General features: G+C 47.6%; 7 protein-coding genes, 1 non-coding gene and 2 pseudogenes across 30 annotated transcripts; 6 read left to right on the top strand and 4 right to left on the bottom strand.

Moving 5' to 3' along the window:
• Positions 1-2968: 2968 nt before the first annotated feature.
• Positions 2969-7476, bottom strand: FZD2 (frizzled class receptor 2). The gene has a single exon (XM_003913170.5). It carries the CDS (start codon positions 6553-6555, stop codon positions 4858-4860), a length of 1698 nt encoding a protein of 565 aa, XP_003913219.1. The 5' UTR covers positions 6556-7476; the 3' UTR covers positions 2969-4857.
• A 37803-nt stretch (positions 7477-45279) lies between these two features.
• Positions 45280-46766, top strand: LOC101010088 (annotated as a pseudogene). Its single transcript, XR_639232.2, has one exon. The product of XR_639232.2 is annotated as a poly(rC)-binding protein 2 pseudogene (transcript).
• Positions 46767-54819: 8053 nt separating this feature from the next.
• Positions 54820-160904, top strand: GPATCH8 (G-patch domain containing 8). 11 transcript variants are annotated; one of them, XM_009190803.4, is made up of 12 exons: positions 54827-55092; positions 69777-69923; positions 81060-81134; positions 88790-88807; positions 91361-91433; positions 119672-121917; positions 123181-123267; positions 131119-131262; positions 136153-136189; positions 149064-149113; positions 150248-150378; positions 154678-160904. In XM_009190803.4, exons 6-12 carry the CDS (start codon positions 121891-121893, stop codon positions 158558-158560), a joined length of 4359 nt encoding a protein of 1452 aa, XP_009189067.2. In that variant the 5' UTR covers positions 54827-55092; positions 69777-69923; positions 81060-81134; positions 88790-88807; positions 91361-91433; positions 119672-121890; the 3' UTR covers positions 158561-160904. The 11 variants fall into 11 exon arrangements, with proteins under 11 accessions (XP_009189065.2, XP_003913218.2, XP_009189067.2 ...); XM_021929280.2 differs by lacking the exon at positions 88790-88807 and having other exon boundaries at positions 121850-121917; XM_021929281.2 differs by lacking the exon at positions 88790-88807.
• A 2749-nt stretch (positions 160905-163653) lies between these two features.
• Positions 163654-184637, top strand: ITGA2B (integrin subunit alpha 2b). The gene is made up of 30 exons (XM_003913168.5): positions 163654-166277; positions 169986-170107; positions 170196-170293; positions 170403-170568; positions 170790-170839; positions 170915-170960; positions 171053-171181; positions 171544-171591; positions 171774-171817; positions 171986-172039; positions 172178-172230; positions 172426-172637; positions 175086-175268; positions 175507-175552; positions 175661-175765; positions 175850-175905; positions 175998-176149; positions 176334-176459; positions 177448-177515; positions 177649-177796; positions 178368-178460; positions 179070-179149; positions 179777-179857; positions 179980-180079; positions 180179-180331; positions 180448-180573; positions 181047-181160; positions 181397-181498; positions 182003-182119; positions 184397-184637. Exons 1-30 carry the CDS (start codon positions 165937-165939, stop codon positions 184454-184456), a joined length of 3273 nt encoding a protein of 1090 aa, XP_003913217.1. The 5' UTR covers positions 163654-165936; the 3' UTR covers positions 184457-184637.
• A 4779-nt stretch (positions 184638-189416) lies between these two features.
• Positions 189417-190490, top strand: LOC101013910 (annotated as a pseudogene).
• A 1079-nt stretch (positions 190491-191569) lies between these two features.
• Positions 191570-202603, top strand: FAM171A2 (family with sequence similarity 171 member A2). The gene is made up of 8 exons (XM_003913165.4): positions 191570-191820; positions 195344-195571; positions 195808-195900; positions 199212-199370; positions 199448-199627; positions 199726-199842; positions 199959-200085; positions 200628-202603. Exons 1-8 carry the CDS (start codon positions 191703-191705, stop codon positions 202084-202086), a joined length of 2481 nt encoding a protein of 826 aa, XP_003913214.3. The 5' UTR covers positions 191570-191702; the 3' UTR covers positions 202087-202603.
• A 108-nt stretch (positions 202604-202711) lies between these two features.
• Positions 202712-211079, bottom strand: GRN (granulin precursor). Of its 4 annotated transcripts, none has more exons than XM_003913166.3 (13): positions 210830-211079; positions 206509-206653; positions 206260-206385; positions 206060-206144; positions 205473-205585; positions 205236-205371; positions 205013-205122; positions 204653-204779; positions 204356-204453; positions 204023-204268; positions 203570-203803; positions 203247-203477; positions 202712-203157 (listed from the first exon to the last, which is right to left on the bottom strand). In XM_003913166.3, the coding sequence occupies exons 2-13, from the start codon at positions 206644-206646 to the stop codon at positions 203020-203022; spliced, it is 1782 nt and encodes a 593-aa protein (XP_003913215.1). In that variant the 5' UTR covers positions 206647-206653; positions 210830-211079; the 3' UTR covers positions 202712-203019. The 4 variants fall into 4 exon arrangements, with proteins under 4 accessions (XP_003913215.1, XP_009189063.1, XP_031513491.1 ...); XM_009190799.3 differs by having other exon boundaries at positions 210558-210892; XM_031657631.1 differs by lacking the exon at positions 206060-206144 and having other exon boundaries at positions 210830-211070.
• Positions 211080-234589: 23510 nt separating this feature from the next.
• Positions 234590-240425, top strand: SLC25A39 (solute carrier family 25 member 39). Of its 5 annotated transcripts, none has more exons than XM_009190798.4 (12): positions 234590-234698; positions 236451-236550; positions 236684-236743; positions 237175-237219; positions 237475-237608; positions 238282-238349; positions 238491-238615; positions 238818-238991; positions 239318-239427; positions 239613-239694; positions 239773-239853; positions 239935-240425. In XM_009190798.4, exons 2-12 carry the CDS (start codon positions 236466-236468, stop codon positions 240048-240050), a joined length of 1080 nt encoding a protein of 359 aa, XP_009189062.2. In that variant the 5' UTR covers positions 234590-234698; positions 236451-236465; the 3' UTR covers positions 240051-240425. The 5 variants fall into 5 exon arrangements, with proteins under 5 accessions (XP_009189062.2, XP_003913211.2, XP_003913212.2 ...); XM_003913162.4 differs by lacking the exon at positions 234590-234698 and adding an exon at positions 235151-235305 and having other exon boundaries at positions 237499-237608; XM_003913163.4 differs by lacking the exon at positions 234590-234698 and adding an exon at positions 235173-235305.
• Positions 240426-241389: 964 nt separating this feature from the next.
• On the bottom strand, positions 241390-252092 carry RUNDC3A (RUN domain containing 3A). Of its 5 annotated transcripts, none has more exons than XM_009190793.4 (11): positions 251086-252092; positions 247351-247466; positions 246839-246987; positions 246588-246673; positions 245275-245364; positions 245090-245170; positions 244772-244937; positions 244472-244629; positions 243569-243706; positions 243366-243472; positions 241390-241980 (listed from the first exon to the last, which is right to left on the bottom strand). In XM_009190793.4, exons 1-11 carry the CDS (start codon positions 251190-251192, stop codon positions 241838-241840), a joined length of 1341 nt encoding a protein of 446 aa, XP_009189057.1. In that variant the 5' UTR covers positions 251193-252092; the 3' UTR covers positions 241390-241837. The 5 variants fall into 5 exon arrangements, with proteins under 5 accessions (XP_009189057.1, XP_009189058.1, XP_009189059.1 ...); XM_009190794.4 differs by having other exon boundaries at positions 246839-246975; XM_009190795.4 differs by having other exon boundaries at positions 246839-246972.
• A 717-nt stretch (positions 252093-252809) lies between these two features.
• On the bottom strand, positions 252810-252911 carry LOC116271089. Its single transcript, XR_004179536.1, has one exon. It is a non-coding gene; the product is annotated as a U6 spliceosomal RNA (small nuclear RNA).
• Positions 252912-282620: the final 29709 nt, after the last annotated feature.

Below are 282620 nucleotides of genomic sequence, written 5' to 3'. Positions count from 1 at the left end.
CCCAGCTACTCAGGAGGCTGAGGCAGGAGAATGGCGTGAACCCGGGAGGCAGAGCTTGCAGTGAGCCGAGATCGCGCCACCGCACTCCGGCCTGGGCGACAGAGCGAGACTCCGTCTCAAAATAAATAAATGAAATGAAATGTATTCTAAGTAATTGGAAAAGTGCTATAATTTATTGAATTACTACCTGGGGGCTCTGTAGATGTATGGTCCCATCTACCACTCATGTTACCAGACAGGTACTATCAGCCGTTTTATAGATGAGGACACACGCTCAGAGGTTAGAAAAATGCCACAAGTGCTCACAGCTGCTACTGCAGTGAGTGGTAAAGCATGCCAAAGCCTCTGCTCGCCATGCATTGTCTGTCTCTCTCTCCTTTTTTCACAACTACACATTTCATTCATTCATATTCCACTCTGCTGCATCTTTATCACTTGTTACCTGATCAAGGGACAGGATTGAACTGAGTGAATAATCTGGTTTGGGGGTACTCCTGGTTTTGTAGGCCCAATGGCTTTCCCTCCTCACCCCCACCCTGTTTCCATAGCAGAGGTGATTAGAGATCGGGGAATACTGGAGTCTGAGAAGGTAAGGGCTGTCCTTTAGAGAAGGAGAGGTAGCTAGTAATCAGGACTAAAAAATGTCTAGACCGGCCAGGCGCAGTGGCTCATGCCTGTAATCCCAGCACTTTGGGAGGCTGAGGAGGGAGGATCACCTGAGGTCAGGAGTTTGAGACCAGCCTGGCCATTGTAGTAAAACCCCGACTGTACTAAAAATACGAAAATTAGCTGGGAGTGGTGGCCGGCGCCTGTAATCCCAACTACTCAGGAGGCTGAGGCAGGAGAGTTGCTTGAACTCGGGAACGGGAGGCGGAGGCTGCGGTGAGCTGAGATCACGCCACTGCACTCCAGCACTCCAGCCTGGGCAACAGAGTGAGACTCAGTCTCAAAAAAAAAAAAAAAAAAAAAAAAGTCTAGACCAGGGACTCAAAAACTAGTTTGGGGGCAGGCAGGTAGGGAGAGAGGTCAGGGAGGGATGATCTAGAAACTTCCTAGCTACACACAATTGTATATTCATGAGAGATCTGGTCTTTTTTTTTTTTTTTTCCAGGAAGAGGTCCAAAGAGTTTTGAGATTCTCAGATGGTCAGTGGCCCCCAGAAGTTTAAGATCCATTTAAGGTAAGAAGAGTGATTCTAGAGGAGCAGGGACCCTGGTACAGTGAGTAGCAAGACTGCAGAAGGGAGGGCTCGCCGGGCTCAGACCCCATGGCAGGCATCCCCGGGACAGCATCTCCCCACCCTCCTGAAGAGCTTTTGAAACAAAAAGCAGTCCCCCATCCCGCTGAGCTGAACCTAATCTTAATTCTTTGGGGATGTTCGGAAGAATTTTGTCTTGATAAACTTTAGTGGCCTTTTTCTAGAGCTAGCTCTTAAAAAAAATCTTCTCAAAGGGCAAAAAGTTTGGAACTAACGTTAAAGTCTTCTGGAGGGAAGTCTGGGCTGGGAGGAGGGAAAGCCTGATCACTAAGACAGGGGAGTCTGGAGGAGAAATGCCTGGTACCTTGAAACCCCAGAGCATTGCCCTGGGGGAGGGCAGAAGAGCAGGCAGAAAGCAGCGCCCGCCTAAGACCTGCCCCTGGCCCAGGCGCCACAGGTGAGTGTATTTCCTTCTTGGCCCTGACCCTCCAGCAAACACAAAGCCTCGCTCTTCCAGAGGGACGGACCAGCTCACTTACAACGTGGGAACCCTTTCCTGCTCATAGGGCGACCTAGAAATCTCCAAAAGCAGATCTCTAAGCTCCTGTTTTTAACTGGGTTTTCTGAACAAGGGAGCTGAGGTGCCCTCTCCCTTTGAGGCAGTGAGGTCAGGTGGTTTACCTGAGTCTTCCTCCAGGACACTTTCTCCTCCTTACCCCAAATTCCCCAAACTGTGATCTGAGAGTGTTTCATTTAAGAAACAGAACAAGGGTGTGGAGAGGAGGGTTCCTCCACAACAATTTTCAGTAGGGTAATTCAGCCCTTGGCTACTCCCCCTGAAGAAGGGGAAGGGTATCTCTAAGATCCGTTCTTTCCAAAAGATACAATTGTCTTATTATCTGTCTTCCTCCTCAGTCATATAATCTATTTTGTCAGTTTCTCAGGCTCTCTTCCTTTATGTTGGCAGGAGATTTTGAGGAGCGGGTTGCTCAGTAAGAGGGTCCAGGGACAATGCATCCAAAGCACACAGAGCCAAGATCTTGGATGGCTTATAGGGGGGAGAGGCTCTCCCCAGTCTTCAACAGAGACCAGCTCCTCTTCCCATGGGGCTCAATACCAGGTACTGGAAAATCCCACCTGATTCTCTGGCTTTCACCATTATTACAAGGAGAGGCACTCACAATTTGTTTGTAATTTTACTCTTTCCTGCAGCCTTTGCGGGGTTCCTTTAGAATCTTGCAACAAATGGAGCCAGGGGAGCAGTGACACCTCCTCCCGCCTGCTTCTTTGATAATTAAGGGAACCTCATGTTGAGATCTCACACTTGTCATCATTTGATGAAAAGCTAGCTTTAACTAGCCACTGACACAGATGATTTGGGGGGAAATTATATATTTTTGGGAGGGGGTGCTGCTGAAATCCACAGGCTTCATACAATTCCAAACAAAGCCCCACATATGACTTCAATTACCACCAAACATTTCCAGTTCCCCTCCCCCAACATAAACTAACACAAGCAAACACTTCGAAGTAGGGGGTTCTAACTTACTTTCTCCCTTGTCCCGAAGACAGCCAATAAAGGGTAGTAAGGCACCATTTCTCCCATCACCATTTAGCTAAGAGAGCAAGGTCCAGGGCTGGGAGCACTCTTCTCTGCCCCACCCCCAACCAAGTAGGTAAGGGGGAGAGGGGAGGAGGAGGTGTGGTTTGGTCAAACTAATAAAATGTTACAACCCTGTTAAATGCAATTAAAAGGATAGATCTCTCGAAGATAATTAAATGCACTTTATTATTATGATTATTAGCTTTTAATTTACACTGTTAAGAAACGGGAGATGGTGAAAACTGAGTTATGAGGCATACTTGTATTCAAACCAATCCTTTGGAATTAAAATTCTAAAATATTCCAAATAGCTGAGGGAAATAGTATGTGTTGGAAACTGGAGTTCTCACACCAGCAAGGATACTTTTAGACATCACTTCTCAGGAAGTTAAGAAAAGTCTTGACGGGCCAGGCACTGTGGCTCACGCCTGTAATTCCAGCACTTTGGGAGGCTGAGAGGGGCAGATAACGAGGTCAGGAGTTCGAGACCAGCCTGGCCAATATGGTGAAACCCTGTCTCTATTAAAAATACAAAAATTAGCCAAGAGTGGTGGCGCGCACCTGTATTCCCAGCCACTTGGGAGGCTGAGGCAGGAGAAACGCTGCAGTGGAGGTTGCAGTGAGCCAAGATTGCACCACTGTACTCCATCCTGGGCGACAGAGAGAGACTCCGTCTCAAAAAAAGTCTTGACTTTATTTGTAGGGGGTTAGGAGAAGATAAGAAACATCTGCTTTAAACATTCTATCAATCTTATGATATAGAATGTTATGTAAACACTCAACCCACCCCCATAGCCACAAAGAGCCTGTCCAGAGACTTTTTCTAAAGCAAAGACACCATCTTTTTTTTTTTCTTTTTTTTCTGGAGTTTTAAAGAAACCAGTCTTTTTGTCAAAGGAAAACTAAAAAGCCCACCAGCCCATCAGTCCCCTCCCTCCAACCCACCCGTCTTTATCGCTTTTTGAAAAAATTAAGCCCCAAACAACAACAAAAATGCACACAAACCAACCCAGAAACTGCTAACCTGAATGCCTGAGATTTTTGGCTGGGGGCGTGAACAGACTGCAGGGAAAGAAGGGGAGAGATGCTAGGAGATCTCAAACCCCCCAAATTTGCAAACAACTGCTCAAAGGCGAATGCTTCCCCTAGACATGCAGGGAGGCAGGATCAGTATCCTGGTGGGGTGTGTGTTGGTGGAGGCTGTTTCAAAATACACTTCAAAAAGCATTTTTGGGCCACTGGAAGCACTTGGTGCAGCGAATTGAAAAGAAGCGAAGCCAGAGAGCAGAAAGATCTTCCAGCCTGCAGGGGAGGGGCTAGGGGGCCGGGGGGCCGGGGGGCCAGGGAGCCAGGGGGCCGAAGCCATTCTTCACCGGATCTCCGCCCTCTCCCCACCAGCACCCCCCACCCCGATTTTTTTTCCACGTCTTCATCTCAGTTGGGACTTTTCCAAAGAGTAAGTGAAGAAGACAGGACACATGAGTAGGGAAAGAAAAGGGGGAAGGAAGCAAAACGAATTCAAGTCCTATTCAAAAATATCCAACAGCTTCCACAGGCCCAGCGTCAGAGAGGAGGCTCACAAATTTGGCTTTTATATTAGTTGAATGGAACAAACTCCTAACGACTCAAAGCCAACAAAAACATCGCTCAGGCTGGGTGCCTCTCCCAGCAGGCCCAGCCCTGCCATATCACCAAAAAACTCCAAACTAGGGGCGCGTTTTGAAGGGCACTTAAGAAAGAGAACCCTTCCCCCAGCTACACCCCCCAACACACACCTCATTCTTCAGCCCTGGCGCCCACACCCCTGGTTTTTTTTTTTTTTTTTTCTTCTTTTTTCTTTTAAATAGAAAATATATATAATTAAATTTACAAAGACTATTTACAGTTTTAATTACAAACCTTGTGGGGGTGCTGGGTAGAGAGTTCTCTTTTAAAAAGCAACCTAAAAGTGAAATGGTTTCGATCGTTCTTTATTTAAAAAAATAAAATACGGAGTCTGTAGGGCCCCACCCCGGGCAGAGGAAAGCGCCGCGCGGGTCTGGCCTGGGGACGCCCCTTACACGGTGGTCTCGCCGTGCCGGCTGTTGGTGAGGCGAGTGTAGAACTTCCTCCACGAGTGCAGCGTCTTGCCCGACCAGATCCAGAAGCCCGATGTGATGCCCACGATGAGCGTCATGAGGTATTTGATCATGTAGACCGTGAAGTCGGGCGACATGCGCGGCGTGTAGTGCGCCGGGCAAGGGATGGCCAGGCTCTTGCAGTGCTGGCTCACCCACGAGCGCTCCCAGTGCTCGCGGAAGGCCTGCTCGTAGAAGTAGCAGGCGATGACGATGGTGGCGGGCACCGTGTAGAGCACAGAGAAGACGCCGATGCGCACCATGAGCCGCTCCAGCTTCTCGGTCTTCGTGCCGTCGTGCTTCATGATGGTGCGGATGCGGAAGAGCGACACGAAGCCGGCCAGGAGGAAGGACGTGCCGATGAACAGGTACACGAAGAGCGGCGCTAGCACGAAGCCCCGCAGCGGGTCCAGGCTGTTGAGGCCCACAAAGCACACGCCGCTCAGCAGGTCGCCGTCGATCTGGCCCATGGCCAGGATGGTGATGGTCTTGACGGCCGGCACGGCCCAGGCGGCCAGGTGGAAGTACTGCGAGTTGGCCTCGATGGCCTCGTGGCCCCACTTCATGCCGGCTGCCAGGAACCAGGTGAGCGACAGGATGACCCACCAGATGGAGCTGGCCATGCTGAAGAAATAGAGCATCATGAAGAGGATGGTGCAGCCTTCCTTCTTGGTGCCCTGCACCACCGTGCGGTAACCGTCCTCGGAGAAGCGCTCATTGCACACCACGCGCTCCTGGAGCACGAAGCCCGCGATGTAGGCCACCGACACCATGGTGTAGCAGCCCGACAGAAAAATGATAGGCCGCTCTGGGTAGCGGAAGCGCTGCATGTCTACCAAGTAAGTGGTGACAGTGAAGAAGGTGGAAGCGCAGCACAGCACCGACCAGGTGAGGATCCAGAGGCGCGCGAAACGCGTCTCCTCCTGTGAGAAGAACATGGAACCATCGGGCCGTGCGGGTTCGCAGGGCGCAGCACAATCACGCTCGCCCAGAAACTTGTAGCTGAGATAGGATGGCACCTTGAGGACGCGCGGGCAGTGGAAGGGGTGCTCCAGCGTGGCGTAGCGCGGGGGAGCGCCGCCGCCGCCCGGGCCGCCCGGGGTGCCCCCGGCTCCCGGCTGCAGTCCCGGTGGCGGCGCGGTGGTGAGCAGCGCGGGCGCTCCGTCCTCGGAGTGGTTCTGGCCCACGCAGATCTGCTCCGCGCCGTGGCGCGGGAAGTGCTCGCAGCGCAGGCGCTCCGGCCACTGAAAACCGAACTTGTTCATGAGCGCCTCGCAGCCCTGGCGCGCGCGCTCGCAGATAGAGCGGCACGGCGGTATGGCCTGTTCCAGCACGGTGCACACGGGTGCGTACATGGAGCACAGGAAGAAGCGCAGTTCGGGCGAGCACTGCACCTTCACCAGTGGATAGAACTGGTGCACCTCCAGGCCTGCGTCCTCCTGGTTCGTGTGGCCCAGAAGGTTGGGCATGATGGTCTGGTTGTAGGCGATGTCCGTGCACAGCGGGATGGAGATGGGCTGGCAGAAGCCGTGGTCCGGGATGGAGATGCCCTTCTCCCCGTGGAACTGGGCCGGCCCCGCGGCGGGCAGCAGCAGCAGCGGCAGCAGCAGGCGGGGCAGGGCGCTGCGGGGCCGCATGCTGGCCGCCGCCCCCCACCCGGCTCCTTGGCGCCCCCCCGCCCCCGCCCCCAACCCGGAGACTGCGCTCCTTCCCCGCCGCCTCCTCGCTGCGGCCGCCGCCTCCCGCGCCTCTTTGCAAACTTTGCTCGCGGCCGCAGAGTTGGGGAGGCCGGGCGGGGGAGGGGGCGGTACGCCTGCCCGCTTGCTCGCCGCGGTCGGACTGAACCGCCCGAGACACCGCGCGCCGCTGCCCTCTCTCCTCTTCCTCCTCCTCTAGCCTCTCAACTCCCCCTCTCCCCTCCCTTCTGCACCCAGCGACTTCTTTGTGCCTCCTCCAGCCCTCACCTCGGCCTCTCGGATCCCAATTAGTCGGTTTCAAGGGGGCCCCCGCTGACGGCCCCGCCCTCTCCTCGGCCCCCCAAAAAAGGGATCCTTGAAACCACCCCGTCGAGCTCTAAGCACCATCCCAAAATGTGCTCTCGGCCAATCAGATTTAAACCCGAGGACCAGGCCCGAGGGCTGGATTGGTCGACCGCAACATAATGAGATCAGAAACCAGATGCCAACAAAACTTTCCCCCTACCCCGCCTTTTGCTTTTTAAAGAGACAAGCTATTATTATATTAAGGGCTGTTTGCCCAGCCCGGGGTTTCTCCGGAGTCGCCGAGGCGCGATCGGGGGACACTACTCAACCCTGACTCACTCCTCTTCCTGGCCCGAGGTGCCCTGGGTGGGGACTCTTTAAACCTTTGCCCCCGCCCCCGATCATCGAACCCCACCTATTCCTAGTCGAATTTTTCAAATCGAATGAAACATCTCAAATTTAAAAATTAAAAGTGAGACTTAAAAAAAAAAAAAAACTAACAATTTACAAAGACCTTTTCTGTCCGCTCTTTCTGGAGCCCAGGCGAAAGTTTCACTTCACTTTACACGTAGACGCCTCGCCTCCCCCTCCACACACCCTTAAAAACCCTCTGGAAAATGGGAGCCTGTCTCTTTAAGAGGCTCTTAAAGGGACCAGGACTCCGAGGCGTAATTGCCCCGTAGCCAGCACAAAGGAGCCCATTATGGTTCTTTGTGTTCGGTGGCACCTCAAAGTGAGAAAACTCAGGAACTCGGAGGCCCGGAGCTGGAGGGTAGGGGCGGGGGGCTTGTTGGGAGCGAAGGGAAGGAGAATGGCCCGGAGCTGCGGCTTCTCCCTCCCGCTTCTTCTGCGGCAAATCTTAACTGTGCAAAGTAAAGTTTAGTTGCCCTAAGGAGGAGGTCTTAATCGAAAGTTAATGGTGGGGGACGGGGGGTGACGGGCAATTTTGAGTGAAGGGAAGACTTTCTTAGGCCTGATGAACATTTGGGGGAATTTTCCTTCTGCCTCCCCACCTCCACCTCCGCCCCCTAAAAAGCTTCCAGATCCCGTCTCCAGGACGGGAGGGGAGTTTTACCCAAATCTTAAGTAGTTCCACACCAGAGAGGAGTGGCGTGTGTGAGGTGGGAGGAGACTAGGGAGTTGTGGTGAGTTATCCCCTCCACATCTCTCACCTGGTGAAGGGTGGGTGGTGGCCAGCAGGGTTCCTGCTACTTTTAGAATTTTTTTTTTTCCCTTCCAGGATTTTAAATTTGAGAAAGGGGGTCGAGGAGGAATTTGCATGTAAATCTCCTGGGCCTGATACTGGATGATGGATCAATTATTTTCTGTTGTCTCTCCCGAGGGACAGGGGAAGGGGGGGACTTAAAAAGAAGAAAGAAAATTGAGTTTAGAAAGCCCCTTTGCTTCACAGTATGGGCCAAATCCTCACAGTCTGGTGAAATGTTTCTTGCTCCAATATAGAAATGAATTGTTTTAAACAATAACAGCAGCAGAAGAAAAATAACAAAAAGAAGAAAGGAGTAAAGAGAAGGAAAGAATATTCTAAGTAGATAGATACAAAGGGATCCAGGTTTGACAGGATTTAAAAAAAAATTTTTTTTTTCCTGATTGAATGAATGATACAAAGATGTTCCGGTTCCTTACAACTTGAAAATGTTCCTTATTACATCTGGGGGAAGTTGCCTTTTCCCTACACCAGGATGAGAGTTTTCCTTCAAAATTGGGGCATGAGTGGGTGTCGTGGGAGGGGGGAGATATGCCTTTTTTTCTGCATCCAATTTCCAGCCCACCCCTCTCTATTCCACCAGCAAGCCCATTTTCTCTCAGAGCAGTCTAAGGATGGGAATGTTGTCCTCTCTCTGCTCCATCTGAGCCTGAGCTTTTGGTCCTCAGACCTCCTGCCTAGTCCATCTCAAAGCATCTTGAGAGCTAGTACCAAGCCTGGAAGCTGAGCAGTGGAAACAAAAATGAATGACAGGCTCCTATACCCCATTCAGGAAGCTCACAGTCGGATAGGAAATTGAGAGCAAATCTCCAATGTAAACGCAGCATCTTCGATTTCCTTCCATGACAAACCCGTTTTCCTGGCCTAGGGCCAGGGCTGAATGACAGTTATCCCCTCTCCAAGTCACCCCAAGGCAGACGGGGAGCTGGGGAGCTGGAAACAGAAAACAGAGGACATTCTTCCATTCACTCAGGCAACTTTTCATTCCTTCAACACACTTTTATTTATTTCAGACCAGCATAATAGGTGCTATGGAAAATGTGGGAAAAGATACAGCATCTGCCCTTCAAGAATTTATAGTAGGCCGGGGGCAGTGGCTCATGCCTGTAATCCAGCGCTTTGGGAGGCCAAGGCGGGCAATCACCTGAGATTAGGAGTTTGAGACCAACCTGGCCAACATAGTGAAACCCCGTCTCTACTAAAAACACAAAAATTAGCTGGGCATGGTGGCGCGTGACCGTAGTCCCAGCTACTCAGGAGGCTGAGGCAGGAGAATCACTTGAACCTGGGAGGCAGAGGTTGAAGTGAGCTGAGGTTTCACCACTGCACTCCAGCCTGGGTGACAGAGTGTGAGACTTTGTAAAAAAAAAAAAAAAAAAAAAAAAAGTTTATACTAGCCCAGAAGAAAAGTGATTCCATGAAGATGTTACACTTGTCTAGCCTTTGCACATGAAATAAGGAGAAATCATAGTATTTCATGTTTACTCTTGCCTTTCACGTGAGGGACCTGAGTATGAACAGGACCAGAACCTGCATCTTCAGATTACAGGCCTACCTACAGCACTTCTCATTCTGCCAACCTGCCTCTTGAGTACAGGAGCCCTGTAACTAAAGGATGCCATTTGTCATAGATACAGCACTTATTTCTGAGTTTTTAAAAATTAGCTTGGGCAGGATGCAATGGCTCATGCCTTTAATCCCAGCACTTTGAGAGGCCAAGGCAGGAGAATTGCTTGAAGCCAGAGTTTGAGACCGGCTGGGGCAACAAAGTGAGACCCCTGTCTCTACAAAAATTTTAAAACATTAGCTGGGCATGGTGGCGCATGCCTGTGGTCCCAGCTACTTGGAAGGCTGAGGTGGGAGAATCGCTTGAGCACAGGAAGTTGAGGCTACAGTGAGTTGTCATCATGCCACTGTGCTCCAGCCCGGACAACAGAGTGAGACCGCTAAATAAATAAATAAATTAGCTTGGTCGTTGACTTGGACCAGATTTGTAACCCTGCCACTAACCCTACAGCCTTGGAACAGTCACTTTACTTCTTTGAAACTCAGTTTTCCCATCTGCCAAGTAGGAATAAACCAATAGATTTTTAAAATGTGAGACTCCACATCCAAAATAATTTCAGAAGGATAAAAATACATTTCACAATCATAAAGCACCTTTTAAAACAAGAAGTTACGTTGAATTAAATATTTATTCAGCAGGCGTCCTCGGAGACCTAGGGTAATTGCTACCCTTTTATTTATTTATTTATTTATTTATTTATTTATTTAGAGACAGAGTCTCTAGAGAGAGACTAGGCTGGAGTGCAGTGGCATGATCTCGGCTCACTGAAACCTTCACCTCCCAGCTTCAAGCAATTCTCCTGTCTCAGTTGCCCAAGTAGCTGGGACTACAGCCGGGCACCACCATGCCTGGCTAATTTTTGTATTATGGGTAGAGACGGGGTTTCACCACGTTGGTCAGGCTGGTCTCGAACTCCTGACCTCATGATCCGCCCACTTCAGCCTCTCAAAATGCTGGGGTTACAGGCATGAGCCACCATGCCCAGCCAAACGCTACCATTTTTTGAGCTCCTACTAGGTTCTGCACATGTGTATGTCTACAAAGTGGGTATTGGTTTTTGTTTATAGATGAAGAATCCACCCTAGGTGAGATCTGGCAGCTTTCCCAAAGTCACATAGTATGTGGCAGAGATGAGATTGAAACCCAGCCCTGTTTGGCTCATAAAGCTGTGTTCTGTCTCCTGCATCACGTAGCCCCTAATGTCTGTAAGAATTGTGTGCTCTTCGAGGTCAGGAGATCGAGACCATCCTGGCTAACACCATGAAACCCCATCTCTACTAAAAAATACAAAAAAAAACTAGCCGGGCGAGGTGGCGGGCGCCTGTAGTCCCAGCTACTCGGGAGGCTGAGGCAGGAGAATGGCGTAAACCCGGGAGGCGGAGCTTGCAGTGAGCTGAGATCCGGCCACTGCACCCCAGCCTGGGCAAATAGAGCAAGACTCTCCTCAAAAAAAAAAAAAAAAAAAAAAAAAAAAGAATTGTGTGCTCTTATTCACTTAACAAATTTATGGCCAGGCAAATGTGGCTTCTATGCTGCAAATCCACTTTGGGAGGCTGAGGCAGGAGGGTCACTTGAGGTCAGGAGTTTAGAACCAGCCTGGGCAACATAGCCAGACATCATCTTTTTTTTTTTGAGACGGAGCCTCACTCTGTCAGCCCCAGGATGAGTACAGTGCCTCACATCTCAGCCTACCTCCAACCTCCACCTCCTGTCTGCTGACCTCCTACCCTCAGCCTCTGAGTAGCTGGGATTACAGGCGATGCCACCACCCAGCACTTTTTGTATTTTAGTAGAGATGGAGTTTCACATATTGGCAAAGCTGCCCCAAACTCCTGACCTCAAGGATCTGCCTCCACCTTGACCTCCCAAGTGCTGGGATTACAGGTGTGAGCCACTGCACCTGGCCCCATCTCTTTTAAAAAAATATATATATATATATATATGTATATATATATAGAGAGAGAGAGAGAGAGAGAGAGAGAGAGAGAGAGAGAGAGAGTACCAGACCCAACCCCTTGTTCCTATGGAGCTCATGTCCTAGTGGGAGACACTCACATTCACTGCAGTCACTGACATGGATGTAAAAGTGCCACGGGGGCCAGGTGCTATGGCTCACGGCTGTAATCCCAGCACTTTGGGAGGCTGAGACGGGCAGATCACAATGTCAGGAGATTGAGACCATCCTGGCTAACATGGTGAAACCCTGTCTGTACTAAAAATACAAAAAAATTAGCTGAGTGTGGTGGCAGGCGCCTGTATTCCCAGTTACTTGGGAGGCTGAGGCAGGAGAACGGCATGAACCCGGGAGGCAGAGCTTGCAGTGAACTGAGATCGCATCACTGCACTCCAACCTGGGTGAGAGAGCGAGACTCCGTCTCAAAAAAAAAAAAAAAAAAAGGGCCATGGGATTCAGTGCTGTGAAGGGAAGATCCGTGTTCTTTGAAAGCATAATTGGGGAGGGAATCCGGCTGAGTCGGGGAGGGCAAGAGAGGCTGTATGGTTGGAGTGAGGAGCAAAGTAGGATGAGGTAAAGAGGCCAGCAGGGATCAGAGTTGCAGGGCCTCACAGATCATGTGTGAGGTGTTGGATGTAGAAACATGAACTTGCAATCTAATGGAGAAGCAGACATGTAAACAGATAAGGCAGGGACAGGCATTCCAGACAGAGGGAACATTGTGTGCAAGGGCGTGGTGGGGTGAAATCGATGGAGTAGGGAGGCAGCACAAGACTTTGGCCCTGTGAGAGTCCCATATGCATCTGGGAGAATGATGGCAGAGGAGGCTTTAAGTAGTCAGAGATCTTGGATACCTTGCACATGGTCTGGGCTCCTGGAGATGGGGATATACTGGAGAGTTTTGGGAAAGGAAGAGGTCACATTTGCATTTTAACTAGTGCATTTGGGCAGTTTTGAGGAGCATGATGCTGGGAGCCTGAGATACCAGTTACAGATTGATCATAAGAGACCAGGCAAGAAATGGTGAGGGCGGGAACTGAGATGTGGCAGTGTAGATGATAAGGAGAGAGAGAGAGAGTAAGGGACGAGATCAACCAAGGCTCTGACCTAGGTGCCCTAATGCCATTAGCCAGGCTGGGAAATGCAGGGAAAGGGTAGATAATGAGTGCAGTCAAGCAAGCCTGGTCCTACGGCACATCCAAGAGAAGGTGTCCAGAAGGCTGGCGAATAATCTAACTCGGTGCTCAGATCAGAACTCTGGGCTAGATTTAGATCTGGCACCTTTAGCCTACGGCTGATGGTATGAGCATGGCTAAGATCATCTAGGGAAGATGGATTGGGTGTGAAGGCCAAAGCTTTGGGGATGTCAACAATGAGGGAGACTGAGAAGAGGTGTTTGGGCCAGCAGAGATTCTAGCCAATATGAGGATGTCACAAGGTTTGTTCTTCTGGGTCTGGGAGCTTCAAGTCAGGTTTTTGTTTGTTTGTTTGCTTGTTTTTGTTTATGAGACAGGGTCTTGCTCCATTGCCCAGGTTGGAGTGCAGTGGCTCCATCTCACTCATTGCAACCTCTGCCTCCCTGGTTCAAGGGATTCTCCTTCCTCAGCCTCCCGAGTAGTTGGGATTACAGGCGTCCACCACCATGCCCAGCTAATGTTTGTATTTCAGTAGAGAGGGTTTCACCATGTTGGCCAGGTTGGTCTCGAACTCCTGGCCTCAAGTGATCTGCCCACCTCAGCCTCCCAAAGTGCTGAGATTACAGGTGTGAGCCACCACACCTGGCCCAGAATTTTTATTTTTATTTTTCTTATTTCAGTTGTGAGAATTAAATGAGACAGCGTATGACACTCACTATGACCTGGTGCTGGTTAGCCTAGTAATAGTAGCTATTTTTCTATCCAATAAATTATTGAGCACCTACCATATGCAAAGCAGATAGTCTGCAGAGACTCAGGCTCCAGCTTCAGGCCTACAGTCTAGGGGACCACATTCTGCTATCACTCCCTAAGGAACATTTCTCTTTAGTCTTGGGCTTCTGCTGTGGGCTGGGAGCCTAGGTGTCCCTAGTGCACAGAAGTGCCACTTCTCCCCCAAACCCTGAAGTACCACTGTCAATCGTTTCTGCTTACAAATCTGATATCTAGGGCCAGGTGGAGTGGTTCACGCCTGTAATCCTAGCACTTTAGGAGGCTGAGGTGGGAGGATTGCTTGACCCAGCCTAGGCAAGATAGCCAGGCCCTATCTCTACAGAAAATTTTAAAATTAGCCTGGTGTGGTAGCATGCACCTGTAGTCGCAGCTACTCAGGAGACTGAAGTGGGTGGATCACTTGAGCCTAGAAGTTTGAGGCTGCATGAGCTATGATCGCCCCACCGCACTCCAGCCTGGACAACAGAGTAAGAACCCATCTCAAAAACAAAAAAAAAAATCTGATATCTGGGATAATAGTTGGGTACCTACTGTAAATCTGTTGCAGGATCCATTCCTCCGTTCTGTAGGATGGGCTTGGCAACAGCAGAAATCTCAACCTAACAGGAGAGCAGAGAAAACAGCTGTTGGAATGGAAAGAAACCTGGTCTGGGGCTCCAAATATCTGGGCTGCAGGCCTCGCTCCAGCCCCACTGGCCCAGTAGCTTAGGCAAGTCACCATCCCTTCCTTAGCTGCAGCTTTTTCATCTGTAGAAAGGGATCATAAAACGATTTATTGATTTTACCTTTGAGCCAGATGTAGGAGACTGTGAGAATATGATGCTCGGATCATTGAAACTCTCCTTGCTTCATGCCACTCAAACAAGATGAAAGACTTGTGTGTCACAGATAAGTGAAATGACAGTCAGCAACATCCAACACACACAGGCGTGCTCAGGAGAGGAGAGCACAGAGAACTCCCCACTAAGGAAACCTGGGGAGATTGCCTAGGGCTCCCACTACCCCAAAAAAATCTTCCTGCCTCTGGCCTTTCACCTTCCCCCGGTCACGGTTTAGGTAATCACACATGTCCAGGTCTCCTTGCACGTTTTCCTCTAGAGCCCTTGCTTTCCCAAGAAGCCATCCCCTCTGTCTGTCCTTGAGGGCTCTTCTAAGGGACAATGCCTGGTATGGTGACTCCCGAGGAAATTCCCCCTGCTCCATTAAGCCTGGCAGAGGACAGGTCCCCTCTTTGTTTCCTCAATTCTGGGTCAGTGTTCTTTCCTTTTCAAAGCACTGAGGTCCCTCCACCCTAAAGAGGGAAGGGCTATGTGTGTCTGTTTAGGAGACAGAGAGCAAGGAAGAGGACTTAATTTCAGATACTTTAGGAGCCTCAATGGTTTTATTCTCTAAGCAAAAATGTTCTGCTCTAAACGGGGTGGGTCCTAGATACTTCGGGGAAAACAGGTCTGAGCCTTCAGAGAATCAGTCTCCTTGGCTACCCTCTCCCCCGACCCACACGGTATGCCTCTGCTTTGGGTGAATTTACCTTTCCTCCTCTCTCCCTGAACCTGTCCATCAAGACCTCAAATCCACCTTCAGCTGAGGTATCAAATTCCTTCTCCCTGCACTCCATCCTCTATTTAGATCTCAGGGAAGTGACCCTTAGAAATGGGCCACAGACTGGGCACAGTAGCAAACCCAGCATTTTGGAAAGATGAGGCTCCTGGAGCCCAGGAGTTGGAGACCAGCCTAGGCAACATGGCAAAACTGTCTTTACTAAAAATAAAAATAAAAAAAAATTTAAATAAAAATAGCCTGTTCTGGTAGCACATGCCTATGGTCCCAGCTACTCAGGAGGCTGAAGTGGAAGGATCACCTGAGTGGAGGCTGCAGTGAGCTGTGATCCCGCCACTGCACTCTGGCCTGGGCAACAGGAGTGAGACACTATCTCAAAAAGAAAGAAAAAAAGAGAAGGAGAGAGAAATAAAAGAGAGACATAGACACAGAGAAGGAAAGAAAGAGAAAGAGGGAGAAAGGAAGGAAGGAAGGAAGGAGGGAAGGAAGGAAGGAAGGAAGGAAGGAAGGAAGGAAGGAAGGAAGGAAGGAAGGAAGGAAGGAAGGAAAGAAGGAAGGAAGGAAGGAAGGAAGGAAGGAAGGGAGGGAAGGGGGAAATAAAGCAATGGGCCACCAAATAATCAGGAGACCTAGGACTCCTGGAACTCCACTTCCTGACAACTTGTAGGTTCCTTCAGTGCACCCTGCCCCACCCCTGCCAAGTTCCAAGGCTGCCCCCGGCTTTGGGGCAGAGGAGGAAGGAGACTTAGCAGAACATAGCTGTTACCCCTTTATCTCTCCAATACCCTTCTTCAAGGTCTCTGGCAGGCAAAATGGGCCATAAAAGGATTAAACAGATGTAACAGATGATCTATTAATTAAGGGCCTTAATTGGCCCAAGCCTGGGTTGAGCAAGACCAAGGTGTGGGCTGCTCAGAGCCACCTGGGGAAATGGGATCTAGAAAGCCAGTGCTGGCTTTGGATAGGGAGGTTCTTGGGTGACTCTGCCTTCTAGAACAAGAAATAAATGTCCCTGGGAATGAATGGTTTAGATATTTTGTCTTCCAGAACCTTCTAGAAACTAATGCCAAGGGGAGAGGAATAGGAGAACCTGAATCATAGCTCTGTAGATATGGAGGGGTCCTTGGGGTGATGGGTGTGGGGGTGCTCCCTTGGGAGGGAGGAAAAGGCAGGTTGGCTTCCCAGCTTGAGCTCCCCTCCTGCTCCAGCAGAGCCCACTCTTCCACCCTGGCTGCCCCCCCATCTTCTCACTCTGCTCTTTCTTTTCCCCCTTCCTCCTTTTCTACTCCTCCTTCTCCTTCTTGCTTCTCCCAGAATGTCTCTCCTTTCTCTCCAGGCTGGGCCACCTCACCCCCTCCCCTTCCCCTTTCCTGTAACTGAAGCTGTTGTTGGGAGTTGGAGGAGCTGGGCTGGTTTGAAAGGAGGCCCCGCTGCTTTTCAGGGAGGAATTGAAACCGTGGAGCTGGGGGTGAGGGGAGGCAGCAGAGGGGGAGGGGGGTGACTTGAGAAATCAAAGCGGCTTCAACTCCATCTGGGAAACCAACTTTGATTTACTAGCAAGGACCTGGCTCTCCCACTACCCCCACCCTTGCCCACTCCCCCTCCTTCCCTGGACTTTGCTTTGTGGTGATAACTGGCGGATGGGGGGACGAACCCCCTCCCAACCTGGAAGCCTGCTCTTGCCCTGGGAGGACCAGCCTAGAGGAGGAAGGCCTGGGGGACTCTGCTCAGTCAGGCTGCAGATGCAGCTGAAAGGGGCCCAGCATCTCAGGAACTGGGGAAGAGAATGGATACCCCTGGGAAGGAGGAAAGCCCATTGGCCAGGCAGCCTGGCCCAGGCCGACTCAGCCCTGCTCTGGCTTGGGGCGACCCCCTTCCTGAGATGGGCTGGCATGAGGGCACAGAGGGAGAAGGTCAGGGTCTTTTCATTTATCTATGGCCTTCCCCTCAGAACTGGGGGGCTTGGGGGCCAGGGCTGCCTGATAAGAGCCAAGAAAAGAAAATGACTGAGAAGGAGAAAGGAAAATCCATTGTAATAGACTATTTTGTGTTGAAATTCAATGTGAGCTATGCAGGACATTGGGTTCTGGTAGGGACCTGAGGCCATTTTGGGTGGAAGTGCTACCTTTCTCCTCCCTTCCTCTCTTGTCCCCTCTGTTTCACTTTTCTTCTCCTCTGTCTAATGCTTAAACCCCTCAAGGTTGAAGGGGCTCTCTAACTAAACCCCTGCAATCGAAATAGGATCCCTAAGGTCCTAAACTCCGGGGCCAGGGGGGAAATTCAGAACAAAATGAGTCATAACTTAAGGAAATGCTTATTCATGTTGCTGACTGACTCCATCCAGTCCTCCTTGGCGGGGTGGTGAGTTTAAATCCCTGGACTCCTGGTTCTAGGCACAGACCCCCTTCTTCTGAGCCTCCATCACAGCAGCATTTTTCAGAGTTCAGCATCCAACTTTCAGGACTAGCTCTTAGGAGAGAAAGGGACTAATTCAGCACAAATCTAACCTTTTCCAAGCTCACAGCAGTGTCTAAGGGACTGCCCCATCACAGCTCCTGCCCAGGAACAAAGTTTCTGAAAGCTGAGTCCACATGCATCAGGATTATAGCAGGAGGGGCAATGGGAACTGGGGTTTGCCTGTTAGGAATATAGATTCCTGGGCCCTGCCCACTTATCCAAATATATCATCCCCAAGTGATTCGTACGTGCACTCTAAAGCTATCTGCTTTCCAAACCTCCAGACCATTCAATTAGCTTTCAGAGCCCTAGTTACTTTTTTTTTTTTTCTCTTCCAGATGAGGTCTTGTTCGGTCACCCAGGCTGGAGTATAGTGGCATGATCACAGCTCGATGCAGCCTCAAGCTCCTGGGCTCAAGAGATCCTCCCACCATTCCCATCTCCTTCCTATACTACAGAGGTTGGAAGCCAAAAACCTCAGAGGTTGGAAGCCAAAAACTTCGCCTCTCAGCCTCCCTTGCAGCTAGAGCTCTGGATGCAAAATGTGCTTATTTGAGATTTGGAAGGTGGAAGAGAAATGAGGTCATGTTCTTGCTGCCGTGGCTATTTCTGCTGATCCCTAGGTGCAGTTACCTTGACTTAGTTCCAGTGGAAGCCTTTTTTTTTTTTTTTTTTTTGAGACAGAGTTTCGCTCTATCCCCAGGCTGGAATGCAATGGTGTGAACTTGGCTCACTGCAACTTCCCCCTCCCGGGCTCAAGCGATTCTCAGGTCTCAGCTTCCTGAGTAGCTGGGATTACAGGTGGGCACCATCATACCCAGCTAATTTTTGTATGTTTAGTAGAGACAGGTTTTTGCCATGTTGGCCAGGCTTGTCTCAAACTCCTGGCCTCAAGTGATCTGCCCGCTTCGGCCTCCCAAAGTGCTGGGATTACAGGCATGAGTCACTGCAACCAGTCCCAGTGGCAGCCTCTTGATCCCCCTACCTGCTTGTGGCAGAGGTAGCAGCTTCTACTGGAGGGTCATTTCTGTGACTTCGTGATAAAGTCTACTCCTCCAGGTCATCTAAGTTTCACAAACACCTAGTTTCCTATTGTTTTAGTCTGCTTGGGCTGCCATAACGAAACACTACAGACTGGATGGCTTAAATGACAGAAATTTATTTTCTCATAGTTCTGGAAGCTGGAAGTCTGAGATCAGGATGCCAGCATGGCTGGGTTCTGGTGAAGGTTTCCTTTCTGGCTTGTGTATGGCCACCTTCTCAGTGTTCATGTGGCCTATTGTTGGTGTGTGTACGTGGTGGGAGAGGGAAATTACTCTCTGTTCCCCTTATAAGGCCACCAATCCTATCAGATTAGGGGTGGGGATTCTCTAACCTCGTTTAACATTAATTACCTCCTAAAATCCCTATCTCCAAATACAATCACATTGAGGGTTAGAGCTTTAACATATGAATTTTGTGGGGCCATAATTTAATTTGGTCTATAGAATCCGTACTGAATCTTTTTTTTTTTTTTTTTTTTTTTTTGCAGACGGAGTCTTACTCTGTCGCCCAGGTTGAAATGTGCAGAGATGCAGTCTCAGCTCACAGCAGCCTTGAACCCCCAGGATCAAGCAATCCTCCCATCTTGGCCTCCGGAGTAGCTAGGAGCACAGGCACACGCCTGGCTAATTTTTTCTATTTTGGGTAGAGATGGGGTTTCACCATGTTGCCCAGGCTGGTCTGGAACTCCTGATCTCAAGCGATCCACCCGCCTCGGCCTCCCAGAGTGTTGGGATTACGGGCATGAGCCACTGTACCTGGCCTGAATCTCTTTTTTGATAAAACACCTGAAGCCATTCCACCACTGTAAATCCTTGAAGTCCCCTTCTCTGTGGTGCTTCGCTGAAACCAGTCCCATCCTTTCTCTGAATTGATGTTTATCTAATGGCATTTAGCATGTGGCATGTGTTACCTACATATGTCTAACTACTGCCTCCCCACCCCCCAACAAGATAATCTCTTGAGGTCAGAGGCTGTGTCTTAGTTTTTGTGCATACCTTAGTGCCTTGCATATCATAGGCACCCAAGAAAAAATTGTTAAATGAATCAATGCTCTCTGTAAATAGGCAAGGTCTGAAGAACTCCCTGAGCTGGGTAATCTAGAGACACAAGCATCCTGCCCTGGACAGCGAGCCCAGTTCCCTTTCCGTACATTCTGCCCTGCCTCTGAAACCCACACTTAGGGAGGGGAGAATCTCAGCTCTGAGGAGGAAAAATGAGCAAGACAGGTTTCTAGGATCCAGATTTCTAGTCTCCAGTTTTGACAAGTATCTAGTTTCTCAGAGCCACATTTAATTACAAATATGCCCTGCCTCTACAAAAAAAAATTAGCTGAGCATGGTAATGCACACCTATAATCCCAGCTACTGGGGAGGCTGAGGCAGGAGGACCTCTTGAGCCCAAGAGGTTGAGGCTGCAGTGAGCTGTGATTGCAGCACTGCACTCCAGCCTGGCTGCCAGAGCAAGATCCTGTCTCAAAACAAAACAAACTAACAAAAACAAACCTATTCTGATCTCCAATCTGAGAAGGGGTGAAGTGACAAATCTGACATCATCGTGAGAACCCATGAAGTGGACGTAGGATGCCTGAATGCTCGTGTCCTGGCCTTGGTGCTTAATACTTTTCTGACCTTCAGTGAATCTTTTTACTTCTCTGAGTATCAGTTTCTCCATCTGTAGAATGGGCACAATAAGTCTGTCCTGTTCCCTCTGAAGTGAGTACTGAATGAGAAGCTGGATTTGTAGGGACAGTTGCTTTGGGAAAGGAAGCTCAGATGGTACATGCTGCTCTGTAACCCGGAAGCAGAATATTAGCCAGAGGTCAGCCTGGGAGCCTGGATACAGGTACCTAGGGCAGACCTAGTCACGAGGCAGCATGCTGGGCAGACCCACTGTCCTGGACTGGGACTCAATGGATTCAGCTCTGCTTCCTCTCTGTATTCCCTGAGATAGGTCACTCTCCCTTTCTGAAGCTCCGACTCTTCATTGATAAGATAGGGACATTAATCTTCTCTTGAAGGGTGGGGAAGATAAGATGAAGCGGTAAGTGACTTCACATAGTGGATGCTCAATATAAGCCTTTAGTGTTGGTTTTTCCTGCTCTCCCTAGATCGAGCAGAGGTAGCTGGAGAAGGAAGTTTTCCAGGGAGTTGGGGCAGGTGTCAGACTTCTAAGACCCTGGGGGTTGGTTGCTTTCTCCCGTGACTGGATCACTGATTAATCCTTGAGGAATCTCGAGGCCTAAGGGTTGGTACTCTGGAGGGACAAATACGTGAATGCTGGTTAAAGTAAGGAAAAAATCTACAAGGGACTTCAGTTTTGGGGACAGATTGATACAGCCTCTTTGGAGCTGGGGCTGACCCAGTCACTGTGCAAGCATCTGGTTGTGTATACCGTAGTGCCCCCTCCAAACTCTTCCAAACATCTCTAAGGGCCCCAAAAGGGTAGAAACAACTCATTCAGAAGTGAAGAAAGAGATCAGGGCCTCAGCTCTCCATAGCTCCTTTCAGGCCCCTTGAAAGGAGCCTGAATGTTGGGGCGGCTTGTAGGGGGGGATTTCAATGATGGAACCGGGAAAGGCAGTTCCTACCTTGTGGATGGGGGTCACTAAGAAGGGAAGAAAAACACTTCCCTCCTCTCCCCGGGAAGCTTTCCTTCCCTGCAGCTGGTGCCCCAAGGATCCCCGCCCCCTATCCCAGGCCCTTCCCTTAGAGAGAGCCTGCTGAGCCTGGAATGAGAAGAATCTGAACTACAAACAGACCTCCCAGAGGCACCCCCAACTCTTCTCTAACCACTCCTAGCCAGCAAAAGGCTGGCTTCCTGGAGCGGAGGCAGGACTGGGGTTTGGGCCTTGGAGAAGGGGCCAAGGTGGGGGCGGTGGGGGGATATTTTTTTCTGGAGAGAGAGCAGAGGGAAAGGTTGAGGGCAAGATAGGGACCAGGTCATACAAGAACCATTTTCCAGGCAGGGCACGGTGGCTCAGCACTTTGGGAGGCCGAGGTGAGCAGATCACTTGAGGTCAGGAGTTTGAGACCAGCCTGGCCAACATGATGAAACCCATCTCTACTAAAAATACAAAATTAGCCGCGCGTGGTGACAGACGCCTATAATTCCAGCTGTTTGGGAGGCTGGGGCACAAGAATCACTTAAACCCAGGAGACAGAAGTTGCAGTGAGCCAAGATGGCGCCACTGCACTCCAGCCTGGGCTGACAAACTAGACTCCATCTAAAAAAGAACCATTTTCCAAACCAAAAATCATCAGAAGCAGCAAGAGTATACTTGCAGGGGCCATGAAATTGGGGGTGTGAAATTAAGCCTGCCCCAGAATGATCCAAGCTGTGAGGTCTCTGTACCCGAGGTAATAGCAGTACCGGCAAATACAGCCTAGGAAGACCAAAAGAACCTGTCAGCACCCCGCCCCCCGCCCCTTGGCCTCTCTCTCTTCCTGTCTGAAACATTCAGTTGAGGTGGCCTCCAGGGACACGCTCTCCCAGCCCTGTCTGGGCTGCATAACTGAGTCTGAGAAGCCTGTGAATGGGCTTTGAGGAGTTGGGGGCAGGGGTTGGAAGCAGAGGGAAGAAGGAGAGACCAGCCAAAAGGACAGATGGCACAGAGCCAGAGGAGCCCCTCATGCCTGCCACACTTCCCCAGACCCTGGCTTTCTGCCCACTGTCCCCCTAGCGTCCCTCCTCTCACCTGGACCCAGTCTGGGGGCTTTGATGTGAGTCAGCCAGGGCTGTCAGTGCCCAGGGATGCCAGGCAGTGTACCAGTGGGGGAACCCTGGGGAGGGGACCAGGGAGGAGAGGCTGCTGGAGCTGGAAGCTGCCTCAGGCACGATGACCTCTTTGCAGGGGCCTCTCTCTCCAGCTTGTATAACACAACTCCTGCCAAGGGTGGTATAGAAAGGCACAGAGCCCACAGCGGGCTGGGGAAGGCTGCTGAAAAGGCAGCTTAAGGGCTTCCTGCTGGGTGAGATGGATTAGGGGCCTGTGGGGAGGGAGACTAGCAGTGAGAAAGGCACCGGCCCAGCGCCAGAGCCCCTTGGCCAAGACCCTCTGGGAGGAGGAGGCCCTGGGGGTCTGGCAGGAGGCAGTCAGATCAGTATCCTCCACCTGGCTGAGGGGCTGGGACGATGGGGACCCAGCCAGGGCAACACACAGGGATGGGGAACTAGACCCTAGGGCGCCCAAAATAGAGGGGGGAAGGAACGGAGGAGACATTTCTTGATGAACTAGTGGACTTCTAGCAGGAAAAGGGAGGAGGGAAAGAACTGACTTGCCCAGCAATCCTACCCGTGTCGCCCCGTTGCCTCTCAGAGTGAAGGTGTCATCCCAGAGGTTTTCTGCTTGGAGGGGAGGGGACAACCCTTCCTATCCTCAGCCAGCCCTCTACTTCTCAAGGACCCCAATGTGGAGCTGAGAGAAGGGGCCCCACATGGTCCTAAAGTTTCCACACAAGCTGATTTAGGAGAAGAGCCCAGGTGGCCACTAACACAAGCTGTGCTACTGAGAAACCCTGGGTGATGCCTTGGACGGTGACAGTCTCCGGCTGGTTTGCTCTGGCCTTAGGCTCCATTTGTTTAGTCCGTGAGATGAGATCTCCGAGGCCACACCATGGAGTGGGATGAGCATTGGCGGAGGTATCAGAGGATCTGACTTAAGCTCTTGGAATCTTGGGTTTTTTCACCACATATAGAAAAGAAGAGTCTGTTCCATTGATTAGATAGTGTATCCTTAAGAGATGACATGTGGCCCAGTGCCTGGCTGGCGCCTGTAATCTCAGCATTTTGGGAGGCTGAGGCGGGTGGATCACTGAAGGTCAGGAGTTCAAGACCAGCTTGGCCAACATGGTGAAAGCCCGTCTCTACTAGAAATACAAAAATTAGCTGGGAGTGGTGGCGGGCGGTAGTCCTAGCTACTCAGGAAGCTGAGACAGGAGAATCACTTGAACCCAGGAGACGGAGTTCGAAGTGAGCCGAGATTGTGCCAGTGCACTCCAGCCTGGGTGACAAAGTGAGATTCTGTCTCAAAAAAAAAAAAAAAAAAAAAAGAAAGAAAAAAGAAAAGAAAAGAAAACGAAAAAAGAGAAAGTGATGACACGTGCATTGTGGAAATTGCAAAGTGTGATATGGACATGAGGTATCGTTATCCCCGAAGTGCTTGTGTATGTGTATCCATCCTTTTGATGGATGTTCCAGGGGAGGGGAGGGGACACAATGAGAACCAAGGACTGCCATACGGGATGCTTTGCATCTTTCCATATCTTCACAAGGATTTTGAGAGGATGATATTGTCCCCATTTTACAGATGAGAAAACCAAGGTTCAATGGCTGATATAATTTACCCAAGTTTATAGAGAAGCTCATAAAGGAGGGCATCTGAATTAGAAAGCAAGATTCTCAGGTCTCTAACAGGTTATGCGGCCCCAGGGTCTGGAAGCATTATTCGTAGGTCTGTCTCTATGTTTAGAGCAAAGATTTCCCCAAAGGTTTCAGTCCTTCCTTTCCCTCTGGTTAGGCTGTTAGGAACTAGGCTTGGATTCACAAGATCCATCTCCCCAGAGTACAAAGGGTTAGGGAGGGTTTGCAAAGTGGGTGAGAAAGTCTGAAATGGGCCCAGATGACCAGATAAGATATACGTGGCCACTGGGGACATTCTCTGGGGAGAAGGGGCTCGAGGGATGGGTACTTCAGCCTCAGGGCATCCCTGGATCAGAGCTGCCCTGTCTCCCATTTCAGCGGGGCCAGTCCCCTTCTTTGTGCTCGTTTTTTTCCCACAGTCCAGCAAGGGGGGTACTGGGATCCCAGGCCCACCCCCTCCTGCTGGGCAGCACCCCATCAACCCTCACATAAAAAGCTTGAGAGTAGAGAAGGAGGGGGTCATTCTCACTCTGAGAAGGCCTCGGCACCCTTCTCCCTTTCTGGGGAACAAGAAACTTGCTGATGGCTTGGGCCCCTTCCCCAGCCCCTGGCCCCAGCCCTGGCTCCCCCAGACAAAAAGCTGCTTTACATGAGAAGAGCGGGCTGGCCTGGCCTTACCCGGGCACTCAAAGAGGCGGTAGCCCCTGACAGCCGCGAGACTGCCCCTTCCCCCACGCCAAGCCTCGTTTAGTTGCAATTAGCAATTCTTTGCATATCCCCCCACGGGGCTGAGAGGGACGCTCGCTCGCCCTCACCTCCCAAACCCAGCCTTCAACCTTCCGAAGCCTCCCAGCCAGTGGTCCCATCACTCTCCTCCCTCCTCTCTCCTCCCTCCTCCTCAGTCTCCTCCTCGCTGCTCCACCCCCAGCTCGCAGACTAGCTCATTGGCCTCCTGAGTTCTCCAAAGAGGGAGGCACCCAGAGGGGCCAAACCTAGGGTGCTCAGGGTCAGGGTGGGGGTGACCCCCTCCTCAATCCACACTGCCCCTTCCCTCGTCCCTTCCCACTTGCCATCCCCTCTCCAAATCAAGCATAGCTTTTGGATCACTGGGAGGGGAAAGATAGAGGGAAAAGACATTTTAAGAAAGAGACCTGTGGCTCACGCCTGTAATCCCAGCACTTTGGGAGGCCAAGGCTGGTGGATCATGAGGTCGTGGCTCACACCAACTCCACCATGAGATAGTTCCTTGTTCTACTAAAATAGCCAGTTAGGAGCCAGTGGCAGGTGCTCGTAATTCAGCTATCTGGAGCCTGAGGAGACCGTTGAACCTGGCAGAGGTTGCAGCCGAAGCAAGATCATGCCACTGTAATTCCAGCCTGGTTATTAACAAGATTCTGTTCAAAAAAAAAAAGAGGGGGAAGATCTGGCTCCTTGTGAGAGGTGAAGCTAGTTGGACTTCCTGCAGAGGGGACTTCTTGGAGAACTTTTTTTTTTTTTTTTTTTTTTTTGACAGAGAGTCTTGCCTGCCGCTTCAGGCTGGAGCGCACAGTGGGTCGGATTCCTCAGCTCACTGCAAGCTCCCTCGGTTCACTTATCTGCCTCAGCCTCCTCGAAAGTAGCTGGGACTACAGGCTTCGCCACCACCGCTAGTTTTTTGTATTTTCAGTGCAGAGACGGGTTTCACCGTATAGCCAGATGGTTCCTTGGATCTCCTGACCTCGTGATCCACCCATCTCGGCCTCCGAGTGCTGGGATTACAGGCTTGAGCCACCGCGCCCGGCCCACGGAGAACTTTTCTGTCTAGCTAAAGGATTGTAAATGCACCAATCAGCACTCTGTAAAAACGCACCAATCAGCACTCTGTGTCTAGCTAAAGGATTGTAAATGCACCAATCAGCACTCTGTAAAAACGCACCAGTCAGTGCTCTGTGTCTAGCTAGAGGATTGTAAATGCAGCAATCAGCAGTCTGTAAAATGGACCAATCAGCACTCTGTAAAATAGACCAATCAGTGGGATGTGGGCAGGGACAAATAAAGGAATAAAAGCTGGCCACTCCCCCACCCCACCTCCACCCCATCCCCACCCCCACCCCCACCCCCACCCCCACTCCCACCTCCACTCCCACTCCCAGCCAGCAACGGCAACCCGCTTGGTTCCCTTCCATGCTGTGGAAGCTTTGTTCTTTTGCTGTTCCCAATAAATCTTGCTGCTTCTCACCCTTTGGGTCCGTGCCACCTTTAAGAGCTGTAATACTCACCAGAAGGTCCACGGCTTCATTCTTGAAGTCTGCGAGACTAAGAACCCAAGAAGCCTGTGAGACCAAGAACCCACGGGAAGGAACCATCTCCAGACACACTTTTAACAACCTGTGATGGGCTCTCAAAACTCCCATCTTAGGCCGGGCATGGTGGCTCACGCCTGTGATCCCAGCACTTTGGGAGGCCGAGGCGGGCGGATCATGAGGTCAGGAGATCGAGACCATCCTGGCTAACATGGTGAAACCTTGACTCTAATAAAAATACAAAAAATTTAGCCAGGCATGGTGGTGGGCGCCTGTAGTCCCAGCTACTCGGGAGGCTGAGACAGGAGAATGGTGTGAACCTGGGAGGCGGAGCTTGTAGTGAGCCGAGATCCTGCCACTGCACTCGAGCCTGGGCGACAGAGCGAGACTCCGTCTCAAAAAACAAAACAAAACAAAACAAAACCAAAAAACTCACATCTTTGGAACCTGGCCTCACATCTCAGAACCAGGGAGAAAACTGCAGATTAACTCTCAAAGAAGGGGTTCATTGGAGGCCTCAGGTGTTTCTAGAGAAGGAATCACTCATGATTATTTCCTAGGGAATTTGCCTCCCTTTCCCTTCAAAAATTCCCAGCCATTGTTTGGGAAGAAAAAGTGCCATTTGTTTTTTGGTTTTTTTGAATTTTTAATTTTTAAAATATTTATATTTGATCAAAAAAAAATGGAGACGAGGTCTCACTATGTTGCCCAGGCTGACCTCGAACTCCTGAGCTCAAGCAATCTGCCTGCCTTGGCCTCCCAAAGTGCTGGGATTACAGGCGCGAACCGCCGCACCCAGCCTAAAAGTGCCCTATAAACGAAAGAAGGGATGTAAGTTCCCAGTTGAAGGTGAAGGAAGAGGTGACTAGGTAAGCGAGGACTGAGGTCCTAGCTGCTGGGAGGGAGGCGCCATCTCCGGCTTCTTCCTCCAAATCTATCCCTGAGGCTTCCACTGTGAGTCTGGATTCCAGTTCCTCACCAGGGCTGGGCAAGGCTGGGCTTCTGGGCCCCTGGGCCCCTGCCTCATTCAGCTTACTGAGAAGCTCGGGGTCTGTGGACCTGTGAAGCCCTCGTGGCCACCCAACTCCCCTGGGAGGAAGGAACTGAATTGGGGTCAAGTGTTGGGAGGTCTGGTCAGGAAGCAGTTGTGAGCCAAAGGCAGGAAATGCTCCTCAGGAGCTGTCCTCCCACAGCTAACCTCCTCTGAGAAGACTGTTCACCACCCTCCCCTCCAGAGCAGTGCAGGGAAATGGGGATGGAGGGAGAAGGAGCCAGGGGCCCTGCCACTCACTGCCACCTCCTATTCCGGCTCGCCAATTATTTCCCTAGTCTGTCCAGGTGCAGACCCTCCCCAGCCTGAGGCGTCTGGAGCTCCATCCGGCTGAGAGCCCCTCTGTCTGGCCCCGCGGTCAAGGCCTTCACAGTTTGCGGTCAGCAGGCCTTGTCTCCCTCCACACACCCGGGAGCACTGGGCACCCAGCCCCGCTGCTGGCTGGCGTTGCCTCCTTGACCTTTGCTGTTTTGGCCTTCGTGTTTCCTTCTGCTCTTCTCCCCAGGGCAGAATCCCACAAATCTTTAGAAATACAGCTGGCACCTGGAATCCGCTGAGACGGCTTCCCTGAAACTCTCTCCCTCAGGAGTTCCCGCCTCTGAGTTCCTACACCAAGTTGTTCTCACTCCTCAAAACACAGACCACATGTTCCCCTGCTTTAGAATTATTCAGATGATCCTGTCTGTCTTCCACTGAGCTGAGAGTTCCCAGAGCAGCTCTGCCCCACAGAAATAGGATGGAAGTCACAGATGCCATTTAAAATGTTCTATCCAGCCTGGGCAACATAGTGAGATCTCATCTGTTAAAAACAAACAAAAACCTACGTAAAAGTTAGCTGTGTACAGTGGTGCATGCTTGTAGTCCCAATGACTCAAGAGGCTGAGGCAGGAGGATAGATTGAGCCCAGGAGTTTGAGGCTACTGTGAGCTATGGAAAAATTAATTTTTTGAGACAGGGTCTCACTTTGTCACCCAGGCTGCAGTGGAGTGGTATGAACACGGCTCATTGCAGCCTCGACCTCCTGGACTCAGGCGATCCTCCCCTGCCCTCAGTCCCCACAAGTAAGTGGGATTACAGGTGTGCGCCACCACTTCCAGCTAATTTTTGTATTTTTTGTAGGCACAGGGTTTCACCATGTTACCCCAGCTGGTCTCGAACTCCTGAGTTTAAGCGATCTGCCCGCCTTGGCCTCCCAAAGTGTTGGGATTACAGGCGTGACCCATCGTGTCTGGCTAAAATTAATTTTAATAATATATCTAATTTTACCCAATAGATCCAAAATATTATCATTTCCACATGTAATCAATATAAAAGTTGTTAACGCTAGATTTTACATTTTTTTCAAACAGTCTTTAGAATTCAGTGTGTATTTTGCACTCACAGCACATCTCAACTTGGATTAGTCGTGTGTTTTGCAGTCACGTGGCTGGTGGGTAGTATACTGGACAGCACAATTCTAGAGAACAGGGATGGTGCCCTGGCTCTATACTTAAGATATATTAAGTCCAGATAATGTCTGGTTTAAAAAGCCCAGTTGTCTTGTTGTTAAAAAGCCCAGCCAGGCGCGGTGGCTCACACCTGTAATCCCAGCAATTTGGTAAAACACGGAAGATTTATACGATCTGAAGAGAAACCAGACTATACTCCCGGCACTTTGGGAGGCTGAGGCAGATGGATCACCTGAGGTCAGGAGTTCGAGACCAGCCTGGCCAACATGGCAAAACCCTGTCTCTAATAAAAATACAAAAATTAGCCAGGGGTGGCTGGGTGCAGTGACTTATGCCTGTAATCCCAGCACTTTGGGAGGCTGAGGCGGGCAGATCACCTGAGGTCAGGAGTTCGAGAACAGCCTGGCCAACACGGTGAAACCCCGTCTCTACTAAAACTACAAAACAATTAGCTAGGCGGGGTGGTGGGCAACTGTAGTCCCAGCTACTCAGGAGCCTGAGGCAGGAGAATCGCTTGAACCTGGGAGGCGGAGGTTGCAGTGAGCCAAGATTGCACCATTGCACTCCAGCCTGGGCAAAAAAAAAAAAAAAAAAAAAAGCCTGGTTTTGGAATCAGACTGCTTGGGTTTGAACACTGGCTCAACCACTAACTGTGTGACCTTAGACATGTCCCATAACCACTCGGTGCCTTAACTGTCTCCTCTGTAAAATAGGTCTAACAACTCTCATATAATTGCTGTGAGGATTAGGTAAAGAACTTAGATCAATGCCTGGAATACAGTAGGTGCTCACTAGAGGGTGGCTGTCTTCATCTTTGCAGGATGCTAACTTTGACCCAAAACAATCATTTATTTATTTATTTGAGACAGGGTCTCTCGCTCTATCACCCAGGCTGAAGTGCAGTGGGATGATCTCAGCTCAAGGTAACCTCCACCTCCTGAGCTCAAGAGGTCCTCCCACCTCAGCCTCCTTAATAGCTGAGACTAGAGGCACACGCCACCATGCCTGGCTAATTTTTAAGTTGTCTGTAGAAATGAGGGTCTCACCATATTGCCCAGGCTGGCCTGAAACTCTTGGGCTTAAGCCATCCTCCTGCCTCCCAAAGTGCTGGGATTACAGGCCTGAGCCACCATGCGGGGCCTCTTGCCCCAAACAATCGTTTGCTGGAACATGAAATGAGAAAAATAGTCCCTTGCCCTTCTGCCGATTGAGGCAGAAGTGAGAGCTGGGTGGGGCCAGTGAGTTGTCTGGAGAAGTTGGAATAGGATGGAAGAGGCGCGGGCTGTGGGTGGCGGGAGGCTCTCTGGGGGGCGAGGTGGTGGTTTGCAGCTAGGCTGCCAAGGAATTTGGAAGGTCTGGATGATTCATTGCTGCAGCGAAGCTTCTGGGGTTCAAAGAAGGATGATCTAGAGGACTGGAGACTGCAGAAAACCCTTCAAGGAGCAGCGTGCGGTTTGAAAAGCCAGCAAGCAGCTGGTGATGTGGAGTTTGCTCATTGCTTGGAGAAAAGGGCTGGTTGGGACAAAGGGTCTGATTGGAGTCAGGCCGGCCGCCTCTGGCGGGTGGCCTCCCTCGCTAGCGGCAGGCCTCGCGGGAGGGGGGAAGCGTCTGAGGATTGCATTTTAGGGCCACAGCGCCCTCTGCTGGACATGGGGACCTGGGGCAGCAGCACGAGTGGGAGCAGTTGACAAAATGCGCGGGCGGGGGAGAAGGTCTGTGCCAGATACAGTCCTTCCCATTTCCAGGCACCCCTAGGAGAATCACACAATAGGAATTCCTTAACAAGTATGGGAAGTTTATAGAAAATTAGCAAGTCCTGAAGTGTAGCCGCCTATTGGTTCATCTTTATTTGCTCACAGGGTAGATGAACGTGTACTGTATTGATTTTATTCCATCTCATAATCCTTTGAAGTTATAGGGCTGTGGGTTAGAGGCAAATAATAATAACAGTTAATGCTTATATAGCCCTATGATGTGCCAGGTGTGATTTTATGTTATTTTACAGATGAGGAAACTGAGTCACAGAGAAATTTAAATCACCAGCATAACGTAACATAGCTGACATAGAAGAGCCAGTGTGACTGCAGTGTGTGTGCACTAAACTACCACTTCCTACTGTTTCTCTGAAATAATCAAGGCCATGATATATGGTAAGTCCTGGGTGCTATATGAACCTAGATCTTCCTAGTTCTGTTCATGATTCTCAGACCAATGCTAAATTTTTTTTTTTTTTTTTTTTTGAGACAGGGTCTTGCTCGGTTGCCCAGGCTGAAGTGCAGTGGCATGATCTTGGCTCATTGCAGCCTTGACCTCCCTGGCTCAAGCAGTCCTCCTGCCTTAGCCACTCGAGTAGCTACAGGCGTGTGCCACCATGCCTGGCTAATTTTTGTACTTTTTGTAGAGACAGGGTTTTGCCATGCTGCCCAGGCAGGTCTCGAACTCCTGAGCTTGAGCAATCTGCATGCCTCAGCCTCCCAAAGTGCTGAGATTACAGGCATGAGTCACAGCTCCTGGCTTAAATAATTTTTTTTTTTTTTTTTTTTTAAGTCAGGGCTGGCTGGGCGCAGAGGCTCGTGCCTGTAATTCCAGCACTTTGGGAGGCTGAGGCGGGCGGATCACTTGAGGTGGGCATGGTGGCATGCGCTTGTAATCCCAACTACTCAGGAGGCCGAGGCAGGAGAATTGCTGGAACCTGGAAGACGGAGGTTGCAGTGAGCCAAGATCGCACCACTGCACTCCAGCCTGGGTACAAGAGCAAGCCTCTGCCTCAAAAAAAAAAAAAGTCAGGGCTAACATTTACTGGTTTGTCATGCATGTAGGGGAGAAAAAGCCATGTCTTTTCTTCACCCATCACAAGTTCATAGCTGACACCACTATAATAAAAGACAGATTAACAAAAGAAAAGCATAACAAATTTACTTAACCAAAGTCTTATGTGATATAGGAGGCTTCAGAAATGAAGACCAAAGACCCGGGGAAAATAGTGTGTATTTATGCTGAGTCTGAAGAAAGAAATGGATAGTTGTGGAGAAACATGATTAGAGGAAAAGGGGTATGATCTGATGGAAATAAACTGGGAGAGAACTCAGGAAGACCTGTTTTTTCAGGTTCTTTTTTGTGTGTGTGCCTCTATATGATTTTCCTTCAACCTCTTCCCCCACCATTTCCCAGGTATGGTGCAGAACATCTGTCGCATGAGGGTCTTATGACCTAATTTTAGAGGAGATAGGTCAGAGAATTATTTTATAGACAGTGCTCACACAGAAAGGCCAGAGAAGGTCAGAGTGACCTCTGGTGGCTGACGTTGGAGGATCACCTGGACCCAGGAGAGTGATAGCCAAGGTACCATGTTTTGGGTTACTGTGTCCTGCACCCTGTCATGCACTAGATACGTGGCAGGCACTGTGCTGAGCACACTGTTGGATTGTCTCACTTAAGCCCCAGAATGGCCCTGTGAGACGACTATTATTATTTTCCTTCTTTGACAAATGGGGAAGTGTCCAGGCATGGCTTAGCTGCGTTCTCCACCCAAGGACTCTCAAGGCTGCATTCAAGGTGTTGGCTAGACCGTGGTCTCATCTGGAACTTTGACTGGAAAATGTGCTTCCAAATTAATTCAAGTTGTTGGCAGAATTCATTTCCTCATGGGTATAGGACCAAGGGTTCCAGCTTCTTGCTGGGTGTCGATTGAAAATGGATCCTTTCCACATGGGCTTTCCCAAGGTATCAGTCAGGGTCCTCCAGAGAAACAGTAGGATGCAAACATACAAACACACCAAGACATTTATTCCAAGGAACTGGCTTATGCAATTGTAGGGGCCGGCAAGTCTGAACTCCACAGGAGACTGGCAGGCTGGAAACTCTCAGGCAGGAGCTGATGCTGGAGTCTTGTGGCAGAACTTCCTCTTCTCTTTCTCAGGGAAGCTTTAGTTTTGTTCTTTAGTCCTTTCAACTGATTGGATGAGGCCCATCTGCATTGTTGAGAATAATGTGGTTTTTTTTGTTTTGTTTTGTTTTTGAGACAGGGTCTTGTTCTGTTACCCAGGCTGGAATGCATTGGCGTGATCACGGCTCACTGCAGCCTTGACCTCCTGGGCTTAATTGATCCTACCGCCTCAGCCTACTGAGTAGCTGGGACTACAGGCACACACCACCACATCTAGCTAACTTTTGTATTTTTTGCAGAGATGAGGTTTTGTCGTGTTGCTCAGGCTGGTCTTGAACTCCTGAGCTCAAGGCATCCTCCCACGTTGGCTCCCAGCTGAGATTACAAGTGTGAGCCACTGCACCCAGCCTGTTGAGAATAATCTTTATTCAAGGTCAACTGATTGTGGATATTAACCACATCTATAAAATACCATCACAGCAACACCTAGATTAGTGCTTGATAGAATGATTGGGACCTATAGCCTAGCCAGGTTGACGCATGAAACTAACCATCACACCCAACCTGGCTGCTTGCTTCACTAAGCCAGCAAGGAGAGTCTCTAGAGTGAGTTGGCCAGCAAGGAGTCTCATAAAATGTAATGAAATCGAGTGACATCTCATCCCTTTTGCCATATTCTACTGGTTAGAAGCAAGTCATGGAGCCAGGCACAGTGGCGGCGTGTGCCTATAATCCCAGCTACTTGGGAAGTGGAGGCAGGAGCATCGCTTGAACTCAAGAGTTCAGGAGTTCGAGACTAGCCTGGGCAAAACAGTGAGACCCCCATCTCTTAAAAAAATAAAAAAAGAAGAAGAAGCAAGTCATGGGTCCCACTCACAATCAAGAGAGGGGATTTCACGATGGTGGTGAATGCCAGGAGGTGGGAACATTTTAGCATCTGTCCACCACAGAAGCTAAGGTTCAGGGAGCTTAGGAAGAGGCCCAGGGTCACGGTGGTGGTAAAACTGGTTGTCTGTTGATGGCCCTGCTGGAAGACGCCCCTGCCCTGTTCCCTGCTGTTCCACCTCCTTATGCTGACTCAGGTGTATGCTGAGGTTCCTGGCTCTCTCCCGCACTCTTTGGACAACTCAGCCTTTCCTAGGTTCCACTATCACAGGCAGGTCAGGCTTAAAGTTCACTTACTTACCTTTACTTACCTTCCTCTTGGATCCTAAAACACTTTAACTTCATTAAATCATTTATGTTGTACATTCTCTCTTTTTTTTCAACCTTACTGGACATTATTGTTTATGTAGTCAGTACTTGTTTAGATTCATCTACATATCTGTACTCCTCATTTCTTTTTAGAATTACTGTTATTATTATTATTATTATTTTTTTTTTTTTTTTTTTTTTTTTGAGACGGAGTCTCGCTGTGTCGCCCAGGCTGGAGTGCAGTGGCCGGATCTCAGCTCACTGCAAGCTCCGCCTCCCGGGTTTTTACGCCATTCTCCTGCCTCAGCCTCCCGAGTAGCCAGGACTACAGGCGCCTGCCACCTCGCCCGGCTAGTTTTTCGTATTTTTTAGTAGAGACGGGGTTTCACCGTGTTAGCCAGGATGGTCTCAAACTCCTGACCTCGTGATCCGCCCGTCTCGGCCTCCCAAAGTGCTGGGATTACAGGCTTGAGCCACCGCGCCCGGCCAAGAATTACTGTTATTATTATTATTATTTTTGAGACAGAGTCTCGCTCTGTCACCAGGCTAGAGTGCAGTTGATGTGATCTCAGCCCACTGCAACCTCTGCCTCCCAGGTTCAAGTGATTCTCTTGCCTCAGCCTCCCGAGTGGCTGGGACTACAGGTGCACACCACCATGCCCAGCTAATTTTTGTATTTTTAGTAGAGACAGAGTTTCACCGTGTTGGCCAGGATGGTCTTGATCTCTTGACCTCGTGATCCCCCTGCCTTGGCCTCCCAAAGTGCTAGGATTACAGGTGTGAGTCAACATGCCCGGCCTTAAAATAATTTTTTTATTGTGCTGTAATTCACCATTTTAGTCTGGGCATGGTGGCTCACATCTGTAATCCCAGCACTTTGGGAGGCCCAGGCAGGAGGATTACTTGAGGTCAGGAGTTTGAGACCAGCCTGGCCAACAAGGTGAAACCTTATCTCTACTAAAAATACAAAAAAAAAAAAAAAAAAAAAGTAGCCAGGCATAGCGGTGGGCACCTGTAATCCCAGCTACTTGGGAGACTGACACAGTAGAATTGCTTGAACCCAGAGGCAGAGCTTGCAGTGAGCTGAGATCACACCACTGCACTCCAGCCTAGGCAACAGAGCAAGACTCCACCTCAAAATAATAATAATAATTCACCATTTCAAGTGTACAATTCAGTGGCTTTAGTATATTGACAAGGTTGTACAACCATTACCACTATCTAATTCTGTAATATTTTTATCACCCCCAAAAGAAATCCTGTACCTATTATTCTCCACTCCTCCCTCCTCCCCCTAGCCTCTGGCAACCACAAGTGTACCTTCTGTTTCTGTGAATTTGCCTACTGTGGACATTTCACACAAATGGAACATGTAATATGTGGCCTTTTGTGTCTGAATTCTTTCACTTAATATAATGTTTTCAAAGTCCATCCATGTCATAACATGTATCAACACTTCATTCCTCTTTATGGCTGTATAATATTCCATTGTATGGATATACCACATTTTGTTTATCCATTCATCTGTTGATGGACATTGAGTTGCTTCCACTTTTTGGCTATTATGAATAATACTGCCATGAACATTTGTGTACAAATCCTCATCCCTTCTTGCATCTCAGACCTTCCATCTGGGGTTCCTTTCCTTCTGCCTGAGTTGCATCCTTTAGAATTTTTTTCATGGGGCACTTCAGCGAGGCTGATGGCAAACTTTTTTAGTTTTTACTTGTTTGAAAATTCACTCTTGGCTGGGTGTGGTGGCTCACACTTGTAATTACAGCACTTTGGGAGGCCAAGGCAAGTGGATCACCTGAGGGTCAGGAGTTCGAGACCAGACTGATCAACATGGTAAAACTTCGTCTCTACTAAAAATACAAAAATTAGCTGGGTGTGGTGGCGGGTGCCTGTAATCCCAGTTACTCGGGAGGCTGGGGCAGCAGAATCACTTGAATCCGGGAGGCAGAGGTTACAGTGAGCTGAGATCGTATCATTACACTCCAGCCTGGGCAACAGAGAGAGACTCCATCCCCACCCCCCACAAAAAAAAAAAGAAAAGAAAAGAAAATTCACTCTTGAATTCTAGATTGGAAGTTATTTTCTTTCAGTATGTTCAAGATATCATTCTCCTGGCTTATGGCTTCCATTATTGCTGTTGAGAAGGCTGCTCTTAAGATTTTCTTTCTAGGGCTGGGCACGGTGGCTCACGCCTGTAATTCCAGCACTTTGAGAGGCCAACATGGGCGGATCACGAGGTCAGGAGATCGAGACCATCCTGGCTAATATGGTGAAACCCCGTCTCTACTAAAAATACAAAAAAATTAGCCGGGCGTGGTGGTGCATGCCTGTAGTCCCAGGTACTCGGGAGGCTGAGGCAGGAGAACTGTGTGAACCTGGGAGGCAGAGCTTGCAGTGAGCCGAGATCGCACCACTGCACTCCAGTCTGGGCGACAGAGCAAGACTCCGTCTCAAAAAAAAAAAAAGAAGAAGATTTTATTTCCGTATTCAGGCTGGGTGCAGTGGCTCACGCCACCTAGCACTTTGGAAGGCCATGGTGGATGGATCACTCGAGGTCAGGAGTCAAAACCAGCCTGGCCAACACAGTGAAACCCCATCTCTACTAAAAATACAAAAATTAGATGGGTGTGGTGGTGGGCACCTGTAATCCCAGCTACTTGGGAGGCTGAGAAAGGAGAATCTCTTGAACCCTGCAGGCGGAGGTTGCAGTGAGCTGAGATCGCGCCACTGCACTCCAACCTGGGTGATGGAGTGAGACTCTGTCTCAAAATAAAATTCTTTTTCTTTCTATATTCAGAATTCTGACGTTTCATTGTGATGTAGCTGCATGTGGATTCTATTTTATTTATCCTGCTTAGAATTCTTCAGGCTTCCAGAACTTGTGGTCTGATGCCCCATCAGAACTGGGAAATTCTCAGCCATTATCTTTTCAAATCTTACCCTTGCCACATTCTCTTGTTCTTTCCTTAAAAAAAAAAAAAAGGATTTTTTTTTTTTTTTTTTGAGACGGAGTCTCGCTCTGTCGCCCAGGCTGGAGTGCAGTGGCCGGATCTCAGCTCACTGCAAGCTCCGCCTCCCGGGTTCACGCCATTCTCCGGCCTCAGCCTCCCGAGTAGCTGGGACTACAGGCGCCCGCCACCTCGCCCGGCTAGTTTTTTGTATTTCTTAATAGAGACGGGGTTTCACCCTGTTAGCCAGGATGGTCTCGATCCCCTGACCTCGTGATCCGCCCGTCTCAGCCTCCCAAAGTGCTGGGATTACAGGCTTGAGCCACCGCGCCCGGCCAAAAAAAAGGATTTTAAATAAAATAAAATGGGGTCTTGCTGTATTGCCCAGGTTGGGTTCAAAATCCTGGCTCAAGCAATACTCACATAGCGGGATTAAAGGTATGCATGCACCACCACGCCTGGCTTCTTCTTTTTTTTTTTCTTTCTAGAATTCTGATCAAACAATGTTAGACTCTTTCATTGTATCCTCCTTGTGTCTTAAACTCTTCTCTTTTTGTCCCTTTTCTGCATTCTGGGTAATTTCTTCTGCTCTATCTTCCAATGCCTCTCTGGGATCCCACTTTCCTTTAAGTGTTGGCCTGGACATTCATCTCTCTTGTCAAATATCTGTAATATTGCTAAGGACATATTTTTTAAAAAACTTTTATCCAAGCCGGGCGCAGTGGCTCATGCCTATAATCCCAGCACTTTGGGAGGCTGAGGCAGGTGGATCATGAGGTCAGGAGATCGAGACCATCCTGGCTAACATGGTGAAACCCCATCTCTACTAAAAATACAAAAATTAGCGGGGCGTGGTGGTGGGCACCTGTAGTCCCAGCTATTCGGGAGGCTGAGATAGGAGAATGGCGTGAACCTGGGAGGCGGAACTTAGAGTGAGCCAAGTTCCTGCCACTGCACTCCAGCTTGGGCAATAGAGAGAGACTCCGTCTAAAAAAAAAAACCTTTATTCAGCTTTTGCATTTGTTTTCAGTGGGAAGGTTGGTCTGACTAACTTAGCCTATCATTACAGGATATGGAAGTCCTACCATCCTCCTCATTGCCTGTTTCATGTATGTTCTCCTTTCCCTGATAATCCAAATTGGAGCCATTCTCCAGGGACTGTCTCCAAGCCCATCTCTTCCATCAGCCCTTCCCTGTCCTGTCCCTGTTGAGCTTTCCTGCCCCTAGAACTAGAATCGATTGTCCCCTACTCAGTGGCAGCACGTGGGGACCTCTCTTGGATTGTTCACTTATCAGATAACTTAGGAATTGATGTATTGTCTTCCATAGTAGATGATCAGCTCCGTAGGTGAACAGGGAAGGCAGGAATAGCTCTCAACAGTAGCTCAAAATCGTAGCAAATAAGAAGGGTTGGTGGAGATAAGGGAGATTTGGGTTCAGTAAGTTTGAAGCAGTTTCTGGTGTCTGACCAGGTATTTGATGGTGCAGGTTAAGACCCTCTGTCCCCAGCGGCTTCATTGAACCCCTATTGGCCCCAAAGGACCTTCTGCCTCGAGCTGGAGGCTGCTGGGAGAGGGAGCTTGGGTCTGGAAACCCCAGGTCAGACAGCTCCAGGGGGCAGTAGAAGCTTGAAGGTGACTGCATTACCCTGGCAGGAGGGTAGATGGCAGTCCACGCATTCCCATTGCAGCCCTAGGCTGCGTTCATGCACTTGGGGGTCCAACCAGAACCGAATAGAACTAGGCTTAGACCAATGTGTCTGCTCCAAGTTGGACCTCTTTCGGTCTGAAGACCCAAAACAAGATATGATGAACGACCTCTCTTCCAACCTGTCCTGTCTCCCCTTGGGTCCCGTGCTATGGCGGTGCCCCACTGAATTCCAGTTTCTAGACCAGAGAAATCCTTTCAATCCACTCTCCTAATCATTCTCAGTTAAAAAAAAATTCTTTTAATATATGATAATGAGTGTCAATTAAGGTATTAAAAAAAAAGAAAGAGGACAGACTTGCCTTACCGTGGTGCGACCTCTGCTCTCTGCAGCCCCAGCCTCAGGTGATCCTCCCACCTCAGGCTCCCTCGTAGCTGGGACTACAGGTGCTGTACCACCATCCTCAGCTAATATTTTTGGTTTTTTTTGTAGAGACAGGGTTCACTATGTTGCCCAGGCTGGTCTCAAACTCCTGGACTCAAGTGATCCACCCTCCTCGGCCTCCCAAAGAGCTGGGATTACAGGCTTGAGCCACCTGGCCTGGCTGAAATTCTAATATATAACTCAGGGGTTTGTTCAGTTAAGTGGCAAAAGAATAAAAATGATTTTCCCAAAGCTGGATTTCCAAAAGGAAGAAAATAAAAGTAGAGCTTTACTTATACCATATGCAAAAATAAACTCCAGATGGATCAAAAATTTAAATGTAAAAACTAAATGCATAAAATCTAATGAAAATCTAGAAGCTCGCATGTACAACGTACAAGAGTGGGAAAATATTAACCAAGATTGAAAATCCAGAAGCTACAACAGGAAAAAAAAAAGGGGGATATAAATATTTCACTGTATAAAAGTTAAAACATTTTGGGGGCGGAAAAACAGAACATAAATACAGGCATTAGGAAAATGTTCTTTTAAAAAGGAAAATAGTAGATTTAGAAAAAAGTTGTAATGCAGGTGGCAAGACAAGGGTTAACAGCTGTACTATACAGAAAGATCTTACAAGTTAACAAGAAAAAGACAAACACTTCACAGGACAATGGTGAAGTCATGGATAGAGGACTCATGGAAAAACAATTATTTAAAAAGACTCAGGCCGGGAGCTGTGGCTCACGCCTGTAATCTCAGCACTTTGGGAAGCCAAGGCAGGCAGAGCATGAGGTCAGGAGATCCAGACCATCCTGGCTAACACAGTGAAATCCCCTCTCTACTAAAAATACAAAAAATTAGCCAGGCGTGGGGGTATGTACCTGTAATCCCAGCTACTCAGGAGGCTGAGGCAGGGGAATCACTTCAACCCAGAAGGCGGAGGTTGCAGTGAGCTGAGATTACGCCACTGCACTACAGCCTGAGCGACAGAGACTCCATCTCAAACAACAACAGCAGCAGCAGCAGCAGCAAAGAAACACACACACACACACACATCTACTGTTCAACTGAGCAATCTTACTCTTTGAAATCTATCCCATGGAAATAAAACCACCCATCCACAGGGATAGGTGTGCAGTATAAGGATGCTTAGTGTAGGATTAGTTAGTTGCAGAACACTGAAACAGTAAATGCCCATCAGCAAATGGTTGAATAAATGGTTAAGAGCCATTCAGTGAAATATTATGCAGTCTTTAAAAAGGGAACTGAGGGCCAGGCACAGTGGCTCACGCCTGTAATCCCAACACTTTGGGAGGCCGAGGCAGGGAGATCACCTGAGGTCAGGAGTTTGAGACCAGCCTAGCCAATATGGTGAAACCCTGTCTCTACTAAAAATACAAAAATTAGCTGGGCGTGGTGGCAGGCACCTGTAGTCCCAGCTACTCGGGAGGCTGAGGCAGGAGAATTGCTTGAACCCGGGAGGTGGAGGTTGCAGTGAGCTGAGATCGCACCACTGCACTCCGGCCTGGGCCACAGAGTGAGACTCCGTCTCAAAAACAAAAAAACAAAACAAAACAAAAAAGAAGGGAGCTGTAGAGCTGTATCAATTGTCTTGGAGGAATATTTAGGAGGTATTGTTGAGAAAGAAAAGCAAGAAGCAAAAAGTGTGAATAATGTGATCCTGTTTTTTGAAAACTAACAACAAATCCCCTATATTTCATGTACATACATATGTGTGTATGTATATGATTATATGAGCATTAAAAAAATGAATGAATACAAACTGGGTAGTGGACGTGGGTTACCTGGTTGGGAGAGAAGGAGAGGAAAAAAAGTTTAAAAACAAGATTAGGCCAGGCGCAGCGGCTCATTTCTGTAATCCTAGCACTTTGGGAGGCTGAGGCGGGTGGATCACGAGGTCAAGAGATTGAGACCATCCTGGCCAACATGGTGAAAGCCCGTCTCTACTGAAAATACAAGAATTAGCTGGGCGTGGTGGCGCATGCCTCTAGTCCCAGCTACTCAGGAGGCTGAGGCAGGAGAATCGCTTGAACCTGGGAGTCAGAGGTTGCAGTGAGCCAAGATTATGCCACTGCACTCCAGCCTGGTGACAGAGAGAGACTCTGTCTCAAAAAAAAAAAAGAAGAAGAAGAAGAGAAGACGACTAGGTTTGGTGTGGTGGCTCATGCCTGTAATCCTAGCATTTTGGAAGGCCAAGGTGGGCAGACTGCTTGAGCCCAGGAGTTTGAAACAAGCCTGGGCAACATGGTGAAACCCTGTCTCTACAAAAAATAAAAATAAAAAACTTAGCCAAGCATGGTGTCATGTGCTTGTAGTCTCAGCTACTCAGGAGGCTGAGGTGGGAGGATCACTTGAGCCCAGGAGTTTGAAACTGCAGTGAGCCATGATCGTGTCACTGCACTCCAGCCTGGGTGACAGAGGAAGACCCTGTCTTTAAAACAAACGAACAAAACACTGCTTTAAAAAGTTTGGAAGAGGCCGGGCACGGTGGCTCATGCCTGTAATCCCAGCACTTTGGGAGGCCAAGGCGGGCGGATCACAAGGTCAGGAGATCGAGACCATGGTGAAACTCCATCTCTACTAAAAACACAGACTATTAGCCGGGCGCAGTGGCAGGTGCCTGTAGTCCCAGCTACTGGGGAGGCTGAGGCAGGAGAATGGCGTGAACCCAGGAGGCGGAGCTTGCAGTGAGCCAAGATCACGCCACTGCACTCCAGCCTGGGTGACAGAGCAAGACTCCGGCTCAAAAATAAATAAATTTAAAAAAAAATAAAAAGTTTGGAAGATAGAATAACACTTGATGTGTTTAGGTAAAATTGTTTGTGCTGATATGTAGAAAAATTGTTTTAAAAGAATAAAATAGTGAAAAATCTAGTTCAGACCTTCATCACCTCTTATTAGTCTTCCCCTGTCAAGGAGAGTCAGACCTCAGTCCACACTGAACCCCTTACAGACTCTTTTTTTTTTTTTTTTTGAGACGGAGTCTCGCTCTGTCGCCCAGGCTGGAGTGCAGTGGCGTGATCTCGGCTCACTGCAACCTCCACCTCCCAGGTTCAAGCGATTCTCCTGCCTCAGCCTCCCGAGTAGCTGGGACTACAGGCATGTGCCACCACATCCAGGTAAATTTTTGTATTTTTAGTAGAGACGAGGTTTCACTGTGTTAGCCAGGCTGGTCTCGATCTCCTGACCTCATGATCTGCCTGCTTCGTCATCCCAAAATGCTGGGATTACAGGCGTGAGCCACCGCGCCCAGCCTAATTTTTTTTTGAGACAGGATCTCACTGTTACCCAGGCTGGAGGGCAATGGCTTGAACATGGTTCACTGCAGCCTCGACCTCCTGGTCTGAAGTGATTCTCCTACTTCAGCCTCCTGAGTAGCTGAAACCAATGGGGTGCATGCCACCTTATCCATCTAATTTTTAAAGGACAAAAAAATTCACCACTGGCCAGGCAGGACCCCCCGTGGTGGGTAGCCAGTCTGCTAAACTGTCTTAGAGGATGTTCTTTAGCACATTCCTTCTTTTACTCGTCAAATATTTATTATGTGCCTAGTCTGAATCAGCCCTGCTCTAGATCACATTGCTTGAGACAATTTTTGAGACAGTGAGATCCTGTCTCAAAAAAAAAAAAAAAAAAAAAATTAGCCAAGCATGTTGGCACACAATTGTAGTCCCAGTTACTAGAGAGGCTGAGGCAGGAGGATCACTTGAGCACAGGAATTCAGGGCAGGAGTGAGCTAGATGTAGAGTCAGAGTCTCCACAAAAAGCAACTCTCCTGCCTTGCTCTCCCAAAGTGCTGGGATTACAGTCGTGAGCCACCATACCCAGCTAATTTTTTAAATTTTCTTGTAGAGAGGAGGTTCTCAACATTTTGCCCAGGCTGGTCTTGAACTCCTGGCCTCAGGTGATCCTTGCCTCAGCATCCCAAAGTGCTGGGATTAAAGGTATGAGCCACCATGCCTGGCCAAAATGCAATTCCTGAAACCCTATCAAATTTGTCCACCACCCACTCAACCTTACCAATCTCAGTAAATGACCCCAAATCCAGCCTGGTTCCTCACACCTGGAACCTGGAAGTCATTCTTAATTCTACCCTTTTCCTCATTCTCAACATCTAATCCATTATCTTCTTGCCAAGTTGTCTGCAAAATATACCTTAAACTTCCCTTCTATTTATGTTGCCACCTTCCATCACATCTCATGGAAATTACTGTAACAGAATCTTCTCTGGTCTCCCCACTTCCATTCTTGCCCCCCTTACACTCCATACTCCACACGCAGGCAGTGGTGAGTCTCTTGAAAATGTAAATAAGATCAAATTGCTTCTTTTCTATAAATCTGTCAAAGCTCTCTTTTTTTTTTTTTTTTTTTTTTTTTTTGAGATGGAGTCTTGCTCTGTCATCCAGACTGGAGTACAGTGGCACGATCTTGGCTCACTACAACCTCTACTTCCTGGGTTCAAGTGATTTTCCTGCCTCAGCCTCCCAAGTAGTTGGGATTACAGGCACGCGCCACCACACCAAGCTAATTTTTTTTTTATTTTTAGTAGAGATAAAGTTTCACCATGTTGGCCAGGCTGGTATTGAACTCCTAACCTCAAGTGATCCACCCACCTCAGCCTCCAAAAGTGCTGGGATTACAGGTGTGAGCCACTGGGCCTGGCTAGCTCTAACTCCTTATGGTTACTTCAAGGCCCTCCTCAGTGAGCTGGCCCCTGCCTCCCTTTCCACTTCACCTCAAGATATTCTCCCCCCGCCCCTTCTTGCTGTGCCTCTAACCAGGACTGGCAACATAATATGTGGGGCCCAGTGAAAAAGAAGTTGTGGGACCCTCCATCAAAAATTATTAAGAATTATGGCGGGTGCAGGGGCTCACACCTGTAATCCCAGCACTGGGGTGCCGAGGTGGGTGGATCACTTGAGGTTAGGAGTTTGAGACCAGGTTGGCCAACATGGTGAAACTCCATCTCTACTAAAAATACGAAAATTAGCCGGATGTGGCAGTGTGTGCCTGTAGTCCCAGCTACTTGGGAGGCTGAGGTGGGAGAATTGCTTGAACCCAGGAGGCAGAGGTTACAATGAGCCAAGATCACACCACTGTACTCCACCCTGAGCAACAGAGCGAGACTCTGTCTCAAAAAAAAAAAAACAACAAAAACCTAAGAATTTCTAGATGTCTGTGGCAGAGCATGAAACTAAGCGAGGGGCTCTTCTGAGTGTGGAGCCTGTACAAGTAGCCCTGCCTCTCACCTGGCCTGGGCTGTGCCTCTGTCTGGAGCACTATGCCCCAGTTTATAACATCGAGCTCTTGGTTCAAATGTCACCTGGTCCAGAGGTCTCGCCTGACCGTTGCTTAATTTAAAGCAGCCTCATACAGTTCCTCTGTGTCACATCACCCCACGCTGTCTTCTTAGCACCTCGCCCTGCTTGAAATGATCTCATTTATTTACTCATATATTGTCTGTCTCCTTACCTGCTCCCCCAGCCAGAACACAAACTCCATGAGAACAAGAACCTTTCCCGCCAGGCTCACCTCTGGTGTCTTTAGCATCTAGAGTAGGGCTGATTTGGACTAGGCACATGATAAATATTTGATGAATAAAGGAAGGAATGTGCTAAAGAATGTACTCCAAGACACCGGTCTAGCATATTGGCTACCTACCACAGGGTGTCCTGTATGGCCAGTGGTGAATTTTTTTTTTTTTCCTTTGAAAAATGCTCCTGGCTGGGTGCAGGGGCTCACGCCTGTAATCCCAGTACTTTGGGAAGCCAAGGTGGGTGGATCATTTGAGTTTAGGAGTTCTGGGCCAGCCTGGCCAGCCTGGGGAAACCCTGTCTCTACTAAAAATACAAAAATTAGCCGGGCATGGTGGTGTATGCCTGTAATCCCAGCTACTCAGGAGGCTGAGGCAGGAGAATCACTAGAACCCACGAGGCGGAGGTTTCAGTGAGGCAGAGGTTTCAGTGAGCCGAGGTCGCGCCACTGCACTCCAGCCTGGGTGACAGAGTGAGACTACATCAAACAAAGCAAAACAACAACAACAAAAAAAATGGATTATAAAATCAGGAAAAAAAATCTATGAATCCACAGTGATATTCTAAAATGGTAGGCGGCAAGGAGAGAAAGTTCTTCTTTATAGCATTCCTACTAATAATTGTAGAAGAAATAATAGAATTAAAGAATCATGATTTTGTAACCATTGTTTGTAACAACAATTCAGGCAAGGACTATCAGTGGATAATAAAACTTTTGTAATTCCAGCACATTGGGAGTTCAAGGCAGGAGGATCACTTGAATCTAGGAGTTTGAGACCAGCCCAGGCAACATAGTGAGACCCTGTCTCTACAAAAAATAAAAATAAAAGGCCAGACCAGCAAAGGCAGTAGCCGGAGCAGCCGCAGCCTGCGCCCTCACCCCCTCCGCCCTCACCAACCCCAGGGTCTCTTTCCCTCTTCCTCCTCCTCCTCTTCCTCCACCCCCCACTCCCTCCTCTGCCCGTCTGAGGGGCCCCCCTCGCCTTCCCGCCGCCCTTATTGTTCCACCCCCGGCCTCCTGCCCTTCCCCTTCCCGCCCGCTCCCCTTTTCCCCTCAGTCGCCTTGCGCCTGCAGTTTTTGGCTTTCACCCCCTACCAGTGACCAAAGACTTGACCACTCAAAGTCCAGCACCCCAGAACACTGCTCGACATGGACACCGGTGTGATTGAAGGTGGATTAAATGTCACTCTCACCATCCGGCTACTTATGCATGGAAAGGAAGTTGGCAGTATCATCGGAAAGAAAGGAGAATCAGTTAAGAAGATGCGCGAGGAGAGGGGTGCACGTATCAACATCTCAGAAGGGAATTGTCCTGAGAGAATTATCACTTTGGCTGGACCCACTAATGCCATCTTCAAAGCCTTTGCTATGATCATTGACAAACTGGAAGAGGACATAAGCAGCTCTATGACCAATAGTACAGCTGCCAGTAGACCCCCGGTCACCCTGAGGCTGATGGTCCCTGCTAGTCAGTGAGCCTCTCTCATTGGAAAAGGTGGTTGCAAGATCAAGGAAATATGAGAGAGTACAGGGGCTCAGGTCCAGGTGGCAGGGGATATGCTACCTAACTGAACTGAGCAGGCCATCACTATTGCTGGCATTCCGCAATCCATCATTGAGTGTGTCAAACAGATCTGCGTGGTCATGTTGGAGTCCCCACCAAAGGGTGTGACCATCCCGTACCGGCCCAAGCTGTCCAGCTCTCCGGTCATCTTTGCAGGTGGTCAGGACAGGTACAGCACAGGCAGCGACAGTGCGAGCTTTCCTCACACCACCCCGTCCATGTGTCTCAACCCTGACCTGGAGGGACCACCTCTAGAGGCCTATACCATTCAAGGACAGTATGCCATTCCACAGCCAGATTTGACCAAGCTGCACCAGTTGGCAATGCAACAGTCTCATTGTCTCATTTTCCCATGACGCATGGCAACACCGGATTCAGTGCAGGTTTGGAGGCATCTGCGCAGACTACTTCTCATGAACTCACCATTCCAAACGATTTGATTGGCTGCATAATTGGGCGTCAAGGTGCCAAAATCAATGAGATTCGTCAGATGTCTGGGGCGCAGATCAAAATTGCGAACCCAGGGGAAGGATAGGCAGGTTACCGTCACTGGATCTGCTGCCAGCATTAGCCTGGCTCAATATCTAATCAATGTCAGGCTTTCCTCGGAGACGGGTGGCATGGGGAGCAGCTAGAACAATGCAGATTCATCCATAATCCCTTTCTGCTGTTCACCACCACCCATGATCCATCTGTGTAGTTTCTGAACAGTCAGCGATTCCAGGTTTTAAATAGTTTGTAAATTTTCAGTTTCTACATATTTTATCATCCACTTGTGAATTTTTAATTAAAGCATTTTAATTCCTTTCTCTGTTCAGCTGTTGATGCTGAGATCCATATTTAGTTTTATAAGCTTCTTCCTGTTTTTTCTTTTTTTTGTTGTTGGTTTTTTGTTTTGTTTTTTTGGCTCATGAATTTTTCTGTTTGTCATGGAAATGTAAGAGTGGAATATTAATACATTTCAGTTTAGTTCTGTAATGTCAGGAATTTTTCAAAAAAATTAGAAGATGGACTGGAGCTTTTTCTTTGTAAATAGAAAAATAAATAAATAAATAAAAATTGGCTTTGCATGGTGGCAGGCACCTATAATCCTAGTTACTTGGGAGGCTGAAGTGGGAGGATTGCCTGAGACCAGGAGTTCAAGGCTACAGTGAACTATAATGGTGCCACTGCACTCTAGCCTGGGCAACAGAGTGAAACCCTGTCTTTAAAACAATTGACGGGGTACGGTGGCTCATGACTGTAATCCCAGCATTTTGGGAGGCCAAGAAAGGCAGATCATTTGAGACTGGGAGTTCAAGAGCAGCCTGACCAACATGGTGAAACACTGTCTCTACTAAAAGTACCAAAAAATTAGTTGGGCATGGTGATGCATGCCTGTAGTCCCATCTACTCGGGAGGCTGAGGCAGGAGAATCGCTTGAACCTGAGAGGTGGAGGTTGCAGCGAGCCAAGATCACACCACTGCACTCTAGCCTGGGAGAGAGAGTGAGACTCCATCTCAAAAACAGTAAATAAATAAAACAATCAAAACTCCACAAAAACTGTTGAAAAATAAGATATTCACATGGTCTCAAAGTATCATCTTTTACAAGGGAGCAGTCTGGCTGACAAGACAGTAACCAATAAATGAAACTCAACATCACTAATAATGAGGACAGTTGATACCATGTGCCTCCTCATGTTGTGCTCTGAGAAGAACACAGCACCACCTAATTAGTATTCTTGCAAAATGTTTCAACTGAATCTAGTCGTTCTCCTAGCCTCAACCTCCCAGGCTCAAATTATCCTCCCACTTCAGCCTCTCAAGTAGCTGGGACTACAGGTGCATGCCACCACACCCGGCTAATTTATTTTATTTTTTTGTAGAGACAGGGTCTTACTATGTTGCCCAGGTTGGTCTTGATTTTCTTTTTTCTTTAGAGACAGGGTCTTGTTCTGTCTCCCAGGCTGGAGGAGTGCTATGGTGGGATCATAGCTCACTGCAACTTCGAACTCCTGGGCTCAAGTGATCCTCTGGCCTCAGTCTCCCGAAGTGCTGGGATTAGAGGTGTGAGCCACTGTGCCTAGCTGACAGGTGCTTTTTGTGACAGATGTTGAGTTTAAAATCCAGGTTTACCTGATGGCAATGTCTTGGTTTATAAACCCTAGAATAAATCTTTTCCTCTTCATCTTTGTGTCCTCTGTAGCACTTCAACCATAACATTCAATATATGTTTCTGTAATTGTTTTGCTCTAAAACATCCTGCAGTGGCTTCCAGAGAAAATTTCCTTGAGGGCTTGCAGGTAAAAAAAAAATGTCATTTTTCCCTCTCATAGTTGATTAATGGTTTGGCTGGGTATAGATTTCTAGTTTGGTGTATTACTGCCCAGTCTTTTCTCTGGAGAAACCCAACATCATTCCTATTCCCAATCCTTCATATGTGACCTACTTTTCCTCTCTGGAAGCCTTTAGGAGGTTCTCTTTGTCCCACGTGCCCTGAAATTTCACAATGCTGTGCCTGGTAGCAAATTCTTTTTCATCCATTGTTTTGAGATCTCTCAATTTAGAACTCAGGCCCTTAGTACTAGAAGATGTTCACACATTATTTAATATACTTTTTAAAAAATTGTTTTCAATTCCTTTTTTGTTTGTTTGTTTTTAAGGGATAGGGTCTCACTATGTTGCCCAGACTGGAGTGCAGTGGCTATTCACAGTCATGACCATCACACACTACAGTCTCAAACTCCTGGGCTTAAGCTATCCTCCTCCTTCAGTCTCCCCAGTAGCTGGGATACAGGCATGCTCCACCATGCCCAGTTTTTATTTTATTTTATTTATTAATTTATTTTCAGATGGAGTCTCGCTCTGTTGCTCAGGTTGGAGTGCAATGGCACAATCTCTGCTCATGGCAACCTCTGCCTCCCAGGTTCAAGCAATCCTCCTGTCCCAGCCCCCCTAGTAGCTGGGATTACAGGCATCCACCACCACGCCCAGCTAATTTTTGTATTTTTAGTAGAGACAAGGTTTCACTATGTTGGCCAGGCTGGTCTCCAACTCCTGACCTCAGGTGATCCACCTGCCTTGGCCTCCCAAAGTGCTGGGATTCCAGGCGCCTGGCCACCATGCCCAGCTTTTTAATATGCTTTTCTTCCATTTTCCCTTGTTATTTCTGTAAATCCTACTATTTAGATATTGAATTGATGCTGACACGTTCTTTTTTTTTTTTTTTTTTGAGACGGAGTCTTGCTCTGTTGCCCAGGCTGGAGCGCAGTGGCGCCATCTCTGCTCACTGCAAGCTCCGCCTCCCGGAATCATGCCATTCTCCTGCCTCAGCCTCCGGAGTAGCTGGGACTACAGACGCCTGCCACTATGCCCGGCTAATTTTTTCGTTTTTTTTTTTTTATTATTATACTTTAAGTTCTAGGGTACATGTGCACAATGTGCAGGTTTGTTACATATGTATACTTGTGCCATGTTGGTGTGCTGCACCCATCAACTCGTCAGCACCCATCAACTCATCATTTACATCAGGTATAACTCCCAATGCCATCCCTCCCCCCCCCCCCCCCCTCATATTTTTAGTAGAGACGGGATTTCACCTTGTTAGCCAGGACGGTCTTGATCTCCTGACATTGTGATCCGCCTGCCTTGGCCTCTGAAAGTCCTGGGATTATAGGCGTGAGCCACCGTGCCCGGCCGATGCTGACATTTTCTTATTCATTCTTTCCCATTTTCCACCTCATCCATTCAGTGAATATTTAGTGCCTACTATGTGCCAGTCATTAGTCTAGGTGCTGGGGAGATAGAAAAACAAAACTAAGAAAAATCTCTGACCTCATAGAGTTTATATTACATACTAGAAAGTGGTAAGTACTTTTGGGCTGGGCAAGGTGGCTCATGCCTGTAATCCCAGCACTTTGGGAGGCCGAGGAGGGTGGATCATCTGAGGTCAGGAGTTCGAGACCAGCCTGGCCAAGATGGCGAAACCCCATCTACACTAAAAGCACAAAAACTAGGCTGGCGTAGTGGTGCTCACCTGTAATTCCAGCTACTTGCGAGGCTGAGGCAGGAGAATTGCTTGAACCTGGGAGGTGGAGGTTGCAGTGAGCCGAGATCACACCACTGCAATCCAGCCTGGGCAACAAGAGTGAAACTCCATCTCAAAAGAAAAAGAAAAAAAGAAATAACTTTTTGCCAGGCATGGTGGCTTATACCTGTAATCCCAGCACCTTGGGAGGCCGAGGCAGGTGGATCACTTGAGGTCAGGAGTTGGAGACCAGCCTGGCCAACATGGTGAAACCCTGTCTCTACTAAAAATACAAAAGTTAGCCAGCCGTGGTGGTGGGCACCTGTAATCTCAGCTACTCGGGAGGCTGAGGCAGAGAACTGCTTGAACCCAGGAGGTGGAGGTTGCAGTGAGCTGAGACTGCGCCACTGCACTCCAGCCTGGGCAACAGAGTGAAACTCCATTTCATAAAAAAAAAAACCAAAGTACTTTTTGAATAAAGACTAGAAGACAAAGGGGCAAGCCAAGGAGACATAGAAGAATGATAAGCAGAAAGAACAGCAAATATATAAGCCCATAGATGGGGCAGGCTGAGGCAGGAACAGGCCTGATGGGATCAAGGTATAGCCAAGGGGCCAGTATGTCCAGAGAGAAGGGAAACAGAGAGAGAAAGATGAGGTCTGAAAGGTGGGGTGGTATGAGGTGAACTTTATATTGTGAGTGATGTGGAAAGTCACTGTGTGTTGAATCAGGGAACAAATGTGATCTGACTGACCCTTAACAGATCACCAGAGCTCCTTTGTAGCATGTATGCTGCCAGGCTAGAGGCAGAATACGTAATAGCTACTGCAATAATTCAGGAGAAAGTAAAGGTGGTTTAGACCAGGGTGTCTTTTTACTCTGTTTTCTGTGTGATTTCCCGAGTAGCTGGGACCACAGACACGCGCCACCCTGTCTGGCTAATTTTTCTTTTTCTTTTTTTTTTTTTGGCAGATGGAGTGTCGCTCTTGTCACCCAGGCTGGAGTGCAGTAACGTGACCTCAGCTCACTGCAACCTCTGCCTCTCAGATTCAAATCATTCTCCTGCCTCAGCCTCCCAAGTAGCTGCGATTACAGGTACTTGCCAGCACACTTGGATAATTTTTGTATTTTTAGTAGAGATGAGGTTTCACCATGTTGGCCAGGCTGGTCTCCAACTCCTGACCTCAAGTGATAGACCTGCGTTGCCCTCCCAAAGCACTGGGATTACAGGCATGAGCCACTGCTCCCAGCCCCAAAAGTTCTTTCTTTCTTTTCTTTTTTTTTTGAGATGGAGTCTTGCTCTGTCACCCAATGCCCCTGCCTCAGCCTCCCGAGTAGCTGGGATTACAGGCACATGCCACCACGCCCGGCTAATTTTTTTGTATTTTTAGTAAAGACGAGGTTTCACCATGTTGGCCAGACTGGTCTCAAACTCCAGACCTCAGCCAATCTGCCTGCTTCAGCCTCAGCCTCCCAAAGTGCTGGGATTACAGGTGTGAGCCACTGTGCCCGGCCAAAAGTTCTTTCTTAAACTCAATATCCTTTTTTCTTTTTTTGGCATCCCATGCCCCTTGATGGGATGTGTTCCCTTGTAACCTGTGGATATAGATAATTCTTTTGATGGTTTCTTCTATTCATTATCTCTGGTTCCTCCGAAATTTTGGGGGAGGGGGGCTGTTGCTGTCATCATAACCCACTGCAGCCTCCAACTCCTGGGCTGGCTGAAGCAATCCTCTTGCCTCAGCCTCCCGAGTAGCTGGGACCACAGGTGCATGCCACCACGCCTAGTTTTAAAATTCTTTTGTAGAGATGGGGTCTTACTATGATGCCCAGGCTGGGGGTGTTTCTATCTTTCCTGTTACAGGTTCCCTTCAAATGTCTGATAATCTTTGGCTATCTGTTCATAACAAGGCACTAAAAAGCTGAGTGAAAGGTCTATGTGGATGGGGCTTCCTGAATGATGGACTTCTCTGTGGAGTATTTGGACACGAACATGATCTTTATGTAGGAAGACACCTCCCTACCCTCACTCCCATTGTTGGTACAGGAAGGTTTTTCTTCCCTAAGCTAGTCAATTTTCTTTCTTTTTTTTTTTTTTGAGATGGAGTCTTGCTCTGTCGCCCAGGCTGGAGTGCAGTGGCCGGATCTCAGCTCACTGCAAGCTCCGCCTCCCGGGTTTAGCCATTCTCCTGCCTCAGCCTCCCGAGTAGCTGGGACTACAGGGGCCCGCCACCTCGCCCGGCTAGTTTTTTGTATTTTTTAGTAGAGACGGGGTTTCACCGTGTTAGCCAGGATGGTGTCGATCTCCTGACCTCGTGATCCGCCCGTCTCGGCCTCCTAAAGTGCTGGGATTACAGGCTTGAGCCACCGCGCCCAGCCAAGCTAGTCAATTTTCTAGAGAGTGTTCCTACGCTCTTTTGTTGAAGTCAGACTCTGACCAGAACGGAGGCTTTACCATATCCTCCCATTTTCAGCATGGTTGCTCCTTCTCACCTATAAAGTCCAGTCTCTCTGGTTCAGCCTTTCCAGAGGGAAAACCTCCAGTTTGCTACCTGGGTGGGAAAAGAGACATCAAGTCATCAGTGTCACCAGGGGCTTCCACTTCCTGAGCCTTTCTGATGTACTTTAGCATTGATCAACTTCTTTCCTGTCTTCTACTCCGTGACTTCTTTTTCTCCACTCTACTAAAGTCATTTCCATTTATCTATGCTCTCTGGCCTCCAAAATGTTGACATCTGTTGCCTGCCATTGTCTCTTCTCCAGGTCTCTTTGTCTATGTGACTTTATGCACTTCTTACTCCTTTGCTCTCATTTCAGTGGGCTTTTGAGAGGGAGAAGAGGTCAGAGTGGTGTGTATCCCCGTGATTCAATCTTTCACGCTACCGTAAAGTCTCTTTACAATGTTTGAACCAGGCGCAGTGTCTCACGCCTGTAATCGCAGCACTTTGTGCTTTGTTTTTTTTCGTTTTTAATTTTTTTTTGTTTTTTTTGATATGGAGTCTCTCTCTGTCACCCAGGCTATAGTGCAGTGGTGCGATCTCGGCTCACTGCAATCTCTGCCTCCTGGGTTCAAGAGATTCTCCTGCCTCGGCCTCCCAAATAGCTGGGATTACAGGTGCGGCGCCACCACGACCGGCTAATTTTTGTATTTTTGTAGAGATGGGGTTTCACCATTGCTGGCCAGGCTGGTCTTGAGCTCCTGACCTCAGGATCCGCCTGCCTCGGCCTCCCAATGTGCTGGGATTACAGGCGTAAGCCACCCCACCCGGCCAATCACAGCACTTTGGGAGGTTGAGGTGGGCAGATCACAACGTCAGGAGTTCGACACCAGCCTGGCCAACATGGCGAAACCCGGTCTCCACTAAAAATACAAAAAAAAAAAAAAAAAAAAAGGCCCGGCGCGGTGGCTCTCGCCTGTAATCCCAGCACTTTAGGAGGCCGAGGCAGGCGGATCCCGAGGTCAGGTGATCAAGACCATCCTGGCTAACACGGTGAAACCCCGTCTCTACTAAAAATACAAAAATTTAGCCGGGCGTGGTGGCGGGCGCCTGTAGTCCCAGCTACTCGGGAGGCTGAGGCAGGAGACTGGCGTGAACCCGGGAGGCGGAGCTTGCAGTGAGCTGAGATCGCGCCACTGCACTGCAGCCTGGGCGACAGAGTGAGACTCCGTCTCAAAAAACAAACAAACAAACAAACAAAAAGCTGGGCTTGGTGGCGGGCGCCTGTAATTCCAGCTACTATGGAGGCTGAGGCAGGAGAATCTCTTGAATCTGGGAGGCGGAGGTTGCAGTGAGCCAAGATGGCGCCACTGTACTCTGGCAATAGTGCAAGACTCCGTCTCAAAAAAAAAAAAAAACCCACAATGTTTGAATTCTGTGTGCCCTGCCTCCCCTTAGGTGGAAGTATAGGCTGAAGCATGCGTGAGGCAAAGGGTAACAACTAGAAAATACATATCCTTCCTCAAAAAATTACATTCCATTTGACTCTTTCAGGGCAAGGTAAGAGCCATTTTTCCATTGTGTGATTTCTGTCAACTACTCTTTTCAAAAAGAGGAAGTCCTACCACACTTCTATGTGTTTATGTATTTTGGCTAAGAGTGCTGGAGCGCTGGGTGAGGTCCTCAGAAGGGATGGAAAAATCTGAATCTTAACTCACAGTCAGCGCTAGACAGGAGCAGCAGAGATTACTGAATCCAGCTTCCTTATTGTATAAAAAGGAAACTGAAGCCCAGAGAGCTTTAGTCGATTTGGATCAACTTCGGTCCCTTGAGAAATACTTTTCTCAAAGGATGGCTAGATATCAAGCTCCTTGCAGTCTTTGGGCCTTTGGGTCTAATGTTCCCTATGCCCCAATGCTGTGGGCTCCTCGCTGTGCCTCGGGTCAAAGGCCCCTTCAGAGACTGTCCCTCTCAGCACTGCGGCCAGTTTTACTTTTTTGTGGCACTTATTGATATTTAAAAATATTTATTCTACGAGTTATGTGACTTCTTCCACTGGAATGAAATCCCCATTAAGAGGAGACCATTCCTGTCTCGTTCACCGTTGAATCCTCAGGGTGAGCTGAGATTCGAAACAAAGTAGTATGGCTCTAAAGTCGCGCTTTAGGCCCAACATTATGCTTCCAAAAATTTAGTAAAGACGATGGACTTCTGCGCACACGGGGAAGCGACAGTGAGAAAAGATACCCGGAAGTGAGCCACAGCAAAACATCCAGACTCGTCCGCACGGTGCCCCTTCTGACCTTTCCCTCCGGAAGCTTTCGCGGCTCTTGGGCGGGAGTGCGCACGCGCGGCCACCGGGGTCGCTCCGGGTCGCGGCGCGGAGCAGGGGCTGGAGGGAAGGGTCAGCCTCCAGGGCTGGCAGGCGCCTGCGCTGCGGGGCTCCAGTCAGGACGCGCATTCTCGCTCCCTCCCTCGGCTGCGCGCGCCCGGTGGGCGTGGGAGGAGGCGGGGAACCGGGGAGGGGCGGGTGTCGCAGGAGGGAAGGAGCGAACCGGAGAGCGTCGTCCTGAGAGGAGTGAAGGCGGCAAAATGGCGGACCGCTTCTCCCGCTTCAACGAGGACCGAGACTTTCAGGTAAACACGGGCGTCGCCGAGGATGCGGGGAAGGCGCTGGTCTAGCCCAGAATGTCCTTCATCTCCGGCTCCCAGCCCTCTTTCCTTCCAGGTTTTGCTCCGACTTGAGAATTGGCTCTTCTCCCGTCTCTGCTTTCTCAAGAGGCCTCCCGGCTTGAGGGAGGCCGCATCTCCTCTCACCCGCATTCTCTACCCCAGAAACTCAGGCCGCGGGGCTTGCGGCTTCCGCCTGTTTGGCGTCGGATTTGGGAACCGGGCCTGGGAGCTCTGTGGGGGGCTGTGCCCTCCGGGTCTGCCCAGCCTGTGCCGGCAAAGGGCTGGCTCCCAGGGGACCAGAGGGGTGGTTGGGTTGGGCTGGGAGGACTTGGGGGCGAGTGTTGCTGAGGCCAAGGCTTCCGAACCCCGGGATTTTGCTCTCACGGATCCTTTTGGGGTCCTTCTCTTTTCTTTTTTCACTGTGATGAATCAGTTGCTTTCATTGTCTGCTTTTCCTTTTCCTTACCTGGGAAAAGGTTGCATTCGTTATCAGACGCCTTATTGGTTAGTCATACATTAAGATTTCCCGGGACATAAGTGTTGCTGCTGTTATTAGGCTGTTAATTGGGCTTGGAAAACAGTAAGTTACTGGACTATGATCCGATGTGAGCCTAACCTCAAATCCTATCTCGAAAGATTTGTAAGAAGCGTAATGATAATGGACCTTCCACGCGTAGGGTCACTAGTGCCAAAAGCTTGATTTTTCTTTTTTCAATTGCAAATGTTGGTATGGAAAAATGCCCTTACGATGGCAAGCTCTATTGAGTAAAAAATAAAGGCCAAATTAGAATAACTCGTTTTTTCGTTGTTGAAAATACCTTGCTGTTGAAATTGTTACCGCGGAAATCTCGACGACTAAAAGGGATTTAGTAGAGATTGGCTATTTCTAGGTAAAATACATCCGTAGAGTCTCAAAAAAAACCTCTGCATTACTACTGCATATCCTGGCAACTGCAATTTGGGTCAGGGGATGAATCTCAGAACTCAAGTTTTTATCCGGCTGCAGATCCTACTCAAAGCAATAGGAAAGCACTCTAGGTGTGTTTCAGAATGCAGTTTAAAGAGTTTGAATTCCCTGAGATGATAGGACTGGTAAATGAATAGATAAAGCAGTTTAACAATTTTAACTCAGCACTGTTAACAAGGTAGTACATAGAACGCTTATGAGAAGTTTTGCAGCAGTAAGGGATCTGGGGGCTGTTAAAGCCTTGTGATCATGCGCTTGCTGTATAGCTGCAGCACAATACAGAAGAATCTCAAGGTGTTCTAAGGATATAATGCAGATTCACCAAAATTTGAAGCAGTTCATATTAGCCTTTTGATCTCTGAGAAATATATGTATATTTTAGCAAGCACTATAAAATATGAGTAGGCTGCAAGGTGTATGATGAGCTTTATTGATTTTTAAATTACCAATAGAGACCTATTGACAACTAAAGCCCGCAAATGCTTTTCAGAGGAGAGAATCTCAAGGTGACCTAATAAAATCGAAAATACATAATATGGACAATTAAATTTTGAGGAAAGATGACTGTCAACCACAGAATTCCAGCAGGCTTAACAAACAGGATTTTCGGGGCCTTTAATGAAGATTTTGAAAATTGTGGATAGCAGAGTGTGAATGCTGTTTCCTGAGAAAAATTGAGGGGGTTAGCCTCTACTTTTTCAATACTCAGTTTCTAAGTAAGATGACCCTCTCTTTTGATGCTTTAGTTGGGTATTGCAAAACCTGATTTTGGTTTCATGGTAGTCCTTTGAAGATGATATGTATAGTTCATTTTCTGCTTCTATGTTGAAAGAACCAACCCGTTAAGTTGGGTCAGCCAGGAAGATGTTGGGGTTTTTTTTTGTTTGTTTGTTTTTGAGACGGAATCTCACTCTGTCGCCCAGGCTGGAGTGCAGTGGCACCATCTCGGCTTACTGCAACCTCCCCCTCCCGGGTTCAAGCGATTCTTCTGCCTCAGACTGCCGAGCAGCTGAGACTACAGGCGCCTGTCACCACACCCGGCTTATTTTTGTATTTTTAGTAGAGATGGGGTTTCACCGTCTTGGCCAGGCTGGTCTCGAACTCCTGACCTTGTGATCCGCCTGCCTCGGCCTCCCAAAGTGCTAGGACTGCAGGTGTGAGCCACCGCACCCGGCCGAAAATGTTGGTTTTTAAAATTCAGATGTCCTAGCATTTTGGGTAAATAAGGTATTGGGAATGGAAACCTTTTTAGACAGTTGGAAGATGTTAAAACTTTTATAAATTATGTTAATTTATAGCATTCATTTAAAGTACTTTTATTTAAAAATGAAGTGGTATTTTTCTGTGTGTTTTAATAAAGGGAAAAATACAGATTGTCTTTCACTTAATGATGTCTTTTGATTCAAAGTTATTGGTGAGAGAATGTAATGTAATAGGATTCTCCTGTGAATAATGTATCTGAAACATTTTCGGCTTCAGGTTATTCAAAATTAAACGTGGCCTCCTTAAAAGGTTTTGGGTGAAGCCACTGACTATACTTGAAAACAAATCATAGTAAGTTTCCAAACACAATGGATAGATCTTGTTGCTTTCAACAGATCTTGTAGCACTGGAAATTTTTCTGTTCATCTTCTCTGGTAAGTTCGAGATGACTGTTATTTTCTTTGCCTTTAATTTGGCAGGATGATTTAAAGCTGTAGAGCTTCACTCTCTACCAGTTTATCAAGTGCAAATTTTGGAGAGTTTGATGTCTCTTGAAATTATTATGGAGTCAGGGAGTTGGGCTGAGTATTACAATTTGTGAATACCTACGTTTCTTTTTTTTTTGAGACCGAGTCTCGCTCTGTCACCCAAGCTGGAGTGCAGTGGCGCGATCTTGGCTCACTGCAACCTCCGCCTCCCGGGTTCAAGCGATTCCCCTGTCTTGCCCTCCCGAATAGTTGGGACTACAGGCGCTCGCCACCACACCCAGCTGTTTTTTTTTTATTTTTAGTAGAGACAGGGTTTCACCATGTTAGCCAGGATGGTCCTGATCTGCTGACCTTGTGATCCGCCCGCTTCGGCCTCCCAAAGTGCTGGTATTACAGGCGTGAGCCTCCACACCCGGCATGAATACCTAAGTTTCAAAGGTATTTTGTATATACAGTGAAAAGTTGCGGTTAACGGTGGTATTCCACTTGAAGCACTCATGAATATAGAGATTAATCATTATCAGGGACCTAACTTTTTTTAATTTGTAACTTTATTATAATAACGAACAGGTCCTATTCCACAGGCTTTATGTGTCTTATCTCATAGTCTTCACTATAACCCTTACGAGGTAGGTACTGTTTTTACTGCCGTTTTCAGCTGAGGCACAGAGAATTAGGTAACTTAGCCAATTACATACATCTGTTAAATGGCAGAGCCTAAATTCATACTGACTTTTGGACTCTTGAACTTGTCCTCGTGACCATTTTGTCTGCTGCTGGCAATTACACATTTTATATAGCTGTAATTGAGTCATCAAATGTGGAGGATAAACTTATAGGTGACGAAGGATAAGGGAGCTTTTAGAAAGGTGATACGATTGCAGTTTTTATTCTGTTTGGTTTTGTCCAGATCTGTTTCTTTCTGGTCTCCCAATGGCTTCTAGGGGGGCTTTCAACAATGATAAATTACGTTGTGTCATAGAGGATGTATTGTTAACTGTTTTAGTTTAGACATTCTTTTGTCTAGCCTTTAAAGTGTTGTTTTTTTAAATCTTTGGTCATCTTTGTAATCTAAGCTGATGTGTTTATTTTTACAAATGTTTTAAGAGTTTTAACTACTCCTTTAAGAATCTGACCTCAATTTCTGAATGAGATGTTACTTCTGCCGGCATTTACCAGATTAAGATATATTTGTTCACAGATTGAAGTGTTACACAAACTAATGGAAAATATATAACTTAAGATAATCAACACTTTGGATTACAGGTTCATTAAAGAAAGTTTTGTTTGTACAGTGATGTATAACTAGCCATACGGTGCCATTAAGATACAGTGCTTAGCATTTTATGGTTGCGCAGCTATTATTGGTGATGCAGCTGAATGCTGGTGAGGAAATGATCTTTAGCGTATGTACCTGCAGAGGACTGATGATTTGTGTTCTGAGTGTTCTCTGCATTTTATTTCTTTTCTTTTTTTTGTTTTGAGACGGAGTTTCGCTCTTGTTGCCCATGCTGGAGTGCAATGGCACCATCTCGGTTCACCTCAACCTCCGCCTCCCGGGTTCAAGCGATTCTCCTGCCTCAGCCTCCTGAGTAGCTGGGATTACAGGCATGTCCCACCACGTCCAGCTGTTTTTTTTTGTATTTTTTAGTAGAGACAGGGTTTCACCATGTTGGTCAGGCTGGTCTCAAACTCCCAACCTCAGGTGATCCACCCACCTCAGCCTCCCAAAGTGCTAGGATTACAGGTGTGAGCCACTGCGCCCGGCCCTCTGCATTTTATTTCTAATGAAAAGTAACTACAGGAATAGATCAGTGAGTGATAAGTTGATAAGAGAAACAAGACATACTATCTTAAAGGTCATAATAAAAATACAGAAATTGCCCAAGAACTTTCTGTAATCTATGTAAGTAATCATAATGGTAAATAGCAATAAGCTAGTCATGTATTACATTTATGCAGTATGTTTGTAGGATTCCTCTTTGTGTTTCCATATGTAACCAGTATGTGACCCTCAGGAAATTCTTAGTTGAGACTGTTAAGTGAAGAGGTTCATAGTTTTAAGATATTTAGGTCACAGAAGGATATTAGTATATTTTCTGTATGTAATATAGTTGGCATTGTAATGCAGATGTGCCAGATATGACACATGGACAAGTGTTTTAAATGGTTTTTCCTATGTCTCCCTGTAATCTGGAAGAAATGCCACAAGCTATTTAAAGTAATGTCAGTTTGGCTTGGGATACTGAAACTTATGTAAAATCATTACTCTTTCCTGTCTCATAGTATGATAAGTGAAAAGGATTAGAATCAGGGCTGTTGTACCAGTTTCAAAATACTGATGCTGAATTGACATGATTATTAGCACATGCAAAATGATACTGACATTGGTTAATATATTCTCAGGAGATCAAGAGTGACCAAAGTAAAGTCAGCGTAAGAGAAGTTTCCCTGGAGGTGATTTGAAGGGTAAATGGTATATAATCACTTTTAAAATGTGGGACATATCAAGGAATAACATCGCAGAGAGAGACTTAAGTTGTAATTAGGAAAGATTGGGGTTGGGAAGAGAGGGCTTCATGTGATGATATATTTCATTATTTGTTTTCTTTTTTTTTTTTTTTTTTTGAGACGAAGTCTCGCTCTGTCGCCCAGGCTGGAGTGCAGTGGCCGGATCTCAGCTCACTGCAAGCTCCGCCTCCCGGGTTTACGCCATTCTCCTGCCTCAGCCTCCCGAGCAGCTGGGATTACAGGCGCCCGCCACCTCGCCCGGCTAGTTTTTTTGTATTTTTTAGTAGAGACGGGGTTTCACCGTGTTAACCAGGATGGTCTCGATCTCCTGACCTCGTGATCCGCCCGCCTCGGCCTCCCAAAGTGCTGGGATTACAGGCTTGAGCCACCGCGCCCGGCCTCATTATTTGTTTTCAAAGTAGGCATGGGAGGAAGGAAGAAACAGATCTGGACAAATACAGTATTAGACTGTTATTTCAGGTCTCTTACAGTACAGTCAGAATGATAGAAAAACAAGTATTCCTGTTGCACCTTTCCTTTTCTTCTATACATGTAACGCATTAGAGTACTGCAAAGGGATTCTTTCATCACATTTTTTCATGTCTTTATGATAAATTGTATAACCAAAGCTAAAATTTGTGACTTAAATTTTTATTCATTTTTTTTTTTTAGAGAGGAGTCTCGCTCTGTTGCCGAGGCTGGAGTGCAGTAGCACGATCTTAGCTCACTGCAAGCTCCGCCTCCCAGGTTCACGCCATTTTCCTGCCTCAGCCTCCCGAGTAGCTGGCACTACAGGCACCCGCCACCACGCCCGGCTAATTTTTTGTATTTTTAGTAGAGATGGGGTTTCACCATGTTGGTCAGGCTGGTCTCGATCTCCTGACCTCGTGATCCACCCACCTCGGCCTCCCAAAGTGCTGGGATTATAGGCATGAGCCACCGCGCCCAGCTAAAATTATTTTAAGATACATATATAATAAGCTATCGCAATTGTGCTGCTTCATAATTGAGATACATTTCCATGTGATTTCTGTTTATCTGGGTACATGATAAAAATTTTTTAAAGGACAGTCTGTTTTTCTTTTCTTTTTTTTTGGAGACAGTGTCTGGCTCTTTTGCCCAGGCTGGAGTACAGTTGTGGGATCTTGGCTCACTGCAGTCTCCACCTCCTGGGCTCAAGCAGTCCTCCCACTTCAGCCTCCCAAGTAGCTGGGACTACAGGAATGTATCACCATGACTGGCTAAGCTCTGTATTTTTTTTAGAGACAGGGTTTCAACTTGTTGCCCAGGCCGGTCTTGAACTCCTGGGCTCAAGCAATCCTCCCACCTCAGCCTCCCAAAGTGCTGGGATTACAGGCATGCACCACTGCACCCAGCTGACAGTCTGTTTTTTTTTATGTGGTCAAGATTTTTTTAATTTAATTTTTTAAAATGAAAAAAAAATTTTTTTTTTGAGACAAGGTCTCACTCTGTCACTCAGGCTGGAGTGCAGTGACGTGATCATGGCTCCCGGCAGCCTCGACCTCCCAGCTTCAAGTGATTCTCCCACCTCAGCCTTCTGAGTAGCTGGAGCTACAGGTGTATCACCAAGCCCTGCTAATTTTTTTGCATTTTTGTAGAGATGGGGTTTCACCATGTCACCCAGGCTGGTCTCAACTCCTGAGCTCAAGCTATCCTACCATCTCGGCCCCCCAAAAGTGCTGAGATTACAGGCATGTACCACTGCACCTGGCCAAGATGACCATTTTCTGAAAAGAAGTAGCAGAAGTTCGTGAGATCTTAATTATGAATCAGAAACCTATGTAAAGGTTTCATTTTTGCCCTTGTGACTTAGTTTCTAGTATTTTATTAATGAAAATGGTTTCTAGCTTCGAAGTGGATTCCAGTTCATGAGTTCTATTAAAATTCCTTCCCTGAAACAACTTAGTACTTTTGCTTGTATGTCTGGCATTAATTTTCTTTTCATATTAGCATTGCCATGTAGCATTAAATGAAAGCAGATTCATGGTAATTACCCAAGGAATTACAGATGACCACCACTAATACTGAAAGAAGTCATTGATTTGATATTGCAGTGAATACCAGAAGATGTTGTAATGATTTTCCACTTATAAAAAGTGAATTGTCCATTTAACTGTGGAAGTCTAAGCAAATGTGCTTAATGCATATTGTATTAGTCAATGCAAAAAGTTAAATATGCCCAGGCTGAAAGAAGCTATATGCTGTATGGTCATTTTTTATACCAAATGATTTCTTTGGAATTTAAACAAATATGTTTAGTATTTTATTCCTAATTTAGGAAGAAAAAGCAGCTAAAGTTATTCTGACATTGTACACAGATTAGTAGCACATGACTCTGTTATTTAGTAAGCCCTATAGATAGTAAGGAATTAAAATTGTTAGTGAGCAAAACAGGAGTATCCTGCCATTTACTTTAATTCTTTTTATCATAGTTTTGAGGTACAATAATTCCTGTGTGCATGTCACTCAAGCAACCAGAAAGTGTCTTTGTAATACGCATTTCGTCTCATCTCATGAAGTTCCGATTATTTGTTGTCATCCTTGCCACTCTTTGGCAATTACATTGATTTCAAAGAGGAATTCCAGTTCATCTTAGTGTTTCATAGAATTGAAACACAAAATAGCTTTACAGGTTTAAAGTTGTAATAGAAAAAAACTCATAGAGTTTTCTGACGTTTTAATAATGACATTGTTGGAAAAGTCAGTACCTCTCTTATAGCTCCCCTAACATTATTCTTCCAGAGTTAATGAGAAAAGAGGAGCTTAATTTTTCATCCTTTTTGTAGGCAGTGCTGATCAAAATCAAGAAATTATTTTGACACTGTAGGTCTTGACTATAGAAGTAAAGGTAGGTTGGGTGCAGTGGTTCAAGCCTGTAATCCCAGCATTTTGGGAGGCTGAGGCAGGTGGATCACCCGAGGTCGGGAGTTCGAGACCAGCCTGGCCAAAATGGCGAAACCCCATCTCTACTAAAAATACAAAAAATTAGCTGGGTGTGGTGGTGTGCTCCTGTAGTCCTAGCTACTCAGGGGCCTGACATAGGAGAATCTCTTGAACCTGGGAGGCAGAGGTTGCAGTGAGCCGATCCTGCACTATTGCACTACAGCCTGGGCAACAGAGTGAGACTCCGTCTCAAAACAATACAAAACATAAAAAGAAATTAAGCTAATGCTTGTGGATTGTATGCTGTAGTGTCAGTAATTTCCCTTGTTGCTATGAATAGAGAGCTATGAGTAAAATTATGAGGAATCTTTAAAGAAAGGGCAAAAGTGGTCGAAAATTTAATTGGTTTAATATTTGTACTAGGGTATCATCTGTGCAAGCAATAACAAGGGTTATATTTACTTTGAGAATAGTTTCTAGAATATAGACTTAATTTTTGAAAACTTAAATAAAACTGTTTGAATACTGGTTGTACTAAGAAGTACTTATTGTAGTTTAAGTGTTACTGTGCGGGTAGTTGGTTAAGAAGTGTTTTTGTTTTTTTTTTCTTTTTTTTTTTTTTTTTTTTTTTTTTTTTGAGGCTGGTCTCGCTGTGTCGCCTAGGCCGGGTGCAGTGGCCCGGGATCTCAGCTCACTGCAAGCTCCATGCCTCGAGGGTTTACACCATTCTCCTGCCTCAGCCTCGAGTAGCTGGGACTACAGGCGCCTGCCACCTTGTCCGGCTAAGGTTTTTTGTATTTTTAGTAGAGGTAAGGGGTTTCACCGTGTTAGCCAGGATGGTCTCGATCTCTGACTTTCGTGATCGCCGTCTCGGCCTCCCCTAAAGATGCTGGGATTACGAGCGAGCCACGGCGCCCGGCCTGTTTTGTTTTCTTTTTAAATATTTCTTTTTTTTTTTTTTTTTTTTTTTGAGGCGGGTCGCTCTGTAAGCCCAGGCTGGGTTGGCTTCGGCGGGATCTTCAGCTGCACTGCAAGCTCTGCCCTCCCGGGTTCACGCCATTCTCCTGCCTCAAGCCCTCGATGGCTTCCAGGACTACGAAACCCACCACATGCAGCCGGCCCCAGTTTTTGTATTTTTTAGTAGAGATGGGGTTTCACTGTATTTAGCCAGAATGGTCTCGATCTCCTGACCTTGTGATTCACCCGTCTCGGCCTCCCAAAGTGCTGGGATTACAGGCTTGAGCCACCGCGCCCGGCCCTGTTTTTGTTTTTCAAGGAGTTTTCATATTAGTTGGAGAGATAAACATAAGTAATAAAGTTTAGTTTATTATTCATAAGACCAACATGATTATCAGAAAAACAGTATAGCTAATAAATGCAAAACTCTGAGTAAAGGAGAGAACCCTTAAAGTGGGATGATTGGATATGATGTTATGTTATGTTATTTTATGTTATGTTATGTTTTTCAGACAGAGTCTTGCTCTGTTGCCCAGGCTGGAATGCAGTGGCGTGATCTCAGCTCACCGCAACCTCCACCTCCTGGGTTCAAGCAATTCTCATGGCTCACCCTCACAAGTAGCTGGGATTACAGGCGCCCACCACCACGCCTGACTAATTTTTGTATTTTTAGTAGAGATGGGGTTTCACCATGTAGGTCAGGCTGGTCTTGAACTCCCACCTCCAGTGATCTGCCTGCCTTGGCCTCCCAAAGTGCTGAGATTACAGGTGTGAGCCACCGTGCTGGCCTGGGCATACTTTTATGAAGAAGTTAGCATTTAAGCTGGATCTTGAAGGTTGGGATTGCAACCTTCAAGTGAATGGAAGTACACTTAGTTGGAAAAAATAGCCAGGACAAAAGTAAAGAAGTAGAAGAAGCAGAATTTGTTTTTTTAGGACAATGAATTAATGATTGGGCATAGGCAAAAAGTGGAGACTAGGGCTGCAAAGATAAATTTTATTTTAATACTATAAGCAGGAATGCACTATTTAAGGTGCTTAAGCTGAGGGATAGACAGTCAAAGCCCTCTTACTTATAGGAAGATTAATTCAGCTATAGTTTGTTAGATGTGCTATACCCATATAGTTAAAGTGCTGATAACCAGTCTCTCTTAACCAGAGTTAATGTGAATAGGAGCAAACGGGTAGAGGGCGTATATGAGGAGTGATTACAATAATGGACCATGTGATTTCTTTTTTTTTGAGATGAAGTTTCGCTCCTGTTGCCCAGGCTGGTATGCAGTGGTGCGGTCTTGGCTCACTGCAACCTCCGCCTCCCAGGTTCAAATGATTCTCCTGCCTCAGCCTCCCAAGTAGCTGGGATTACAGGCGCCTGCCACCATGCCCGGCTAATTTTTGTATTTTTAACAGGGACAGGGTTTCACTATGTTGGCCAGGCTGGTCGCGAACTCCTGACCTTAGGCGATCCATCCACCTCGGCCTCCCAAAGTGCTGAGATTACAGGTGTGAGCCACTGTGCCCAGCTGGACCATGTGATTTTAAGCTTAGTAAGGAGATGAATGAGGACTTTTGGGAGTGCGGGTGGTGGCAGCAGTGTAGGTAGTGAGAGGGTGAAAAATTGGTAGGATCAATGGATTGTAGATTCTAATGGGATTTAAGACTTGTTAGAGTGGGAGTACTGGAGGGAATGAGCTAGAAAGATAGAAGGTGGTGGTTGTAGAATACAATGTTTGAAATAACAGTTATATTAATAGAAGGGTTGAGATTATTAGATTATGAGAGTACATGGTTAAGGCAGAATGGAGAACAAGATCATTGTAGGAAAGGAGGTTAAGGAACTGAGGCACCAGGATGTTACAAAGATAATCTGACCTGGTTATGAGAATGGTAATATGGTATAGTTGTATACTTTATGGTTTAATAAATGCCTTTTATATAATGTTCTTTTCTGGTTCTTCTAATAATTCAGTGAAGTAAATAGAATAGGTACTAATCCTGTTTTGAAGATGAAGAAACTGAGGCCTGGATAAATTACTTTACCTAGTGCAGAGCTGAAGTTTGAACTTTGATCTTTTGACTTCTTTTGTTCTTTTCTTTTTAAATAAAAGAGGTGGAATTTTGTTACATTGCCCAGGCTGGACTTGAACTCCTGGGCTTACACCATCCTCCCACCTGTGCCTCCCTAGTAGCTAAGACTACAGGTGCATGCCATCGAGCCTGGCTGATTTCTTGTATAGTATTCTGTTTACTGTGGTATATAGATTGGCCTCTCTTCAAGGTATATATACTGTGGTATATACATTGTGGTATGTAGAATGTTGGTATTATCTCCAGTATGTAAAACATTGTACTACTTTAATACGTGGCAGCATTTTGTACCAGTTAATAAACTGGTAGGAAATAATTGGTATGCTTATTAAAGATTATAATTTTTGTTTCAGAAACATCTCAGTATTAAAAACCAATAGTTGTCAGGCATGGTGGCTTATGCCTGTAATCCCAGCACTTTGGGAGCCAAGGTGGATGGATAACATGAGGTCAGGAGTTTGTGACCAGCCTGGCCAACATGGCAAAACCCTGTCTTTACTAAAAATACAAAAATTAGCTGAGCATAGTGGTGCATACTTGTAGTCCCACCTACTGCGGAGGGGAGGCTGCTGAGGCAGGAGAATTGCATGAACCCAGGAGGCAGAGGTTGTTGTGAGTCAGGATTCTGCCACTCACTCCAGCCTGGGTGACAGAATGAGACTGTCTTAAAAACAAACAAAAAAACAAACTAATGACTTACCACCATTGGTTTAATTGGTTATAAACCAGTGGTTTGATTGGTCATTTATGACTTCTTGCTTGTCTTTTCACTGTCTGTGGGTCTAGCAGATAATCCCATTCCATTTTCCAAACATTAGTGAGTACCTGATTGTTATTGTGTTATCATAAAAGCATAAGAAAACAAGACAAAAGTCCATTTTGTTCATTTGTTCCAGTAAAATAATAGATTGGAGAGGAGAATGGTATTTCTACTGGATACTCCCAAGTTAGGGTACTATAAGCTTATCCTTGATCATTACACCTTTATAAAAGTTGACTACTGTGATATATGGTGAGGATACAGCTACTGTTTGTTGCCAGCTAGATTACATGTCAGGTCTGGTGCCAAGACATTTTGAAGATATTTGTCTAATCCAGGTAACTCTCCAAACTAGTTGGTGGTATCTCCCTTTTTTTTTTTTCCTTAAACTTTTTTTTTTTTTTTTTTTTTTTTTTTTGTGGAGACGGAGTCTTGCTCTGTCGCCCAGGCTGGAGTGCAGTGACTCCATCTCGGCTCACTGCAAGCTCCACCTCCCAGGTTCATGCCATTCTCCTGCCTCAGCCTTCCGAGTAGCTGGGACTACAGGTATGTGCCACCATGCCTGGCTAATTTTTTTGTATTATTAGTAGAGATGGGATTTCACCATGTTAGCTAGGATGGTCTCTATCTCCTGACCTCATGATCCTCCTGCTGGGATTACAGGCGCCTTTTTTTTTTTTTTTTTTTTTGAGTTGTCTCTGTCACCCAGGCTGGAGTGCAGTGACTCCATCTTGGCTCACTGCAAGCTCCGCCTCCCAGGTTCACACCATTCTCCTGCCTCAGCCTCGCAAGTAACTGGGACTACAGGCACCACCTCTGACTGGCTAATTTTGTGTTTTAATGGCAATGAGATGGGGGTTCTACCTGCCATGTTGAGTCCAGACTGGTCCCAAACTCCTGACCTCAGATGATCCGCGCCCACCTTAGCCTCCCAAAGTGTTGGGATTACAGGCATGAGCCAACGTGCCTGGCCTTTAGTAGAGGCAGGGTCTTGCTGTGTTGCCCAGGCACGCCCAGACACAAACAGATCTTCCACCTCAGTCTGTTGAGTAGTTGGGACTATAGGCATGTGCCACTGCTCCTGGCTAAAAGTTAGTTTTTCTGGCTGGGTGCAGTGGCTCATGTCTGTAATCGCAGCACTTTAGGAGGTTGAGGTGGGCGGATCACTTGAGGTCAGGAGCTCAAGACCAGCCTGGCCAACATGGTGAAACCCCGTCTGCTACTAAAAAATATAAAAATTAGGCCAGGCGTGGTGGCTTACACCTGTAATCCAGCACTTTGGGAGGCCAAGGAGGGCAGATAACTTGAGGTCAGGAGTTCAAGACCAGCCTGGCCAACATGGTAAAACCCCGTGTCTACTAAAAATACAAAAATTAGTTAGGTGTGGTGGCACGTGCCTGTAATCCCAGTAAGGCTGAGGCAGGAGAATCACTTGAACCCGGGAGGCAGAGGTTGCGGTGAGCCAAGATCATGCCACTGCACTCCAGCCTGGGCAACAGACCAAGACTCCATCTCAAAAAAAAATTACAAAAATTAGCTGGGCATGGTGGCTGGTACCGGTAATCCCAGCTACTTGGGATACTGAGGCATGAGAATTTGTTAAACCTGGGAGGCGGAGGTTGCAGTGAGCCAACATCGCCCCACTGCACTCCAGCCTGGGCAACAGAGTGAGACACTGTCTCAAAAATAAATTAATAAAATTTAAAAAAAATAATCTTTATTTTTCAGCATAGTGCTTTTTTTGGAAAACAGTTATTTCTTGTCCTAATCTCATTATCCAGAAGAATTTGATGTGTCAAACAGGTGTACATGTATTTTTAGATGAGTGTGTGATATTTCTGCACCCTTGACCCAGTGTGATGTGTTTTCAGGTTCTTAGTTACTTGTTGAGATTGCTGGCCAATTATCTTTCCTACCAATTAACATAGAATTAAATTTATGTATTAAGTGAAGTTTATTCCTCTGGGTCATTGACTGGCCTCAGCAGTATTTTAAAATAATAATCTATTACTTTGTACCTCTTTAAACCTCACAACGTATGTAACAATGCTATAGTGTAATAATCTGGATTTTACAGCGGGGGAAATGGGCCTAGAGAGAGGTTTGGGAATTTGCCCAAGGTTATACAACTAGCAAATGGTAGTGACTTGATTTCTGGTGTCTCTGACTTCAGAGAGCTTTGTTTGTTATAATAATATACTGGAAATTGTTGTAAATCAGACTATATGATTATGGAAACAACAGTGAAGAATTAGGTTCATTAGGAATTGATCACAATGGTGTTTCTGTCTACCTTGTAAATAGAAATAATTTTTTTCTCTTTTGAGACAGTGTCTCACTCTGTTGCCCAGGCCAGAGTTCAGTGGTGTAATCTTGGCTTACCACAACCTCCATCTACCGGGTTCAAGCAGTTCTCCTGCCTCAGCCTCCCTAGTAGCTGGGACTGCAGGTGCCTGCCACCACACCTGGCCAATTTTTGTATTTTTGGTAGAGACAGGGTTTCACCATGTTGGCCAGGCAGGTCTTGAACTGTTGACTTCAGGTGATTCACCCACCTCAGCCTCCCAAATTGCTGGGATTACAGGCGTGAGCCATCGCATCTGGCCGTAAATTGAAATAAATTTTAAGTATACTAGTGAAATGACACCAATAATCCCCAGGATGTCCATTTCTTTTTGGATAGGCTTTTTCTCCCGGGACATTTTCTTTTTAAATTCCATTTTTAAAGGCGCATACATACATTTATTTATTGAGACAGGATTTCTTACAGGTCAAGGATTCTACTTCCAAACACAGGACAAAAGTGGAAATTTGCCCAGGATGCAGTACAGTGGTGCGATCACTGCTTACTGCACTCTTGACCTCTTGGACTCAGGCGATCCTCCCATTGCAGCCTCCCGAGTAGCTGGGACTACAGGTGTGTACCACCACATTCAGTTAATTTAATTTTTTGTAGAGACGGGGTCTTCTTTTGTGGTCTTGAACTCCTGGCCTCTAGTGATTTTCCTGCCTTCCAAAGTGCTAGGATTACAAGTGTGAGCCACCATGCCCAGCTTTGAGCTTTGAGTAATATTCATTTAAAAATGTTTTTCAAAGAATTTGTATTATTATTATTATTTTTTGAGATGGAGTCTTGCTCTGTCGCCACGCTGGAGTGCAGTGGCGCGATCTCGGCTCACTGCATCCTCTGCCTCTCAGGTTCAAGCAGTTCTCTGCTTCAGCCTCGCGAGCAGCTGGGATTACAGGTGCCCGCCACCACACCTGGCTAATGTTTGTGTTTTTAGTAGAGATGGGGTTTCACCATCTTGGCTAGGCTGGTCTTGAACTCCTGACCTTGTGATCCACCTGCCTTGGCCTCCCAAAGTGCAGGGATTACAGGCATGAACCACTGCACCTGACTGAAGTTGTATTAAATTTTAATAGTTATAGGAAGAGGGAAGAGGATAAGAACAGCTCTTTAGAGTTTCAGTATTGTGTTTTGCTTTTTGAGATTATAGGCTCTTGATTGTGATCTTTGACTTGTCCTAATAATTCCTTCTTTTTTTTTTTGAGACAGAGTTTCACTCTTTTTGCCCAGGCTGGAGTGCAATGGCGCACTCTCGGCTCACTGCAACCTCTGCCTCCCGCGTTCAAGCGATTCTCCTGCCTCAGCCTTCCGAGTAGCTGGGATTACAGGCATGTGCCACCACCCAGCTAATTTTGTATTTTTAGTAGAGATGGGGTTTACTCCATGTTGGTCAGGCTGGTCTTGAATTCCTGACCTCAGGTGATCCACCTGCCTCGGCCTCCCAAAGTGCTGGGATTACAGGCGTGAGCCACTGCACCCGGCAATAATTCCTTCTCCTCCAGCTCTAATTTCTCTCTACTCATTTCTATATAGTTTAATCATGTAAAGGGTACAGCTGTGGGATTATGTAGATGTCAGAATCAGCACCAGTTAGCAAATAATAAGATTTCATTTATCTGGATGAATTTAAGGCAATTCCTGTCTTTATTGATACTTTAAATGATCACCACAACCAAATTTATAAGAGAAGTTTCCACATTTGTCCTGTGTTTGGAAGTAGAATCCTTGACCTGTAAGGAGCTAGAGGTACTGTGTGTTTTAATGACATGCAGGGCAGGTCAGCCAGGTTGTATTCATTGGCCATTAGACCTACCACAAGTTGAAGTTTTTTTAAGAGTGGAGGCAGTTGAAGGAAAGTCAATTGGGTGTGTGCATATAATTTAAAATCTAGTACTTTTTTTTTTTTAAGAAAAGCTAGATTGCTTCCAGTCTGACCCTTTTGAACTTATATTCCTGATCAGAATAAATGAAAAACTATATTTCAACTTTGAAAGCATATAGTATTCAGAAAGGAAGAGTTGATTTAGATAATGAAATAAGTGTTCCAAGCAGTCATACCTATAAGCAGTCATTAAAACTAAATTTTAGAAATGCTATAATGTAGGACCTATGAATTTTTGCCAGGATAAGCATGAGTTTTAGTTTATACCTTTTATTTTGGAATAATTACTGTTAGCATCTTTTGTTTTTTCTTTTTTTGTTTTTTTTCTAAGACAGGGTCTTGCTGTGTCACCCAGGCTGGACTGAAGTGGCAAGATCATAGTTTACTGCAGCCTCCAACTCCTGGACTCAAGGGATCCTCCTCCCCACTCAGGCTCTTGTATAGCTGAGACTACAGGTGTACACCATGATTAAAAATTAAAAAAAAAATTTTTTTTTTAATTTATGAAGATAGGGTGTCACTGTGTTTTCCTGGCTGATCTTGAACTCCTGGGCTCAAGAGATCTCCCACCTTGGCTTCCCAAAGTGCTGGGTTATAGGTGTGAGCCACTGTACCCAGCCTTAATACCCATTTTATCTCAAAGTGGTTTGTATGATATATTATATGATCATCTACATCTAAAGGAAATTCAGAGATCTAAGTGAGGTTTTAAAGGGAAGGTACAGCAGCAAAAAATACCTTTTAGATCCTTTTGAGGCCTTCAGATAATCAGATGCCATACTGTTTTTAGAAAGAATGATCCTGATAAGTCTATGTTTGTCAGAATGACTCAATTTTGGTGGGGAGGTGGGTTGGGAGGCAAGAAATAAAATATCACCACTACTATCATTGTCATCTTTACTACGATTATTACTATAGTTATGCCCTGGGGGTTTGAAATCACATTTTTCCTCCTTCCTCTTTTTGTTTTTCTAGTATAACATTCAAAAGGAACAAAAGGCAACTGGGCGCAGTGGCTCACGCCTATAGTCCCAGCACTTTGGGAGGCTGAGGTGGGCGAATCACCTGAGGTCAGGAGTTCAAGACCAGCCTGGCCAACATGGTGAAACCCCATCTCTACTAAAATACAAAAATTAGCTGGGCATGATGGCAGGTGCCTGTAATCCCAACTAGGGAGGCTAAGGTGGGAGAATTGCTTGAACCCGGGAGAGAGAGGTTGCAGTGAGCCAAGATGGCACCATTGCACTCCAGCCTGGGTGACAGAGACTCCGTCTAAAAAAAAAAAAAAAAAAGGGACAAAAGGATTCAGAGTGAAAAGAAAACCACTTAGTTAAGTGAACCTCAGAGACAACCCCACTATTTCCAATTGCATGGTGGTTCTTTCACAGAATCCATATATATACTATATATATATGGATAATATACTAAGCATTATGCACTCTTAACTTTCCCAAAGGATAGCATGCAAGCACATTTTCTAGCAGTTTGATTTTTTCCTCTTAATTGTATGTCTTGGAGATTTTTCCATAACTAGAAGGTTTTTTGTTTTACTTTTTGTTTTTGTTAGTTTTTTTGAGATGGAATCTCACTCTGTCCCTAAGACTGGAGTGCAATGGGGCAATCTTGGCTCACTGCAACCTCTGCCTTCCGGGTTCAAGCGATTTGATTACAGGCGCCCGCCATCATGCCCAGCTAATTTTTGTTTTTTTGTAGAGATGGGGTTTCACCATGTTGGCCAGGCTGTCATGAACTCCTGACCTCAGGTGATCCACCCGCTTTGGCCTCCCAAAGTGGTGGGATTACAGGCGTGAGCCACTGCACCTGGCCTGTTTTTTGTTTTATTTTAAAGTAATTTTAGATTTGTAGAATAGTTACAAAGATAGTACAGAGAATTTGGTATACCACTCACCTATATTCCCTACTAGAGTATCCGTACGCTAACTGTAATACAATTATCATGGGCCATGTGTGGTGGCTCACACCTGTAATCCCAGCACTTTGGGAGGCCGAGGCAGGCAGATCACCTGAGGTCAGGACTTCGAGACCAATCTGGCCAACATGGTGAAACCCCGTCTCTACTAAAAATACAAAAAATTAGCTGGGTGTGGTGGCGCACACCTGTAATCCCAGCTACTTGGGAGGCTGAGGCATGAGAATTGCTTGAACCAGGAGGTGAAGGTTGCAGTGAGCCGAGATCATGGCACTTCACTCCAGCCTGGGCGACAGAGCAAGACTCTATCTCAAAAAAATAAATAAAATACAAAAAAAAAATTGGTCTGGCATGGTGGTGCACACCTGTAGTCCCAGCTACTCAGGAGGTGGAAGTTGCAGTGAGCTGAGATTGCACCATAACACTCCAACCTGGGCGACAGAGTAAGACTCTGTCTTTAAAAAAAAAAAAAAAAAAGGCTGGGCACGGTGGCTCATGCCTGTAATCCCAGCACTTTGGGAGACCGAGGCAGGTGGATCACGAGGTCAGGAGATCAAGCTCATCCTGGCTAACATGGTGAAACTCCTTCTCTACTGAAAATACAAAAAATTAGCTGAATGTGGTGGCGCACGCCTGTAGTCCCAGTTACTCGGGAGGCTGAAGCAGGAGAATCGCTTGAACCCAGGAGGTGGAGGTTGCAGTGAGCTAAGATCGCGCCACTGCACTCTAGCCTGAGAACAGAGCAAGACTCCGTCTCAAAAAAAAAACCCAAACAACAACAACAAAAATAAAACCCTGAAAAGAAATGCTCTACAAATAATAACTTATTTAATTGTGTACTTCTCAACATTTATTTGATTTGCCTTAATAAAGCTATCAATTAGCCGCAACATTGGAAAAGTATAAAAACTTTTTATATTTTTCACTGTTTTAAAACTTGCCCTCTTAAAAATTAGGAGCCACAACACCAAGTGAAAAAGAATAAGAAACCCCTATCATCAAAAGTGTTTGTTATACAAGAAAAAATTACCAGTACATCTTTTATCTTAGTTCTTTAACATGGTTATAAGCAATTCTAAGTCCTGTCTTCATTAATAATTCACTGTATGACCTCATGCAGATCATGTCATATTTCTCATTCTTTGTACCTTCCTTTGTAAAATGAAGAACTTGAACTAGACACTCATGTCATTTCTTGGTCTAAAATTCCACAAATTTGCAGATTTAAGCTGAATTAAAGCTACCCTATTAAAATAAGGCTAATTGGTTTCTTTAATGTTAACATAAAAACATAAACACCATCAACTCCCACCAAAGTGAAATATTAACAGCAATCACTAATCTCTGGTAGTGAAGCGCAAAATATTTTCCACCTACTCCCAACATAAATGTAGTCTCATCACAATGACAGGAACACCAAATAAAAGTAAACAAAATACTAGGTGTCACTGGGGTTGGTGATAACTTTTCAGATGGAAAACCAAAGGCACACCCATGAAAGAAAGAAATGGTAAGTTAGATTTTATTAAAATTTAAAACTGCTCTGCAAAAGACACCGTCAAAAGAAAGAGAAGACAGAACAGTTTGGCGGTTCTTACATACCTAAACCTATTTTTTAGCATTCAGTCCGGCAGTCATACTACTTAGTACTTAACCAAAGGAGCTGAATACTTAAGTCTACACAAAAACCAAGAACATGGATGTTTATAGCATTCTTTATTTGTAATTGCCAAAACTCCACAGCAGTCCATATATCCTTCAGTAGGTGAATGGATAAGTAAACTGTGATATACCAATGGAATATTATTCAGCCCTAAAAAGAAATGAGCTATCAAGCCAGGAAAAGACATGGAAGAACCTTGGATACATATTCAGGAATATGTGAAAGAAGCCAAATGGAAAAGGCTACATAATGATTGCAAATACATAACATCCTGGAAAAGGCAAAACCGTGGAAACAGTAAAAAGATCAGTGGTTGCCAGGAGTTTGAGGGGAAGAAAGTAAAGGGATGAACAGGTGGATACTGTGGATTTTTTTGAGCAGTGAAATTATTCTCTGTGATACTGTAATGGTAGATAAATGTCTCTATACATTTGGCAAAACTCTTAGATGATGATATGTACACCGTATCATGATGATGGTAGGTACACCAAGAGTGGACCTTAATGTACTATGGACTTTGGCTGATAATGATGTGTCAGTGTTGGTTCACCTATTGTAGCAAATGTATTATAATAAATGTGCAGGAGGCTGTGTCTATGCTTTCAGCTCAACTTTGCTGTAAACCTAAAACTACTTGAAAAAATAAAGTCTGTCTATCTAAAAGTAATCACAGAAGTTACTAATTACAATAAACTCATATTCAGTATTTCTAAAGCACTTCTTCCAAACAGCATGTATATTTTAAAACTTTACTAAAAAACTGAAACGTAACAAATTGGAAACAATGGTTACTTCTAAGAAATGAAACAGGAGAAAGGAGGGCTTTCTTTCGTTTTTTTACTTGTTACAGTGTAGCCTAAACTTTTAACAATATCCATTTTACATTAGTATTATTTGTGTTAGTAGTATATTTTAATAAAGGGGGCCACAATGCACTAAAAAATTAAAGACACTGCTTGCTCAACCTTTCCTCACCTGTGACCAGACTATCAAACTAGATAACATATCTAGAGGTAAGATTAAAGAGGTTACAAAAATTGTAAAAAAAAAATTTTTTTAAAGCTCTACCTATGAGGTCAGTCTAATAAAATGTCTCAAAAAAAGCATTTTACAAAAAAATGTCCTTAATGGTCATAATTTTAACAGTGCAAATCACCTTTGAAAGACTGTGTGCCTGTAATCCCAGCTATTCTGGAGGCTGAGGCAGCAGGACTGCTTGGGCCCAAGTTTGAAAACAGCCTGGGCAACACAGGCTGTTAAAGAAAAAAAAAGAAATGGAGAAAAATGGAGAGAAGGGAGTGGGCAAGAGCAAGAATGTGAAAGATCTGAGTCTTTACCTTGGTTAACTTGAATAAAATATAAACTGTCTTGTATGAACCAGCCTCTTCTCATTTTATTTACACAGGCAACATGGCAAAACCCTGTCTCTACCAAGAACAAAACAAAACCACATTAAACAAACAAAAATTAGCCAGGCGTGCTAGTACATGCCTGTAGTCCCAGTTACCTGGGGGGCTGAGGTGGTAGAATCAATTGAGCCTAGGAAGTAGAAGCTGCAGTGAGCTGTGATTGCGCCACTGCCTGGGTGACAGGGAGACCCTTAGTTATTCTAAATCAACATGTAATATTCACTAATGTACTAGAAAATGTTCTTATGTAGAGTATATAGAAGAAGAAAGAGTTCCTGGACTTAAAGAACATGCTTTATGGTAGAGGAGATAAGTAAACAGGGAATCACAGTACAGGTACCATAACAAAGGTATGAACATAAAGCTAAAGGAGCACAGAGAAGGAGTGTCAGACAAGACTTCAAAGTTACAAGAATCTATAAATATGTTAAAATTCATAGAACTAGGCTGGGCATGGTGGTTTACACCTGTAATTCCAGCACTTTGGGAGACCAAGGCAGGCCGATCACTCGAGGTCAGGAGTTTGAGACCTGACTGGTCAACGTGGAGAAACTCCATCTCTACTAAAAATACAAAAATTAGCTAGGTGTGGTGGTACACGCCTGAGATCCCAGGTCCTCAGGAAGCCGAGGCAGGAGAATTGCTTGAACCTACGAGGCAGAGGTTGTAGTAAGCCAACATGTCGCCACTGCACTCCAGCCTGGGCGAGAGTCAGACTCTTGTCTCAAAATAAATAACCCCATGTTCTCACTCGTAAGTGGGAGTTGAACAATGAGAACACACGGACACAGAGAGGGGAACATTACACACTGGGGCCTGTCAGGGGGTGGGGGGCAAGGGGAGGGAGAGCATTAGGACAAATACCTAATGCATATGGGACTTAAAACCTAGACGAGGCCGGGCGCAGTGGGTCACGCCTGTAATACTAGCACTTTGGGAGGCCAAGACGGGTGGATCATGAGGTCAGTTCAAGACCAGCCTGGCCAACAGGGTGAAACCCCATCTCTACTAAAAATACAAAAAAATTAGCCGGGTGTGGTGGCGGGTGCCTATAATCCCAGCTACTCAGGAGGTTGAGGCAGGAGAATCGCTTGAACCGGGAAGCGGAGGTTGCAGTGAGCCAAGATCGCACCACTGCACTTCGGCCTGGGCGACAGAGCCAGACTCCATCTCAAAAAAAAAAAAAAAATCTAGATGACGGGTTCATAGGTGCAGCAAACCACCATGGCACATGTATACCTAAGCAACAAACCTGCATGTTCTGCACATGTATCCCAGAACTTAAAGTAAAATTTAAAACTAACAAACTAAAGGTTTAATTACTTTAAAAAGGTAGTACACAGTTATTGTTAGGATGAAGCTTTTTGTTTTTTTGTTTTGTTTTGTTTTTTGTTTTTGAGACACACTCTTGATTTGTTACCCAGTCCTAAATGCAGTGGCTCAGTCAGCTCATAGCCGTCTTGAACCCCTGGGCTGAAGTGATCCTCCTGCCTTAGCCTCCAGAGTAGCTAGGACTGTAGGACTAGGACTATAGGTACACACCACCACACCCACTAATTTTTTTGTAGAGACAAGGTCTTGCTTGCTATGTTGCCCAAGTTGATGTCCAACTTCCTGGCCTCCAGCAGTGCTCCCAGTTCAGCCTCCCAAAGTGCTGGAATTACAGACATGAGCCACTGCGCCTGGTTTATTCTTGTATCATTAAATTGTATAGACCTGTAGAGTAAAAGAATCGATATTCGGCTGTACATTGGTGTTCTATAATATAATGAGGTTTGAGTTAATCTCAGTATTTGGATATTTATGATTTAGTAATTTAGAAGTACTTTGCAATTAATACCTTTAAAGTAACTTAAAATGTTAAGTGTTAGTAGAAATTAAAATGCCAAGTAGCAGGTGTTTGGAGGTTAATTGAGGACAGACTTTCAGGCTGGGCCAGGTGGCTCAAACCTGTAATCTCAGCACTTTGGGAGGCTGAGGCGGGCGGATCACTTGAGGTCAGGAGTTCGAGATCAGCCTGGCCAACATGGTGAGACCGCCCCCGTCTCTACTAAAAATGCAAAAATTAGCCAGATCTGGTGGTGTGTGCCTGTAATTCCAGCTACTCCAGAGGCTGAGGTGGGAGAATCCCTTGAATCTGGGAGGCGGAGTTTGCAGTAAACCACGATGGCACCACTACGCTCTAGCCTGGGTGACAGACCAAGACTCCATCTCAAACAAAACAAAACAAAAGGCAGACTTTCAGGATTAATAGCTGTTTTTAATTTTTAAAAATCATTTGTTGATTATTGCTTTTTTTCATTCCTGAAATACCCACTCTTAAGTCCTTTTTTTTTTTTGTCTTTGGAAAGCATACTCCTGTCCCTTGCTATTCCATTTTTCTCCTTTTTTTCTTGGATAGACTTTGCCATACAATTTTTGTTTTTATTATTTTTATTGTGGTAAAATGCATGTAACATAAAATTTATTACTTTAACTATTTGGAAGTATATAGTCCAAGCCAAGTGTAGTGATGTGGCGCCTGTAGTTTCAGCTGGTCAAGAAGCCGAGGCTTGGGCTCCTTGAGCCCAGGAGTTTGAAGGCAGCCTGGGCAACATAGTGAGACCCCCTTCTCTTAAAAAAAAAGTATACAGTTCAGTGGCATTAAGTACTTTAACAATGTTGTACTACTATCACCACCACCATCTTGTTCTAGAACTTGTTCAGCACTGCCACACAATTTTAGCACCTAATTGTTCCCTAGTATTTGGCTGTCATGTTAAGTATCAGGTGTAAGAGATAGACAAAACTCAGTTCTTGTCTTCAAGGACTTCACAGTCTAGTGAGAGAAACGTAATACTTACTGTACAATTTGACAAATTACATGTTAGAGCTCCGCATCATTAAATTTTATTATTGAATTAGAATTTAAATTTTACCTTGAAAAGGCAAAGTAACTTTTTGTTAGGTTAACATTCAAGTTATATCATTCCGCGCACTGAATTCATTTAGGCTAGACCAAAAGACTGAAGTCTTTAGTGTTTTGATTTAGGTAATTGTGGGACTCTCATATCCTAATGCCTTACACTTTAAGACTAGAAGGGAACCAGAAAATTGATATTTTGATTTAAAACCAAATAATGGGCTATTCCTTCCTGATGAAGCGAGGAGACTTGTGAAAACTGTGATTAGAGGGAACTTCTTAGTTGTCTGCAGTTATCATTTGTTGAAACTGTTTTTACTTATTTTAGTTGCAGTGACAACTTGCTTGATTATGATCAAATACATCATTATACAGGCATGTTTATCTCCTTTGCAGATCATCTTAAGGAATAGTTGCTTTGGAAACTGTCAAGAACTTATTTTTAATTTCTTGAAAAGCTGGGAGGCATCAATTGATTTAAAGTTTAATGTCTTAGCAGATTTAGTTTAAAATGATGTTACCAGATTGAGCAGTATTTATTAAAATATAGATTTTATTTTCATTACTATGACTTGTTTTCTTCATTATTAAAGGTTTAATGCAATATTGCTTATAAAAAAGTGAAACAGGCTGGGTGCAGTGGCTCACTCCTGTAATCCCAGCACTTTGGGAGGCTGAGGTGGGTAGATCGCCTGAGCTCAGGAGTTTGAGACTACCCCGGGCAACATGGTGAAAACCCATCTCTACTAAAACAGAAAATATTAGCCAGGCATAGTGGCGTGCATCTGTAGTGCCAGCTACTTGGGAGGCTGAGGCACAAGAATCACTTGAGCCCTGGAGTCGGAGGTTGCAGTGAGCTGAGATTGTGACATTGCATTCCAGCTTGGGCTACAGAGTGAGACTCTGTCTCAAAAAAAAAAAAAAAAAAAAAAAAGGTAAAACAGCATGGCTCTTTGTAAGACTCTGTAGTCTTCCTAATGTAGTCAGTCTAAAAGAGTTGGTGTCCCAAATGGTTGGTAGTTTTTTAGTTTGCAATTTCAACACTTGTTAGGAGAATAAAAGTTCAGATTACTAGGCCTAGATTCCTAATAAGTTGTGTTGTGTTTTGTTTGAAATAGGGTCTCGTTCTGTCACCCAGACTTGGAGTGCAGTGGCTTGATCACAGCTCACTGCAGCCTCGACCTCCTGGGCTGAAGTGATCCTCCCACCTCAGCCCCCTGAGTAGCTGGGACTACAGGTTCACACCACAATGTGTGGCTAATTAAAAAAATTTTTTTTGTAGAAACAGGGTCTCACTGTATTGCCCAGGGTGGTCTTGAACTCTTGTCCTCAAGTGATCTTCCCACCTCAGTCTCCCAAAGTGCTGGAATTACAGACGTGAGCCACTGTGCCCAGCCCTAATACATTTTTATAAAGTTTTTTTTTTTCTTTCTTTCTTTCTTTTTTGAGATGGAGTCTTGCTCTGTTGCCCAGGCTGGAGTGTGGTGGCCCAATCTCAGCTCACTGCAGTCTCCACCTCCTGGGTTCAAGTGGTTCTCCTGCTTCAGCCTCCCGAGTAGCTGGGACTACAGGCGCATGCCACCACAACCAGCTAATTTTTTGTAATTTTAGTGGAAATGGGGTTTCACTATTTCGGCCAGGCTGGTCTTGAACTCCTGACCTCAGGTGATCCACCTGCCTCAGCCTCCTGAAGTGCTGGGTTTACAGGCGTGAACCACCACGCCTGGCCCATTTTTATAAATTTTTAAAAAGTTGGAATTTGTGGTGTGGTTTTGATTGTCTACTGAAAAAGAACAATTGCAGTGTTCTTTTAGGTTAAAAATAAAAAGAAAAGTTAAAAATAACCCTTAGTTTGGTTAAACTGTTAATAAATTTGACACGTACTGCTTTTGAAAAATAACTGTAATCATCTTTTTTCAGGGTAATCACTTTGATCAATATGAGGAAGGACACTTGGAAATTGAACAAGCATCACTTGACAAGCCTATAGAATCGGTAAGATTATCAGTGCTTAATTTCGGGTCTTAGCCAGTTAGTTAGGTAGTGTTTGTGTGACACTTGATGTGAGTGAAGTTAAACTTATTAATGACCAATAGTACAGTTTAGAGTTGTTTTCTTGCATGCCATACAGTAATCAATTAGAATTTGGGATGTAATCTAATATTTAATATGTTGGGAAATCAGTCCAAAAAAATCTAGAAACACATTAGAATTTTGATGGAAAAATATCTTTCTGGCCCATACTGATAACTTTGTTGAAGGCAGCAAGTTAAAGTTTAGCATTTTGTGAATTGAATAAAGGAGTAAAATGTATTTTGATCCTTTATAGCTTCACCTCTCCTGGGCAATATAATTATGTATGAAATGTTCCTACATAAGTAGACTATGTATGGACATTTTTAAAAAATATTATATTAGAAACATTCGAGGAGTAATATGTTTTATTTACCAGACTCTTGTGAAACATGGCAAGTTTGGTCTGTGTAGCTTAAGAATTGTCTGGTTTTTGTCAAAAGCTGATTGTTTCTATCTTTTCACACTACTTAGTTTTGGACACTGATGATACCGAGCAATAGAACAAGGAGATTTATTTACCTGGCTCTTAGTTTTAAAAAAACTTCTTAATTTTTGAACATTATTTTCATTTTGAAAAATGCTTTTTTTTTTTTTTTTGAGACAGAGTCTCGCTCTGTCGCCCAGGCTGGAGTGCAGTGGCCGGATCTCAGCTCACTGCAAGCTCTGCCTCCCGGGTTCACACCATTCTCCTGCCTCAGCCTCCCGAGTAGCTGGGACTACAGGGGCCCGCCACCTCGCCCAGTTAGTTTTTTGTATTTTTTAGTAGAGACGAGGTTTCACCGTGTTAGCCAGGATGGTCTCAATCTCCTGACCTCGTGATCCGCCCGTCTCGGCCTCCCAAAGTGCTGGGATTACAGGCTTGAGCCACTGTACCCGGCCAAACCTATTATTTTTAAATAACACAGTCTATTGTTAAAATGTCTAAACTTGTCATTATTGTCATCATTTACTATTTGTGCTTAAGTGTACATGTTTAATAATGATTTCAGTGAGTTATTGGTAAAACTTGAGTGGGGAAAAAAAGTCAAAAAGGGAATCTTAATCTTTATAACCATCCATGGCAAGCCCACCCCTTCCCCTTAAGAAACACTAGCTTCTTCCTCAGGAAAATAAGAAGGCAATTTAGAGAATACGGATATTTTAACTTTAATTTTTATTTTCAAAACTGTAACATAGTAAAGGATCAACATATATTTATGTTCCTAATTAGGTTGGTGTTGTGTGTGTTTGTATGTGTGTTTAGATGTTTACAGAAATTTACACAACTTGGGGTGTTCGACATTTTTCTTCCACAGCAGTTGGCCCATATTAGCTAAGCAGCCATGATCTGGTTTGTATTGCACGGTCTGCCTTTTTTAATTTCTTCTCTAGGGTTTCTTTCTCCCCACCTCCCTTTCTTATTTCTGTCTTTCTGGTCCAGTGAACACTGCATATAGTACCTTCTGTCTTAATGTGCTGGCATGATGCTAGACTTAGGCATGGCAGTAATTGATGACGCATGTGATAATGCTGCAGAGGGAGAATTCTCATCTGATATTTCACTGAAAGCCTAGTCTTGTGTTTTGACATAAGGATAAAATGCCAAGCCCACTTTGCTAAGTTAAAAGTCACCGGGGTTTGTGCCTTGTTCTGTATTATTTTGGGGATTATGACAAGGCAGAATTTTGTAATGAAATCTGTAGGCTAGACAGTATCTTGTATTTGCAAACTAATTTAATTTTTCCATTTCAATTTAAAAAACTGGAGGGTCTGGCCGGGTGCAGTGGCTCACACCTGTAATCCCAGCACTTTGGGAGGCCGAGGCGGGTGGATCACAAGGTCAGGAGTTCGAGACCAGCCTGGCCAAGATGGTGAAACCCTGTATCTACTAAAAATACAAAAATTAGCCAGGTGCGGTGGTAGGCGCCTGTAGTCCCAGCTACTTGGGAGGCTGAGGCAGGAGAATGGCTTGAACCTGGGAGGCGGAGGTTGCAGTGAGCCGAGATCGTGCCACTGCACTCTAGCCTGGGTGACAGAGCGAGACTCGGTCTCAAAAACAAACAAAAAACAGGAGGGTCTAAGTTTAAGACCAAGCTGTCAGAATCAACTCCCCAGTACCATATTCTACAAGGTGCATGGTTGGTTAATATTCTTACACAAGCTATAATTCTGTGGATACTCAACAGCAGCAGGAAATTTAATTAGATGAAATTTGCAACCTAGTATTCATTATTACAATACTCAACAAATAGTTTTTTAAACCACTAAATTAAATGATATTTAACATTTTTTAAGCCTAGAGGGATACACTGAAATATTTTTGGAAATTTCATTCCTATGACACATGAGGCTAAAGCTGTTTTACCTTTCATAATGTCCAGGACTTTTTCTGCCACATATAGGGAAAACACTATCAGAAGGCAGTCTAATTGAGTAATCATTGTTGAATAATCTCATTCAGTAGGAGTAGAATTGATATATGCCTTATTTATTAAATAGTGCTACCTTCTCCACTTAAAATAGCAAATAGTATATAATGCTCAGGCTAGATATTTAATTTTTTTAAATAAATAAATGCATGTTCAGAAATGTATGTTAGTAATGACACTTTCAATGAAAATTTACTTCTGAAAGATAAATATATGCATTATTTGTGATGTGATAGTTTAGGTTGTAGGAGAGAACTTCATGGCCTACATTGTATTAGATAGACATAGGACATAGGATCTGGGAGAATAAATAAAGATGTAAGAAAAAATAAGAAAAAAAAGGTGTGACACACAAGATAAGAGGGATCTTATTTCTGTTGCCTGATCAGTTGGAAGTAAAATTTTAAGTGTTCTTTTTTTTTTTAACATTTTTTTTGACATTTTTTTTGGTCACAGAAAATTTTAAGTTTTAAGAGAAACTCCTACAGTGATTGGCATCAAAGTAGGTAGTGTTCCCTCCCTCCCACCAAACAAAAGAAGTCACTTATCACCTAAGGAATGCCCACCAAATAATAAGTAGATATTTAATTATATGGCTGGCTGGCTATATTAAGCTGTTTTGTTTTTAGGGGGAAATGGTGTTGCTTCTAACACAGAAAGAGTGCTGAATTAAAATCTTTCTCTGCAGCAATATCTATTGAGAGGTGCTGACTGTTTTGCTACAGCATGCAACTCAAAAGTGGCTGGAAATATGCAGCTTTGGGAGTCTACAGATCATTGCAGGAGCTAAAGGTCTAGTCATTTTTTTTTAACTAAAGGTAATCTGCAGCAGCTGGTAACCGTGGAAGTCTCTGCACAGGTTTGTGCCAAGAATATGCCTGTGTGAAGGGTTATTGTGAGTATAGGATTAAGGTCTTTTTATTTTGTAGTAGACTAGATTTGATGCAAACCAGCAAGATGGGAAATGAGACATGAAGATGCAATAATGTATTATGCTTTTAGTGAATTTCTGAAACCCAGATTTGTTAGTGAGATATTGGTATTTCAATTTTAATAGGTAAATGTTGAAAATACGTCAAAATCCAGCATTTGTAAAGCATTTAATAATAATTTTAGAAAAGTTTTATTTTCCTTATTTACTTCAACCAACCAGATATCTTTCAGTGAAATTTTTCCTCAAGAATAAAACATCTTTTTAAGAAAATTATGGAAGAATTACTGAACAACTTGATTATCTCTATTAAAAACAAATTGGAAAGTGTTAACATTTTATCTCTATTACGAAAAACTTTGAATTTGAATTTTAAAACTTGTTATTGCTTTATGAGATATTTAGGTCTCAAATGTTATAATTATAACCTCCACTTACTTAAAGACAAAATTTTTACAAAACAAAGCTTGATCTAAAGCCATAGCTCCGTCTAGGATTCAATCACAGCAGAATTAGTTGGTGTTATTTAGGATATATGGTCCTTTATGACCTTTATCATAGTTAGAAGATGAGGAATCGGGCCGGACGCAGGGGCTCACCCCTGTAATCCCAGCACTTTGGGATGCTGAGGCGGGCAGATCATGAGGTCAGGAGTTCGAGAACAGGCTGACCAACATGGTGAAACCCTGTCTCTACTAAAAATAAAAAAAGAGCCAGGCGTGGTGGCACACACCTGTAATCCCAACTACTCAGGAGGCTGAGGCAGGAGAATCGCTTGAACCTGGAAGGCAGAGGTTGCAGTGAGCCAAGATCACGCCACTGTACTCTAGCCTGGGTGACAGAGCGAGACTCCGTCCCAAAAAAAAAAAAAAAAGCACCAGGCATGGTGGCTCACGCCTATAATCCCAGCACTTTGGGACGCCGAGGCGGGTGGATCACAAGCTCAGGAGATCGAGACCATTCTGGCTAACACGGTGAAACCCCATCTCTACTAAAAATACAAAACTTAGCCAGGTGTGGTGGCACATGCCTGTAGTCCCAGCTACTTGGGAGACTGAGGCAGGAGAATCTCTTTAACCCGAGATTGTGCCACCGCACTCCAGCCTGGGTGAGACTCGATCTCAAAAAAAAAAAAAAAAAAAAAAAAGATGAGGGTTCAGATGGGAGAATGACTTTAAGCTATATAGAAGGCAAAATGCCTGCATCATAGACTTAAAACATGTTGGTATTGTTGTGGTTGGAAATACAACTACCCATCAGCCATTAGTCGGCCCTTGCTCTACCTGACAGGTTTAAAAATTAGTGTAAGCTTCAAACTCCAGTTGCTGATGTTTAGTTTGTGCATCTTAAGGATTTGGAAGTATATGTATAATTGGGTTTTGTCATGTTGCATATCTGTCTAGATCTGTGGACTCCACTAGTTCCAAACTGTAACTCTATAAGACTGCTGATTTGACATTTAGCAGTGACCATATATGGACTGCACTAGAAATAATGTGCTTCTTGGAGCTGAATGGTGTAGCATTACTATGTGGCTTTTCTCTTTAGTCTTCATTGTGTCATCTGTAGTGAGCGCTAGAGTTTTTGTTTTGGGAATTTTTACAACTTGTTTGCATGGGTTCACCTAGTAGCCTTGGTTCTTGCTTATAGTCTTTAATACACAATCAGCAGAGCTTACAATCCACTCAAGAGACTTACTGTTTTGTCACTGTTGAAAATGGGCTAAATGATGTAAATTGAATGTGGCTGCAACTAAAACAAAATTCAGTATAGAATTAGTATTCATCCAGTCATGGGCATACCTGCAGCATGGTTTTCTCTTGAGACGTAATAGGCTGTTTCCTACTGTAAAAACTTACAGCCAGCTTCATACAATTAAGTAAATTTTTTCCTGTGTTTTGGCAGGCTCCCATCATACATGTGTATTGGTGGTGCTGTTGCCAAAATGATCATTGTTACTGTGGTGGCATACAGCTTCATGGAGCAGAAAGTTTCTACTTGGTATTTAATTAATAAAAATGTTGAGGAATGGTTGAAACAGTTAATAAGTATTTTTAAATTGCTGGTATTGTGTTTTCAGCATATTGGTAGTTTATAATACAGATTCCTCATTTTCAAAGATCTTCCCACTTAAAAATTACATCCCTTTTCTCACATGTTTATTAAAGAAGAACAAATGATAAAAATGTAGCATTTTAATGATATATTTATGTGTAGAAATAGGGGGAGAAAAAAAGGCCAACTAAGGTAATCTAGGTGAAAAAGTTTGAGTTTTAGCATAGCTCCATGGTTTAACCAGAATTAGAAGAACTTCATTTCCAACCAAAGAACAGGCCACACAGCCACCATTTTGGGGTCTTGAGCAGAGAGAGAAAACAAATAGGTGGTTTGTGAGAACTCTGAATTATGTAGAAAACCAGCTTTTCTGCGTAATAAATAAGCTTTGCCTTATTTATTAAAGTTAGGATTTCTTTGGAATTCTTCCATGTACATTTAAATTGTATCAAGTTGACTTTAGAAGAAAAAAAAGTAAAAGCAGCCTGCCTCTATCATGCATCTTTGTTAGTTGTTAACCAGAGTTTTTAAAACGAAAAAATTTTCTGTAATTTATTTTTGGTTCTATGAGATTATAATTAAACCCCAAATTATATATTTAAAAAACAAAAACTGAAAGATTTTTAGTCATTATTATAGTAACTGAAATTAAGTAAAGAGTTACTTTTTTAAAAATTATTTTTAAAAATAATTACTACTTTGGAAATAAATTGGCCGGGCATGGTGGCTCACACCTGTAATCTCAGCACTTTGGGAGACCGAGGTGGGAGAACCACTTGAGAGCCTTGCAGGTCAAGGATGCGGTGAGCTGTGACTGTGCTACTGCACCCTAGCCTGGGTGACAGAGTGAGATCCCGTCTCAAAAAAAAAAAAAAAGGAACAAAGAAATTTAGTGTTCATTGCCCTTGTTCTGTCTAGATTACCTGTTTGAGCTGTAAGCTACTTGTGCCAACTTGGTGTTATAAATAGCGTCCGTGGGCCAGTCGTGGTGGCTTATGCTTGTAATCCCAACACTTTGGGAGGCCAAGGCAGGCGGATCACTTGAGGTCAGGAGTTTGAGACCAGCCTGGCCAACGTGGTGAAACCCTGTCTCTACTAAAAATACAAAAAAAAAAAATTGACCGGGTATGGTGGCATGCTTCTATAGTCCCTGCTACTCAGGAGGTGGAGATTGTAGTGAACTGAGATTACACCACTGCACTCCAGCCTGCTACAGAGTGAGACTACGTCTAAAAAAAAAAAAAAAATCCTGAAATAATTGGCAAAAATTACAGTTGTAAACAGAAAGAATAGATTGCTTGTTTCCCACAGACTGGTTATTGAGTTTCTTGTTCTTTCACAGAGAAAGTTTTGATCATTTCAGAGATAGACAAGTCTGGTTTGTTTTACTTTGTTATAAATTATTTTGGTGTGCCTCCTTGTGTTAGCCATCATCCTTAAGCCTATTGGATTTTTGATGAATGTTTATAAAACCTTACCTTAAGCCTATTGGATTTTTGATGAGTGTTTATAAAACCTTTTTTTTTCTTTTCTTGGTAGGAAGGGAGACCATACTGAATACTAGCCCTTCCTGCAGAGTCACAGAGCTACCTTTTTTCCTCCAAGAGCAGGTAGTTTGAAATGATAGGAAAGGTCCAGTTTTTCTGTGTTGGTCATTCATTTACCCTAGGAGGTTGGTGAAGGGAGGAGATTCTGGGAGATGTGTCCATTGTGTCTGTTGTCTTTGTTATGACTGGAAGGACTTAGAGTGGCATGTTAAATATTTTATTATAGTCCCTGAGAAAGTAGATTTAATTAAAGAACAGTTTTAAACTAAAGTTTTAGAAGAGAAATGCCACTACCATTTTCTATCAATGATTTTTTTTTCTGAGAAGGTGACAGCCATCCTCTTGAGTGGTTTTGTAAAAGTGGTGCTAATGTGTATAACCTTAATTTTTTCTTTTTTTTCTCCCTCTCCCTTTAACATTTGCTTTTCCTTTCACTGTTGTCAGTCACAACACGCTGCTCTTGAATCTCTCAGCTGGTCTTGACTCGTGAATTTACTTATGCTTTCACTCTTTAATAAATACATTACTTGCAAGCAGTGAATTGAAAACAAGACAAAAAAAAAAAAAAAAAAACGACCATTAGTGATTGGACAGTTTCTTACTTTGTGTTACATTTAACTGTTCTTTTGACAGCCCAGTTTTTAAAGCCAGGTTCGTATGGAAATGCTTTCACTCCACTTGCACTGCTTTTGGAAATAGCATACTGCTTCATCTGTCTGTTTATTTTAGTGCATTCATAATATAACACAATCAGCATAATGTCTCATCTCCACTTAGCCAAAGATTGAGTTTTCTTTAAAAACAACAACAACAACAAAATGGGGGGGGAGCAACAATTTTTGTCAGCATTGTTTAATGCCTAAATCTTGGTGTCGAATATAGTTATGAGTCTTTTAAGAGATTAAACAATTATTTAATAAACCATATATTCTTAGAGTCATTCTGCTATCCTTGTCCTTTCTAGAATTATTCAGTTGTAGGAATTACGATATGAAATAAGGATTTTCTACACAGGTAAGTTTGCTTTCATAGTAGTAAAATAAGGGCCTGTTTACCTTTTTGTTTTCTGTTAACATTACTTATATTGAGACTTTTAATCTTTTCTTTTTTAGGGGGTAATAAAGTTATAAATAGTTAGACACTGAGCACTGGGTAAGGGAATGCTTTTCCTGGCAGTTCAGTTTGGAGCGGGGAAGGGAAGAAGCCGCAGCAGCAGTAGTGTTATATTAAGATTTTGTGATGTGTAGTAATGTGGAAGTCAGTGCTTGGGATCAGTAGTGTTTCTAATTCTTTCAGATGATATGGAGCAAAAATAACTTGCAGCAAACTTTTGTGCACCATAATGATTTTATATGTATATTTGAAACAATATGTTTTGTTTTAGAAACAAATTTTTCATTATAATTTGCCTCCAGGTTTTGCTTTTAAAAAAATATCTTGGATTCATGCCTGTAATCCCAGTACTTTGAGAGGCTGAGGAGGGAGGATTGCTTGAGCCCAGGAGTTCTAGATCATCCTGGGCAACATAGCGAAATCTCATCTCTACAAAAAATTAAAAAATTATCCAGGCATAGTGATGTACACACATAGTTCCAGCTACTCATGAGGCTGAGGTGGGAGGACTGCCTGAGCCCAGGAGGTCAAGGCTGCAGTTAGCTGTAATTGCACCACTGCACACCAGCCTGGGCCGCAGAGCAAGATGCTGTATTAAAAAAAAAAAAAGTATCCTGATTTTTCCCCATCAATGAAATAATTAGCTGCTTAGCCCAGTTTTCCAGGTTGCATGCTGTCATAAACTTATAGAAGGAAATTGTCCTTAAACAGAGCATATGGGAGGCTTAATCTTCTAACTTCTAGTTAAAGAAGGTAACAGTAAAAAAATGTTTTTCTTTCCTCTTGAGTTCAAAGAGCACTTTATCATTGAATATGGAGATGTCAGACAAACAGTTTAATGTGCAATATTTGGTTTTAATGCAGAAATTTGTAGTTTAGTCAGCTTTATAAATTGATTTCAGGAAATAATGAGATTTTCGAATGATTTACCTTTGTTTTCTGCTAACATTACTTTTATTGCGACTTTTAATCTTTTGTGGATTTATACTATAAATTACATTTTAATACATATAGAATACTTTGTGTTTAGAATTTTTCAGTGTTGTCCATTGGATGAATAGCATCATTTTTTCTGATATACAGTTAGTGCTTATTTTTAGCCTTGTCTTGGTACTTCACAATAACTGTAAAAAGCAAAGAATTGGACAAAGGGCTGCAGATGTTTCCAATACCTTGACCTCTTAAACGAAAGCTGACATTTAATTGTTGTTTCTAGCATTTTTTTCATGCAGTGTACATTGAAATACCTTTTCGAATGTGCTCCTGGGAAGATGAGACATTATGTATGTTGGTTTCTCCCCCCTACATGCACTAATGGTTCTTTACTGTTAACTTATTGCTAGGCCTGTTTCATTCTAACATCTTAGCATTTTTGTTAGACTACATGTTGAAATGCATCACTCAGTCTGTGCTTGAGCTCATTTTATTTTTCTGTTTAATCAACTTAATTTCTTGTTTTACTAACCTCACTGTTTTTTCAGTTTAATATTGGCTGCATGCTAGTTAAATATTTATATTATATATATTATTATTATTATTTTTTTAAACCAATCAAGTCTAGCCTGGATTTTGCTCTGATTGTTTTTTCATTTCTAGTGGTGGGGCAGTCTTACACTTACAACTTACTTTGTATCATGAAAGCCTGACACATAAACAAAACAACTAAACACAATGTAGATTTTCTTTAAAAAAAAAAAAAAAATCTTAAAGTGGTGCTGTTTAGGTGGTGGATATGACTGTATAAGTACCTTGATTTTATGCTTTTTAATGTTATTTTAAAACTTCATAAATGTATTCTTCCCCTTTTCCCTTTCCCCTTTTTCTCCATTTTAAAATGTTATATACAAAAGTTGCCCAGCACACCATCAGAAAGGACCCTTACCCCGTATGTTCTTCCCATATAAAATACTAGCCAGCTTTTCTTTTTACATTAATGTCCCTCTTATTGGGCACATTTACCCTATTATTAGCACCTTTTTGCATGCATATATGTAGAAGTATCTCTTGCTCATCATCTGTTTAAATGTCTCTAGGAAGGGAAGAATATATTATTGGAATATTTTTGGTTTGTCTCTCTGTTCTGTCTGTCAGGATAATATTGGACACCGCTTACTCCAGAAACATGGGTGGAAGCTGGGCCAGGGATTGGGAAAATCTCTTCAGGGTAAGTGTTTACATTTATCAAAGAAAAAGAAAGAAAACCATTTCTGATGCAGATCTTGTACCTGAATATATTTGTTGTGTTTTTAAAAAAGTGCTTGGGTTTCTCCCCCCTGCCTTTTTCAACCCTTAGAATAGTCTATTTGTCCTATAACTGTATTTTAAGTCACTGTTAAGCCTGTATATTTGCCAGTAATTTGCAAAAGTAAGCTGCTGTGTCATCGAAACTTTCAAGTCAAACATACTGTGTGTGGCTCAGCCTTTTTTAAATTTTTTTTTTTTTTTTTTTTTTTTTGGTGGAGGTGATGGGTGGGTGGAGTAAAAGGAATGCAAAATATCAGAGTATGCTTTCTTTGTGCTATTTAGTAATGTATTGTGGGTTCAGTATTATAAAGAGAATCATTCAGTAGCAGAATTTAATTTTTATCGTTTTAAATTCTCCCTGAAGCTTGTGATTGCCCTGGCTCTTTTGCTCTGCAATAAGAAATTTATGTAGTGGTAGAAAAGAAAAATTAACCTCCAAGAAACATAAAATGAAAGCAGAGGTTTTTGAGGGCTCTCTGAGCAGAGAGGTTATTTCTCAGGCTCCTATCAAAGTCTGAAAAATGTATGGCTTAAAGTTTCCGTTGCGTTTGTTACTCTGTTTATACCAGTCATTTGGATTAAAAACAAAATACTAATATTTCAGCTTCTGAGTTCTCCCTAGTTGAAAACCAACCAACTGCATTCACTTTTTAGCTCTCTCAGATTCAAGAGCTACTGTTTGTTCTTTGCAGATGTGATGTGAATGCTACCTCAGAAATTACGGGAATTGGCTGGGCGTGGTGGCTCATGCCTGTAATCCCAGCACTTTGGGAGGCTGAGGCGGGTGGATCACGAGGTCAGGAGTTCAAGACCAGCCTGGCCAACATGGTGAAACCCTGTCTCTACTAAAAATACAAAAATTAGCCCGGTGTGGTGGCACATGCCTGTAGTCTCAGCTCAGGAGGCTGAGGCAGAGAATTGCTTGAACCTGGAAGGCAGAGGTTGCAGTGAGCCAAGATCACACCACTGCACTCCAGCCTGGGCGACAGAGTGAGACTCTGTCTCAGAAAAAGAAAAAAAAAAAAGAAATTATGGGAATCATTGTGGCTCTACATCTGATCATGTGGGAGCTTATTGCATAATAGGCATCTTTGGGGAGAAGTGTGCTACGATTGACTAGTTCTTTGATTTTGGAAATGAATTTTCACAATTTGAATACCAGAGTCTGATCAATTCAAGTGTGTTGAGAGGAACACAAGGACAGGTGTAGTGGCTCATGTCTGTAATCCCAGCAGTTTGGGAGGTTGAGGCAGGAGGGTTGTTTGAGGCCAGGTGTTCAAGACCAGCCTGGGTGAGATAGCGAGACCCTGTCTTGATTTTTTTAAAAGAAAAAATTAATTAATTAAAAAGGGAAACCAAGAGGACAGGGCTTGAAATAGGATGTTTCAGTTATTTATTTATTTATTTTTTTGAGACAGAGTCTCGCTCTGTCGCCCAGGCTAGAGTACAGTGGTGTGATCTCGGCTCATTGCTACCTCCCAGGTTCACGCCATCCTCCTGCCTCAGCCCCCCGAGTAGCTGGGACTACAGGCTCCTGCCACCATGCCTGGCTAATTTTTTGTAGTTTTATAGAGACGGGGTTTCACCGTGTTAGTCAGGATGGTCTTGATCTCCTGACCTCGTGATCCACCCGCCTTGGCCTCCCAAAGTGCTGGGATTACAGGCTTGAGCCACCGTGCCCAGCCAGGATGTTTCAGTTATTAAAACCTTTAATTTTAAAATTCTACTTCTACAAATTCTGTTCATCGGTGACACATGGGAGATGCTCAATAAATATGTTTTAATGAAATATTACTAAGCATTAACCTATTCTTTTGGGGAAGTAGATTTAATTACCTTTAAACTTGTTTTCCTTCTAGTGGCACAAGAACACTTTGCAAACAATACAAAGAATACTCTGATTAAGAGCAATTCATATGGGATAGACCACATATTTTATAAGAGCCTAGAAGAGAGAAGATAATCAGGACTGAGATAGAGATGACTTTTTGATAGAATTTGTCCCAGTGGTTTGCATAGTTTTAAGTGTTGGGTTGACTTGAATGGAGGTGATTGCTTTAGAAGAAGATCAGAAGACTAGATTTGCTTTTCTCTCCAATATGAAATACCTCTTCTATTCGAGGACACCCAGGAACATTGTTGATTGTTATTCTCTTTGTTCAGGCACACAAGGTGGGGCTGTTTCATAGTGGCTAGCAAATCTGTTTGAATCCCAGAATTTTTCATGTTAAGCATCAGAGACTTTAATGTACAACTAGAACCTGCAGAGAGAAAGGAGGGGGAAGAGATAGATGAGTGTTTAAGAAAGGATAGGTAAATGGCTACTCACCTACTTTGGGTGATCCAAAGTTATTTTCAATTTTTGTTTTTAAGGAGATTTTAGGCAGGGTGCTGCGGCTTATGCCTGTAATCTTAGCACTTTGGGAGGCTGAGGCAGGAAGATTGCCTGAGCCCAGGAGTTTGAGACCAGCCTAGGCAACATAGACCCCATCTCTATCTCCACCTATACCACACCCCTCAAAAATTAGTTGGGCTTGGTAGTCCACGCCTGTGGTGTCAGTTACTCAGGAGTTTTGAGGTAGGAGGATTACCTGAGCCCGGAAGGTTGAGGCTGCAGTGACCCTTGATTGCACCACTACACTCCAGCCTGGGTGACGGAGTGAGACTGTCTCACAAAAAAAAAAAAAAAAAAGAACAGTTTAGAATTTTGGTTCCCTTTGAACTTTGAGCTTCTTGAAAAGAGGAATTAGGTTTTATCCATATTTTACCTCCATCTCCATGGTAACAGGTATATATAGGAAGTACTCAATAACTCATAAATCTATTCATTTAAAAATTCAAAGGAAATTTAGGCCGGGCGCGGGTGGCTCACGCCTGTAATCCCAGCACTTTGGGAGGCCGAGGCGGGTGGATCACAAGGTCAGGAAATCGAGACCATCCCAGCGAACACGGTGAAACCCCGTTTCTACTAAAAATACAAAAAATTAGCCGGGCGTGGTGGCGGGCGCCTGTAGTCCCAGCTACTTGGGAGGCTGAGGCAGGAGAATGGTATGAACCTGGGAGGCGGAGGTTGCAGTGAGCCGAGATCGCGCCACTGCACTCCAGCCTGGGCGACAGAGCCAGACTTTGTCTTTAAAAAAAAAAAAAAAAAAATTCAAGGGAAATTTAAAGCTCATGTGAAGGGCTTTTTTCTTTTTAATTGTTAAAAAACAGATAACATAGCCGGGTGCAGTGGCTAGCACCTGAAATCCCAGCACTTTGGGAAGCTGAGGCAGAAGGATTACCTAAGGCCGGGAGTTGAGACCAGCCTGGGCAATATAGCAAGACCCCCATCTCCACAAAAATATATATTTTTTAATTTCCTGGGCTTGGTGGCACACACCTATAGTCCCAGCTATTAAGGAGGCTGAGGCAGGAGGGTTACTTGAGCCCAGGAGTTGAAGGATGCAGTGAGCTATGTTTGGGCCATTGCACTCCAGCCTAGGTGACAGAGCAAGACCCTCTGTTTAAAAAAAATAAATAAAACTCACCCTTTCCAAAACACATAACATAAAATTTAGCACCTTAATCATTTTTAAGTGTACAGTTGTGTATGTTAAGTATATCCACATTGCTGGTGCGAAGTCCATCTGTTTTAAATGATTAGTATCTTTATTCTCCAAAAAGAATGGAGCCTTATTCTATTTCCAACATTAAGAATTGAGTTTGTTTCATAACTGGCTGTTTTTTTCCTAGTGTCAGATTCAACAGTGTACATGCTGGCATTGTGCTGGTTTCTCTCACATATCTCTTTCTGTAGTACCCACATAATTTAATCTAGAATATATCCGCATTTATTGTGTATTGAGGCAATTTATGACAGATTTCTTTGACCATACTAAACCGTTGATATAAATAACCACTCAAGAAAGCCCTGTCACTCTAGCGCAAACAATAATGCCTCCTTGGTATTTTATAGACTAGGAATCGCATGTAATTTCTCGGGTTATGCTTTTGTAAGTTTTTCACATTGACTAGTTCATTGTCAACTTTCCTTTTTATTTGAGTTTAGGACTCTTAACATATGTCACATACAACCATCCACTAAAATTTTAAACCTGGTCCTTTTGGGCTTTTTTGTCAAAGGTTTAAAAATTATTTTGACCCATTCAAGGCTTTTGCCAACAAAAGTTGCAGTTCTTGGGGCTCCAGTGCTGATGCCTTGTCACTGAATAGATTGGAGAATAGGGCATGCAGACTCTGGAATGAAGTTGTCTGTGGCTGTACTTTGTAAACTGAGTTTATTTTTGTACTCATATTTTCTTATTCACGTTTCATTCTCCCTTAGTATTTGTTAAAATATTTCAGAAATTTTTTAAAAAGTTATTATATATGGCAGATACTTGTTAGTATTTAAAAATAAAAGACTTGAAGAAAAGATAATGTTGACAAGATAACTGAAGGAAACAACACAAAAAAAGCACTACTGATGAGAAATATTATGAACAATTATTTGTTATAGAAACAGAGGATGTGTTTAATTCAGAATAAAGCAAGAGTGAATGACAGTTGTATTTTGTAGCATTTAGACTGGATTCAGTTCTGGAAGTTGTTTTATAACCTTTTGTCAGCTTTGAAATGGAATGTAGTTCAAAATTTTTATTTTTCTGTGAAATACATTTAGTCAGTAGGTGTAGCCTAGAAATGGTGCCTGAACTTTCTTTGTTACATTGTGTAAGTGCTATTTGATGATTTGGCTGATTCTTTGGTGACAGACAAAAGTTTAGCTCCTAAGAAAAATGAATGGGGTCTGATATTATTTCCTATCTCACCCTGTCTGGAAGTTTCGATGAGTACATTGAGACAACCAACGCATATTTACTGACCTAACACTACATTCTAGTTATAGCAGCAGTAAATACCATAAGACATGGAGAGAGTAGATAAGACATGGTTCCTGACTTTCAGGTTTATTTCCCAGTCCCTAAAGTCTTGTTTTTTGTTTGTTCGGGTTTTTTTTTTTGTTTTTTTTTTTTTTTTGAGACGGAATCCTGCTCTGTCCCTCAGTCTGGAGTGCAATGGCGTGATCTCGGCTCACTGCAAGCTCTGCCTCCTGGGTTCACGCCATTCTCCTGCCTCAGCCTCCTGAGTAGCTGAGACTACAGGCGCCTGCCACCACGCCCGGCTAGCTAATTTTTTGTATTTTTAGTAGAGACGGGGTTTCACCATGTTAGCCAGGATGGTCTCAATCTCCTGACCTTGTGATCCGCCCATCTCGGCCTCCCAAAATGCTGGGATTACAGGCATGAGCCACTGCGCCCAGCAAGCCTTGCTTTTTTTTTAACTGCTGTAGACTTTTGAAGTTTCCTTGAAGCCAAGGACGATGTTTTCAACTTTTGTGTATTCCTTTCATATTTAAATTAAGTATGTGATCAGTCTGAATATTTAATTAAAAAATTATTTCAACCTCCTTGTGAGTAGGGAGTCTCACTAATTTTTGTGTAAAAGTACTTGGTGCAGGGTGTAATGGCAGTTTGTTAATATTTGGAAATACAAGATCTGGGTTTGAGTTTGTCACTGCCATTTCCTATGAGTAAAGGGACAAGGTACCATTTCTGAATTATTTTCCTCAGCAATAAATATAAGTTAAAACCTCTGCCTGTCTTCTTAAAGAGTAGTTATGAAAACAAAGTAAGTGAACTCACATTATACAGACTATAAAAATGTCATATATGCTTATTATTAACACCTATTGTATAGTACATAGTTATTTTAACTGAATTAGAGATAAGCATCCTTAGAGCTTCCAAGGTTAACAACAGTAATAGTTAATATGCTTTCTATATGCTTTATAAGATACTTTATATGTGGACTTCAGGATCTGTGCTTTTGATGTTAGATGTGTTTTAGAGCCCCTAAATCCCTAATTTTGGTGTCTGGTTCACTAATTCTGAGCTCACTAGTCATCTCTACTGCTGAGTCTAACTTCTGAAAAATCTAACATCTAGAAACAGCCTCAGTGACTCAGTCGTGGCATTGGGACAACTGAATAACAACCCAGAATTTTAAAAGTTGGATGTCCATTTGTCGTTCCTTACTCCACGTAAATTTCAGGTGAATGAGAGGTTTAAATGTAAAAAATGAAATGATAAAGTTACTAGGATGAACAATGGTAGAATTATTATCTTAAAATAATATTTGAATTAGAAAACCTTTTCTAAGCATAACCCAAAACTTAGAAGCCATTAAGAAAAGGAAAAGGCCAGGCACAGTGACTTAAACACCTGTAATCCCAGGACTTTGGGAAGCGAAGGTGGGAAGATCACTTGAGGCCAAGGGTTCAAGACCAGCTTGGGCAACAACAAGACCCCGTTTCTACAAAAAATTTAAAAAATAGATTAGCTGGACATGGTGGCATGCATCTCTATTTCTAGCTATTCGAAAGGCTGAGGTGGGAGGATCCCTTGACTCCAGGAGTTCGAAGTTGCAGTGAGCTGTGATCATGCCACTGAACTCCAGCCTGGGCAGCAGAGCAAGCCTGTCTCAAAAAAGGAAAGGATAAGTTTGGCTATATTTCATCATAAACAAAGTCAACAAACAGACTGGGGAAAATATCTGTAATATCTCATGATAGGCAAAGAACAACTTTCTGTCAGGTATTTATCAGTTTGAGAAAGACCAAAGTTAGCCTGGTAAGATTATGGGAAAATAGCCATGAGCTCATTACATCATAGCCATGAGAATATCAACTAGTGAAAACCATTACAGGGAACAACTTGGATTACTTAAAAATTAAAATGGATGTATTCTTGAATCCAGTAAATCCAGCTTTTTTTTTTTTTTTTTTTTTTTAGACAAGGGTCTTGCTTTGTTGTCCAGGCTGGAGTACAGTGGTATAATCATAGCTCACTACAGCCTTGGTCTCCTGGACTCAAGTGATCCTCCTGCCTTAGACCCATGGGTACTGGGGACTACAGGAACATGCCACCATGCCAAATTTTTTTTTTTTTTGGGGAGGGGACAGAGTCTTGCTCTATCACCCAGTGCAGTGGCGCAATCTCGGCTAACTGCAAGGTCCACCTCCTGGGTTCACGCCATTCTCCTGCCTCAGCCTCCCGAGTAGCTGGGACTTCAGGCACCTGCCACCACGTCCGGCTAATTTTTTGTATTTTTTTTTTTAGTAGAGACAGGGTTTCAGCATGTTAGCCAGGATGGTCTCCATCTCCTGACCTCGTGATCCGCCCACCTCGACCTCCCAAGGTGCTGGGATTACAGGCATGAGCCACTGCACCCAGCCCACACCTAATTTTTAAGAAATTTCTTGTAGAGACCAGATCCCACTATGTTGCCCAGGCTGGTCTTGAACTCCTGGGCTCATGTGACCTTCCCACCTTGGACTCCCATAGTGCTGGGATTATAGGTATGATCCACCATGCCTGGCCTTTTCATGCAATTAATTAAATTTTTAGGATATAAAATTCTTAAGCATTTCTTCCTGGTTACTAAATAATTAATATGATTGTTAACACACAGTTGCTTCCTGTATAATAACATGTACATTCCTTTTGTTGATACTGAAGCAGCTTTTTCAAAGTTTTGCTTGTTTTATTTGGAATATATCTCCAGACATCTCACACATCATTTTAAGAACATTGTTTTAAGTTTTGGGATTGAAATAAATAAATGTACAAATTTTACTTTGTAAAATCATTAGCCAAAACATATGCTGAGAGAGATGAACATTCTCTGTAGGTTGTATAGTAAAACTGAGGCATTTTATTGTGAAATATTAAAGTGGTGTATTCTGTGGGTATACAGGAGTGTGCCTGTATGTTTATGTTTGTATTTACTTGACCATGGAGATAAAAATTTTTGTAAAGATAGACTCTCTGAAGGGAAACTGAGTTGCATTTTACCATATTTTAAAAATTTGGGCTGGTTGCAGTGGCTGACACCTGTAATCCCAGCACTGGAAGGCCGAGGCGGGCAAATCACCTGAGGTCAGGAGTTCAAGACCAGCCTGGCCAACATGGTGAAACCCCTTCTCTACTAAAAATATGAAAATTAGCTGGGTGTGGTGGCGCGTGCCTGTAATCCCAGCTACTCAGGAGACTGAGACGGGATAATCCCTTGAACCCAGCAGGTAGAGGTTGTAGTAAGCCAAGACTGTGCCACTGCACTCCAGCCTGGACAACAAAGCGAGACGCTGTCTCAAAAAAAAAAAATTTTTTTTTATATGCTTGTATTACTATTCAAAAAATGTAGTTGTTTGAGAAAAGACCTAAAGAAGGCAGAATGAAAACAGAGTAGAGTTGCGGGTATTTCTTTGGTTTTATTTATGTATACCTCCTTGCCAGTCTTATTTCAGTTAGGAAATAAATGGTGAATACAGTGTAGGGCAAGGCCTGCATTACATAAATCTCAACTATGTTTAGACTACATTTTATGACTAAAGGAAAATTATACTTTTTCCGCCCCCCCCCCCCCCCATTGGAAATGAGGTCTTTCTGTATTGTACAGGCTGGTCTCAATCTCCTGGCCTCATGCAGTCTTCCCACCTTGGCGTTGCAAAATGCTAGGATTACAGGCAGAAAACTAGATTTGAATTCAATAGAATATAATAGAAACATGTAATGTTACAATTTAGGCTTTATTGTTAAATTAGAATATGAATTAATATTGTACTGACTTCTGTCCTGGTGTGGTGGCTCATGCCTGTAATCCCAGCACTTTGGGAGGCCGAGGCAGGAGGGTAGCTTGAGGCCAGGAATTCAAGACCAACCTAGACAACATAAAAAAATCTTGTCTTAACAGAAATAGAAAAATTAACCAGGTCTGATGACACACGCCTAGCTACTTGGGAGGCTGAGGCAAGAGAATTGCTTGAGCCCTAGTGTTGGAGGTTATAGTGAGCTGTGATGTGCCACTGCACTTCCTGCACTCCAGCCTGGGAAACATAAGTAGACCTGTCTCTATAAATAAATAAGCAAGACCTGTCTCAATCACTATAAATATTTTACTAATTTCTTAAGAAAAATCATTTTTTATCTGGGCGTGGTGGCTCACACATGTAATCCCAGCACTTTGGGAGGCTGAGGCAGGTGGATCACCTGAGTCCAGGAGTTCGAGACCAGCCTGGCTAACATGGCAAAACCCCACCTCTCCTAAAAATACAAAATTAGCGGGGCGTGGTGGTGGGTACCTGTAATCCCAGCTACTCGGGAGGCTGAGACAGGAGGATTGCTTGAACCCGGGAGGCGGAGGTTGCAGTGAGCTGAGTTCATGCCATTGCACTCCAGCCTGGGTGACAAGAGCGAAACTCCGTCAAGAAAAATCATTTTTTGAGAAAATATTTTCATTAATATTATAGTGACATAGACACATTTTTCTGAATAGTCTTTACAGAAGCTAAGTTGTCTTTCTATCTTTCCCTTTTCAATTCGTGTTTTCCTTTATAAAAAGGTAATAATGCTTAATATTTATTATGTGCCAAATATTGATCTAGAGTCCGGATGTTTTGCACCATCTCATTTAATGAAATAGATACTAGTATGCTCATTTTATTTTATTTTATTATTTTTATTTTTTATTTTTTTGAGATGGAGTTTCACTCTTGTTGCCTAAGCTGTAGTGCAATGGCGCGATCTCAGCTCACTGCAACCTCTGCCTCCTAGTTCAAGCAATTCTCCTGCGTCAGCCTCCCAAGTAGCTGGGATTACAGGCATGAGCCACCACGCCTAGCTAATTTTGTATTTTTAGTAAAGACGGGGTTTCTCCTTGTTGGTCAGGCTGGTCTCGAACTCCCGAACTCAGGTGATCTGCCCGCCACGGCCTCCTGCAGTGCTGGGATTACAGGCGTGAGCCACCACACCCAGCCACTCATTTTGTAAATTGAAAGTTTTGGAAAGATGATACAGCTACTAAGTGTCTGCCATTCAACTATAAGCCTGACTTTGAAATCAATATTTATACCTTTTCCCTTCTTAGGAAAAGCTGATACTGAAAATAGGAATAGGTTGGTGGGGGGATAGCAAACATGTAGCTCCCCCAAATCACAAATCAAGGTATGGATTGTCAGAAAGGCTTAGTTATAAACAGAGCTGGTGTATTTGAAGAAGCATGTAGCTATAATCTCTGTTTCCTGATCATTAAATGGGTCCTGGAGTCTTTATACAGTTGCCAAAGGCAACCATAATTTTAGTTATTCACGATCCACATTTAATAAAATAAAATATAGAGCCTCTAGATGTGGGGAAAAGAAAGATCAGACTGTTACTGTGTCTATATAGAAAGAAGTAGACATAAGAGACTCCATTTTGTTCTGTATTTGAGATGCTGTTAATTTGTGACCCTACCCCCAACCTTGTCCTTGCAAGAGACATGTGCTGTGGTGACTCAAGGTTTAAAGGATTTTGGGCTGTGCAGGGTGTGCTTTGTTAAACAAGTGCCTGAAGGCAGCTTGCTGGTTAAAAGTCATCACTATTCTCTTAATCTCAAGTACCCAGGGACACGTGCACTGCCAAAGGTTGCAGGGACCTCTGCCTAGGAAAGCTAGGTATTGTCCAAGGTTTCTCCCCATGTGATAGTCTGAAATATGGCATATGGCCTCGTGGGTTGGGAAGACCTCATCGTCCCCCAGCCTGACACCCGTGAAGGGTCTGTGCTGGGGAGGACTAGTACAAGAGGAAAGAAGGCCTCTTGGTGGTTGTTGGCGGTTGAGATAGAGAAAATCTTATCTGTCTCCTGCCAGTCCCTGGGCAATGGAACATCTCGGTGTAAAACCTGATTGTATGTTCTGTTTACTGAGAAAGGAGAAAAACCGCCTTAGGGCGAAAGGTGGGACTTGCTAGCAATGCTGCTCTTTATGCACTAAAAAGGTTTATGAAGATGTTTGCATATGCATATCAAGGCATAGCACTTTTCCTTAAACTTACTCATGTCACAGAAATCTTTATTCATATGTCTTAGTGCTGACCTTCTCCCTACGATGATCCTATTATCCTGTCACTTCCCTTTTTCTAAGATGGTAAAGATAATTATCAATAAATACTAAGGGAACTCAGAGACCGGTGTTGGCGTGGGTCCTCTGTATGCTGAGCGCCGGTCCCCTGGGCCCACGTTTTCTTTCTCTATACTTTGTCTCTGTGTCTCATTTCTTTTCTCAAGTCTCTCGTTCCACCTAACGAGAAACGCCCACAGGTGTGGAGGGACAGGCCACCCCTTCAGTAGAGCCTTTGACCTTTTTTTTTTTTTTTTGAGACAGAGTCTCGCTCTGTCGCCCAGGCTGGAGTGCAGTGGCCGGATCTCGGCTCACTGGAAGCTCCGCCTCCCGGGTTTACGCCATTCTCCTGCCTCAGTCTCCCGAGTAGCTGGGACTACAGGCGCCCGCCACCTCGCCCGGCTAGTTTTTTGTATTTTTTAGTAGAGATGGGGTTTCACCATGTTAGCCACGATGGTCTCGATCTCCTGACCTCGTGATCCACCCGTCTCGGCCTCCCAAAGTGCTGGGATTACAGGCTTGAGCCACTGCGCCCGGCCAAGCCTTTGACCTTTTTAATGGAATAAACATAGAGAAGAGGCCCAGATAATAAACAAGATTCGTCAGAATTGGCAGTCTACAGTAAGAGGTTAGGTTTTAGGGATAAAACAGAAAAGGAAAGGACCGGACGTGGTGGCTCACCCCTGCAGCCCCAGCACTGTGGGAGACCAAAGCAGGAGGATTGCTTGAGGCCAGGAGTTCAAGACTAGCCTGGGGAACATAGGCAGAGGTTGCGGTGAGCCAAGATCGCACAATTATACTACAGCCAGGGCAACAAGAATGAAACTCCATCTCAAATAAATAAATAAATAAATAAAATGAGCATACTGATATCTATTTCATTAAATGAGACAGCGCAAAACATCCAGACTCCAACCTGGGCAACAGAGCAAGACCTTTTCTCTAAATAATAATAAAATACTATAAGGGTTCAAAAGAATAATAACTAGGGGTGACTTCACTAAGAAGTCCTGAGGAGGGAGGAATAGATATTACCAAAGACAGGAGATACTGATGTATACAAAGTAATTGCAGTTGACAAAGAGTAGGCATGGCTAGTGGAGCAGATTGTGTCCATGGTGTAGTGGATTTTATGCATTTTTTAACAGAAGAAACCACCTCAATCTTTTTTTTAATGTTAAACTTCAGTATATGAAAGTGGGGGAACCCACCAGTTGTTTTGATTGAAGCAGAGTTCTAGGTCTCCAAGAACAGTTTAAAAACTGTAACTAGGCTGGGCACGATGGCCTGTAATCCCCAACACTTTGGGAGGCCGAAGTGGAAACATCTCTTGAACTCAGAAGTTTGAGACCAGCCTGGGCAACATAGTGAGACCCCGTCTCTACCAAGAAAAAAAAAACTAACGTGGCATGGTGATGTGCACCCTTAGTCCCAGCTACTTGACAGTTTAGGTGGGGGAAACACTTGAGGCCATGAAGTTGAGGCTGCAGGGAGCCATGTCATTGCCAGTGTACTCCAGCCTGGATGACAGAGTGAGAGCATGTCTCAAAACACACACACACACACACACACACACCCCTATAACTGGAAGGGAGAAATAGGAAATATTAGTATAGGCACAAATCTCATATGCTTAGCATATAAATCTCATCATATATGCTAAGCACTTAATAATATCTCATTTAAATCTTACAATAAGCCCCTGAGAGAATTACTGTTGTTCCCATTTTGTGGAAGAAACTGAGTCTTAGAGAAGTCTAATATGTTGCCCAAGGATGAGCAATCAGTAAACTATACAATCAGGATTCAGATCTCAGTTCTTCTGCCTCCAAAGGTCATGCCACACTGAATGTGGAAGGCTTTAGTGCTCCTCCAATCTGGAATTGTATTTTGTAAGCCAAAGGCACTTTGATCAGAACAGAGGTATAGACTTATAGCAAGAAGAGATACTGAAGGCCGGGTGTGTTGGCTCACGCCTGTAATCCTTGCACTTTGGGAGGCCAATGTGGGTGGATGCTTGAGCTCAGGAGTTCAGGACTAGCCTGGGCAACATGGCAAAACCCCATCTTTACTTAAAATACAAAAAACAAATTAGCTGGATGTGATGGCGTGCGCCTGTAGTCCCAGCTACCTGGAGGACTGAGGTGGGAGGATCACTTGAGCCCAGAAGGTCGAGGCTGCAGTGAGCTGAGATCATGCCACTGCACTCCAGCCTGAGTGACAAAGTGAAACCCTATCTCAAAAAAAAAAAAAACAAACAACAAAGATAAGTTAAAACGCACTATACAGTTGAGAAATTTATTTTTAGGATTCCAAAATGTTTTAGTGATAGGGCTGAAACCCAAACCCAAATTCTTTGATTTGCCAGCTAAATCTCTTTTCATTACCCCAGCCAGGCATTGGTGGTGGAAATGAAATAATAGTCTGGTCAAAGTATGTCTGAGGATGGAGATGGAAAACCATTTAGAAAGTTGTCTGGGTATGAGTATAGGTAAGGACTTGAAAGAGTAATAGCAGTGGAAATTGAAAGGAAGGTATAACTATGAAGGCTGATAAAACAAGTCAACTATGAAGACAATATATAGTCAGTTTATGCATATGTTTGACTAACAAGCCCCAGTTCACTAGATTTAGTGTTAATCCTTTATAATAGCCATCATTTATTGTTTACTGAGTGCTTAGGTATGGATTTTCTAACTTCAGTCCTCTTCGAGGTGGATATTCCCGTTTTACAGGTGAGAAAATTGACATTCTGAGCAATACTTTGCCCAAGGTCTTTTTTTTTTTTTTTTTTTTTTTTTGAGATGCAGTGTTGCTCTGTCACCCAGGCTGGAGTGCAGTGGTGCAATCTTGGCTCACTGGAACCTCTACCTCACTGGTTCAAGCAATTCCCCTGCCTCAGCCTCCCAAATAGCTGAGATTATAGGTGCACACCACCATACCCAGCTAATTTTTCTGTATTTGTATTAGAGACGGGGTTTCACTGTGTTGGCCAAACTGGTCTCGAACTCCTGACCTTGGGCAATCTGCCCACCTTGGCCTCCCAAAGTGCTGGGATTACAGGCGTGAGCTACCGCGCCCAAGATCTTCTAGCAAATAAGTGGTAGAATCATGGTGCCAAAACCTATGCTTTTAACCAATATGCTGTAATGTACCTAAACTGTAGGTGCTAGCTTATTTGTCTGTCCTGGAGAGATATGATGGTGGTGAGAAATACCAGTGCCACTGAATTGAAATATACAGTAGTTATTCAGGCCAGAAAAAGTAGAGATAATTCTGAATGTGATATATTCTCATAGGGCACTTGAAGTGGTCATATATATTCTTCATGATGAGTATAAATTCACTAGAAACTTAAGGCTAAAGTTGAGTGGTAAGAACTTTTGCCAGATATTTAGGAATGGAAATTGGTGTCCAGGGAAAAAGAAAATACTCTAACTTATGTCTCATACTATAATTTCCTCCCTGATTTCTTGTACTTTCTGTTTCTCTCTTGTGGCATTTTAAATATTCAATCTTGTATAATTTTTATTGATGTGTCTCTTACCTAATTCAGTAGACTGTAAATTCCTAAAGGATAGTAATTACTGTGCATTTATGTATTCTCTATTGTTGCTTTTCTTGTTTTATATTCTGCATATGTTTATTGAATGCTTAAAATGTGCCAGATCCGGGTTGGGTGTGGTGGCTCACAACTGTAATCCCAGCTCTTTGGGAGGCCAAGGCAGGTGGATCACTTGAGGCCAGTTCAAGACCTGCCTGGCCAACAAGGCGAAACCCTCTCTACCAAAATATATCAAAATTAGCCAGGCATGTTGGCGCACACCTGTAATCCCAGCTACTTGGAAGACTGAGGCATGAGAATAGCTTGAACTCAGGAGGCGGAGGTTACAGTGAGCTGCCTGGGCGACAGAGCGAGACACTGTCTCCAGAAAAGAAAGAAAAAGAAAGAAAAAGAATGTGCCAGATCTGTACTAAGTAAGAGTGAATACCTCTCTGGAATGCCCTCCAGAGCTTTATTTCTAATAGGGAAACAAATAATGTAACAAATTTAATACAGTATAATGACTGTTGTAATTGTGAAGTTAAAGGTACAGTGGAGACTTAATAGGGAATTGAGCAATTTAACTTATAATTTCAAAATTTTAAAAATAATGTGAAAAGTCTCAGATTGTGAGAATAAAGCAAGCAACTATTTTCTGTCTGTGCATCTGATGGATACATGGAGTACAGGTGTCTGTGAGTTAGTGGAATCTCTTTATTCTTCCACGGGAAGCATTGGTGTTTTAAAGTGGAATGAAATCTGAAAATGATAAGAACATAAAGTAAAAAGTGTTTTATAATAAACATTTTATTAAAATATTTCAAAAGTTCATTTAAAATTTACCGCCAAAATTTAAAGCAATGGCACTTAAACACTTGGAAAAGAAAACAAAGTGTAATATCTTTTCATGTAGTATAGTATCTTTTCAAATATAGTTTATTAGTTTTAAATCCAGTTTTTCCTTTCTCACTAAATCTTCCCAAACCAGTAGCTAGAACTCCCACTTGGTTTTCTTGTAATTCCCATTTGGTTCAAAAGGAGGGAGCAAAGAATGTAAACCTGAAGTAGGAGTTGGGGCCTGATGATAGCATACGTAGTTGAAATTGAGTGTGAGACAATAGCAAGTGGTTTGAGTTTTACTGTGTTCAGAGAAGCTGATTGTTGCCACCTAAGATTATAATCTCAGTGTTGCTGGATCTTCTGAAATTGTTAAAAGAAGCCAGAAATTCAGATTTCTTTTCTGTGAAATGTTCTAATTGATAAATGTTGGCTTGAAGTTTAAAATAATGAAATTAAAACATATACCAGGCTGTATTTGAACCGCAGGTTACTACTTTGTGAGCTCATCTGAAATTTCACCTGGGTTCAATTCTAGCTCTGCAACTAGTAATCACTGTGACCTTGCTATACCCTCCACATAGCCATATTTTTACAAGATTTGGGGGTGTCAGGAATTAAATATGGCATATGTTTTATATACCTATATATTTCTCATTTTTCTTTCCAGTGTATAAAATGAGACATAATGCCACTTAAAAGATTGAGAAACTTAAATGTTTATCTGAGGTGAAACTGCTAAGGATAGGAGCTACCTTTACGGCACAAGTCTTCTGACTTCTACCCCAGTGCTTTTTCCATTATTAGTCTTATGGCTTTCAGCAGAATCACCTTGGGTTCTTGTTAAAAATGTAGATTCAGGCCGGGCACGGTGGCTCACACCTGTAATCCCAGCACTTTGGGAGGCCGAGGCGGGCAGATCACCTGAGGTCAGGAGTTCCAGACCAGCCTCAACATGGAGAAACCTCGTCTCTACTAAAAATACAAAATTAGCCGGGCGTGGTGGTGCATGCCTGTAATCCCAGCTACTTGGGAGGCTGAGGCAGGAGAATTGCTTGAACCTGGGAGGCGGAGGTTGCAGTGAGCCAAGATCGTGCCATTGCAGTCTAGCCTGGGCAACAAGAGCAAAACTCCGTCTCAGGAAAAAAAAAAAAAAAAAAAGAAAGAAAAGTAGATTCTGAGGCTGGGTGCAGGGGCTTATGCCTGTAACCCCAGCACTTTGGGAGACTGAGGTGGGAGGATCGCTTGAATTCAGAGTTAAGACCAGCCTGGGCCACATAGCAAGAGTTTGTCTCTACTGAAAAAGAAAACAAACAAAAAATTTAATGTCGATTCTGACCAGCATATATCAGCAGGTCTGAGGTAGGGTTCAGGAAATGATATTTTATTTATTTATTTTTTGGAGACAGAGTTTCGCTCTTGTTGCCCAGGCTGGAGTGCAATGGTGCGATCTCGGCTCACTGCAACCTCCACCTCCCGGGTTCAAGCGATTCTCCTGCCTCAGCCTTCCGAGTAGCTGGGATTACAAGCATGTGCCACCACGCCTGGCTAATTTTTGTGTTTTTTGGTAGAGACATGTTGGCCAGGCTGGTCTCAAACTCCTGACCTCAGGTCATCCATCCGCCTCAGCCTCCCAAAGTGCTGGGATTACAGGCGTGAGCCACCATGCCTGGCCCAGGAAATGGTATTTTAAATATCCCCTTGCCTCGTTTTTTTAATGCAAATAGAATGGACCAGGGCTAGAAAAACGTTCTTTTGGACCATATGAATAAGAGACTTCTAAGAAAATTACCTTCATTATAGTAAGTAGGGTGGACAGTTTTCTTTTTTTTTTTTTTTAATTTATCCAAAATGTATTGGTTATACTGAAGTAGTATAGTGCTTGGTTTTTTTTTTGTTGTTGTTGTTGTTGTTTTTTTAAAACAGTCTTAGCCTTAACCTGATTTACATTGTTTCCCACCTTATTATTTATAGACTTTTGGACCTAGGTTAGTTTGCCTTATTAAAATGACATTGGGTTAGTAGGATACTTAGGCAAGAGAATGGAGTGTCCAGGAAGCTTCTTAAGTGGGCAAAAGGGTATATAGTGATAGTGGTTTCTTTCTTTTTCTTCTTTTTTTTTTTTGGCTCACGTGATCCTCCCACCTCAGCATCCTGTGTAGCTGGGAATATAGGCATTTGCCACCATGCCTGGCCAATTAAAAAATTTTTCTTTGTAGAGACAAGGGTCTCCCTAAGTTGCCTAGATTGGTCTGGAACTCCAGGGCTCAAGCTATCATCCTGCCTCAGCCTCCCAAAGTGCTGGGATTATAGGCGTGAGCCACCATACCCAGCCTGATTTGATTATTGATCATAGATAATAATTTTCTCCATCTGTAAATGGGGTTGTTTCATTTTCATCAAATTGTATGTAAAACATTTGGAAATTATCACAGATTCTGTTTTAGAGTATCTTTCATTTTAAGGTATTTACTTTCAAAAATGCCAAATTTAAATTAGCCGGGCGTGGTGGTGGGCACCTGTAATCCCAGCTACTCAGGAGGCTGAGACAGGAGAATCGCTTGAACTCTGGAGACTGAAGTTGCAGTGAGCTGCGATCACGCCACTGTACTCCAACCGGGGCAACAGAGTGAGTGAGACCCTGTCTCACAAACACTCCCAAAATGTCAAATTTGGAAATAAAAGGAACACTAATTTCTCTATTTTCTGAATCCTTGAGCATTTTGTGTAGTGATTTAAAGTTTACAAAATATCTTCCATATGTTGTCTCTTTTGGTCTGTATGCCAGTCCTAAAAAGGGCAATAGGGTTGGATGTGGTGTGATGGCTTATGCCTGTAGTCCTAGCTACTTGGGGGGTTAAGGCAGGAGGATTGCTTGAGCCCAGGAGTTTGAGGCTGCAAGTGAGCTATGATTGTGTGACTGAACTCTAACCTCCAGCCGGAGCCATAGAGCTAGAACCTGTTTGGGGGGAAAAAAAAAAAAATGGTGGTGATAATATTTTCATTTTGCAGGGGAGGGTGTGGAGGCTCAGGCTCTGGTTGCCAAAAGTCACACAAGTGTTTAGATATTATCTCTCATTAGAGAGCTAAGATTTGCAGCCCAGTCTTTTTTTAGGGATTGCCTAGAAAAATATAGAAAGAAGTTTATTGGCTAGGCGCGGTGGCTCACACCTGTAATCCCAGCACTTTGGGAGGCTGAGGCGGGCAGATCACGAAGTCAGAAATTCAAGACCAGCCTGGCCAATATAGTGAAACCCCGTCTCTACTAAAAATACAAAAATTAGCCAGGCATGGTGGCAATTGCCTGTAGTCCCAGCTATTCAGGAGGCTGAGGCAGGAGAATTGCTTAAACCCGGGAGGCAGAGTTTGCAGTGAGCCGAGAGTGTGCCACTGTACTCCAGCTTGGGCAACAGAGTGAGACTTTGTCTCAAAAAAAAAAAAAAAATTATTAAACATGAAATGGAGGCCAGGCGCGGTGGATCACACCTGTAATCCCAACACTTTGGGAGGCCAAGATGGGCAGATCAGTTGAGGTCAGGAGTTCGAGACCAGCTTGGCCAACATGGTGAAACCTTGTCTCTACTAAAACACAAAATTAGCTGGACATGGTGATGCATGCCTGTAATCCCAGCTACTCAGGAGACTGAGGCAGGAGAGTCACTTAAACCTGGGAGGCGGAGGTTGCAGTGAGCTGAGATTGTGACACTGTGCTTCAGCCTGGGTGACAGAGTGAGACTCAGTCTTTAAGAAAAAAAAAAAAAAGATGAAATGGAGGAGTTACAGTGGAAAGTTTAAAAGACTGGAAAGTTTTTTGGGGTAATAGAGTGGTCCTGGAATAGTAAAATGTTCAGTGTAGCTATGGAAAAACAAAAGTAAGTTTAAGAAGGCATTTGATTGTTGGCTTATTATAATATCACAAGACTGGCCACTATCTGCATAATTCCCCCAGATATTTTCTACTGAAATATGTTCCACTCTTCAAACTTTAGAATTGTGAAGTGAACCTTACAGACTTGTCTAACTCCTTTATTTTTAGATCACAAAACTAATGTAGGTGGCATGGTGACTCACACCTATTTCCCAGCACTTTGTGAGGTTGAGGCAGAAGGATAACTCGAGGTTAGGAGTTTGAAACCAGCCTGGGCAGCATTGTGAGACACTGTCTCTACATTTTTTTTTTTTTTAAATTAGCCACATGTGGTGGTGAGTGCCTGTAGTCCTAGCTACTTAGGAGGCTGAGGTGGGAGGATCACTTGAGCCCAGGAGTTCAGTGTTAAACAGTAAGCTATGATGACTTCACTGTACTCCATCCTGCCTTGGCAACAGGATGAGATTCTGTCTCTAAAAATAAAAAGAAATTAACAGCTAATAATGGGTTACATGCCCAATTAACAACAGAACTGTAATTCAGATCCCCTGAGTTTCACGTTGCCACTCTTTACAAGTATATTTTTTCTTTTGGAATTCTAGGCTGGGCACAGTGGCTCAAGCCTGTAATCCCAGCACTTTGGGAGTATGAGGTGGGTGGATCACCTGAAGTCAGGAGTTCGAGACCAGCCTGGCCAAAATGGTGAAACCCTGTCTCTACTAAAAATACAAAAAATTAGCCAGGCATGGTGGCAGGCAGCTGTAATCCCAGCTACTCAGGAGGCTTGAGGCAGGAGAATCGCTTGAACCTAGGAAGCAAACATTGCAGTGAACCGAGATCACGCCATTGCACTCCAGCCTAGGCAACAAGAGTGAAACTCCATCTTAGGAAAAAAAAAGGAAAAGAAAAAGAAATACATAGATTGGAGCCCACTGGTAATTTTTGGTCTACCTACATGTATATAGGAGTGTATTGGGTACTTCAAAAAAGCAATTACTTTTTACTTTGACCTGTTTTTTAAAAAGAGGAAAAACGTTTTCAGAATTTCTAATAGGCCACTTATCCTAAACCTAATTTCCTGGAAAACACCATTGTTATGAGGGCTGACTTGAGATTTTCCTTCACTGAAACTGGTTATGGCAACTTTTCAATTCAGTTTTTTAAAAGTTTGTCGATATATGAATGTAAGTTCTTTAGAATTTTTTTCTTAAACATTTGATGCCTCCTTCTCCTTGATTCCTGAGTGATAACAAAAAACGAAATTGAACAAACCTTAAGCCTCTAATGACCAGTAATGTAAAACTCAAATATTTCATTATAAAAGTTTGTATTTTTTTGATACATGGAGACCTTTCTAATATAGTGATATGTTCTACTTGATAAAATAATTCCTTGATTATGAGAGTTAAATCATTAGTATCTTGTGATGTTAAGCGGCGTGCATCATCATGACTAAGTACTTACAGTTGAACCAATTTCACATCCATTACGAACATGTTCGTTCTCTGAGTCAACAAATGCTTTTTAACTAAATGCTATTCTGGCCTATATACTGTGTCAGATATGGATACAAACATAAGTAAAACTCAGAGCACAAAAGTGCTACCACGTTATTTTTGTTTTTTTGGTTTTTTTCCCCCTGAGATGGAGTTTCACTCTTGTTGCCCAGGCTGGAGTGCAATGGTACTATCTTGGCTCAGTGCAACTTCCACCTCCCGGGTTCAAGTGGTTCTCCTGCCTCAGCCTCCCAAGTAGCTGGGATTACAGGAGCGTGCCATCACGCCCAGCTAATTTTTGTATTTTAAATGCAGACGAGGTTTCGCCATGTTGGCCAGGCTGATCTCGAACTCCTGACCGCAGGTAATCTGCTGCCTTGGCCTCCCAAAATGCTGGGATTACAGCCGTGAGCCACGTGCCTGGCCTGTTTTTTTTTTTTTTTTTTTTTAAACTAAAGACTTACGTTTTTTCCCCATATCTCCTAAGCCCCATGTTTTAGTCTATTTTACCCCAAAATTGTATTTATTAAATTGGCTTTCCTATTAAAAAAAAAAATTGATCTTAGCATGGTGGTGAGCTTGAGACAACCTTCAGTAAGTCAATATAATTTTAGCTAAAACAGTTGTATCTCAGGTAAAAGTATGATTTTCTTTAGGTTTGTTTTTTTTTTTCATTGAAAGTAACTCATGAATTCTCTTTATTATCTCTTCTAAGGGCTTGAGGATACCGTTGTCCCTGGATGAGATATCCTTTCCAGGCCTAACATTCTGATTTAACAACACTTTCACTAAAGCCTTTTGCCCCACCTTTGTTCCTGTTTATTACTATATTTAGTTATATGATTAAAATTGAACTATCTTATCCTAGATGGACAGTATCAGATGGAAATTCGTTTAGGTCATAATTAAACTTTTGTGCCTTAGAAAACATCTGTATTTGGGCCGGGCACGGTGGCTCACGCCTGTAATCCCAGCACTTTGGGAGGACGAGGTGGGCGGATCACGAGGTCAGGAGATCAAGACCACAGTGAAACACCATCTCTACTAAAAATGCAAAAAATTAGCTGGGCGTGGTGGCGGGCGCCTGTAGTCCCAGCTACTCGGGAGGCTGAGGCAGGAGAATGGCACGAACCCGGGAGGCAGAGCTTTCAGTGAGCCGAGATCGCGCCTCTGTACTCCAGCCTGGGCGACAGAGCGAGACTCTGTCTCAAAAAAAAAAACAAAACATCTGTATTTGAAAATCAAATTGGCCAGGCACTGTGGCTCACGTCTGTAATCCCACCAAAGTGGGCAAATTGCTTGAGCTCAGAACAAGCTGTGCAGGCAACATGGCGAAATCCCGTCTCTACAAAAAATAACAAAAATTAGCCACATGTCACCACATGTATGCACCTGTAGTCCCAGCTTCTTAGGAAGCTGAGATGGGAGGATCACTTGAGCCCAGGAGGTTGAGGCTGCAGTGAGCCGTGATTATGCCACTGCACTCCAGCCTGGGCGACGGCGAGACCCTGTTTCAAAAAAAAAAAAAGGAAGACAGAAAATCAAATTAATGTGGTTGTTGTATAGGTCATTAAAAAGGCCATGGCAAGAATATAGTTGGTTTTTGTAGAACTGGGTAATTTGAACTCTATTTTGGGTAGAAAGTTTTTCTCTTTTTTTAAACCTTAAAAACACTCTAGGAAATAAGTATTGTGCTCAGTGTTTTCAGTTAATGTTTTCTGAGAGTTAGCATCTATCATATGTTAGAGTTGCTTAGAAAAATATCTGAATGATGCTGAAAGTAAGTGTTTCTATGCCACTTAAAGACTGTCATTTTCAGGAGAAATTTGCAAAAATTAAGCTTTGGTTTGGAAATAAATGTACCATGTTTTATTCAGTGTTTCTGAAAGTTTCATGTGATCACTGTTTCAATAAATGGAATGATATTTAAGTCCATTAGCATGACTTGAATCTTATTTTGAATACTTTTGCAAATCAAAGAATCACCTGCGTAGTTTTTTATTCTTGATTTTCACATATGTATTTGAATTACTTAAAAATAAGAAATAGGCTGGGCGCGGTGGCTCAAGTCTGTAATCCCAGCACTTTGGGAGGCTGAGATGGGCGGATCGAGAAGTCAGGAGATTGAGACCATCCTGGCTAACACGGTGAAACCCCGTCTCTACTAAAAAATACAAAAAACTAGCCGGGCGAGGTGGCGGGCGCCTGTAGTCCCAGCTACTCGGGAGGCTGAGGCAGGAGAATGGCTAAACCCGGGAGGCGGAGCTTGCAGTGAGCTGAGATCCGGCCACTGCACTCCAGCCGGGGCGACAGAGCAAGACTCCGTCCCAAAAATAAAAAAAAATAAAAAAATAAGTACTTTAAATATGTCAGTGTTGGGTCTTGGCCTTTATCAGCTTAATGGTCTTTTTTTCCCCACTTTTCTCTTTTCTTTCGACAAGGTTTTTCTCTGTCACCCAGGCTGGAGCGTAGTGGCGCAATCATAGCTCACTTTAGCTCCTGGGCTCAAGTGGTCCTCCTGCCTCAGTCTCCTCAGTGGCTAGATCTGCAGGTGCATGCCATAATGCCCGCCTAATTTTTTTAAGAAAGATTTTTTGGAGAGATGGAGTCTTGCTGTATTGCCCAGTCTGGTCTCAAACTCCTGTCCTCAAGCCATCTTCCTGCCTTGACCTCCCCAAGTGCTGGGATTACAGACATGAGCCACCAAGCCCAGCCCAGTTTTAATTGTCTTTTGAAAGTGGATTTTAGGCCGGGCACATTGGCTCACACCTGTAATCCCAGCACTTTGGAGGCCAAGGTGAACAGATCGCTCAAGCCCAGGAGTTCAAGACCAGTCTGAGCAATATGGTGAAACCCCATCTCTACTAAGAATACAAAAATTAGCCAGATGTAGTGGCGGGCACAGCTGCTCAGGAGGCTTAGGCTCGAGAATGGCTTGAGTCTGGACGCTGGAGTTTGCAGTGAGTGGAGATGGCACCACAGCACTCCAGCCTGGGTGACTTAGCAAGATCCTGTCTCCATAAACAACAAAAAAGAGTGGATTTTGTGACTTTTTGATGGCTTTTATATTTACTTGTACTTCGTTAAGGTCAAGTATTTAAAGACAACTTTAGATATCTTTAAAAGACAACTTCAGACATTTTTTTAAGCTTTTTTAACTGCTTATGCATTAGCTTCACTAATGTTCTGTTTTCTCTCAGTCTCTTGCTGAACTCAGCTGAAGTTCCAACTGCTCAGATTACTCTGTTTTGCCTATTTATTGGTAATTCATGGAACGTGGTGCTGCGGTGGTGGTGTTGCTTTTTTTTTTTTTTTTTTTTTTCATCATCACTATATGCAGTGCCCAGAACAGTGCCTTGAATATAGTAGAAACTCCTCTCTCTCTCTCGCTCTCTCACTCGCTCTCTCTCTCTCTCTTTTTTTTTTTTTTTTTTTTTTTTTTTTAAACAGAGTTTCACTCTCGTTGCCCAGACTGGAGTGCAATGGTGCGATCTCAGCCCACTGCAACCTCCGCCTCCCAGTTCAAGCGATTCTCCTGCTTCAGCCTCCCGAGTAGCTGGGATTATAGGCATGCACCACCACGCTCAGCTAATTTTGTATTTTTAGTAGAGACGGTGTTTCACCACGTTGGTCAGGCTGGTCTCGAACTCCTGACCTCAGGTGATCCACCTGCCTCGGCCTCCCAAAGTGCTGGAATTACAGGCGTGAGCCACCATGCCTGGGCTTTTGTTTTGTTTTTTGGGGGGACGGAGTGTCATTGTGTTGCCCAGGCTGGAGCGCAGTGGTGCAGTCTCGGCTAACTGCAACCTCTGCCTCCTGGGTTCAAGTGATTTTCCTGCCTCAGCCTCCTGAGTAGCTAGGATTACAGGTGCCCATCACCACGCCTGGCTAATTTTTGTGTTTTTAGTAGAGATGGGGTTTCACCATGTTGGCCAGGCTCGTCTCGAACTCCTGACCTCAAGTGATCTGCCCGCCTCAGCCTCCCACAGTGCTGGGATTACAGGCGTGAGCCACTGAGCCTGGCCAAAACTCAGTATTTGTTGTAAATATTTGTGTTGAATCTCTGTAAGGGGAAAAGCAGTATTTGTTGTAAATATTTGTGTTGAATCTCTGTAAGGGGAAAAGCAGCAGAGATACATTGTGTTCTTACATCTTACATTGTGGTATTCTTAACATCTGTTGACAGTTCAACCAGTGTTTTAATCACTGTAGAAGCTTCTTCCTTTCTAATTTATTTCTGCAGGGAAATCATATGTCTTCTGTTTTCTAAAGTATGGCTGATTACTGTATTATGGTTGTCCTTTAATATATTCTTCCCAGTTGTTCTATTCCTAGAGTTTGTCTCTTTAAAAATAGTGTTTCCCTGGGCCGGGCACAGTGGCTCACGCCTGTAATCCCAGCACTTTGGGAGGCTGAGGTGGGCAGATCATGAGGTAAAGAGATCAAGACCATCCTGGCCAACATGGTGAAACCCCATCTCTACTAAAAATACAAAATAATTAGCTGGGCTTGATGGCGCACCTGTAGTCCCAGCTACTCAGGAGGCTGAGGCAGGACAATTGCTTAAACCCGGGAGGGGGAGGTTGCAGTGAGCCAAGATCGCACCACTGCACTCCAGCCGGGGTGACAGAGCAACACTCCGTCTCAAAAAAAAAAAAAAATAGTGTTTCCAGTCCGGACGCAGTGGCTCATGCCTGTAATCCCAGCACTATGGGAGGCCGAGGCGGGTGGATCACGAGGTCAGGAGATCCAGACCATCTTGGCTAACACAGTGAAACCCCATCTCTACTAAAAATATAAAAAATTAGCCAGGCGTTGTGGCGGGCGCCTGTAGTCCCAGCTACTGAGGCTGAGGCAGGAGAATGGCGTGAACCTGGGAGGCAGAGCTTGCAGTGAGCCAAGATTACTCCACTGCACTCCAGCCTGGTGACAGAGCGAGACTCCATCTCAAAAAAAAAAAAAAAAAAAGGTAGTGTTTCCCAAAAAACAACAAAAGAACCAGCCGGGCACAGTGGCTCACACCTGTAATCCCAGCACTTTGGGAGGCCGAGGCAGGCAGATCACGAGGTCAGGAGATCGAGACCATCCTGGCTAACACGGTGAAACCCCGTCTCTACTAAAAATACAAAAAATTAGCCGGGCGTGGTGGCAGGTGCCTGTAGTCCTAGCTACTCAGGAGGCTGAGGCAGGAGAATGGCGTGAACCCGGGAGGCGGAGCTTGCAGTGAGCCGAGATGGTGCCATTGCACTCCAGCCTGGGCGACACAGCAAGACTCCCTCTAAAAAATATATATATATAAATTTAAAAATTTTTTTAAAAGAGTTATTTCTCTGTAGTTTAAGTCTTTGGGACAGTTTTGTAGATTGGTGTAGCCTTAACCATTTTAAAATCAAAACTGATTCCTGAGGGGTTGTTCTCAATAACAGGGTGACTATGATAATCAGTGGGTTTTTGTATTTGTATTCCCTCTTTAGTTGTGTCATCATGCCTTCACATTTTAGCAAGACCTGCATATATATGAGAGCATTTAGGAATTTCTATTATTGCATAAGTCAACCTACATTTTAAAATAGACAATAGGCTGATGTGCAGCTCACACCTGTAATCCCAGAGCTTTGGGAGGCTGAGGCAAGAGGATCACTTGAGCCTGAAAGGTGGAGATTGCAGTGAGCTGATCGTGCTGCTGTACTCCAGCCTGAGCGACAGTGTCTCTAGAAAATAAATATGTAATTCTGGTTATGAAACATTATTTAAGGTTTTGACTTAGAAAATATGAGTATCAGTTGTTTTCCATCAGATTAATACATTGATATTGGCACATTCTTGATTTTGCATGTGTTTCCTTTCCCTTCCTCAGTTGGCCAAAGTACAGTAAGTGTCTATAGATCTCTTCCTGAGGAAGACAGTTTCTTTTAAGGAGATTATTTCGTGTTCTGGTTGAAGTTGCTTCCTTTAGAGTGAAACAAGCAACAAAAATGTTCTTACTAATTTAATATATTTTAAATAATATTTGCCATATTTTAAAAGAAACCAAGAAGTAGGGAACCTGAATTTTATTTTTAAAACAAGTTGAGGCCGGGCGAGGTGGCTCACGCCTGTAATCCCAGCACTTTGGGAGGCTGAGATGGGCGGATTACCTGAGGTCAGGAATTTGAGACCAGCCTGACCAACATGGAGAAGCCCCGTCTTTACTAAAAATACAAAATTAGCCAGGCATAGTGGTGCATGCCTGTAGTCCCAGCTACTTGGGAGGCTGAGGCAGGAGAATCGCTTGAACTGGGGAGGTGGAGGTTGTGGTGAGCCAAGATCACACCATCGCACTCCAGCCTGGGCAACAAGAGCGAAACTCCATCTCAGAAAAAAAAAAAAAAATAGGTTGAGTTTTCTAGCGAATACGTATTAGCAGACACTCAGTTGCTACCTACCTTTTGAGGTCATCACTACAAATTGGTATTTAGGTATTCTTAGTGATGTTCTTTAGGATTTATCATTGATAGCAACTGAATAAACTGAGGGGGTGTTTTGTTTTGTTTTTTAATGCTGCAGCGTCTTCCTGTATGTAGTGTTTGGTGTCTTTTCCCACTGGGATTTTTCCTTGGTCTGTAGCCTCTTTAATAATGTTAAGAAATTACTACTTGGCCCAGGCAATAATGTCACCTTCAAGATTGCTTTGAAAGTCATACTGTTTATTTTCTGTGAGTTAACTCTGAGTGGAGTAATTTTAAATGTGATAGCTCTTTTGATGTCAGTTTCTCTAGAGCTCTCCTTCAAAGATTGGTTTTGTTGTGTGCTGAAAGAAAGATATTGGCCAGCCTGGGAGGTCTTGGTTAACAGGAAGCAAAGTTCTGAGGAGAGCCACTTAAAGAGTTGTATTCATTCATAACAGGATTCAAATGTACAAAGTTCTCCAAGCACTGAAGATCTAAGATTATTTTCTAGACCTCTTAATTGTTTTATGTATATATTTCTAGAGAAGTCTTGAGGACATCTCATCCATACTCTAAGCCTCCTAGAGTTCTTTTGGTGAAGTAAATGACTTGATTACTGTCCAGTTAGTTGATCTGATAGAGTCTTAGATGTAATTTCTTTTAAAAGTCCTACCTTGGGCCCTGAATACTAATTTACCAGAAAGAATAGTTAAATGAAAGATTGGAAGCTAGAGCTAGTTCTCTTACTTGAAACTGATACCCTACCTCCTGCCTTATTGAAGAGGGTGTTGTTCATGTTCTCAAGTAGCAGTACAAAAATCTCACACCTTGGTCTGACCAGTATGAAAACAGTTGCTGTAGCACAAAATGTCCTTCCTCTGTCCCTGGCTGAGATTGGGGGAGGGACAAAGCCCAACTGTTACTTTACCCCATCCTGTCTGCCTGCTAGAAGGCCTGTTTCTTACCCTAATGGTTTCTGCCTAACAAATGGTGTTTCTTTTTTACAGCATTATGATCCTGGACTTGTTGTGGTGATGGTAATCTTAGCAGTGGTAATTTTTTATTTTCAGACTGAATTACTCCTTTTGTCATCAGTGCACCAATATGTTAGGCTTACTTTCTCTGTTGTAGCCTTCATCCTTCTGCTTGGTCTTTTTCATTTTCCTTTCCTTTCCTTATGCAACTTGTCTGATCCCTGTTCATTAAAGGGTAATGTTAAGAAGGGATGTATCTGTTTGTGTTAGAACTGCCAATAAAATCAGTTAAAACATTAAATTCTAATACTGTCAAAAACTTGATTTCCCCACAATGTAATGGGCACTAGCACTTGCTACTGCAATTTATAAATAAATTAAAACAAACTTTGACTGCCTTAGAAGGCAAAAGTACTAATGCAGAGTTTATAAACAGGGGTTTACAGAGGTAATGAATTTGTACCAAAACTTTCTTGATTCTTGCAAAACAAATTCCGACAGATCAAAAAAAATACCAAAATAAATTGCTTTGACATTTCTTTTTAATTCATTCATTGGACCATTTATTTTTACCAGTAAATCCCTGATTGAGACGTTATGAAAGTGATATTGCACCTAGGAAGTCATTTTTATAACCTGTCTTTAATTTGGTCCTTTTGCTAAAGATTGCAGTCACTGCTTATTTATTATACCATTGGGCATAAGGTAGTAATGCATTTTCATTTTGCTTTACTGGCAGTCTTTTAATTGTATCTAAAAGAAGGCTGTATTCTAGAAGTTTTTTTTGTTGTTCCTGACATGAGATGTTCTTTAACAGTTTGGGTTTTTGTTTTTGTTTTTGTTTTTTTGTTTTTGTTTTTGCTGTGATAATTCTAATTCTCCCTATTTATTGTTTAAAAACAATAATAGGATACATAAGTAGTTAAACTTATGAATTTGTTTTTCATTCCATCTTAAAGGCAAAAATTAATTCCACAAATATAGAGCCACCGAATACAAGTGGTTGTGGTCGTTTTGAACATGGTTTCTTCTTTATTTTGCAGGACCAAAACCAGTCATGATCATGGCATTTATTTTTTAAGAAGTTTTTTTGGGGGGTTGGGAGGGTAATACCTCAGATTTAGCCTAAGAAAACTCCATTTTTAGCCCAAAGGTATAATATATATATATATATATGTGTGTGTATAACAACAACAACACAACCAAAAAAACCAATTGTTTACACCAGCCTGAGTGAAATGATGAGGGAAGTAAACATTGTGTTTTTTCACTAAAGGTGTACAACGGATAAGGTAAGTCCTCTTTTCAGTGGGCTTACATCACAATAAAAAGCGCAAGTTGTGATGTAAAACAGCTGTGGTAGTAAAGTGCTTGTCTGCCCCATTTTGCTTTGTTTGGCTGGTTATGAGTGGATTAAATATATATATATTAAAAAAAATTATCCAGCATAGATCAATTAGTTTAAAGTCAATTTTCTTCGCAACCAGTCCTTTTCACAGCTTACCAGTTACCCTCGTAGCCAGTGTTAAATCCACTCTAGGAAATGGGACTTTAGAGCACCAGATTAAAAGGAAAACTATTCTTTGTCTCTAAGGGCAACTAATTGTTTCTTTTTATTTAAACTTTTCACAGCCCCATTAAGTTGTAAAGCATCTCCTTGTCTATGAGGAACATCAAAAAAAAATTGTAAAACATCTTTTGAAAACAAATTCAACATACTGAGTTGTAATTATAAAGTTTTACTGCATCATGTTTGAAAATGTACTTTTTCTATTTAACCATGCCAGTTGAGTTTTTTTTTTTTTTTTTTTTAACTAGGTTAAAAAGTTGTGTAGGAGGATATCAGTGACAGAGTGAAGTGATTTTTGATGGGAAGTTATTTGGGGATCTTAAAAGGAGTTTTTAAAGTTTTAAAATTTAAACCTCCTGGTGCCATTGCTTAAAAGTGCTTTGCATTACTTATTAATGTAATTTTGCCACAGTAATTTGAAGTTAATCCCAACTGGAAGGTCAGCCAAGGTGGTTAGTTGGGTTTAAACTAGGAAAGGAAGGTCTTGAGTGTAAGCTGTGAGAATGGCTTGTGTTTGGTTCACTGTAGCTTTCTGGTCTCTGCACTCCAAGGCAAGATCTCTAACCACCCAAAACCCAATGTGTAAAATGAGCTGTTGGCTTGGCTTTGCGCCTTACCTTGATTATGTGTTCCTGTTACAGGGAGAACAGATCCCATTCCAATTGTTGTCAAGTATGATGTCATGGGCATGGGTCGCATGGAAATGGAGGTAAATTGATCTCATTAACTCATAAGTTTTATGGGATATTTTGAAATAATACCAATTCCAAATTCAGATGTCTGCAAGAATACGTTTATCAGATGAAATGTAGTTTTAATATTTTTCTTTGGACAACTAAAAATGTATTTTACGTTTTCATTTAGTGCTGCTTTTGAAACAAATAGAATATAAATAGTGCCCCTGTTTTAACTGGCACATAAAGAAGTTAAGTGATTTGCCGAGGGTTATACAGCAAGGCAATATCAGACTTAGATCCAGACCTTGGTGCTTGCTTCAGCAGGCAGTGTTGCTCAGCTCTTAAAATGTTGCTGTGATAAAAGCTTTGCCTTCTATAGAATTGGGTTCAGCTGCCATCTGTAATACCTACTTTTCTTTGCCTAAAATATTTTCTTCATTGATTCCTAATTCTTCTTCTTCTTTTTTTTTTTTTGAGATGGAGTTTCGCTCTTGTTGCCCAGGCTAGAGTGCAATGGCGCAGTCTCGGCTCACTGCAACCTCCATCTCCCGGGTTCAAGGGATTCTCCTGACTCAGCCTTCTGAGTAGCTGGGATTATAGGCGCATGACACCACACCCAGCTAATTTTTATATTTTAGTAGAAACAGTGTTTTGTCATATTGGTCAGGCTGGTCTTGAACTCCTGACCTCAGGTGATCTGCCCACCCCGGCCTCCCACAGTGCTGGGATTACAGGCGTGAGCCACCGTGCCCAAACTCAATGTTAATTTTCAAAGAATTAGGAGTCGCCAGGCGTGGTGGCTTACGCCCGTAATCCCAGCTACAGGTGAGGAGTTCAAGACCAGCCTGGCCAACATGGTGAAATCCCATCTTTACTGAAAATACAAAAAAATTAGGGCATTGTGGCGGGCACCTGTAATCCCAGCTACTCGGGAGGCTGAGGTAGGAGAATCACTTGAACTCGCGAGGTGGAGGTTGCAGTGAGCCAAGATCTTGTTGCCTGGGCAACAAGAGTGAAACTCCATCTCAGAAAAAAGAAAGAAAGAAAAGAAAATTAACATTGAAGTGAAGTCTCCTTTCAACAAATGTGCCTTTTGGAAACTACCAGCATGACAGGATTAACAAACTATTTTGCATGTGATTTTCTCTGTGGGGTGACAGTAAAGCAAGCAGTAGCTGAGCAAAATACAATTTTTTTGGTTTTCAGATAATACTGTAGTTGTACAAATAACTTTTTCATAGCTAATCTTGGGGGTACTTTAGGAATTAAGTCTAATCATATCTATTTTTGTCAAGCTTGATTATGCTGAAGATGCTACCGAACGGCGCCGTGTCCTAGAAGTGGAAAAAGAAGACACAGAAGAGCTGAGACAAAAGTACAAGGTATTTAAACAGAGCTATTCATTGGAAGGTGGGGAGGTGCTCACTGAAGAAGAAAGAACTCAAATTTTGTTGAAAATTATCACTGTTGCTAACAGCATTTGTTTGACATTTGGTGGTAGTTAGTAGTAGATCTCAGATTTCTATTACATTCCTATTTACTGGCTCTGTAAAAACTGTAGCGATAGTAATACCTACTTCGAAAGTGTGTTAGGAAGATTACACGAGTTAGTGTTTGAAAACACAATGCCTGTTACATAGTAGGTAGTCAAGTAGTGGTAGCAGTAAAAACTGTTAAAAGTCCTTTGAGGCCAGACACAATGGCTCACACTTGTAACCCCAACACTTAGTAGAGACAGGGTTTCGCCATGTTGGTCAGGCTGGTCTCGAACTTCTAACCTTGTGATCCACCCGCCTCGGCCTCCCAAAGTGTTGGGATTATAGGCGTGAGCCACTGCGCCTGGCCTAATTTTTGTGTTTTTAGTAGAAATGGGGTTTCACCATGTCGGCCAGGCTAGTCTTGAACTCCTTGCCTCAGGTGATCTGCCTGCCACGGCTTCCCAGTTTGCTGGGATTTCAGGCATAAGTCACCGCGCTTGACCCCCTTTCTTGTTTTTGAACTTAGCTTAGCTATATATTAAATTTTTGTATGTTTTATTTTATCCAGAACTATAATATAACTTAACTCATCTTTTCCTGCCCCTTTCTCCTTCCCCTTTTTCTTCTCCTTTCATCTCTCTTTATTCACTCTTCAGCCTATTTACACTGACTTTAGCAGTTTTCACCAAACCACTTTATTCAAGGCCACCAAACACTTCTGTTTGCTAAATCCAATAAATCATTTATTTATTTATTTATTTATTTATTTATTTATTTATTTATTTATTTTTTAAGACCGAGTCTGACTCTTGCCCATGCAGTGGTGTGATCTAAGCTCACTGCTCCCGGATTCAAGTGATTCTCGTGCCTCAGCCTCCAAGTAGCTGGGACTATAGGTATGAGCCACCACGGCCCGATAATTTTTTCGAATTTTTAGTAGAGATGGGGTTTCAGGCCGGGCACGGTGGCTCAAGCCTGTAATCCCAGCACTTTGGGAGGCCGAGACGGGTGGATCACGAGGTCAGGAGATCGAGACCATCCTGGCTAACACGGTGAAACCCCGTCTCTACTAAAAAATACAAAAAACTAGCCGGGCGAGGTGGCGGGCGCCTGTAGTCCCAGCTACTCGGGAGGCTGAGGCAGGAGAATGGCGGGAACCCGGGAGGCGGAGCTTGCAGTGAGCTGAGATCCGGCCACAGCACTCCAGCCTGGGTGACAGAGCAAGACTCCGTCTCAAAAAAAAAAAAAAAAAAGAGATGGGGTTTCACCATGTTGGCCAGACTGGTCTTGAACTCCTCACCTCACGTGATCTGCCTTCCTTGGCCTCCCAAAGTGTGGGGATTAAAGGCGTGAGCCGCTGCTCCTGGCACACTCTTTCTTCTTTAAAACATTTTCGTTACTCTTGGTTTCGAAGAATTTTTACTTTCCTAGGTTAGTCACTTCTTGTCTGTCTCGCTGCTTCTATGTAGATTCCTTTGTTGGCTGCTGTTTATTCTGCCTGAACTTCAGATACTGGAGTTCCTCAACTTCAGACCTGGGCCCTCTTCTTCTGGCTACATTCTTTCTCTAGGCACAAGAATGGTCATGACACCATGTTTCATCATCTTTCACTTGGTTAAATTTTATCCTTTGGGTTTTAGCTTAAATATTACCTCATTATAGACCTTCGCTAATCAACTCATTTAAATAACCACTCTGCCTTATTCTCTTGCAACAACCTCTCTTACAATTTGTAATTATAAATTTTTATTCACTAATTTATATTCTGCTTACTGTACTAGTCAGAAAGGGCATTGAGGAGAGAGTATGTCTGTTTGTCTGCCAATATATATCCTGCAGCCAGCACAGTGTGTGGCACATAAGTACTCAATAAATATTAGTTGAAGGTGGGCGTGGTGTCACGCACCTGTAATGCAAGCTACTCAGCAGGCTGAGGCAGGAGAATCACTTGAACCCAGGAGGCGGAGGTTGCAGTGAGCCGAGATCACACCACTGCATTCCAGCCTGGGCGACAGGCAGAGTGAGACTGCATCTCAAAAAAAGAAATGCAAGAGTGAACATTCCTGTCTTCTTTCTGATCTTAATAGAGAAGCTTTCAGTCTTTCACCATTATGATGTTAGCTGGGGGTTTTTTGTTTTTATCAGGTTGAGGAAATTCTTCGTTTCTAGAAATTCCTACTTTGTTTAGTGTTTTTACCATGAAAGAGCATGTTGGATTTTGTCAAATGCTTATTTTGCATCTATTGAGATAATCTTGTGGGTTTTTTCCTTTTATATTCTGTTATTAATAATGGTGTATTACATTGTAATGGTGTATTACATTGATTGATTTTTGTATGTTGAACCAACATTGAGTTCCTGGGATAAATCCCACTTCGCCTTTTAATATGCTGTTGAATTTGGTTTGATAGCATTTTGTTGAGCATTTTTGCATCTGTACACAGAAAAGATATTAGTCTGTAGTTTTCTTGTAATGTCTTTGTATCAGAGTAACACTCAGAATAAATTAGGAAGTGTTCCTCTTCTATTTTCCCTTGCATTTAAAAATGGTTTTTTAATGTGTTTTGTATCCTAAACATGTATTGCTTAGTTTTATGAAGTGGATGGGTGGGTTGGTTGGTTGGTTGGTTTTGAGACAGTCTTGCTCTGTCGCCCAGGCTGGAGTGTAGTGGCACAACGGCTCACTGCAACCTCTGCCTCCCGGGTTCAAGCAATTCTCATGCCTCAGCCACCCAAGTAGCTGGGATTACAGGCATGCGCCCCCACGTCCAGCTAATTTTTTTTTTTTTAAAGACAGAGTCTTACTCTGTTGCTCAGGCTGGGGTGCACTGGCACGATCTCAGCTCACTGCAGCCTTCACCTCCTGCGTTCAAGCAATTCTTGTGCCTCAGCCTCCCAAGTAGCTGGGATTACAGACGTGTGACACCATGCCCAGCTGGGTTTTTTTGTTTGTTTGTTTGTTTGTTTTCCCGTATTTTTAGTAGACACGGGGTTTCACCATGTCGGCCAGACTGGTATCAAACTCCTGACCTCAGGTGATCCACCCGCCTTGGCCTTCCAGAGTGCTGGGATTATAGGCATCAGCCACCGCCTGGCCTAGTTTTACATGTTTTTTAACTTTATATAAGTGGAATAATGTTTTCTTGTATATGTGTATGTATATACGAGAGTTTCTCCAGAGTGTGACTTTTATTTATTTTGTTTCCATTGCTGTAAGGGGTTAAACCTGTGTTCAGGGAATACACATTGGCTTAACTTCTTAAAGCAATATACTTTACTCTCTATATAATGTTGTCATTATCCTTTTTTCCCTTAAAATTCTGCAGTTTCAGATTCATGGAAGGGTCTTTTAAATTTTTTTGTTAATTCTTAGCTGTATTATACTGTGTTTATATGTTGTGCGTATTACTTCTTCATTTCTGACTTTTTAATTATAGTTTCTTCTGTAGCCTATAATGGACTTTTTGTCTGTGTAAATATTATGTGAGTATTGTTTATTTGAGACAGGATCTCACTGTGTCACCTAGGAGTGCAGTGGCAGTGATCACAGCTTACTTCAGCCTCGACCTCCTGGACTCAAGCGATCCTCCCACCTCCACCTCCCAAGCAGCTGGGGCTACAGGTGTATGCCACCACACCCAGCTAATTTTTATATATTTTTTAAAGACAGAGTTTCATTATGTTGCCCAGGCTGGTTTTGAACTCCTAGGCTCAAGCTGTCCACCCACGTCAACCTCCCAAAGTGCTGGGATTACAGGTGTGAGCCACTATGCCTGGCCTCTACAAGTACAAGTACTTTTTTTTTTTTTCAATTCGCTGTGTCGCCCAGGCCAGAGTGCAATGGCACGAACTCGGCTCATTGCAACCTCCACCACCCAGGTTCAAGTGATTCTCGTGCCTCAACCTCCCGAGTAGCTGGGATTACAGGTGCCCACCACCATGCCTGGCTGATTTTTGTATTTTTAGTAGAGACAGGGTTTCATCACGTTGGTCAGGCTGGTCTCAAACTCCTGACCTCAGGTGATCCACCCGCCTTGGCCTCCCAAAGTGCTGGGATTACAGGAGTGAGCCACCGTGCCCGGCCTACGAGTACTTTTTGAAGGACTTCCTCAGCCTTCCAAGTAAATGGGACTACAGGCCTACACCACCACGCCTAGCTAATTTTTTGTATTTTTGATAAAGATGAGGTTTCGCCATGTTGCCCAGGCTGGTTTCAAACTCTTGAGCTCAGGCGATCTGCCTGCCTTGTCCTCCCAAGGTGCTGGAATTACAGACATGAGCTACCACGCCCGGCCTATTTTATTTTTTAAGTTATTATGTGGTCTCAAAGTGGGAAATAAATGGATGGATGGATGGATGGATGGATATAGGATGGATTATATTTGTTGTTCTAGTTACCTTTATAACTTAATAAAATTATCCATGTTTGAGCGTCCATTATTTTCATACTGTAAGCAATAAAAAACTAGCTTGTTTTCTCTTCTTTCCTCTTCCATTTTAAAAACTCTATCATATAATGTTAATAAGTAAAATGGCCATTCTTAGTATGTGACTTCATACCATTTAATATAATATATTATGTACAATACTTCTATTACTTGATAATTTTCATGTTTTGTAAAGTTCTTTTAACTTCTCTTGAGTTTGCAGCAGTAAGCAAACTCAAATTCCTATTTGCTTCTGCTTGCCCACCCTGTTTTTTATTATTCATATCATTTCTATTTTCTGACAGCATATAACATACATAGTTATATGTATATGCTATAGTTATATGTCTATACTTTAGTAGCCCTATTTCTTTTAACCTTAGTTATAGGAGTAAATGGTTTTGAAGCAATCTGCCAGTTCTTTTGCTGAGTTTTTTCCTATTATTTCTGAAGTTTGTACCTTATTAACTTATTTAAACGTAGTTGTGCAAACAGTATTTCTTGAATTATTTATATACATATATATTTTATATAAACATAAGCCTATAAAAATAATTTACATCCAGCCTGGGCACCATGATGAAACCTTGTCTCTACGAAAAATACAAATATTAGCCAGGCATGGTGGCATGCCCGTATGGTCCTAGCAACTCAGAAGGCCAAAGTGGGAGGATTAATTGAGCCCAGGAGATCGAAGCTCCTGTGAACTATAATTGCATTCCAGTCTGGCCAATAGAGCAAGATGCTGTCTGAAAAAAATAAGAATAGTAATATTAATTTAGGCAATTACAACTTATAATTATCAACTTATGTATATGTGTGTATATATGTACACATACGTATAACTATATATACATGTGTGTATCCCCTGTATTTGAAAGATACATATAAAATCCTAAGTTAATTATTTCCTTAGATATCTTGTATTTTTGTACCACTGTCTTCTGGAATTGAGAGAGAGAGTGTGAGTGTGAGAGAGAGAGAGAGAGTGTGTGTGTGTGTGTGTGTGTGTGTGTGTGTTGTTGTTGAAGAGATCAAAGGCTGGCCTGATCTTCCCCTCCTTGATTGTTTTTGCATAGCTGCTGAAAGGAGTCTGTCTTTAAGATTCAATAACTTTACTACACTATTGATTGTCATTGACTGTTCTGAGACCATTTTCATTGTCACACTTTCTTGTCCTGTGTAGTTGAGTGGATCTTCCTTTAGTGATCATGTGTTGATAGCCTTTTTTTTTTTGAGACAAGTTCTCACTCTGTCACCTAGGTTGGAGTGAAGTGGCGCAATCTTGGCTGACTGCAACCTCCACTTCCCAGGCTCAAGTGATCCTCCCTCCTCAGCCTTTCAAGTAGCTGGGACCAAAGGCAAATGACACCATGCTCGGCTAATATTTTGTATTTTTGATAGAGCCGGGGTTTCACTATGTTGCCCAGGCTAGTCTTGAACTCCTGAGCTCAAGCCATCTACCTGCCTCGGCCTCCCAAAGTGCTGGGATTACCGGCGTGAGCCACCGCACCCGGCCTCAGCCTTTTCTTAGATCTGCCACAATTGGGCAGAACTTTTTGCTTTTCTCTATGTGCATTCTTTGTACTGCATGTTTCCACATCCCCGCTAACCCAAGTTCATCCCTTTGTTCTTCGCAGATCTCAGAAATTCTTGATGAGTGCAAGAGATGTAGGTATATTCACTTCAGAGGATCCTTTTATGTACAGGATATATGTTTTACTATTTTCTGAAATTGCCAGCTTTGGCTTTTTTGATATTGCTTAACTTTGCCTTATGTGGCTTCTACTACATTTCCCTCATTTGGATTCTATAAAGAGCTTAACTTTCCTTCTGCATGTTTTTCATTCTCCAGATCATACCTATTGCCCAGTTCTTCTGAATGCTGTTGGTTGGGTTTTTTTAAATCATAATTTTGTTTTTATGATACCCAAGAAGAAAATCAAAGCTGTTTTCTTATACTGCTACATTCATACCAGGAACTCTAGTTTTGTTGCTTAAAGTTGCAGCCACGTGTGGTGGCTGACACCTGTAATGTCAGCCCTTTGGGAAGCCAAGGTGGGAGGATCTCTTGAGCCCAGGAGTTCATGACCAGCTTTGACAGCATAGTGAGACCTCATCTCTACAAAAAATACAAAAGTTAGCTGGGTTTGCTGGTAAACGCCTAGATACTTGGGAGACTGAGGTGGGAAGATTGCTTGAGCCCAGTAGGTGGAGACTGCAGTGAGCCATGAACTGCACTGCACTCCAGCCTGGCAAAAAAGCCACAAGTTGTTTAACAGCCAGACAACATGAAACTGTCCGGAACTCTCAAAGAAAATTAATGTGAAGGATTAGATAGGGCAAAAATAACAATGTGCTATACATACTCACTTTGCAGTTTTAATAAGTCTATCCAAATTAGTTCAGTACTGCCACTCCAGAAAATACAACCTTTTCTTGCTTACTGATTAAGTAGCTCTTGTGGGAGATGATAGAGCTGCTTTGAAACTGTAGATACAGTCTTTGAGATAAGACTTATCTTTTTTAGGTCAATCTGCTAGAAGGAGTTGCTCATTCTGAAAGTAACGCATCTACCCTGCTCTAAAAGTCAAGCAAGTAGTCACTTAGCATTCCTCTCCCTTTCTCATCCTTCTGTGCGACATTAGCAAATGAATATACTCAACTTGCTTTGAGGTATCTTTTAATTTTTTTCTCTGTTTTTCTTTTTGAGATGTCTTTTGATGTCTAGTTTTTAAGTGAAACTGATGAGGCAAATTGGATTGCCTTTTAGTCAGTCACACAGTTTTTTGTTGTTGTTGTTTTTCTCCAAGCTCCTCTCACATGTAAGAGTCCCACAGTTTTAAATCTCGCTAAGACCAGCAGATAACACATATCTGTGGGTTGGCTTTCCAAGCAGTGCAGCTTATATGTAGAATGACCATAGAATATTTAACTCCATCATTGGCTACAGACTCAGGTAATGCTTTTTGCCTTAGTGTCTGAAAACTAGAATATTAATACAGGTTTTGTATCCCTTATCCAAAATGCTTGAGACCAAAGGTATTTCAGATTTCAGACTTTTTGGGAGTTTTGGAATATTTGCATTATACTTATCAGTTGAGCATCATTAGTCCTTTTAAACATTTGTTTATTTGAAGACAATTGTTAGTACAATGACACACGAATTACCCACCAAAGTACCACTTGTGTTTCATCCAGCTTTTACTGGTACCACTAAATATTATGAAAAGCTCTTTTTTGTCTTCTCAGATGACTGTTTTCTTTATAACATTCACTTAAAGTTTTATCAAGTTCATTTTTTGTTTGTATTTCATGGTTCTTGCAGGATTATGTTGACAAAGAGAAGGCAATTGCCAAAGCCTTGGAAGACCTCAGAGCCAACTTTTACTGTGAACTCTGTGATAAGCAATATCAGAAACATCAGGAATTCGATAACCATATCAACTCCTATGATCATGCACACAAGCAGGTGAGTTGTAGTTACTTGCAAACAGAGAAGAAGGTACCTATCTATTGTTACAACAATTGAGTTTTATGAGTATACCCCCAAAAACTTGGTGTCTGTAATTTCTTGTGTCTGCCAATCTTTATGTGCAGTCGTCCACCACACTTTATTTTTTCAGTGGCAGAAATCCTGGCATAGACACCCCCTCCAGCCCATCACTCCCACATATACACTATTTGACGAATTGTGTTTTGTAAATCTTACATAATGTTTTTGCCTTTTATTAATTTCTAAGTTTTTATTTAATTTTGTAATTCAGCCGAGGGTCACTGGGAGCTTTGTTTCCATTTCTTCTCTTTTCCTAACGTGTTAAACTTTGAAGAGTTATTCAGCAGACTGTGTTATTTTCAACTTCCCTACATTAGAGTTCATGTTTATTGGCTACTGTTTTCTATTATTAAGTCATTTTGTTATTCAGTATACCTTGGAAGTTAGATAAATTTTGAGAAGGAAAATAAAATTAGATGCTCTCTTAAATTTAACAAAAAACTCTGATGCTGCATGTTGAAGAGCTGATAAATGAATTACACTTTCTTTGCAGTCTTCGCCCCCCGGCTGCCACCTCATCATTTTAGAAGAGAAAATTGTACTTAACTAGTTACTGGTATACAGAAGAAGGCAAAACCCTGGGAGAGTTTAGAAAGGGAAAATAAATTGTTACACCTATAGGACAGTTCTGGCTTATTAAAGAATTTCAAGCCGTTTGATCTTGGGTGACTTTAACATAACTTACTAGGTCTTTGGGGGGTACAATAGTTGTATTTGTTAAACTTGTAAATGTATGAACACTGGAATGATATCTCTTAAGCTGGACTTGTTGAACTAAGATTTTTTTAACTTTCATCTTCCAGCCAACCAAAAGATTTCAGTGCACAGGTAAAAGGCAATCTTTGACCAAGTCTTATTCTTCTAGAACAGGGAGAAATTGTAAGCTGGTTGTGGTATTATATTTTTTTGGAACAGTCTCCTACATTTAGCCATACCTAACCAATTTAAGATTCTTCTACACTAATGGACTTATATTCAAGACAGCTTTTCAACTTACTACACACCTTTGGACATTCTTTTTTTTTTTTTTTTTTTTTTTGAGCCGGAGTTTTGCTCTTTCGCCCATGCTGGAATGCAGTGGGATTACAGGTGTGAGCCACTGCTCCCGGCCGTGAATGTTCTCTTAATATATTGTCAACTTTGCTTGATTGGAAGAAGAGAAATTTATAGAGCATATATATATATATATAGACAAGCTATACTGGCAGTTACTTTTTTACTCTTTCAAAGACTCATTTTTCAGGAAAGAAAAATGCAACAGTGAATACTTCTATCCAGGACCTTTTCCAGTTTTTCAATCTATTTATAATTTAAAAATTTCAGGCCAGGCACGGCTGTTCACACCTCTAATCGCAGCACTTTGCAAAGCCAGGGCAGGAGGATCACTTGAGCCCAGGAGTTCGAGACCACCCTGAGTAATGTACAAGACCCGCCCCCCAATCTAAGCTAATTACAAAAAATGTAATTAGCTGGGTGTGGTGGCACATGTCTGTGATCCCAGCTACTCCGGAGGCTGAGGTGTTAGAATGGCTTGAGCCCAAGAGTTTGAAGTTGCAATAAGCCATGATGATGCCACTGAACTTCACACTGGGCAACAGAGCAAGACCTTGTCTCAAAAAAACAAAATAAATAAAAAACTCTTTCAATTTATTTTTATTTAATTAAGACATTTAGTATCTAAGTATATACCCAAGTTTTGGGGCTCTTGAGAATTTTTTCAGTCAAGAAATATCTGTGATATATTAACAGAAAAGATACTTTAGGCAGAAAAAGGACATTTAGAAAGGTTAGGCCAGGTGCAGTGGCTCACGCCTATAATCCCAGCACTTTGGGAGGCCGAGGTGGACAGAATCACATGAGGCCAGTTTGAGACCAGCCTGACCAACATAGCAAAACCCTGTCTCTACTAAAACTACAAAAATTAGCCGGACATGGTGGTACACGCCTGTAATCCTAGCTACTTCGGGGTTCGAGGCATGAGAATTGCCTGAACCTGGGAGGCGGATTTTGCAGTGAAGCAAGATCATGCCACTGCACTCCAGCCTGGGTGACAGAGCAGGACCCTGTCTCAAAAAAAAAAAAAAAGAGGCCGGGCGCGGTGGCTCAAGCCTGTAATCCCAGCACTTTGGGAGGCCGAGGCGGGTGGATCACGAGGTCAGGAGATCAAGACCATCCTGGCTAACATGGTGAAACCCCGTCTCTACTAAAAATACAAAAAACTAGCCGGGCGTGGTGGCGGGCGACTGTAGTCCCAGCTACTCGGAGGCTGAGGCAGGAGAATGGCGTGAACCTGGGAGGCGGAGCTTGCAGTGAGCCGAGATCGCGCCACTGCACTCCAGCCTGGGTGACACAGCGCGAGACTCCGTCTCAAAAAAAAAAAAAAAAAAAGAAAAAAGAAAGAAAGAAAGAAAGGATACACACTATTTTAACTAGAAAAAAGGCCAGGTGCGGTGGCTCGCACCTGTAATCCCAGCACTTTGGGAAGCTGAGGTGGAGTTCACCTGAGGTCAGGAGTTCAAGACGAGCCTGGCCAACATGGCGAAACCCTGTCTCCACTGAAAATACAAAAAACTTAGCAGGGCATCTTGGCGGGCACCTGTAATCCCAGCTACTCAGGAGGCTGAGGCAAGAGAATCACTTGAACCCGGGAGGCAGAGGTTACAGTGAGCCGAGATCGTGCCACTGCTCTCCAGCCTGGGTGACAGAGCGAGACTCCGTCTCAAAAAAAGAGAAAAAGAAGGGGTTTTTTTGTTTGTTTTTCTTGAGATGGAGTTTCACTCTTGTTGCCCAGGCTGTAGTGCAATGGCGCGATCTCGGCTCACTGCAACCTCTGCCTCCCAGGTTCAAGTGATTCTCCTGTCTCAGTCCCCCGCGAAGCTGGAATTACAGGCATGCGCCACCATGCCTGGCTAATTTTTGTAATGAAAAAGAAAGTTTTAACTAGAAAAAAATAGGCCAGGAGTGGTGGCTCATGCACTATAATCCCAGCACTTTGGAAGTCCAAGGCGGCCAGATCAGTTGAGGTCAGGAGTTCAAAACCAGCCTGTCCAACTTGGTGAAACCCCATCTCTACTAAAGATACAAAAAAATTAGCCAGGTGTGGTGGCATGTGCCTGTAGTCCCAGCTACTCGAGGCAGGAGAATTGGTTGAGTCCGGGAGGCGGAGACTGTAGTGAGCCAAGATGGCGCCACTGCACTCCAGCCTAAGTGACAGAGCAAGACTCCATCTCAAAAATAAAGAAAAAAGTAAACCAGGAAAAAGTATAATTCAAATTTGAATAACGTATAAACTTGCCTTTTAAGGGAAAAAAACTAAAGCAAAACAGATTTACAATGTAATAAAATTTACATTGACAACATTAATGTGATATATGATAATGTTTTAGTGACACTGTCCTCAACCTGAATGTAGTAGACATTGATACATGTTTGGTTCATTTGAATTTGACATGTTTATTCTCCTGCACACCTTGTGTTACCTCAGCTCTCCCACCACTTTTGTCTATTGCATTCGCTCTCAAATTAGGGAGATTTTGTGACTCTGGAGGCACTTGGCAAAGTCTCTGTACATTTTTGGTTGTCCCAATAAGGGTGTGATACTACTGGCATCTAGTAGGTAGAGGCCAGCGATGCTGGTAACATCTTACAATGCACAGGAAAGACCCTTGAAACAAAGAGGCAAAATGGCAGTTAATAGTGCTGCGGTTGAAAACCCTGTTCCATCAGAATTAATTAAAAACTTTTGTGTATATATATGATATTGTGGTATCATTTAACCTTAGTACAAATAAATTACTGTCATTTTACGTCCCCAGTTACATTGTAAACATTTATAAAGTGCTCATCTAGATGATCCAGAATATTCACTTATTACTCTTTTTTAGGGTATCATCAAAATAAAAATACAAAATTAGGGGTTACCCATGGAGAACTCATGGACTGCCTATTCACTAATACAGAATATATATCTATGAACCCTGGTCTAGGAAAAATCTTTAGCTGGTATGATGAATGAATGCATGTGAGTTTATTTCTTCATCTTAATCAAAAGCTCATCTTATGTATTAAAAAAAAACATGTAGTACAAGTTTGGTTTTTGTTTTGTGTTTTGGTGAAATGTTCTTCATTTGCTTGAAAGGTAGGCTTTTTCACCTTTCTTCATACTGCTGTTGTAATACAAACAGTAGGATCTCAAAACAGAATGCTATAAATACATAAACAAAAGAAGCACAGCACTAAATTTTTCATAATTCGTCTCTTCCCTGAACTTGGAATGTCTGATGAACCCACTGGGTGCAGTGGCTGATGCCTGTAATCCCAGCTGAGGCTGAGACAGGAAGATCTCTTGAGGCCAGGAGTTCAAGGCTGCAGTGAGCTATGATTGTGTCACTGCATACCAGCCTGGGTGACAGAGCAAGACTCTGTGTCTCTTAAAAAAAAAAAAAAAAAAAATTTAAATACCCTGATGTGGTGACACGCACATGTAGTGTAAGTCCCAGCTACTTGTGAGGCTGAGGCAGGAGGGTCGCTTGAGCCCAGGAGTTTGAGGCTGCAGTGAGCTGTGATCATGCCACTATACCCTAGCCTGGGTGACAGAGCAAGACCCTGTCTCAGAGAATTTAAAAAAAAGAATTTCTAAGGAATCTTTAATTGACCTTGGTACAACACAGCCAAATAACCCCTAACAGGAGGAAGGACATATTTTTCATTCCTCTTTGATGGACATGAACTTAACATACAAATGGACCTACCATTTTTCCAAATTCATGCTCTAAAATCATAAAGACACCCTGTCTTGTCTTCCAGGAAGGCACACAGGATTATTATGAATCTGAGATAATAGGTAAGTACTTTCAACCCTGTATTAGCAATCCCTAGTTTGCATCTTCTATCAGATTTTCACCATTAATATTTTTCAGAGAAATAATGTATTATGTTAGTAGTAAACTATAGTAGAGGCAGGATCCTAAACATACCCTTCCCTTAAATAGGCACAAATAATCTCTCCAAAAGGAGCTATATGGTCACCTTCATTCAAGGTTTGGGTTGTTTGTTTCCTGACGGTATGTGGGGGTGTTATGTGCCTCTTTCTCTTCACTGGTTTTTCTCAGATTTTCCAAGATTTTATAAAGAGTCATTAACACAAAAATATTAAGACCCAGCTTAATCTTCAGAGATACAGAAGCTGATTAGGTATTTTGGCTCTTTTCAGTAGTTTAACCCTAGTTTTCAAGTGATCGATGTTAATACATTTTGAAATCTCTACATTTTGAAATCTCTAAGAGTAGGCCTTTCCATTTCTGAAGAAACCCAATGTATGATTTCTTTTTATATGAGTTAATTCTGATACACCTGAATGTTCAATAGACGTTAGCACTGATTAGCCAGGCGCCGTGGCTCACGCCTGTAATCCCAGCACTTTGGGAGGCCGAGGCTGGCGGATCACAAGGTCAGGAGATAAAGACCATCCCGGGTAACATAGTGAAACCCCATCTCTACTAAAAATACAAAAATTAGCTGGGCGTGGCAGCACGCACCTGTAGTCCCAGCTACTGGGGAGGGAGGCTGAGACAGGAGAATTGCTTGAATCCGGGAGGTGGAGGTTGCAGTGAGCCGAGATCATGCCACTGCACTCCAGCCTGGGTGACAGAGCGAGACTCCGTCTCAAAAAAAAAAAGACATTAGCACTGATCATCTCCTACCTTTGTTGGCTTAGTATAAGTTACAGACAAATTTGAAACTACAGATTTTTCTATCCCTACCTCCTTGCCTCCTTATTTTGCATATCTTTTTAAAAAAATTTGTCTGCTAATGGATATGACAGTGGAATCATATTCTTTAGCATTTCAAGAGGCCTAAAATTCAAACTCCAAAGAATATTCTGTTTCCCAAAAGTAAATTAATAGCAGCACCACCTTTATAGTCAGTCCTCCCTCCCTCCCTCCCTTCCTCCCTTCCTTCCTTCCTCTTTTTCTTTTCTTTTCTCTCTTTCTCTCTTTTTGGCTGCTTCCTTTGTACCTTGTTACCTACTCAGGATTTTTCTTCCAATCTTAGCCTCTTGTTTGTGCTACTAAAGGTCCTTCTAGTACATAAGCTAGAGGTCACAAATTATCTCACAGATATATTTTATCTGACCTTCACGTTGTTAGTTTTTCCCTTTTTAATTTCAGTTGATTCCCAAATTTTAAAAATTAGATTTTACATAATTTAGGCTTTGGCTTATCTTGAAAAGTTAAAATTATCAGACAACATTGGGCCTACATTTCAACATAACAGTTGACTAAAGCTGAACAGTGGCCATCTCTTTGCTCATTCTCCAACTAGCTGTGATCTCCACTTCATCTTTTCTCTTACTCCAATCTGTGTGACTCATTATGTTACCTGCCAAACTCCTGTAAACATTTAAATTTGTGACTCAGGCCTATGCTTTTCCTTCCTTCCCACACAGTTTCCCATGGCTTCTGACTGATACTGGGGAACTGGCACATTGAAAAGCTGCCTCCTTGCTAATAGTCTTGGGACCAACTTCCTTGCGATTTCAATCTCTGGTAGTCTGATCCAGACTATCAAAATCTGGTACTGTAAAGCATCTTCAGAAATTCTTTAGGCCAAGCGTGATGGCTCATACCTGTAATCCCAGCACTTTAGGAGACTGAGACGGGCAGATCACTTGAGCCTAGAAGTTCGAGACTAGCCTGGGCAACATGGCAAAACCTGGTCTCTAAAAAAAAATCCCCCCAAAAATTAGCTGGATGTGGTTGCAGTTGCCTGTGGTCCCAGCTACTGGAGGGGCTGAATCTATTAATACATAATTTAGTTAACTTTGTCTAAACTGTTTGCAACTGCTTTTTTGACAGGATTGACCTTGTCTAAACTGTTTGCATCTGCTTTTTGACAAGATTACTTACCCTTACTTGATGGTTTCATTACACAATAACATACATTACCAAGGAACAGAAATTTAGAATTTTCCTCAGGAAGATCGTTTGATTGAGTCCAGGAGGTGGACATTGCCGTGAGCCAAGATCCTGCCACTGCACTCAAGCCTGGGTAATATATTGAGCAAGGCCTGTCTAAAAAAAAAAAAAAAAATTCCTTTACCTGTAGGATTCAGTGTCTCAGTCAGAGGAAGATGCTTTTAGCCTCCCTCTTCTTTCTGCTAAAATACCTTTAGTATAAAAACTCCTATACTTTTTACATTTTCTAAAAGGACTAAAGTCTTATTTAATTCCAAGGTCTGTTTCAGTTGTGAACAAAAGCAGTAGTTCCCTGAGCTTTAAATAGCAGAACTAAAACAGATGAAGCCTCTAGCAGCCACCAGTGACTGTATTCTGATTTGTACAGAATATAATATATTAATACATGATTTAGTTACCTTTGTCTAAACTGTTTGCAACTGCTTTTTGACAGGATTATTTACTCTTAGTTGACTGTTTCATTACCCGGTAACATATATTACTTAAACAGCATAGTTCTCTTAAGAGATTATGCTTTAAGAAACAACACAGGGGCCGGCCACGGTGGCTCAAGCCTGTAATCCCAGCACTTTGGGAGGCCGAGACGGGCGGATCACGAGGTCAGGAGATCGAGACCATCCTGGCTAACACGGTGAAACCCCGTCTCTACTAAAAAATACAAAAAACTAGCGGGGCGTGGTGGCAGGCGCCTATAATCCCAGTTACTTGGGAGGCTGAGGCAGGAGAATGGCGTAAACCCGGGAGGCGGAGCTTGCAGTGAGCCGAGATCCGGCCACTGCACTCCAGCCTGGGCGACAGAGTGAGACTCCATCTCAAAAAAAAAAGAAAGAAACAACACAGGTTTGAAGAAAGGAGTGCATCTCAGCACTTGAACATGTTGTAGTTTTATTGTAATAACCTATAGCAGAGAGTGAAAATGTTGGGTTCAGTGGTACTTTATACCACTATTCATACCATTTTCTTGGGGTCTGTTTTGCGTAATAAGAAAATTGACGTCATTTGGCCAGTCTTCCAAAACTTTAGCATGTTTCATGCCTTTTCATCTGTTAAGTCTTATGTACTCACCCTCCTCTGCTTATGTTGGGAGTAAACTTATACCCAGCAATCTCAACATAGGTAACCTTGAAAAAATCTGCTGAAGGCCAGGCGTGGTGACTCACTCCTGTATTCCCAGCACTTTGGGAGGCCGAGGTGGGTGGATCACGTGAGGTGAGGAGTTCGAGACCAGCCTGGCCAACATGGTGAAACCCAATCTCTACTAAAAATATTTTAAAAATTAGCCGGGAGTGGTGGCACACGCCTGTAATCCTAGCTACTTGGAGGCTGAGGCAGGAGAATTGCTTGAACCCAGCAGGCAGAGGTTGCAGTGAGCCAATACAGTGCCACTATACTCCAGCCTAGGCAACAGAGTGAGGCTCTGTCTCAAAAACAACAAAAACAAAAACTGTTGAAAAAATCCCCTTCTGCTTAGAGGAGCTGTCTGCTTTTGTGATTCGGGGTAACCCTCAAACAGATGCTTCAGGACCCTAATGTTGCCATGTAAACCAGGCATTCTCTTGTTATGTATTTCTAACTGTTCTTCATCTTGGCACTCAATCCCAGTTGACTAAAAATGATTCTGCCTTACTTTTGTTCTACAGTTTCAACCTTTCTGCCCCTTACACTTAATTTATCACAGTGATGCACTGTGGTAGAGATTCTGGGATTAGACTCTTTGTTCTATTGTAGTCTGAAAAGTTAAAGCAACCTAAGTAATAAGTTCTTTAGTGACAGTACTGTAAAGAGAGCTCTGAACTGGGTTGTTGCTGTGCCATTTGCTTTGAACCCAAGCAGCTCTTGTGACTTATCCGCCTTCAGATTTTACCTATGGGGCAAATCTTTGTCCCCAGATATGTTCTTGGAGTGCTAGCTATGTAAATACAGATTGAGCATCCCAAATTCAAAAAATTAAAATCCAAAATGCTCCAAAATCCAAAAGTTTTTGAATGCCAACATGACACTCAAAGGAAATACTTACTGGAGCTTTTTGGGTTTTCAGATTTGGGATGCTTAAGCAGTAAATATACAATGAAATATTCTAAAATCTAAAAAAGCTTCCAAGATCTAAAACACTTCCAGTTTTAAGTATTTCAAATACAGGATACTCAACCACCTGTATACTTAAAACTCATTATCCACAAAACCACAAAATTTATGTATACCATTTCATACCCACTAGGATGGCTAAAATAAAAATGATACACTATCAAAGTGTTGGAGAAGATATCAAGAAATTGGAGCCCTCCTACATTGCTAATGAGATAGTGAAAAGATAGTGGAAAAGTTTTTGACACTTCCTCGAAACATTAAATACAAAGTTACCATATTACTAGTATATACCCAAGGGAAGTGTAAACATATGTCCACACAAGAACTTGCACAAAAATGTTTATAGCAGCATTATTCATAATAGCCAAAAAGGGAAATAACCCAAATGTCCATCAGCTGGTAAATGGATAAAATGTGATACATCTGGACAATGGAATATTATTCAGCAATAAAAAGGAAAGACTTATTGGTATATACAACATGCGTGAATCTTGAAAATAGTATGCTAAGTGAAAGAAGCTGGTCACAAAAGACCCCATATCGTATTATTTATATGAAAAGTCTAGAATAAACAAATGTATAGAGACAGAAAGCAGATTAGTAGATTCCTAGGGCTAGGCAGAGAGGAAATGGTGAGTAACTGCTTATGGGTATGAGGTTTCTTTTGGGAGTAATGAAAATGTTCTAAAATTAGATAGTGGTGATAGCTGCACAATTCTAAGAATGTACTAAAACCCACTAAATTTGACACTTCAGATGTGTGAATTTGGGCCAGGAGCAGTGGCTCACGCCTGTAATCCCAGCACTTTGGGAGGCCAAGACAGGAGGATCCCTTGATCCCAGGAGTTTGAGACTATCCTGGGCAACATATGGAGATCCTGTCTCTACAAAACGTAAAAATAAATTAGCCAGGCATGATGGAGTGCATCTGTAGTCCCAGCAATTTGAGAGGCTGAGGTGGGAAGGATCAGTTGAGCCTGGGAGGTCGAGGCTGCAGTGAACTCTGATTATGCCACTGCTCTCCAGTTCTGTGACAAAGCAAAACCCTGTCTCCAAAAAAGGGGTGTGGGGTAAATTTTAGGGTATATGAATTATATCTCTAAGTCATTTTTAAAACCTCATTAACCAGCTTAAGTTTTCATGGTGGTAGTGGTGATGAAAATATATAGTACATATACATATGTACGTGTATATGTATATGTTCATGTATATATACCTAAATGCCTTAGAGCAGGCATACTTGGTGCTGTTAAAGAATATATACCAGGCCGGGCGCGGTGGCTCAAGCCTGTAATCCCAGCACTTTGGGAGGCCGAGACGGGCGGATCACGAGGTCAGGAGATCGAGACCATCCTGGCTAACATAGTGAAACCCCGTCTCTCCTAAAAAAAAAATACAAAAAACTAGCCGGGTGAGGTGGCGGGCGCCTGTAGTCCCAGCTACTTGGGAGGCTGAGGCAGGAGAATGGCGTGAACTCGGGAGGAGGAGCTTGCAGTGAGCTGAGATCCGGCCACTGCACTCCACCCTGGGTGACAGAGCGAGACTCCGTCTCAAAAAAAAAAAAAAAGAATATATACCATACTTTTAAGGCATTTTGCTGAATTCCTGAAAATAGCAAAACATGGTAATTTTATGACAAATTAATTTGATATCCAACTATTTGGCCTGGCCGGGTGCAGTGGCTCCTGGGATTACAGTGGGATTACACCTGTAATCCCAGCACTTTGGGAAGCCAAGGCGGGCGGATCACTTGAAGTCAGGAATTTGAGACCAGCCTGGCCAACGTGACAAAACCCCATCTCTACTAAAAATACAAAAATTAGCCAGGCGTGGTGGCACTTGCTTGTAATCCCAGCTACCCAGGAGGCCGAGGCAGGATAATTGCTGGAACCCAGGAGGCGGAGGCTACGGTGAGCTGAGATCACACCACTGCACTCCAGGCAAAAGAGCGAGACTCCATCTCCAAAGAAAAAAGTTAGCCCAATGTTGTGGCATGCGCCTGTGGTCCCAGCTTTTCAGGAGGCTGAGGCAGGAGAATCACTTGAACCCAGGAGGCAGAGGTTGCAGTGAGCCAAGATCATGCCACTGCACTCCAGCCTGGGCAACAAAGTGAGGCTGTGTCTCAAGAAAAAAAAAGAATTTGGGCCGGTCACATTGGCTCACGCCTATAATCCCAACACAAAAAATTAGCCGGGCATGGTGGTGGCACCTGTAATCCCAGCTACTTGAGAGGCTGAAGCACAAGAATCACTTGAACGTGGGAGGCAGAGGTTGCAGTGAACTGAGATCACGCCACTGCACTCCAGCCTGGGTGACAGAGGGAGACTCTCAAAAATAAGAATAAAAATAATTTGTATTTATTTATTTTTCTCTCAATTTTTCACTATCTGTAATTGGCATTAGTATCTAATTTTCTCTGTTACCAAATACTTGTTTTTTTCTTACTGAATAAAATTAATTTTCATCACTTACTAATAGGCATATGGTAAAAGAAAGAATTTACATCTAATGTTCAGTAACGTGGCTTTTCCTAACCATTCATCTATAATCTTCTTTTGCTGGGTAGTTTAATACTGAAATATTCTATATTCTCTCCTGGTCTTTTCTCTTACCTACCACCTGGTGATATCTTCTTGGGTGATCTCATCCATAAACATTAAACACTGAGACATGAATTAGGGTGACCTGTGCAAGCAACAACTACAGCATGATTACTTCAGTTAGGAAGGGGAGGAGACAGACATTAATGTTTTTTTGTAGAGGGAGGGGGAAATAAAACAGTGGGGAGAAGAGGCTGTGATTTTGGTATGCAGGACCATTGACATAAGAGGAAAAGGAGTAGTTGAGGTTTGAAGAAGGCCAGATTATCCTTAGACAGAAATAGTGGTGGAGATACAACACGTTTTGTTTTGTTTTGTTTTAAGACAGGTTCAGCTGGGTGCGGTGGCTCATGCCTGTAATCCCAGCACTTTGGGAGGCCGAGGCAGGTGGATCACTTGAGGTCAGGAGTTCAAGACCAACCTGGCCAACATGGTGAAACTCTGTCTCTACTAAAAATATAAATAATTAGCCAGGTGTGGTGGCATGCACCTGTAGTCCCAGCGACTTGGGAGGTTGAGGCCCGAGAATCGCTTGAACTCAGGAGACAGAGGTTGTGGTGAGCCAAAATTCTGCCACTGCACTCCAGCCTGGGTAACAGAGGGAGACTCTGTCTCAAAAAAATGAAATACAAAAAGGTTCTTGCTGTGTCACCTAGGCTGGAGTACAGTGGCACAATCATAGCTCACTGTGACCTTGAACTCAAGCAGTCCTCCTGCCTCAGCCTTCCATATAGCTGGGACTACAAGCACATACCACTGCACCCAGCTAATTAAAAAAATTTTTTTTGCCCGGGCACGGTGGCTCATGGCTGTAATCCCAGCACTTTGGGAGGCCAAGGTGGGCAGATCACCTGAGGTCAGGAGTTTGAGACCAGCCTGACCAACATGGAGAAACCCTGTCTCTACTAAAAATACAAAAATTAGCCGGGCGTGGTGGCGCATGCTTGTAATTCCAGCTACTCGGAAGGCTAAAGCAGGAGAATCGCTTGAACCTGGGAGACGAGGTTGCGGTCAGCCGAGATTGCGCCATTGTACTCTAGCCTGGGCAACAAGAGTGAAACTCCATCTCAAAAAAAAAAAATTTTTTTTTTATGGAGACAGTCTGGCTATGTTGCCCAGACTGGTCTTGAACTCCTGTCCTCAAGCGATCCTTCTACCTCAGCCTCCCAAAGTGTTGAGAGTACAGGCATGAGCCACAACCCAGTTTGATAAATATTTACTGAGCATCTCTTTTGTGCCATAGACAACTATGTGTATGTTGCATAGTTAGTTACAAAGAAAGACTAAGCCTCAGTCCCTGTTGGGAGAACAGAGTTGCTATCTGGTGAGGGAAAGATGCCATGGATCTTTAGACCCTAAAGAGACAAAATCAAGTTTTCTCTTCAGAGCTGAGTAAATGTAGAACATGGGATTTTAGTGGCAATACAAAATATTCTGCCCTAAATTCTGCCTGTTTTCTGATGCCTGAAATCCCTTTACATGAGAAAAATGGGTTTTATTCTTTAAATGTAGATAATCAATTTTAAATACTTGAGAAAGATAGTAATCAGAATTATTCTTAGTAGAGTATACTCCATCAAATATAAACTCCTAGTGTCAAATTTTATTTTGATGGAAGAGAGAAGCATAGCACTAAAAGATACAAAAAAAGATTTTGTTAAACCCTTGTATTATCTTTTGTTGTTAGAGAGCACTGTGAAGAAATATGTGTCTTATTCAACTCAATCACAATTGAGCAGGAACACTGTTGGTCTTCACTATTGACAGAATGATGACTATTTTAAAAGTTCTAACCACTATAGAAGGAAGCCGTATTTCTTGAGAGCCATTTTACGGATGATCTGCAAAGCCCAATTGCCATAGTTGCCTTGTTTTAATAGACACTGAGAGCAGAATGTTTCTGCTCTTGAAATCTACACTTAAAGAGAAGTGGGTGGCTGTTGGGGTGTACCTTTTCTGCACATTTATAATCCACATTCAGATTTACCTGGTTCTCATTTCTTTGGCTTAATCTTTTCAGTGATAGTAGAGCAATACTTTGTGTCCACAGTAAAACATATTTCTGCCAATATAATGCTGTTTAAGTTGTGTTTTAAGAACTGGAATGTCGGCCGGGCGCGGTGGCTCAAGCCTGTAATCCCAGCACTTTGGGAGGCCGAGACGGGCGGATCACGAGGTCAGCAGATCGAGACCATCCTGGCTAACCCGGTGAAACCCCGTCTCTACTAAAAAGTACAAAAAACTAGCCGGGCGAGGTGGCGGGCACCTGTAGTCCCAGCTGCTCGGGAGGCTGAGACAGGAGAATGGCGTAAACCCGGGAGGCGGAGCTTGCAGTGAGCCGAGATTGCGCCACTGCACTCCAGCCTGGGCCACAGAGGGAGACTCCGTCTCAAAAAAAAAAAAAAAAAAAAAAAAGAACTGGAATGTCATTTCCATTTAGAGTGGTTTTTTACCCAAAGAGCCACAGTTAATGTGGATGGATACTTCAAGTACTGGATCATTTGTTAGGGTCTTGCCTTTCTACTGGTCTTCTGCTAAGTGTAATGGAAATCCCAGCCACCATGTGATTAAGGATCTGTGGGAAATGTTCCTTCCATTCTGTACTGTGCTGCAAATGTATACTATTGTGGAAAAATGCTGTTGATTTTTCAGGAAAACAAGATCTTCATATCTTTTCATTTCCGGTGGGGTTCAGTCTCCTTTTCTTGAATTAAGATATTCCCCAACTAAAAATGTGTTATGTGGCTTAAATTTTTGTTAATACCATTAGTAGTTCAATAAAATAAGCTAATTTATTAGCAGCTCTTCAGAAAGCGTATTGTGTAATTTTCAGAGATAAATACATCTCATAGCTTTTGAGTCAGCTTAAATGGATAATCAAATCCATTTAAATTAGAATGTCCCAGTTTGGAGTCTAACTTGAATTTTTGTGTATGGTATGGAATTTGCTCAGACTTTGACAAGAGATTGATGACATATCTGCAGTGTTTGGTCTTGTGAGCTCTGCCTCTTCTCTCATAGGCAGGCATGTTGCTCTATTCTCACCTGAAGAAATTATCTAAAGTTGTGTTCCTCTTTAGAATTTAAGAGAAAAGTATAGGTACACTTCACAGAATTTCACATGGGTATTCCATGACAAATGAGCCAGACATTGGTAGCCTTTTGGAATAAAATAGGCAATTTTGGAAAACCTGACTGATTAGGTCCTTGTGCCTTTATAGAAATTACTTTTTAGGTAGGAAGCTGAGAAGTTTCTGGCCAGTATCTTTTGCCATTTGGCCCAATTCTGTCTAGAAATAAGGGGTATCTGGAGTGGTAGCTAGGAGGACCATATTATATAACTTTAATATGTCCCTAATAAAGATATGAGAATACTTTATATCAAGCTTTCCTACAAATGGTAGAAAAATTTATTTGAGGAAAAACGAAGGATCTAATGTTTGAACTGAATTATTCACTGGACATTTACCAGATGCCCTCTGTAGACTTAGTGCTGTTTTGTATACTGCGGGGTTGATTATAAAGATAAGCTGTAGTCCCTGCCCCACACAGAGGGAAGGCAGTATTGAACACTTGTGACTTATTAAATGCTTTACATTTATTTTGACATTTAATCTTGTAAATCTGTAGATAGGTAGCCCTGTTTTTTAATGAGGGAGCTGGAACTCAGAGAGGTGAAATCATCTAGTAATAAGTGGATTGGCTAGTTAATTAATGGATTTGAACCCAAGCTTTCTGACTCTGAAGCTTTACACATACTGCCTTTTTAAAAGACAGGAATAACTGGTCAGAGAACAAAATACAATAGCTGCTAGGTGAACGATATGACAAAGCACCACTAGGGACAGTTCAGAAAGAACAGTCCCCTGTTTTGAAGGATCAGTGGAGACTGTAAGAATTTAGTTTGACCTTGAGTAGACAGGAGACACTTGGAGTTAGGCATTCTAGGTAAAGGAAAATATGAACCTTATAACCCATGTCTTGGCTGGGCGTAGTGGTGCATGCCTATAGTCCTGGCTTGGGAGGCTGAGGCTGGTGGGATCACTTGAGCCCGAGAGTTCTGAGCTATAGTGCTGTGCTGATTGGGTGTCTGCACTAAGTTCGGCATCATGTGATGAACTCCCAGGAGCGGGGGACCAACGAAGCTTCCTAAGGAGAAGTGAACTGGTTCAGGTCGGAAACAGAGCAGGTCAAAACTCCCATGCTGATCAGTAGTGGAATCACACATGTGAATAGCCCCAGCACTCCCGCCTGGGCAACAAAGTGAGACCTTGTCTCTTAAAAAAAAAAAAAAGTCGCCAGAACAGAATGTCCTCGTCTGAGAGAAACCACAAGTATACATACTCAGTTTGATAGGGTTTGCTGAGTCCTGTCTCTTAAAGTTGGGGTTAGAATTCTGGGGTTCTCAGTTCTGCTTTTGAGACCACAGACTTGACTGTAAAATTTGTAAATGTGATATTGGGAGCCTTTCCTAAGCTTTGTAGGATATTCTTAGGATAGGTTTGCCCAGAGGGAGCCTGCAGTTTAGATTCGTTTTATTGCATCATCCTATCTTCTTCCGTCTCTGCCTCCAACCATGTTCCTGTGGTAGGAACTTGAGATAGGATGTCTTCAGCATGATGTGGACATGGTCCTGTTCCTTCAACTTCAGGGTTGTACAAAGTGGCTGCTGAATGGAAAGCCTAATCTTGACTCAGCCTGAGGACTCCATACTTTGATTAAATGATTGTTCTTTTGGACAATGTCTTGTAGTTTGAAAAATGCTTCCTAAAAGTAATGAAATATTTGTAAGAGGGGAGGAAATGGCATGGGGAAATTTTCCAGTCTTAGCAGGTGGCTAGAGAGATGGCAGGCCGGGTGCAGTGGCTTATGCCTTGTAATCCCATCATTTTGGGAAGCCGAGGTGGGCGGATCACCTGAGGTCAGGAATTGAAGACCAGCCTGGTCAACAAGGGGAAACCCCATCTCTACTCAGCCGAGCGTGGTGACAGGCACCTGTAGTCCCAGCTATTCGGGAGGCTAAGGCAGGAGAATTGCTTGGACCCGAGAGGCAGAGGTTGCAGTGAGCCAAGATCACACCACTGCACTCCAGCCTGGGCGACATTAAAACTCCGTCTCAAAAAAAAAGAGAAAATGGCAGATATGAGAAGAACATTATATTCTATATAAATCTTGGTTAGAGAGCCTGTTACGTGTTTGGGGAAGAAAAAACTAGGTTTGTGGCCAAAGGTAATCATATAATAGGCCTGATAAGCCTTTTCTTTCTGCCCCATTCCTCTCAGGAGGATGAAATTAGAATTCATATTTATTCATATTTATTTAAAATAGTTGATCCTTTATCTTGAAGTGGTTTTATAAAAGTCTTAATTGTGGGCTGGGTGTGGTTGCTCATGCCTGTAATCCCAGCACTTTGGGAGGCCGAGGCAGGTAGTTCACTTGGGACCAGGAGTTCAAGACCACCCTGGCCAACATGGTGAAACCTCGTCTCTACTAAACATATAAAAATTAGCCAAGCATAGGGGTGCATGCCTGTAATCCCAGCTACTTGGGAGGCTGAGGCATGAGAATTGCTTAAACCTGGGAGGCGGAGGCTACAGTGAGCCAAGATCGCGCCGCTGCACTCCAGCCTGGACAACAGAGACTTCGTCTCAAAAAAAAAATTCTTAATTATGGGCAGTAATAGTTTTGCCAGCTGTTCATTACTTGAACTTCCCCCAAAATAAGGGCTAATGGAAACAGGACTGCTTTTTGTACCACAATGGTCTTTTCCAAAGTTCTGGAACCATTTTTCTGGAAGAAATACAGGTAGTTCCATTTTTCTAGGTGGGATTACTATGTCAGTCTGTGTGTATGTACACATATATATGTTGTACAGGTGCTTCCCTTCTCCCCAGCCCTTTTAGAGTTGATGGCTTTGTCCCTGATTGTTCAGTATAATAGTTTACAGATTCACTAAGAGAGCTTGTGTAGTAATGCTTGCTTTATTTTTTTTTTCTCTTCCACTCTTGTTTTATTTTTTACTTTTTTTTTCTTTGTGATGTGACATTTTCAGCTGATGTATTGAAAGCAAATCCTTCTAATTTGGGAGCCCAGATCACAAGAGTGAGTTTTTCTACTAGTGTCTTTAGCTGTATATCTTTTTTTGTGTGTGTCTTTTTACCCTTCCCCCCTCCCAATTTAAAAAGATTCAAAACACATTTCATAAATACTAGGTAAGAAAATTCCTCTGTCTGTTGAACATCATGCCTTTCCACAAAGCAATGTCCACTTTATACTGGGTCAAATTCCTTTTCCCAATGCTGTTGTAAAAGCATAGGCTAATGTATATATTTTGTTTTGTTTGTGTCTTGTTATTATCTAATGTCTTGAAAATAATTTTATTTCTGTCTTTATTGCAGATAGATATGTCTGGGTTCTGTCACCAGTGTGTCATAACACTGTTCTTTTTTGGTTGTATTTCTTTTAAGGAAAATTATACAGTAGTTTCTGAAAATAAAAGACCCATTCTGTTATCTGGATTCTAAGTAATAAAGTCTTTGACTTATCTCTGCTCTCCCTCCTCATCCCCTGGATATTCCTCTCAGGGCCATGAAGGAATGCAAAGCCTCACATACTACTTTCAGCAGGCTGACCAGATAAAAGTGGTCAGACTGGTGAGCTCTAAACGTGCTAGCGCTGGAAGACCTCTCGGGTTTATTTAATAGTTACGGGAAACCTCTATTCATGCTGAAAAAAAAAATGACACCTTTTTATGGTGAAATAAAAGTATGCTTTCTATTTGTTCTAATTCAAATAACCCCCCATGTAAGCTGTACATTGCTTTTCAAGATCTTACACCTGGGTAACTTTCTGTACTAGCCTAACCCCTTTCTGTTCTCTTTGGCTTGTGTTATTACAATTTATCTCATGTTCTGTTTGTCTAGTTTTGCATCCTGGAGGAGCAGGTCCCTTTCTTTCCTCCCAGTGTTCTAAAATTTGCTTGTTGCATTTGAGATCATTTTATTTTGCCTAATAAAGCAAATGATATGCTGTCCTAATTAGAAGTGTAGATACTGCAAGTGCTATACCCAAAGTAATCAGCCATTGTGTTTTCAGTTGCCATAAGAGAATATGATAATGTGTTCTACACTAATACTATGACTGTTGGTTGAGGGTCATGTCCTAAAGGCTTTGCTTTCTGATTCCCAAGTTACTGTAAATCATCCACCCTCTGTATCTTTCTTTCTTTTAACCCAGAGATTAAAAGATCTCAAGCAGAGAGAGTTTGCTCGAAATGTCTCTTCAAGATCCCGCAAGGATGAGAAAAAACAGGAAAAAGCCCTTCGGCGGCTCCATGAGTTGGCAGAGCAGAGAAAACAAGCTGAATGGTGAGGATATTTTTTATCAGAGGGTTCTACAGATAATTATAATCCTTAAAGTTTTAAATTATAGATTTCAGATTATAATTTAAAATTTAAATTAAGATTTAAGAATTATAAACCTTGGGCCAGGCGCAGTGGCTTACCCCTGTAATCCCAGCACTTTGGGAGACTGAGGCGGGCAGATCACAAGGTCAGGAGATTGAGACCATCCTGGCTAACACAGTGAAACCCCATCTCTACTAAAAATACAAAAAATTAGCCGGTCGTGGTGGCAGGCGCCTGTAGTCCCAGCTACTCTGGAGGCTGAGGCAGGAGAATGGCGTGAACCCGAGAGGCAGAGCTTGCAGTGAGCCGAGATTGCACCACTGGACTCCAGCCTGGGTGACAGCGGGAGACTCCATCTCAAAAAAAAAAAAACAAAAACAAAAAAGTGGCCAGGCGCGGTGGCTCACACCTGTAATCCCAGCACTTTCAGAGGCTGAGGCGGGTGGATCACCTGAGGTTGGGAGTTCAAGACCAGCCTGACCAACGTGGAGAAACCCTGTCTGTACTAAAAATACAAAATTAGCCAGGCATGGTGGCACATGCCTGTAATCCCCGCTACTAGGGAGGCTGAGGCAGGAGAATGGCTTGAACCTGGGAGGCAGAGGCTGTGCCGAGCCAAGATCGTGCCATTGCACTCCAGCCTGGGCAACATGAGTGAAACTCCATCTCAAAAAAAAAAATTATAAACCTTCAGTTTTTATTAATTGACAAATAATAATTGTACATATTCATGGGTTGCTTAGTAATGTTTCAACGTATATGTAATGTTTCAACACATATAGTGATCAGATCAAGGTAATTACCATATCCATCTCTGTTCTACTTTTTAATTCTATGAGATCAACTTTTTTTTTTTTTAGCTTCCACATATGTGTGACAACCTGCAGTGTTTAATTTTCTGTTTCTGGGTTATTTTACTTAACATAATGTCCTCCAGTTCCTTAAAATGTTTAATAGATCCTTCTTTCAAACTAAAAGCATATCTATATACTTGTATAATATACTGATTAAGTATGTGTATTTTTGAGGCCATATTTTTCTTACTATTTATGTGACGTAATGAAATTATATTTAAACTCTATGCCTCAGTTTCCTTATCTGTAAGATAGAGATAAGAACAACTTAGAGTTGTTATGAGGAATGATTGAGTTATTACCTTGGAAATGCTTGAAGGGATGCCTAGCACATCAGAGATGCTCAAGAAATCAATAAATGATGACGCTATTACAATTATTCCCATTTTCTAACATTTATATTAAAAAGCACATGCTGGGCATAGTGACTCACACCTGTCATCCCAGCACTTTGGGAGGCCAAAGCAAGAGGATCTCTTGAACCCAGGAGCTCAAGACCAGCCAGGGCAACATAGGAAGACCCTGTCTCTAAAAAAAAAAAAAAAAAAAATCTTAAAAATTAGCTGGGTATGGTGGCACATGCCTGTAGTCCCAGCTACTCAGAAGCGTGAGGTGGAAGAATCTCTTGAGCCTGGGAGATCAAGGCTGCAGTGAGCTGTGATCGCACCACTGCACTCCAGCCTGGGTGATAGAGCAAGACCCTGTCTCAAAAAAACAGAATCCCCTTTTTATTCAGTTTGGCCCTGGGGGTCGTTTTTTATTTGTTTGCTGTGGAGTAGGTTTCATAACACAGTGTAAGTATTTCTTGCTCTCCAAATCTGTTGAGTTCTCATTTTCCAGTAGCAGCAGTTTAGATAGCAAGAGATTACACATTGGTGGGGCACGGTGGCTCACGCCTGTAATCCCAGCACTTTGGGAGGCTGGGGTAGGTGGATCACCTGAGGTCAGGAGCTTGAGACCAGCCTGACCTACATGGTGAAACTCCGTCTCTACTAAAAATACAAAAATTAGCTGGGCATGGTGGCGCACGCCTGTAATCCCAGCTACTAAGGAGGCTGAGGTAGGAGAATCGCCTGAACCCGGGAGGCGGAGGTTACAGTGAGCCAAGATTGCACCATTGCACTCCAGCCTGGGCAACAAGAGCAAAACTCCGGCTTGGGAGAGAGGAAAAAAAAAAAGAGATTACACATTGTCTGAATATACTTGTCCCTGAGTTGAGGATAGCTATTAGCTAGGGTTTGGATAACAAGGACATCATACAAATAGGTATCTGATTCTGTTTAGTTCTTGATTTGGAATTTAAGGATATAGTGTACACTGTATAGTGTACACACTACAAAAATTGCAGGCCAGATGCACAATGGCTCACATCTGTAATCCCAGTACTTTTTGAGCTAGAGGCCAGAGGATCACTTGAAGCCAGGTGCTCAAGACCAATCTGGTCAACATAGCAAGACTCTGTCTCTACAAATTGTTTTTTTAAATCTGCCAGCATGGGCTGAGCGCAGTGGCCCATGCCTGTAATCACAGCACTTTGGGAGGCTGAGGTGGGCAGATCACAAGGCCAAGAGATCAAGACCATCCTGGCCAACGTGGTGAAGCCCGTCTCTACTAAAAATACAAAAATTAGCTGGGTGTGGTGGTGCATGCCTGTAGTCGCAGCTACTTGCAAGGCTGAGGGAGGAGAATCACCTAAACCCGGGAGGTGGAGGTTGCAGTGAGCCGAGATCGCACCACTGCACTCCAGCCTGGGCAACAGAGTGACACTGTCTCAAATAAATAAATAAAATTAGCCAGCATAGTGATGTGCACCTGTAGTCATAGCTACTCAGGCGGCTGAGGTGGGAGGATTGAGCCAGAAGTTTGAGACTGCAATGAGCTATGATCATGCCACTTCACTCCAGCCTGGGCAACACAGTTAGACCCCACCTCAAAAAAATAAAACTTTCAGGCAAGATCATCAGTTTAAAACTATTGAGGCTCCTTAATATTCCTTTTGTCAAAGATGAAAGTGCTCAGGTAACATTATGACCGTAGTACTGAATGCCCAGAAACTGCCACAAAACCAAAGCAAATGCTTGTTATGGTACCCAGGAGACAGGCATGGACTTTTTAGTTTATATGATAGACATACTGACCACAGACTGCCATAAGTAGCACAGTGGAAGTTTCTGTGTTTAACTCAGAATATACACATTTTAAAAAAATGAAATTTGAAAGCATGGGGAAATTTTAATTTTTTTTTTTTTTTAGAGGTGGGGTCTCACTATGTTGCCCAGACTGGTCTTGATATCTTGGCCTCAAGCAATCCTCCCACCTCAGCCTCCTGAATCACTGAGATTACAGATGTGAGCCACCCTTGCCCAGCAAGAGTTTCTCTTTAATAGAATGAAATAAAACCGATGTGAATACATGTACAGCCATACATTAGATAACATACTAATGGATAGAATGATAAAATAAGAAATGAGATCTGAAATATAGTAACGATGCGCTACTTCAGTCGTAACATAAGTCTTACTTTATGAACTTTTTTTTTTTTTTTGAGACAGAGTCTCGCTCTGTCACCCAGGCTGGAGTGCGGTGGCGTGATCTCAGCTCACTGCAACCTCTGCCTCCCAGGTTCAAGAGATTCTCCTGCCTCAGCCTCCTGAGTAGCTGGGATTACAGGCGTGCGCCACCAAGCCCAGCTAATTTTTGTATTTTTAGTAGAGATGGGATTTCACCATGTTGGTCAGGCTGGTTGCGAACTCCTGAGCTCAAGCAATCTGTCCGCCTTGGCCTCCCAAAGTGCTAGAATTACAGGCATGAGCCACCGCGCCCGGCCTGTACTTTATTTTATTTTATTTTTTTTGAGAGGGAGTCTTGCTCTGTCACCCAGGCTGGAGTACAGTGGTGTGATCTCGGCTCACTGCAACCTCCATCTCCCAGGTTAGAGTGATTCTCCTGCCTCAGCCTCCCAAGTAGCTGGGATTACAGGTGCGTGCTACCATGCCCAGCTAATTTTTGTATTTTTAGTAGAGACAGGGTTTCACCATGTTGGCCAGGCTGGTTATGAACTCCTGACCTCAAGCAATCTGTCCGCCTTGGCCTCCCAAAGTGCTGGGATTACAGGTGTGAGCCACCACACCCAGCTTTTTGTACTTTAGACAGCTTAAGAAAAAACAGTAATAACTGGCTGGCCCTGGGAATTTGGCAGGTTAACAGAATGAGTCTTTGCCTAACCTCCTCTGAGAAAGTTGCGTTTGTTAGTATAGGACTAGGGAATATGACCACCACTCACTGTCTTTGAGACCTACCTATAATGAATGATAGGATATAAGAGATTAGTATTTTATAAGGTTTATGGAATGTAGTCCTAAACCTGCTTTTTCTTTGCTTTTTATTTTTCTAAAATGTCATGTAGTGCACCTGGAAGTGGTCCCATGTTCAAACCAACCACAGTGGCTGTAGATGAAGAAGGTGGAGAAGATGATAAAGATGAATCAGCTACAAATAGTGGCACAGGTGCCACTGCTTCTTGTGGCCTGGGATCTGAATTTTCCACAGATAAAGGAGGCCCTTTCACTGCAGTACAAATCACTAATACCACTGGACTGGCCCAGGCTCCTGGGTTAGCCTCCCAAGGCATCAGCTTTGGCATTAAGAATAATCTGGGGACCCCATTGCAAAAATTGGGAGTGTCATTTTCTTTTGCCAAGAAGGCTCCTGTCAAACTCGAATCAATAGCATCAGTTTTCAAGGACCACGCGGAGGAAGGGACCTCTGAAGATGGAACAAAACCTGATGAGAAGGGTTCTGACCAAGGACTGCAGAAGGTAGGAGACTCTGATGGGAGCAGTAATCTTGATGGTAAAAAGGAGGATGAAGACCCTCAGGATGGAGGGTCCCTTGCCTCAACATTATCCAAATTAAAAAGGATGAAGCGAGAAGAAGGAGCTGGGGCTACAGAGCCGGAATATTACCACTACATCCCCCCAGCACACTGCAAAGTAAAACCTAATTTTCCCTTCCTACTTTTTATGAGAGCCAGTGAACAAATGGAAGGTGATAATAGTACACACCCAAAGAATGCCCCAGAGAGTAAAAAAGGCAGTTCTCCCAAGCCTAAAAGCTGCATCAAGGCGGCAGCAAGCCAAGGAGCAGAAAAGACAGTTAGTGAAGTCTCTGAGCAGCCGAAGGAAACCAGCATGACTGAGCCCTCAGAACCAGGAAGCAAAACTGAGGCAAAGAAGGCCTTAGGAGGGGATGTAAGTGATCAGAGTTTAGAGAGTCATAGTCAGAAGGTTTCAGAGACCCAAACGTGTGAGTCCAACTCTTCTAAAGAAACCTCTCTGGCCACCCCAGCAGGGAAAGAAAGCCAAGAAGGACCCAAACATCCTACTGGTCCCTTCTTCCCAGTTTTGAGCAAAGATGAAAGCACTGCCCTCCAGTGGCCATCAGAACTATTAATTTTCACCAAGGCAGAACCCTCCATTTCATACAGTTGTAACCCTTTATATTTTGACTTTAAACTTTCAAGGAACAAAGATGCCAGAACTAAAGGGACAGAAAAACCAAAGGATATAGGAAGCTCCTCAAAGGACCATCTCCAAGGCCTAGATCCTGGTGAGCCAAATAAAAACAAAGAAGTGGGCGGAGAGAAAATAGTAGGTTCCTCAGGAGGCAGAATGGACGCACCTGCTTCAGGGTCTGCCTGTAGTAGCCTGAACAAGCAGGAGCCTGGGGGTAGCCATGGGTCTGAGACAGAAGACACAGGGAGAAGCCTTCCCAGCAAGAAAGAACGATCTGGGAAGTCCCACCGGCACAAAAAGAAAAAGAAGCACAAAAAATCCAGCAAACACAAACGTAAACACAAGGGTGACACAGAAGAGAAAAGCTCTAAGGCAGAGTCGGGGGAGAAGTCTAAGAAGCGCAAGAAACGAAAACGAAAGAAGAATAAGTCATCAGCCCCAGCAGATTCTGAACGAGGACCCAAACCAGAACCCCCTGGGAGTGGCAGTCCTGCACCTCCAAGAAGGCGGCGACGAGCTCAAGATGACTCCCAGCGGAGATCCCTCCCAGCTGAAGAGGGGAGCAGTGGCAAAAAGGAGGAAGGTGGGGGTGGTAGCAGCTCCCAAGACCATAGTGGGAGGAAACACAAAGGTGAACTTCCGCCTTCATCCTGCCAGCGAAGAGCAGGCACCAAACGGAGCAGCCGGTCTAGCCATCGGAGCCAACCCAGTAGTGGAGATGAGGATAGTGATGATGCTTCCTCACACCGACTGCACCAGAAGTCTCCATCCCAGTACAGTGAGGAAGAAGAAGAAGATTCAGGCAGTGAGCATTCCCGCAGCCGCTCAAGGTCAGGCCGGCGCCATTCCTCACATCGTTCTTCCCGGCGTTCTTACTCAAGTAGCTCAGATGCCTCTTCAGACCAGAGCTGCTATAGTAGACAGCACAGTTACTCAGATGACAGCTACAGTGACTACAGCGACAGATCACGAAGGCACTCCAAGCGCTCCCACGACTCGGATGACTCAGACTATGCCAGCTCCAAACATCGATCAAAACGGCACAAATACTCATCTTCTGACGATGACTATAGCCTCAGTTGCAGCCAGTCCCGAAGCCGATCTCGGAGTCATACCAGAGAGCGCTCAAGATCCCGGGGCCGCAGCCGAAGCAGCAGTTGTAGTCGTAGTCGGAGCAAGCGGAGAAGCCGTAGCACCACAGCCCACAGCTGGCAACGGAGCCGGAGCTATAGCCGGGACCGCAGTCGCAGCACCAGGAGTCCTTCCCAAAGATCAGGCTCCAGGAAGGGATCATGGGGTCATGAGAGCCCTGAGGAGAGGCATTCTGGGCGTCGGGACTTCATTCGTTCTAAGATCTACCGCTCCCAGTCCCCCCACTATTTCCGATCAGGCCGGGGAGAAGGTCCTGGGAAGAAAGATGATGGCAGAGGAGATGACAGTAAAGCAACAGGTCCACCTTCCCAGAACAGCAACATTGGCACAGGAAGAGGGTCAGAAAGTGACTGCAGTCCTGAAGACAAGAACTCTGTTACTGCCAAACTGCTACTGGAGAAGATTCAGTCAAGGAAAGTGGAGAGGAAACCTAGTGTGAGTGAGGAGGTGCAGGCCACCACTAATAAAGCTGGGCCCAAGCTCAAGGACCCCCCACAAGGTTACTTTGGGCCCAAGCTCCCCCCATCTCTTGGCAATAAGCCTGTCCTTCCACTGATAGGGAAGCTCCCAGCTACCCGAAAGCCCAATAAGAAATGTGAAGAGTCTGGCTTGGAAAGGGGGGAAGAGCAAGAACAGTCAGAGACAGAAGAGGGGCCCTCAGGGAGTAGTGATGCCCTATTTGGGCATCAGTTCCCTTCAGAGGAAACAACTGGCCCCTTATTAGACCCACCCCCAGAAGAGCCAAAGTCTGAAGAAGCTACTGCTGATCACCCTGTGGCTCCACTAGGCACCCCAGCACACACTGACTGCTACCCTGGGGACCCAACCATCTCCCATAACTACCTCCCCGACCCCAGTGATGGGGACACCCTGGAGTCCCTGGATAGCAGCAGTCAACCAGGCCCTGTGGAATCCAGCTTGCTGCCGATAGCACCAGACCTTGAGCATTTCCCCAGTTATGCACCTCCCAGTGGGGATCCTAGTATTGAGTCAACAGATGGGGCTGAGGATGCTTCACTGGCCCCCCTGGAGAGCCAGCCCATCACCTTCACCCCTGAGGAGATGGAGAAGTACAGCAAGCTCCAGCAGGCTGCTCAGCAACACATCCAGCAGCAGCTTCTGGCCAAGCAAGTAAAGGCCTTTCCAGCCTCAGCTGCCCTGGCCCCAGCCACACCAGCCCTGCAACCTATCCACATTCAGCAGCCAGCTACAGCCTCTGCCACCTCCATCACAACTGTTCAGCATGCCATCCTACAACATCATGCTGCCGCAGCTGCTGCCGCCATTGGCATTCACCCCCACCCCCATCCCCAACCACTTGCCCAGGTGCATCATATTCCCCAGCCCCATCTGACCCCCATTTCCTTGTCCCACCTCACTCACTCAATCATCCCTGGCCACCCTGCCACCTTTCTCGCTAGCCATCCCATCCACATCATTCCCGCCTCAGCCATCCATCCTGGGCCTTTCACCTTTCATCCCGTCCCACATGCTGCCCTCTACCCCACCCTACTTGCCCCACGGCCTGCTGCAGCAGCTGCCACTGCCCTCCACCTTCACCCACTACTTCACCCCATCTTCTCAGGTCAGGACCTGCAACATCCTCCCAGCCATGGCACATGAGTTGGGGGATGGGATCCTAGGTAGGGCCAGGGGAGGAGACCCATAAATGTTCCCTTGGGGCTGTTGAGCTATTAATACCAGCAAGTAGAAGCTGGGATGGGCAGTGTCTGACAGCCAAAGAATTGAGTTTTGGCTCACAGGGGTGGGTTTAGATTTGAAGTTTGCTTTCAGTTTACTATCAGGGATTTCTTTTTCCTGTCCTCCTCTCAATTTGTCCCTCCCTCTCCTGTGTTTCTAAGCTAGGGAACACCAGTAAGTGCTACCCACCCCTCTGCAGCAACATCTCCAAACTGTCAAGTTTAGATAATCCCCTCCTCCCTCTGCTTTTTTCCTCTGCTCTTCCCTTCTATAAATTTTAAAACATTTTCCTCCTCTCTGGCCAGTGGGTTGTCACCAAAGCACTTGCTGTGGGCCCATCTGGTCTTGCCTTCTCAGCGCCACAGGGAAGGCCAAGCTGTTCTAGTGGTGGAAGTGCCACCACTTTGGGGTAGTGTCTTTGACATCCTTGGTGACGTTATGTTATCCCAGGTGAGGTGGAAAGAGTCTCACCTGGAACCTGATATAACTCAGGCTGCAATTCCATCCAGTTCCCACATCAACGGAGCCACACATTTGGCACTATTATCCTGGTGTCCCTCATCCCAGAAGAGGCATCTCCATATCCCAGAAAAGAAGATCCTATCATGAATAAAAGCTGTGTGGAACATAGAGTTGCCCATGTGCTTTCCCGGAGAGGAGCTCATGTGTCTGAAGTGAAGGGTATATTTTCTTCTGTTGTGTTGATGTTTCCTTCTTAATTTATAGGATTTTTTTAATGTAAAAAATTGCACTGAACTCTATAAACGTAAATGCTGCTTTTTGTAGCTCATATAAAAAAGGTTCCATATTTGTAGTATACTGCAATAATATTTTTTACATCCAGCTCTTTAAGTGATCCTCGTTCTGGTGGCTTTGTGTAAATATGTTTGCCCTAGTTGAATTAAGAAACTTTAAAGGTTATAAAATGAAAACAAAAAATATTTGTTTTCTGCTAGATGCAAAACTGACTAAGCATGTATATTTTACCAAGCTTATGTATTTTTTGAAGTTATGAACTATAAAATGTTAAAACATTTTTTGCTGGGACAAAATGTTAAGTAATTTGCAGTAAGTAGTGCCCCCAGTATTGGGATTTTTGAGCTAATGGGCAGCAGTCAGCCGGGGGCTTCTGAGGGATACTCATCTTTAACAGTCTCCCTCATGTACTTTTGCTGTTTTACACGGAGAAACAGGTGGACCCCACAGAGGAGAAGGAGGGGACTCAACAGCTTTATTGTCTGGAAGCAGTGAGATTTGGTGATTGTCTGGGGGGAATTCCTGGGTTTCCCTGGGTACCTTGTTCAAGGCAGTCAGTCCATTTGCCTTCCTAGTACTTAGCCCCCTCTGACAATTTTTTTTTTTTTTAATGTGCCTTTTGGGTTGGTAGAAACTGAAGTAGAAGTAGGCTGGAGGATGAGTTGGGACAGTCTTTTTCCTTTTGTTGGGAGGTGAGCACACTTACAGATACTTCAGATTATTTTGCTTCATAGTTTCCATGCCCTCTGCCCAGCTCAGTTTAAACAGTAAACGTTCCTTGTTTCTTTTCTCCTATGACACTGACAAGAGGAATTACCACCTCAGCCTCTTTTGCCCCTCTTCTTGCCTTTCACCCAGGCTCTCAGCCCCAATTAACACACTGACCCAAAGGGGCTTGTATTGCAGGTCCCATCTCCTTTGATGAGGTTAACAATTCCCTTTTTGGCATTTTCCTAACTATTCCTGTGGCTAGAATTGGTTGGTTGGTCACTTGACAAGAAAAACCATACTTATCTGGACCAGGGCTCTGTGTTCCTGCCTTCTCAAATTCTCAGAAAAGTGTTAAGTTTTGAAAAGAAAGTGGCAGGCAAGCGCACTCTTGACTGCCCTCCCACCCTCCTACCTGTTCAGTGCTCCTTGTCTGATTCAGAAGCATCACTTCTTGTATAACTGGCACTGGAAAAACGAAATCATCTGTGTAAGTGAAGGGACTCATTTTTCTTTGCTTTCAGCCCATGTAAATAAATAATACAGTATTAATATTTTTGTGCTGCTTCCCATTAGCTTGTAGATTGAGCCATACTCTGGCTGCCTCTTTACCTTCCTCGGGGCATTTTCTTTAACTTCCAGAATAGTGATTTTAAAACTTAAAAAAAAAAAAACAAAATAACCTATCCTTACTTACAAGCATAACAGATTGTATTTAACTTTATCACATATGATAGAGATATATATGCTGTAAAATGAGGGAAAGGAACTTTCTAATAAACCAATGATTTGTGGAAACTTAGCAGAGTCTGTCGTAATTTTTGCCCCATCCACTCAAAGTTGGGTAGGGTTGGAGGTGTGGGTTATAAATAACATCTTGTTTGCCGGGCGCGGTGTCTCAAGCCTGTAATCCCAGCACTTTGGGAGGCCGAGACGGGTGGATCACGAGGTCGGGAGATCAAGACCATCCTGGCTAACACTCTGAAACCCCGTCTCTACTAAAAAAATACAAAAAACTAGCCGGGCGAAGTGGCAGGCGCCTGTCATCCCAGCTACTCGGGAGGCTGAGGCAGGAGAATGGCGTAAACCCGGGAGGCGGAGCTTGCAGTGAGCCGAGATCCGGCCACTGCACTCCATCCTGGGCAACAGAGCGAGACTCCGTCTCAAAAAAAATAAAAATAAAAAAAAATAAATAACATCTTGTTTGAAGTGACCAAGGAATAGATTCCTGTGAACCAGTATGAGATGTTTGCAGTTGTGCTTCTGAAAGCTCAGGCTATGCAAAGAGAGGAAAGATGATGGTGTGGGAGGAGGTAATAGTAGTTAATTTCTCTCAGTTGTAGGTAGATGTATTGGAATGTATACCTCCTTTCCACTTCCTCTTTCCCACAAGAGGAAAGATTTCCTTCCATTTTAGGTATATAATCTGTGTGTAGTAGAATATATGGTGTATATCTAGGTGCCTACTAAATGGGTGTGGAATTTCTGGCTTTGAATTTTAGGATTTTGGACTACTTTAAGGGCACTAAGATGACAAGAATCATCTGCCAGACTTTCATCCTCCAGGTGGAGTTCTTTGTGCCAGTCTTCAGTTACTCTCCTAGCCCTTTAATACCACTACAATGTTTGAGCACCTCTACTTGGTATAAGGAAATATGGCCTAATTGTTACTGAGAAGATAAAACCCCTACTCTTCCATATCAAAAAATCACAAAAGAGGCAGGGAAAATTTAGCATCGAAAGCTACCATAGAGTTATAGTGATAAATTAGTTTTCCCTCTCAACCTCAGCCTTTCAAGAAGAAAAGGCTTTCTTTCCTACTCTCTTTTGATACATTTCTTTCCTACTCTTTGATACATCTGTGTTCTCCCTTTGACTAAAGAGAAGCTATTCAACTTGAACCTGGGTTTGAGTGCTCAGATCTGCCTATATTCCTAAAATAGCAAAGATCCTTACCCAGAAAGAAATGACCACCTTGGCCTGAAACTTGAAAGTACTCCCTCTTCACCCTTGATGACTAATTCAGGCCTCGTCAGCCATTTCCATTCTTACTTGCCAAAGACAGCTTCACTCACTTCTACCAACTCATATCTCAATTATTGCAGCATTTTCCTCGGTGGCCTTCCTGACTAGAACCTAATTCCCTGTTCTGTGTAAACTTACTGGCTTTTCAGAATCTGAATGCAACTCATTCTGTATTCACTGCTTCCCAGTAAAACTGTGATCTCTGAGAGAACAGGGAGTGATTCTTATATCCCCCCCGCAGCACTCAGTGTATCTCACGCTTAATACGTGGTAAACATTTTGATTATATGTTCAAGAATATGAGCAAAGTGGCCAGGTGCAATGGCTCATGCCTATAATCCCAGCACTTTGGGAGGCCAAGGCGGGAGGATCTCTTGAGCTCAGGAATTCGAGGTCAACCTGGGTAACATAGCAAGACCCCATCTCTACAAAAAAAAAACTAAAAATTACCTGGGCGTGGTGGCACAAGCCTGTGGTCTCAGCTATTCATGAGGCTGATGTGGGAGAATTGCTTGAGCCCAGGGGTCAAGTCTGTAGTGAGCCATGATCAGGTCACTGCACTGCAGCCTGGGTGACAGAGCGAGACCCTGTCTCAAAAATAAAAAGAATATGAGCCAAGTACAACACCATTAACTGAGGATTGTGTATCAGAATTGAGCCAAAAAAAAAGTTCAAAAATGCGTTTTTTGGTTTGTGGTTTGTGTGGCTTTTTTGAGATGGAGTTTCACTCTTGTTGCCCAGGCTGGAGTGCGATGGCGCAATCATGGCTGACCGCAACCTCCATCTCCTGGGTTCAAGCAATTCTCCTTCTCAGCCTCCCCAGCAGCTGAGATTATAGGTGTGCACCACCACGCCCAGCTAATTTTTGTATTTTTAGTAGAGACAGGATTTCGCCATGTTGGCCAGGCTGGTCTCGAACTCCTGGCCTCAAGCAATCTGCCCACTTTGGCCTCCCAAAGTGTTGGGATTACAGCTGTAAGCCACCATGCCCAGCAAAAAATAAAAATAAATAAATTGTTTTTAAGGCATAGTCTTTCTCTTGCCCAGGCTGGAGTGGAGTGGCAAAATCATAGCTCACTGTAACCTAAAATTCCTGGGCTCGAGTGATTCTCCTGCCTCAGCCTCCTCAGTAGCTGGAACTACAGGTGTGCACTATCATGCCTGGCTAATTTTAATTTTTCTGTAGACACAGGGTCTCACTATGTTGCCCAGGCTGGTCCCAAACACCTGGCTTCAAGCAATCCTCACTTTGGCCTCCCAAAGTGCTGGGATTACAGGCGTGAGCCACCACACCTGGCCTAAAAATCTTTATAATTTTCTTTTCCTCTCTTTTTTTTTTTTTTTTTTTTGGACAAAGTCTCACTCTGTCGCCCAGGCTGGAGTGCAGTGGCATGATCTCGACTCACTGCCACCTCTGCCTCACAGGCTCAAGCAATTCTCTTGCCTTAGCCTCCCAAGTAGCTGGGATTACAGGCATGCACCACCACGCCCAGCTAATTTTTGTATTTTTAGTAGAGACGGGGTTTCACTATATTGGCCAGGCTGGTCTGGAACTCCTGATCCACCCACTCGGCCTCCCAGAGTGCTGGGATTACAGGCGTGAGCCACCGTGCCTGGCTAAAATCTTTATGATTTTCCATCTCCCATGGATTAAAGTTCAGATTCCTTAATACAGTATTCAAGGACCTTCAGTAATTAGAACCCCCAAGCTTTCCTTTCCCACCTTGCGCCTCAGTCCACCCCTTTAAGCACTCTGCTATGCTGAGTCAACTACTTGTCCTTCCCCACCTCTGTGTTCCTTTGCTGCTCTCATGTATTCTCTATGCCTAAAAACCCTTTCATTCTCTAACAAAAGGCAACTTGAACATGAGTTCAAGTGCAACCCATGTTTGAATCTTAGTTTTGCCATTCGTTGGCTGTGTAAATGTGGGCAATTCACCTAAAACTCTTGTGCCGCAGTTCTGTGTTTATAAAATGGGCATTAATAGTACTTATTTCCTAAGGTTGTTATGAGGAACAATGATAGATGACTTTGATAATCTGTATATTTTTCAAGGTATGCTTTACTGTCTCTGCTGCGGTTATGTGTGTTCATGTCTTAACTCTTTCTGGGCTGTTTGTTAAGGCTCCTTGATGGCTATCTTTGGAGTTTTTAAAATATTTTATTTTTTATAGTTTTAAAATAGAGACGAGGTCTCACTGTATTGCCTAGGCTAGTCTCAAATACCTGAGCTCAAGCCATCCTCCTTCCTCAGCCTCCCAAAGGGCTGGGATTACAGGCGTGAGCCACTGTATCTGGCCTGATGGTTATCTTTGTATCCTTTATCAACACAGTGCTTTGAACAGAGTAAATACTTATTGAAAACTTGAGTGAAATGTGACTTAATATTTGGCCTCACAGAATACACCAGTAATACAGCACTCACTCACCTGAGGACAGTGGGAGAATAGAAGGTAAGTGGAAGACTGGGTTAAGTATTCATTCTAGCAAATACATTAATCACATGCCTCCCATGTACTTGACCCTGGGAATTCAGCAATGAAGAAGGCTCAGACCAAAGTCTAGGCTTTTAGCTTCCTGTCCTATAAAGGATAAGATTCTTAGCTCTATGCTGAGGTAGTAAATGATGAGGGGACTTCAAAATGGCACAGGGTGGTTGAGCAGGATACAGCAATGGTTAAGTTTGGTCGGAAAATAGAAATCAAAAGGAAAATGTGGCTATGGTTACCCCTAGCAGACCTCTTGAATCTCCTTCCTGAGAACCTGCTTTTTTGGGAAGGCATGAGTGCCAGTAAGACTTGGCACTCCTCCTCTTCCGCTTACCCAGAGAAAATGACTTTGCCTTTCTGCTCAAAACTCATCCCTTCACTTTGTCACCCTATATTTGCATCTTCCATCCTTAGTGTGTGTTTCCGTCCAGTCGTTCGGCAATACACGTACTACATGTTGGACTCTTGGGTGGTCTCTAGGGCTGTAGCAAGGAGCCTTGCTCCCAAGGGACTCATTTACATAATCCTGTGAACAGACCATGAGTAAACAGTGTGCTCAATACTGTGCCTATGTGTGTTAGCCCATGCGGCCAGCCTGAGGAGTCAGGGAAGGCTCCCCTAGGCAAAGACCCCAACCAGAATCAAGTCTTAATGGTTAGACAAGAGCTCCATCACCCAAAAAGGATTGAGGGCCTACCTTCAACTGAACAGCTAATGCATAATCTCAGAACCTGTGAGTCAAAATTCCCTGGAATAACTCCACTTTATCCCCAATATCCTTGCCACCTAGACCAAGGTCCGTTCACCACCCTGTCCCCAGCACTGACTGCACTGCTGTGGCCACACTAAAACTTGGCTCAAGACAGACAAGTGAGGAAGCTGCTGCGCCAGTATGGCTGGTTGAGGCCGCCCAGGGTCCTAGGAGGAAGCGGGTAAATGCCGTATCCAAAAAGACACAGCAGCCTCAGGTTTTATCAGAGGGCAGCAGCTTCCTTCTCCTTCCCCAACCTCTGGCTAAGTCACAAAGCACCACAGCTGTACAGCCAGATGGGGGAAGGGAGGAGATTAGAACTGTAGGCTAGAGTAGACAGGTATGGACCAGTTCACAATCACGGTATCCCAAGCAGAAAGTGATGGTGGCTTGGACTAGCATGGTGGTATTAGAGATGGGGTAAAGATTCAAAAGACATCGTTGATAGGCAGAACCAATAGGACTTGGTAATAAACTATTCTCAGGAAAAGGGAGGACTCATGGCTTTCAGCCATGAGCATCCAGCCATGAGCATGGCCTCACCCACTTCCTGACAATTCTAGCCACCATGAGTCCAGGGGCTATAGCCCTTTGCTCTGCCCATTGCTCAGCAAGTTACTTGGGGTTGCAGTTTGATAAGAAAAGACTTCCTGTGGAGGAATCTGAAGGGAAGAAGGAGGAGCTGGTCCATTCCTGCCTGGGAGGTTGTGGAAGAAGGAAGATGGCCAGAGCTTTGTGTCCACTGCAAGCCCTCTGGCTTCTGGAGTGGGTGCTGCTGCTCTTGGGACCTTGTGCTGCCCCTCCAGCCTGGGCCTTGAACCTGGACCCAGTGCATCTCACCTTCTATGCAGGCCCCAATGGCAGCCACTTTGGGTTTTCACTGGACTTCCACAAGGACAGCCATGGGAGGTGAGCTATGAGGGAAGTTTGGGTATTGGGAAAGAGCAGGACCCCTCCCCATCACTGCTTCTGGGGGCTTCAAGTTTCCCATTTGTTATGGCAGTTGAGCAAGGTGACTTGTGGGGCCTATTCAGGTTGATTTCTTGTCAAGAATGCTGAGGTCTGGGGGACTGGCTCAGGTGAAGGTTTAAGGGCAGGGCACAGGTGTGGTGATGGGCACTGAAACTATAGCAAGAACCAAGGGAAGACAAGAGTTGATGCTTTATTTTTTCCCCAAGGGTCAGTTGTATGAACCACACCACCCTCAACACCTTGAAATGTGGAGAGGAGGCTGGGCATGGTGACTCACGCCTGTAATCCCAGCACTTTGGGAGGCCAAGGCGGGTGGATCACCTGAGGTCGAGAGTTCAAGACCAGCCTGACCAACATGGAGAGACCTCGTCTCTACTAAAAAAAGAAAAAAAAAAAAAAATTAGCTGGGCATGGTGGCGCATTCCTGTAATCCCAGTTGCTCGGGAGGCTGAGGCAGGAGAATCATTTGAACCTGAGAGGCAGAGGTTGTGGTGAGCTGAGATCGCGCCATTGCACTCCAGCCTAGGCGAAACTCTGTCTCAAAAAAAAAAAAAGAAAGAAAGAAAGAAAGAAAGAAACGTGGAGAGGAGCACATGTCCTAAAATTGATTTGCAGAACTAAAGTTGTCTACCCTCCCCAATCTTGCATTTCTATTCCATTTCCCTCATCTCCACCAACATTATAAATTTTTGAAAAGAAGCAATAGGTCATTAATGGTTAGTATTGATCAGGCTTCAGAATCAAGAGTGCCCAAGATTAGAGTCTTGGCTCCTCTTCATAGTGTGTACCCTGAGCTACTTACCCTGAGAGACACAGTGCCCACCAGCTTCAGGGGGTGGCAATGGGTGGCAATGGCAGATAGCCTTCAAGTGTCAGCCACTTAGGGGATTTCCCCTGCTGAAGACAGCCAGTTCACTCAAAGTCCCCTCCCAAGGTGGCCCACATCCAGTGAGTGAACAATGAAAAGTGGGCGAGTGGGGAGAGTGGAGGCGGGGGGTGGGGAGGCATTTGATAAGGGTCCAGCCCTCTTTCCCTCTTTCATCAACTCTAACAATTCTTTTCTTTTCTTTTCTTTTCTTTTTGAGACGGGGTTTGGCTCTTGTTGCCCAGGCTGGAGTACGATAGTGCAATCTCCGGCTCACCACAACCTCCACCTTCCAGGTTCAAGCGATTCTCTTGCCTCAGCCTCCCGAGTAGCTGGGATTACAGGCATGTGCCACCACACCCGGTTAATTTTGTATTTTTAGTACAGATGGGGTTTCTGTCAGGGTAGTCTCAAACTCCCAACCTCAGGTAATCCGCCTGCCTTGGCCTCCCAAAGTGCTGGGATTACAGGCATGAGCCACCACGCCGGGCCTTTTTTTTCTTGTTTTCTTTTGAGACAGAATTTTGCTCTTATTGCCCAGGCTGCAGTGCAATGGCACGATCTCAGCTCACTGCAACCTCCGCCTCCCGGGTTCAAACGATTTTCCTGTCTCGGCCTCCCGAGTAGCTGGGATTACAGGTGCATGCCACCATGCCTGGCTAATTTTTGTATTTTTAGTAGAGACGGGGTTTCACTATGTTAGCCAGGCTGGTCTCGAACTCCTGACCTCAGGTGATTCGCCCGCCTCAGCCTCCCAAAGTGCTGGGATTACAGGTGTGAGCCACCGCGCCCGGCCAACTCTGACAATTTTGAAAGGTCATTCTAGCTCCAGAGCTTGTGGGTGTTGGCGAATGCTGTTATTGGGCCTGAATCAGCTCAACTCCTTCCTGTGCCCACTCCTGCTTATCTCCCCTCCTATAAGTAGTGATCCCATTGGCACTACTTAAACATTCTGCGGTTAAAAAAAGTTATAGACCAGACACAGAGGCTCACGCCTGTAATCCCTTAGCCTCCCAAAGTGCTGGGATTACAGGTGTGAGCCACCATGACTGGCCTATAAAAAAATGTTTTTTGGCTGGGCGCGGTGGCTCAAGCCTGTAATCCCAGCACTTTGGGAGGCCGAGACGGGCGGATCACGAGGTCAGGAGATCGAGACCATCCTGGCTAACACGGTGAAACCCCGTCTCTACTAAAAAATACAAAAAACTAGCCGGGTGAAGTGGCGGGCGCCTGTAGTCCCAGCTACTCGGGAGGCTGAGGCAGGAGAATGACTTTAACCTGGGAGGCGGAGCTTGCAGTGAGCTGAGATCCGACCACTGCACTCCAGCCTGGGCAACAGAGCGAGACTCCGTCTCAAAAAAAAAAAAAAAATGTTTTTTAATTAGCTAGGCATGGTGTTGCACACCCACAGTTCCAGCTACTCGGGTGGCTGAGGGGAGAGGATTGCTTGAGCCCTGAAGATCAAGGCTACAGTGAGCTGTGATCGTGCTACTGCACTCCAGCTGGGCAACAGAATGAGACCCGGTCTCAAAACAACAAAATTATTTTTTAAAATTATAGCATTGTTTCAAGAGCATTTGTTACGTATTTGGCTGGGACCATGCTAACCATTACTCGTATTTATTACATTTACTCCTGACCGTTTTGATTGGTTGTGAAAAAGTCATTGGTTGTGAAATTGGTATTCCTATTTCACAAATGGCAGAATTGTGATTTAAACCTAGATCTGCTAGGGTCCTCATCTCTATCAGCACACACACTCCAGCCCCACTTCAGAGGTACCTTCTACCTTCCCTCATTAAAACCAGCTCTCGGCCGGGCGCGGTGGCTCAAGCCTGTAATCCCAGCACTTTGGGAGGCCAAGACGGGCGATCACTTAGGCTCGGGGAGAGATCGGCACTTACTCCTGGCTAACACGGTGAAACCCCCTGCCTCTACTAAAACACAAAAACTAGCCATGAGGGTGGTGGGCTCGTAGTCCCAGCTACCGGGAGGCTAAGGCAGGAGAACTACGCGGAACCCGTGAGCGAGCTACAGTGAGCTGAGATCTGGCCACACTGGCCCAGCCTGGCGACAGAGCGACCGCCTCAAAACTGTGCCTCAAGAGGGGGATCTTTGGGCTCCAGCGACAGCTCACGCTCTGTAATCCCAGCACTTTGGGGCCAAGGCGGGCGGATCACGGTGCCGTGTGAAGATTGAGACCATCCTGGCTAACATGGTGAAACCCGGGCTCTACTAAAAATACAAAAATTAGCCGGGCGTGGCGGCGCCTGTAGTCCCAGCTACCGGAGGTTGCGTGGAGAATGCCGCGGAACCTCGAAGGCTGAGCTTGCAGTGAGTCGAGATCGCCGCCACTGCACTCCAAAGTCATGACAGAGCGAGATCATGGTGACTGTGCATCTCAAAAAAAAAGAGGGGATCTGGTAACAGTCAAGACAGGCATTCTAGGGAGCATGTGAACCTCTGGTTCTTGTTATGGGTGGAAGGATGGAGATGTTGTACAGAATTTAAGTCTTTTTCAGCAAAGATCTCAAACCCCTTATAGTCCCAGCTTTACTCTCAACTCACTGGGTTACTTTGCGCACGTGATTGCCCGCGCTGAGAGTCAGTTTCACTGTCCATAAGATGAAGTACACCTCGATGGTCTGTGAGGTGTCATTGAGGAAAGATGGTCCGGTGCCCCCATGCCACATCGCCTTCCGGGCAGTGCTCCCAGCGCCGGCGCCAGGGTCTGGGATACGCTGGAATCTGCGCGGCGCTCACCCAGCTTTCCTATGCAGAGTGGCCATCGTGGTGGGCGCCCCACGGACGCTGGGTCCCAGCCAGGAGGAGACGGGCGGCGTGTTCCTGTGCCCCTGGAGGGCCGAGGGCGGCCAGTGCCCCTCGCTACTCTTTGACCTCCGTGAGTCCCAGGCAAGGAGAGCAAGGGTGGGGCCAGAGGGACGTGGACTGCCGGGCTTCAGCCCTCCACCCCTTCTTGTGCCTTCCAGGTGATGAGACCCGAAATGTAGGCTCCCAAACTTTACAAACCTTCAAGGCCCGCCAAGGACTAGGGGCGTCGGTCGTCAGCTGGAGCGACGTCATTGTGGTGGGCCCCGCGGTACAGGGCACCGGGAACAGTCGGGGGCAGGGACACGCGGGGCCGGCAGGAGCCCAAGTCTCGCGCCCTTCCCCACTCTCCTGTGGCCTTTCTCCAGGCCTGCGCCCCCTGGCAGCACTGGAACGTCCTAGAAAAGACCGAGGAGGCTGAGAAGACGCCCGTAGGCAGCTGCTTTTTGGCTCAGCCAGAGAGCGGCCGCCGCGCCGAGTACTCCCCCTGTCGCGGGAACACTCTGAGCCGCATTTACGTGGAACATAATTTTAGTAAGCGCCTTCGACGACCTGGCCCCGCCCACTCGCGACGACTTAGTCCCGCCCCCATCGGATCCCGCCCCCAGCGCCGCAGCGGTTGCTTTGGATCTGGCCTAGCCCCAGGGCCCAGCCGACTCCAGGCCCCGCCCCTGTAGGATCCCACCAGCCCTCCTCCGGGCGCTCGCGCACCTCCCTCCAGCCCTGCGCTGACCCCTCCTCCTTGTCTCTCGCAGGCTGGGACAAGCGTTACTGTGAAGCGGGCTTCAGCTCCGTGGTCACTCAGGCAAGTAGGGAGCAAAAGCGGACGGGGGCGACTCCCAAACAGGGACCCCTCTCACCCTCAGGGCTTCCCTTCCAGGCCGGGGAGCTGGTGCTTGGGGCTCCTGGAGGCTATTATTTCTTAGGTACGTGCCCATCCGTATACCTCCCTCCCTTCTCGCGGCCCGGGGAGACCCCTGGGGTTTGGGCCCCACACCCGCTGTCCCTCCGGCCCTAGGTCTCCTGGCCCAGGCTCCAATTGCGGATATTTTCTCGAGTTACCGCCCAGGCATCCTTTTGTGGCACGTGTCCTCCCAGAGCTTCTCCTTCGACTCCAGCAACCCAGAGTACTTCGACGGCTACTGGGGTAACACCTCCCTTCCAGACTTCCAGCACCCCAAGGGTCACCGCTCACCGCAGACGGTCAGGTCTTGCCCCTGCGGGAGCCTCCATGCCCACCCCTGCCGGCCGGCCCACCGCCTAAGTCGCTCCCGCCCTCAGCTCCTGCGGCTTCCCCGCAGACCGCCCACCTCCCATGCGCCCACCGCTCCCTTCCACCGCGTACTCGTAGTGCAGTCTGGGGCAGGGCTTGGCCCCTCGAAGGCCTCCGTTTTTCCATCTGCACAAGGCAGAGCTGGGGCTGAGTGGCCTTAATCTCCTCCTTCCTTGCCCTCCTTTCCCTCCCTGCCTCCTCCCCCGGGAAAGACTAATTTGCGCCCGTGTCCTCAGGGTACTCGGTGGCCGTGGGCGAGTTCGACGGGGATCTCAACACTACAGGCAAGAAATCCACTTAGGGCGGGAGTTGGGGAGCCCAGCCCGGGGAGGAGCGCCGTCCTGGAATCTCCCCTGTGTAGGGAAATCTTCCCGCACATAAATCTTCCCTGGGGGCAGAACGGGGAGCGGGAAGTGGGTAGGGTCTAAGGCTCTCATTCCCTGAGCCTGGCTCTCCCTTTCGCCAGAGTATGTCGTCGGTGCGCCCACTTGGAGCTGGACGCTGGGAGCGGTAAGTGCCCCCACCAACTGGGCATCCCGAAGCCCCTTATCCCAGTCCTCAGGCTGACAACCCCTGAGCCCCCCCCCCCCCCCGCCCCACCAAACCGCCCTTTCTCACCTGGAGTGGGAGGCTGCTTTGGGTACAAGAATGATGCTCTCCCCTTCGCTGTCCGTGCAGGTGGAAATTTTGGGCTCCTACTTCCAGAGGCTGCACCGGCTACATGGAGAGCAGGTGGGGGCCAGGTCCCAGTGGGAGTGGCTGGGTGGTGGGGTAACTGAGACTTCAGAATATTTCACGGGAGGTGAGGGCCCATTTCTTAGAGAGGATGCTGGTCCAGCGACCTGAATGATGGTGCTCCTCATCTTGCAGATGGCTTCGTATTTTGGGCATTCAGTGGCTGTCACTGACGTCAACGGGGATGGGTGAGGAGGGATATGCCCCACCCCTACCCAGTTGGGTCCCAAATTACCAGAGCTGCCCTCTGTCTCTCTTTCCTAGCCCCTCCTCTCACCTTACGTGTTCACCGGGGGAACAGGAGAGCAAGGGTGGGGGAGATTTGGCCCTAGCCCCAACATCCCCCTGGTCCAGTCCCATATAACCACTCATCTGGCCCACAGGAGGCATGACCTGCTGGTGGGCGCTCCACTGTATATGGAGAGCCGGGCAGACCGAAAACTGGCCGAAGTGGGGCGTGTGTATTTGTTCCTGCAGCCGCGAGGCCCCCACACGCTGGGTGCCCCCAGCCTCCTGCTGACTGGCACACAGCTCTATGGGCGATTCGGCTCTGCCATCGCACCCCTGGGCGACCTCGACCAGGATGGCTACAATGGTGAGGGAAGAGAGGAGCCCTACTAGGTGCAGAGGAGTTAACAGACACACAAAAAGCATGGAGTTGGCCTGAGGGCAGCCAGAACCAGGATGGGTTTTAAGCATATAAGTATGTAGCTTAGACACCTGGGGTGCTAAGTGGAGAGCAGATGGGAGAGATGAAGGAGACTAATTAGGATGTGTTTGCCTTAATCCGGGCAAGAGACAATGACCACCTGGATGTGGATTTTGGCGGTGGAGTTAGAGATGGGAGTGACTTCACAGATATTTAGGACTTGGATTCTTAGGACTTGGTGGGAGACTGGATGTGGGGCCAGGGGAGAGATTGGAGTTGGGTGCCTGTGATGCCCTCCACTGCCTGGAACTCAGGCCGTGCAGCAGGTGCTGGGGAGAGGTGGGAGATCAGCAGTTCAGCTCTGGACCTGTTGAGCTTGAAGGGCTTGGGTGCTTTAGGCAGAAATATCCAAAGAACAGTGGGAGTGGCTTTCCCCGCTTCCACAAGATCGATCTGAATGGGAGACAGGGGTTTGGGGAAAGTGGATGAGGTCCCGGGACCTGTGAAATTAGAAGAGGCCCAGGATAGAGCCCTGGGGAGCAAAAGCATTTAGGTGACTCATACAGGAGGTGAGTCTGAGGAAGAGATGGAGAAGTGTCCAGAGAGGGAGGAGGGAACCCAGGGGGTGTGATGGCCAGGGACTCAAGAAAGAGCATGTGTTAAAAAGCATGTGCAGGAGGAAGTGGGTGCTGCAGCTCCTGATGCTGCTGCAAGGTACAATTCGATGGGGCTGGAGAAATATCCATGGGCTTTAGCAAGAAGAGGGTGCCGGGCACGGTGGCTCATGCCTGTAATCCCAGCTACTTGGGAAATTGAGGCAGGAGAATCTCTGGAACCCAGGAAGTAGAGGTTGCACTGAGCTGAGATCGTGCCACTACTGCACTCCAGCATGGGTGACAGAGCAAGACTCCATGTCAGCGAAAGAAAGAAAGAAAGAGAGAAAGAGAAAGAGAGTGAGAGAGAGAAAAGAAAGAAAGAAAAAGAGGGGAGGAGGTTATTGGTGACAGTGACATAAATTGATTCAGGTCAAGGTAGGGTCAAAAGCCAGAATGCAATTGGGTAAGGTATGAATGGAGGTGAAAAATTGGAGGCAGCTAATGTAAACAGCTCTTTCAACAGGTTTGTGGTAAAAAGGAATTTGAGGAATAGAAAGAAAAAAAAAAAGGACATGTTTGATTATGAGAGGAAAAAGAGAAAAGGTGATTATGGAAAAGAGATGAGGGTCAAGGGAAGATTATTTCAATGTGGAAGAACATGGAGTAGGTTGAAAATGATGTTGTGGGGAAATGGGGGGATGAGCCAGCAGAGAGTCCCTGTGCTGCCTCAGGGGGTGGGAAGATGACTGGCCCAGTGTCAGGGTAAAGGAGGGAAACCTCTTCCAGGGTCAAATGGGGAAGCGGGAAGAAAGTCAGTATGGGATTATAGCATAACAGTGGGCTGCTTCTCTTCCTGAAGTAAGGGATTATGTCACCTGCTGAAGGACATGACGGGGCTGGGAGCTTGATGGAATGGAGAGGTTAGAAATAGATGCTAGATGGCCAGGCACGGTGGCTCACACCCGGAATCCCAGCACTTTGGGAGGCCGAGGCAGGAGGATCACTTGAGCCTAAGAGTTTGAGACCAGCCTGGGCAACACAGGGATATCTTGTCTCTATAAAAATTTTTTAAAATTAGCTGGGCATGGTGGTTGTAGTCTCAACTGCTTGGGAAGCTGAGGTGGGAGGACTGCCTTAGCCCAGAAGGTTGAGGCTGCAGTAAGCCATGGTTGCACCACTGCACTCCAGCCTGAATGACAGAGCAAGACTGTCTTAAAAATAAAAAAATGTTAAAAGGTGGCTCACACCTGTAATCCCAGCACTTTGGGAGCCCAAAGTGAGCAGATCACTTGAGGTCAGGAGTTCGAGACCAGCCTGGCCAATGTGGTGAAACCCTGTTTCTACTAAAAATACAAAAATTAGCCGAGCATGGTGGTAGGCATCTGTAATCCCAGCTACTAGAGAGGCTGAGGCACAAGAATCACTTTAACGGGGGAGGCACAGGTTGCAGTGAGCCGAGATCGCACCACTGCACTCCAGCCTGGACAACAGAGCAAGGCTCTATCTCAAATAATAATAATAATAAATTTAGAAAAAGGAATAATGATGCTTAATTTTCAGGATATATTTTCCTCAATAGACAGTGAGAGTTGTCACTGTTTTTATAGCAATCCTACTTGGCAGGTCCCTCTCCCACCTGATTGTCAACTCCTGGAGGGTAAGGCAGTGCCTCCTTCACCTACCCTTTGTACCCCTTTCCCGGTCTCCTGGGATGTGCCCAGAGAAGCTCAGGAAAGCTTTACAGTCATCTAGGGAGGCTGAATAACAATCAGCCACTCCCTTTCTGTTACTCTTCCAGACATTGCAGTGGCTGCCCCCTATGGGGGTCCCAGTGGCCGGGGCCAAGTGCTGGTGTTCCTGGGTCAGAGTGAGGGGCTGAGTTCACGTCCCTCCCAGGTCCTGGACAGCCCCTTCCCCACAGGCTCTGCCTTTGGCTTCTCCCTTCGAGGTGCTGTAGACATCGATGACAACGGATACCCAGGTGCCCTGGACTGCCTCCAGTTAGAAATGCCCAAGAAAGGCCCTTGGACTTTTGCTGGAAGTGCCGAGAGACACAGCCAGGGGCTCATGGCTGGCCTGGTGTCCCACTGTGGACTGCCGGAGGGGCTGGGTGAAACCTCCAGTGGGGGAGGTGGTGTGGGGAAACCCCTGGGAAGATGAGATGAGGATCCCACGCCCTCTCTAATGGCCAATTCTGACCCCTTCCTCGATGTCTGTAGACCTGATTGTGGGAGCTTACGGGGCCAACCAGGTGGCTGTGTACAGGTAAGTGCTGGCTCCAGGGGCAGGATGGGGAAGGTCCCATGCCATCAGAGGAGGCCAGGCCAGGAGGAGCCACAGTGGCAAGCCTACCCCATCACCCCATCCCATCAGAGCTCAGCCAGTGGTGAAGGCCTCTGTCCAGCTACTGGTACAAGATTCACTGAATCCTGCTGTGAAGAGCTGTGTCCTACCCCAGACCAAGACACCCGTGAGCTGGTGAGGAGGCAGAGGGCATGGGCCTTGAAGGATCTGGGACCTCAGAAAGGCCCCAACCCCTAAGCCCCACTTACGTCTTTGCAGCTTCAAAATCCAGATGTGTGTTGGAGCCACTGGGCACAACATTCCTCAGAAGCTGTGTGAGTGGCATGAAGGGGATAGGAGGGAGGTGGGCTTGGACTCCCCCGGAGGCTGGCCAGGGAGGTCCTGACTCTTCTGCTTGCCCTGCCAGCCCTAAATGCCGAGCTGCAGTTGGACCGGCAGAAGCCCCGCCAGGGCCGGCGGGTGCTGCTGCTGGGCTCTCAACAGGCAGGCACCACCCTGAACCTGGATCTGGGCGGAAAGCACAGCCCCATCTGCCACACCACCATGGCCTTCCTTCGAGTATGCCCAGGCAGGGGATTGGCAGGGCTGGGCGAGTAGAACACACCCACTGCACTTGTTCTTCCAGCCCCGGGGCACTGAGCTGGGTGCTGTGAGTCCGGGGGTAGTCAGGACATGGTGCCTACTGGCCAGAAGGTGGGATGTGTATGGCAGCAAGATGGCCTGACTCTTGCCCCCGTCCTAGGATGAGGCAGAATTCCGGGACAAGCTGAGCCCCATTGTGCTCAGCCTCAATGTGTCCCTGCCGCCCACGGAGGCTGGAATGGCCCCTGCTGTCGTGCTGCATGGAGACACCCATGTGCAGGAGCAGGTAGGGACAGGTGTGGACAGGCAAGGGAGGTGCAGGACCCCTGACAACAAGTCAAGATTAGAGTTAGTGCCAAGATGCAATGTGAACCCCAAAACCTTGATGTGATTCCAAACCGTAATGAAAACCTCAAACTCCGGCCAGTCGCGGTGGCTCACACCTGTAAAAGCCAGCACTTTGGGAGACTGAGGTGGGCGGATTGCGTGAGGTCAGGAGTTGGAGACTGACCTGGCCAACATGGTGAAACCCCATCTCTACTAAAAATACAAAAAAATTAGCTAGGCATGGTGATGCACACCTGTAATTCCAGCTAATTGGGAGGCTGAGGCAGGAGAATCACTTGAACCTGGGAGGCAGAGGTTGCAGTAATTGTGCCACAGCACTCCAGCCTGGGTGACAGAGCGAGACTCTGTCTCAAAAAAAAAAAAAAAAAAAAAAAAAAAAAGGCCGGGAGCAGTGGCTCATGTCTGTAATGCCAGCACTTTGGGAGGCTGGGAGGCCGAGGTGGGCAGATCACGAGGTCAGGAGATCGAGACCATCCTGGCTAACACGGTGAAACCCCATGTCTACTAAAAATACACACACAAAAAATTAGCCAGGTGTGGTGGTGGGCGCCCGTAGTCCCAGCTACTCGGGAGGCTGAAGCAGGAGAATGACGTGAACCAGGGAGGCAGAGCTTGTAGTGAGCCAAGATTGTGCCACTGCACTCCAGCCTGGGCGACAGAGCAAGACTCTGTCTCCAAAAAAATAAAATAAACACCTAACAATCCCAGTATCCTCTAAGCTCTAATGTAAATTGATAAACCCTGACATTGTCTCAAACCTCCAAATAAACCCCAGAGCCCCATCTCCAAACTCCTTTTCATCCTCAGATCTTCTTACTCCCTAAGCCCCTATGTGAACCCAAAGCCCACTGTTTTCCTCACCCTGATGTAATCCCCAAACCTCACACGTCCCCAGCTTACCCACACACCCCAATGTGTCCCCCTAGACACGAATCGTCCTGGACTGCGGGGAAGATGACGTGTGTGTGCCCCAGCTTCAGCTCACTGCCAGCGTGTGAGGAGGCCTCCCACTCCGCCCGATCCTGGCCCTTTCTGCCTGTCATACCTGCTCCCCACCTGAGTCCCCTCTCTTCCCACATCCTGGGCCCAGACCCAGGCCATCTGGCTTCACTCCTCTTTCCCCACAGGACAGGCTCCCCGCTCCTAGTTGGGGCAGATAATGTCCTGGAGCTGCAGATGGACACAGCCAACGAGGGCGAGGGAGCCTATGAAGCAGAGCTGGCCGTGCACCTGCCCCAGGGGGCCCACTACATGCGGGCCCGAAGCAACGTTGAGGTACAGCCCCCACCCTGGGAACAGTACACAGGACCTGGGAGTCGCTGGAGCCTTGGCTCTCTCGTCTCCCTCCCTGAAAGTCTCTCTTCTCTTCTGCTTTGCTGTCAAAGATGTAATTTTTTATTTTTTATTTGAAAGAGGAATACTTGCTAGTGGCACAGAATTCCAGAACTCTATTACAAAAACCAGAAAAACAAAAAAGGCTTAGGAACCAAATGTTAACAGGAACCTCTGTTAACATTTGGAGGATTTCCTTCCAGTCTTTTTTTCAATATTGACTGGCACTCACATAAGTATATATTTATTTTTTATGTTGTTAATGTAGTTTATAATAATGGGGTCATACTCTAATGCTTTGTGTTTTTTATTTCCAAAATGAAAATGCATAAAAAGTAATAGTGCTACAGCAATACACACACTAGCATGTGACAGTCCCTTGAGATCCCACCCCAAGAAACCCCCCTCCCTACCTTGGCACACAAATCTTTCCAGACCTTCCAAGGGAGCTTAAATATATATATATATGACGCTGATGCTCTGTAATTTCTTTCTTGAAACTGCTCTCCTGAAGGGCTTTGAGAGACTCATCTGTAACCAGAAGAAAGAGAATGAGACCAGGGTGGTGCTGTGTGAGCTGGGCAATCCCATGAAGAAGAACACCCAGGTGAGGCTGCTGGGTCGTGGTGCCGGGTCTCCACCAGTGGCTCGTGAACAACCAGATTTTAGGGGTGAGGTTTTAGAACCACATAGTTCTGGGCCAGAATCTTGGACCTCACACTCCCTCGCCCCATGTGCTTGGGTGAGTGACTTTCCCTCTCTGAGCCCCTCTACCCAGTGGGCTTCCAGGTAAAATAGATATAATAATGGTGGCCTGGCGCAGTGGCTCACGCCTGTAATCCCAGCACACTGGGAGGCCGAGATGGGTGGATCATGAGGTTGGGAGTTCAAGACCAGCCAGGACAACATAGCGAAACCCCATCTCTACTAAAAATACAAAAATTACCTGGGCATGGTGGCGCACGCCTATAGTCCCAGCTCCTCAGGAGGCTGAGGCAGGAAAATCACTGGAACCTGAGAGGTGGAGGTTGCAGTGAGCCGAGATCATGCCACTGCACTCCAGCCTGGGTGACAGAGCGAGACTCCATCTCAGAAAAAAGAAAGAAAAGAAAGAATAATGGTGATCTTGAAGGGTGAAGACTGGAGGCCACATTCAGGGCAGGGCTGTCCGAAGTGGAGCATTTGGGCAGTGACCTTGACCCTCCTCATCTCCCAGATAGGAATTGCGATGTTGGTGAGCGTGGGGAATCTGGAAGAGGCTGGGGAGTCTGTGTCCTTCCAGCTGCAGATCCGGAGGTACTGACCCAGCAAGCGTGCCTACCCACCACCCTTCCCCTGTCTGACCCCCGTGCAGAGCCCCTCAGCTCCCTTCCATACAAAAGGGTCTTTTGAGGCCAGGTACGGTGGTTCACACCTGTAATCCCAGCACTTTGCAAGGCCAAGGCAGGCGGATCACTGGAGGTCAGGAGTTGGAGACCAACCTGGCCAACATGGTGAAACCCCATCTCTACTAAAAATATAAAAATTAGCTGGGTGTGGTGGTGTGCACCTACAATCCCAGCTATTCAGGAGGCTGAGGCAGGAGAATAGCTTGAACTGAACCTGGGAGGTGGAGGTTGCAGTGAGCTGAGATTGGGCCCCTGCACTCCAGCCTTCCAGCCTGGGTGACAGAGCGAGACTCCGTCTCAAAAAAAAAAAAAAAAAAAAAAAGGTCTTTGAAGAAGCCTAGTTCCCTTTCTTCCTCAGAGACTTACATCTGAGTCTTGGAGCTGTAGAGGACGTTCTTTCCCAGGCCTAACTTCAGTGTGGCATGCTGTTTGTATAATTAGCTTTCTCTGAACTCTCTAAAATTCTGGCCTCACCCTCAGAGAGTCACTGGGCTGGTGTCCCTGGCCCTGTTTCTCCTCATCCCCTCCCCTCTAGCAAGAACAGCCAGAATCCAAACAGCAAGATTGTGCTGCTGGATGTGCCAGTCCGGGCAGAGGCCCAAGTGGAGCTGCGAGGGTGAGAGGCCAGGGGTGGAGAATGGAGGTGGTATTCAGGGCTCTCAACTCCAGGGGGCACTGGGGAACCCCACAGGCCAGTCAGGGCATCACACTCTCTCTGGGGGTCTTGGGCACCTGCAGGAACTCCTTTCCAGCCTCCCTGGTGGTGGCTGCAGAAGAAGGTGACAGGGAGCAGAACAGCTTGGACAGCTGGGGACCCAAAGTGGAGCACACCTATGAGGTAGGGAGGAGCCTCGCGTCCTGGGCTGGGGTGAGCGAGTCCTCAGAACTCCGGGTGAGGGGCTGAGCTCCCCGCACCCTGCCACCACCACCCCTCCAGCTCCACAACAATGGCCCTGGTACTGTGAATGGCCTTCACCTCAGCATCCACCTCCCGGGGCAGTCCCAGCACTCCGACCTGCTCTACATCCTGGATATACAGCCCCAGGGGGGCCTTCAGTGCTTCCCACAGCCTCCTGTCAACCCCCTCAAGGTGAGAGCTGGGTGGAAGAAAGAGCTGTGAAGGGGGCCCCAGACCAACCACCGGGGCACCTCTGTGGGCTGGGGTTCGGCAGATACCTGGGCCTGACCACTCCTTTGCCCTACCAGGTGGACTGGGGGCTGCCCACCCCCAGCCCCTCCCCCGTTCACCCGGCCCACCACAAGCGGGATCGCAGACAGATCTTCCTGCCAGAGCCCGAGCAGCCCTCGAGGCTTCAGGATCCAGTTCTCGTAGTGAGCAGGCTCTCTGGTCTCCAGTGGGGCCTCCCCGGGGCCCAAGGGGCAGAGGGGATGGGAGGAGGGAGAGGGGTCCGGGTGTGCTGTGGGCCTCTGTGGGCCACGCTTGGTCCCACGGAGCACTTCAACATGGAGCAGCACACTGGCTTGTGTCTGGGGTGAGCTGAAAGACACCTGCACTTTTTTAAAGCTTCCCAGTACGTTAAGGAACATAAAATAATGCCAAAGCAAGGTTATCATAGCTCTGGGCATTGCGTGCTGGGGTATGACCCTCCCTGCATCTCTGGGACTATGTGAGCAAGCCCGTGGAGAGCCAGCATCCGAAGCTTGGATCCAAGGCCCTTCCTGATGGGGAAGCCACCGCTCCCTGAACCCCCAGCCCCCTCTGCGTTGGGTCCTGGGGGTAAGGGCCGGGGGGTGATGGGGCGATGGGCCAGGACGGGCTGGGAACTGACAACGCCTCCCCTCAGAGCTGCGACTCGGCGCCCTGTACTGTGGTGCAGTGTGACCTGCAGGAGATGGCGCGCGGGCAGCGGGCCATGGTCACGGTGCTGGCTTTCCTGTGGCTGCCCAGCCTCCACCAGGTGGGGTGGGCCGTAGGGTGGCAGGGCCGGGCCTTCTAGGCGGGGACCACTTTGCTCTGGGAGGGGCGGGGTTTGGTGTGGGAAGGCAGGAAGAGAGGGAAGGCAAGGTTTACTTTGGGGGATTGCAGGGGATTAGGCCAGAGGCAGGGCTTCCCCGCCGGGAGTGTGGGACCCAGACTCCTGCAACCAATAGGCCTCGTGTGGGTGTTTATGGCTTTCAACCCCAACCTGTCCAGAGGCCACTGGATCAGTTTGTGCTGCAGTCACAGGCATGGTTCAACGTGTCCTCCCTCCCCTATGCCGTGCCCCCGCTCAGCCTGCCACGAGGGGAAGCTCAGGTGAGTGTGGGGGGCTGGAGCAGAGACCAGTCCTGCAGGACCCATTGTCCCCAGTCAGTGACCAGTCAGGAAGGTCTGAGGGGTGGTATGGGTAGGTGGCATGGCTGGAGGTCACCAGCCTGAGGTTTGAGTCTTTATGAAAGGCAGGTGTCTGCCGGGTGTGGTGGCTTATGCCTGTAATCCCAGCACTTTGGGAAGCTGAGGCAGGTGGATTATGAAGTCAAGAGATTGAGACCATCCTGGCCAACATGGTGAAACCCTGTATCTACTAAAAATACAAAAATTAGCTGGGCGTGGTGGCACGCACCTGTAGTCCCAGCTACTCGAGAAGCTGAGTAAGGAGAATCTCTTGAACCCAGGAGGTGGAGGTTGCAGTGAGTGGAGATCACGCCACTGCACTCTAGCCTGGTGACAGAGTGAGACTCCATCTCAAAAAAAAGAAAGAAAGAAAGAAAGAAAGGCAGGTGTCAAGGTGACTGAGAAGACACGTGGGTTTGCCCCCAGGTGCGGACACAGCTGCTTCGGGCCTTGGAGGAGAGGGCCATTCCAATTTGGTGGGTGCTGGTGGGTGTGCTGGGCGGCCTGCTGCTGCTCACCATCCTGGTCCTGGCCATGTGGAAGGTGAGGTGTGAAGGACAGTGGAATCTCCAGTGGGGCACAGGCTTGGCCCCGCCTTGCCTCACAGGGAGTCAAGGAGAGATGGTGGCCCACCCAAGTGGGTAATCCAGGGACCAGGGATCTATGTCTCCATTATTAGAATGTCATTCTCGGCCCAGTGGGGTGGCTCACACCTGTAATCCCAGCACTTTGGGAGGCCAAGGCAGGTAGATCACCTGAGGTCAAGAGTTCGAGACCAGCCTGGCCAAAATGGTGAAACCCCATTTCTACTAAAAATACCAAAATTAGTCAGGCGTGGTGACACATGCCTGTAATCTCAGCTACTCGGGAGGCTGAGGCAGTAGAGGCGGAGGTTGCGGTGAGCCAAGATCACGCCACTGCACTCCAGCTTGGGCAACAGAGCGAGCCTCCATCTCCAAAAAAGAAAGAAAGAAAGAAAGAAAGAAAGAAATAGAATGTATTTCTCTAGTAGAGCAAAAAAGGTAAAACAAACACACAAACCCCAAAAATGTCATTCTCCTGGGAACACTTCCAGGTACATACTACTGGAAAGGATAGCACCTGAAATTCTGGGGCCTTTAGACACCCCTGCCACCGGAAAGAATCAGAGGATATAGAGGGTATATAGGGTGTAAGTTCTGCCTTCAGGAATTCCTGGCTGGTCTTGAGGACAAGACGCACTTCCTCCTAGCTCTGCCCTTCCCCTTGAGTGAGGCAAGAGGTCCAAGGACTGGTTTAGACCCTATTCCTCGCTTCCTATGTGGCCCTGGAGGGTCACTCGCTCCTCTGCACCTGGAGAAGTCTCAAGTACACTGAAGGGAAGACATAGTGCTTTCAGGGAAAACCACACACTAGACCCACAATAATCGAACACATACCATCATATGCTCGAGTCACGTAGACACAAACTTCAGTATAAGAAAAATTCCAGGCTGGGTGCGGTGGCTCACTCCTGTAATCCCAGCACTTTAGGAGGCCGAGACGGGTGGATCACGAGGTCAGGAGATCGAGACCATCCTGGCTAACACGGTGAAACCCCGTCTCTACTAAAAATACAAAAACTTAGCCGGGCGTGGCGGCGGGCGCCTGTAGTCCCAGCTACTCGGGAGGCTGAGGCAGGAGAATGGCGTGAACCCGGGAGGCGGAGCTTGCAGTGAGCTGAGATCCGGCCACTGCACTCCAGTCTGGGTGACAGAGCGAGACTCCGTCTCAAAAAAAAAAAAAAAAAAAAAGAAAAATTCCAGGCTGGGTGCGGTGGCTCACTCCTGTAATCCCAGCACTTTAGGAGGCCGAGGCAGACGAATCACAAGGTCAGGAGTTGGAGACCAGCCTGACCAACATGGTGAAACCCCGTCTCTACTAAAAATACAAAAATTAGCCAGGCATGGTGGCGCATGCCTGTAGTCCCAGCAACTCAGGAGGCTGAGGCAGGAGAATCACTTGAACCAGGGAGGCAGAGGTTGCAGTGAGCCAAGATTGCGGCACTGCACTCCAGCCTGGGCAACAGAGTGAGATTTCATCTCAAAAATAAAATAAAATAAAATAAAAATTCCAGATGAGGGCCAGGTGCGGTGGAGCACTTGAGGCCAGGAGTTTGGGACAACATAGTGAGACTCCATCTCTACAAAAAAGTTTTTTTTTTAAAAATTAGTCAGGTGTGGTAGTCCACACCTGTCGTCCCAGCTGCTTGGGAGGCTAAGAGGTGAGAGGATTGCCTGGGCAACAGAGAAAGACCCTGTCTCTAAAAATACAATAGAAAAATTCAGAGGCCAGGCACAGTGGCTTATGCCTGTAAATCCCAGCACACTGGGAGGCTGAGGCAGGCAGATTACCTGAGGTCAGGAGTTTGAGACCAGCCTGGCCAACAGGGTGAAACCCCATCTCTACTAAAAATTAGCTGGGCGTGGTGGCACACACCTGTAAACCCAGCTACTTGGGAGGCTGAGGCATGAGGCATTTTTTTGAACCCGGGAGGTGGAGGCTGCATTGAGCCGAGATCGAGCCACTACATTACAGCCTGGGTGACAGAGTGAGACTCCATCTAAAAAAAAGAAAAAAAAAAAAAAAAAAAAAAAAAACTCAGGGGAGAAGAAACAAAAACCCAACCATTTGTTCTATGCATTATCTGTAAATGTCAAAAGGCATCCATTTGTGAGTACCGTGGGGTTCGTGTTCTGTGCTGGTCCAGGGAGGCGCTCGTAGCTAGCATACTTCCTCACACGTGCTCTGGGGCTGACAGATCATCTCTATACCCTGACCTTGGCCCCCGTGTACCCCCAGGTCGGCTTCTTCAAGCGGAACCGGCCACCCCTGGAAGAAGATGATGAAGAGGGGGAGTGATGGTGCAGCCTATACTGTTCTAGCAGGAGGGTTGGGCATGCTACCTGCACCACCCCTTCTCCAATGAGTTGCCTCCAAGCTTTGGGTTGGAGCTGTTCCATGGGGTCCTCTTGGTGTCATTTCCCTCCCAACAGAGCTGGGTCACCCCCTCCTGCTGCCTAATAAAGAGACTGAGCCCTGATGCCGAGCATGCTGCCTCCTTTTGGGGCCAGAGGAGAGAGGACCAAAGAAATGTTTTGGACAGGGACCTAGGGCTGGTGGAAGTGTGAACAGAGAAGGTCTCTGCCAGGGCAAAGTGTGCAAATCACTGTCTTTGGGGAGTGTCAGGGAGTGCAGAGTTGGGGTGGCAGGTATAAGAAAAGAGGGAGAGCCAGGCGCAGTGGCTCCTGCCTGTAATCCCACTAGTTTGGGAGGCCGAGGTGGGCGGATCACCTGAGGTTGAGAGTTCGAGACCAGCCTTACCAACATGGAGAAACCCCATCTCTACTAAAAATATGAAATAAGCTGGGCCTGGTGGCGCATGCCTGTAATCCCAGCTAGTTGGGAGGCTGAGGCAGGAGAATCGCTTGAATATAGGAGGCAGAGTTTGCAGTGAGCCAAGATTGCGCCATTGTACTCCAGCCTGGGCAACAAGAGCGAAACTCCAGTCTCAAAGGGAAAAAAAAAAAAAAAAGGAGAAAGGGTGGCAGGGCCTCAAGGAAGACTGGAGAGGGATGAACATGTCTAAGGGCAGGATGGGATGGGAGGGCAGCTGATGGGGTGGGAGCATTAGAGAAGGCAGGCTGTGTCCTTGATGGGCAGCTTTATTTATTTAATTTATTTTTTATTTTTGAGACAGAATCTCACTCTTGCCCAAGCTGGAGTGCAATGGCATAATCTTGGCTCACTGCAACCTTCGCCTCAGAGGTTCAAGCAATTCTCCTGCCTCTGCCTCCTGAGTAGCTGGGACTACAGGAGCACACCACCACAGCTGGTTAATTTTCATATTTTTAGTAGAGAAGGGATTTCACCATGTTGGTCAGGCTGGTCTTGAACTCCTGGCCTCAGGTGATCCACCACCGTGGCCTCCCAAAGTGCTGGGATTATAGGCGTGAACCATGGCGCCCAGCCAGGGCAGCTTTAAATAGCATATTTGTTACAATTTTGGAAGGGTAAACTTCACAATGACCTGAGGTGTGGAAAAACAACATGCTCTCCCTGCCTTTCTGTCAAAAAAGGCCTTTAAAGCTGTTTGGAGTGAGAAGGGGCAGAGGGAGGCTGGCTCAGCTGTTGCCTCAGGAAGGCAGCATCATGCCAGGGAAGAGAGAGCGAGCATCGCTCCCTGGCTACCCACCAAGAAGAGCCTTTAGCCAGGAAAGAAGATGAGGATGGAAGACAGCTCTCCAGCTGTGGTGAGTACAGCTGAGAGGCAGAGGTAGGGAGGTCTCCCTGGAGTCCTGAGGGATTTGTTCATTCCTGGGTTCAATAAATATTTATTGGTCAGGCATGGTGGCTCATGCCTGTAATCCTAGCACTTTGGGAGGCTGAGGCAGGAGGATCACTTGAGCCCAGGAGTTTTGGGCTGCAGTGAGCTATGATCGTGCCACTGCACTCCAGCCTGAGCAACAGAGAAAGACTCTATCTCTGAAAAAATAAAAATTGACCGGGTGAGGTGGCTCACGCCTGTAATCCCAGCACTTTGGGAGGCCGAGGTGGGCAGATCACCTGAGGTGAGGAGTTCAAGACCAGCCTGGCCAACATGGTGAAATCTCGTCTGTACTAAAAATGCAAAAAAATTAGCTGGCCATGGTAGCAGGCGCCTGTAATCCCAGCTACTTGGGAGGCTAAGGCTGGAGAATCACTTGAACCTGGGAGGCAGAGGTTGCAGTGAGCCGAGATTGTGCCATTACACTCCAGCCTGGGCAACAAAAGCCAAACTCCATCTCAAAAATAAAAATGAAAATAAAAATTACTAGCTAGGTGTGGTGGTGTGTGCCTGTAGACCCAGGTACTCAGGAGACTGAGGCAGGAGGATTGCTTGAGCCCGGGAGGCCAAGGCTACAGTGAGCCTTGATCTCACCACTACACTCCAGCCTGGGTGACAGACTGAGAACCTGGCTAAAAAAAAATTTTTTTAATTAAAAATAAAAATAAATAATCATGGAGAACCTACTGCATGCCTGGCACTATTCCAGTGCTGGGATGCAGCAGTGAACAAAGCAATGTCCCTGCCCTCCTGGAACTTACATTGCAGAGGTGAAAAGTAAAGTAAACAAATAAATAAATGTATGGTCAGTGGCAGTCAGTGCTGTGAGTGAAAATAAAGGTGACGAGAGAGTGATAGATTGTATGTGGGTGGACCAGGTGTGGTGGCTCAGACCTGTAATCCCAGCATTTGGGAGGTTGAGGCGGGCAGATCACCTCAGGTCAGGAGTTGGAGAACAACCTGGCCAACATGGAGAAACCCTGTCTCTACTAAAAATACAAAAATTAGCCAGGCGTGATGGTGGACACCTGTAATCCCAGCTACTCAGGAGGCTGAGGCAGGAGAATCACTTGAACCCAGGAGGCATACTCCAGCCTGGCAACAGAGCGACACTCCATCTCAAAAAAAAAAAAAAAAAAAAAAAAAAAATATATATATATATATATATATATATAGTGGATGTTTGGAGGGGTGCTGCTAACATTTTAGGTAGGGTGGTCAGGGAAGGCCTCTTTGATGAGATAAGCAGGGAGATGAATGACTGAGCCATGCAGCTACATGAAGATAAAATGTTCTGGAAAGAAAGAGCAGCCAGTGAAAAGGCCCTGAGGTAGGAGCTGGCTTAGTGTGTTCAAAAAAAGCAAGGAGGCCCATGTGGCTGGAGGCAGGTGGGTGAGGGTCCAGGAGATGGGGGATGGGGGCAGGAACACCCCGTGGCCATGGGGAGGACTTTGGACTTGACGCCAAGTGTTGGGGGAAGCCATTGATGAACAATACAACAGCAAAAGCTGTTGGTATTTGATTTTACCCAAAGGTGTAAATAGTAAATTCTGAAAAGAATATTTTGACATACATGCATGGCAAGTTTCGGAACAGGTTTCTATTTGGGTGACTGAACGCATTTAAGAAAAGATTAAGCAGTGATCCTTGAACACCAGCCAAATTGCCTCCTCCTTCCATCATTGCAATTGGATGGCTCCAGTCAACTTATCTTGATCCAGCAAAGCATTTGGCATTTGTCCTTATAGACAAGACATAAATGTGAGCTGGATCATAGAGACTCGGATTTAGACCTGAACAATTCTGATAAAGCTGAAGGAGATCTCTATGAAGCTCCGTCCTGGCCCTGGGCTGCCTGGCATTGTCATGAGTCGCTTGACTGGAGGCAGAGGAAGCCACTCTTCACCCTGCAGATGGCTGCTGGCTGGGAGGGAGCTCCAATACAATGGGTAACTGAAGCAGATTCAAGGCAGCCTTGACAGATTGCAAAATTGGGTAGAAACCAACAGGATGAAATTCACCAGGGATGAGTGCTAAGTCTTGTGCTGAGGTTCCAAAAAACTAGTTACATAAGAATAGTACTGGGAAATCTGGTGAGATGGAAATTTCTGTTGAAAAGAGAGAGAGAGGCTGGGCGCGGTGGCCCATGCCTGTAATCCCAGCCCTTTGGGAGGCCAAGGCGGGTGGATCACAAGATCAGGAGATCAAGACTATCCTGACTAACACGGTGAAACCCTGTCTCTACTAAAAATACAAAAAAATTAGCCGGGCGTGGTGGCGGGAGCCTGTAGTCCCAGCTACTCGGGAGGCTGAGGCAGGAGAATGGCGTGAACCCAGGAAGTGGAGGTTGCAGTGAGCTGAGATCGCAGCCACTGCACTCCAGCCTGGGCAACAGAACAAGACTCTGTCAAAAAAAAAAAAAAAAAGGAAAGAAAGAAAGAAAGAGAGAAAGAGAGAAAGAGAAAGAAAGAAAGAAAGAAAGAAAGAAAGAAAGAAAGAAAGAAAGAAAGAAAGAAAGAAAGAAAGAAAGAAAGAAAGAAAGAAAGAAAAGAAAAGAAAAGAGAGAGAGAGATGAAAAGAAGAAGGAAGGGAGAAAGAAAGAAGAGAGACAGATACACTGGCAGTTTTCATTCTGTCCACAAGCTTATAATGATGTCCCCTTAAATCAGAAGACCTAACCAGGAGGGAAGCCTGCTGTTCTCTGGGAAATGGGGTCCTTGCCTTAGGTATCCAGTCCCTTAGGCTTGGCCACCACACGGTGAGAAAGAGAAGGTGACAAACCGGAGAGAACCAGGGAAGAGATACCAGATAAGGATTTGGCCAGCTGGAAACTGATTGATGATGACAACCAGAAATATTGAACTGGAAGGAAAGAGAGCTTGGCTGGGACTAGGGCAAGCCAATAGCTGTCCTCAAATACAGGATTCAATGGCTGAGGACAAAGGAGAGACCCAGTGTATCATTCACAAAGCCAGAACCAAGACCACTGAGAATCACCAACTGGTGGAAGAGAAAGGCTGCTGCCAGCTCTGGAAACACTCCTTAGCCATTAGCACTGCCCAGCAATGCATCATATTACCTGGGCACGGGTGAGCCCCCACCTCACCCTGGGCCAGCAATAGCAGCATTTATTACGTCCCTGCTCCTGTGAGGCTTGTGCTAGAGTCTTTACATCATTATTTGGTCATTACATCTCATTTAATCATTACAGCAACCCTATGAGGCAGAGATTATGACGACTCCCATTTTAAAGGAAGACAGGACCAGAAGGCTGAGTAACTTGCCAGTGGCTTAATAAGAGACTTAGGGCTAGGCACGGTGGCTCACACCTGTAATCCCAGCACTTTGGGAGGCTGAGCGGGAGGATCACCTGAGGTCACAAGTTCAAGACCAGCCTGACCAACACAGTGAAACCCCATCTCTACTAAAAATACAAAAATTAGCCGGGCATGGTGGCAGGCATCTGTAATTCCAGCTACTCAGGAGGCTGAGGCACAAGAATCTCTTGAACTTAGGAAGCGGAGGTTGCAGTGAGCCGAGATTGCATCATTGCACTCCAGCCTGGGCGATAGCAAAAGACTCTTAATGATCAGTAGCTGCAACACTAGAAAGATTTTTCTTTGCAAGAGCAAAGAAAAATCCCTTTGGTTCTAGAAAATCTCCTGAAAAAGAGGAAGGCTTATGAAGCCCTCAAAGCCACCCAGGCAAAGCAGGCACTTTTGTCAAAGAAGGAGCAGAGGGAAGGAAAAGGGCTCAAGTTTAAGCAACTGGAATCATTCCTACATGATTCCTAGCAGCAGAAATGTGACAAAATGCATCTCAGATGACTAGAAGTCAAACGTCACGCCTTGGAATTGCCAGATAAACATTCCTTGACCTTTGTTGTATGCATCGAAAGAATTGATGGCGTGAGTTTATTGGTGCAGAGAACCATTTGTAAGACTTTGCCTAAATAACATTTTTAGTGGTGTCTTTGTAAATGTCACCCCCCAGAACCTAAAAATGCTGCGTATAGTGGAACCTTATGTGACCTGGGGATTTCCAAATCAGAAGTCTGTCCAGGAACTCATTTTGAAACACGGACAAGCCAAGGTCAAGAATAAGATCATCCCTCTGACAGACAACACAGTGATTGAAGAGCACCTGGGGAAGTTTGGTGTCATTTGCTTGGAAGACCTCATTCATGAAATTGCCTTCCCAGGGAAGCATTTCCAGGAGATCTCATGGTTCTTGCGCCCTTTCCACCTCTCAGTGGCCCATCATGCTACCAAAAATAGAGTGGGCTTCCTCAATGAGATGGGCACACCTGGCTATCGGGGTGAATGCATCAGTCAGCTCATCTGCCAGCTGAACTAGACCCAGGTGTCAAACTGCAGTAAATTTTTATCAATGAAGTGGAAGCATGTGTAGTAGAAGCATGTGTTTTTGTTTTTATGGGAATTTTTATCAAGTATCTTCAGAGAAGATTATTTCCAGCTTTATCTTCAAAAACTGGAAAGGAAAGGTCAAAGAAAAGACAGTAGCTCACACCTGTAATCCCAGCACTTTGAGAGGCCGAGGTGGGTAGATCACCTGAGGTCAGGAGTTCGAGACCAGCCTGGCCAACATAGTGAAACACTGTCTCTACTAAAAATATAAAAATTAGCTGGGCATGGTGGCACGCACCTGTAGTCCCAGCTACTTGGGAGGGTGAGGCAGAAGAATCACTTGAACCTGGGAGGCAGAGGGTGCAGTGAGCCAAGACCTCACCACTGCACTCCAGCCTGGGCAACAGAGCAAGACTCTTGTAAAAATAAATAAATAAATAAATGAAGAAGAAGAAGAAGAAGGAGGAGGAGGAGGAGGAGGAGGAGGAAGAAGGAGGAAGAAGAAGAAGAAGAAGAAGAAGAAGAAGAAGAAGACACTAGCCTATGTTCATGGCAAGCACCTCTCATCACAGTCCAGTTCCAAGGAAAAATTCCAGCATTTTCTACATTGGCTGCCACCTCATCTAAAATCAGCACATTCCATGGGCATCTTCTATCCTAGAGTTTAGTGTTGGTAAATGAGTAACTCTAGCATTTGTACAGGGCTCCCCAAGACTCCTGCACCAGTCGACCAAGCCCAGGGACATAATTGAATCTGGAGATTCCTGGGGCCTTGTTTTGAAAAAAGACTTGAAATAGTAAGAAAGGCCCAAAAATAAATGATCACTTGTCCCTGAAAAAAAAAAAAAAATTCTGTCTCACAAACAAAAAAGAGACTTAGGGGTGTCTAGGGGGCCCTCCCTGCCCCAGCACTGCCTAGGTGTTTTGCCGGGAGAAGGGGGCCATCGAGCAGGGAGTTCTTACACTTTTCTGAGACTTTCATGACCGTACCCCTTGAGAGTGTTGTAAGCAATAGCCACTCCCAACCTACACACAAAAAAATTCTGCACCAATTTTGGGTACTCTCAAAACCCAAGAACCCGGGTGATGGGACCCTAATCCCGACACTCCTTTGCAGCCCAGAGTCTGGGAGCGCAGAGCAGGGGCTGCGGGGTGGGCTGAAGGTGGGCAGTACTGGGGGGAGGCGGGCGGAGCGGGGCCGGGAGGGGGCGGTGCCGGGGGGCCAGCCGTGTGGCGCGCCGCCTGCAGGGGGCGCTTGCGGCGGCTCCGGGCGGAGACAATCGCGCTGAGCGGGCGCCGCAGCCGGAGCGGGAGCCGGAGCTGCGAGGCGCGGCGCAGAGCTGGGGCTGCGCCGGGCCGGGCGAGCGGGACCAGGCGGGAGCCATGGACCGCTAGGGCCCGGCCTAGCCCCGCGATGCCGCCGGCTAGTGGCCCCAGCGTCCTCGCGCGGCTGTTGCCGCTGCTGGGGCTGCTGCTCGGCAGCGCCTCCAGGGCTCCCGGCAAGTCGCCGCCGGAGCCCCCCAGCCCGCAGGGTGAGTCTCCGCCGGGAGGGGCCGCGATCGAGGGCCTGCGCCCCCTGATCAGGCTCCCGCCCGTTAGCCCCCTCTTCGCGGCGTTCGTGAATTGAGGGATATTCTGTTCCTTGGATTCGGGTGGGGGGAGCTAAGCGATCTGGGGTCGGCGCTTCTTGGAGAAAGCGGAGGCGGGGAGAGGGAGGCCGTCCGGGGCGGGGGTCTTGGGGAGACACAATGGGTAGGGCGAGGGTCCCCAGGCTCGGCGCCGCCGCCCCCTCCCTATTTGTTTTTCTCCCTCCTAGTCGGCGAGGCGCTGCTGCCTGAGCCATTGTCTACCGAAGACACCCGCCCAGGGGCGGGCTGGGGCGGGCGCCCACTCCGCAGCCCCCTGCGGGTTCCTCGCTCCCGACCCCGGCTGGGTGGGGGCGCCGGCATCGGCTGCCACCCTAGGCCCGGACAGGAGGCTGGGCGCCTGGAGCTGGGTTTGAAGGGGGGAGGGGAGAAGGGGGAGTGGGTGAGGCTGTGGGCGGGATTGACTGCTCTAATGGGGTTCTTCGCCCTGGAGCCTGACAGCTCCCAGCCAGCTCCCCTGGTTTAGAATTTGGGGTGCACCAAATAAATGCTTGTGAGCCTATGACGGAGGACGAGCGGCAGTTGTGGGGCTCTGAGAAAAGAGGGTACATTGTGATTCCAACTGAAGGCGCATGGCAGGCTTGCGGTCGCGGAGCCATGCTGAGCTGGCTGGCTGTGGGCAGTGCCGGCTGGGAGGGCAGGTGCCTGGGTCCCCGTTCAGCAGGCCTCCTGGCACTCCTGTCCCCTGCCCGCCCCCAGATCACCCCCTCCTCATCTCCCATCTCCTTCGCAGTGGAGGAGACCCTCCCCAGCGACTCACCGGGCGCAGGTGGGTGTGTGAGGTGGGGGTGGGGCCGGCTTCCGCAGCAGGAAAGGGTGGGGGAGCAAGACCCTGACTCCACACTCCACAGGCAGGCCTGGATGCTTATGGGCCTCCCCCCACTCCAGCCCTGAGCCCACCTCCCGTGCTCCTGCTCTCTGCCCCCTGCCTGTGGGCCCCATCCCTGCCTGAAGCAGTGTTCACTCCTCACCCCCCACACTAAGGAGCTGGCAGGAAAAGCAGGGTGGGGGGGTCTGGATGAGGGAAGTGGGGTCCGGATGAAGGGAGAGGGTCGGATTTCCTCCTGGATTGAGGCAGGCCTGGAGCCGGGAGAGGTGGATGCTATATGGTATGTCAGGCTTTGAGGATTGGGGAGGGTTCGCCCTCTGCCTCAGTCTCCCCAGCTCTCTGGGGGAGGAGATGAGGCTTTGCTTAGTAGGAAGAAGCCCTAGTTTCTTAGGACGTCCCTCCCCTCAAGTCCCTGCACCTCAGGGGAAGGGGCCCAGGGAATTGGCTGGAATAGAGCCAGGATAGGGGGGTTCTCTGGGGCAGCTGGCGGGGAGCCCAGGTTGAGGGGAAGGGGGAAGGGAATCTGCTAGGCACCTGCCCCCTTCTCCCCCACCCCCAAGGTTGGCACAGAGCCTTACCAGCCCACCCCAGTTTTGTTTCCCCAGCTCCCTCCCTATTCTGAAGCTCTGACTCTTGAACCCAAGCCATTCCCTCAAATGACCCCAAGTATCTCAGACTCGGGGTCCCTCTCCCCAGCTGCTCTATCCAGCTGTTCCTAAGCCCGGGATGGGGGTGGGAGTAGCCAGGCCCTTCTGGCTTCTCAGAATTCCTAATGGGTGTTGGTGGGGGGATGGATGAGGACCTTGTGCACATCCTCCTAGGCTCTCCCCTCCTCCCACCCCAAGCCAATTCTTCTTTCTCCCAACCTGGGTGTATAGACCTCCACTCTCCCGTATTAGCTGGGTGCCCTTGGGTATGTCACTTAACCTCTCTGAGCCATAATTTGTTCATTTGTAAGACATGGAAGGATAGTGCCTACATCATCAAATTGAAGTAAGAAATCTCATCAAATGTGCAAAAAAAACAGTACAGGGGTGCCAGCTTCCTGTAGCAGCAGAGAGCGAGAGTGGGTGGAGTGTGCACCCACCCTGCAGGGTTGGGCTCTGGCCTGGGAGGGGAGGTGGGCTCAGGGGAACAGCTGGATGGGATGCCTAGGGCAGGCGTGGCACTGGCTCCGGGTTGGGAGCCTGAGCTAAGACACCTGTCACTGCTGAGTGTCAGGCTCCACTCTAAGGCCTTCCCTCTCCTCGAAGTCTCCGCAGCACCCTGACCTCCCCAGGCCCTGCTGCTCTCAGCTCTAGACTCTTCCTTCCGTACCCAACCCCCACTAGATTTGCATCCAGCACTCAGCCCACTCCCCACCTGCCTCCTGGGCCCCCCACTGAGGTGTCCATACATGCATGACACACCTTGTTAAGGAGGAAGATAGGGGTGAGGAGGTGTGTTCTTGAGGGAGGGGCTGTGCTGATGGGAACGGGTGCTCTGGATCAGAGAGACTGCCTGGAGAATCCATGGGAACAACTCAAGGCTTGGTTCCTCCCCATCACGCCATCTGAGGGCAGGACACCTGCCTGATGGCCTGGCCAGACTCTCCTTAGGCTGGGGGCAGAGGCATCCCTGGAAAGCAAAACACTTGGGCTTCCCTCCCCAGCCCCCTCCACAATAGTTCTCTTGGGCCTGGGTTGCACCCCCCCAGATCTCCTTCCCCTTGCCAGGGCCCCAGCTCCCTGCCTGATCTCCTGGGAGGAATGAGGGCGTTGCCATGGTGACTGACTGTAGCTGACCAGCTGGGAGGGGGCAGGCGGTTCATGTGAGGGGGAGGGGGCAGAAGTAATTTGTTTGGGCATAGGGTTGGGGTGAGTCCCTAAATCTGAAGGGAAACAGGCTTGTGCAAAGGATTCTGGGAAAAGGATGAATGACGGGAATGACCAGTTTCCTAGTGTCCCCTGTCAATTTTTTCCCAAGACCCATAACTCTCCCCTAGCCTCCATCCTCCCTTTCAAACTGCTGAATCTTGACCCTTCTCTCCGCCTGCTTACCCAGCTTTACTTAGCCTTTCTCAGCCCTCCTGTCCTCCTCTCCCCAGGCCCGGGGTTAAGAATGTTGCTTCTAGAGGCAGACTGCCAGGTCTGGATCCCAGATCTCCACTTAGCTGTAGTCCAAGTATCTAAACTCTCTAAGCCTCAGTTTCCTTATCTGTAAAATGGACTAAGAGCATATATTATCAAATCCAGTACACCACTGACTGTAAGATGCACCATGATTTCAGGTACCAGTAAGAAAGGAAGAAATGCTGCCAGTTATAACGATGGCATCATCAATCATAGACATAGCCTGAGTTTAGAATTGTGAAAATGTGACACAGTGCATGTGGCAGACAATGAAATACGGGAATAATCCCACCTCCTTTATGGGCTGATAGGAGGTTTCTCACTGAATGCTGGGTCTTAAATCATGCCTTCTCTAGCCTCAGCCCCAAAGACTCTCCCAAACACAGCTCCTTCCTCTGATATTGGGGCTCCCCCCAGTTCTCTTTCCCCCTCCCTCATCCTCACTTCCTTCACCCCATCTTGCCCACAGAGATCCTGATCAAGGTGCAGGTGTATGTGAGCGGAGAGCTGGTGCCCCTGGCCCGGGCCTCAGTGGATGTGTTTGGGAACCGGACTCTGCTGGCAGCTGGTACCACAGACTCAGGGGGTGTGGCCACCCTGCCCCTCAGTTATCGCTTGGGCACCTGGGTGCTGGTCACTGCTGCCCGCCCTGGCTTCCTCACCAACTCTGTGCCCTGGCGTGTTGACAAGCTGCCCTGTGAGTGCAGGGGCAGGTGGAGTGGGGGGGGGACAGCAGCTGACCCTCCATCAGCCCCTTCCCAAAATAGTCTCCTTGGGGGTGGAAGGGGAGGCTTTCCAGCAGCTGCTGCCTGGGCTGGGGTACACAGAGGGGGCTGAGGGAGGGTGAAGCCTCTGGGACTCAGATGGAGGGGGTGCCTGGCTGGGGGGTGGGGGGCAGGCTTTCCTGGAGCTGACCGGTCATCCCTCCCACAGTGTATGCGTCTGTCAGTCTCTACCTGCTCCCTGAGCGGCCGGCCACGCTCATCCTCTATGAGGACCTGGTGCACATTCTCCTAGGCTCTCCCGGTAAGGCTCTCCCCCTCACCCACGCCAACTCTTCTTCCTTCCCCTAACCTGGGTGTAGAGACCTCCACTGTCCTATATTAGCTGGGTGTCCTTGGGCAAGTCACTTCACCTCTCTGAGCCATAATTTGCTCATTTGTAAGATGTGGAAGGTTAGTGCCTACATCATCAAATTGGAGTAAGAATTAAATCTCATAAAAAGTAAAAAAACACAGTACAGAAGGTGTTCAATAAATGTTTATAGTTATCGGGGATTCTCGTGGTTTCTGTTCTCCATCTATTCCTACCTTCCCTGCCACCTTTATCTTCAATGGGCCTACACGGATTTGTTGTGCACCTGCTGGATGTACAGGTGCACAGGAAGTGCAAGGCCCAGAGAAAGCCTGCAGCTGTCCTGATCTACCCCCGGCTTTTGGTCTCGCTCAGCTAGTACTTACTTCAACTCCTAGGCCGTGCCAGGCATTGTGGCTGGTGCTGGGAACCACAGTGAGGAAGAAGACCTGCTCCTTGCCTTTGGATGTTCACAGACAAGTAGGAAGACAGATCATTGCAAGCCCTGAAATAGTTCCAGAGCAGGCAGGGCAGTGGAGTGGAGGGCAGCTGCTTTCAGTGCTGAGATGGCCCTAACCTGCGAGGGGACCCGGCTGGGTGAGAGCTTGTCGAACGGAGCGGTCAGCCCTCGACTCAGGAGTGAAAGGGAAGCAGAGGCACCTCCACTGGAGAGGAAGGCCGGGGGAGACATCAGGTGGAGGGTAGTAGAGGACAGTGAGGGTTTGGGGGCTCCGTTCCGCTTAGAGGGCCATGGTGGATTTCAGAGTTCGAGGAGCCCCTGCCCGGTTTGTAGTCTCAGCCTGAGCCCTTGTCACGGAGCTAGATTTTTCTTTTTTTTTTTTTTTTTTTTGAGACAGAGTGTTGCTCTGTTGCCCAAACTGAAGTGGCATAACCTCGGGATTCTTCTGCCTTAGTCTCCTGAGTAGCTAGGATTACAGGCACCTGTCACCACGCCAGACTAATTTTTGTATTTTCAGTAGAGACAGTTTTGCCATGTTGGCCAGGCTGGTCTCGAACTCCTGACCTCAGGTGATCCACCCGCCTCAGCCTCTCAAAGTGCGGGGATTACAGGCATGAGCCACTTCACCCGGCCTCACCAAGCTGCTCTTGTTTGCTCACCTTCATCACTCTGATCCCAAACCAGAGGCTTCTAAGTGCCCCTGCAGGTTTCTAAAATGCCAGTGGACCCTTTGTAGCCCCCTGGCTTGAAGCCCCTGCATGGTACCTACTGCTTTCAGTACCAAGCCCAGGTGCCATCTCAGAGCTGACAGCGCCTTCCAGAGCCCGGGCCGCCCCCTGCCCCACACCTCTGGGCCTTTCTCATGCCAGGCCTCCTGGATGTCCTTTCCCTCTTTCTTTCCTGGCTGAGTCTTCCACATCCTGCAAGACTCCACAGGGCCTGCCCTGAGCTGAGTGAGACCAGCTCCCCTAGTTCCCTGCATCCCTCTATTTGGATAGCAAGGCAGGAGGAATGGCACAGGAGAGGATGGGCCTGGAGCCCAGTGGTCTGGGCTTCTATCCAGGCTTGAGGATTGTGACCTTGGGCAAGTTACTGAACCCCTGCCTGCCTCCATTTTTGCACCTCTAAAATGAGGCTGATAATAAAGACACCTAGCTGAGGGGCTATTTTCCTAATTGCAGGGGTTAATACAGGTAACCTGCTTAGAACAGTGCGCAGCATAGCTTAAAGCTTAATAAATGTTAGCTGTGACCATACTGTATTGGAATTGTTTATATGTCTGTCCCCTTCCCCTCCACCCCAACACACACACACACACACACACACACACACGACCTAAACTGTCTGATGCAGTAGCCACTAGCTACATATTAAATTGAAGTAAATTAAATCAAAAATTAATTAATTTGGCCGGGCGCGGTGGCTCACGCCTGTAATCCCAGCACTTTGGGAGGTCGAGACGGGCAGATCACGAGGTCAGGAGATCGAGACCATCCTGACTAACACAGTGAAACCCCATCTCACCTAAAAATACAAAAAAAATAAATAAATTAGCCAGGCGTGGTGGCGGGCGCCTGTAGTCCCAGCTACTGGGGAGGCTGAGGCAGGAGAATGGCGTGAACCTGGGAGGTGGAGCTTGCAGTGAGCCAAGATTGAGCCACTGCACTCCAGCCTGGGCAACAGTCTCAAAAATTAAAAAAAAAAATTTAAAAAAATTAATTTTTTAAAATTAATCCATCCAGAGATGGATTCTCACTCTGTTGCCCAGGCTGGAGTACAATGGCATGATCTTGGCTCACTGCAACCTCTGCTGCCTGGGTTCAAGTGATTCTCCTGCCTCAGCCTCCCGAGTAGCTGGGATTATAGGCGCCTGCCACCACACCTGGTTAATTTTTGCAGTTTTAGTAGAAACGGGGTTTCACCATCTTGGCCAGGCTGGTCTTGAACTCCTGACCTCGTGATCCACCTGCCTCGGCCTCCCAAAGTGCTGGTATTACAGGCGTGAGCCACCGTGTCCGGCCTTTTTTTTTTTTTTTTTTTTTTTTGGAGACAGAATTTCGCTTTTGTTGCCCAGGCTGGAGTGCAATGGCACAATCTCAGCTCACCACAACCTCTGCTTCCCAGGTTCAAGCGATTCTCATGCCTCAGCCTCACAAGCAGCTGGGATTACAGGCATGCGCCACCACGCCCAGCTGATTTTGTATTTTTAGTAGAACTGGGGTTTCTCCATGTTGGTCAGCCTGGTCTCTGACTCCCAACCTCAGGTGATCCGCCCACCTTGGCCTCCCAAAGTGCTGGGATTACAGGCATGAGCCACTGCACCCACCTAGAAAAAATTCATTACATTTTTAAAAATTAAAAATCCAGTTCCTCAGTCACACTAGCCACATTTCAAATGCTTAACAGCCACGTGTGTCCAGTGGGTACCATAATGGGCGGCACAGCTAGAAAACATTCCCATCACAGCAGACATTCATCTTTGAGCCCCCAGTGTCTAACCTGGTGCCTGCCACATAGTAGACAATACTGTTTGAGGATCTGGATCGCAGTATTTTATAGGTTCTATAAGGAAACTTCTAAGAAAGCAAGTAAATTCCTGAGGCTCACACAGAGATTTCAAGTCCATGTCCCTTCCAGGTTAACATTCCATGACTGCCCAGCTTTCTCCCCAAGGCATCACCCTCCCTGGCCTTCCGAAGTGGCCTGACCTAATATCCCCCTTTTCCTTAGATAATGGGTTTCTGCTCTGGTCCCTGGGGATCCTGTCCGTGGTCACGCCACTGCAGCCCCTCTCTCCCTCCAGGTGCCCGCTCCCAGCCCTTGGTGCAGTTCCAGCGCCGGGCTGCCCGCCTGCCTGTCAGCTCCACCTACAGCCAGCTCTGGGCGTCACTCACGCCTGCCAGCACCCAGCAGGAAATGCGGGCTTTCCCTGCCTTCCTGGGCACTGAGGCCTCCAGCTCAGGTAGGCTGGGTGCCCAGCGTGGACGTGGTCTCCCCAGGCTCAGGATCAGCCCTCAGCCCTGTACGCTCTTCCCTCAGGCAATGGCTCCTGGCTGGAGCTGATGCCCCTGGCTGCTGTGAGCGTACACCTGCTGACAGGTAATGGGACAGAGGTGCCACTCTCAGGCCCCATTCACCTGTCCCTGCCCGTGCCCTCCGAGACTCGTGCCGTCACCGTGGGCACCAGCATTCCAGCCTGGAGATTCAACCCCAAGAGTGGTAAGTGCCTCAGGGGGTTGCAGGTGCTTGAGTTGTGGGAGGAAAGTGGGACTTAAGTGGGAGGGACTCAAGTGTGACAAAACCCCTGCCTCTCCCAGGGCTGTGGGTGCGCAATGGCACTGGTATAATCCGGAAGGAAGGCCGGCAGCTCTACTGGACCTTCGTCTCCCCTCAGCTGGGGTACTGGGTCGCCGCCATGGCCTCCCCCACGGCTGGTAAGAGTAGTGGGGCAGTGGGCATAGGGGCCGTGGAGGAGGGGAGCTGGGAGAGCAGACTTCTGAAAGGCAGGAAGGGCGTCCACACCTGAACGCTAAGCCCTCGCCTGGTACAGGGCTGGTCACCATCACGTCGGGCATCCAGGACATCGGCACCTACCACACCATCTTCTTGCTCACCATCCTGGCAGCCCTTGCCCTGCTGGTGCTCATCTTGCTGTGTCTGCTCATCTACTACTGTCGGTGAGCACCGGGCTTCCCCCACCCTCCCCTCCTCTCCTCTGACTGAGGCCTGCACTTGCACCGGGCCCTGGGGCCCCAAAGATGCATAAAATCCACTTCTGGTCCTCAAGGGGCAGACAGGAAAAGACTTCCTGTAAACATGCTAAGACCTGAAGGGCTGGTGCTAGTGGCTGAAGACAGCGGGGAGGTGGGAGGGGAGGCAGGGCTTAAGGACTTGCAGCCCGGCCCCTCCAGAGAGATCTGCCACTGCCCCTAGCAGCCCAGCTCTCTTCCCCAGAGGACTCCAGGCCGAACACACCCACAGACGGCTAAGATGCTCATCCCTGGTTCTCGCAGCACATCCTACATGCAGAGGAGTGCAAGAGTTTACCCTGAGGGGACCGCCAAACGGACACGGCTCCCCACCATCTCTCCTGGGCGCCCCAGGCATTCTCCTCACCTCTTCCACTATATTCATCTCTTGTCTTGCATTTAAGGGGGTTCGGGGCCAACTCTGGCCCTCACCCTTTCCTGAGAGGCCCCCTCTGCTCCCTCCCTTCCAGGAGGCGCTGCCTGAAGCCGAGGCAACAGCACCGCAAGCTGCAGCTCTCGGGGCCCTCTGACGGTAACAAACGAGACCAGGCCACCTCGATGTCCCAGCTCCACCTCATCTGTGGGGGACCCCTGGAACCCGCCCCGTCGGGGGACCCCGAGGCTCCGCCTCCAGGCCCCCTCCACTCGGCCTTCTCCAGCTCCCGGGACTTGGCCTCCTCCCGGGACGACTTCTTCCGCACCAAGCCGCGCTCTGCCAGCCGCCCGGCCGCCGAGCCTTCGGGTGCCCGCGGGGGCGAAAGCGCCGGGCTCAAGGGCGCGCGTTCGGCCGAGGGCCCCGGCGGGCTGGAGCCCGGCCTAGAGGAGTACCGGCGCGGGCCCTCGGGGGCTGCGGCTTTCCTGCACGAGCCGCCCTCGCCGCCGCCGCCCTTCGACCACTACCTGGGCCACAAGGGGGCGGCCGAGAGCAAGACCCCCGACTTCCTGCTGTCGCAGTCGGTGGACCAGCTGGCGCGGCCGCCGTCGCTGGGCCAGGCGGGGCAGCTCATCTTCTGCGGCTCCATCGACCACCTCAAGGACAACGTCTACCGCAACGTCATGCCCACCCTGGTGATCCCCGCGCACTACGTGCGCCTCGGCGGCGAGGCTGGCGCCGCGGGCGTGGGCGACGAGCCGGCCCCGCCCGAGGGCACGGCACCCGGCCCAGCGCGCCCTTTTCCGCAGCCCGACCCCCAGCGCCCGCAGATGCAGGGCCACTCAGGCCCGGGGGGCGAGGGCGGCGGGGGCGGCGGCGAGGGCTGGGGGGCCGGGCGCGCGGCGCCCGTCAGTGGCTCGGTCACCATCCCTGTGCTGTTCAACGAGTCCACCATGGCGCAGCTCAACGGGGAGCTGCAGGCCCTGACCGAGAAGAAGCTACTGGAACTGGGCGTGAAGCCTCACCCGCGCGCCTGGTTCGTGTCCCTCGACGGGCGCTCCAACTCGCAAGTGCGCCACTCTTACATCGACCTGCAGGCGGGCGGCGGGGCCCGCAGCACCGACGCCAGCCTGGACTCGGGCGTCGATGTGCACGAGGCGCGGCCCGCGCGCCGCCGGCCCGCGAGGGAGGAGCGGGAGCGCGCCCCGCCTGCCGCGCCGCCGCCGCCGCCCGCGCCCCCGCGCCTGGCGCTCAGCGAGGACACGGAGCCCAGCAGCAGCGAGAGCCGCACGGGTCTCTGCTCTCCAGAGGACAACTCGCTGACGCCGCTGCTGGACGAGGTGGCGGCGCCCGAGGGCCGGGCAGCCACGGTACCCCGGGGGCGGGGCCGCAGCCGCGGGGACAGCTCCCGCAGCAGCGCCAGCGAGCTGCGGCGCGACTCGCTCACCAGCCCGGAGGACGAGCTGGGGGCGGAGGTGGGCGACGAGGCCGGCGACAAGAAGAGCCCGTGGCAGCGGCGGGAGGAGCGGCCGCTGATGGTGTTCAACGTCAAGTAGCGCCGGCGCCGGGCCTGGCACCGCCCCTCCCGCGCGAGCCCGCACCCAGGGTGCACGCCCCCGGGGCCTGCGGGGGCCCTCGCGCGTAGCCCCCAGCCCCAGGCTGGAGAGGGGCCCAGGGGCCTTGGAACCGTTCCGTGGTAGGTGCTGGGTTGTGTCTTGCAAGGGACCCTGTGGCTGCCTCCAAGCCGGGGAGGAGGGGGGGTCCAGCCCCCAAGGGGAGGTGCCGGGGAGGAGGGCTGGGGGGAAGCAGTGCCTGTGTAGACGTGGCTGTACATAGAAAGCTCTATTGTGGGAAAGCAGGAGGGGTGACCCAGCCTCAGCTGCTAGTGTGAGGGCTGGGAAGGGAGGGGGCGTTCTCTCTGGACCCCTGGGAGGGGAGGGGGTGCTGCTTGCTGACTAGCCCATCTCTGGGCTACGATGTCACAGGGCTGGTGGCTGGGACAGCTCTGGGGACTAGGGGGTAATGTGATACAGCCGATGTGGGCAGCAGCAAATACAAAACTGGTGAGGTTAAGGCTGTGTGTGTCTTTCTGTGGGGTAGGGGAAGGGAGTGTTGGCAGTGGACATGAACCCTTGCTCTGGGGCCCTGGGGAGGGCAGGCAGGGCGGCAAATCAGACACTGTTAAGAAAGTGTACAAACTTTATTGGAACTCACACACGCACGCACACAAACACCCCTGTGGATAGGGAAAAGCACCTGGCCACAGGGTCCACAGAAATGGGGAGGGGATGGCAGCTTGTAATGTGGCTTTTGCCACAACCCCTTTCTGACAGGGAAGGCCTTAGATTGAGGCCCCACCTCCCATGGTAATAGGGAGCTCAGAATGGGGGCCAGGGAGAATTTGGTTGGGGAGAGGTGCTAGGGAGGCCTGAGCAGAGGGCACCCACCGAGTGGGGTACCGAGGGCTGCAGAGTCTTCAGTAGTGTCCCTCACAGCAGCTGTCTCAAGGCTGGGTCCCTCAAAAGGGCGTCCCAGCGCAGGGCCTCCCTGCGCAAACACTTGGCGCCCCTGGCTGCGCAGCGGAAGCCAGCAGGACAGCAGTGGCGCCGATCAGCACAACAGATGCCCTGGGTGGTGAGAGGGGGGTGAGAGGGTTGGATGAGGTGGGACCTGGTCCCTGGCCATACCCAGCCCCAGGGTGGGGGATGGCACTGACCTGGCGGTAGGGACAGCAGGCCCAGCCCCCTCGGTTGTCTCGGCAGCAGGTCTGGTTATCATGGCAGAAGTGCCCTCCCCCACACTCCACGTCCTGCACACCCACGTGAGGGCTACGGGCCAGGAAGGTGGCAGGCTGGGCAGAGACCACTTCCTTCTCGCAGGATCGGGCCTTCACGTTGCAGGTGTAGCCAGCCGGGCAGCAGTGCTGTCGATCCTCGCAGCACACAGCCTGGCGGGGAAGGGAGCACAGAATGGCGTTACATTCCTGTCCCCTCACCGGGCTTAGCTCCCCTATCCAGGGGCAGGCAGGGAGGTACTCACGTGGGGCAACTGGCAGCAGGCCCAGCCCCCACCCAGGCTTGGGCAGCAGGTCTGCCCCACTGGGCAGCTGGTGTGCTGGTCGCAGCCCATGTCTCTGGGGTGGGATAAGGAAGCCTGGCGGGCAGGCATCTTCTCCAGTCCAGCCACGATCTCGCTTCCCCGCTGACAACGCCCCTCGGCTACACACGTGTAGCCCTGGGGGCAGCAGTGCTGGTGGTCCGAGCAGCAGACAGCCTGGGGGGTGGGCAGGAAAGGGCGTTCTAGGTAGCCACTATGTGGGGCACAGTGCCGAGCCCCTACCTACTCCAGCCCGCCTCTCCTGCTTACAGCACCTCCAGCTGGGAACGAATCTGACAGAGCCGGGTGTCACCTACTGGCCATGCGGAGGGCGGAAAGCAATAGGAGTTTGGCCACCCACCTGCCCAGGCCACGATGCTGTCCCCTCCCATGTACCTCTGGGACTGGACAGCAGCCCCACTCTCCAGACATGAGTTGGCAGCAGGTATTGGAGGGGGGACAGCTGGTGACATTATCACAGGGGACATCTCTCTTCAAGGCTTGCGGGTCTGGCAGGCTGAGGTGAGCTGGGGTCTTCTCCATCCAGGACACCTGGTGAGTTCCCTGTTCACAGGTACCCTTCTGCGTGTCACACGTAAACCCCGCGGGACAGCAGTGTATATGGTCCTCACAGCACACAGCCTAGGGCAGATGGAGAAGGGCCAGTGGGCACTGGGGCCCAGTTGGCTGCCACACTGCTCAGCGCACCCACCCACCACCCCTGGGTACCTGGGTAAAAGGGCAGCAGCCCCAGGCCCCCGACTGTAGACGGCAGCAGGTATAGCCATCTGGGCAGCTCACCTCCATGTCACATTTCACGTCTCCCACTGTGAGGGAGGCAGAGAGGACAGGTCAGAAGTGGCACTGGGGACCCTCAGCGGTATCCACCCTTTGCCGGCTCCACAGCTGGCACCAGGTGTTGAAGATGGAGGGCACCACTTACACCACCTTGCAGTGATCCTAAGGCCAGGCCTAAAAGGGAGGAAAGAGGGCCCCACCCCTGTATCTGTGCCCTGCCTCTGGTACCTGTTTGTGCAGGCAGCTTAGTGAGGAGGTCCATGGTAGTGTTCTCCTTGGAGAGGCACTTACTCTGGATCAGGTCACACACAGTGTCTTGGGGGCAGCAGTGCAGGTGGTCGGAGCAGCAGATGGCCTGGGTGGGGACGGGTGAGTCTTTGTCACTTCCAGGCTCAGCAGAGCACAGGGAGCAGCCAGGCTGATGGCTGGCACTGCCCCAGTCCTCCACTAGGGGGTGGCATGAACCCTGCATTAGCCAGGCTCCCAGCAAGCAGCCAGCCAGCCCCATGCCCCAGAGCCCCGTAAGGTGCATGTCAGGGCCAAGTGGCTGGGGGCACACAGCCAAGCTGGCTCCAGCCCCTCACTCACATTGGGCATTGGGCAGCAGCCATACTTCCCACTGGGCAGCTCACAGCAGGTAGAACCATCAGGGCACTGGGACCGTGCATCCGGACACATGACTGAGCTGGACGAAGCCCCTGGAAGAGAAGCAAGTGTGAGGGGCAGCCAGGGTGGAGGGAACTTTTTGCCACACTTGGAGTCAATGAGGCCCCACCCCAGCCCCTGGCCTGATGCTCTCCCACCTCCTCACCTGCCCTGTTACTCCTCTGGGCAGGGATCTTCTTTGCCAGTGGGTGGGTGCCCGTGGGTGTGATGCAGCGGGTGTGAACCAGGTCGCAGAAGGCACCATGCGGACAGCAGTGCACCCTGTCTTCACAGCAGGAAGCCTGAGAAAAAATGGTCCTGACTCCATCTTCACCCCTTGCCCCTGGCCCCCACCCTCTGCCCCCACCTCCCTCCACGTACCCCCGTCTCCCCAGATTTGTACCTGGGGCATGGGGCAGCACCCCCAGGAGCCATCGACCATAACGCAGCACGTGGAGAGGTCCGGGCATTCGAACTGACTATCAGGGCACTGGACGGCACCCACGGAGTTGTTACCTGTGGACAAGATGACCCGGGATTCTACCAGCCCACTCAGGGAAGATGACTGCCCCATCGCGCACAGAGCTGGTGGCACCAGGGCCTGCAAGCCCAGCTACTGGGGTTTGGGGGTGACACTAGGGCTCAGTGATCTCCTAGGCATGCCTAACTCACCCTCCTCACAATCCAGTCCCTCCCTCAGCAAGATGGCATGGGGAAGGGGCACCCACTGACCATGGGTTGGCATTAGATCGGCTCAGCTTTACCTTTCCCCACCGCCACAATGCCTGGACTTGGAGTCTTGCACTTTCTCCTGCCCCTCCTATCCCCAGTGCTGCACCTCTGTCTACAGCAGGGGTGTTGCTTAGTACAGATGCCACATGAATGAGGACAAGAGGGCAGGAATCGGGGCTGCCCCGCCAGCTGGGCTCCTGGGTTCCAGGCTCTACATGCTGCCCGTCTGTCTGCCCTGCACCCACATCCCGGCTGCACCTGATCTTTGGAAGCAGGATTGCCCATCTGCACTGCAGTGGAAGCCCCGTGGGCAGCAGTGATGGCCATCCCCGCACGCCACGGCCTGTAGGACACAGAGAAACCGGCATTGGCAAGGCCCTTTTATCTGCAAGTGGGAGACTGCAGGAAAAGCATCAATGCAGACCTAAGCCTCTCCATCGGGCTGATGGCACGCTCACCTCTGGGAAGGGGCAGCAACGGGAAGTCCCTGAGACGGTGAGGATGCAGGAGTGGCCAGCAGAGCAGTGCGCACCAGCCTGGCAGGGGCCGCCCAGATGCCTGCTCAGTGTTGTGGGCGATTTGTCCTGGAAAGACAGGGGAAATGATAAACCACAGACTTGTGCCTGGCATCCTCCTCTGGCCAATCCAAGATGACCCTCTGGGAAAACCCAGGCTGCCAGCTTTTGCCTAGGCTGAGGGGCACTCACCAGAAGGGGACTGCAGCAGCTGTAGCTGGCTCCTCCGGGGTCCAGGCAGCAGGCCACAGGGCAGAACTGACCATCTGGGCACCATGTTCCAGCCACCAGCCCTACTGTTAAGGCCACCCAGCTCACCAGGGTCCACATGGTCTGCCTGCAAAGTACCAAGGAACATCTGGCAACTGCTTAAGCCCGTGCCACCCTTGATTCTAGGGCCACTCAGTACCCCAGTCCCAGGTCAAGGTCCTGGCCCGGGACTGCCTGAGCCTTCTCAACACCTCCCTGTCCAGGCAGGCAGAAAGCTGCAGGGGCTGAGAGTCAGCTTCCTACAGAGCCCTGTGTGTGACACATGCCCCAGCACGTGCAGACCTGTGAGCATGAATGCTGACATGCGTATATGTGTGGGCCTGAGTCCCCAGCACATGGTCTAATGCCTGGGCCTCACTGGGCAGGCTTATGAGAGTCAGGAAGACGTGATTTTTTTTGGTCTGATCTGTGCAGATGTGGGCCACCTCTGGGGTGGGGGGGAAGGCATCAGTAGCCATGGGAGAGGACAGGGCTGGGGTGCAGGGAGGGAGGCCCCCCAGGAAAAGCCAGGGTTCCCCTCCAGACGCCTCCTTGCCTGACACTGTGTTCATACCTGCACCCCACTAAGGCCTTGCAGGAAGCGGCCACATGATGACATGGGAAACCACAGGGGTGAGAAAGTTGTGAAAAAGGAAGTATGGTGGCCAGTGGAATCTGGGCTGCCTTCCCCAGAGGCCAGTCACCACCTGGCCATGAATGTCCCCTCCTCACCCAGGGAAGGGGACACAGAAGCTGGGTCAGCCTTTGAGATACCTGTGTTCTGAGGGTACCCCACACCACCAGGGCTCTCTGAGATTCCCCAAGCATGCTAACCCCCACCCCTGCCTCTCCATCTATTCTGGAAGTAAAACCCAGCCACATGTGGAGAGAGACCACGTGTGCCCACTGGGCTGCCCATCTGAGTCACCAGGAGGAACTGAGCCTTGAGTTTCTGCGGAGAGCAGCCTCTCACTTCCTAAACAACTCTTCTCCCAGGCTCATCTAGCCCAGCTAGCTCAGTGGCGTGGCCAGAGAGGTAACTCGTCCTGAAGAAGCGAAAACAGTAATGTCTGTTGAGCCTCTTGGGAGCCAGTTACAAGACTCTCCATTATTTTATTTCTTTGCAACAACCATCCAAAGTAGTAATTAATACCTTTACTTTACTTTTATTTTTAGAGATGAGATATTGCTATGTTGCCCAGGCTGGACTCAAACTCCTGGGATCAAGCAGTCCTCCAATCTTGGCCTCCCAATTAGCTGGGACTTTGGGAGCGTGCCACCAAGCCTGCTCACCCTTTTTTTTTTTTTTTTGAGATGGAGTCTTGCTCTGTTGCCCATGCTAGAATTCAGTGGCATGATCTCGGCTCACTGTAACCTCCACCTCCCAGGTTCAAGCGATCCTCCTGTCTCAGCCTCCTGAGTAGCTGGGACTACAGGCACCCGCCACCATGCTGGGCTAATTTTTGTATTTTTAGTAGAGAAGGGGTTTCACCATATTGGTCAGGCTGGTCTTGAACTCCTGACCTCAGGTGATCCACCCGCCTCAGCCTCCCTAAGTGCTGGGATTACAGGCTTGAGTCATCACACCTGGCCTCACCTTTACTTTTTTGTTTGTTTGTTTGAGACGGACTCTCCCTGTCTCCCAGGCTGGAGTGCAGTGGTGCTATCTCAGCTCACTGCAAGCTCCACCTCCTGGGTTCACGCCATTCTCCTGCCTCAGCCTCCTGAGTAGCTGGGACTACAGGCGCCTGCCAGCACGCCCGGCTAATTTTTTGTATTTTAGTAGAGAAGGGGTTTCACCGTGTTAGCCAGGATGGTCTCGATCTCCTGACCTCATGATCCACCCACCTCGGCCTCCCAGAGTGCTGGGATTACAGGCGTGAGCCACCACGCCCAGCCACCTTTACTTTCAAAGGAAGAAACTGAAGCTCAGAGATGTTAAGTACAGTCAGCCCTCCGTATCCAACCAGAGATCAAAAAATATTGGGTGTGGTGGCTCACACCTCTAATCCCAGCACTTTGGGAGGCCTAAGTGGGCGGATCACGAGGTCAGGAGTTCGAGACCAGCCTGACCAACATGGTGAAACCCCCATCTCTACTAAAAATACAAAAATTAGCCATGCGTGGTAGTGCACACCTGTAATCCCAGCTACTCAAGAGGCTGAGGCAGGAAAACGCTTGAGCCCAGGAGGTGGGGGTTGCAGTGAGTGGAGGAGATCGTGCCACCATACTCCAGCCTGGGTGATAGAGCCAGACTGAGATTCCATCTCACAAAACAAAACAAAAACCCCAGAAAATGTTACATTGTTGCTGAGGTATACTATGTAGTTAGGCTTAGGATGGGTGCATCTATACTGAACATGTACAGATTGTTCTTTCTTATTATTCCCTAAACAATTCAGGATCACAACTATTTACATGGCATTTCTTTTTCTTTTCTTTTCTTTTTTTTTTTTTTTTTTTTTTTTGAGACGGAGTCTTGCTCTGATGCCCAGGCTGTAGTACAGTGGTGCAATCTCAGCTCACTGCAACCTCTGCCTCCCGGGTTCAAGCAATTCTCCTGCCTCAGCTTCCTGAGCAGCCTCCTGAGTCTGCTACCACACCTGGCTAATTTTTGTATTTTTAGTAGAGATAGGGGTTTCACCATGTTGGCCAGGCTGCCAGTCTCGAACTCCTGACCTCAGGTGATCCACCCACCACAGTCTCCCAAAGTGCGGGGATTACAGGCATGAGCCACCGTGCCCAGCCAACATGGCATTTCCATTGTATTAGGCATAAGTAATCTAGAAATGATTTAAAGTATGTATAGGTTATATGCAAATATCACACCATTTTGTATCAGGGACTTGAGCACCCGCAGACTTTGTGGTCCTGGAACCAGTTCCATGAAGATACCAAGGGACACCGATAACATGTCACACATCAGGTCATGGTGACGACAGGCTTTGATGGCCCCAGAGCATATTGGACCTGGGTTAATATCACTAGTGGCACAATGGGCAGTGCCTGAGAATGGACCCCTACGCCCCAGGGGGATAGGTGCAACAGGTACGACAGAAACAGGGACTGCCTGGAAATCGCACTTGAGTCCTAATCCTGTAATTGCCAACTGTGAGGGCCTGAGAAGTTGCTCCCTGTCTGTGCCTCAGTTCCCCCACGAGTCTATGTGTGGATACCATTGGAGGGGGGAAGGGCAGGAAATGTCACCCACCCAGTCACTCACATCCTCTCTGCTCCAACTGGCTTTCCTCAAGTGCCCCTCCCCTAACTCAGCATCCCGAAGAGGCCACCTCCTGGACAGATAAGGATGAAGTTGACAGGTCCTGGACAGTGGACCCTCTCCTCAGCCCCACAGCTCCCAGGCAAAGCACCTGCAGCTGGCACCGCCTACTTCCTGGGTGTTCTCAGCAGGCTGTCCGCTGCCCTGGCTTGCTGGGAAGGGGAGTCTGTCTGCACAGGAGTGTTCAGCTCTCTGGTGAGTTACCTGTGCATGGCCCCTCCTATTTACCCTGAGTTGAGGGAGTATAGTGTATGCTTCTACTGAATACATGCACACGCATACAGAAACAGGGATGAGGAGGCGAGTCGCAGTCTCTCACGCCACCCTACACCGCCAAAACAGCCAGAGGGGACAGCAGCCTCTTCAAGACCCTAGCTCCGTTATCTTCCACTAGGTGGCAGCCCCCAACTCCGAGTGCTAAGGGGAGAGGAAATTCCCAAAAGGGGAGCCAGCCTAGCTGCAACTGAGCAGGAAAAAGTGGCTGGGAGAGGCGGAAGTTAGCTCGTCCCACCCCCAAAAAGAGGAAGTAAGGAGGAGCCAGACCAGGTTCAGTCACCACTCCCAAGTCCCTACTACCTTCGAGAAGCCAAGGTCTCAGGTCCCGTTCCCAGGCCCTCGGAGCTCCCAGCCCAGGGTCGCGCGCCCCTCCGGCTTCAGGGCGCCGCGGGAACCACCCACCACCACCACGAGAGGGAAAGAAGCCGGCACCTACCGACAGGGGTGGAGCTGAGTCAAGAATGGTGTGGTCCCTGCTTTGGGGGAATGCTGGGGAGGTAGAAAGCCCCCTTCTAACAGAGGTCACTGCAGTTACTGCTTCCTTTTTCCCATAAAACTCCCTCTAGTGTATCAGAACCCCCAAGGAGTTTCAATAAGCGGTTCTTGTCTTGTCTCCGGCTGAGACTCCCGGGGAACCTCAAGCTCACATGGCCCTGGCCGGGCCCCTGGGCAGGAGCAGGCCAGAGGTCTGCGCGGCCGCCCTCCTACCTGCGTCCGGGTCCGCGGTCCCTGGGCAGCAGCAACCGGGCAGCGCTCAGACTACAGATCCCAGCGCGGTGACCCGCCTACCTCAGTTTCCATTGGCCAGGGATCAGGGCTACCGCACTCCCATTGGCTACTTATCAATGTGGAGGTGGGGTCAGCCTGGAATGCTGTGTTTCTTTTCTACTCAAATCACTCTCCTCCCCGCTTCCTCTCGCCCCACACCCCATTTCTAGGGATCATGTGATTGGAGAATCATGTGACGCCGGGCCAGCTTCAGCAGGGCAGCTGGTGCTCGTCGCCTTCCTTCACCCATCCTGCAGGTGCCTGGGGGAGTTTGCTAGAGATGATAGCGCGTGTCTGGGACATTGACAGTGCGAGGGACTGTTATGAATTGGGAATATTTGTGCTCCTCTTTCTATTCTTTTGTTTGTTTGTTTGTTTGTTTGTTTTGAGATGGAGTCTCACTCTGTCGCCAAGCTGGAGTGCAGTGGCACGATCTCGGCTCACTGCAACCTCTGCCTCCCGGGTTCAAGCGATTCTCCTGCCTCAGTCTCCCGAGTAGTTGGGACTACAGGCGCGCGCCACCAAGTTCAGCTAATTTTTGTATTTTTAGTAGAGACGGGGTTTCACCATGTTGGCCAGGATGGTCTTGATCTCTTGACGTCGTGATCCGCCCGCCTCGGCCTCCCAAAGCGCTGGGATTACAGGCCTAAGCCACCGCACCCGACCTTGTGTGTTTGTTTTAGAGAAAGGGTCTCGCTCGGTCGCCCAAGCTGATCATAGCTCACTGCGGCCTGCAACTCCTGCTCCCAAAGCGATTCTCCTACCGCAGGCCCCCGAGGAACTGGGATTACAGGTGTGAGCTACCGGGCTCACTCGCTCCTATCCTATCCTATCCTGCCCTGTCCTGTCCTGCCCTATTCTGCAAACTCGGATGACATGCTAGGCAGGGCCCAGAGTGAGTTGAAGGATGGTTTCCAGGACAAAGATAAACAGCCCAAAAGCCCTTTCCTCCAGGTGCTCAGCAGGACAGGGGGCAGGGATTGGTGGGAGACAGTCTCAGGCTGAATCTAATTTAATATACAAGGTCGTGCGCCAGTTGCCAGGTGTGGGGAGAGGAAGTAGATTGTCTACAGGTGGGGAAGAAGAGATTTCATTCCACCTTAGAAGCATCTCCTTGAGCTGAGTTTGGGAAGATTTTAACTGGCAGGTGGAGGAGGTGGTGTTGGGAAGAGCCCTGGGAAACCAGATGGGAAGGGCAGGCTTGGCAGGGATTGAATGCCATGTTCAATGCCAGTGGGCTTCAGGAGCTGCTAGGTGCCTGGCACAGGCAGGGCTGTGGCGGGGGCTGTCGAAAGGGAAGTGGCTTCCTAGTCTCCCCTGGCCCTGCCTTCGAGGAATTGATATGGGAGGGTGAGGAGAGAAAATGTACCACAGAACACATTAGCCAGTGACGAGAGTCAGGCTGCTCGGTGCCAAAGGGCCTGGGCCAGGCAGAGATGGGTGATGGGAGATGGGCCAGGAGAGAGGAGAGGCCCAGGGAAAACCTGGTACTGGGCCGTGGAGGAAGGGCAGTGTCTGCACAGGGGATGGAGACTGCTGCAGCCTGAGCAAGACACTGGAGCTGAGGGTGAGGCGGGGGCAGGGGGACAGCTAGCCAAGCTCAAGGCAGCAGAAGTCGGAGCAGGGAAAGGGTGCCAGCCAAGCTGTGGAGTCGTGTGGCAGGGGTTCTAAGCCTGGAGTTAGAGCAGACCCAGACAGCAGATAAGACACCTGGCCTGCTGAGGACCTAGGACTAGTCTGTGCCCTGGTGACACATTTGTGCTTATTTTCCTTCCTGTGTATCTTGAGACTAGGGAGTATAGTTTATGCTTCTGTTGAAACACACACACACACACACGAAACTTTCATGAAATGTTAGGTGAATCCATCAATGAACCTATTAATTACAACCACCCAGAACCAGAAAAAAAATACAGGTAGGAAAAACAAAAAAACCTGAACAGACTGAAACAAATATCACAAAGTCTAATCGTCAAAGCCATGATTCTTGAGCAGCGGCAATTTTGCCAGCCAGGGACATTTGGGAGTGTCTGGAGACAATCTGGGTTGTCACAACTCAGGGTGGAGGGACACTAGCATCTGGTGTGTAGGGGCCAGCAATCCCGCTAAACATCACTCAACACACAGAACAATACCACACAACAAAGAAGTATCCTGCCCAAAAGGTCAATAGTGCTGAGACTCAAAAACCTACTTTACAAATGTTTCTCTCTCTCTTTTTTTTTTTTTTGAGACCGAAGTCTCACTCTGTCCCCAAGGCTACTAGGGCCACTCTGTCCCCCTAGTGCAGTGGCGCGATCTCGGCTCTTGGCAAGCTCCGCCTCCCAGGTTCACGCCATTCTCCTGCCTCAGCCTCCTGAGTAGCTGGGACTACAGGCGCCTGCCACCGTGGCCAGCTAATGTTTTGTATTTTTAGTAGAGACAGGGTTTCACTGTGGTCTCGATCTCCTGACCTTGTGATCCGTGCGCCTCGGCTTCCCAAAGTGCTGGGATTATAGGCGTGAGCCACCGCGCCCGGCCTTTTTCTTTTTCTTTTTTCTTTTTTTTTTTAAACTGCAGAGGGGTAAGGTGCCGTGATAACAAGGTCTGTAATTCCCTACTCGGGAGGCCAAGGCAGGAGAATCGCTTGAACCCGGGAGGCGGAGGTTCCAGTAAGCCGAGATCATACCATTGCACTCCAGCCTGGGTGACAGAGCAAGACTCCATCCCCCCGCCCTCCCCAAAAAATTAAAGTGTACAACTCAGTGGTTTTTAGTGTTTTAACAGAGTTATGCAGCATCACTACAATCAGTTTAAGACCATTTTTATCACCACAGAAGGCAGCCTTGTGTCCTTTAGCAGTCACCCTCCCTAACCCTAGGCAACCACTGATCTACTTTCTATCTCTATAGATTTGGACATTCCATATAAATGAAATTTTACAATAAGTGATCTGCAACTGGCTTCTTTCACTTAGCATAATGTTTTCAAAGCTTATCACATAGCATGTATCAGTATCTCATTTTTTGTGTGTGTTTCTTTTCATTTGTTTGAGACAGAGTCTCACTCCAAGGCTCAAGCTGGAGTGCAGTGGCATGATCTTGGCTCACTGCACCCTCTGCCTCCTGGGTTCAAGCAATTCTCCTGTCTCCACCTCCCAGATAGCTGGATTACAGGCATGTGCCACGATGCCCAGCTAATTTTTGTATTTTTAGTAGAGACAGCGTTCTGCCATGTTGACCAGGCTGCTCTTGAACTCCTGACCTCAAGTGATCCACCCACCTCAATCTCCCAAACTGCTGGGATTACAGGCGTGAACCACCGCGCCTGGCCCATTTTTGTTTGTTTCTTTGTTTTTGAGACAGAGCCTTCCTCTGCCACCCAAGCTGGATTACAGTGGTGCCACCTTGTACTGCAGCCTCAGACCCTCCCACCTCAGCCTCCTGAGTAGCTGGGACTACAGGCACACACCACCACTCCCAGCTATATTTTCTAATTTTTTTTCTTAATATGTTGCCTATTCTGGTCTCAAGCTCCCGGCCTCAAGTGATCCCGCTGCCTCAGTCTCCCAAAATGCTGAGATTACAGATTACAGGCTTGAGCCACTGTGCCTATCTTCAACTTTTTTTTTTTTTTTTTGAGACAGAGTCTTGCTCTGTCACCCAGGTTGGAGTGCAGTGGTGTCATCTCCGCTCACTGCAACCTCTGCCTCCCGGGCTCAAGCAATCCTCCCACCTCTGCCTCCCAAGCAGCTGGGACTACAGGTGCTTATCACCATGTCCAGCTAATTTTTGTATGGTTCTTGTAGAGACAGGGTCTTGCCATGTTGGTTGGCTAGTCTAAAACTCCTGAACTCAAGGGATCCTCCTGCCTCATCCTCCCAAAGGGCTGGGATTATAGGAGTGAGCCACCGTGCCTGGCCTATACAAGTTTTTGTGTGTACATGTTTTCATTTCTCTTGGGTGTATACCTAGGAATGGAATTAGTGGATTATATAGTAATTCTATCTAGCCTTTTGTGTAACTACCAGCCTGTTTTCCAAAGCAGCTGCACTATTTTACATTCCCACCAGCAATGTATGAGGGTTTCAATTTCTCTTTAGCCTCATCCACGGTTATCTTCTGTTATCATCTGTCTTTCTTATTGTAACTATCCTAAGCCTTTAGTGTGGGCTGGCAGGCTGGAGACCCAGGAGAGCTGACAGTTAAGTCTGAGGGTAGCCTGCTGGAGAATTCCCTCTAGTTTGGGGAGGCCCATCTTTCTGTTTTATTCAGGCCTATCCACATTATGGAGTATTGAGGGATCTGGCCAGCAGCCTGCAATGCAACGGGGCTCTCTCTTTGTCCCCAGGCAGATCGCCAGGTCGAGAAATAATAGACACACACAAGATAGTGAAAGCTGGGTCCAGGGGTTTACTGTCTTCTGGTCCTGCGATGCTGCCAATGCACTGGATATACCAGCATTTATTATTAAGTTTAGTGAGTGCGGGGGTAGGTTAGTGAGGGATTTAGGGTCATTTGATTATGAGGTGAGATGGTCACATGGGGATGAAGTAATTCTTTAACATAACATCTGTATGCAGAAGTACAGTATACAGAGATAAGAATTTACAATATAGTGTGTGCATGAGTAATTTCTAACAGAGCCTTAAAACAGAAACACAGTCTCTTTCCACAACCTATGATTAGCAAGATATTAATCAGCAGTAACAGTTGCAGTAAAAGCTGGTTACAAATAATCAATAGAAACAGGACGTGAAGCTAGACAACCGGTTAGACCAGAAATTCTCAGAAGGGAGTATGCCTTAACCTTAAAGAGGCCTAGAAGAGCCATGGCAAGATGAGGGCATTTATAGCCCTGTCTTATCCATATGAACAGGCTCCCCTCATGCGTCTGTTTATAGGCTCTCCACAAGGGTCGCATTCCATTCTCAGAGCTATGAACATCTGTTTTTCTGGGATAGGAATCTTGGTGATGTGAAACCTCCATGACTGAACAACCACTCATAGGCTCTCTGCAGGGGGAAGCACATCGTGCGCTGTTGGCTCATACTGGCAAGTTCAACCTAGCATTGTCTTTACATAATCCTGCATGCAATTTTGTATTTACAATAATCAGGAGCATTTCATCTTTTATTCCATAGCAATAGTCTCAGAGGGTCTCCCTACAATGGAGGGCAATTTGCTTTACCCAAAGTTCACTGATTTAAATGTTAATCTAATCCAGGAGCACCATCCAAGTAGACACATTGTTCTACCATCACAGTATTATTTGCTGATTGTTTTTGCAGTATTTTCTTTCTTGTTGAACTGTAGGAGCTGTTTATATATTCTGGGTATTGTGTATGTTGCAGATGCTTCCTCCCAATCTGTCATTTGTCTTTTGTGTAATTTTTATGTCATCTGAAATATATTGGTCAATCTTTTCCTTTGTGCTTTCTGCTTTTTTTTTTTTTTCTTTTCCTTTGCTTAAGAAATTACAGGAGCCGGGCACGGTGGCTCATGCCTGTAATCCCAGCACTTTGGGAGGCTAAGGCGGGTGGATCACGAGGTCAGGAAATGGAGACCATCCTGGCTAACACGGTCAAACTCCGTCTCTACTAAAAATCCAAAAAATTAGCCGGGCATGGTGGCAAGCGCCTGTAGTCCCGGCTACTCGGGAGGCTGAGGCAGGAGAACTCAGGAGGTGGAGCTTGCAGTGATCTGAGATTGTGCCACTGCACTCCAGCCTGGGTGACAGAGCAAGACACCGTCTCAAAAATAAATAAATAAATAAAAAGAAGAAGTTGTTACAGGGGGCCAGGCCTGGTGGCCTGTAATCCAGCACTTTGGGAGGCAGAGGTGAGCAGATCACTTGAGGTTAGGCGTTCAAGACCAGCCTGGCCAGCATGGTGAAACCCTGTCTGTACTAAAAATACAAAAATTAGCTGGGCGTGGTGGTGCATGCCTGTAATCCCAGCTGCTCGGGAGGCTGAGGGAGGAGAATCACTTGAACCTAGGAGGCGGAGACTGCAGTGAGCCGAGATGGCACCACTGCACTCGAGCCTGGGCGAGTGAGACTTTGTCTAAAAAAAAAAAAAGTTACATACCAGCAGGCAGGCACAGTGGCTCACGCCTGTAATCCCAGCACTTTAGGAGGCCAAGGCCAGGGTGAAAGGATCACTTGAACCTAGGAGTTTGAGACCAGCCTGGGCAACATAGGGAGACCCCATCACAAATAAATAAATTAATTAATTAATTAAATAAATAAATAAATAAATAATTTGCAGGCGGCCAGGCATGGTGGCTCACGCCTGTAATCCCAGTACTTTGGGAGGCTGAGGTGGGTGGATCACCTGAGGTTGGGAGTTCGAAACCAGGCTGGCCAACATGGTGAAACCCCATCCCTATTAAAAATACAAAAATTAGCCAGGGGTGGTGGTGCACATCTGTAATCCCAGCTACCTGGGAGGCTGAGGCACGAGAATTGCTTGAACCCGGGAGGCGGAGGTTGTAGTGAGCCAAGATTGCACCACTGCACTCCAGCCTGGGAGACAGAGTGAGACTCTCAAAAATAAAAATAAATCTGGCAACCCTGAAGGCTGAGGCTCAAGTGAGGGCACAGAAACAGCCACCTCCCCACCCCCACCTCTTTTTCCCCTTACTGCCTGAGTCACCTCCATGTGAGCAATTGTTGACTCAGTTCCAGGTGCCTGCCCTCATCATCAGGCACCTGACTGGTGTGCCTGTTGGGCCCCGCCTGGGCTCTCTGCCCCAAGAGGCCCCAAGGAGGTATGAGGGATAGGCTAAGCCGTACTCTGAAGCCTAGCCTGTCACAGGAGACCACCCCACTGTATAAGCCCAGAGACAGTCACTCGGTCACCTGTCCTTTCTGGGCTTTGAAAGGGTGGGAGAGGAGAGAGGGATGGGGACCAGGAAGCCAGGCTGGGAGCAGGGACTTGGAAAGAGGATTCTTGGAGAGATCTTGGGATGGGAGCTTTAAGCTGTTGCAGAAAGCTAGCCTGGAAGGGAGATTGGTGTTCAGTGCTTTCACAGATTACAGGAGATGAAACTGAGGCTCAGGAGGCTCAGGCTGAGGCCTCCTGACTGGACGGCTTATAAGCTATAAAGTGCCTACACCAGGGTTCTGGGTCCAGGCAGGGCTGGCTTCATAGCCATGTGACGAGGGCCTTGTGCTCAGAAGCAGCCTGTGCTTTGTTTAAAGCTCTACAGGCTGGGTGCAGCGGCTCATGCCTGTAATCCCAGGGCTTTGGGAGGCCAAGGCAGGATGACCACTTGAGCCCAGGAGCTCAAGGCTGCAGTGATCTATGATTGCAACAATGCACTCCAGCCTGGGCAAGAGAGCAAGACTCTGCCTCTAGGGAAAAAAAAAAAAAAAAATTAAAGCTCTACTGCCACTGTCTTGAAATTCTTAATTTTTTTTTTTTTTTTTTAAGACAGAGTTTTGCTCTTGTCACTGTGGGCGGAGGATTACCCAGGTGCCGAGGCAAGAGATTGAAGGCACAGACTGTTTCAGTATAATAAAGAAAATAGTTAGAATAAGAATAGTTATAATACAAATTAGATATAGAGATGATCACGGGCATTATAGATCATTAGTATAGACATTATTAATCGTTAGCTTTTAATATTACTCTTTGTTTTATTACTAATATAACCAAGGAATAACCGGCGGGTATAGGGTCAGGTGCTGAAGGGACATTGTGAGAAGTGACCAAGAAGGCAAGAGGTGAGCCCTCTGTCACACCCGCATAAGCACTTGAGGGCTCCTTGGTCAGCAGTAATGCCAGTGCCTGGGAAGGCACCCGTTACTTAGCAGACTGCGAAAGGGAGTCTCCCTTTCTTTGCAGGAGTCAGGGAACACTCTGCTCCACCAGCTTCTTGTGGAAGGCTGGATATTATCCAGGCCTGCCCGCAGTCATCCGGAGGCCTAAACCCCTCCCTGTGGTGCTGTGCTTCAGTGGTCACGCTCCTTGTCCACTTTCATGTTCCTCCTGTACTCCTGGATTCCTCTTTGAAGTTCTTGGAAGATAGTGGTAGAAGAAATAGTGAAAGTCTTAAAGTCTTTGATCTTTTTGATGAATGCATAGAAGAAAACGCTAACATATGCTGCCTTCCCTCTCTCCTTTGGCTACCTAAAAGGGAAGGACCCCCTGTCCCATGATCACGTGACTTGCTTGACCTTATCAATCACTTGAACAACTCACTCTCCTTAACCTGCCCCCCTTGTCTTGTATGTAATAAATATCAGTGCACCCAGCCATTCAGGGTCACTACCAGTTTCCGCGTCTTGGTGGTAGTGGTCCCTAAGGTCCAACTGTTTTCTCTTTATCTCTTTGTCTTGTGTCTTTATTTCTTATGATCTCATCTCCGCACATGGGAAGAATACCCGCTAAGCCCCGTAGGGCTGGACCTTACATGTCACCCAGGCTGGAGTGCAGTGGCGTGATCTCGGCTCTGCAACCTCCGCCTCCTGGGTTCAAGCGCTTCTCTTGCCTCAGCCTTCCGAGTAGCTGGGATTACAGGTGCCTGCCATCATGCCCAGCTAATTTTTGTATTTTTACTAGAGATGGGGGTTTCACATTGGCCAGGCTGGTCTCGAACTACTGACCTCAGGTGATCCACCTGCCTCAGCCTCCCAAAGTGCTGGGATTACAGGTGTGAGCCACTGTGCCTGGACAAAGTCTTTTTGTTTGTTTGTTTGTTTGAGACGGAGTTTCGCTCTTGTTGCCCAGGCTGGAGTGCAATGGCACAATCTCAGGTCACTGAAACCTCCGCCTCCCAGGTTCAAGTGATTCTCCTGCCTCAGCCTCCCAAACAGCTGGGATTACAGGTGTGCACCACCATGCCTGGCTAATTTTTTTGTTTTGTTTTATCTTTTTTATTTTTGAGGCGGAGTCTTGCTCTATCACCCAGGCTGGAGTGCAGTGGCACGATCTTGGCTCACTGCAAGCTCTGCCTCCCGGGTTCAAGCGATTCTCCTGTCTCAGCCTCCTGAGTAGCTGGAATTACAGGTGCTTGCCACCACGCCCAGCTAATTTTTGTATTTTTAGTAGAGACAGGGTTTCTCCATGTTGACCAGGCTGATCTCAAACTCCTGACCTCAGGTGATCCGCCCATCTTGGCCTCCCAAAGTGCTGGGATTACAGGCGTGAGCCAATGCATCCGACCAGAGTCTTAATACTTTTGAACAAGGAGTCCCACATTTTCATTTGCACTGGACCTCCAAACTGTGTAGCCTGTCCTGGTCCTAGACACAGGTCACTCTCAGCCTCTGTCTCTCAGATTTAAAATGCAATGCAGGGAGGCTGAGGCAGCCATATCACTTGAGGGCAGGAGATCGATACCAGCCTGGCCAACTTGGTGAAACCCCATCTCTACTAAAAATACAAAAATTAGCCGGGCATGGTGGCGGGTGCCTGTAATCCCAGCTACTCAGGAGGCTGAGGTGAGAGAATCACTTGAACCCGGGAGACGGAGGTTACAGTGAGCTGAGATCATGCCACTGCACTCCAGCCTGGGCGACAGAGAAAGACTCCATCTCAAAATAAATAAGTAAATTTTTAAAAAAATTAGCCAGGTGTGGTGGCACATCCCTATAATCCCAGCTACTTGAGAGGCTGAGGCACGAGAATTGCTTGAACCGGGAGGCAGAGATTGTAGTGAGGAGAGATCATGCCACTGCACTCCGGCCTGGGCAACAGAGCGAGACTCTGTCTCAAAACAAATAAATTAATTAATTAAATAAAATACAACGCAGATTGACAAGGAATTCCTTCTTCATTATAAAGATCCAATGGGATTAGAGATAAGAAAATGCTTTGTCAACTGAGAATGCCCTAAAAACAGCAGGCATTTTTCTAGTTCAAGAAGGATCTGGGACTCGGGCCAGGTCTCCAGAAGCCTTCCCAAGCCGGACATAATCCCTGGCTCCCCAGGGGCTCCATCATTCTGGGCCAGCTCCCCACACGGCAGACAGAGATAGCAGGAGCAGACAGGCTATGTCCTTTCCGAACTATTCCAACTCATGGGCGGTAGGGCTGGGGGCCTGCAGGGAGTGCTCCATATCAGGACAGAGCATCTCCCTTTTGGCAGAAAGGGAAACCAGAGCTAGGGGTCGGGGGTTGCTGGGCTATAGGTGGGTAATGAGGGAGGAGAAGCAGGAACAGGCCAGTGCCCAGGCTAGAGGCTGTGGCAGGGTATTTGGGAACAGAAGTACTGGCCACAGTCAGGAGACCCATGTTCCTGTCCCAACATAAGCCATGAACTTGCCCAGTGACAGTGGATACACCACTTCCCTGTTTTGTTTTTCACTCAGTAACTGTTGTTTTTTTGTTTGTTTGCTTGCTTGCTTTTTAGAGACAGGGTCTTACTCGGTCACCTAGGCTGGAGTACAGTGGTATGATCGTGGCTCACTGCAGCCTTGAACTCCTGAGCTCAATTGATCCTCCCACTTAAGTCCCCGGAGTAGCTGGGACTACAGGTGCACACCACCGTGTCTGACTAATTTTATTTTATTTTTTGGTAGAGACGGGGTCTGGCTGTATTGCCTAAGCTGGTCTTGAACTCCTGGGCTCAAGTGATCCTCCTAAAATGCTGGGATTACAAGCATGAGCCATGGCACCCAGCCTCAATAACTGTTTTAACAAAGTATCATATGCAAATTTTTTTTTTTTTTTTTTTTGAGACATGGTCTTGCTCACCCAGGCAGGAGTGCAGTGGTGAATCTCAGCTCATTGCAACCTCCACTTTCCAGGTTCAAGCGATCCCCCTGCCTCAGCTTCCTGAGTAGCTGGGACCACAGGTGCACACCACCGCCCGGCTAATTTTTTGTATATTTGGTAGAGACAGTGTTTCACTATGTTGCCCAAGCAGGTCTCAAACTCTTGAGCTCAAGCAATCTACCTGCCTCAGCCTCCCAAAGTGCTGGGATCACAGGCATGAGCCACTGCGCCAGCTACAATGCATTTTAATCAAATTATAACAAAAAGCAGCACCCTTGTCCTCTCACCTTTCCCGTCCCAGACAGGCAGGTGGCAGGTGCCAGAGGACAAGAATCAGGGCTTTTCTGCAAGCCTAGCAGACGGGCTGGGAGCAGAGCAGACGGGCCTCCTCACTGCCTGCTGAGCTTGGATTCCAGCGTGGCCTTCTGCCAGCTGAGTGACTTTGGCTTATTTTTCTGACCCTAAATGCCCTCATCTGTAAAATGGGCTCATTGGAATGCCTGTCTCTCAGGGTGCTCAGGAGGCCTGAATGAGCAAAACATCTTGTGGAGTGCCTGGCACATCACAGTTCCTCAATAAACAGTCACTTCCTCCTCTCTCACTCCTATGTTTGAATGAATTTTGACCAGCAAATTGCACTTATTCAACACAGAGAAATTCGTTTTCCAATTAAGCTTTACAAAATCAATGATATAAAATTTGATCTTACTAGAGTGGAAAGAAAAAAAACCCAACCAAACCAAAGACAGAAACCCAGGTCCTCTAAACCCTTCTCAGCTCCTCCATGACACAGCCCCTGGGCCCACATCTGAGAACACTGTGTCCTTTCCCTGGGAGGGATGGCTGCCGGGTCAGGAAGGCCCACGGGGAGCCAGGCCCCACTTGGTGGTCTGGCCAGTGTCCTGTGTCCCTGTGGGTGTGCGGAGTCCCCTTCACCACCCTTTTCCTTTTGCTGAGGTTGAGAAGGTTGGAGTTGTTTCACCTCTGAGTGGTCCCTGAACTGCTTGGGGACTGTAGGAGTTGGAGCCCAGCTGTTGTCAAGGGCAGCAGGTAGACAGTTTGGGTGGCGGCAGTGGAAGGACAGGCGGGTACTGTTGACTCTGGTTGTGAGAGCTGGGAGGAGGAGGAGAGATGGCAAGAATCAGGCCTGTGTTTCAAATGCACAGTTCCTATAACACTCTGGAGAGTGATCTCTATTCACAGGCATATGAGATGCTAAAGTCTTATCCAGTCATTAGCTAGGATGCAGTGGTGTTGGTGTCTGAGTGCAAATCAATCAGAGCCCAGAGTTTTGCCCACCTCACCAGCTCCACTGGATGCCGATGCCAGCTCAGCTCGCGGCCCTGATCCTCCCTCCCAGTCCTCCCAGCCCACCTGAGTGCCCCTGGCCTTTCTCCAGGTGGGCCCCCTGCGAGTCAGGACATATCTGCTCCAATTGACTTGGATGGATTACTCAACTCCTCCAATACTCGGTTTCCTCATCTGTAAAATATGTACACAATAACCCCTGCACGCCCTCCACACAGTCATGTGAGGTTCACATGGGATGATGGATGTGAAGAAATCTTGTAAACTGGCACATTAAAAACAGAGGAATTATTTTTAGGACATCAAAGGGGTTCCTCTTGTTAACCCAGTGGTGACCTGTCTCTGAAGCAATAGGCCAGGGCCTAGGTGAGGAAGCTGCCCCACCCAGAGAGCTCAGAGAGATTGGCTCAGAGTAATCTCCAGAACCCACAGAAGGGCAGAGAGAAGTCAGCTGCACGGAGGACAGGAAGGGAGAAGGAGCGGCCCACCCCAGGCCCACTTTCCCCGTCATGCACTGTCACCACACCTCATCTCTCAGCTTAAACCTCGGCAGCCCTAGGAAGGAAGTGGGGCTAGGAGTACTATCCTTTCCATTTTATTTTTTATTTTTATTTGGTTATTTATTTATTTTTGAGACAGAGTCTCGCTCTGTCGCCCAGGTTTGAGTGCAGTGGTGTGGTCTCAGCTCACTGCAACCTCTGCCTCTCAGGTTCAAGCGATTCTCATGCCTCAGCCTCCCAAGTAGCTGGGATTACAGATGCCCGCCACCACACCTGGCTAATTTTTGCATTTTTAGTAGAGACGGGGTTTCACCATGTTGATCAGGCTGGTCTCGAACTCCTGGCCTCAGGTGATTTGCCCACCTCGGCCTCCCAAAGTGCTGAGATTACCGGCGTGAGCCACCCCACCCAGCCTTCTATTTTAAAGATGAAGAAACTGAGACCCAAGATGGAGACAAGGTCCCCTAATTCTCTGAATTAGCAGAGAAACCTGTACTCAAATACGTATCAGGGGACTTTAATTCAATCTCTTCTGCTAGGATGATAGCTGGCATACTTGATTTCAGTGTTTTTAAAAGGTAGGTCCTGTTACTGTTTATTGAGATTTATATTGTGCCAGGTTCTGTATTAGGCTCTTTCATCTTTAACACAATCCTTTGAGGTAGGTACAATTATTATTCCCGTCTTACAGTGAAATAACTAAGGCTGGGCACTGTGGTATAATCCTGGCACTTTGGGAGGTGGACGCAGGAGGATCACATGAGCCCAGGAGTTTGAGACCAGCATGGGCAACATACTGACACTCCCTCTCTATCAAAAATAAACAAAATTAGCTGGGCAAGGTGGTGCATGACTGTGGTCCCAACTACTTGGGGCGGGGAGTGGGGGAGGGGGCTGAGGTGGGAGGATCGCTTTAGTCCAGGACATCGAGGCTGCAGTGAGCTGTGATTATGCCATGGCACTCCAGCCTGGGCAACACAGTGAGAGACCCTGAACCAAAAAAAAAAAAAAAAAAAAATATATATATATATATATGGGCCGGGCGCGGTAGCTCACGCCTGTAATCCCAGCACTTTGGGAGGCCGAGGCGGGCAGATCACGAGGTCAAGACCATCCTGGCTAACACGGTGAAACCCCGTCTCTACTAAAAATAACAAAAATTAGCCGGGCATGATGGCGGGCGCCTGTAGTCCTAGCTACTCGGGAGGCTGAGGCAGGAGAATGGCGTAAGTAAACCCGGGAAGCAGAGCTTGCAGTGAGCGGAGATTGTGCCACTGCACTCCAGGCTGGGTGACAGAGCAAGACTCCGTCTCAAAAAAAAAAAAAAAAAAAATATATATATATATATATATATATAAGCCAGGCGAGGTGGCACTCTCCTGTAGTCCCAGCTACTTGAGAAGCTGAAGCTCTAGGATCACTTGAGCTCAGGGATTCAGGCTGCAGTGAGCTATGATCATACCACTGCACTCCAGCCTGAGCAACAGTGAGGCACTGTTAAAAAAAAAAAAAAAAAAGCTGGGCGTGGTGGCGGGTGCCTGTAGTCCCAGCTACTCGGAAGGCTGAGGCAGGAGAATCGCTTAAACCCGGAGCGGAGGTTGCAGTGAGCCGAGATCGGGCCACTACACTTCAGCCTGTCACCAAAAAAAATAAAAATGAAAATAAAAAGCCCCTAAGGGAAGTTAGGCAACCTGTGTGACCTGAGGTCACACAGCTGAAATGAATTCAGGTCTGGCCCTGATCCTGTGTTTGTAACCACCACATACCACAATACTTCTCCTTTTATTTTATTTCCTTCTTTCTCTTTCTTCCTTCCATTTTTTTCTTTCCTTATCTTTTATTTCTTTTATTTTCTTTCTTTCTTTCTTTCTTTTCCTTTCTTTTCTCACTCATTTTTCTTTCTTTTATCTTTCTTTCTTCTTTCTCCTTACTTCCTGTTTTCTTTTCTCTTCTTTCTTCTTTTTCTTTTTTGACAGGGTCTTGCTCTGTCACTGGCTGGACTGCAGTGGTGCGAAATTAGCTCACTGTAACCTCAAACTCCTGGGCTCAAGGTGATCCTCTTGCCTCAGCCTCCTGAGTAGCTGGGACTACAGGCACGTGCCACCACATCAGGCTAAATTTTAAATTTTTTGTAGAGATGGGGCTCTCACTTGTTGCCCAGGCTGGTCTTGAACTCCTGGGCTCAAGCGATCCTCCTGCCTTGGCCTCCCTAAGTGTTGAGCTCCCTAGGTGTGAGCCGCCTCACCCGGCCCCACAATATTTTTCCAATGTAAGCTCACGTGACATCCTCAGCCTCTAACGTGAATCCCTCCCCTCCTCCCAGCCTGCTCCACCCTCCCTTGACCCTCACCATGGGTTAATCTCTATTGTGTTCCTGGACTCCCTAGTTGCCCTCTTTTCTAACCCATCCCAGACATTCTATCACGTGACCCTGTTTTATTGTCCTCACATATGTCTTGCTGTCTGAAATGTCTAATTTACTTACTCATTTGTTTGGGTCCCCTGCACTAGATAGTGTGAGCGTGGACTTTATGTGGCTTATTTGGCTTTCTCCCTGCTGTGTCCCAGGGCCTACAACAGTATTTGGCTCACGACAAACACTCAAAAAAAAAAATTTTTTTTTTTTTTTTGAGATGGAGTCTCACTTTGTCACCCAGGCTGGAGTGCAGTGGCACAATCTTGACTCACTGCAACCTCTGCCTCCCGGGTCCTAGCGATTCTCCTGCCTCAGCCTCCTGAGTAACTGGGATCACGGGCGTGTGCCACCATGCCCAGCTAATTTTTTTTTGTATTTTTAGTAGAGATGGGGTTTCACCATGTTGGTTAGGCTGGTGTTGAACTCCTGACCTCAAATGATCCATCTGCTTCGGCCTCCCAAAGTGCTAGGGTTACAGGTATGAGCCACCACGCCCAGCCCAAACACGCAAAAATTTTAAAAATAAAAATAAAAAAAGAGAAATACTCAATAAGCCAAAAAAAAAAAAAAAAAAGGGAAGGAAGAAAGAGAGACAGAGATGTATACAGGTCTGGCCCACGTGCCAACTGTGTGTAGCTGTGACAAATCCTCCTCCTTCTGGGACACTGTGGCCCAGGCTCAGCCATGGCAGGGCCTCGCTGGTCTGGTGGTCAACTTACTTCAGACAGCCTGGGTCGCACTGAGAAGCCAGAACTTGCAGCCCCCGAGAAAGCGATGATGCTGCATGGGACTGGAGGGTGCCCGCTGAGTTTATGATCCTCTGCAAGTTTCTTTTTCTTTTCTTTTTTTTTTTTTTGAGACGGTGTCTCACTCTGTCATCCAGGTTGGAGTGTAGTGGAGGGATCTCAGCTCACTGCAATCTCCACCTCCCGGGTTCAAACGATTCTTGTGCCTTGGCCTCCCTAGCTGGGATTACAGGTGTGCACCACCACACCTGGCTAATTTTTTGATTTTTAGTAGATACTGGGTTTCACCATATGGGCCAGTCTGGTCTCGAACGCCTGACCTCAAGTGATCCTTCTCCCTTGGCCTCCCAAAGTGCTGGGATTGCAGGTGTGAGCCACTGCACCTGGCCTCTGCAAGGTTCTTTTTTTTTTTTTTAGACGGAGTCTCGCTCTGTCACCCAGGCTGGAGTGCAGTGGCGCGATCTCGGCTCACTGCAAGCTCCACCTCCTGGCTTCACACCATTCTCCTGCCTCAGCCTCCTGAGTAGCTGGGACTACACGCGCCCGCCACCTCGCCCGGCAAATTTTTTGTATTTTTAGTAGAGACGGGGTTTCACCATGTTAGCCAGGATAGTCTCAATCTCCTGACCTTGTGATCCGCCCGCCTCGGCCTCCCAAAGTGCTGGGATTACAGGCGTGAGCCATCACGCCTGGCCAAGGTTCTTAGCAAGATCAGCTTCAAGGTGTGCTTTGGGTAATACCTGTTTTGTAGCTCTCCTCTAAGATTCAGAAATGAAATTCATAGGTAATATAATTGTCCTACACACAGTTTTAGAAATCTGCATAAAGTTCAGGCTGTCATATAGAGGAAGAATAAAAGGAAAGTAATTTATAATAAATGTATACAAAAGCTCAGGCTTGACCACACAAAAGAACATACACTTAGGCTGGGCGCAGTGGCTCACGCCTGTAATCTCAGCACTTTGGGAGGCCGAGGCGGGCAGATCGCTTGAGGTCAGGAATTCGAGACCAGCCCAGCAAACATGGCGAAACCCTGTCTACTAAAAACACAAAAATTAGCCAGGCATGGTGGCGCATGCCTGTAGGCCCAGCTGCTCGGGAGGCTGGGCAGGAGAAGTGTTTGAACGCAGAACAAGGAGTTGCTGTGAGCCAAGATCGCACCCCTGCCCTCCAGCCTGGGCGAAAGAATGAGACTCTGTCTCAATAAAAAAAAAAAAACAAAAACAAAAAACATGAATGCAGACATCATCACTGGAGATGGAGAACATGAAATGCAGACTCGGTGCTGGCGTGTTGGGTTGGTGACTCAGCCCCATGGGCCAAGTGGCCACTGGAATGAGATTGTCTTTCTTTTTCCTAACCACTAGACAACCAACCAGGGACAGGACCTGATATTTTGAAATGGTAAATGAGGCTGGGCGCGGTGGCTCATGCCTGTAATCCCAGCACTTTGGGAGGCCCAGGTGGGTGGATCACCTGAGGTCGGGAGTTTGCGACCAGCCTGGCCAACATGACGAAACCCTGTCTCTACTAAAAATACAAAAATTAGACAGGCGTGGTGGCAGGTGCCTGTAATCCCAGCTACTCGGCAGGCTGAGGCAGGAGAATTGCTTGAATCCAGGAGGCGGAGGTTACAGTGAGCCAAGATTGTACCACTGCACTCCAACCTGGGCGACAAAAGCAAAACCCCATCTCAAAAAAACAAAACAAACAAAAAAATGAAATGGCAAATGACCTTTGGTAAAGTTCTTGAAGACAAAACCCAATTTTCCCTATAATTGCAGGGTGGTTTTATTCCTGGAAAACTCAATGCACAGCAGAATGTAAGTATTCAAAAGAAGTATGGTTACAACCTGGGCAGCATAGCGAAACCCTGTCTCTACAACAAATACAAACGAATTAGTCAGGCATGGGAGTTTGCTACTCAGGAGGCTGAGGTGGGAGGATCGCTTGAGCTGGGGAGGTCGAGGCTGTAATGAGCCATGATCGTGCTACTGCACTCCAACCAGTGACAGAGTGAGAGACCCTGTCTCAAAAGAAAAAAAAAAAAAAAAAGGCACGGGTATGTGGGTAAGATGGTCAGAACCATCTTCCAGGTCTGAGAATTGCAAACATTCCTTATGTGTGTAATTGTACGTAATTGTCCAGAAAGACAGAGGGAAATTGAGAGATGTGTTCTTGTTGTTGGAAAATCCCTATTGTGTCAGACTGTCCTACACCTTACAGGGCATTTAGCACCCCTGACCTGCCATCTATCAAATGCCAGAAGCCCCAGTCTTGTGACAACCAGAAACGACAGTGGCCTCGTAAATTTCAAAAACTGTCCTCTAGGGAGCAGTGACGCTGCTGTTTGGAACGACCATCCGGCACGCTCTCAGCACCTGCTGTTTAATTTAACTCTGTCTTTGAGATTGTTTTACATGATATAGAGATCTGCAGCCCTCACCCCCCACCCCACCTGGATAGGTCAGGGAATGCCGCCCTTTCAAGGCTGTGTGCATTTGTCACATGGAGATACAGTCATGCACTTAACAGTTCCCTTTCACGGGATGTTCTGCTGTTACAAACAAGACTGCAATGAAGAAGTCCAAGCTGGTACCATCATTTCGCACTTGTACGAGTAGATGACTAGAAAAACGCTTAGAAGTGACCTGGCTGGGTCAAGGGTTTGGGCGTTTAGAATTTTCGTAGCTATGGCTAAAACTACCTTCCATATTCATCCACGCTCCCCCAGCAGAGCAGAGCTCTGGGACCCAGGCTGGGGGACATTCTGGAAAGTCTTAGCCAGGACCCTCTCCCTCTAGGGGCCTACCTCTTCAGACCACACCCAGAGCCCTCCAATAAAGCCTTGGGTGTCCAGACACCTTCAGGCCACCTTCTCAGGCCACAGAGGCAGGGGGTGACAGGGAGGACTTCCCCAAATTGGTCTGATCCCAGCTGTTATTTATATATATATACACACACACACACACACACATACACACACAAATATACATATATACACGCACACACATACACACATATATATATATATATATATCTCCTGGGTTTTTTTTGTTTTTTTTTTTTTTGAGATGGAGTCTCACTCTGTCACCCAGGCTGGAGTGCAGTGGTGTGATCTCAGCTCACTGCGACCTCCACCTCCTGGGTTCAAGCGATTCTCCTCCCTCAGCCTCCTGAGTAGCTGGGATTATAGGCACCCGCAACCACGCCTGGCTAATTTTTGTATTTTTAGTAGAGACAGGGCTAACATTTTTCTACACTGGCTTTTTTTGTTGTTTGTTTTTTGAGATAAGATCTTGCTCTGTCACCCAGGCTGGAGTGCAGTGGCAGGATCACTGCTCACTGTAGCCTCCACCTCATGGGCTCAAGCAATCCTCCCACCTCAGCCTCCCAAGTAGCTGAGACTACAGATGCACACCACCACACCCAGCTATTTTTTTTTTTTTTTGGTAAGAGACAGGGTCTCCCTGTGTTGCCCAGGCTGGTCTCAAACTCCTGGGCTCAAGCGATCCTCCTGCCTCAGCCTCCCTTACAGGCATGAGCTACCAGACCTGGCTTCTTTTTTTGCTGAGCCATTTAAGACTAAGTTACAGACATCATAACACTTTATTCATCCCTAAACACTACAGTATGTGTTTCCTAAGAACAGGGCATTCTCCTACAAAATCACAGTATTATTATCACACTCCAGAAATTTTAACACTGATAAAGTAATATTGGCCAGGTGCTGTGGTTCACGCCTATAATTTCAGCACTTTGGGAGGCCGAGTTGGGTGGATCACCTGAAGTCAGTAGTTCGAGATCAGCCTGGCCTACATTGCAAAACCCCGTCTCTACTGAAAATACAAAAATTAGCCGGGCATGGTGGTAATACCTGTAATCCCAGCTACTCAGGAAGCTGAGACAAGAGAATTGCTTGAACCCAGGAGGCCAGGCATGGTGGCTCATGCCTGAAATCTCAGCACTTTGGGAGGCCAAGGTGGGTGGATCACCTGAGGTCAGGAGTTTGAGACCATCCTGGCCAATATGGGAAACCTGGTCTCTACTAAAAAAACAAAAAAACAAAACAAAACAAAAAATTAGCTGGGCATGGTGGCGCAGAGCAAGACTTTGTCTCAAAAAAAAAAAAAGTAATATCTATCATACAGACCTTATTCCATTTTCTCCATTTGTTCCAATAAAGTCCTCCATCACTCCCCTACTCCTTTCCATCCTCAGAATCCATTAAAGATCAGACTACATTTAGCTGTGGACCTGGGATTTGGACTTTTCCGCTGGGCAACAGGGGGCGGGGGCCTCAGAGGTTCCGAAGCCCTGGGCCCTGCTTTGGGAGGCTACTCTAGATACAGACAGTGCTGGCCCGGGACTCAGAGGTGCTGGTGTGGTCCCATCCATGGGTGAAGCCCTTGAGTCCCACTTCAGCCCCAGAGATGTCTTCCTAGGCCCTGGAGGTGCGAGCTGGATGGGACACTGCCCCTGTCCCAGGACTTGCCCTGGACAAATTCAGCCTTGTAATAAACTGGCCCTTTGGGTATCAGGTGAGGACTGGTCCCTCGGTCTCCACAACCACCCCTGCAGCTGGTACTTTCTTCTCCCCTTTTACAGTTAAAAAGGGAGAGTTTCTGCTTTTCCATCTGTGCGAGGAAGCTGCAGACGGCCACATGGGGCTACGTGTTGCCTCTGGAAAGACCACTGGGTGCACACACACATATACACACACAAATATACATATATACACGCACACACATACACACATAAACCTTGCCTGAGTCAGCCAGGTCAGTGGCCACCTCTGCAGCCTTCCAGGCTTGCTCCTCATGGGTGGGCGTGTCGAGTCAGGCCTCCAGAACTTCTGGAGCATGTCAAGGCTCCTCCTCCACCCTGACCTGCCACAGTCATTCTTGGGAGAGACTTCATGAGGTCCAGAGGTGTCCCATCACCCATGGATAACCTCTCCAGTGGCCACTGCTTTGGTCACACCCATGAGGCCACATGGTTCTCTAAGCTTCAAAGCATTTACATTCTGCAGAATGCAAGGACTGTGATCCACACGGCTCTGGGCCCCTGGCAGGGCTCACAGGACTGTTTATTGACTCTTCATGTGGCTTTCAGACATGATATTAAGAATCTGTACATTAGGCAGGGCAGGTGATATGGTCTTCATTTTCAGATGAGGAAACAGGTGTATTGACAAATCTCTAAGGATCCTATCTGAGATCATCACAAAAAGAAAACCGGAAATGGAGTGCAAGGCCCTCAAAGTACTGTTGGGGAAACACGCTCGGAGGTCCCCAGGTTTGATTCCTGGCTGTACTACTTTGTGCTGGTGACCTTCGTTCTGGGTATAAGGAGATATTATTATCCATAACTGTATATTAGAGGCAGAGGTGGGGCCAGAATCTGGGGAATTTCCATGTCACAGGTTCTAGAGAGCAATTAATAACAATACAGTAACAGCAACAGTAGTTGTCGTCATAGAATGCTTGCCATGGGCCAGGGTTCTAAGCACGTCACAGCTATTTATGCATTCAATCCTTACATAATCCCTAGGGGAAGGTGCATTATCATTACCATCAGCTCATTTTGTAAAAGGGGAAACTAAAGCTTAGAGGTCTTAAGACGCTTGTAAGAGGCAGGCGAGATGGAAAGCCAGGTCAGGGCGCTGCTGGAGCAGAGCATCTGGGCTGAGAACTGGAAAGGGTGGGCGCTCATCTGGCTCAGGCACTTTGGGGGATCTAATGCTGACTCTTTTATTTGAGTGACCTTGAGGGCCTCCCTTTTCTCATCTGTAAAACGGGAGAGTGTGTGCAGGGAAAGTCTGGGTTCTCCTCCACATGAGTAAAATCACTACACACAAGAGCCATCAGTTTCCTCCCCTGTTCTGTAAACCAAAACGTCGAAGTTGTAAAGAACGTTGGTGGAGAGTAGGCTCTCACCTTGACTGATAGTTTATCTATCTATCTACCTATTATTTTTTGAGACAGAGTCTCCCGGTGTCATCCAGGCTGGAGTGCAGTGGTGCAACCTCGGCTCACTGCAGCCTCGACCTCGCGGGATCAAGCGATTCTGCAGCCTCAGCATCCCTATTAGCTGAGACTAAAGGTGCGCACCACCACGGCCGGCTAATTGTTGTATTTTTAGTAGAGACGGGGTTTCATCATGTTGGTCAGGCTGGTCTCGAACTCCTGTCCTCAGGTGATCTGCCCACCTCGGCCTCCCAAAGTGCTGGGATTACAGACGTGAGCCCGACCTTGAATGATAGTTGATAAAATTATTTCGTGTCATTTCTGAACTCAGCTTGAGGTGGGAAGGGAATGGAAAGGACACCTTCTCTCGGGTCCTTTTGCCCAGCGGCCCCTTTACAGGCCACAGATTGCACTCTCCCTGCTCCCAAGCTGGAGTTTCCGAGCTCTGGCGGAGCCCAAAGGCATTCTCTCAGGGAAAGCTGATAGTTGGCTCCTCGACATCCACGTGCTAACCCGGCAGGCGCCTGCTGACTGGGCTGCTCCAGCGCCGAACGCGACCAGTAGGGGAATGAGGGGGCGGGGAAGGCGGTGACGTCAAAGTTAAGGCCTACCCTTCTTAAAGGCGCGGGTTAGCCCACCGCCTCCTCCCCCCGCCCCCGCGTGCTGGTTTCTCTGTTAGGACAAATAAGCACGATGGCGCAAAAGTTCTAAACGCGAGGTGGGTGGTGGAGCCTGGGGTACGGGGTTGCCCCGGGAAATAAAATGTCTCCCTGACAAGCGGGATGGGAGAGGGCAGTGCTGGACTTAAGCCCGCCTGTCTCCTGAGGAGGCAGTGTGGGGGCCGTGGGAAAAGCACCGGCCGTTTCGAATCTCGGGCTCGTCACGTCGAGCCTCAGTTTCACTCTCTGTAAAATGGGGTAATCTATTTATTTTTCTTTTTGAGACGGAGTTTCGCTCTTGTTGCCCAGGCTGGAGTGCAATGGCGCAGTCTCGGCTCACCGCAACCTCCGCCTCCCGGGTTTAAGCGATTCTCCTGCCTCAGCCTCCCTAGTAGCTGGGATTACCGGCATAAGCCACCACGCCCAGCTAATTTTTTGTATTTTTAGTAGAGACGAGGTTTCACCATGTTGGTCAGGCTGCTCTCGAACTCCTGACCTCTGGTGATCCGCCTGCCTCGACCTCCCAAAAGGCTGGGATTACAGGCATGAGCCACCGCGCTCGGCCTTTTTTTCTGAGACGGAGTCTCACTCTGTTGCCCAGTCTGGAATGCAGTGGTGCCATCTCGGCTCACTGCAACCTCCGCCTCCCGGGTTCAAGCGATTCTCCTGCCTCAGCCTCCCGAGTAGCTGGGATTACAGGGGCCCGCCACCATGCCTGGCTAATTTTGTATTTTTAGTAGAGACGGGGTTTCACCATATTGGCCAGACTGGTCTCGCACTCCTGACTTCAAGTGATCCGCCCGCCTCGGCCTCCTAAAGTGCTGGATTACAGGCGTGAGCCACCGCGCTCGGCTTGGGGTTGGGGTAATCTATTTCAACAATAACCTACTGCAAAGAGTTTTGAGACTCAGAAGAAATCACGATACGAGAGCAACCAACAGCAAAACGTCGGTGTCCTCCCGCCCTCAGTGCGCATTCCCTTCCCGCGCGGGAGTCATTCTGGGCCTTAGGCGGGGTTGTGATTTGCTCAAGGTCACGCGGAAGTGGGATGTGGCTCCCCATGGCTTTCCCGGCTCCCCCGGCCTGCTCTCGTCCCAGCCCGCCCGGCCCGGGCTGTAGCTCGGCTCACCCAGTGGCGCACACCCGCGCGGGGCGCTGTGGTTTACAAAGCGTTTTGCAGTTGCAGGCCTGTTCCGTAACCTGCAAAATAGGGGCGATGCTAAGGCCGGCGAGAGAAGTCGTCGAGAAGTTTTCAAGTCTCGGCGGGGAGCCCGGCAAGTAACTTCGCCGTTATTGTGCGGTCTCTCGGCGATCTCGAATAACTCATTCTCACTGCCGCCGCCACGCACCTGAGGACCCCGAGGAAGGGGGCCAGTGCATCACCCTCGCCGTCCGGAAGGCGCTGGGGCTCCCAGTGCCGCGCGCGGCCAGGGCGGGGCTGGTGCAAATGCGCTGTTAAGGACGGCGCGGCGACTCACGCCTGGAATCCCAGTACTTTCGGAGACCGAGGTGGGCGGATCGCTTGAGCCCAGGAGTTCCAGACTAGCCTGGGCAACCTAGGGAGACAAAAATAAAAATAACAAACAAGCCGGGCGTGGCGGCGCGCTCTTGTTGTCCCAGCTACTCGGGAGGCTGAGGCGGGAGGATCGCTTGAGCTCGGGAGGTCGAGGCTGCAGTGAGCCTAGATCGCGCCACTGCCCTCCAGCCTGGGCGACAGAGCGAGGCTGAAAAAGATGCTGTCTAAAAAAAGATGCTGGAAGTGCCTGCTGCTGCCAGGTTTTAGCGCGACGTGGAGACCGCGACGTTGGCCTGCAGGTCTTAGCGCTAGACAGGCTTGGAACCTGCCTGCCCGCGCGGCCCCGGCAAGGGGGCGGGACCGCCGCAGGTCACGGCGGAGACGCGAGTGGGCGGAGCCGGAGACACTCCGGGTTTGCGGATGGTCGGCCCGCGGCGGGCGGGGCCTCGCGCAGCGGTGTGGGGGCGGGGCCCACTTGGCTTCTCTCGGCGTTGGCCCGGGTGCTCGGCGAGGGCGCGCGGACCCCGCACTGGCGCCGGAGCCGGTATGGGCCCGCCCGGCCCTGGGCTCCGAGCCGCACGAGCACCAGCCTAGAGCCAGGTAGGCGGTGCTGGGCCAGGGCTGGGGACGGAGACAGAGCGGGGGTCTCCGGGCGGCCGTGCGAGCCAAGGCCGGTGCTGGGGCCGTCGGGCTGGCGTGGTTCTCCTCACCTGGCGGCTCTGCTCGCTCCGGTGCCGGAAGTGTAGCCGAGAGTCGGGGAGAGATCCTGGCTCTACGTCCCTACTTCCCACTCTCTCGGCTGCGCCCCGGGCCTGTATTTTGGGGCGGGAGGCCAGAGACTGCTCTTTCTCTACGGGCCCCGGGTCTGGCCCGTTCGGCCGTGCGGGGAGGGCCGGGCATCCCAGCCCGCAGTCCCGAGGAGGCGACGGGCCCTTCGTGGTCACTAGATCTGTTTACGCGTCACCCTCGGTGCCCGGCCGTTCCTCCACGCCCGGTAACTTGGGCTTGCAGGTGCCCGCCCGGGGCCTTGGTGCCGGAGTGGGGGCTGCAGGGGCAACACAGGTACTCTGATTTTGGGGCCACGAGGGCCAAACCCGCGCCTGCACGTAGGAGGTGCGCAGTGGACACGTGCGAGGTAGACGAGGGAACGGCCCTGGCCCCTGTTGCAATCGAGAGATAGGTCTGGCACCCCAGCTTCCTTCGGAGCCATTCCTGAGTGACCTTGGGGAGGCCACCTCGTCTCCCCAAGCCTTAGTTTTCCCCGGCGGAGTGGGGCGGACAGTCCTTGCTTTAGAGGTCATTGCCAGGGTTGTTGAGGCAACTGATGTTTCAAGGGCGGTGGGTAAGGGTCGGGTTAAAGTCTCATAGCGGGCCGGGCGCGGTGGCACCCGCCTGTAATTCCAGTGCTTGGGGAAGCCTAGGCGGATCACGAGGTCAGAAGAGTGAGACCATCTTGGCCAACATGGTAAAACTCCGTCTCTACTAAAAATACAAAAATTAGCTAGGCAAGGTGGTGCGAGCTTGTAGTTCCAGCTACTTCGGAGGCTGAGGCGAGAGAATAGCATGAACGGGGGTTGGTGGGAGGTGGGTGTGGAGGTTGCAGTGAGCCGAGGTGGTGCCACTGCACTCCAGCCTGGCGACAGTGTGCAGAGCGAGACTCCGTCTCAAAGAAAAAGTCTCACAGTGGCCCTGCCTCCTTTCCTGCCATCCCTGGAATTTTGCTCCATTTGAGGTTTGGTTTTCAGGACTGAAGCTTCAAGATGGCTGACCAAGACCTTGGGGGTATCAGCCCCCTCCAGCAAATGGTGGCCTCAGGCGCTGGGGCTGTGGTCACCTCCCTCTTCAGTAAGACCTTGGGAGGTGGGGTGGGGGCAGGTGGGGATGGGGCAGACCAGAGATTGGAGGCTGTGTGGTCCTGGGGGAGGAGTCCTAGGGGTGGGGTCCTGAAAGGAGCCCTCAGACCCACTTCCTCCCCCAGTGACACCCCTGGACGTGGTGAAGGTTCGTCTGCAGTCTCAGCGGCCCTCCATGGCCAGCGGTGAGTACCTGACCTGGAGCTAGTGAGGGGTGGTGCCTGGGCAAAAGAAAGATCTCCCAGAGGCCAGCCGTGGTTTCTCACACCTGTAATCCCAGCGCTTTGGGAGGCTGAGGCGGGCGGATCACCTGAGGTCAGGAGTTCAAGACCAGCCTGGCCAACATGGTGAAACCCCCTCACTACTAAAACTACAAAAATTAGCTGGGCTTGGTGGCGGGCGCCTGTAGTCCCAGCCACTCGGGAGGCTAAGGCAGGAGAATCGCTTAAACCCGGGAGGTGGAAGTTGCACTGAGCTGAGATTGTGCAACTATGCTCCAGGGTGGGCGACAGAGCAAGACTGTATCTCAAAACATAAAATAAAAAGATCTTCCAGAGATGGGGTCCCTGGGGCGGGTGGGGGCTCTCCTGACTTGAGGGGCTGCCTTGTATTTTAGAGCTGACGCCTTCCTCCAGACTGTGGAGCCTCTCCTATACCAAATGTGAGTGCCCCAAGCCACAGGGAGCCTGGGAGGGTGCAAGGGGGAGAGAGTCCTTGTCCCTGTCCCCAGGGCACCAGTGGACTCCACAGCCATGGACTAGTGTATACTCCCAGGTCCCGCCAGCCAGTCCCATGACCTGCACCAGAACATCTACACAGGGACCTGGCCTTTACTGGCCTTCCAGGGATAGGGGCCCACTGCCTCCCTGCAAGGTTCTAGGGTCCTGTCATTATAACGTCCCTTGCCTTTCCCCAGTGCCCTCCTCTCTCCAATCCACAGGGAAGTGCCTCCTGTACTGCAATGGTGTCCTGGAGCCCCTGTACCTGTGCCCAAATGGTGCCCGCTGTGCCACCTGGTTTCAAGACCCTACCCGTTTCACTGGCACCATGGTGAGGAGCAGCTGGGTCCATAGGGATTCGCCAGTGTCTGTGAGGAGTTGGGTCTGGCTGGGCAGCAGCCCCAGGAAAGAAGGGGTTGGGCAAGGCACGCAGAGGTAGCCAGTTCAGTCAGAAAGTGCTTCCGGAGAAGGCAGTATCTCTTTGAGGTGTTGTTTTCTTTTTAGATGGAGTCTGGCTCTGTCACCCAGGCTGGAGTGCGGTGGCGTGATCTCAGCTCACTGCAGCCTCCACCTCTTGGGTTCAAGTGATTCTTCTGCCTCAGCCTCCCAAATAGCTGGGATTACAGGCGTGCATCAGCACCTGCCGCTAATGTTTGTATTTTTAGTAGACGCTAATTTTTGTATTTTTAGTAGAGACAGGGTTTTGCCACGTTGGCCAGGCTGGTCTTGAACTCCTGCCTCAAGTGATTTATCCTCCTTGGCCTCCCAAAGTGCTGGCTGGGATTACAGGTGTGAGCCACTGTGCCTGGCCTCCATGAGGTTTTTGAAGGGTGACCAGGTGTCCACCTGGACCCAACTGGGGTATTGCACGTGTAGAGGCAGGGAGGCTTGAGGGCTGTGGGCAGAGGCTGAGGGCGTCAGGCAAAGGCCCAGCCTAGGCCAGCCCCATCACAGACCTCACTTGTGTCCCTCCTCTTCTCCTGGGCTGGTGCCTGCTTGGCCAGGACGCCTTCGTGAAGATCGTGAGGCATGAGGGCACCAGGACCCTCTGGAGCGGCCTCCCCGCCACCCTGTGAGTAGCCGGGTCCTGCACCCCTCTTCTCTGGTACCTCCTGACCCCTTGCGCCCTATTGAATGGCTAGGTGGGGCAGGTGATGCTTTAAAAGTTTGGGTCCTTTTGGGAGTCCCAGCTAACCTGTCTCCGTATCTCCAGGGTGATGACTGTGCCAGCTACCGCCATCTACTTCACTGCCTACGACCAACTCAAGGCCTTCCTATGTGGTCGAGCCCTGACCTCTGACCTCTACGCACCCATGGTGGCTGGCGCTCTGGCCCGCTGTGAGCATAGTCTTGGGCCGTTGACCTCCCTCTGTCCCCAGCTCTGCCCAAGCCCAGTCAGTCCCAGCTCCCAGCCCCAACCTCTGCCAGCCTGGGGGTGCGGGGGATGTTCTAGGTCCCTAGACCTGGGGCAGCAGTTACATGATGCCATGTAAGACCTGTGACCTGACTTCTCCACACTGTCACCCCAATCCCCGCACAGTGGGCACCGTGACTGTGGTCAGCCCCCTGGAGCTTATGCGGACAAAGCTGCAGGCTCGGCATGTGTCGTACCGGGAGCTGGGTGCCTGTGTTCGAGCTGCGGTGGCTCAGGGTGGCTGGCGCTCACTGTGGCTGGGCTGGGGCCCCACTGCCCTTCGAGATGTGCCCTTCTCAGGTAGGCACCTGGGCTGTAGGGGGTGGATGAGGGAACCCTGGGGTGATACACAAAGGGTCTACGGCCAACTCCCAGCTTTGTAACTAGTAACCACGAAGTTACTTAGCTTTTCTGAGCCATGGGTTTCTCAGCTGTGAAGTGGGTGTAGCAGGTAGAGTATTTGCCCAGGCTGTCAGGAGATTAATTCCTACAGAGAGCCTGCTTCCGAGCCTGCATGTAGCAGAGAACACTCACAGCTGGGAGGGAGTGGTGGCAGTGAAAGATGGAAGGTCTGGGACTGCCTCCTTGCCCTCCCCATCTCTAATCAGTGCATCCCCCTCCCCAAGCCCTGTACTGGTTCAACTATGAGCTGGTGAAGAGCTGGCTGAATGGACTCAGGCCGAAGGACCAGATTTCTGTGGGCATGAGCTTTGTGGCTGGTGGCATCTCAGGGACGGTGAGTGGACTGGGCTGGAGGTGAGGCCAGTGGAGGTCTCCCTGGGGGGGGCCTGAGGGTTTTTGGAGATGCCCAGAAGCAGACCCCATGAGGCCTTTGTCCCTCCCAGCCGCAAGAGCCATCTGGGAGGAAGGGCTGGGGGTCCTGGAAGTGGAGCTGAGCCCTGTCCCTGCCCGCCCCACCAGGTGGCTGCAGTGCTGACTCTACCCTTTGATGTGGTGAAGACCCAACGCCAGGTCGCGCTGGGAGCAATGGAGGCTGTGAGAGGTGAGGGCCTAGACGGGTGTGGCAGGGGACAGGCGGGGTCCTGAATGGGGCCTCACTGAGCCAGCATCGCGTTTGCAGTGAACCCCCTGCATGTGAGCTCCACCTGGCTGCTGCTGCGGAGGATCCGCGCCGAGTCTGGCACCAAGGGACTCTTTGCAGGTCAGTGTGTGGGTGTTGGGGTTGGGCGCAGGGCGGGGCCTGCGATCCTGACCCCTGACCCAGGCCTCCTTTCCACTGCAGGCTTCCTTCCTCGGATCATCAAGGCTGCCCCCTCCTGCGCCATCATGATCAGCACCTACGAGTTTGGCAAAAGCTTCTTCCAGAGGCTGAACCAGGACCGGCTTCTGGGCAGCTGAAAGGGGCATGGAGGCAAGGACCCCGTCTCTCCCATGGATGGGGAGAGGGCAGGAGGATACCCAGCCAAGTGCCTTTTTCTCAGCACTGAGGGAGGGGGCTTGTTTCCCTTCCCTGCTAGCGACAAGCTCCTGGGCAGGGCTGTCCCTCTGGGCGGCCCAGCCCTTCCTCAGACGCAACTTCTTCCTGCTGCTCCAATCGTGGGGATCATCACTTTCCCACCCCCCAAGTTCAAGACCAAATCTTCCAGCTGCCCCCTTTGTGTTTCCCTGTGTTTGCTGTAGCTGGGCCTGTCTCTGGAAACCGAGAAACCCTCAGCCTGGCATAGTCTCCCTGACCCCTGTTAATTCCTTAAGTGTAAAGATGATGAACTTCTGCCTGGCGCCTGTCCTTTTGGGGCCTGGGGTGGCTGGGAGGGAGGATTGGGAGGGACCCTGGTGCTGGTTTGGCTGCCCAGGGTGGCACCCATAAAGAGGACCTCTCCAGCTTGGTGAGAGTCAGTCGGGGTGAGGACCTAGAGTGTGAGGGACCACAAGTAGATATTCTGATGGTGAGGTCCCTTTGGGGACCACCCCCATGTTAGGGTTAGAATAGGGGATGGTAGGAGCCGGGCATGGTGGCTCATGCCTGTAATCCCAGTGCTTTGGGAGGCCGAGGCGGGCAGATCACGAGGTCAGGAGATCAAGACCATCCTGGCTAACACGGTGAAACCTCGTCTCTACTAAAAATACAAAAGTTAGCTGGGCGTGGTGGCGGGCACCTGTCAAGTCCCAGCTACTTGGAAGGCTGGGGCAGGAGAATCCCTTGAACCTGGGAAGCGGAGTTTGCAGTGAGCCGAAATGGCGCCCCTGCACTCCAGCCTGGCAACAGAGTGAGACTCCATCTCAAAAAAAAAAAAAAATTGGGGATGGTAACATCTCTCCTTAAGGGCACACTTAAGTGACAGCAGAGGAATGAGGGCTGCTTAACTGCCAGCCTCTGGCCTCAGAGGAGTCTGCAACTTTGGGCTAAAGCACCATTGCTGAGGCCAGCACAGGGCACTGGCCCCACCAGGGTGTGCCTCCATCCTGCCCCCGGCGTGCTCAGCCTCCTCAGCCTGGGATTGAGCGAATTCTTAAAGGCTGTTGGGTTGGAGGACACTTGCATGTCTTGGGCCTGCCCTGGGCAGACCTAATATTTTGGGCACTTAACACAGAAGCTACCCACTCCCTGAGTGCTGGCCTGCCTGTCCCTACAGGGCACATGCTAGTGCTGCCTGACCTTGGTCACGGGCCAGGCACTGACTCTACTTCAGACCTCAGGACGGGGCCCTTCCCCAGCCCCCCACATACAAGGCTGCCCTCAGTCCTCTGGTTTTTATTTGCCTGATCCCCCACAGAGCTCCTGCCCTGGGGGCTGAGGAAGGAGTGACTCCAGGGCATACACAGGGACAGATGGACAGGCTAGAGACTGGGAGGTGGGGGTGTGGAAACTGGGCCACCAGCTCCTGAGGGGGAAGGGGAGATGAGTGAGGGAGTGCCAGGGTCACCAGAAGAATGGAGCAGGCTTCCCCAGGGGTCCCTGCGGCTTGGGCACCCCTGCCTCCTGGCTCAGCCTGCTTTCCTCCGCAGCCTGTGCTGCCACAGGCAAGGAAGCTAAGGTGAGTAGAGGGGATCTTCCCCGAGAGAACACTGGCTCGGTGGGCAGCATTCTCTGCAAGGGTAGCCTGGACTGGGGGACTGTTGTTGAAGAAGGGTGGCAGGCGTCCATGGCCCCTGGCAGGTGGGGCTAGCACTGCCCATGCCGTTCCTCAGCTGGGGCTCAGTGCCGGGCTGCCCTCGGGACTGTCGCTCACCAGGCACTCGTTGGATTTGAAGCTCGCCAGGGACTTGCAGCTGGGAATGGAGGCCAGGGAGCCGCAGAGTCCCAGCATGGAGGGCGTGGGGTCCTTCCCTGGGGAGAGAGGGTGGGTGAGGCCGGGCAACCAGTCTGCATGTGTGGGACTTGGTAGAGGGGTGGGCAGTGAAGGGGCAGCCCTCAAGTCACCCCCCAGGGGACCTTGATATATTCCAGAGCATTTGCCATTTTCAGTTAAACTTTGGTTAAGCACCTGCCTGTGCCAGGCACGGCGCTGGGGACACTGTATTGTAATCGTCAGTTGATGTCTCTGTCTCCCCCTGAGGGTCATCTTCTCTCTTTGTCCATTTATTAAATACACAGTGAGCACTCGCTCTGTTCCAAGCACTGGGGATACAGAGAACGGACAAGACACGGTCCCTGCCCTCATGGAGCTCACAGTCTGGTGGGGGAGACAGACACACAGACAATCACAAACAGTGTGATGGGGCTACATGGCCACAGCCTGCCTTATCTCAAAGAAGGTCTAGGGTCATCCAATACAGTGTGGTTGCTTATAAAAAAGAAAAGACGGGTTATCCAGGCATAGGGAGAACTAGGATGGGAAAAACCAAGGTGAAGCCAGGGATGAGGTCAACACAAAGTGCATGCGTTGAAGTCCTGGGCATTCGCTCGAAGGGAGCCACTAATTTGGCTCTGAGCTTCCTGGCAGCCAAAGAGAAGGGGAAAACAATGGTCAGGCAAGTAGTTCACAGTGTGCATGAGATAAGAGCAAATTAGTCTGAGGAGTTCCTCTAGAGTTTGTGAGCCCCCTGAGGATGTCATGACACTAAAAAGCCACTAAGCCCTCACCACATGACAACACTGGTGATTATCAATATCCCCATTTTACAAAGAATGGACTCATGGAGATAAAGTAAGTGACCAAGCTCACATGGTCAGAGGAAGCACAGCCAGGATTTATGTTGGGTTCTGCGTATGCTGGGTTCTGACACCCCAAGTAAGCTCTCAATTGCTGTGCTAAGCCCTCAAAAAAGGCCGAGAGAGGCCAGGCACAGTGGCTCACGCCTGTAATCCCAGCACTTTGGGAGACTGAGCCGGGTGAATCACTTGAGGTCAGGAGTTCGAGACCAGCCTGGCGAAACTCCGTCTCTACTAAAAATGCACCAATTAGCCACGCCTCTCTAAAAATACACAAATTAGCCACGTGTGGTGGCGGGAGCCTTTAATGGCAGCTACTCAGGAGGCTGAGGCAAGGGAATCCCTTGAACCCGGGAGGCGGAGGTTACAACGAGCTGAGATTGCACCACTGCACTCCAGCCTGGATGACAGAGTGAGACTCTGTCTCAAAAAAAAAAAAAAAAAAAAAGAAAGGCTGAGAGAATGAAAGAGGCAATGGGCTAGGACCTGCCTCGAGGCCTCAGGGCCTTGCCTCAGCCCTTCCTGGAGGGGTACTGGGTGTTGGGGTTGGGGGAGCTCACCGATGGGACCCCAGGGCTCCTCGTCCCGTGTGCCCTCTCCCAGGCGCTGGGAGTCCGAGCTCAGACTGGCTTCAGCTGACAGGGGCTCCGTGCTCATGAAGCTGTGTCTGCGGCAGAGCGAGAGCTGGTGCACCGGTAGAGGAAGCCCTTCTTCCCCAGGACGACCCGCTCGCAGGCCCAAGCCGCACCTGGCTGGGGCTTACCTCCGGTAGAGCTTGGAGTTGCTGGCGCCCTCGGCCCCATTAAGCGTTCCCAGTGAGGGCCATTGGTTGACCAGGGGTGTAGTGAGCTCCTTGGAACCCTGGGCCAGAGGGGCGTGGTCACTGGGGATCAGACCTGTCCTGGGAGGGGGAGGAGGAGTCAGGCCTGGCTGGAAGTAGGAGAAGTGAGGAAGGAGATTCAGCAAGGGGATGAGGGAGGGGTCAGGAATGAAATCTGAGCGGCAAAAATGGGGATACGGTGTTGGGGTCAGTGGGCCAGATCCCGGGAAGAAGTGGAGGTGGTACTGGGGTGGAGGGGTGACTGGGAGTTGGAGGGAATGGTACAGTGTTGTAGGGGTCAGTTGGGGTGATGGGGGCTTCAGTGGAGAATAGTGTGGGAATCCCTGAAGGGTAAGGTCGTCTTGGGGATCCTGCCGCAAGATCAGGGTGATGGAAAGGCTTAGAGAAGAAGTGTTACAGGGATCGGCAGGGGTGAGGTCGGGGGTCACAGCGGGTGATGACGGTCAGTGAGCCTGTGGTGCAGGTGAGTGAGGTGATGAACGCTGGGAAGTGTGCAATCGTGTTGAAGGTTGAAGAGCAACACCGCAGGTCCTCGTGAGTGACGTGGGGTCCCTGCAGTAAGGTTGGATGGCCACTCTAGCTGAAGGGTAACTGAGGGTGAAGTGGGGCTCTGGCTGTTGGAAGTCACTGGATCTTATGCTGGGGGCAATGTTAGAAGATCATTGTGGGCATCTCGGGGTGGGCTGGCTGGATCAGAGGGTTGATGCTGGAGAGGTGGGTGCTCGTGTCGGGTGATGTTAGAGTCGATGGAAGTGAAGATGGGGTTCGCCCGATGATGTGGTCGGGGCGGCTGGGGTCAGGGGTTAGGGCAGGCCATGCGCTCACAGCTGCTCCTGCAGCTCCAGGATCACGCCTTCCAGCTCCCTCTTCTCGCGCTGGTTCTGCGCCGCCGCCTCCTCCAGCTGCAGCTGCAGCCGCCGGTTCTCCGCCTCCAGGTCCTTCAACTGCGACTCGCGCAGACGCACCAGCTCCTCCAGGTAGCCCTGCGGGGCGCCGGCTCAGCCCGGGCGGCGGGGAGGACTTCCCGGCCGCGGCCCGCGGCCCCACCCCGCCCCGCCGCGCCCTGGGATGCCCGAATCCCCCGCGCCGGCCCGCCCGCCCCCCAGACCCGCTATCGTCGCGCACCTTCTGCGCGTAGACGATGCGGAACTTCTGCTCCATCTTGTGCCATTTGCTGTACCAGCTGTCTTCGTCGGTGACGAGCGGCAGGTACGGGTGCTCGGGCGAGTTGTCCTCGCTCGTGCTGCTCTCGGCGCTGTGCCGCTCCTCCTCGTCGGTCAGGTAGTCGTAGCTTGGGAGAGGGAGTAGTGGGCACGGCCGGTCCCGCCCCTCCCCCCGCGCGTCTGCGCTGGCCGCCGAGGGCAGGGGGACCAGGATGTCCCCAGGATGTCCTGAGGACCCCCCCCCCGTCTCCCGCCCCGCCGCAGTCATGGAGCCGCTCACCTCTGTGTAAACTTTAAGTAGGGCGTGTAATCGATGACCACGGGGCTCTTCCCGTCCAGGACTTCCCCCTTTAGACAGAAGCTGAGGCAGAGGAGCCACAGGGTTGGGGGTGGGTGTGAGGGGTTGGGGTAGGACATTTGTCGGGGAAACAGCCCCCTCCACCACTGCCCTCAGGCAGACCCCACCTGAAGTCGATGGCGCTCAGTCCGATCAGCATTCCGGTGAGGATGGTGGCTTCGTCCCGCAGCATGATGGCTCCAGAGTCGTAGAACCGTCTGTGGGGAGGCAGAGGGCCTAACAGTGCAGCAGGTCCCTGGAGCCCCTCCCCAGAGCTGCTGTTGTTGGCTTACTGCCACCCCATCCTGAAGGAAGGCCAATTCTCCTTCCTGATATGCACGCAGGCCTGGAGCCTCTCTCCCCCCTCAGCCTGGGGCTGGCACCTGTGGCCCCATCACCTAGAATGAGTGCTCCCTGAGCCGACTCCTCCCTCTGAGCTACCCCTTCCTCATCAAGTACTGGGTTACCCAGATCCTTCATATCAGGAAGCGAGTCTTAATCATTAGTGCTTGGTATACAGTAGGTGCACACAAAACGTGTTGACTTGAACCTGGAAATGTGTAGACTGAGGAATGGAATTCAGCAAAAACATCAGGCTGGCTGTGGCCAATTGGGATGCGGAGGTACACGCCCCCTGCCACACCCAGACAGTTTCAGATGCACCTGCCCACATAGGCACACTTCTCCTTGTAACCCCTTGCCTCAGGCACCCAACCTCCCTGTGAACCCACAGTGCAGGGGTTGAACTCCCCACATAAGGACTCTGTGTCCGTGAATAGCAAGTACAGAACTGCTGCCGTAGTTTGGAGAGCCAGAAGGGCTGTGTTGTAGGTCATGGAGCAAGCCAACACATGAGATGGTGCGTAGCTGAGGCTCATCCAGAGGTGTGCCAGGGTGGAGTGTGCTGGGCAATGATGTCGAATAATGGGCATTAGATTTGACTTGCAAGTGATGGTGGCAGTGGTAAAACTTTGTCCTGGGGCCGGGTGCGGTGGCTCATTCCTGTAATCCCAGCACTTCGGGAGGCCGAGGTGGGAGGATCACCTGAGGTTGGGAGTTTGAGACCAGCCTGACCAACATGGAGTAACTAAAAATACAAAATTAGCAGGGCGTGGTGGCGTATGCCTGTAATCCCAGCTACTCAGGAGGCTGAGGCAGGAGAATGGCTTGAACCTGGGAGGCAGAGGTTGCAGTGAGCTGGGATCGCACCATCGCACTCCAGCCTGGGCAACAAGAGTGAAACTCCTCCTCAAAAAAAAAAAAAAAGAGCTTGTCCTGGGACTGCAGGCCAGGCTGGAAGAGGGAAATCAGCCGTGCATGCTGGTGCTGGGACTTGTAGTCCAGGAACTGAAGGATGCTGCAGGAACTTAAGAATCAGCTGTGTTTGGGCAATGCAGGTGCACCCTGAGGCCTGTGGTCTGAGTTGCCTGGGAAGTCTGACCTGGTGGTCCGGGTGTCGCGCAGAGCCGTGGTGATGTATTCTGACATGCGCTTCTCCATCAGTGCCACCCGAATCCATGCCCGGCCCTGGAAATCACGTTCACTTTTACTTGCTGCCCCAGAGAGACTCATGTGTCCAGCATCAGGTGTGGGCCCTTCTCCCCTGGGCTGTGGACAGGGGGTGAGGACCAAGAAACAGGCAGGCCCCCTGTGTCCAGAGCAGAGAGCAGTTGCTTGCTCCAGGCCCCTCACCTTGGCCCGGGCTGTGCTGATGTTCTCCATATTCTCGATGCTGCTCACACAGTTGTTGGGCACTTTGCTGCAGGCCAGCCGGATATAGTCCCAGAAGCCCCGCTGCCCGTCTGAGCTGAACCAGCTCACTGGACCTGCTGGGGCACAGGCTGAGCCAGGGCAGGGAGCGGACTCAGCAAGACCAGGGAGTTTGGAGAGGGTCCATGTAGTGAAGCACTCACATGCATAAGTATAAGCAGCCTCCTCCCACAAAGATCTGTGCATACACATGCATGTATGCAGTGGGCACCCCAGCATATAGCTTGCCCACTGATGGGGATTGTAGGCCAAAGGCGTCTCCCACTTCCCAGATCTGTACACAAGCTTCTGTGCATGGTCCAGGATGGGGTCCAGGATGGGGGCCAGGGTCAATGAGGGGATTCAGAGTCCATGGAGTATATCAGAATGAGGTGGCTGGGAGCTTAAGGCTGGGAGTTGGGGAGGGACCACTGGAGGAGGGACCCTGGGCCCACCTTTGAAGCGGTGGCTGAGAATCTGCTCTAAAATGGCTGCAAAATTGACAAACTCCTCTGATGAGTCATCGATGGGCTCCGCTGTGTACTTCTCCAGCAGCGTTTTCACAGAGAACCTGGGTGGCAAGGTGGGGAGACAGGGCAGTGGGATGTCAGGTGAGGAAACAGGTTGAGACAGGGAGCAACTGGCAGAGAAGAGGTCAGGAAGGGCATGGATGTGGTGGGGGGCAGAGGGAGCGGGGAGACAGGCAAGACTACAGTGACCATAGAGGTACCATGTCATGTGGAGTGAGAGGGTAGCAGGTGGGGAGGGAGGGTGACAGGTGGGAGACTGATTGACAAAGTGGGTGACAGGAGAGGTGACACCCAGAGAAAGGAAGCTTCGGGAACAAGGGGTGAGAGGGACTGAAAAAATAGGAAGATGAGGCGCCACAAGCCGGGGGCGGTCCCAGAGCCTGTTCCCCCAGACCACCCTTCAGGGTCTGTGTGTGCGAGGCCTGGGTCAACTAGGTGTTAGAAGCCGGTGTGTGCCCCACCCTGAGCTGTCTTCTGTGATTGCTGGAACAACCTTCAGTCCCTTTTGGGGATGGGGTCACCTGTACCAGGGCATGTGAGTTGGCACTGTGCACATGGAGTGTGGGCATGTGCAGGTGGCCAGGTGGGCTCCCAGCACACAGATACCCCCTTCCCCCTTTCCTTCCCAGCTTGGCCTCCCACACACCAGCTGCCCAGAACCAGGCAGTGCAGAGCTGGGCGGGGGTGGGGTGGGGAGGTGCGGGGTATGGGCCTGACACAGACACTGGGCAGGAGGGGGCATTGGCAGCAGATCCTTGGAAGGGGCTTGGGGGCCTAGCTTCTTAGGAGGACGGGACCAAGGGAAACCTGTGGAGCTGAGGGACTGAAGCCATGCAGTGCCCCCTCTCCAATCCTGTCTACGCCTCAGGCTCCCTCTGCAGTCACTACCCCTGCAATCTCCCCCTGCCATCCCTGCAGTGGAGTGGGGCAGGGATGAGGACACAGTTCCTAACATCCCATGATTTCCCTGTTGTAGGTGGCAGAGCAGGGGTGGGGTGTCCAGGGATATGGGAGCTGCTTGGAAGTGTCCTTTTCTTCTTATATTTATCAAGCTCTATAATGTGCCAAGCACAGTACTTTGTCTGCACTACCTTACCCATGCTCAGCCCTGAAAGATAGGCCCTCTTATCACTCTCATCCCCATTTTACAGATAAAGAAATTGATGGTCCAAGAGGTTGACTGATCTGTTCAGAGCTATATGGCTTATGAGGAGTCAAGCAGGTATGTCTGATTCTGATTCTGAAGCCTCTGCTCTTTCTGCTACATCTGTGGCCTCCTGGCAGCTATCGTGAAGACCTAGGCCTGGAGCAGCCCCTGCTACACCGCCCTTTGTCCTCTACTCCACAAGTCTCCAGCCCTGGAGCACTGACCTCTGCGGCTCTCAGGCCAATTGCACAGCTGAGCCCTTGTCCCCCTTCCTTTTGAACTTAGAGTTGATCTGGCCTGAGATCAGAGCCAGGTCAGTCTTGAGGTTGCACTAGAGGGAGGCAGCCTGCTGGATTCAAATCCTGTTTCCCTGTGACACTCATGTGGCCTTGGGCCCCTCTCTGAGTCCCCTCTTGCCAAATGCAAATGCGAACAATCGTACCTGCCTCATTACATTGTGGTTGAGAGCCCAGGAAGGGTTGGGAGATGGTAGGTGCCTAGGGCTGCTGGGCAGGGATGGTAAGGAGCGGGGCTGTGGCTGGGAAGGCTGGCCCTGCTGAAAGCAAGCCTGTGGTTGGGGCATTATCCCAGCTTCACTATGCCCACCCTCCTGCCAGCTTGTTTTCTCCTGGTCATCTGGGTCAGACAATGATGGGGCCTGGACTGGGTTCAGCATGGCAGCCATCTGGTATCTGTCCTCAGGGGTGCCGCAGAGGTGGTCATTGCCCCCAGGAGCCCCGTGGTGTGCTCCCTGATAGGAGATACAGTGGCTGCTGCAGGTTACCATGGAGACAGTGAGGCCAGGGCCCAGGGGAGCCCACGGCCTGCTAAAGGGAGCTGTTCTGGGAGCTGGAGGCAAACCATGTGACAGTGATGAGGCAGCAGGGGCCTAGGGGTTACTAAGCCTTTGTCACATCACTGACCCCCCAAAACTCTATCCTTCCCTCCCAGTTCTAAGCCACCTTCAGCCGTTCACCTTCTTCTTCTCTGGCCTATGTCAAGGAGAGTTCCCTCATTCCCCCCACGTACTCAAGAGGCTCAGCTAACTTGGCAGGCAAGAGAAAAAAGAGGAACCTAGCAGGTAGAGAGCAGAGAGGGCCAGGAAGAACGTCATTAGGAAAGGGTTCTTTCTGTGTGCCAGACACTGAGCTAGGCTCCTACATGGATGATGCCATTATCATTCTTTGGTATGACTGTGACATCTAAAATGAGGATGATGGGGCACCCAAGGCCCAGAGTGGTTAAGAGACCTCCTCAAGGTTGCGCAGCTAAAGCTGATGGAGTAAGAGCTTGAACCTCGGACCATCTGGCCCCAAAGACAGAAATCTTTGTTTTACAACACACTGGTAGGGGTTGGGGGGAATGAGGGTAGAGGCAGTGCCCTGCACTGTGGGCTGGGCCATTGCTACACTCTCTTCTTCCTTAACATTCCAGGCATTTCTGCAGAGGTCTGATGTGCACAGCACTGTGCTGGGCACTAGGGATATGATGCTGGGAGACAGATGCAGTGTGGTTGGGTGTGTGCCCAGGAACCTGGAAGGAGCTATGGGAGCCAGGAGCCAGGGCATCAGGTGGGCACTAGTGGGCCTCAGGGTATCAGGTGGGCTTCAGCAGAGCTGAGGCCTACATGGCAGGCAGGTGGGGCTGGCAAGGGAAGAGTGAGCCCTGTCCCCAGGAGCACCCTGCCCTGAGGGAGCAACACCTGATAGGCATGGGGGCCAGAGGAGGTTGCAGCTGACAGGGGATCCCAGCACCAGAGGAGAGTGCAGGTGTGGGCTGTAGGGGGAGTGGCTGAGCAGCTGGCCATGCCCTGGTTTTGGGACAGGGCAGGGAGGGTGAGTCACTGCAGGTTTGAAGTGGACAGGATCACTTCCTGGGCCCCACAATAGCGGAGAATCTTCCCAACCCAGCAACCGTTCACCCTCAGAGACCAGTGGCCGTGCCCTCCCAGTCTTCTCCCCTATAACCTGGAACCCAGGCTCTTGGTCCTTCCCACGTCTTGGGCGGTGCCCCTCTCCCTTCCCTGGAGGGATTCATGGGCTCTGCCCCCATGCCCAGTTGACCCTGCCAATCCCTGCTCCAGAATCTGAGCATTGGAGAACCCCACCCCAGAGGGTCAGTTTGACATGGGTGCCAATGAGGGTATGCTTGGAGGGCATTCATCCCCCCATGGGGTCCCCTCTGCCCATCCCGCCCCACTCCCAGCAAGGGAGCCAGCCATCCCCACCTCCTTCCCCCTCACACAATGTCACTTCCTGGTTCTCACAGGAAGCTGCAGTACCAATTAAACACCCCTCACCCCCCAGGCCCAGGCCCCGGCATAGGCCACTTGGCCTAGAACGGTAGGGACCAGACTGCAGCTCCCTCTCTGGGTTCTGGGCCTGGGAGGGACAGTGGACGCATTATTCTCGACTCTTTGCTCCCCTCCCTTTTCTCCGCGGCAGCGCTCCCCCGCAGTCCACCCCAACCCCTCTCTCTGATCACCCCAGCCCCCGCCCGCCAGCGGTGCCCACCTGCATACGGTGATCAGGTTCTTACGCTCCACAGCCACGTTGCGAGAGGATGCTTTCTTGGAGGACAGCCCCAGAGCCATGGTGGTCTGGACAAAGCTCGCTTCCATCCAGATGTGCGGCCACTGCTGCCGCCGCCCGCTGCCCCCCACCCCACCCGGAGCCCCAAACCCGTCGCTGGATCACGGCTGGGCCCTCTGTCCGCCGCGGCCCCTCAACCCTTCCATGGCCATTCCCCTGCCTCTGCGCCTGGTGCCCGGCCCCCTCGCTCCCTCCCCCGGCAGCGATGCCAGAGCAAAACAAGGCCGGGGAGGGAGCTCTCCGAGGTGCTGAGCCGGGCCCCGTCACCCCCTCCTCCAGCCGCCCGCCCCCCTCGGCCAGTGACGTCAGGGCCCTCGGGCCCCGCCCCCCAGCAGGCCGAGGACCAATCCGCAGAGGGTGCAGGGTCTTGGGGGAGGGGAAGAGCAGGGGCCCCAGGGAGGGCGGAGGGGGTTCCCGGGAGAAGCAGAGATTGGAAGGAGAAGCAGGGGGCCTGCCCTCCACCCCCACACTCTGGGCCCGAGACTCCTCGCTCCTCCCCGCCTCGAGTCTCTGGCTCCGACCTCTCTACTCCCTTGTTTCTGACCTGTGCTCCGTGGTGTCTCTGATCTCCCCCTGCCGCTGGGGGAAAGGAGGTCCTCACCTCCGTGACCCTCGTCCCCTCCCCGCCCCCTACCCGTTCAGCCCCGGCTTTCTCGGCGAGGTGGGGGCTGCGTGCAGGGAGCGCAGGTGGCTCCGGGCTGCTAACCCAGGAGGCTAAGGAGCAGCCCTAGAGACTGCATCTGCGTGTCTGTGCCTGGGCTGGACCCGCCTGCACCAGCCAGGCCGAGCCAACCTCTCCTGGGGTGGAGGATGGGACTCCAGACGAAGCCTAAGGGTCCAGCGCCTGGAACCACTTGGGACAGAGAGTGGGGAGCAGACTGGCAGCTAAGGGCCTTGGGCTCTGCGGAAGTTCCCAGCGGCAGAGCAGGCGCCTACAGTGGTGCCAAGGCAACGGGAGGGGGTGGTGGCCCACCCCCTCGCACCACCCCAGAGCCAGCTGGCCTAAGGTTAACCCCTTGGCTGCCGGCATTGCCGCATGGTGCCATCAACCCTCTCTGAATGGGGTCATTGATCTCGGGCAAGACCAGGAGTGTCCTGTAAAACTGGTTGCAGTTTCTCCCTGGGGGTGGGGGAAAATGCAGGCATAGTCTGGTTCCCCCCCTCCCCCCGCCCTTGGCCTCCTATTCCTCTCTCACATCCCTGCTCCCACCTGCCCTGTTCCTCTATTCAACCTGTTCCAGGATTTTCAGCGGGGGGGTTCCCCTTCACCTGCTGGAATCCTCAACTCCCACATAAAGCCTTTCGGTGTTTATTAAAGGGCCTCTACCCAATTTCTCCATCTGCCCCTAGGAACATTCCTCCCAGGACTCACTCGTACCTATTCTCCAACTCTGCCTACCTGCTCAATTCACCTGATGCTCTGCCAGTGGATTGCTGATGTCTCTACATTGATTCAGATTTGCACCCACATCTGAAAACAATCAGCAGGAAGGGACCCTCTGTCACCACAAGTGGAGGAGGAGGAGATGAAAGAGCCTGGTTTTGACACCTGGAGACTGACTCCTAGCTCCTGATTCCTAGCATGAGATCTCACGTTTATACAGCCTCAGCCTCAATTCTTGGCTTCTGGGACCTCTACCCTTTTTACTTTTTTTTTTCAATTATTTTTTGCATGTCATCCTTGCACAGTGGCCATGCTAATCTTCTCTGTATCATTCCAATTTTTTAGCATATTAGCACATTCCAATTTTAGTATAACCTTGGTCTTTTCAGTCCCTCTTCCGTCATCTTGCTCTTGCCTCACGTGTAGAAGTCCCTCTTACCATTCTCCTGCCTCCAGATTGCCAGGGGCAATCATGATGGGGTTTTTTTGCTCTTTCTCCAAATGAGGGCACGTGATGTTCTTTTGGGGTTTATTTTGTTGTTGTTGTTGTTTTTGTTGTTTTTGAGACGGAGTCTCGCTCTGTCATTCTGGCCAGAGTGCAGTGGCACGATCTTGGCTCACTGCAACCTCCGCCTCCCAGGTTCAAGTGATTCTCCTGCCTCAGCCTCCCAAGTAGCTGGAATTACAGGCATGCACCACCATGCCCAGTTAATTTTTGTGTTTTTAGTGAAGACAGGGTTTCGCCATGTCGATCAGGCTGGTCTCAAACTCCTGACCTCAGTGATCCACCTGCCTTGGCCTCCCAAAGTGCTGGGATTACAGGCATGAGCCACCACGCCCGGCCTATCTTAACCATTCTTAAGTGTACAATGGAGTAGTACTAAGTACATTCATAATTTTGTGCAGTCATCACCACCCTCCAACTTCTGAACTCTTCATTTTGAAAAACTGAAACTATCCATTAAACAATAATTCCCCATTCCCCACTCCCCTTACCCTTGGCAACTACTATTCTACTTTCTGGTTCTATGATTTTGACTACTCTAAGTACTTCATATAAGTGGAATCATATAGTGTTTATTTTTTATGTGACTGGCTTATTTCACTTAGCATAAAGTCCTTAAAGTTCATCCATGTTGCTGGGCATGGTGGCTCACACCTGTAATCCCAGTACTTTGGGAGGCCAAGGTGGGCAAATCACCCGAGGTCAGGAGTTCAAGACCAGCCTGGCCAAAGTGGTGAAACCCCATCTCTACTAAAAATACAAAAATTTGCCAGGCATGGTGGCACACGCTTGTAATCTCAGCTACTCAGGAGGCTGAGGCGGGAGAATTGCTTGAACCCAGGAGGTGGAGGTTGCAGTAAGCTGAGATTGCACCACTGCACCACTGCACTGCAGCCTGGGCAAGAGTGAAACTCTGTCTCAGAAAAAAAAAAAAAAAAACAGAAAAAGAAAAAAATTCATCCATATTGTATGTAACACATTACAGAATTTCTCTGCTTTTAAAGGCAGATTAATATTCTTTTGTAGGAATATGCAACATTTTGCTTATTGCTATGGCTTGAATGTGTCCCCCAAAGTTCATGTGTTGGAAACTTTTTGTTTTGTTTTCTTTTTTTTTTTTTTTGAAACGGAGTCTCGCTCTGTCACCCAGGCTGGAGTGCAGTGGCTTGGTCTTGGCTCACTGCATGCTCTGCTTTCCAGGTTCACACCATTCTCCTGCCTCAGCCTCCCAAGTAGCTGGGACTACAGGCGCCTGCCACCACGCCCAGCTAATTTTTTTTTGTATTTTTTAGTAGAGACGGGGTTTCACCATGTTAGCCAGGATGGTCTTGATCTCCTGACCTCATGATCCGCCCGCCTCGGCCTCCCAAAGTGCTGGGATTACAGGTGTGAGCCACCGTGCCCGGCCTTTTTTTTATTTTTTATTTTTGAGACAAAGTCTTACTCTGTTGCCCAGGCTGGAGTGCAGTGGCATGATCTTGGCTCACTGCAGCTTCTGCCTCACAGGTTGAAGTGATTCTTGTGCCTCAGCATCCCAAGTAACTGGGATTAGAGGCACACACCACCATGCACGGCTAAATTTTGTATTTTTAGTAGAGGTGGAGTTTTGCTGTGTTGGCCAGGCTGGTCTTGAACTCCTGGCCTCAAGCAATTCACCTGCCTTGGCCTCCCAAAATGCTGTGATTACGACCATAAGTCTTCATGCCCAGCCTTCTTTCTTTTTGAGACAAGATCTCACTCTGTTGTCCAGGCTGGAGAGCAGTGGTGCAATCATAACTCACTGCAGCTTCAACCTCCTAGGCTCAGTGATCCTCCCGCCTCAACCTCCCTAGCAGCTGAAACTACAGGTACCTGCTACCATGTCTGGCTAATTTTTATTTTTATTCATTTATTATTTATTCATTTATTTTGTAGAGATGTAGTCTCACTATGTTGCCCAGGCTGGCCTTGAACTCCTGGGTACAAGCGATTCTCCCTCCTTAGCCTCCCAAAGTGTTGGGATTACAGATATGAGCTACCACACATGGGCATGTATAAGAAACTTAATCCCCAATTCACTGGTGTTGAAAAGTGGGACCTTCAAGAAATGATTAGATCACAAAAGGTCTGCCCTCATGAACGGATTAATGCTGTTGTTTTGATAGCTGGTTCCTGATAAGAGGATGAGGATCAGGCCCCCTTCTCTCTCGCTCATGGTCTCTTGCCCTTCTGCCTACCACCATCAGATGATGCAGCAAGAAGGCCCTTGCCAGATGTGGGCCCCTCAATCTTGGACTTCCCAGCTAGCCTCCAGATCTGTAAGAGACAAATCTTTGTTCTTTATAAATTACCCAGTCTCACGTATTCTGTTAGAGCAGCACAAAGCAACTAAGACACTTATCCACTTATCCATTCATCCATCCATGGACACTTGCATTGTTTCCACATGTTAGCAATTGTGAGTAATGCTGCTATGTACATGGGTGTACAAATAACTCTTTGAGACCTTGTTTTCAATTCTTTGGGGTATATACCCAGAAGTGGAATTGCTGGATTACATGGCAATTCTGTTTTTAATTTTTTGAGAAGCTGCCATCCTGTTTTCCGTATGGCTGCACCATTTTTCATTCCTGCCAACAGTGCACAAGGGTCCAATTTCTCTTTTTTTCTTTTCTTTTCTTTTTTTTTTTTGAGACGGAGTCTCGCTGTCTCCCAGGGTGGAGTGCAGTGGCACAATCTTGGCTCACTGCAAGCTCCGCCTCCCGGGTTCACGGCATTCTCCTGCCTCAGCCTCCTGAGTAGCTGGGTCTACAGGCGCCCACCACCACGCCCGGCTAAGTTTTTTTATTTTTAGTAGAGACAGTGTTTCACCATGTTAGCCAGGATGGTCTCGATCTCGATAGAAACAATGAGACTGGGCAACATGGCGAGACCCCATCTCTACAACAAATACAAAAATTAGCCAGGTATAGTGGTGTGCACCTGTAGTCCGCAGCTACTTGGAAGGCTGGTAGTGGATGCCTATAATCCCAGCTACTCAGGAGGCTGAGGTAGGAGAATCACTTGAATCCCAGGAGACAGAGGTTGCAGTGAGCCGAGATCGCACCACTGCACTCCAGTCTGGGCAACAGAGTGAGGCTCCATCTCAAAAAACAGAAAAAGGGAAATGATCCCTGAAAGTATACTCTTTCATTGTAGTTTTTATTTGCATTTTACTAATGATTAGTGATGTTGAGCACCTTTTCATGTGCTTATTGTCTTTTTTTCTTTCTTTTTTTTTTTTTGGAGAAATACTTATTCAAGTCCTTTGTTCATTTTTGGGTTGCTTAGTTTTTGTTGTTGGTGTTGAGTTTTTTTTTTTTTTTTTTTTTTTTTGAGGTCGCTCTGTCACTTGGCCTGGGTGCAGTGGCCGGATCTCAGCTCACTGCAAGCTCCGCTCCAGGTTCACGCCATTCTCCGGCCTCGGTAGCTGGGACTACAGAAGCCCGCCACCTCGCCCGGCTAGTTTTGTATTTCTTAATAGAGGCGGGGGTTTCACCATGGTAGCCAGGATGGTCTCGATCTCTGACTCATTGATCAGCCCGTCTCAGCCTCCCCGAAGTGCTGGGATTACGGAAGCGAGCCACACAGCCCGGCCTGGTGTTGAGTTTTAGGAGCTTTCTCTATATCCTGGATATCAATTCCTTATCAGATATATAACTTGCAAATATTTTCTCCCATTCTGTCAATTTCCTTTTGAATTTGTTGATATTGCTTCTTGATGCACAAAGTTCTTAAGTTTTCATCAAGGCTAATTTGTCTATTTTGTTGTTATTGTTGCCCCCGCCTTTGGTGTCAGATCCAAAAAAATTATTGCCAAATCCAATGTTGGAAAGCTTTTGCCATATGTTTTCTTCTACGAGTTTTAAAAGTTTAGGTCTTGCATTTAGGTCTTTGATCCATTTTGAGTTCATTTTTGGATATAGTGTTAGGTAAGGGTTCAACTTTATTCTCTTACATGTGGATATCCGGTTTTCCCAGCATTATTTGTTTAAAAAACAAAAATCAAACAAACAAAAACCTGTCCTTTCCCCATTAAATGGTCTTGGCATTCTTGTCAAAAATCAGGCTAGAGTGCAGTGTCATAATCTTGGCTCATTGCAACCTCTGCCTCCTAGGTTCAAGCAATTCTCTTGCCTCATCCTCCCAAGTAGCTGAGATTACAGGTGTGCACCACCACATCCGGCTAATTTGTTTTATTTTTAGTAGAGACGGGGTTTCACCATGTTGGCCAGGCCGGTCTTGAACTCCTGACCTCAGGTGATCCACCTGCCTCAGCCTCCCAACGTGCTGGGATTACAGGCCTGAGCCACTGCACCTGGCCTGATCAAGTTTAAGACTACATTGCACCACAGCACTGCAACCTAGACAACAGAGCAAGACCCTATGTAAAAAAAAAAAAAAAAAAAAAAATCATTTGATCATAGGCCAGGTGCGATGATACGTACTTGTAATCCCAGCTACTCAGGAGGGTGAGGTGGGAAGATCACTTGAGCCCAGGAATTCCCGTCCATCCTGGGTAACATAGCAAGACCGTATCTCTAAAAAAATTAAATAAATAAAAAATTTAAGAAATCACTTGCAGACCAGGCACAGTGGCTAATGCCTGTAATCCCAGCACTTTGAGAGGCTGAAGAGGGCAGATCTCTTGAACTCAGGAGTCTGAGACCAGCCTGGGCAACATGGTGAAACCCCATCTCTACCCAAAATACAAAAAATTAGGCAGACTTGGTGGCTTACACCTGTGGTCCCAGCTATTCAGGAGGCTGAGGTAGGAGGATCGCTTGAGTCCAGGAGGCAGAGATTGCAGTGAGCTGAAATTGTATCACTTTCCTCCAGCCTGGGTGATAGAGCGAGACGCCATCTCAAAAAAAAAGAAAGAAAGAAAGAAAGAAAGTAAAAAAAGGAAAGAAATCACTTGCTCGTGTGTGTGAGAGTTTACGTCTGAGCCTCTGTTCTATTTCATTGGTCTATATGTCTGTCTTTATGCCAATACCACTCTATTTTGATGACTGTAGCTTTGCAGTAAGTGTTAAAATCAGGAAGTGTAAGTCCTCCAGCTTTGTTCCTTGTTTATATTTCAACTTTTGTGATAATCATTTCCTTGCTTTTCTTTATATTTTTATCACCCATGTGTGCACCGCCTATGAGCAGAACCTAGCAGAAGGACACTAATGGAGTCTAGGGAACTGGTTTGCAGAATCCTAGCCCCGTTCCAACATCAGAGAGCACAGAAAATAAGAATGAATTTGAAGTTGAAAGGCAATAAGCAAATAACTGGCCTAATCTACCCCTTTTTTCTACTCAGCTGTTACACATCTGTCCATCATATTTGAATAATAACAGCTTCATCACTTTGTCTAATAGATGCAACTGTCCTTTGCTCAAATGAAGATGCTCTGGGGCCCTCCCCCAAAAGCAGAGATGCAAAGTCTCTACAGCAATGGGATCCGTCTCCGTGTGATGTGAATTCTCCTAGTACAGTCACACGTCCTCTAGAGTATTCTGCAACCTAAATTATGAAGGTCGTTACCAACAACAATCCTCATAAAAAATAATAAGAGAAAAGAAGGAGAGGAAAGTTAATCAATATTTAGAGAGTGTATACAATAAAACAAGCAAGAGAAAACATACCCATAGCTTCTACAGTCCTTGCTTCTGTATCTGGTCAGAAGCTGATATTTATAACTTTCCTCTTCCATTACTTGTTCCATTTTTACTTTGCTCTGAGCCAGTCCCTCAATTCATTGGTTTGTTTGTTTTTGACCAGGTTGGGTGACCAAACATTTATTCTTATTTATTTATTTATACCAAGAGAGTATCAATTTCTCAACAAACCTTTATTTATTTATTTATTTTGGCGACAGGGTCTCCCTTTGTTGCTCAGGCTGGAGTACAGTTGTGCAATCACGGCTCACTGCAGCCTCAACTTCCCAAGCTGAAGCAATCCTTCCTACTTCAGCCTCCCAAGTAGCTGGGACTACAGGCATCCACCACCACGCCTGGCTAATTTATTTTTATGTTTGTAGAAATGGGGGTCTCCCTATGTTGCCCAGGCTGGTCTTGAACTCTTAGACTCAAGCCATCTGCCCATCTCAGCCTCCCAAAGTGCTGAGATTACAGACGTGAGCCATCATGCCCTAGCCCAAATCTTTATTCTTTTTTTTTTGTTTTTTTACTGGGTCTTGCTGTGTTGCCCAGACTGGAGTGCAGTGGCACAATCTTGGCTCACTGCAATCTGTACCTTCTACAATCCTTGCTTCTATATCTGGTCAGAAGCTGATATTATAACTTGCCTCTTCCATTACCCTTGAAGGGTTGAAGGGATTCTCATGCCTCAGCCTACCGAGTAGCTGGAAATACAGGCACCCACGACCACACCTGGCTAATTTTTGTATTTTTTTTAGTAGAGGCAGGGTTTCACCATTTTGGCCAGGCTGGTCTCAAGCTCCTGACCTCAAGTAATCCACCCACCTTGGCCTCCCAAAGTGTTGGGATTACAAGCGTGAGCCACCGTGCCTGGCCCCAAATTTTTATTCTTTATTATTATTATTATTATTATTATTATTATTATCATTATTATTTTTGAGTCAAAGTCTAGCTCTGTTGCCCAGGCTGGAGGGCAATAGCGCAATCTCAGCTCACTGCAACCTCCACCTCCCGGGTTCAAGAAATTCTCCTGCCTCAGCCTCCTGAGTAGCTGGGATTACAGGCACCCACCACTATGCCCGGCTAATTTTTGTATTTTTAGTAGAGACAAGATTCCACCATATTGGCCAGGCTGGTCTCTTGGCCAGGCTGGTCTCGAACCCCTGACCTGGTGATCCGCCCACCTCAGCCTCCCAAAGTGCTGGGATTACAGGCATGAGCCACCATGCCCAGCCTCCAAACCTTTATTCTTAAAATAAAGGTTTCAAAAATAAACCTTTATTCTTGAAATTAGCATTCTACAAATTGGAATCCTCAGAACTGTATTGCTCTTTTTTTTTAACTTTTACCATTGGACACGGAAGTAGGACATGGCACACCAGGGTGTCCCCTGGATTCCAGACATAGTCCTCCCTGCCTTTCTTTTGGAGTTAGAACCCAGCTTACCCTTGGCATTTGGGATCAGTCATCCCAGAAGGTAACCCCTTTTTTGCTCTGAGCCCAGGTGAGAGCCTTCTTCCAGGTGGTGGAACCACTGCGGTATCTCCTCATGAAGGGATTCCTCCCTTAGTGTGGCAGATGCTGTCAGTGCCCTCCCATGTTCCCGAAGCTCTTGGGTTCACTGGATGAACTTCCACGTGCCAGAACCTGCAGCTCTTTACCTGAGGACTCTCCCTGGCCATTGGAGCCTGCTGGGCAGGCTGAAAGTTCTGGGGAATTATACTCCCAGCGGCAGCAACCTTCAGCCAATCCTGATGGGGATCGGTGCGTAAATACCCAGCTTCCTCATCCCTTAGGTCCTGCAGCTCACATTATGACTGGCTCCCTGAGTTCCCTCTTAGGATTAAGCTCTGGTTGTCCACGTGTTTGTTGTTGTTGTTTGTTTGTTTGTTTGTTTTTTGAGACAGAGTTTCACTCTTGTCGCCCAGGCTGGAGTGCAATGGTGCAATCTTGGCTCACTGCAATCTCTGCCTCCTGGGTTCAAGCAATTCCCCTACCTCAGCCTTCCAAGTAGCTGGGATTATGGATTATAGCCATGTGCCACCAAGCCTGGCTATTTTTGTATTTTTAGTAGAAACGGGGTTTCTCCATGTTGGTTAGGCTGGTCTCGAACTCCCAATCTCAGGTGATCCGCTTGCCTTGGCCTCCCAAAGTACTGGGATTACAGGTGTGAGCCACCGCGCCCAGCCAGTTGTCCACACTTTTAACTTGCTTGATAACACACCCTTTGTGAGCCTGCATTCCTTCCAACGTCAGTCTCCCACTGGCTTGCTCAGTTTTCCTAGCATCGCTTTTCTTTTTTTTTTTTTTTTTTTTTTTGGCCCAGGCTGGAGTACAGTGGCCGGATCTCAGCTCACTGCAAGCTCCGCCTCCCGGGTTCACGCCATTCTCCTGCCTCAGCCTCCCGAGTAGCTGGGACTACAGGCGCCTGCCACCTCGCCCGGCTAGTTTTTTTTTGTATTTTTAGTAGAGACGGGGTTTCACCGTGTTAGCCAGGATGGTCTCGATCTCCTGACCTCGTGATCCGCCCATCTCGGCCTCCCAAAGTGCTGGGATTACAGGCTTGAGCCACCGCGCCCGGCCTAGCATCGCTTTTCAAATAAACACTTGTGTTTCTCAAATAAACACTTTCCTTTGAATCCTTGACTCAGGTTCTACTCCTGGGGGGAACCCGAACCAACACATTTGGTATCCAAAGCTGTCCTAGGAAGTAGACCCACAGGATAGGATTCTGGTTTTGGATCACTCATCATCCAGATGGCCCAAAGATTCCATTGCTGAGGTAAGTGGGGTGCTAATACCCACTGGAGAACTGGACTGTTTGTCAGACTGTCACCCTGGTGAAACGGGATGCAGACAGGGATGCACTGCCTATGCAATAGCTCTAGTATTTGAGATGTAAGAGGAAAATGGTAATTATAAGGACTGTGGAGGCTGGGCTCAGTGGTTCATGCATGTAATCCCAGCGCTTTGGGAGGCCAAGGTGGGTAGATGACTTGAGGTCAGGAGTTTGTGACCACCTGGCCAACATGGCAAAACCCTATCTCTACTAAAAATACAAAAATTAGCTGGGTGTGGTGGCAGGCGCCTGTAATCCCAGTTACTAGGGAAGCTGAGGCATGAGAATCACTTGAACCCACAAGGCAGAGGCTGTAGTGAGCTGAGATCATGCCATTGCACTCCTGCCTGGATGACAGAGTGAGACTCTGTCAAAAAAAAAAAAAAGGAGTTGTTTGGTTGCTGTTAATGCCATCAAAGTGTTAAAAGAAGAAAAGACAGACTCACATCAGCTAGCTATCAATTTAGGGTACAATTAAAAGCCAGAAGAAGCCGGGCTCACACCTGTAATCCCAGTACTTTGGGAGGATCACTTGAGCCCAGGAGTTCGAGACAAGCCCCGGCAACATAGGGATACCCTGTCTCTACAAAAAACAAATTAGCCAGGTGTGGTGATGAGCACCTGTGTTCCCAGCTATTCAGAAGGCTGAGGTGGGAGGATCACTTGAGCCCAGGAGGCTGAGGCTGCAGTGAGCCATGATTGTGCCATTGCACTCCAGCCTGGGCAACAGAGCAAGACCCTATCTCAAAACAAAACAAAACAAAAACCAGAAGACCTCCATGGCAGCATGTAAGGAAACCCTCACCTCCTGTGCAGGGCAGACTGTGATGAAAATCAGTCCCATAATCTGATTGCGAGAGTAGCAGGGTTTTATATTTAAAGCCCCAGCAAGTCAGGGCCCTGGGAGGGACGGAGTGGGATCCTGAGGCCTGGTATGGGAGCATCTGTTCTAAAACCCCCTTATTATGCTGAGTTATTTGGGCTGGCAGAATTGGCCTCTCCCCCTCGGTAGAAGAGAGCAGCTTCCCCTTGCCTCGATAACATGCAGATTCCTCACCTGAGGCAGACACCTCACAAGATGATACTTGCCCTCTTCAAGGCCTGATGGTGACTCCCCTCCATGACTCTAGACCAATAACGTTGGTCGTCTCATCAGGGACCAAGTGGGAAGTATTGTCCCATCTATGGAAAGAAAGGGATGATTCACCAAAAGACCTGCAGGAGCTGGTGAACATTTACCAGCAGAATTTGACAGAACATGTTTGGGAACATATCTTGAGGGTGTTAGACTGGGGTCAGCGGGTGGAATATAAGGCTGAGTAAGACCGGGGGGAGTGGTTCATGCCTGCAATTCCAGCACTTTGGGAGACCTAGGTGGGTGGATCACCTGAAGTCAGGAATTTGAGAACAGCATGGCCAACGTGGTGAAACCCCATCTCTACTAAAAATACAAAAAAATTAGCTGGGCGTGGTGGTGCGTGCCTGTACTCCCAGCTACTCAGGAGGCTGAGGCACAAGAATCACTTGAACCCAGGCAGCGGAGGTTGGCAGTGAGTCAAGATTGCACCACTGCACTCCAGCCTGGGTGATAGAGCAAGACTCCATCTCAAAAAAAAAAAAAAAAAAAAAAAAGTGAAATAAGGGTATGTTTATTGATATGGGATGCCCTACCTGGTAAGGATTTAACTATTTTTTTAAATTTATTTATTATTTATTTATTTATTTATTTATTTATTTATTTTGAGACCGAGTCTTGCTCTGTAACCCAGGTTGGAGTGCAATGGTGCGATCTCAGCTCACTGCAACCTCTGCCTCCTGAGTTCAAGTGATTCTCCTGCCTCAGCCCCTCCTGAGTAGCTGGGATTACAGGCGTGCACCACCATGCTGGGCTAATTTTTGTATTTTTAGTAGAGATGGGGTTTCACCATGTTGGCCAGCCTGGTCTCAACTCATGACCTCAAGTGATCCGTCCGCCTTGGCCTCCCAAAGTGCTGGGATTACAGGAGTGAGCCATCACACCTGGCCTGGGATTTAACATTTTAAAGCTTGGCAAGGACATCTGAAGCCTGTTGCAATATGCCCCCTGGGATAGATCTTCAAAGTGTGGAAAAATTATGAGTTCCAGCAAATGAGGTAGAGATGTTGGAACTTCCTTGACAGAATACTTGGAAGAATAAAGGCTCAGAAAAGTGGGCATGCCAGAATAAAATGACTATTATATAAGACTATAGAACCCTCCAGCCTACTGTGTTCTTCATGAGGGCCCAGAAATACTCAATAAATAAAGTGATACAAAAGGTGCTAGTTGGAGCAGGGCCACTGGCATTTGCCGGCCAGTGGTGGCTGTCCTCAGCAGGCCAGAGCAATGGTAGCAGGAGCTGCTATGGAACTAGCCTTTCTAGAGTCAGTGGGTATGACAGGAGTCCAGAACAGAGGTCAGGCGACAGCATGTGGTCATGAGAGGCTAAGTGGACATATTACCATAATAGGCAGAAAGACCAGAAATATAAGCAGGGATCTATTGTGATGACCAAAAGACCATCGTGTTCCTAGATAGGAGGATGGTGAAGGAGGGTATCTCTTGCTTATAAAAACAAGCAAGAATGAGAGAGCAGAAGGCTGAAGTTAGCCTCTGCAAAGGAAAATCCCCATCTCATACCCAGTTTCCAGGCCCAAATCAGTTTTCAGATATAGAGCCCTTTGTCTTTTTTTTTTTTTTTTTTTGAGATGGAGTCTTGCTCTGTTGCCCAGGCTGGAGTGCCGTGGTGTAATTTCGGCTCACTGCAACCTCCACATCCCGGGTTCAAACGATTCTCCTGCCTCAGCCTCCCAAGTAGCTGGGATTACAGGTGCCCACCATCACACCTAGATAATTTTTTGTATTTGTAGTAGAGACAGGGTTTCACCATATTGGCCAGGCTGGTCTCGAACTCCTCACCTCAAGTGATGTGCCCACCTCGGCCTCCCAAAGTGCTGGGATTACAGGCGTGAGCCACCAAACATGGCCAGATATAGAGCCCTTTAAGTGAAGTGGGGGCCAGTTCCCTTCAGGAAGAATCCTACAATGCCATGGCAAGTTTATATCATGGTAATTATCCTATTCTTCCCCCAAAGGTACTTACAGCTGCTTATCAGAGCAACTGCATCCTGGGGAAAGAGAAATACTCAGATCTTTCAAGGCTTTTGGATACAGAGTTGAAACTGACACTAATATTAAGGAACCAAAATGCCATCATGGGCATGTATTAGGGTGGGACATACGGAGGCCAGGTGATGAAAGGAGATCTGGCCCATCAGTCTGCCTGATGGTTATTTCCCTGGCCCCTGAATGCGTAGTGGCATAGAGGTACTTAGCAGATAGCAGATCTCTCACGTTGGTTTCCTGAAGTAAGAGCCATTACCACACCTGTAATCCCAAGTGTGGAGGCCAAGGTGGGAGGACACTTAAGCTCAGGAGTTTGAGACCAGCCTGGGCAACATAGTGAAACCTCATCTCTACAGAAAAAAAATTTTTAATTCGCTGGGTATCATGGCACACTCCTGTAGTCCCAGCTACTCAGGGCACTGAGGTGGGAGGATCGGTTGAGCCCGGGAGGTCAAGATTGCAGTGAGCTGAGATTGCACCACTGCACTCCAGCATATGAGACATAATGAAACTGTCACAAAAAAAAAAAAAAAAAAAATGGAATAAGAGTCATTAGGGTAGGAAAGGCCAATTAGAAACTGCTTCCTCATCCCTCCCAAGGGAGTAAATCAGAAGCAATTCCCCAGCCCAGGCAGAATGGCAGTGGTTGGAGTCACTCACAAAGGATATAAAAGTGGTGGTTCCCAGGATATCCCCATTTAACTCATCAATCTGGCTCTTGCAAAAACCAGACGGATCACTGTAGATGAGGATGCACATAACCAAGTGGCGCCCTGATTGAGTGCTGTGCCAGATGTTCTAGCTTTCTTAGAACAGATCAACAGAGTCCCTGTCATTTAGTCCATAACTGTTAATTTGATGAAGGAAGTAAGATTAGAAGCAGATTTCTGCCAGGCTCAGTGGCTCATGCCTGTAATACCAGCACTTTGGGAGGCCAAGGCAGGCAGATCACTTGAGGTCAGGAGTTTGAGACCAGCCTGACCAAGATGATGAAACCCTGTCTCTACTAAAAATACAGAAATTAGTCAGACGTGGTGGTGGGCACTGTAATCCCAGCTACTTGGGAGGCTGAGGCATGAGAATCACCTGAACCTGGGAGAGGGAGGTTGCAGTGAGCAGAGATCGAGGCACTGCACTCCAGCAGGGGCAACAGAGCAAGACTCAGTCTCAAAAAAAAAAAAAGCAGATTCCTTTCCCTGGGGACAGACAAAAGTGCACGTCCACAGTCTTTCCCCTTTCCCCAGGGCTATGTTAACTGTCCTGCTTTCTGTCACAATAGAGTGGGGACCTTGATCATCTTGGCATTCCACACAACATCACATGATCCATTGTACTGACGACACTGAGCTAATGGAACCTGGTGAACAGAAAGTGGCAAGGCACGTGCTTGCCAGAGGTTGGAGGATAAAACCTACAAAGACTCAAGGATCTTTGCAAAATTTGTCAGGGTCCAGTGGGCTGGCACCACCATGTGTCTCCTATCCCTAGGAAAGATGCGCAAATCCTGGCAGACCCCTTCAGATATGGGAGATGGCACACACCACACTTGGAAATACTGCTCCAGCTAATTTTCAGGGAACTCAGAAGGCTGCTGGTTTTGAGTGGGGCCCACAACAAGAGAGGTTTTTTTCAGTCCAGGCCAAAATGCAAAGTTCCCTGCCACTTGGGCTCATATAGCCTAGCAGATGCCATCTATCTGTGATTCATAGGATGCTTTGAGGAGTCTCTGGCAAGCCCAGAAGGTTCTGGAGCAAGGCCATGCCATCTACAGCAGAGAACTGTTCCGGTTTTAAAAAATAATCTTCTGGCCGGGTGCATTGGCTCACACCTATAATCCCAGCACTTTGGGAGATCAAGGGGGTGGTGGATCACCTGAGGTCAGGAGTTCGAGACCAGCCTGGCCAACATGGTGAAACCCTGTCTCTACTAAAAATACAAAAATTAGTCAGGTGTGGTGGTGCATGCCTGTAGTCCCAGTTACTCGGGAGGCTGAGGCACGAGAATGGCTTGACCCAGGGAAGTGGAGGTTGCAGTGAGCCGAGATTGTGCCACTGCACTCCAGCCTGGGTGACAGAGCAAGACTCTGTCTCAAAAAAAAAAAAGTCTTGTTGTGCTGCAGAGTCCTGACCATTGGACAGGTATGGTGATGTGATCAGAGCTGTCCATTGCAAAGAAGAAACTGTCAGATACACCAAGTCACACAGTTGAGCAGGTGCAGCAATAATCCATCCTGCCATGAAATGGTGCATTCCAGATGAGGACTACTCAGCCTAAAGGGCACAAGTAAGTTACATGAACAGGCAGCCAGACGCCCGGGGCACCTACCCCTGTTGCACCTACGCCTCTCCCTCAACTCACACCTTTGGCCTGATGGGGAGTTCTCTATCACCAGTTGACAGAGGAGGAAAAAAAAGCCCCAGATCAGATTCACAGATAAAATGGCTTCCTAGGTTGGTGTGGACTGAAAATGAACTGAAGCCACATTACAGCCACAATCAAGGGTGGCCCCGAAAGGCAGTGATGAGGGGAAACCCCCTTGATGAGAGAGCTGCTGGCATTTGCACCTGGTCAGCGACATAAGGTGGAAAGAAAAGGGCTCGGAGCTGAGGATATCCATAGACTACTAGGTAGAGGCCAGCGTCTTGTCTGATAGGTCAGAGATCTAGAAGGAGCAAGGCTGGAAGACCTGAGACAGGTTTTTGTGAGGGGAGGGCAAATGGATGGATTTGCTGGAGTGAGCACAAAGTTTGCACAACGTCTCTATCAGTGCTCCATGGTGAGCATCCTCTGCAGAAGGGGTACTAAGCAACCAGGCAGACAAGACAGCCTGGCCAGTAGATGTCCTTCAGCTTCTTTTTATTTTTATTTATTTATTTATTTATTTATTTATTTATTTATTTATTTTTGAGACAGGACTTCGCTCTGTTGCCCAGGAGTGCAGTGGAGTGATCATGGTTCACTGCAGCCTTGACCTCCCTGGGCTCAAATGATCCTCCCACCTCAGTCTCCCAAGTAGTTCGGGCGACAGGCACATGCCACCGTGTCTGGCTAATTGTGTGTGTGTGTGTGTGTGTGTAGAGACAGGATTTTGCTATGTTGCCCAGACTGGTCTCGAACTCCTGGGCTCAAGTGATCCTCCTGTCTCAGCCTCCAGAGTAGCTGGGACTACAGATGTGCACCACGGTGTCCAGCTTCACCTCCTGCCGCTTTATACTTTGGTAGACTAGTGATGATGATTGGTGATCCTGATTCCCAAGGGTAGGTGAAGGGAATGCTTCTACCAGGCCACTCAGTAAGGATTCCACTAAAACTGAAGCTATGGCTGCCTTATGATCATTTTGAGCTCCCCGAACCAGTAGATCAACAGACAAAATAAAAAGAAGCTACTCTCCTGGCAGGGTAATCGACCCTGATTATCGTGAGGAGATAGAGTTGCTGCTATATAATGGGCGCAGGAAGAATAAATCCAGACCTCAGGGGATTGACTGGTCACCTTGTGTTGACTCCATGAGTGATGATAACTGAATGGGCAACTGCAGCAAAACCATGATCTGAATGGGTATGGAAACCAGGGGCTCAGACCCTTCAGGAATACCCCTGAAGCAGCATCATTCACCATAGCCAAAAAGTGGAGACAACCCAAAAGTCCATCAACTGATGAACAAATAAAATGTATCATATACATACAATGGAATATTATTCAGCAATAAAAAGGAATGATATACTGATACATGCTACAACATGGATGACCTTGAAAATATCATGGTAAGTGAAAGAAGGCAGCCACCAAAAAACCTATATTGTATGATTTTTTTTTTTTTTTTGAGTTGGAGTTTTGCTCTTGTTGCCCAGGCTGGAGTGCAGTGGCATAGCCTTTGCTCACTATAACCTCCACCTCCCAGATTCAAGTGATTCTCCTGCCTCAGCCTCCCAAGTAGCTGGGACTATAGGTTCCCGTCACCATGCCCGGCTAATTTTTGTATTTTAGTAGAGACAGTTTTCACCATGTTGGCCAGCCTGGTCTTGAACTCCTGACCTCAGGTGATCTGCTCACCTCAGCCTCCCAAAGTGCTTGGATTACAGGCATGAGCCACCGTGCCCAGCCTATATTGCATGATTTTATTTACATGAAATGTCTAGAATAGGCATATCTATAGAGACAGAAACAATATCAATGGTTGCCTAGGGCTGGAGGGAGGAATCAGGATTGATGGCTTATGGGCATGGAATTTCTTTTTGGAGTGATGGGAACACTCTAAACTTAGATTGTAGTGGTTGTAGAACTCTGGGAGTAGTACTAAAAGCCACTGAATTGTGCACTTTAAATGGGTGAATTTTACGGTATGTGAATTATACTTCAATAAAGATGTTATAAAGGAAACTTATAACAGTATACTTCCATTTCTTCTGTCCCTGACTTTGAATATTGTTGTTAGACATTTTACTGTAGTTGGCATGTTCATGCATATTAATGATGTTGGCTGTTTTTTCAGGTGCTTATTGAGCCAGGTGAGATGATGTGAGCCTGTAGTCCCAGCTACTTGGGAGGCTGAAGCAGGAGGATTGCTTGAGGCCCGTCCTGGGCTGTAGTGCACTATGCAGATCGGGTGTCCACACTAAGTTCAGCATCAATATAGTGACCTCCCAAGAGTGGGGGACCACCAGGTTGCCTAAGGTGGGGTGAACCAGCCCAGGGTGGAAATGGAGGAGGTCAAAACTCCCATGCTGATCAGTAGTGGGATCACGCCTGTGAATAGCCACTGCACTCCCGCCTGGGCAACATAGAAAGACCCCGTCTCAGCCAGGCACAATGGCTCACACCTGTAATCCCAGCATTTTGGGAGGCCAAGGCAGGCAGATCATGAGGTCAGGAGATCAAGACCATCTTGGCTAACATGGTGAAACCCTCTCTCTACTAAAAATACAAAAAATTAGCTGAGTGTAATGGTGGTGGGTGCCTGTAGTCCCAGCTACTCGGGAGGCCGAGGCAGGAGAATGGCGTGAACCCGGGAGGCAGAGTTTGCATTGAGCCAAGATCGTGCCACTGCACTCCAGCTTAGGCAACAGTGCAAGACTCCATCTCAAAAAAAAAAAAAAGAAAAGAAAAGAAAAGAAAAGAAAGAAAGACCCTATGTCTAAAAAAAATTAATCAAATTAATCAAATTCTTATTGGTCACTTGGATTTTCTCTACTGTGAAGTTCCTCTTCAAAGTATTTTCATCATTTTCTATTGGACTGTTTTTTGTTTTGTTTTGTTCTTTAATTGCTTTGTAGTAGTTCTTTATATGTTCTTTGTATATTCCAGATACTAATTTTTTTTGAGACGATCACCTTATGTCATCCAGGCTGGAGTGCAGTGGCACCATCACAGCTCATCGCAGCCTTGATGTCCTAGGCTCAAGCAATTCTCCCACCTAACCCTCCCAAATAGCTGGGACCACAGGCAAGCACCACCGCATCCTGCTAATTTTAAAAATTTTTTGTAGAGATGGAGTCTTGCTATGCTGCCCAGGCTGGTCTCAAGGGATCCTCTGCCTTGGCCTTCCAAAGTTGTTGGGATTATGGGTGTGAGCCGCCACACTGGTCCAGATATTAATTTTTTGTCACTTATATGTGTTATAAGTATCTTCTAATATTCTATGGCTTACCACCACTTTAGTTCTCTTTCTTTCTCTCTTTCTTCCTCTTTCTTTCTTTCCTTTCCTTTTCTTTTTTCTTTTCTTTCTTTCAGTGATAGAGTCTCATTCTATTGCCCAGGCCGGTCTTCAAGTTTTGGGTCAAACTGTCCTCCCACTTCAGCCTCCTGAGTAGCAGGAATTACAGACGTAAGCCACCATGCCTAGCCCAATAAGATATTTTGAGAGAGAGAGATCACATTCATATAACTTTAAATACAGTATAATTGTTCCATCTTATTATTAGTTGTTGTAATCTCTTACTGTGCCTAATTTATAAATTAAACTTTATCATAGGTATGTGTACGTATGAAAAAACATAGTATAGGCCGGGCGCAGTGGCTCATGTCTGTAATCCCAGCACTTTGGAGGCTGAGGTGGAGTTCACCTGAGGTCAGGAGTTCAAGACCAGCCTGGCCAACATGATGAAACCCGTCTTAGCCAGGAGTGGTGTCACATGCCTGTAATCCCAGCTACTGGGGAGAGGACTGAGGCAGGAGGATCGCTTGAACCTGGGAGGCGGAGTTTGCAGTGAGCTGAGATCATGCCACTGCACTCCAGCCTGGGCAACAAAGTGAGACTCTGTCTCAAAAAAAAAAAAAAAAAAAAAAGAACATAATATATATAGGGTTCCTTTCTCTCCACCTACAGGGTTCCATACTATCCACAGTTTCAGGCAACTATTGGGGGTCTTGGAACATATTCTCTGAAGATGAGGGGGGACTACTGTAGTGTTATTTTACTTTAAATTCTATAATTGTTCTACCTTTAGCCATTGGGAACTGCATGGTATATATTTTCCCATCTACTTACCATTACCTTTTAGCATACACGTTCAACAAACATTTGAGGCTGGGCACGGTGGTTCACGCCTATAATCCCAGCACTTTGGGAGGCCGAGACAGGTGGATCACCTGAGGTCAGGAGTTCTAGACGTGGCCAACATGTGAAACCCCGACTCTTCTAAAACTACCAAAATTAGCCGGGTATGGTGGCGTATGCCTGTAATCTCAGGGGTCTGAGGCAGGAAAATTGCTTGAACCCAGGAGGCAGAGGTTGCAGTGAGTTGAGATTGCACCACTGCACTCCAGCCTGGGTGACAAGAGTGAAACTCCATCTCGGGAAAAAAAAAAAAAAAAAATTGAGAACCTACTGCGTGCTGTGCCCTGGGTTAATCATACAAGATGGACATGTAGTGGGAGAGAATAAAGAAGAGGGATGAAATGGGAAGCGAGACAGAAGAATTTGAACATCAGCATATGAACATTAGTAGGAAGTGGCAAGCTCCCGCTTGGGCTTGAGAAGGTCATCCAGTTATAGGGAAGCCAGTGGTTGGCTCTTTGGTGATTGGCCAGATAAGGCGGAAGTTCTGCAGTCACTCCTTGGTTCCTGGTGTGAGTGATGGCTGGAAGGGGTGTAACTGGCTGAGATAGGCCGCCCTGGAGGAGGGCCAGGTTGTGAGGGCGCACTATGAAAGGGCAGAGTGGACGGAGAAGATAGCTCAGGAGGGATGGATTTGGGGGAGCACCGACGTGGGGGGAGGTGATAGGAGGAAGACTAGCTAGCCAGGAAGATAAAGAAGAAACCACCAAAGAGATAGGAGAGGACCTGGGGTGCAGACATTTCCAAGAAGGGACAGGCTGCAACTGTCAAATGCTGCAGAGAAACCTAGCTGGGAGCCGGGCCCGGTGGCTCATGCCTGTACTCCCAGCACTTTGGGAGGCAGAAATGGGAGGATCATTTGAGCCTGGAAGTTCAAGACCAGCAACATAATGAGACCTCATCTCTACCAAAAATTAAAAAAAAAAAAAAAAGAGACAGGAGGATTGCTTGAGCCTAGGAGGTCGAGGCTGCAATGAGCCGTTGATTGTGCCACTGCACTCCCACCTGGATGACAGAGTGAGACCTTGTCTCAAAAAAAAAACAAAAAATCCAGCCAGGGATCTGGAGTCACCCATTAGATGTGGCCATTTACAGGTTATTCATGGAAAGGGGAGATGGGGGAGAAGCTTGGTGGAGGAAGAGGAGAGCGTCACTCCGAGTTGAGCTGTGAAGGGGAGGAGAGCCATAGGGCCATGGCTCTAGGTGAAGGATTGTCTGGTGGTTTGAACAGGACAGACTCAGGCTTTGGGGAAGGCGTGAGTAGAGGGAGAATGGGCTTCTAGGAGAGGGGTCAACTGAGGGAGGGAGACCTGAGGCCTGGGTCTGTGTTGGCACCTGACAGAGGACTCAGGGTGGCAGGGAGTGGTATTGAACAGCCTGAGCCCCCTGGCAGAAGGGTGGAGCTGGGGCAGAGAAGGTGATTTATTAAATTTTTCGAGATCCAAGGGCGTTTATTGAATGGAGAGAAAACCTCACTATTGCCAAAACTTGGTTTCATGTACAGTTTATTCAGCTAATGAGTTTATCGAATAATTGATATCTCTTTAAACAATCAACATATCTTTAATATTCACCTAAGCAAAAGTAAACACTTAGGAGTTTGACAAATTAAATTTTTCCTAACATATTAAATTTGAACTACCTAGACCAGCTATGGTGCTTCGCGCCTGTAATCCCAGCACTTTCGGAGACTGAGGCGGGCAGATAGATCACTTGAGGTCAGGAGTTCGAGACCAGCCTGGCCAACATGGTGAAACCCTGTCTCTACTAAGAATACAAAAATTAGCCAGGTGTGGTGGTGCACACCTGTAATCCCAGCTACTCAGGAGGCTGAGGCATGAGTATCACTTGAACCCAGGACGTAGACATTGCAGTGAGCTGAGATTGTGCCACTGCACTCCAGCTTGGGTGACAGACTGAGACTTTGTCTCAAAAAATAATAATAAATAAAATAACTCATGTTTATCTTTTAAAAAAATCATGACTTACCTAAACAATGAAAATTAAAATACTGTCGTGCATTTACTATGCACCAAGCACTGTTTGAAGTGCTTTGAACGTATTCTTCATTTGATTCTCACAACAACCCCATGAAGGACATACGATTATTATCATCTGGTTCCCACTTTGCAGCTGAGGAAACTGAAGCCCTGAGAGGTGAAGTGATGTGCCCAAGGTCACACAGCTGGTGAATGTTAGCATTGGGATTTTTAACTCGGTCCCATGGGCCCTGGAGACGCTGCTTCAATTACACACCGTAATGAAATTACGGGTGATTTATCTGAACACTTTAAACACTTTAAACAATTTTTTTTTTTCTGAGATGGAGTCTCGATCTGTTGCCCAGGCTGGAGTGCAGCAGTGTAATCTTAGCTCACTGCAACCTCTGCCTCCCAGGTTCAAGCAATTTTCCTGCCTCAGCCTCCCAAGTAGCTGGGATTACCTGCATGTGCCACCATGTCCGGCTAATTTTTGTATTCTTAGTAGAGACGGGGTTTCACCATGTTGGCCAGGCTGGTCTCAAACTCTTGACCTTGTAATGTGCCCACCTCGGCTTCCCAAAGTGCTGGGATTACAGGCATGAGCCACCGTGCCCGGTTTTTTTTGTTTGTTTGTTTGTTTGTTTGTTTGTTTGAGATGGAGTCTCACTCTATCACCCAGGCTGGAGTGCAGTGGCGCGATCTCAGCTCACTGTAACCTCTGCCTCCAGGGTTCAAGCAATTCTTCTGCCTATAATCTTGTAATCCCAGCTACTCAGGAGGTTGAGGCACAAGTAGCTGGGATTACAGGCACCCGCTACCACACCTACCTAATTTTTGTATTTTTAGTACAGATGGGGTTTCACCATGTTGGCCAGGTTGGTCTTGAACTCCTGACCTCAGGCGATTCACCCACGTCGGCCTTCCAAAGTGCTGGGATTACAGGTATGAGCCACTGCACCCGCCCAACAATTTTTTTTTTTTTTTTTTGAGACACGGGCCTCACTCTGTCACCCAGGTGGGAGTGCAGTGGCACAATCATGGCTCACTGCAGCCTCGACCTCCCCAGGCTCAAGCAATTCTCCCACCTCAGCTTCCCTGGTAGCTGGGATCACAGGTGCATGCCACCGTGCCCAGCTAATATATTGTATTTTTTGTAGAGATAGGGTTTCGCCATGTTGGCCAGGCTGGTCTCAAATTCCTGGGCTCAGGTGATCCTCCCATCTCGGCCTCCCAAAGTGTTGTGATTATAGGCATGAGCTACAGCGCCTGGCCACCCTGAACAATTGACAAAGCATACACCAATAAAATTATTTGAAACAAACTAAATCTGGTTATCTCGAAAACTGAGGGCTTCTTTTTGATGGTAAACTCCCAAACTCTCTTTATTTTTAATTTAATTTAATTTTATTTAATTTTATTTTATTTTATTTTATCTTGAGACAGGATCTCCCTCTGTCGCCAGGCTGGAGTGCAGTGGTGCGATCTCGACTCACTGCAACCTCCGCCTCCTGGGTTCAAGCAATTCTCCTGCCTCAGCCTCCCGAATAGCTGGGACTATAGGTGCAAGCCACCGCGTCCAGCTAATTTTTGTATTTCTAGTAGATACAGGGTTTCACATGTTGGCCAGGACGGTCTCGATCTCTTGACCTCATGATCCACCGCCTCAGCCTCCCAAAGTGCTGGGATTATAGGCGTGAGCCACCACGCCTGGCCACACCAGCTTATTTTTATATTTTTCGTAGAGATGGGTTTTCACCGTGTTGGCCAGGCTGTTCTTGAACTCCTGGCCTCAAGTGATTCGCCCACCTTGGCCTCTCAAAGTGCTGGAATTACAGGCGTGAGCCACTGTACCTGGCCCTAAACTCTCTTTAAAGTAGAGGTATCTCTTCTGTCCTTGCTTGCTTTTTGCCTTCATCTCATGCCCCATCCCCCCAACTCCGTTGATCCCGCAGAGGCCTGTCCATGATTACAAGCATGTTTTGACCCTCGAGCCCTTCTGTCTGTCTGGCCCTGATGGTTTCCTGGTTTATTTCAGGTTAGCCTAATTCACTTTGTCTTGCTGATGCTCAAACGATCTCTGCCCAGCAATGGACTTATCAACACTGCCTCTGATATCCTTGAAAGTTTTCTTGCTTCCTGGGATCAACCAGATTTTCAAGTCACATGCTGATTTTCTGGGTTTTTTTTTTTTGTTTTTTTGTCTTAAGACAGGATCTCACTCTGTTGCCCAGGCTGGAGTGCACTGGCGCAATCATGGCTCACTGCAGCCTCAACTTCCCAGGCTCAATAGACCTCCGCTCTCTGCCTTCCAAGTAGCTGAGACTACAGCCACACACCATCATGCCTAGCTAATTTTTTTTTTTTTTTTTTTTTTTTGAGACAAAGTCTTGCTCTATCCCCAGGCTAGAGTGCAGTGGCGTGATCTTGGCTCACTGCAACCTCCACCTCCCAGGTTCAAGTGATTCTCCTGCCTCAGCCTCCCGAGCAGCTGGGACTACAGGCACGCACCACCACGCCCAGTTCGTTTTTGTATTTTTAGTAGAGATGGGGTTTCACCACATTGGCCAAGATGGTCTCGATCTCTTGACCTCGTGATTCCCCCCATCTCAGCCTCCCAGAGTGCTGGGATTACAGGCTTGAGCCACTGCGCCTATCCACGCCCAGCTGATTTTTAAATTTTTTGTAGAGACAGTGGCTCACTATGTTGGTCCGGCTGGTCTCAACCTCCTAGGCTCAAGCAATCCTCCCACCTCAGCCTCCCAAAGCGCTGGGATTACAGGCGTGAGCCACTGCACCAGGACCTGACTTTCTTTTTCACACCCCAAGACAGGGAAGCCATTATCATCCTAAGAATCTTATTTCCTTTGAGTGGAAATGTATTAGAGATTAACATCTGGATGTGGGGCCACATTTAGTGTGGTCAGTGGCCTCCAGTGGCGAAGAGTCCTGGTGTGAGCAAACACCCCCACGGTGGGGTCCTGCAAATCCAGGATCTGCTGGGCAGATGAGGCAGAAGGCAGAGGTGTTTATACATCACAGCTACTGTCACTCCTTCGTGGCATCTACCCTCCAGGCCTTCCTGTCTGAGATGAAGAAGGAATGTCAGTAGCCACCAAACTGCTGGCTCATTTCATCATTGACACACCTGTACCAGGCTTCCAGCACGTTTACCTCTCTGCTAAATCACGGGAGGAAATCCCTACTAATTCCTGGGATTTGCTGGCCAAAATGATGTGTAACTTGGTGCATGAGTGGCTCCTATAGGCTCTGGGATGCTGCTTCTCTCTGCACAGACCCAGGATTGGGTGTGTTTACTCTCCCCTAGGCTTGGAGGCTTCCAGGTCCCTCAGCTTGGGTTTCAAATTTCTGTATCCCCAGGTGCCAATGTGGTGCCTGACACATGGGTGGTGCAGAGTGGGTTCAAAATAAATGTTTGTAGATTGACTACCTGAATGAATAAATTAACCAACTTCCCCCATCTTCTCAAAGTGGAGGCTAGGAAACCATTCTTCCTATTTCCAAAGGATAAACTGAGACACAAACTGGAAACTGAGCCCCACCCCAAGGCTGACATCAGAACCAGTATGTTTCCTCCAAAGCAAGGTGGGTTAATGTTGGCCCCTCCCAAGTCTCTCAGCTGACAGCACGGGGTTCTGAGATAGGAGCCGGGGCCCCATAGACACCAGTCTCTACTCCCCACCCAACCCCACCCAGGGCTCCTTCAACACCTTGGACCCAGAGCCAGTTGAAATTAACCAGTGCAGAGGCAGGCCTGCGGCTCTGGGTCCTGATTGGCTGCTCCAAGGTCTATTCAGAAAGAAATAAGAGGTGGCAGGACATGGGGGCTCACACCTGTAAACCCAGCACTTTGTGAAGCCTAGGCAGGTGGATCACTTGAGGTCAGGAGTTCGAGACCAGCAAAAACCCTTCTCTACCAAAAAATAAAAAAAATGGCCGATGCCGTGGCCTGCCTGTAATCCCAGCAGCACTTTGGGAGGCCGAGACGGGCGGATCACGAGGTCAAGAGATCGAGACCATCCTGGCTAACATGGTGAAACCCCGCCTCTACTAAAAATACAAAAACTAGCCGGGCTTAGGTGGCGGGCGCTTCTGTAGTCCCAGCTACTCGGGAGGCTGAGGAGAATGGCGCGGAACCCGGGAGGCGGAGCTTGCAGTGAGCTGAGATCCCGCCACCGCACTCCAGCCCGGCGACAGAGCCGGTGACTCCGCCTCAAAAAAAAAAAAAAAAATAGCCAGGCACGCAAGCACATGCCTGTAATCCCAAGCTACTTGGGAGGCTGGAGGCAGGAGAATCACTTGGACTCAGGGAGGCAGAGGTTACAGTGAGGAGACGTTCACCGCACTCCAGCCTGATGACAAAGTAAGACCCGCCTCAAAAAAAAACCCAAAACCAAAAAAAACAAGAGGAGCTTGGGAAAGGTGGCTCACTCTCCTAATCCCAGCACTTTGGTAGGCCGAAGTGAGAGGATCACTTGAGTCCATGAGTTCCAGACCAGCCTATGCTATATTGGGAGACCTGGTCTCAACAACAACAAGAACAATTAGCCCAGCATGGTGGTGTGTGGCCATGGTCCCAGCTACTTGGGTGACTGAGGTGGAAGGATCGCTTGAGCCCAGGAGTTCGAGGCTGCAGTGAGCTGTGATCGCACTACTGCACTCCAGCCTGGATGACAGAGCCAGACCAAGTCACTAAAAACAAAAAGAAAGAAAGAAACAAGGAGCCAGAAGGATGGGGGAGTTTGGACTTGGGGGCTCCTTGTCCTTCTACAGGTTCTCGGAAGGACAGCTGAGTCTGAGTGGAGTCAGCTGGGGTTCGCTTGACCTCCCACCACAAAGGGAGACTGAGGCACAGAGGAGGAAGAGACTTTCTGGGGTTTTCCCTATGAGGTCTCCCCAGAGCTCAACCTTCCTGCTGGGATTGGGGGTGGGCTTCTCAAGTCCCCTACTTGGGAAAGTCCACCAAGGAGGAGAAGCCAGGGCCAAGGGTTTGGGGCCCAGAGGGGTTTTTGCTCCATCAGCCAGGCCTTTGTGCATCTAACTCCCTGCCCAGAGCATCCTGAAGGTGGCAGAGGTCCCTGGTCTCAGGGCCCAGAACAGGGATTGCTCCCACAGCAGCCCCCATGCTCACTGGGGTTTTCTCCTAAAAGTGACAATAGCTACTATTTATCAAGCTTAACTGTGTGCATGGAGCTGTGCTAAGGGCTGCCTGTGCAACGTCATCCTACCAGCACATCCTCTCCAGGAGGCTGGGTGTTAAGGATGAAGAATTTTTTTTTTTTTTTTGAGATGGAGTCTCTCTCTGTCGCCTAGGCTGGAGTGCAGTTGCGCAATCTCGGCTCACTGCAACCTCCACCTCCCAGGTTCAAGCAATTCTTCTGCCTCAGTTTCTCAAGTAGCTGGGTTTACAGGCACCCGCCACCACACCCAGCTAATTTTTTGTATTTTTAGTAGAGATGGGGTTTCACCACGTTGGCCAGGCTGGTCTCGAACTCCTGACCTCAGGTGATCCACCCACCTTGGTCTCCCAAAGTGCTGGGATTAGAGGCGTGAGCCACCATGCCTGGCCATAAGGATGAGGAACTTGACTTTAGAGACCTCTGGGAACTTATTCAAGGTCGCAAAACTAGTAAGACACCAGACCCTCTCAAAGCCATTGGCTTAACTGCTCCCCTACCTGCCCTGCCAAACATACACACAGTGGGGGACACACCCATAGCCCTGGCCCTGTGACAGACCCTGCTATCAGCTGTCAGGTGGAGGCCCCAAACATCTGGTTTAGCAGATAGGAGAGACCAAGAAGGGTTTGAGCTGCTCCCCAAGGGAGGCTTAGCCCTTTTCTGGGGGAACCTTCTGTTCCCTCATCCAGCACGGACATAGATAGAGTTTTTCCAACAAGGAAGGTGCCCTCATGGGCTCGGATGGGAGGCCAGGACTGACAAGAGGAGCTACCTGCCCTGAGGAAGGTTGGGTCAGCCACCGAGACGACCCAGGAACCATGGAATTCGTAGTGGAGACAAGACAGGAGCAAGCCAGAGGGAAGATGGGAGTTGATCACCTACAATGCCATCCTCACCCCCTTGGGTGCACCAGCCGCTGCCTTGTCATACAGACATGCCCTAGGACATGCAGGCACGTTGGCACGAGACAGACTCTCCTTCCCTTTACCTCCACCCACCCCCCTGCTCCCCCTTCCTGGCCCAGCCCAGGCCTAGCCAGGAGTGTAGGTGGTCCAGTCACTTGCTGCTGTTTTGGGTTGATGTGGATTCACAGCTGCAGTGATTCTTATTTTATTTATTTATTTGTTTGTTTATTTGTTTATTTATTTTCAGATGGAGTCTTGCTCTGTCACCCAGGCTGGAGTGCAGTGGTGCCATCTCGGCTCACTGTAATTTTCGCCTCCTGAGTTCAAGCAATTCTCCTGCCTCCGCCTCCAGCATAGCTAGGATTACAGGTGTGTGCCACCACGCCCAGCTAATTTTTTTGTATTTTTAGTAGAGACAGGGTTTCACCTTTTTGGCCAGTCTGGTTTCGAACTCCTGACCTCAAGTGACCCGCCCACCTCGGCTTCCCAAAGTTCCAGGATTACAGGCGTGAGCCACTGCACCTGGCCAGGGATTCATATTTTAACAGTGTTTGGTTGGCTTTAAATCAAGTGCACAGCAGGGGTGGGGGAACCCTTCCTTAATGCTCGGGTTCCTTTCACATAGCCAATGTCGTCCATGGGAGCCCAAGTGTACCCTTCTAGACACAGCACCTCCCTACCCTGGCTCCAGGCATCAGGGGCCCTCTGATGGCCCCTGGGATGCTGCCTGGGGCTGACCCCTGACCTCTACCTTTACCCCACAGCAGAGGAGGTTGCTCTGTGGTTCTGGGTATTTCAAAGGGTCATATCTTGCTGGGGGCTGGGGCAGGGCAGAGGCAGCTTCCCCAGCAGTGGCCTCAGGCAGTCAGCCGCCATCACACCTTGTTCTGAGCCACTGTGTGCCTGCTGCCCTGAAAGCAGAGGGTGACTGAGTCACGGGTGGGTCCTCAGGACTTAGAGGAAGGGAAGGCATGCATGGCAGAGGTCCGACGGGTTTCAGGAGAGAGGAGAGGAAAGCCAGTCCTCCATGCCAGGTCCAAGTCGAAGAAGGAGTGGAAGCTGGACTGCAGAGAGGACTGAGCTCAATTTTAAAGTGAATGAAGCTAAGGGAGTGTGCAGAGACAGGACCAGTAGGACAGGCTGGGGATAGAGAGCAAGTTCACAGCACAGGCCAGGTCAGAAGGAGGAATTTGGACTTTATCCTGAGGCCACAGGGAACAGCTGGAAGGGTCAGAAGTGGGAGGGAGCCAGGAGTGCAGGGTCAGGGGAAGGAAGAGGGGGCTGCCGGCCACAGGGCTCCCCAGCATAGATCCCCCCCGAGACATAGGATAGGTACTCTCCCCACGCGGGTCCCACGCCCTGCAGGTTCTCTGCACCTGCATGCAGGCCCTTCCAGGCGCCCGTCTATGTCAGGCCTGTGTCTCCGTCACCTAAGCCTGAGTAGACAGAGCTGAGGGCTTCAACCACCGACTCCAATGACGTAGTGAATCAGGGCTGGGAACCAAGGCCGTCCCCGCCCTACCCAGCCAGCCCTACAGGCCAAGGTCAGTCTTAGTCGGCTGTGGTTTCCGGACTGCTGCAGCCCCGCCAGAGCCTGGCTCCCTCCGGCCAGTTTGACCTCGAAATTTCACCGACTGAGAAGAGCCATTTCCTGGAGAGTTTCCCCTCCCTACCCCCATCCCAAGCTTCAGTGTGCAAATCTCCTGTCCCAATCCAGCTCTGCTGCTTATGAGCTGTGTGACCTCAGGGAATTTACTTCACCTCTCTGTACCCTACTTCCTTCAAGTTTTAGGAAGACTGAGTACAGGCTGACAGTAAAGACAGCACCCCTTATTGAGAATTGTCTTTGTGATGAGCCTCTCATCCTGGGCTGGGGCTTTTTCCAAGACTAAACTATCCTTTTTTTTTTTTTTTTTTGAGATGGAGTTTCATTCTCGTCGCCCAGGCTGGAGTGCAATGGCGCAATCTTGGCTTACTGCAACCTCTGCCTCCCAGGTTTAAGCGACTCTCCTGCCTCAGTCTCCCGAGTAGCTAGAATTGCAGGTGCCTGCCACCGAGCCTAGCTAATTTTTGTATTTTAGTAGAGACGGGGTTTTGTCATGTTAGCCAGTCTGGTCTCAAACTCCTGACCTCAGGTGATCCACTTGCCTCAGCCTCTCAAAGTACTGAGATTACAGGCGTGAGCCACAGCGCCCAGGCTCCATTATTTTTTATTTTAATTTTTGTGGGTACATAGTAGGTGTATATATTTATGGGGTACATATATGGGGTACATGAGATGCTTGGATACAGGCATGCAATGTGAAATAAGCACATCATGGAGAATGGGATATCCATCCCCTCAAGCATCTAAATGCTCTTTGATGACCCTTGTGTGAGCTGGAGTTTTTGTTTCTGTTTTGAGACAAGGTCTTGCTCCGTCACCCAGGCCAGAGTGCAGTGGCGTGATCGTGGCTCACTGCAGCCTCGACTTCCTGGGCCCAGGTGGTCCTCCTGCCTCAGCCTCCTTAGTAGCTGGGACTACAGGTGTGCACCACCACACCTGGCTAATTTTTTTTTTTTTTTGTAGAAATGGGGTTTCACCATGTTGACCAAGCTGGTCTTAAACTCCTGGGCTCAAGCAATCCACCCGCCTGGGCCTCCCAAAGTGCTGGGCTGGGATTACAAGCATGAGCCACCACCCCTGACCATGTGAGCAGGTGTTGAACGAATAAAGGAATAGTAATTGCTGATTGACTTGCTCATTTTGAACCCCTGGGTCTCTGGAAACTTGTGAGCCATCTGAGGGCAGCTCTATCCACCCATGGGCTGATTTTCACCCATGGGGACAGAAGCTAGACAGTGGGATTAGTAATGGTTAGAGGGTACCTAAAAGGATGGGAAGATGCAGGCCAGCATGGGAATTAGAGGTGACCTGGGAGGTCAGCACTACAGGGTACAGGAATGACGCTGTCAAATTTTCTCCATCAGAGGGTTCCACCCATCCTTCGAGGTGTCTCTTCCTAGAAGCCTTCCCTGACCACTTCATTCTCTTGTTCAATAATTCCTGGGGCACGAGAAGCTACAGTTCAGCCCCTGTGAGCTGAGTGTACCCTGTGACCACATGTGACACGAGCTGACCATCTCTGCAGCATCAAATCATTTCTAAAGAGCTTGCCAATACATTAGCTCACATAACCCTCTTAACAGCCCTGGGATGGAGGAGTTATGTGTTTATCATCTCGGTTCTAAGGTCCAGGGAAGTTTGAATGTCTCGCTCACAGGAACATTGGCTT

Source organism: Papio anubis, chromosome 17, assembly GCF_008728515.1.
Source record: "Papio anubis isolate 15944 chromosome 17, Panubis1.0, whole genome shotgun sequence".
NCBI classification, from domain to species: Eukaryota; Metazoa; Chordata; class Mammalia; order Primates; family Cercopithecidae; genus Papio; species Papio anubis.
This window is presented reverse-complemented; position numbering and strand designations above follow the sequence as displayed.

What these genes read in the sequence shown, in the direction of transcription:
- RUNDC3A (XM_009190793.4), bottom strand. Translation starts at nt 251,192, where the DNA reads ATGGAAGCGAGCTTTGTCCAGACCACCATGGCTCTGGGGCTGTCCTCC. An exon ending in AACCTGATCACCGTATGCAG is followed by an intron (nt 247,467 to 251,085) that starts GTGGGCACCGCT and finishes CTTGCCACCCAG; the next exon opens with GTTCTCTGTGAAAACGCTGC. An exon ending in GGAGCCCTGGGGTCCCATCG is followed by an intron (nt 241,981 to 243,365) that starts GTGAGCTCCCCC and finishes CTCTCTCCCCAG; the next exon opens with GGAAGGACCCCACGCCCTCC.
- SLC25A39 (XM_009190798.4), top strand. Translation starts at nt 236,466, where the DNA reads ATGGCTGACCAAGACCTTGGGGGTATCAGCCCCCTCCAGCAAATGGTG. An exon ending in GCGGCCCTCCATGGCCAGCG is followed by an intron (nt 236,744 to 237,174) that starts GTGAGTACCTGA and finishes CTTGTATTTTAG; the next exon opens with AGCTGACGCCTTCCTCCAGA. An exon ending in CCCGTTTCACTGGCACCATG is followed by an intron (nt 237,609 to 238,281) that starts GTGAGGAGCAGC and finishes CTGCTTGGCCAG; the next exon opens with GACGCCTTCGTGAAGATCGT.
- FAM171A2 (XM_003913165.4), top strand. Translation starts at nt 191,703, where the DNA reads ATGCCGCCGGCTAGTGGCCCCAGCGTCCTCGCGCGGCTGTTGCCGCTG. An exon ending in CATTCTCCTAGGCTCTCCCG is followed by an intron (nt 195,901 to 199,211) that starts GTAAGGCTCTCC and finishes CTCTCCCTCCAG; the next exon opens with GTGCCCGCTCCCAGCCCTTG. An exon ending in GAGATTCAACCCCAAGAGTG is followed by an intron (nt 199,628 to 199,725) that starts GTAAGTGCCTCA and finishes TGCCTCTCCCAG; the next exon opens with GGCTGTGGGTGCGCAATGGC.
- GPATCH8 (XM_009190801.3), top strand. Translation starts at nt 55,048, where the DNA reads ATGGCGGACCGCTTCTCCCGCTTCAACGAGGACCGAGACTTTCAG. An exon ending in ACGAGGACCGAGACTTTCAG is followed by an intron (nt 55,093 to 81,059) that starts GTAAACACGGGC and finishes ATCTTTTTTCAG; the next exon opens with GGTAATCACTTTGATCAATA. An exon ending in TGGGAGCCCAGATCACAAGA is followed by an intron (nt 149,114 to 150,247) that starts GTGAGTTTTTCT and finishes CTTTTAACCCAG; the next exon opens with AGATTAAAAGATCTCAAGCA.
- FZD2 (XM_003913170.5), bottom strand. Translation starts at nt 6,555, where the DNA reads ATGCGGCCCCGCAGCGCCCTGCCCCGCCTGCTGCTGCCGCTGCTGCTG.
- GRN (XM_003913166.3), bottom strand. Translation starts at nt 206,646, where the DNA reads ATGTGGACCCTGGTGAGCTGGGTGGCCTTAACAGTAGGGCTGGTGGCT. An exon ending in ATCCTGCTTCCAAAGATCAG is followed by an intron (nt 205,586 to 206,059) that starts GTGCAGCCGGGA and finishes TCTTGTCCACAG; the next exon opens with GTAACAACTCCGTGGGTGCC. An exon ending in GCTGCTGCCCTTTTACCCAG is followed by an intron (nt 204,269 to 204,355) that starts GTACCCAGGGGT and finishes CATCTGCCCTAG; the next exon opens with GCTGTGTGCTGTGAGGACCA.
- ITGA2B (XM_003913168.5), top strand. Translation starts at nt 165,937, where the DNA reads ATGAGTCCAGGGGCTATAGCCCTTTGCTCTGCCCATTGCTCAGCAAGT. An exon ending in ACCAAGACACCCGTGAGCTG is followed by an intron (nt 175,766 to 175,849) that starts GTGAGGAGGCAG and finishes ACGTCTTTGCAG; the next exon opens with CTTCAAAATCCAGATGTGTG. An exon ending in AAGTGGAGCACACCTATGAG is followed by an intron (nt 180,080 to 180,178) that starts GTAGGGAGGAGC and finishes CCACCCCTCCAG; the next exon opens with CTCCACAACAATGGCCCTGG.